The 288358-nt window shown below is 46.1% G+C and overlaps 6 protein-coding genes and 1 non-coding gene across 13 annotated transcripts in view; 5 read left to right on the top strand and 2 right to left on the bottom strand.

Moving 5' to 3' along the window:
• Nucleotides 1-49784: 49784 nt before the first annotated feature.
• LOC148148565 (uncharacterized) lies at nt 49785-56527 on the top strand. The gene is made up of 3 exons (XM_087992414.1): nt 49785-49905; nt 55919-56264; nt 56355-56527. Exons 2-3 carry the CDS (start codon nt 55967-55969, stop codon nt 56459-56461), a joined length of 405 nt encoding a protein of 134 aa, XP_087848540.1. The 5' UTR covers nt 49785-49905; nt 55919-55966; the 3' UTR covers nt 56462-56527.
• A 9386-nt stretch (nt 56528-65913) lies between these two features.
• LOC122554924 (glutamate-rich protein 6-like) lies at nt 65914-120381 on the top strand. Its single transcript, XM_087993054.1, has 11 exons — nt 65914-66049; nt 68358-68449; nt 70163-70231; nt 77144-77257; nt 78106-78257; nt 84364-84428; nt 93634-93776; nt 95290-95372; nt 99110-99265; nt 110244-110472; nt 114034-120381. Exons 1-11 carry the CDS (start codon nt 65986-65988, stop codon nt 114142-114144), a joined length of 1278 nt encoding a protein of 425 aa, XP_087849180.1. The 5' UTR covers nt 65914-65985; the 3' UTR covers nt 114145-120381.
• A 3738-nt stretch (nt 120382-124119) lies between these two features.
• On the bottom strand, nt 124120-198975 carry cog3 (component of oligomeric golgi complex 3). Its single transcript, XM_043700324.2, has 23 exons — nt 198735-198975; nt 174605-174751; nt 173267-173328; nt 171789-171954; nt 171313-171387; nt 168436-168528; nt 167602-167727; nt 166966-167046; nt 166167-166210; nt 162500-162626; nt 159196-159287; nt 151793-151932; nt 151172-151332; nt 149010-149118; nt 145400-145524; nt 142375-142464; nt 141100-141220; nt 135420-135508; nt 134373-134507; nt 131669-131744; nt 130389-130516; nt 128553-128651; nt 124120-126992 (listed from the first exon to the last, which is right to left on the bottom strand). Exons 1-23 carry the CDS (start codon nt 198906-198908, stop codon nt 126963-126965), a joined length of 2490 nt encoding a protein of 829 aa, XP_043556259.2. The 5' UTR covers nt 198909-198975; the 3' UTR covers nt 124120-126962.
• Nucleotides 198976-212716: 13741 nt separating this feature from the next.
• tpt1 (tumor protein, translationally-controlled 1) lies at nt 212717-229699 on the top strand. The gene is made up of 6 exons (XM_043700323.2): nt 212717-212858; nt 213203-213276; nt 214331-214518; nt 222335-222440; nt 222884-223000; nt 229530-229699. The coding sequence occupies exons 1-6, from the start codon at nt 212831-212833 to the stop codon at nt 229530-229532; spliced, it is 516 nt and encodes a 171-aa protein (XP_043556258.1). The 5' UTR covers nt 212717-212830; the 3' UTR covers nt 229533-229699.
• LOC122555607 (small nucleolar RNA SNORA31) lies at nt 229277-229405 on the top strand. The gene has a single exon (XR_006313325.1). It is a non-coding gene; the product is annotated as a small nucleolar RNA SNORA31 (small nucleolar RNA).
• Nucleotides 229700-241550: 11851 nt separating the features above from the next.
• Nucleotides 241551-288358, bottom strand: part of gtf2f2a (general transcription factor IIF, polypeptide 2a) — a 117870-nt gene continuing 71062 nt past the window's right edge. The window contains exons 6-9 of the mRNA XM_087993056.1: nt 274105-274186; nt 267152-267251; nt 250181-250324; nt 241551-241972 (exon numbers count right to left, since the gene is read on the bottom strand). Coding sequence (XP_087849182.1) covers nt 241853-241972; nt 250181-250324; nt 267152-267251; nt 274105-274186 — 446 coding nt within the window. The 3' untranslated portion in view covers nt 241551-241852. The remainder of the gene's footprint in view (nt 241973-250180; nt 250325-267151; nt 267252-274104; nt 274187-288358) is intronic.
• kctd4 (potassium channel tetramerization domain containing 4) lies at nt 268850-286933 on the top strand. 7 transcript variants are annotated; one of them, XM_043700321.2, is made up of 5 exons: nt 269133-269209; nt 269977-270011; nt 275669-275734; nt 277959-278058; nt 284343-286933. In XM_043700321.2, exon 5 carries the CDS (start codon nt 284404-284406, stop codon nt 285172-285174), a length of 771 nt encoding a protein of 256 aa, XP_043556256.1. In that variant the 5' UTR covers nt 269133-269209; nt 269977-270011; nt 275669-275734; nt 277959-278058; nt 284343-284403; the 3' UTR covers nt 285175-286933. The 7 variants fall into 7 exon arrangements, with proteins under 7 accessions (XP_043556250.1, XP_043556254.1, XP_043556251.1 ...); XM_043700319.2 differs by lacking the exon at nt 269977-270011 and having other exon boundaries at nt 269072-269209; XM_043700317.2 differs by lacking the exon at nt 277959-278058 and having other exon boundaries at nt 269134-269209.

Consider the following 288358-nt stretch of genomic DNA (forward strand, 5'->3'; position numbering starts at 1 on the left):
TCTCCCCAAGACACTGCACCTCTCCCCGAGACACTGCACCTCTCCCCGAGACACTGGCCCTCTCCCCGAGACACTGCACCTCTCCCCGAGACACTGCACCTCTCCCCGAGACACTGCACCTCTCCCCGAGACATTGCCCCTCTCCCCGAGGCACTGCACCACACCCCGAGACACTGCCCCTCTCCCGAGGCACTGGCCCACTTCCAGAGACAGTGCACCTCTCCCCGAGACACTGCCCCTCTCCCCGAGACACTGCACCTCTCCCCGAGACACTGGCCCTCTCCCCGAGACACTGCACCTCTCCCCGAGACACTGCACCTCTCCCCGAGACACTGCACCTCTCACCGAGACATTGCCCCTCTCCCCGAGACACTGCACATCTCCCCGAGACACTGCCCCTCTCCCCGACACACTGGCCCTCTCCCCGAGACACTGGCCCTCTCCCCGACACACTGGCCCTCTCCCAGTGACCCTGCAACTCCCCCAGTGACACTGTACCTCTCCCAGTGACCCTGCAACTCCCCCAGTGACACTGTACCTCTCCCAGTGACCCTGCAACTCCCCCAGTGACACTGCACCTCTCCCCAAGGAACTGCCCCTCTCCCTGAGACACTGCCCCTCTCCTTGAGACTCTGCCCGTCTCCCCGAGACACTGCACCTCTCCCCGAGACTCTGCCCCTCTCCCCGAGACACTGCCCGTCTCCCCGAGACACTGCACCTCTCCCCGAGACATTGCCCCTCTCCCCGAGACACCGCACCTCTCCCCGAGACACTGCCCCCCTCCCTGAGACACTGCCCTCTCCCCGAGACACTGGCCCTCTCCCCGAGACACTGCACCTCTCCCCGAGACACTGCACCTCTTCCCGAGACACTGCACCTCTCACCGAGACAATGCACCTCTCCCCGAGACACTGCCCCTCTCCCCGAGACACTGCACCTCTCCCCGAGACACTGCACCTCTCACCGAGACATTGCCCCTCTCCCCGAGACACTGCACATCTCCCCGAGACACTGCCCCTCTCCCCGACACACTGGCCCTCTCCCAAGGACATTGCATCACTCTTCAAGACACTGTACCTCTCCCAGTGACCCTGCAACTCCCCCAGTGACACTGTACCTCTCCCAGTGACCCTGCAACTCCCCCAGTGACACTGTACCTCTCCCAGTGACCCTGCAACTCCCCCAGTGACACTGTACCTCTCCCAGTGACCCTGCAACTCCCCCAGTGACACTGTACCTCTCCCAGTGACCCTGCAACTCCCCCAGTGACACTGCACCTCTCCCCAAGGAACTGCCCCTCTCCCTGAGACACTGCCCCTCTCCTTGAGACTCTGCCCGTCTCCCCGAGACACTGCACCTCTCCCCGAGACTCTGCCCCTCTCCCCGAGACACTGCCCGTCTCCCCGAGACACTGCACCTCTCCCCGAGACATTGCCCCTCTCCCCGAGACACCGCACCTCTCCCCGAGACACTGCCCCCCTCCCTGAGACACTGCCCTCTCCCCGAGACACTGGCCCTCTCCCCGAGACACTGCACCTCTCCCCGAGACACTGCCCCTCTTCCCGAGACACTGCACCTCTCACCGAGACAATGCACCTCTCCCCGAGACACTGCCCCTCTCCCCGAGACACTGCACCTCTCCCCGAGACACTGCACCTCTCACCGAGACATTGCCCCTCTCCCCGAGACACTGCACATCTCCCCGAGACACTGCCCCTCTCCCCGACACACTGGCCCTCTCCCAAGGACATTGCATCACTCTTCAAGACACTGTACCTCTCCCAGTGACCCTGCAACTCCCCCAGTGACACTGTACCTCTCCCAGTGACCCTGCAACTCCCCCAGTGACACTGTACCTCTCCCAGTGACCCTGCAACTCCCCCAGTGACACTGTACCTCTCCCAGTGACCCTGCAACTCCCCCAGTGACACTGCACCTCTCCCCAAGGAACTGCCCCTCTCCCTGAGACACTGCACCTCTCCCCAGGACACTGCACCTCTCCCTGAGACACTGCACCTCTCCCCGAGACACTGCCGCTCTCCCCGAGAGTCTGCCCCTCTCACCGAGACACTGCACCTCTCCCCAAGACACTGCCCCTCTCCCCGAGACACTGCCCCTCTCCCCGAGACTCTGCCCCTCTCCCTGAGACACTGCACCTCTCCCCAAGACACTGCCCCTCTCCCCGAGAGTCTGCCCCTCTCACCGAGACACTGCACCTCTCCCCAAGACACTGCCCCTCTCCCCGAGACACTGCACCTTTCTCTGAGACACTGCCCCTCTCCCCAAGACACTGCACCTCTCCCCGAGACACTGCACCTCTCCCCGAGACACTGGCCCTCTCCCCGAGACACTGCACCTCTCCCCGAGACACTGCAAATCTCCCCGAGACACTGCACCTCTCCCCGAGACACTGCACCTCTCCCCGAGACACTGCACCTCTCCCCGAGACACTGCACCTCTCCCCGAGACACTGCACCTCTCCCCGAGACACTGCACCTCTCACCGAGACACTGCCCCTCTCCCCGAGAGTCTGCCCCTCTCACCGAGACACTGCACCTCTCCCCAAGACACTGCCCCTCTCCCCGAGACACTGCACCTTTCTCTGAGACACTGCCCCTCTCCCCAAGACACTGCACCTCTCCCCGAGACACTGGCCCTCTCCCCGACACACTGGCCCTCTCCCAAGGACATTGCATCTCTCTTCAAGACACTGTACCTCTCCCAGTGACCCTGCAACTCCCCCAGTGACACTGTACCTCTCCCAGTGACCCTGCAACTCCCCCAGTGACACTGTACCTCTCCCAGTGACCCTGCAACTCCCCCAGTGACACTGTACCTCTCCCAGTGACCCTGCAACTCCCCCAGTGACACTGTACCTCTCCCAGTGACCCTCCAACTCCCCCAGTGACACTGCACCTCTCCCCAAGGAACTGCCCCTCTCCCTGAGACACTGCCCCTCTCCCCGAGACTCTGCCCGTCTCCCCGAGACACTGCACCTCTCCCCGAGACTCTGTCCCTCTCCCCAAGACACTGCCCGTCTCCCCGAGACACTGCACCTCTCCCCGAGACATTGCCCCTCTCCCCGAGACACCGCACCTCTCCCCGAGACACTGCCCCCCTCCCTGAGACACTGCCCTCTCCCCGAGACACTGCACCTCTCCCCGAGACACTGCACCTCTCCCCGAGACACTGCCCCTGTCCCCGAGACACTGCACCTCTCACCGAGACAATGCACCTCTCCCCGAGACACTGCCCCTCTCCCCGAGACACTGCACCTCTCCCCGAGACACTGCACCTCTCACCGAGACATTGCCCCTCTCCCCGAGACACTGCACATCTCCCTGAGACACTGCCCCTCTCCCCGACACACTGGCCCTCTCCCAAGGACATTGCATCACTCTTCAAGACACTGTACCTCTCCCAGTGACCCTGCAACTCCCCCAGTGACACTGTACCTCTCCCAGTGACCCTGCAACTCCCCCAGTGACACTGTACCTCTCCCAGTGACCCTGCAACTCCCCCAGTGACACTGTACCTCTCCCAGTGACCCTGCAACTCCCCCAGTGACACTGCACCTCTCCCAGTGACCCTGCAACTCCCCCAGTGACACTGCACCTCTCCCCAAGGAACTGCCCCTCTCCCTGAGACACTGCACCTCTCCCCAGGACACTGCACCTCTCCCTGAGACACTGCACCTCTCCCCGAGACACTGCCCCTCTCCCCGAGAGTCTGCCCCTCTCACCGAGACAGTGCACCTCTCCCCGAGACACTGCCCCTCTCCCCGAGACACTGCCCCTCTCCCCGAGACTCTGCCCCTCTCCCTGAGACACTGCACCTCTCCCCGAGACACTGCCCCTCTCCCCGAGAGTCTGCCCCTCTCACCGAGACACTGCACCTCTCCCCAAGACACTGCCCCTCTCCCCGAGACACTGCACCTTTCTCTGAGACACTGCCCCTCTCCCCAAGACACTGCACCTCTCCCCGAGACACTGCACCTCTCCCCGAGACACTGGCCCTCTCCCCGAGACACTGCACCTCTCCCCGAGACACTGCAAATCTCCCCGAGATACTGCACCTCTCCCCGAGACACTGCCCCTCTCCCCAAGACACTGCACCTCTCCCCGAGACACTGCACCTCTCCCCGAGACACTGCACCTCTCACCGAGACACTGCCCCTCTCCCCGAGAGTCTGCCCCTCTCACCGAGACACTGCACCTCTCCCCAAGACACTGCCCCTCTCCCCGAGACACTGCACCTTTCTCTGAGACACTGCCCCTCTCCCCGAGACACTGTCCCTCTCCCCGAGACACTGCGCCTCTCCCCGAGACACTACCCCTCCCCGAGACACTACACCTCGTCCAGAGACAGTGCCCCTCTCCCCAAGACAGTGCACCTCTCCCTGAGACACTGCCCCTCTCCCCGAGACACTGCACCTCTCCCCGAGACACTGCACCTCTCACCGAGACATTGCCCCTCTCCCCGAGACACTGCACCTCTCCCCGAGACACTGCCCCTCTCCCCGAGACACTGCCCCTCTCCCCGAGACACTGCCCCTCTCCCCGAGACACTGCACCTCTCCCCGAGACACTGCCCCCTCCCCGAGATACTGCACCTCTCCCCGAGACACTGGCCATCTCCCTGAGACACTGGCCATCTCCCTGAGACACTGCACCTCTCCCCGAGACACTGGCCCTCTCCCCGAGACACTGGCCCTCTCCCAAGGACATTGCATCTCTCTTCAAGACACTGTACCTCTCCCAGTGACCCTGCAACTCCCCCAGTGACACTGTACCTCTCCCAGTGACCCTGCAACTCCCCCAGTGACACTGTACCTCTCCCAGTGACCCTGCAACTCCCCCAGTGACACTGTACCTCTCCCAGTGACCCTGCAACTCCCCCAGTGACACTGTACCTCTCCCAGTGACCCTGCAACTCCCCCAGTGACACTGTACCTCTCCCCGTCAACCTGCAACTCCCCCAGTGACACTGTCCCTCTCCCCGTCACCCTGCAACTCCCCCAGTGACACTGTACCTCCCCCAGTGACCCTGCAACTCCCCCAGTGACACTGTACCTCTCCCAGTCACCCTGCAACTCCCCCAGTGACACTGTACCTCTCCCAGTGACCCTGAAACTCCCCCAGTGACACATGACCTCTCCCAGTGACCCTGCAACTGCCCCAGTGACCCTGTACCTCTCCCAGTGACCCTGAAACTCCCCCAGTGACACATGACCTCTCCCAGTGACCCTGCAACTGCCCCAGTGACCCTGTACCTCTCCCAGTGACCCTGCAACTCCCCAGTGACACTGTACCTCTCCCAGTGACCCTGCAACTCCCCAGTGACACTGTACCTCTCCCAGTGACCCTGCAACTCCCCCAGTGACCCTGTACCTCTCCCAGTGACCCTGCACCTCTCCCAGTGACACTGTACCTCTCCCAGTGACCCTGCAACTGCCCCAGTGACACTTTACCTCTCCCAGTGACCCTGCAACTGCCCCAGTGACCCTGTACCTCTCCCAGTGACCCTGCAACTCCCCAGTGACCCTGTACCTCTCCCAGCGACCCTGCAACTCCCCCAGTGACACTGTACCTCTCCCAGTGACCCTGCAACTCCCCCAGTGACCCTGCAACTCCCCCAGTGACACTGTACCTCTCCCAGTGACCCTGCAACTCCCCCAGTGACCCTGCAACTCCCCCAGTGACACTGTACCTCTCCCAGTGACCCTGCAACTCCCCCAGTGATACTGTATCTCTCCCAGTCTCCTTGCAACTCCCCCAGTGACACTGCACCTCTCCCAGTGACACTGCACCTCTCCCAGTGACCCTGCAACTCCCCCAGTGACACTGTACCTCTCCCAGTGACTCTGTCCCTCTCCCCCTGACCCTGACACTCCTGGAGCAAGTCGCTCTCAGTATTTGGTCTCAATGTCAGTCTGCACCAAGTGCTGGAGATTCACTCTGTGTGAAAACACATTCCGAACCTATCTCAGTTACTACCCGAAGGTAGTAAAGCTAATCGGAGGGGGTTAGAATGGGTCCTGTCACACCTTAACATCACATGTTTGCCTCAGTGACACATGAGCCTCTCTGATTGCTTTTGTCCCCGTTGTTATTTCAAGACCTTGTCAGCCTCTGATGATCACCACACATCGCACATTTGTCTTCCTTTGAATAAGTGGCACCTTGGTTGCTGGTCAGAGGACTAAGAGGCAGTGTACAGTGCACACAGCAAAATGGCAAGGAAGGATAATGTGCGAGGGAATTGGAATGCTGTGTAGAATTGACCAATTGTCACGGGCCCTTTACGACGTGACAGGCAGAAGTGAAGCCTACGGTGATTTATTATAACAAGCTGTCAAAGTTCAGCACTGTGAAGCCAGGAACTGAACAGATAAGGTTTCCTGAAGGGATACACAAGGGCAGAATATTACCCGTAGCTGATCTGGGGAATTAACCTAATCAGCAATTAATAGTGCAATAATTGGAGTATCAACCAGGGGCTAATCTGGAATAAGGCACCATCCCTTCAGGGTCCATGACAACGAGGATGGGGAGAAATGACAATGATTGCTGCATAGATTCAGTATGAAGTCATTTTCGTTCTTAAATACTCCGTCGGAGATGTTCGTTTTACTGTTGCCAATTATGTATAGGCTGTTTCATTTATAAACCCGGGAGATTCATTTCAGATTAGCAGTTCATTAGCATCCCAAAAGCAATTTTAGCAAATATGTGACAAAATTTAAAGTACTAGAATTAACTAATAAGATACCTCTCATGGGACACCTTCAAACCAACAATTTTGCTTGTCTAATTAAATGTTAATTTCTTAACTTCAAACATTGGTTTCAGCCCTTCAATTTATGCAAGTTGCAGCAAGCAAAGCATTTTTATTTCTTATCTAAAGAGCAATTAGCCACAGTACTGAAACAACTGCTGAGGCAAAATACTGTTCTGCTCTGCCAATATAAACTTAAGAAGAAGCAATCAGAGTTAACATTGTGAGCCAGAGAAGAACATGGAACAGACTGAAGGCACTGTTTCTATAAGGATTATATCCTGCCCACTAAAACAAACTACCATCACTATTTTCCCATTACGGTTTCCTATCTTTTTCTCCCCATCAAAACACAATTTCAGAAATGTCTTGCTGTTAAATACTGTCACTCTAAACTTTAGCGTTCGTATCTCAATGTGAATTTTCACTCTTCTCACGGTGAGCTCTGTTCATTTCGCCCTTTCATATATCAATCTTAGCTCTTGAGGATTCTCAATAGTGTTCTCTGATGTTGCACTGAAAGCGAGCTTGTTTCAGCTCCAGTAATTTAATCCGGAGACGTTTAGGATCTCAGATGGCATTCCTTTCTGAAGTGTTGTCACTCTGGGCACGTTAAAATAAAACTGCATCCCGTTTGTGAACAGCAAGGTCTCGCAGACAGGGCAACGTGGGATAATGACCATTGGTTTCAAGTGATATGAAGTCAGAAAGGATTACACCTTGTACTTGGTAAGGTTAGGGCTACAGGTATCGATGTCTGAGGCTAGTGACCTAGTACAAACCATATTGCCCTCTAGTGCAGCCATACACATGGCTCCCCCCACCCCCAGAACACTGAGAATTGGTGTGGTGTTATACTGTCATCGAGCTGAATGCGCAGACTTCAAACAGATCTGGCAACTCCAAACTGGCCATACATGTGGCAGTGTGGGACATCAGCAGCAGAATAGTATTTAACCGCAATCTGTAACCTTACTGCTCATTACCATCGAGCCAGGGATCGACCCTGGTTCAATGGAGGGAGCAGGAGGGCATGCCAGGAGCAGCACCGGGCGTACTTAAAAAATGAGGTATCGTTGGTGAAGCTATCAAACAAGACTACTTGCACGCCAAACAGCTTAAGCAGCAAGCGATGGACAGAGCTAAGCGATCTTGCAACTGATCAGATCCAAGCTCTGCAGCTCTACCGTGTCAGGCAGATTGCTCATTGGTCAGCACGGCTGCCTCACAGCGCCAGGGGCCCGGGTTCGATTCCAGCCTCGGGCGACTGACTGTGTGGAGTTTATACGTATTCCCAGTGTGTGGGTGTGTGTAAGTTTCCTCTGGGTGCTCAGGTTTCCTCCCACAGTCCAAACTTGTGAAATTAAGGTGGACTGGCTGTGCTAAATTGCCCCGTAGTATCCAGGGGTATGCAGTCTCGGTGTGTTAGTCATGGGAAATGCAGGGTAAAACAGGTGGGGGGTGGAAGGAGACCATAAGACATAGGAGCGGAAGTAAGGCCATTCAGCCCATCAAGTCCACTCCGCCATTCAATCATGGCTGATGGGCATTTCAACTCCACTTACCAGCATTCTCCCCGTAGGTGGGATGCTCTTCAGTGGGTTGGTGTGGACTCAATGGGCTGGAAAGGCCATTGTAGGGATTCTGCATATCCAGTTGTGAATGTTAGTGCGTAATTAAACAACCCACTGGAGGAGAAGGCCCCAGCGGTTCGAGAAGGCAGCTCACCACCACCTTCATAAGGACAAGGGACAGGCAATAAATAATGGCCAAGCCAGCAACACCCACGTCCCATGAACAAGTGGAAAAAGCAATTAGTTCCTGATGAATCAGTTCCTTTCTCTTTGCAGGCAACATTAAAGTGGTATTCAATCGTGAGGGAAAAGTATTAGAAACAATTCCTTTGTTCATCTCCAAAATATTGCCACCTTGTTTTTTTGACAGTGAGGAGAAACACGGCCTTGGTTTAATTGTAAGGACCATCCCTTCGTTATTCCTTTTTAACTGCCCTGGAGTACCCAGCCTAATTAATGAGCTCAAGTCTCTAGGTGGGATCTAGAAGTTTCTGTCTCCGAGGTGGCGACAGCCACAGCCTGTGAGATCTGTTTAATGATGGGAGTTGGCCAAGGTGAGTGTGCTACCTCAGTGCATCTTGTCACTGTGTGATCTCTGATCATGTTAACCCCAATTCACCCGATTACTGGGAGACAAGGTCGAGCACTCTGACAATCCTGAAGTACACACTTGCTCATATTTTGCCAGTGCACGCACACTGCACACTGATAGATTTGCTCTCGAAATACAACAAACCCCAACACTCCTTCATAGGGTCATAGCATGGAAACAGATCCCTCATTCCAACTTGTCCATGCTGATCAGACATCCTAAATTAAGCTAGTCTCATTTGCCAGCACTTGGCCCATATCCCTCCGAACCCTTCCTATTCATATACACATCCAGACGCCTTTTAAATGTTGCAATTGTACCAGCATGCACCACATCCTCTGGCAGCTCATTCCATGCATTCACCACCCTCTGTGTGAAAAAGTTGCCCCTTAGGTCCCTTTTATATCTTTCCCCTCTCACCCTAAACCTATCCCCTCTAGTTCTGGACTCCCCCACCCCAGGGAAAAGACCTTGACTATTCACCCTATCCATGCCCCTTATGATTTTATAAGCGTCTGTAAGGTCACTCCTCAGCCTCCGACACTCCAAGGAAAACAGCCCCAGCCTATTCCGCGTCTCCCTATAGCTCAAACCCTCCAAACATGGCACTATCCTCGTAAATCTTTTCTGAGCCCTTTCAAGTTTCCAATAGGAAGGAGACAAGAATTGCACACAATATTCCAAAAGTGGCCTAACCAATGTCCTGTATAGCTGCAACATGACCTCCCAACTCCTGTACTCAATACTCTGACCAATAAAGGCAAGCATACCAAACGCCTTCTTCACTATCCTATCTACCTGCGACTCCACTTTCAAGGAGCTATGAACCTGCACTCCAAAGGTCTCTTTGTTCAGCAACACTCCCCAGGGCCCTACTGTTAAGTGTATAAGTCCTGCCCTGATTTGCCTTTTCAAAATGCAACACCTCACATCCACACACTGCAGCACTTGAACTGTCTTTTTGATCTTGCCCTTCGGCCGAAACACATCTTCTTTATTCCTGTTCTGTTTGTCTGAAGAGAATAATATGCCAGGAGCTAGCCCCAGAGGGTCACCAAGCTGTCAGAATGTGACGCTTTAAGAAGTGCTCTCGGGGGATCCAAGATGGCGGCGTCCTGTTAGGATCGCGTTTGCTGGGCTCTGTGGTGCAACACCGACCTGACAGAGCCAGAACCCGTCCCAAACACTTTTCTGTGAGTAAAAACGCAGTAAAGGAGCTAGAAACCTGAAAGAAATCGATTTACCTTTATCCTTGCAGCTGGAGAATGCCAAAGAAATGAGGAAGATTACCCAGGGTCAGGGCCGCAGCCCAACTCTCTGAAGCAGCGGGTTTTGCTTACTCACCAGGCTCTGGTTGGACGAGCTGGCTGAATCTCTCGCGATTCTGGGGAGGCAGATCCAGGAAAAAAAATCAAGGAGAAGCTGGCTCCTGTATCTTCTCTGCTGCATGACCTGGGAAAAAGGACCGATGAACTCGAGCGCCAGGCTGCAGGGGTAGAGGCAGAGACTGACTCCTCCAGGAGCCACATTAAAGCCCTGGAAACACAGGTCGGTGCTCTGTGGATCTGGCAGACAGTCTGGGAAACAGGGACAGAGGAAAGAACCTGCATATTGTTGGCATGACAGAGGGGACGGAAGGTGAGCGGCCGGGGTGGAGTTCTTCAAGGAGTGGTTCCCAGAATTCCTTTGGTTTGGAGGTTGAGAAGGGAAGGATAACAATTGAAATGGCCCACCGGATCGCAGCACGAAAGCCAGATGGGGATCAGCGCCTACCACGCCTTGTCCTGGTGAGGTTCCATCATTACAAAGATAAGCAGAAGGTCATGGAAGCTTCTAGAGCCCAGGGGAGGGACACCGGGGCACTGGTATGTGGTGGCTCCAGGGTCATGTGACTGTGATACATGATCCAAGTATGTCAACAGCGATCGGGACAGGGATTGATGATCTCCTTTGATGCGGAAAAGGCATTTGATAGGGTCGAGTGGCCTTATCTTTTTCACACTTTGAAGAGATTTGGCCTGGGAGAGACCTTCATCAGGTGGCTGAAGGTTTTGTGGAGTGATCCTCTTGCCGTGGTCCTCACCAATGGTGGACGGTCAAGCAATTTTAATATTTGTAGGGGCAGTCCACAGGGCTGCCCCTTGTCACCATTGCTTTTCACATTGGTGATCAAACCGCTGGCGGAGGCAACACAGAGGGATACCAACATAACCACTCCAGAAATGGGGACAAAGCCACTGTATGCAGATGACGTTCTTGTCTTCCATTCAATCCCAACAGTCTCAGTACCACACCAGTTACAATGCGTCAATTCATTTGGTGGCTTCTCAGGTTATAAGATCAATTCTGCCAAGTCTGAGGCCACGCCCATGGGTGGTCTCCCGAGAGTGCCTGACCCTGAGGGCGGATCTCGGTTCCCCTTTGGATGGTTGCAGGAGGGCTTTCTCTACTTAGGTATATATTTTATTCCCATTTTTGATTGGCCATTTAAAACCAATTTTGCCAATTTATTGGACAGAATCAAACAGGACCTTCGTAAATGGGCGGCGCTTCCGATCTCTCCTATATCCTTCTGCCCAACTCATCCATACCCACCAGATATCCGAACCTAATCTAGTCCCATTTGCCAGGGCTTGGCTCATATCCCTCTAAATCCTTCCTATTCATGTGCCCAACCAGATGCTTTTTAAATGTTGTAATTATACCAGCTTCCGCGACTTCCTCTGGCAGCTCATTCCATAAACGCATCACCCTCTGTATGAAAAAGATGCCCCTTAGGTCCCTTTTAAATCTCTCCTCTCTCACCTTAAACCTATGCTCCCTAGTTTTGGACTCCCCTGCTTTGGCTGTTAACCCTATCCATGCCCCTCATGATTATTCCTCAACTATGATCTACCAACAACTCAAACACTGAATGACCAAAATCTGGGCCGTAATCCCTCTGTTTCATTCTTGAGACATGAGGCCAAGTGGTTACTGTCTTCTTTATAGTGCACCCCTTGGGAACTGCACTGGTCGTAAAGTACATTTGGATGACTTGGGGTTGAAAGCAGGTGCTATATAAATGCAGTGCCTTACTTCATTATTCACTTGCTCTTTCATCGTATGCAATGTCACATGAACCCTTGTGTCTGCCTTCCTACGCTCTGAGGTGAGGGTCACCCCTTAATATTTGCCTTAGTCTCTCTGGGCAGCTCTTAAAAAAAGAAATAAAACAAGGAAGTTTCAGGGAACTTCAAATCAGCAGGCTATAGGTCGGTGGGGGCCGGCTGTCATTCAGTGTCACTTAATTGGCTTGGCTGATTAAACTTTCACAGGAGAGGGGAACTGAGGTGCGGACCCCTGCCTCTGATGGCACAGTCCCAGCTCCATTCATAAGAGTCCCCTTCAGTGTTAGGCAGGCAGGATGAACCATACCATCTGCTACACCTTGGTGGGTGGCCAGCCGGATTCTTTGCTGAAACACGTTAAATCCTGACTCTCCTGCCTTCAGTAGTGTAAATGCTACAGTTCCCAACCGCTGACATCAAAACTAAAAGCCTAAGGAAAGCAAAGCTGAGCAAATTGTAGTTCCTAGTCACGCGTCATAGTGAATGCTGTTCAACACTAGACTAGTCACCCACTTATAATGTTCACATTTTTGCTCACTGAATTGCTAATGTTTAATATGCCCTTGTAATAAATTTCTAATGTTTAATATGTCCTTGTAATAAAACGGATGGGTCCTGCAACCCAATGACACTACAGTACAAAGTGACTCCCACTGACACAAAACCAGGGCCTGGATTTCTGCTCCTCGATCAGGAGCACCGGGGGAGGACCAGGCCTTGAGAGTCCTGAACTGACAACAATTTGAAGCTGTTGGAAGTGATCTCCTCTGGTTTTCATGTGTAATTTGGAATGATCTGGAAAGACCATTCCAAATTGTGGGCGGCGCGGTGGCACAGTGGTTAGCACCGCTGCCTCACAGCGCCAGAGTCCCGGGTTCAATTCCCGCCTCAGGCGACTGACTGTGTGGAGTTTGCACATTCTCCCCGTGTCTGCGTGGGCTTCCTCCGGGTGCTCCGGTTTCCTCCCACAGTCCAAAGATGTGCAGGTTAGGTGAATTGGCCATGCTAAATTGCCCATAGTGTTAGGTAAGGGATAAATGTAGGGGTATGGGTGGGTTGCGCTTCGGCGGGGCAGTGTGGACGTGTTGGGCCGAAGGGCCTGTTTCCACACTGTAAGTAATCTAACCATGAGAAAAGATCCATTCTTGCTCAGCCCTTCATCCTTGACTTAACTTACCGACTCAACCCTGTGAGGGGCAATAAAAGACCAAGTCAGACCATTCTCTGTCTGATATTCCACTCTGGTCCCTTGAGAACGCTCAAGTGAATTCCAGCAAGTTCTGAACCCGTGATTTGCTTATCAAATTGATTTTATAGGGTTCAATGGGCTAGTGACCTAATAAATATTGCTCAATCTCTGCTTGGGGGGGGGGGGGGGGGGAAAAGAAAGACTTCTTGCCATCCAAATATTAAAAACATCTCCCCTACATTAGATAGGGCACATGCTCAAATTATTTCATCTCAGAGGGGTTAGCTTGGAATTAGACATACAATGATCTAATCTGATGTGTGTTAATGTGTTAGCCCCTTACTTCAGAATTGGGTGTCTGTCTCTCTGCATCCATTTCGATCGTACAGTTTCCTTACATTGGCTAGATTTGTGCATGCCTGTTTCAGTAAAAAAGGAGACTTCAACTCTTTTAAATCTGTAAAAGTAAAGGGAGCATTGCAAAGGAGTCTGGCTTATAGCCCATGGCTGGTGGTAGGGAGAGAGAAAGAGAGAGACTGGTGCAAAGCCTCCTCCAGATAGGAGGAGGATGTGGAAAGCTGCCAGGTTGTGGTATGAACTTAACTGGTTCCCAAAGGAGCCCTGCTCCCTCCCTATCCCAGCCTTACCGAGTTTGATATACACCGGACGTCAGTTTCACACTGTATGGTCTCGGCTTATTATTCTCTGGGGCGATTCCGAATGGGTCATAAATTCTAAACTTGTCAGTGTCATTCACACACCAAGAACTAATTAATTCTGGAGACTTTAGGTTGGAGGAAAAGTTCAGTCATAAATTAAGATGATATTTCAGATGTATCTGAAAATAATGACAGTAGGGGCAGCTCACTAATCCGTGTGCCCCTGTGATTTACTGAGAACGTATTGAATGCCTTGTAACTGTTCTTATTACCTCCAGGCCTGTATTTCTTGATCTGTCACATCTTATCTAAATTCAAACCAAAATGCATCGAAACTGTCTCTTGTGTATTCTGTCTGAATGAAACTTAAATATATCGTGTGATGTCTCCCAAGTTTCTTTTCTCTAAATCCTTTCTCTGCCTGTCACAGCGAAATACGTTAACCTGCCACTGCGCTGTCTCAAAACAGTCAGTTTTTCTTTCACTAACAGAATCAAGGAGTCACTCGAAGCCTGGATTGTCAGTGAGGTGAAGTCTGAAAGGGAAATCATTCAGTAGCCTGTCTCTGTGCTATTCGTAGGCAGCATCAAATATCTGGGAGCTTCCTGTGGCCTAGTCAGACAGGATCTTATGCTTCATAGCACTGGCTCACCTGTGACTTCTGAAAGGAAAAGTGTATTAATGTGAGTTTCAATCATCAAGGATGTGTTAGGTTGCCCTTTTTTTCCCCAATCTGCTCCTCATTTCCACTTTCAACACAGAGTTCCCGCTCTTGGGCCTACCCAGAATTCTCGGCAACTGACCCCTCTAGTAAGGAAAGACCATAGAGGCTTTTGCCACAGGTATGTGTACCAGCCCCACATTCGCTGTTCCCCCAACCCATCTCCTCCATCGGGCAGTCAAGTTGTACAATCTGAAGGTAGACAAAAGCAAAAGGAAAAGCAAGTGATATTTTGGACAAAGCTATTGTCGTTCCGGCCCAGTGGAGGGCTGATGTACTTGCATTGAATTTGGCCATCAACGCAGAGATGGGACAAAAAAATCCTCAGACGCTGGAATCCAAAGTAGACAAACAGGAGGCTGGAAGAGCGCAGCGATCCAGGCAGTGTCCGAAGGTGGAGAAGTCAACGTTTCGGGTATAACAAAGAGATAGCAGTGCAAGACAGAGGCCAGAAGAGAACATTTTGAAACATATTGTTGCACAGGCCTTAACTAGAGAAAGCTGTGAATGAGATTTTTTTTTCAGCTGCACGTAACCAGGGAGGAATAGCAATGGAATAGTTAGAAATCATGACCATTATTCCAAGCAAGGTGAATTATTCATGTGGGGAAACATGGCACTATTATTGGTTCTCTATCAATCACACTAACATAGGAGGAGTAAACTAAATGTGTCCAATCTGCACGGTGACAATCTTTTACGGGTGATAATTAGCCCAAAATAGGTCCAACGCATAGTGTCACAATCTTCACCAGGAGAATGCTGATGGGATCATTCAACCCCTGCTGGGATGGGGATTGGCCCTAGTGTGGTTCACACCAGCCAACTGGCCAAATACTACACTCCCCACCCCCTCCAAGGGGACTCTGAGTCGCTATGGAAACATCCATTTTTCCCTGCATGTTGTAGCCAATGGTGTCCACCACGGGAAATGACAGACCAGGTATCTCACCTATTCTGACCATTGCTGTATGTTGGAAGGAGTCACAAATCGAAACTCGATCTGTTTGATCTGAATGCACCTTCCACAACCATCAAGTCCTGAAGTGGGAAGGGACATTACCCACTGCTTATCAAGAGCTCCCTGGATACACCTACATCATTAGGAGAAAGTGAGGCCAGCAGATGCTGGAGAACAGAGTCGAACTGTGTGGTGCTGAAAACGTACAGCACGTCACACAGCATCCGAGGAGCAGGAGAGCTGATGTTTCAGGCATAAGCTCATGATTCTCATTCCTGATGAAGGGCTGATGCCTGAAACATCGACTCTCCTGCGCCTTGGACGCTGCCAGACCAGCTGTGGTTTTCCAGCGCCACACTGTTCAACCCCTACATCATTGCAATGCTGAGTGCAGTTTAGCTCAGTTGGCTGGGTTGTTGGTTTACAGATCCAACACTGTGGGTTCAATTCCCATCACCAGTTTGAGGTTACAGTGAAGAACTCTCCTTCTCAACCTCTTCCCTCGCCTGAGGTCTGGTGGCCCTCAGGTTAAATCACCATCAGTTGCTTCTCTCTCAAATGAGAGAGCAGCCCCTATGGTCTGGTAAGACTATAGTGACACAACAGTGTTGTTGACTTGGATGTGGTCCTTCCCTGAACCTATGTAAAGTGTGCAGTTAGGGAAGTGGAACAAGAGCAGGATAGATTGGGTTGGATGGGGGCTGTTATCCGTGTGTCTCTGTTGTTCCCAGTAACCTCTGATTCTGGATTCTCAATCCCACTACTGCTAATGGAAACAAGTTCGAATCAACACTACAGTTCACATGTGATTACAGTCTTCGACAGAAATTTCGTTTCATCTGAAACAAGAGCCACATTATGAAGCCAACATGCTTGGCGTGGTTTAGAGAATCTAAATTCATTCCCCTTACACAGCGCAGGAAAGGTCCTTCAGCCCATCAAGTCTGCACTGACAGAACGACCACTAAAAGTGAGCTAATCCCAATTTCCTGCACTTGGCCCATATCCTTGAGTGTTATAAACAAAAGCAATATGTTCACATACCTCCTATATGCAGCATGTGGTCGCATTAATAAGTTTGTAGATGTCACCAAAATTGGAAGTGTAATGGATAGTGAAGAAGGTTACCTCAGATTACAACGGGATCTTTATCAGATGGACCAATGGGCTGAGGAGTGGCAGATGGAGTTTAATTTAGATAAATGTGAGGTACTGCAAATCAGAGCAGGACTTATGTCCTTAATAGTAAGGTCCTGGGAGTATTGCTGAACAAAGAGACCTTGGATTGCAGGTTTATAGCTCCTTGAAAGTGGAGTCGCAGGTAGATAGGATAATGAAGAAGGTGTTTGGTATGCTTTCCTTTATTGGTCAGAGTATTGAGTACTGTACAGAGAATTTCTCCTGTACAGGACATTGGTTCAGCCCCTTTTGGAATATTGTGTACAATTCTGGTCTCCCTTCTATCAGAAGGACGTTGTGAAACTTGAAAGGATTCAGAAATGATTGACAAGAATGTTGCCAGGTTTGGAGAGTTTGAGCTATAGGGAGAGGTTGAATAGACTGGGGCTGTTTTCCCTGGAGCGTCGGAGGCTGAGCGATGACCTTAAAGGCATTTATAAAATCATGAGGGGCATGGATAGGGTAATTAGACAAGGGCTTTGCCCTGGAGTGGGGGAATCCAGAACTAGAGGGCATAGATTTAGGGTGAGAGGGGAAAGATTTAAAAGAGACCTAAGGGGCAACTTTTTCATGCAGAGGGTAGTGCGTGTATGAAATGAGCTGCCAGAGGAAGTGGTGGAGGCTGGCACAATTACAGCATTTAAAAGGCATCTGGATGTGTATATGAATAGGAAGGGGTTAGAAGGATGTGGGCCAAGTGCTGGCAAATGGGACTAGATTAATTTGGGATATCTGGTCAGCACGGACGTGTTGAATGGAAGGGTCTGTTTCCGTGCTGTACATCTCTATGACTCAATAAGTTGCCGGAAAAGCTCAGCAGGCCCGGCAGCATCGGCGGAGAGAAATCAAAGTTAACGTTTTGGGTCCGGTGACCCTTCTGAGGTCGAACCGTCAACTCGGATTTCTCGTCCCAGCTGCTGCCAGACCTGCTGAGCTTTTCCAGCAACTTCTGTTTTTTGTTTCTGATTTACAGCACTCACAGTTCTTTCGGGTTTTTAATTCCTTGACTATTATGATGTTTGGAGTGCTCATCCAAAACCTTATCTCCTTCTATCTTAGTTCCTGATGAAGAGTCAACTGCAATTTGCTGCGACTGGGGATTTCTTCCTTCAGCACTGCTAACATGTCCCCGACTTCACTCTGTCCACTCCCTGGTCCCCACCTACATCACTGCTCAGCCCCTTCCTCTGATCTTTCCTCTGTCTCTTGCTTCCCTTTACTCCTGCCTCCAATAATCCCCATCCAGCCTTCTTGTTAAAACGGCCTAAAGGCGAAAAGCAGAAGCAGATGGGGCTCTAATGGAGCATTTATTTACAGAAATCTCACTGCGCACAATTTCCATAATCAACTTGGTCCTGAGCCAGTTTCACATCCCAGATGTACACTAGGGGGCAGCGATGAGACCAGCGTGAGCGCCACAGATTAACCCAATCCCCTCTAGCTGTGATCAACCCTAGTGGGGAGCTATCATTTCATGTTACATCCCATTGTTTCAGACAGATATTCAGACTGGATCAAAGCAGCTTGTGAAACAGCTGCTTACACAGCCCAAGATCAAAGAGGGAAGCCCCTGCAATCTGCATTTTAAACAAAGCTCATTGACAAAACAATGTCTCCGACAGCTAATTGGATTGCTTTGTAAAAACTGGGATTTTGCTGCAATTTGTGAGGGAGGGGGGGGGGTGTGTTGACTTCCATGACCTTGGAGTGAATGCAAAGTAAGGCCAAAGACAGCTCACCATTTGATCTCGGACTATTTTTGACATCGCCACAACAGCCATATTATTCAACGTGTGTCTGTGCAGACATTTGTTAAAATTCTACCCCTATTTTCTGTGCTTTGCTGTGGGAACTGATAGTTTAGGATTGTTTGGGCTCACATGGAACTACATTGGAGATAATTTATCCAGAATCTATTAGTGGGGGTATCTATATCAACATTCCACATCACATCATTAGGGGCACAGCTTTGTGGATTCCAATGTCACCTCTCCCTATTTCTCTCCATCTCTGTCCCTCTCCCTCCCACCATCTAGATCTCTGCTTTTCTCTATCTCTCTCAGAAACCCTGTCTATTCCTTACTATTCTTATCTCCCAGTCTCTCTCTCAAACTTTCGGTTTCTCTCACAACTTCTCTCTGCACCCGTCTCACCATCCCTCTCTCGTTCTCTCTCCATCTCTCAGTTTTCCTCTCACTATCTCTCTCTGTCTCCCTCACTGGAATTTGCCATCACACATTCTCTGTTTCCATTTGTTTCGCCCCCCCGCCCCACTCTCAGCATGTGTTTCTCTGCCTGACCATCTCTTTCTCTGGATCTTTTTGTCTCTCTTTCTATCTCTCTTACTGTCTCAACTTTTCTCTCTTCCATCCCGTCTGTCTCTCGTTCTCCTACTTTAACCGTCTCTTACTATCTCTTTTATTCTGTGCCTTATTGCCTCAAGTTCCTTCACCCTCTCCCTCACTCTCTATCTCTCGCCCAAGTTTCTACTTTTCTCTCTTGCTTGTCATCTCTCTCAATGACTAATTGTATCTTTTTCCCTCTCTATTGTTTTATCTTTTCCCCACTGTCTTTTTCTCATTTTCCTCTCCATCCATTTGTCTCTCTCTCCCTCTGTAGTTGTCCTTCTCTCTAACCCTTCCATTTGCTGTTTCTCTCTTTCTGCCTGTCTCTCACTCCGTCTCCCCATTTCTGTCTCTTTATCTCCTTCTTTCTCTCACAATCTGTCGCTCCCTGCTTTTCGCTCACTCCCTTTCAGACTCACTGGTTGCGCTTCTCTTCTGTAATCCCAGTAAGCTTATTCTTGCGCCATCACTCTCATGTTTCCGCTTTCTGTCTCTTGCTGTCACCATCTCTCTTTGCATCTCAATCTCTTACACTGCATTTTTCTCTCTCTATCGCAGTCTATGGTTCCTTCCCTTCTCACTAGCTCCCTTTTCTGACCCTCTAAACCACAAATTCTGTATGTGTGTCTCCCTCTGTGTACCTGGGGTTGCCGAGGGATGTTATTCCTGGAGGTTTGAGAGTATGGTCTTTGATCATCTACCACTTCCTCATGTCTATATAAATCTGTATAAAACATTGGTTAGGCCACAGGTCTGGAATCCATGCTATAGGAAGGATGTGATAGCCTTGGCGAGGGTGCAGAGGAGATTTACCAGGATGTGGTCTGGGCTGAAGAGTTTTAGTTATGAGGAGAGATTGGTCAGACTCGGCAAAGGAGACTGAGAGGGGACACGGTTGAGACTATGAGGGACATGGGATGGACAGGAAGAAACTTTAATGGAGGGGGGGTCACTGATCGTGGGCATAGATTTAAAGTAAGGGGCAGGAGGTTTAGAGGACATGTGAGGAAAATAAATTTTACCCAGAGGATGGAAATCTGGAGCTCACTGCCTATAAGGCTGGGAGAGGCAGAAAGTGTAGTGCTGGAAAAGCTCAGCAGGTCAGGCAGCATCTGAAGAGCAGGTGAATCGATGGAATCCTGATGAAGGGCTTATGACTGAAACATCGATTCTCCTGCTGCACGGATGCTGCCTGATCTGCTGTGCTTTTCCAGCACTCCACTCTTGACATTGATCTCCAGCATCTGCAGTGTTCACTTTCTCCTGGGAGAGGGAGAAACCCTCATAACATTAAAGAAGGATTTAGATGTGCCCTTGTGGTGCCAAGGCTATGGGCCAAGTGCTGGGAAATGGGACTAGAATAGTTAGGGGGGTTTTTTCTTACCTGCACAGACACGATGGGCCAAAGGGCCTACTTCCGTTCTGGAAATCTCTATGACTCTATGCCACATTTGCCCTCAGTTTGTAACTGGTTGTGTTTTCGCCCTGGGTAAGGTTGTCTCTCCACTAGACAGTCCTGTTGCTTGCGCGAGTCAACATTATCAAGGAGGAGAAAGTGAGGGCTGCAGATGCTGGAGATCAGAGCTGAAAATGTGTTGCTGGAAAAGCGCAGCAGGTCAGGCAGCATCCAAGGAGCAAGAGAAGGGCTCATGCCCGAAACGTCGATTCTCCTGTTCCTTGGATGCTGCCTGACCTGCTGCGCTTTTCCAGCAACACATTTTCAACATTATCAAGGAACTGATTGGTGAGGTTCAGCTTTAATTTTGGGGAAAATAAGTTATCAGCCTGTGACGCTGTCCCTACATATAGAAGACATGGATATTAGACTGCATCTTAGAACCAGTTTATTTACAAGGAATCTCTGCACTTTGATTTATTTTAGTACAAGTTGGTATTTGAAACACGAAGGGGTCCAGCAGGTCAACTGAATTTAATCGCAAACAAAGCTTGTTTCAACAAAGTGAAAACATCTGGATGGCTCCCCAAACCATTTTTATGCTAAAACAAACCTGAATTGCGAAGTCTTCTCTCTCTCTCTCTCCTTCCATCGATGGAAATGTTTTCATTCACGGTTACAGAAAGTTAAAGCGAGATTTGTAGAAGCTGTTCAAAATTATGAGTCATAGAGTCATGCAGCACAGAAACAGATCTTTCGGCCTGGTCAGTCCACGCCAACTAGTCCCATTTACCAGCACTTGGCCCATATCCCTCTGAATCCTTTCTATCCATGCCTTTTAAATGTTGTAATTGTACCAGCTACCACTCTGGCAAGTCAGTCCACATGTGCACCACCCTCTGCGTGAAAGATTTGCCCCCTCAGGTCCCTTCTAATTCTTTCCCCTTTCACCCTAAACCTACGCTGTCTAGTTTTGGGCTTTCCCACCCTGGGGAAAAGACCTTGTTGATTCACTTTATCTATGCCCCTCGTGATTTTATAAACCTCTTTCAGGTCACCCCTCAGCCTCCGACACTCCAGAGACCCAGGTAATGTTCTGAGGACCCAGGTTCAAATCCCAACATGGCCGATGGTAGAATCTTAATTCAATAAAAATGCAGCATTAAGAGTCTAATGATGACCATGAATCCATTGTCAATTGTGAGAAAAACCAATTTGGTTCATTAATGTGCTTTAGGTAAGGAAACTGCCATCCTTACCTGGTCTGGCCTACACGTGACTCCAGACCCACAGCAATATAGTTGACTCTTAATTGCCCGCTGGGGTGGGCAATAAATGCTGGCTTGGCCAGTGGTGCCCTCAACCCTTGAGTGAATGAGGGTGAGCTGTTTGCATTGGTGGCTGGGAAGGGTGATTGATCACCAGAAGAGACAGATTTCTCGGGGATTGCCAAAGGAACCACAGACTGCATGAGAGAGATTTAGGGTGATATTTATGTCTGAAAGGGAGTTTGAATCAGATTCAACTGTACATTTCACAAGAGAATTGAAGGGGAAAATGTTGCAATGTCGTGGGGAAAAAACAAGAGAGTGTGGTTTTTTGGATAGCCCTTAGATAGAACTAGCAAATGAGCTTTGGGATGAATGGCCTTCATTTGTGTTGTATCATTCCATATTTAATGATTCCAGTGAGAAATGCATGTATTTTTGTCTTCTAATTATATAGCACATATTTTGATTAAAAATATACTTTACAATCATTTCTATTTTGAAAGGTTTAAGCCAGTCCTTTATTTATGACCCAAAATCTGTGGTGAATTCCTCTTGCTCCCTCTCTCGTTTGATCTGATCGGAAATTGGCAACCTCACTGGTGTAGCTGATGTTGACCAGTCCTCTCCCGCTGACTACAGCCTGTGCTGCAGCATTCACTGGCAGCAGGGAGCTGTTGGCATCACAAAGCCTCTGCTCCGACCCGATATATCCAACACTCGCACGCAAGCTGCCAACTCCACTTTCACCTGAGTTGCCAATGGCAGCACCTCAGACGTCAATCCTCAACTCCAGGAAAGTCCCAGACAATTCTACAGCACAATTCTACAGCTCAATCCACCTGCCATTTGCCCTCTTACACTCTCTGTCTGTCCGGCATTCTTTCTCTCTGAATGTCTTTCTTTCTGCCTCTCTCATCCACATTCCCCTGTCCAACTTTCTCAGTATATCTGTCACATCCTCTATCTTTTTTTCTTGCTGCCCCTGACGTTTTCACCTTTCCCTGTCAGATTTCCATCTATTGTTCTCTTTCCCTCCCTCTATGTCTCCCATCGCTCCCTGTCTAGACTCCCTCTGTTTCCCTACTCTCTATGATCTATCTCTCTCTATCTTCTACCATCTGCCCTTTCGCTGTCTTTCTCGCTCTCTCTTTTGGCTGCGGAATGTATAAACGCTACCCTGAGGTGGCGGAGAGTGTGTGTATGTACAAAGATCAAGAGAAACATCAGCCAGATACTTAACAAATCTTAGATTCAGATGAAAGTCAGTATCTACAGTATTTGGCTGTTGTACCAATTTGAAATGATCTATGTTGAGAATGAGCCCAGCCACATGACAAGAATCATTTTATTTTGGTTTCAGCTCTGTTCAGAGAAAGCATTGAGATGGGCCTTTGGTTTCAGATTTTAACACTGTTAACTTTTGATTTTTTGGCTGCGTGTTCCTTCACGATGTTATTTCCCGATCTGTTGGTTTCTTTGCCTCTTTCCCCCTTTCCCTAGGTTCCCTTCTTTGTGGCTTTGAAGCTCCAGGGGCACCTTTTCCTTTGGGTCCATCTTTTGCTTCACATGGACAACACGGTGGCCCAGTGGTTAGCACTGCTGCCTCACGGCACCAGAGACCCGGGTTCGATTCCAGCCTCGGGTGACTGTCTGTGTGGAGTTTGCACATTCTCCCCGTGTCTGTGTGGGTTTCCTCCGGGTGCATGGTTTCCACCCACAGTCCAAAGATGTACAGGTCATGCTAAATTGCCTATAGTGTTCAGGGATGTGTAGGTTAGGTGCATTAGTCAGGTGCAACTATAGGGTAAGGGGAATGGGTCTGGGTGGGTTATTCTCGGGGATCGGTGTGGACTTGTTGGGCTGAAGAGCTTGTTTCCACACTGTAGGGATTCTATGATTCCTCCTGAACCTGATTCAGATCCTGCTCAGGAGACCAGAGCTTCTCTTCATTAACCTTACTGCCAGCTAAAGCCTTCTTTGTCACAGCCAGGGGCATGCCCTTGTGATCACTGTAAGCCGCCACAGACTTCCTGCTGAGAGGCAACACCTTATCAATCTTAAAACTGCATTTTCCCTCTCACACCATGGCCTGGTTAACAACAATCTCCTTGCTAAATATACATTGTCTGTTCCTGAGCCAGTTTGTCTGTGAAGGTGGGGTGGGGGGGGGGGTGATGCAATTGTTCAGTCAATGTTTTGTTTCAGTCTTTCTGTCCAGTTGTGTTCTTGCCCCGCTGATACAGTAAATCTATATATATCCGTTGCTCCCGATGCAGTCTCCTCTACATTGGAGGGGCTGGAAGCCTACTCACAGAGCGCTTCAGAGAACATCTCCAGGACACCCGCACCAATCAACCCCACCGCCCCATGGCTCCGCCTCCCTCTCTGCTGAGGACATGCAGGTCCTGGGCCTCCTCCATCGCTGCTCCCTCACCACCCGACGCCTGGAGGAAGAACGCCTCATCTCCCGCATTGGGACCCTTCAACCCCAGGGCATCAATATGGACTTCACCAGTTTCCTCCTTGCCCCTCCCCCCACCTTACCCCAGTTCCAACCTTCCAGCTTAGCACTGTCCTCATGATCTCTCCTATCTGTCCATCTTTCTTCCCACCTATCCACTCCACCCTCCCCTCTGACCTATCATCTTTACCCCCACCTCCATCCACCTATTGTACTCTCAGCTACCTTACCCCCAGCCCCACAACCCTCCCATTTATCTCTCCACCCCAAGGCTCCCGGCCTCATTCCTGATAAAGGGCTTTTGCCCAAAATGTCGATTTTCCTGCTCCTCGGATGCTGCCTGACCTGCTGTGCTTTTCCAGCACCACACTCTCGACTCTGATCTCCAGCATCTGCGCTCCTCACTTTCACCTCTTACTGTCGATAGCCTACTGTCCCTTTCCATCAACATCCTAAACATTATGGTACAATGATAAATGTTTCCCCACTGACATCTGATCCCACCTCATTCCCAAGAACCATTTGAAATGGATATTTACCGCTAATGCATGCTTTTCTGAACACAACCTACAAATGTTTGTCCCTCTTCCCCACTGTCCAGTCCATATTTGACGAGTTAAATTGCCCAATTATAACTCTTCAATAATGTTGGTGTCTGTCTCTAATTCCCCGGAAATTGGTTCTCCTACAACCTTTCCAATAGTTAGTGATCTATATAATACACAGAGGAGTATAATCGCATCTTTTTGCTCCCTAGCTTGAATCAGATTGATTCTGTCCTTGAGCCGTCAGGGACATCTGCTTTTATCAAATACGTTCACCCCTCATCCCTTCTTTCCTATTCATTCATTTTGGAACACCCAGGAATATTTAAGGCCAGTTCTGCCTTGCCTTGAGGCAGTCCTGTGTCATCACCAACATTGTCATATTTCCACAAGGCAATCTGTGGCTGCAACTGCACTCTTCAGTGTTCGGACACACGCACAGTAATCCGGATTGCGCCTTTATTATATTCTCCCTGACTCCGACTTCATGTATTGACTTTCCCCACACACGTCCTATCCCTCTCTCAAAGTATTTTGTGCGCCCACTCAGTGGTTAGCACTGCTGCCTCACAGCGCCAGGGTCCCAGGTTCGATTCCAGCCTCGGGCGACTGTCAGTGCGGAGTTTGCACATTCTCCCCGTGTCTGCGTGGGTTTCCTCCGGGTGCTCAGTTTTCTTCCCACAGTCCAAAGACGCGCAGGTCAGGTGAATTGGCCATGCTAAATTGCCCGTAGTGTTAGGTGCATTAGTCAGAGGGAATGGGTCTGGGTGGATTTCTCTTCGGAGGGTCGGTGTGGACTTGTTGGGCCAAAGGGCCTGTTTCCACACTGTAGGGAATCTAATCTAATCAACTGGTATTTCTTTCTGATATTCCCTCTTAGCAAAATAAATCGGTACTTACAAATGTTTTTCCACACTCGTGCACAGTATTCGATTTTGAAAGTTAGTTGTGTTTGTAAGGCTGAGTATTTATCTCAGGCATTTAACACTGTCCCTGGGAAATAGATACATGGGAATACACACCCCCCTATAAGTTCCCATCCAAGCCACTCACTATCCCAATTTGGAAATAGTTTTTCTTATTCACTCACGGGATGTGGGTGTCTCTGGCTAGGCCAGTAATTATTGCCCACCCCTAATTGGGCAGTTAAAATTCAACCACATTCCTGTGGGGTCTGGATATCTGCGTTCCTTCAGTGTTGCTGGGTCAAAATCCTGGAATTCTCTCCCTGATGGCACCTACAACAAACACTTTGCAATGATTCAAGAGGGCAGCTCACCAACACTCCTCTGGGGCAGGTAGGGATGGGTTTCCCAATGAAGCTCTCACCTTGAAAATAAATGGGATAAAACCAAACAAGTTAAGTGATAGATCACTGAAATACAAAGTTCTGTTCCTGAGTCACTTTAAAATGAAGGAACACATTACCCGTGGTCTTTGAAGGTAACCCTGTCTGAGCACCCTTTTTGCCCTCGTATTCAGGCTTGTTGACCTTCCCATATGCTGCTCAGCACCATCAGCTTTCTCCTTGAACACTGACCAAGGACATCATCCTTCGGGTATAACTCGGAAACAGCGAGTGTTGGCAGGCCAGCTGACCATCACTCTCAAATGATGATGGGCCCCCCACGTCCAGAGGCAGTCTCTGCACAGCCAGCAACAGCACAGGCCATCTGGGCACCCATCAGGAGGGGGCGCTATTGGCATTGGAGGGGGATGCGATGTGGCATGCCACTTAGAGTGAAAGGATTAAAGGATGATGACGGGTTACACCGACTAGGCTTCAACCAAAGGTAAACAGGGCTAAGCTAATTGAGCTGTTGAAGATGATTTTTTAAAAGAAAGTTGACTTGGTAAATAGCGTGTTACTTACTCCTCTGGTGCAGTAATGCAGGACAAGGGGGCATACCCTTGGGGGTGACATCAGGAAGATTGGAGTCAAATTTTCCCTGCAGTGCAGAAGGAGGCTATTCAGCCCATTGACTCTACACTAATCCACCCAGACCCAGCCCTATCCCCGTAAACGTACATTTCCCGTGGCTAATTCACCCAGCCTGCACATTGCTGGATACTATGGGGGAGCTTTGCACAGCCAATCCACCTAACTTGCACATCTTTGGACTGTGGGAGGAAACTGGAGTACCTGGAGGAAACCCACGCAGACGCGAGAAGAACATGCAAACCGTACACAGACAGTCACCCGATGGGGGGATTGAACCTGGATCTCTGGTGCTTTGAGGCAATAGTGTTAACCACTGAGCCATCAGAACACCTCTGCAGCATAGACAGGGGGAGGAAATCTGGAATTAGTGCTTTTAAAAAAAAGCAGCTGGAACAGGGGTCATCTCAGAATTTCATGTCCGAGACCGATACATTTTTATGAGGCAAGGGAATAGAACCAAAGAGGGCAAATAGTGTGAAGATACAGGATAGACACATTGTAACTGAACAAAGTTAAAAATCACACAACACCAGGTTATAGTCCAACAGGTTTAATTGGAAGCACACTAGCTTCCACACTAGTACTGGTGTGCTTCCAATTAAACCTGTTGGACTATAACCTGGTGTTGTGTGATTTTTAACTTTGTACACCCCAGTCCAACACCGGCATCTCCAAATCATGTAACTGAACAGTGGAACAGATTTGTAGGGCTGCATGCTTCCTCGTGTATTCATTAATGCCAGTCATGTGCCACTCCGGGCAAATTGTATGGAATAGGAATGGTGGGAGGAGTGTGTGCGTGTGTGTCTGTGAGTGTGTGTGTGTGTGTTTGTGTGTATGTCTGTGTGTGTGTGTCTGTGTGTGTTTGTGTGTGTGTTTTTGTGTGTATGTCTGTGTGTGTGTGTCTGTGTGTGTGTGTCTGTGTGTGTTTGTGTGTGTGTTTTTGTGTGTATGTCTGTGTGTGTGTGTGTCTGTGAGTGTGTGTGTGTTTGTGTGTATGTCTGTGTGTGTGTGCATATGTGTGTTTGTGTGTGTGTGTCTGTGTGTGTAACTGTGAGTGTGTGTGTGTATGTGTGTTTGTGTGTGTCTGTGTGTGTGTGTCTGTGAGTGTGTGAGTATGTGAGTGTTTGTGTGTGTGTCTGTGTGTGTCTGTGAGTGTGTGTGTGTGTCTGTGTGTGTGTCTGTGTGTGTGTCTATGTGTGTGTGTGTGTGTGTCTGTGTGAGTGTGTGTGTGTGTGTGTCTGTGTGTTTGAGAGACAGAGCAAGTGTGGAGTCATGACATATTGCACCTGGGCACTGATGTGTTCACTTGTGCCTGGCTATGGTGTGAAGGTGGGTACTTTTCAGATGCCACCCAACTATACATTTTAGTTCCCGTGAGCTTCATCGTGGGACTAGATTGGGTTGGGATGTCTGGTCAGCATGGACAAATCGGACCGAAGGGTCTGTTTCCGTGCTGTACATCTCTATGACTCTTAAGACTTTGCAGAGCCACTCAAAATATGGACAAGAACAGCAAACGTGTTGTCTGACAATCCGCATCTGTAGCAAATTCTTTAAGAAATTCACCTTCCTTTAGCAAGCTTTGCTAACTGACATGTTTTACGGCGAATGAAGTACTTTTGCCTGTTGTCAAGTAGGGAAAGGCAGCTGCCTAAATGTGATCAGAAAGGTCTCACAAGGAATTCAATTATCAGATCATCGATTTCAGAAATAGTGGTTAACCCTCTGCCGTCCTCTGAAATAGTGTCCTGGATTATTTTACATTCCTGAGAGGATGGCTTTGGTTTAATGTTTCATCCAGCAGGGTAGTGCACCCTCAGTACTACACTGAAGTGTTGGTTGAGGTACTTAACGGCACAGACATTTTGTCCAACGCACCCATGTTTCCAGTTAGTCCATGCCCTTTCCCAGGGGCCAACAATGACCTTGAGTGAGGAAGTGTTGGTTCTGTAGGGCTAGTTGTTAGAACAATTAGATTCATGTCTGGTGGTGGAACTAATACTAAAGGAGAAGAGAATTAACCTGTGGCCTGGTTTGTGTGGAAACAGTTAAGGCTGACTAGCGTTCAGTTTTGCCTCAACTTCACTCGCATTCATTGGGCATGAGAGTGTCTAGCTGCCTGGATACAAAAGACTCAATTTTAGATGTTGGTGCCACCATCATAACGGCTTACTCCAGGGAGGAAATACTCAATGGGCACTGGCATCTGACACATCCCCTCAATTCTGGATTAGTGGTGCTGGAAGAGCACAGCAATTCAGGCAGCATCCGAGGAGCTTCGAAATCGACGTTTCGGGCAAAAGCCCTTCATCAGGAATAAAGGCAGAGAGCCTGAAGCATGGAGAGATAAGCTAGAGGAGGGTGGGGGTGGGGATAGAGTAGCATAGAGTACAATAGGTCAGTGGGGAAGGAGATGAAGGTGATAGGTCAGGGAGGAGAGGGTGGAGTGGATAGGTGGAAAAGGAGCTGGGCAGGTCAGACAAGTCCGGACAGGTCAGGGGGACAGTTTTGCTGGAGGTTAGAAACTAGGATGAGGTGGGGGAAGGGGAAATGAGGAAACTGTTGAAGTCCACATTGATGCCCTGGGGTTGAAGTGTTCCGAGGCGGAAGATGAGGCGTTCTTCTTCCATGCGTCTGGTGGTGAGGGAGCGGCGGTGGAGGAGGCCCAGGACCTCCATGTCCTCGGCAGAGTGGGAGGGGGAGTTGAAATGTTGAGCCACGGGGCGGTTTGGTTGATTGGTGCGGGTGTCTCAGAGATGTTCCCTAAAGTGCTCTGCTAGGAGGCGCCCAGTCTTCCCAATGTAGAGGAGACCGCATCGGGAGCAACGGATACAATAAATGATATTAGTGGATGTGCAGGTAAAACTTTGATGGATGTGGAAGGCTCCTTTAGGGCCTTGGATAGAGGTGAGGGAGGAGGTGTGGGTACAGGTTTTACAGTTCCTGCGGTGGCAGGGGAAAGTGCCAGGATGTGAGGGTGGGTCGTAGGGGGGCATGGACCTGACCAGGTAGTCACAGAGGGAACGGTCTTTGCGGAAGGCGGAGAGGGGTGGGGAGGGAAATATATCCCTGGTGGTGGGGTCTGTTTGGAGGTGGCGGAAATGTCGGCGGATGATTTGGGTATGCGAAGGTTGGTAGGGTGGAAGGTGAGCACCAGGGGCGTTCTGCCCTTGTTGCGGTTGGAGGGGTTGGGTCTGAGGGCGGAGGTGCAGGATGCCGGAAAGGTAAGGGCTTAATTTATATTTGGGCAGAGGTTAAACCCACGATACTACACTGGTAGTATCTCCCTCCGCCCCCCCCCCCCCCCCCCCCCCCCCAAACTGGAAGAAAAAGACTTTGTAAGGCAAGGCTTTTATTTATTTGTTTATCCTTCTTTTTCATATTTTTAAGTGCATTGTTTGATTTTAGTTAGTTCATATAAAGCTAAGCTTACAATAGCAGGGACCTCAGACCCATGGCATATGCCTCTTGCTTCATGTGGGAGTTTAAGAACATGTCTAACGTTCCTGACTCTTACATTTGCAAGAAGTGTGTCCAGCTGCAGCTCTTGTTTGACCGTATGATGGCTCTGGAGCTGCAGATGGACTCACTGTGGAGCATCCGCGATGCTGAGGAGGTCGTGGATAGCATGTTTAGTGAACTGGTCACACCGCAGGTTAGAGTTGCTGTGGGAGACAGTGAATGGGTGACCAAAAGACAGAAAAAAGAGTAGGAAGGCAGTGCAGGTGTCCCCTGTGGTCATCTCCCTTCAAAACAGGTATACCGTTTTGGATACTGTTGGGGGGAGATGGCTCACCAGGGGAGGGCAGCAGTTGCCATGATCATGGCACTATGGTGGGCACTGCTGTTCAGAAGGGAGGGAAAACGACTCGTAGGGCCATAGTCAGAGGGGATTCTATTGTGAGGGGAGTAGATAGGCGGTTCGGTGGCCGAAAACGGGACTCCTGGATGGTATGTTGCCTCCCAGGTGTTCGGCTCAGGGATGTCACCGATCGGCTGCAGAGCATTCTAAAAGGGGAGGGTGAACAGCCAGTTGTCTTGGTGCATGTAGGCACCAACGATAGAAGTAGAAAACGAGATGAGGTCCTGAAAGAAGAATTCAGGGAGCTGGGAGAGAGGTTAAAGAGGGGGACCTCAAAGGTAGTGATCTCTGGATTACTACCAGTGCCATGTGCTAGCCAGCGTAGAAATGAAATAATAGGCAGCATGAACACGTGGCTTGAGGGATGGTGTAGGAGGGAAGGGTTCAGATTTGTTGGAAATTGGGGTCGGTTCTGGGGAAGGTGGGACTATTACAAAAGGGATGGTCTACACCTGAACCAGACTGGAACCAATGTCCTTGGGGGAGATTTTGCTACGGCTGTTGGGGAGGGTTTAAACTAATGTGGCAGGGGCTGGGAACCAGAAGAGAAAACAAGTAGACAGCGAGGTGGAGACTGTAAGGATCATGAAGTTAGCATTAATAAAGGGAAGAGTAGGCAGGGAGCAGATGAGCGCAAAAAAACTGGTGACCTGAAATGCATCTACTTTAATGCAAGGAGTATAGTGTGTAAAACAGATGAATTTAGGGCTTGGATTGGTGCCTGGGAGTATGACATTATTGCAATCACAGAGACTTGGTTGAAGGAAGGGCATGATGATTGGTAACTAAATATTTCAGGATATAGACGCTTCAGACAGGACAGGGAGGGAAGTAAAAGTGGTGGGTGGAATTGCATTGCTGGTCAGGGACGATATCACAGCTATGCTAAAGGAGGACACTATGGAGGTCTTCAGTAGTGAGGCATTATGGGTGGAGCTGAGAACTAAGAAGGGTGCAGTCACACTGTTGGGGCTGTATTACAGACCTCCCAACAGTGAGCATGCGGTAGAAGAACAAATAGGTAAACACATTATGGAAAGATGTAGAGGCAATAGGGTAGTGGTGATGGGAGATTTTAATTTTCCCAACATTGACTGGGATACACTTAGCGTAAGAGGTCTGGATGGGGTAGAATTTGTAAGAAGCGTCCAGGAGAGTCTTCTACAGCAGTATGTCAATAGTCTGACGAGGGAAGGGGCCATATTGGACCTTGTACTAGGGAATGAGCCAGGCCAGGTGGTAGAAGTTGTGGTGGGGGATTTCTTTGGGAACAGTGACCATAATTCTGTAAGTTTTAGAATACTCATAAATAAAGATGAGAGTGGTCCTAAGGGAAGAGTACTAAACAGGGCCAAGGCCAATTATATCAAAATTAGGCAGGAGCTCGGAAACGTGGATTGGACACAGCTATTTGAAGGGAAGTCCATATTTGATATGTGGGAGGCTTTCAAAGAGAGGTTAAAGATAGCACAGGATAGGCATGTCCCATTGAAGGCAAAGGATAGGAAGGGCAAGATTCATGAACCATGAATGACAGGAGAAATTGTACGACTAGCCAAGAGGAAAAGGGAAGCGTACATAAGGTCTAGGCAGCTAAGAACAGAACAGGCCCTGGAGGAATATCGGAAGAGTAGGACAAGTCTTAAATGAGGAATCAGGCGGGCTAAAAGGGGTCATGAAATAGCTTTAGCCAGCAGAATTAAGGAAAATCCCAAAGCATTTTATTCTTATATAAGAAGCAAGTGGGTAACTAGAGAAAGGATTGGTCTACTAAAGGATATTGAAGGAAGACTGTGTGTCGAACCTGAGAGATTGGGTGAGATTCTAAATGATTATTTTGCATCAGTGATCACTGACGAGAGGAACATGATGAACGTTGAGATTACAGATAGAAGCTTGATTAGCCTGGATCATGTTGACACAAGTAGGGAAGATGTGTTGGGTAGGCTAGAGGTTATTAAGGAGGACAAGTCCCCAGGACCGGATGGGATCTATCCCAGGTTGCTGAGGGAGGTGAGAGAGGAAATAGCTGGGGCCCTGACAGATATCTTTGTGGCATCCTTAAACACAGGTGAGGTGCCGCAGGACTGGAAGGTTGCTCATGTTGTCCCCCTGTACAAGAAGGGCAGTAGGGATATTCTGGGTAACTACAGACCAGTGAGCCTGATGTCAGTGGTGGGAAAGTTGCTGGAGAGGGTACTGGGGGATAGGATCTATTTATATTTAGAAAAGAATGGGCTTATCAGTGATAGGCAGCGTGGTTTTGTGCAGGGGAAATTGTGCCTTACCAACTTAATCGAGTTCTTCGAGGAAGTGATCAAGTTGATAGATGAAGGAAGGGCTGTTGATGTCATATACATGGACTTTAGTCAGGCATTTGATAAGGTTCCCCATGGTAAACTAGTGGAGAAAGTGAAGTCACATGGTGTGCAGGGTGTTCTAGCTAGGTGGATAAAGAACTCGCTGAGCAACAGGAGACAGAGAGTAGTAGTTGAAGGGAATTTCTCGAAATGGAGAAAGGTGACCAGTGGTGTTCCACAGGGGTCAGTGTTGGGGCCACTGTTGTTTGTAATATACATAAATGATCTGCAAGAGGGCACTGTTGGTGTGATCAGCAAGTTTGCAGATGACACAAAGATTGGTGGAGTAGCAGAAAGCATAAGGGACTGTCAGAGCATGCAGGAGGATATAGATAGACTGGAGAATTGGGTGGAAAAGTGGCAGATGGATTTCAATCCAGACAAATGTGAGTTGATGCATTTAGGCAAGACTAATTCTAGAGTGAATTATACAATGAACGGAAGAGCCTTGGGAAAAGTTGATGAGCAGAGAGATCTGGGAGTGCAGATCCATTGTATCCTGAAGGTTGGTGCATAAGTGGATAGAGTGGTCAAGAAGGCACATGGTATGCTTGCCTTCATTGGATGGGGTATTGAGTATAAGAGCTGGCAGGTCATGTTAAAATTGTACAAGACATTGGTTCGGCCGCATTTAGAATATTGTGTACAGTTCTGGTCGCCACATTACCAAAAGGATGTGGACACTTTGGAGAGGGTGCACAGAAGGTTTGCGAGGATGTTGCCTGGTATGGAAGGTGCTAGCTATGAAGAGAGGTTGAGTAGATTAGGTTTGTTTTCATTAGAAAAAAGGAGATTGAAGGGGGACCTGATTGACGTCTACAAAATCATCAAGGGTATAGACAGGGTGGATAGAGACAAGCTTTTTCCCAGAGTGAAGGATTCAATTATGAGAGGTCACGCTTTCAAGGTGAGAGGTGGAAAGTTTAAGGGGGATACATGTGGCAAGTACTTCACACAGAGGATGGTGGGCACCTGGAATGCATTGTCAGCAGAGGTGGTAGAGGCAGGCACGGTAGATTCATTTAAGATGCGTTTGGACAGATGCATGAGTAGGTGGGGAGCACAGGGATATTGATGCTTAGGAATTCGGCAACAGGTTTATACAGTAGATTTGGATCAGCCCATGCTTGGAGGGCCGAAGGGCCTGTTCCTGGGCTGTAAATTTTCTTTGTTCTTTGTTCTTTCTTTAAAAATCTGGCTTAAGTGCGACTGTTTGGCCAGTATTGGTTGTTAAAAAAGAACATCTGGTTTGGTAATGTCGTTTAGGGAAGGATATTTGTCATGCTTATCTGCTTTCAGCCTACATGTGATTCCAGACCCATAGCAATGTGATTAACTCTTTAAATGCCCATATCCCATGAACAATTTTTTAAAAAATCTCTGAAGAGAAAGTGAAATATAGAAACAGCCTGAGAGAAAGGAATAATAAAGTTAATAAAATACTGGTGTGGAACAGTAATGAAAATGGAAACTCTGTTTAAGAGCTTACGACTCGTTACGTTCAACTCATGCAACTCATGTCAAAGTGTAATTATTGATAGATTCCCTCACCCACCTCTCATCAGGGAGATCAGGACACCCTTAGCACCAAACATAATTGTATCAGCTAGATTTAGTCAAATGGCTAAAGCTTCCAGACGGAAGCTTCCAGAATGAAGAAATAACTACCTGAGGTTTGTCAGATGGACTCAGGGCTTTGCTCACGGGCTCCACAAAGACTTGGTCCAATTGGCTGATGTTTTACTTAGGATTTTGTTCCTGTTCCATCGCTTAGAAAAATCAACTGAATCTATGGGTTGCTAATAGCATCCTGACGCTAAGACAATGTTGAAGTTGGTCCTCGGGTCGCACAGAAAATATTTGGCATGTTCAACAAAATAAGTTGCTAACTCTTCATTTTAAGAATTATCTAATTACTTTTACACTTGTTCTAATTTGGGAAAATGTGTGATGTGTATATTCTCAGTATATGCTCTCTCAGGATATATTCTCTCGGTATATATTATCTCAATATATAATCTCAGTGTATGTTCACTCAGGATTTGTCCTCTCAGTATGTATTCGTTCAGTATATATTCTTTCAGTATCTATTTGTTCAGTGTATATTCTTTCAGTATAAATTAGTTCAGTATATATTCTCTCAGTATATATTCATTCAATATGTATTCGCTCAGTATTTGTTCTCTCAGTATATATTTGTTCAGTGTATATTCTTTAAGTATATATTAGTTCAGTATATATTCTCTTGCTATATATTCACTCAGTTTTTATTCTCTCAGTATATATTTGTTCAGTATATATTATCTTGGTATGTATTCCCTCAGTATATATTCTCTCTGTGTATATTCTTGTTCTAACATGTTGCAATAGGCACTGGATGTTTCATGAATTTCTGCTGTCACTTATACTGTAGTTTTTTTTGACTGATGATGGCTGTTTAGGGAGCTGCTATACAGAACAGCGGTTATTTCCTGACAGATATGAAAGCTGTCATCATCCTGATGTACTGTGCTCTTCCATGTGAGATTTTGTCCAAAGCGGTCACAACACTTTAATTTCAGCAGCCTGGAGATGTCACTCGCAATCACACATCTTCCAGCTGCCAATGCTGAATGACTCTGATATGCACATAAACTATTTTCTGCTTCTTGGCACGGCCGTGGGAGACCCTGAGCCCCTTTCCCCGCCATCTCCTTCTGACAGGCCCTGAAGAGAGGTCAGTGCCTGACACTTTAACATTTCCTCTGCGCTGCAGCTTTTTGGTATTATTTTGCCTCTGTTATTCTTTTCTGTCTGGGAATGGCAGGTGAAAAGGGAGCTATTTTTCCGGGGCTGGCGGTTTACATATAACGTATTCATAGCGAAGGTGAGTGCTCATTAACCTGAAACATCCGGAGGGGGTTTCACCGGAGAGTCGGTGTGCGGTTGTTTGAGTGCACAAATTTACCTCTCACTTCATCCAGGGGACTGATACCCAGCAGCAAGGGGGTGCTGTTTAGGTTTTGTTAAATGCCCACTCTATGTCTGTCTTCGAAAGGGAGTGTAACGTTACCTGAAGGATCCCAAAATGTGGCAACAACCTGGAAACTCTGAGTCTAATAGTATTGCAATCATGAACTGTCCAGGATATCTTGGATAGATTTGCTGCCTCTGGTCCTTCTTGTTGCTATTCATCTAAGTTACTGCTACCAAATAAGGGAGGACAACTGCATGTGTATTTGACAGAGGACAGGCCCTTGGTAAACAGGCTCTTGGTAAGTATTGCTTAACAGCTAGTTACGTTCGATCTGAGAGACCCGTGGGTCCATGGTGTGATCACAGGCATGTCTGAAATATGTCAATACATGACTTGGGGACAACTGGTTAGCTCCTCCCAGGAACCATGTTGAAATATCTCTTAAGAGTTCGGCATCCCATCACCAATCATCCTTTATTTACAAGTGCACTGCCTTTGACAATAGCACTGCCTCTCACTGAGTCAGGCATTCCAGGGACTCAATATACCTGACATTAATCCTTGTGTGTCAGCCAGGGCTCACTGATTGGGCCACATTAACAGCCCCAAAGTAAGCTGAAAAGAGAATATATGGAGTTAGGTTGGAAGCTACAAGGCAGGACGAGCAGAGTAGTGATCTCAGAATTGCTGCCAGTACCACATGCTAGTGAGGCTAGGAATAGAGAGCGAGTGCAGATGAATACGTGGCTACAGGGCTGGTGTAGGAGGGAGGGCTTCAGATATGTGCATCATTGGGATACCTTCTGGGGAAGGTGGGACCTGTACAAGAAGGACAGGTTGCACCTGAACTGGAGGAACACCAGTATCCTGGGCGGGAGTTTTGCTACAACTGTTCGGGAGGGTTTAAACTGGATTGGCAGCGGGGTGGGAACGAGAGCTCCGGATCAGATGATGGAGTAGGTAGTGAACAGCCAGGTACTGCATGCAGAGAGTCTGTGAGGAGAGATAGACACTTAATAGGGCAAAGGTACAGTTAGTGTGATGGGTTGAAGTGTGTCTATTTTAATGCAAGAAATATCAGGAATAAGGATGATGAACTTAGAGCATGGATCAGTACTTGGAGATATGATGTTGTGGCCATTATGGAGATTTGGATATCCCAGCGGCAGGAATGATTGTTGGATGTTTCAGAGTTTAGACGTTTTTAAAAGGACTGAGGGGGGAGGTAAAAGAGGCGAGGGAGTAGCATTGCTTATTAGAGGTAGTATCACAGCTGCAGAAAGAGAAGTCCTCGAGGATGGTTTATCTACAGGGTCTGTATGGGTGAAAGTCAGAAACAGGAAAGGAGCTGTCACTTTATTGGAGGCTTTCTACGGGCACCCAATAGCAACAGGACACGGAGGAGCAGATTGGGAGGCAGATTTTGAAAAGGTACTGACTAACAGGGTTGTTGTCCTGGGTGACTTCAACTTCCCTAATATTGATTGGAACCTCCTTAGTTCAAATAGTTTGGATGGAGCTGTTCTTGTCAGGTGTGTCCAGGAAGGATTCCTGGTGCAATATGCAGATAGACCAACTAGAGGGGAGGCCATATTGGATTTGGTGCTTAACAATGAACAATGCCAGGTCTCTGAGTAGGAGAGCATTTCAGTGATAGTGATCACAACTCCCTGACCTTTACTATAGTCATGAAGAGGAACAGGAGAAGATGGTATGGGAAAGTATTTAATTGGGGGTGGGAGAATTACAATGCTATTAGTCAGGAACTGGGGCACCTAAGTTGGGAACAGATGTTCTCAGGGAAATGCATGACAGAAATGTGGAGGTTGTTTAGGAAGCACTTGCTGATTGTGGTGGACAGGTTTGTCCCACTGAGGGAAGGAAAGGATGGTAGAGTGAAGGAACCTTGGGTGACAAGGGATGTGGAACATCTAATCAAGAGGAAGAAGGAAGCTTACGGAAGGTTGAGGAGGCAAGGATCAGAGAGGGCTCCAGAGGATTACAAGGTAGCCAGGAAGGAACTGAAGAATGGACTTGGATGAGTTAGAAGGAGATATGAAAAAGCTTTAGTGGGTAGAATTAAGGAAAACACTAAGGCGGTCTATACTTATGTGAGGGTAGGGCCGATCAGGGATAGTGGAGGGAACTTGTAACCGGAGTCCGAGCAAGTAAGGGAAGTCCTTAATGAATAAGTTGCTTCAGTATTCACCACTAAGAGGGACCTTGACGTTTCTGAGCACAGAGTGAAACAGACTGATTTGCTACAGCAGGTTGATATTAGGAAGGAGGATGTGCTGAAAATTTTGAAACCCTAAGGATAGATAAATCCCCTGGTCCAGACTGATGTACCCTAGATTACTACAGGAAGTGAGGGAAGGGATTTCTGTGCCTTTGGTGATGATCTATGCATCCTCACTGTCCGCTAGAGTAGTGTCAGATGATTAGAGGGTGGCAAATGATATTCCATTGTTCAAGAAAGGAAATAAGGATAATCCTGGGAATTATAGACCGTTAGTGGTGGGCAAAGTATTGGAAACGATTCTGAGAGAAAGGATTTATAATAATTTGGAAAACCATAATTTGATTAGAGATAGTCAGCATGGCTTTGTGAGGGGCAGGTCATGCCTTACAAACCTTATTGAATTCTTTGAGGATGTGTCAAAGCAGGTTGATGAAGGTAGAGCAGTGGATGTGGTGTATGTGTATTTTATCAAGGCATTTGATAAGGTTCCCCATGGTAGGCTCATTCAGAAACTAAAGAGGCATGGAATACAGGGAAACCTATCTGGATACAGGATTGGCTGGCTCATAGAAGACAGAGGATGGTGGTAGATGGAAAATATTCAGCCTGGAGCTTGGTGATCAGTGGTGTTACGCAGGGATATGTTCTGGGACCTCTGCTCTTTGTGATTTTTATAAATGACTTGGATGAGAACTGGAAAGGTGGGGGAGTAAGTTTGCTGATGAAACAAAGGTTGGTGGAGTTATGGATAGTGCGGAGGGCTGTTGTAGGTTGCAACGGGACAAATCTTAGCAGGACCTATACACTTAATGGTAAGGTCCTAGGGACTGTTGCTGAACAAAGAGACCTTGGAGTGCAGGTTCATAGCTCCTTGAAAGTAGAGTCGCAGGTAGATAGGATAGTGAAGAAGGCATTTGCTATGCTTTCCTTTATTGGTCAGAGTATTGTGTACAGGAGTTGGGAGTTCATGTTGCGGCTGTATAGGACATTGGTTAGGCCACTGTTGGAATATTGCGTGCAATTCTGGTCCCCTTCCTATCAGAAAGATGTTGTGAAACTTGAAAGGGTTGAGAAAAGATTTACAAGGATGTTGCCAGGGTTGGAGGATTTGAGCTACAGGGAGAGGCTGAACAGGCTGGGACTGTTTTCCCTGGAGCGTCGGAGGCTGAGGGGTGACCTTATAGAGGTTTACAAAATTATGAGGGGCATGGATAGAATAAATAGACAAAGTCTTTTCCCTGGGGTCGGGAAGTCCAGAACTAGAGGGCATAAGTTTAGGGTGAGAGGGGAAAGATATAAAAGAGACCTAAGGGGCAACATTTTCACACATAGGGTGGTATGTATATGGAATGAGCTGCCAGAAGATGTGGTGGAGGCTGGTACAGTTGCAACATTTAAGAGGCATTTGGATGGGTATATGAATAGGAAGGGTTTGGAGGGATATGGGCCGGATGCTGGCAGGTGGGACTAGATTGGGTTGGGATATCTGGTCAGCATGGACAGGTTGGACCGAAGGGTCTGTTTCCATGCTGTACATCTCTCTGACTCTATGACAGGATGCAGAGCTGGGCTGGTAAGGGGCAGATGGAGTTCACCCTGGGAAAGAGTGAAGTCATTCACTTTGGAAAGTCATATTTAAATGCAGAATACAGAGTTAAAGGCAAGATTCTTGACAGTGTAGAGGAACAGAGGGATATTGGGGGCCATGACCATAAATCCCTCAAAGTAGCCACCCAAGTTGAAAGGGTTGTTAAGAAGGAATATGGTGTGTTGGTTTTCATTAGCAGGGGGTTTGAGTTTAAGAGCCGTGAGGTTATGCTGCAGCTCTATAAAGCCCTGGTTAGACCACACTTTGGAATATTGTGTTCAGTTCTGGTCACCTCATTACAGGAAAGATGTGGAAGCTTTAGAGTGGGTGCAGAGGAGATTTACCAGGATGCTGCCTGGACTGGAGGGCATGTCTTATGGAGAAAGGTTGAGGGAGCTAGAGCTTTTCTCACTGGAGCGAAGAAGGATGAGAGATGAGTTGATAGACCTGTACAAGATGATGAGAGGCATAGATAGTGTGGATAGCTAGAGACTTTTTCTCATGAGGGGACATAATTTTAAGGTGATTGGAGGAAGGTTTGGGGAGATGTCAGAGGTAGATTCTTTACACAGAGAGTGGTGGGTATATGGAATGCACTGCCAGCAGTGGTAGTAGAGTCAGATACATTAGGGATGTTTAAGTGATTCTTGGATAGGCACATGAAAGATAATACAACGAATTAGTCTGATCTTAGAGTAGGATAAAAGGCCAGCACAACATTGAGGACCAAAGGGCCTGTACTGTGCTGTACTGTTCTATATTCTATGTTCAGTCAGGGAACTCATATTTTATGAGGTCCATCTGGCTGACCTCGTTGCAATCACTACAGGCTCTTACAGTCTTATGGGTGGAACATTTAGCTTGATGTTATTAACCGTTTCAGGTCTGACCTGCCTTATATTAAACAGAGAGGAGGGATATAATACATTAATGAGCATTAAAGACATAATAGCAAGCCCGAGGATATTGGTGGGGCAGGCCTCTTAGAGACCATTCTTGTGCAGCAGAGATAGCCGCTCAGTCTTTCCTTGGACCTATTTCTCCAGCATCTGTCACCTCGGGCCCTAGTGAGGATTATACGTCTGCAGACCACTGGCATTCCGCTTACCAGGTAGATTAACAATTGGTTACGGGGTGACATGGTAACTCAGGGGCAGCATGGTGGCTCAGCTGTTAACACTGTTGCCTCACAGCGTCACGGACCCAGGTTTGATTCCACCCTGTATCGACTGTGTGGTGTTTGCACATTCTCCCCGTGTCTGTGTGAGTTTCCTCCGGGTGCTCCGGTTTCTTCCCACAGTCCAAAGATGTACAGGTCAAGTGGAATGGCCATGGGAAAGTGCCCCATAGTGTCCAGGGATGTGCAGGCTAGGTGAGTTAGTCACGGGAAATGCAGAGCTACAGAGATAGGGCGGGAGGGAATGGGTCAGAGTGGGATGGTCCTCAGAGGGTCGGTGTGGACCTGATGGGCCAAATGACCTGTTTCCACACTGTAGGCATTCTGTGGTTCTCCCTCCTCCTCAACGTCCAACCCAACCCTTCCCCAACATCCCTAAATGGACAGTGAATGCAGTAGTGGCCTGTCAATGAGTTACCCTTTGGAAAATTGAGCCCCTCTGCCGGAAGCACACAGCTCTGATGGCCAAGAGATAGTTGTGGAAAAATCCAAAACAATCTGTAATGAGAGGAAGGATCTGCCCATTAGCTCTGCCTCCCTCTCAATGTACACTGCCTTCATCGGCAGACAGTTTTCAGGCATTTTCTGGTTTCCCTATATCAGTTTGTAAGTCCTTGAGAGAGGTCAAGGATCACAAACAGGCCACCTTTGACCTCAGTCACAGAAGGTACCTCTGAAGACAGATGGGATGTTGACAAAGACTGCCCAGATAATTGGGTACTGAAAAAGTATTTAGCAAGAGGCAGCAACTTCAATTTGATGAGCTGCCACAGAATCAATTTCTGGGGTCAAAAGGACTTGACAGATTTTGGAATTGAAATTCACATCTCTTGGAAATGTTAACAGATATTTTATTAAAAATTGCTTCTTTCTCACTTTTTCTGGCAGTTGCGTATCTCCTTATCCTATACAGTATAGGCTTTCAATCAAGACTTGTAGAAACTGGGCACAACCAGGCCAATTAAAATGGCTGCTTCAAATCACATGACCTTTGACAATTGAACTACAGACCATTCCAGGTCTCAAGCGAATTGCATAATTTTACAAGGACATTCACAGCAACCTGGGGAGGTCACACATCTCTTTGTTTGAAGATGGACCAATACAAAGGACCATAGAATTTTCAACCGTCTGCCTCTTGCTTTCATTCTGAAGAGAATGGAACGTTGAAACTTGAGATGTACACAACTGTTTTCTGACGGAATAAATGGACTCTATCAATCCTCATTGTTTTATGGTAGTTTCCCCTTCCAAACTAGACTGGGTGCGCATCAAATGGGTTAAACAACAATACAGGATGGTGGAATCTATGTGCATTCAACGCCTTATTTGAAAATAGACGTTAAACTTGCTAAAGTCACATTTGTAATACGTTCAGGTCTACGCTCTGAAAGAAGAATATCTCCTGGTTGACTGTTGCCTTGACCTCTTGGTCAGTCGCAGAGTCGGGTGGTCTGTTTTTAAGCTTCCTTTCTGTGGGTTAAAAAAAAACCCCACCTAGTGCTGTATTGGCAAACCATCTGAAAATGGTCATTGTGTGGCATTCAGTTTTGCTAGCACAGCACAGTTGGCATTGATTAAACCTTGCTCAGTCTTTCAGGGGATCTTGCCTTCAACTGAAACAGGAGTTGTAGGGTTTAATTACATAATTGCACATTGCATATTCTTCAGCTATTACCTTGACTGGCACGTATGGTGTTAGCATCACTGATAAGTACACTCAACTATACACAGTCCTGGTCTTTGTCTAGTTTTATAATGAAACCTGAAACAGTACAGTATCGGTAAAAGATGCCTAATACACAGCCTGGGTGGAGCTTTCTGGGTTCTCTAGTCTGGTAAAATCAAGTCTTTTTCATCCTCGATGTATCTGCCACTGACTATGAATTACTTCTTTACTTTGCACACAACACCAGGTTATAGTCCAACAGGTTTATTTGGAAACACTAGCTTTCGGAGCGCTGCTCCTTCATCAGGTGGTTATGGAGGAAGGAGCAGCGCTCTGAAAGCTAGTGCTTCCAAATAAACCTGTTGGACTATGACCTGGTGTTGTGTGATTTTTTTTTTCCACCCCAGTCCAACACCGGCACCTCCAAATCGCTTTTACAGCTTTTGTGCAGACCTTCCCGTTTCACTGTCCATTGCATGAGGCTGACCCCTTCTGTTTCTGATCTACCAAGAATTTATCACTCACTGCTAGTTTCTTCTCACTGTGATCTGTTGTGGGCTCTCTCCTATGTCTTTGCAGCTCTCGGACAGACCTCCCCTGCCTGCATTCGTTTCCCAGTCAGGGAAGATTGATGAGCTTCTCATCCCCTGTCCTCTCTCACCCCTCACCTTCTAGGATAGGCTACTGAGCTGGCTTGATCCCAGATACTCATCATCCCTGGCTCTACGGGGTCTGCTGCCAGCTAATAAGATCAGATCGAGACTCTTGGAAATGAACTTCAACCAGCTTTATTGAACAGAACTAGAAATACAAGGTGGCTAAGAAGGCATTTAGCAGGCTTGCCTTCATTGCTCAGACCTTTGAGTACAGGCGTTGGGACTTCATGTTGAGGTTGTGCAGGATGTTGGCGAGGCCACTTTTGGGGTGCTGTGTACGGTTTTGGTCACTTGCTTTAGGATGGATATTATTAAACTGGAGAGGGTTCACAAAAGGTTTATCAGGATATTGTCAGGAGTAGAGGGTTGGTGTTGTAAGGAGAGGCTGGATAGGCTGGGGCCTTTATTCACTGGAGTATAGAACTCAAAGAGTCACCTTATAGAGGGTAATAAAGAGGTTATAGTTAAGGTGAATAGCAAAGGTCTTTTCCCTGCGATGGGGGAGCTCAAAACCAGGGGGAATATTTTTAAGTTGAGAGGTGAAGTTTTAAAAGGGACCTGAGGGCAACTTTTTCACACAGTGGGTGGTTCATATGTGAAATGAACTGCCAGAGGAATCTCATGTTTAACCGGTTTTGTTTCTTTAGTGCTTATATTTTCCCTCCATCATGCTGTTTGTGAATGAATCGTGATTCAGTAAAAAGACGTTGTGCAACAGCTTTATGTTATATTTTCTACCACCAGGTAAACATCCATGTGACTGCTGAAATATGACACTCCTGTTTATATCTGTCAGCCAAGGCTCCCTGATTGGACCAGGTTAACAGCCCCAATCAGGGAGCTCATATTCTATGAGGTCCACCTGGCTGACCTTGTTACAATCACTCTAATTCTATACTAGCTTTACCCATACCCAGTCTTTGTGTGAGTGAGTACACATGTGGAAATAAGTATGTGAGATGTTACATATCAAATTCAGGGCGTGGGAGAATAAATAACCTTCTTTATTTTAAACTCAAAGTGAGAAAAGACACAACTCTTATGTGCAAAACCTACTGATCATGAGCATCACACATGCATTCTGGCTGTAACACTTAACATTTTTAATCAACATAATGTTCAATGTTTGAAAGAAAAGTCAGCTGGAAACTTGAAACTAACTATAAATGCTATAAATGCATTTAAAGTGTTAATTAGCATCTGAGAGGGAAAATGCTTGGATTTTAACCTCCAGTTGGAATAAGTGCCAGTGCAATGAAGTAAACACTAATCATCCACCAATAGGAGTTAGGGTATAGACCATGTGACCAATGAGTTGTGTTCCCTCTGTCTGGCTGGTTGAAACAATCTTTAGCAATAACAGTCTTTCCCCTCAAACTCCTGGTCTTCTCCAAAGAAGATGATGGCTCTCCCTATCTGAACCTCCCTAACTCTAATTCACTTCCCACCTAATCCTGTTGGTATACTTTACTGTGGGAGCTCATCTATGCTGTCTATCTATAACATTGATAAAGCTACTCATGAAGCCAGGATGACCTTGTCCCCATGCAGATCTCCATCTGAGGGTTAGTTCACCATTCTTTCTGAGAACAAAAATCTCTTGGATTCCCAAGAAATACATTGATACTCAGGCACGTACGACACCGACTATGGGTCACCATGGTGGCTCAATGGTTAGCACTGTTGCCTCACAGGGTCAGGGACCCAGGTTCGATTCTACTCTCAGGTGACTGTGGAGTTTGCATGCTCTCAGTGTATCTGCGAGGGTTTCCTCCAACAGTCCAAAGATGTGTAGGTTAGGTGGATTGGTCATGCTAAATTGCCCATAGGGTCCAGGGATGTGTAGGTTAGGTGGATTAGCCATGGGAAATGTAGGATTTCAAGGATAGAGTAGGGGTGGTGGGTCTGGGTGGGATAATCTTTAAACGGTCAGTGTGGACGCAATTGACTGTTTCCATGCTGTAGAGATTCTATGATCTTAAATTATTAATGTCAGTATAAAGGAATATCATAACCTCGGTGGTCCTCATTTTTCTTGTGGTCGTCCGTCTTAGAGTGATAGAGTCATAGAGATGTACAGCATGGAAACAGACCCTTCGGTCCAACTCGTCCATGCTGACCAGATATCCCAACCCAATCTAGTCTCACCTGCCAGCACCCGGCCCATATCCCTCCAAACCCTTCCTGTTCATATCCCCATCCAGATGCCTCTTAAACGTTGTATTGTACCAGCCTCCACCACATCCTCTGGCAGCTCATTCCATACACGTACCACCCTCTGCGTGAAAAAGTTGCCCCATAGGTTTCTTTTATATCTTTCCCCTCTCACCCTAAACCTATGCCCTCTAGTTCTGGACTCCCCAACCTCAGGGAAAAGACTTTGTCTATTTATCCTATCCATGCCCCTCATAATTTTGTAAACCTCTATAAGGTCACCCCTCAGCCTCCGATGCTCCAGGGAAAACAGCCCCAGCCTGTTCAGCCTCTCCCTATAGCTCAAATCCTCCAACCCTGGCAACATCCTTGTAAATCTTTTCTGAACCCTTTCAAGTTTCACAACATCTTTTTGATAGGAAGGAGACCAGAATTGCATGTAATATTCCAACAGTGGCCTAACCAATGTCCTGTACAGCCACAACATGACTTCCCAACTCCTGTACTCAATACTCTGACCAATAAAGGAAAGTATGCCTTCTTCACTGTCCTATCTACCTGCGACTGTACTTTCAAGGAGCTATGAACCTGCACTCCAAGGTCTCTGTTCAGCAACACTCCCTAGGACCCTACCAATAAGTTTTCATATATATATATTAGAAATTTGGAAAGTGAGGGCAATTAAATTAAATCTCACACTACACAGCAGTTCAGTTTTAAATTCAGTTTTAAAGATTTGAGAGGACAAGAGATCCCTACGCTAATAGTTATCGAGCAACACTATCTGGACTTAGACTTCAGTTCTACAAACCTGAGAGCCAGAGTAAAGAAGGCACCTCAGATGTTGTACATTCTCTCTTGAAATCCTGTTCTTATTGGCCGTCTCTTGGAACCTGGGAGACTGTCCAATGTGTCCATCTAATAAAACCCAAAAAGCTGGAATGTCACCATGCTCTAAAGATGCAAATTCAAGTGGATTGGAACAGAACTAGATATCATCAATCTATGGCTGTTAGCAATTTGATTACATCAATGGGAACAAGTGGACATGAGAAGTCATCACATTCTATCACTTTTTTCAGGCCTTTTGCCTTTTGGATGTGCATTCCATTTTTAGAGCACCATAATCACTGCAGCGACTTGTCTATTTGTGTTATATGAGTGCGTCTAAGTTTGGGATTAAGGGGATATAATTTTAATTCCAGATCATAGCTTACATGTTAATCAGTATTTCCCACTTTGGAGACTCCGCACAGTGTGGAAGCAGGCCATTCAGTCCATCAGGTCCACACTGACCCTCTGAAGAGCATCCCACTCGGACCTACCTCCCACAACCCCTGTAACCCTGCATTTCCCATGGCTAGTCCACCTGGCTTGCACATCCCTGGACACTATGGGACAATTTAACATGGCCAATCCAACTAACCAGCACACCTTTAGACTATGGGAAGAAACCAGAGCACCCAGAGGAAAGCCATGCAGATACTGGGAGAATATGCAAACTCCACATAGATAGTCGCTCGAGGGTGAAATCAAACCGAGATCCTTGGCACTGAGAGGCAGCAGTGCCAACAACGGAGCTATTTTGTCACCCTTTAAGAGGACTGTTTTTTTCATTATAAGCAGATTATTTTTAAGTTTTTTTTTGAAAGAAGCCTGGAGTATTTTACTTTTGTTCTGGATAATGGTACAAAAGAGAAATATTTGACCATTCTGGTGATTGAATGCTAGGGGTGTGACTGGATGGGGTCGTAGGGCTTAACATTCAACCCATCATTGTCAAGCATTGGTACCTCTAACAAAATACAGGAAGATTCACCGAAATGCAGTACTGCAATGCAGCACTGGAATTTGCTAATATGTACGGTCGTTTTTTTTTGAGAAAAATGTGTAAGAATAACCAAGAGTAATATATGTCATATTTCATTTTAGCCTTTCTTTTTATGGTGGACTTTTAGAGTTACCCTCACAGGCTTGAATCTTTGGGATACGTGGTGCCTGTTTCAGCACTACATTGGGCTGGAAATCAACTCCACTCAATCGCTGTCAACTCCCTCATTCAAAGGGAGGCACCCACTGCGGACAGGCAACAATTTAAATACTATAGTAAGATCAGAAAAAAACTTGTATGTCATTCCTAGTGTCCCAAAACTAAGTGGAGAGAGTGAGGTCTGCAGATGCTGGAGATCAGAGCTGAAAATGTGTTGCTGGAACAGCGCAGCAGGTCAGGCAGCATCCAGGGAACAGGAGAATCGACGTTTCGGGCATAAGCCTGAAGAAGGGCTTATGCCCGAAACGTCGATTCTCCTGTTCCCTGGATGCTGCCTGACCTGCTGCGCTGTTCCAGCAACACATTTTCAGCGCCCAAAACTAAGTGGCATGTTGAGAATGGGTATGGGAATATGATGCTGATGTGTGTCGTGTTGTAATAGAGATAGCAACAGTCATATGGTGTGTACAATGTAAAAAAAGGATGGATTAATCTGTATGGGTAATGAGTGCATTGACAGAAAAGAGGATTATGTGCAATAATGCAAAATAGAAGAGTGTGTCAAAACCTCCGAGAGTCAGACAGCAGTCTCTTGTTGTTAATGTGAGACCATTACAGGACCCACCATCCCAGCAGAGACAAATCGGCTAATGGATCCCCTCATAGCAACCTATCCCAGAATGCACGTGACATAATCATTGTGGTTATTTATGAAAGGAGTTGTAAGCAGTAGTTGATTTATTATGTTTGACTGGATTCTGCAGAACAGAAGGGGGGGGGTCAAGTGAGCCACAGTGTTCACCCCCACTCCCCTGCTCTTCCCTAAAACAATGCAAATCTATTCTTTTTTTCAATATGTGCCTTAATTCCCTTTCAATTATGCTTTCACTAATCCTTCGGGTCAAATCATAATAACTTGTTGTGTGAGGACAAATTCTCCTCACTATCGCCCTGGATCCGTAGGGAATTGGCTTAAATCTGTGTCCTCTGGTTATCCAACTGCCTGACAATGCAGGAACTAAAATCTCCTTTAAAATGCCATTAAAACTCATTATAATTTTAAGTACCTCCATTGCATGACTCATTGGGATCAAATGCCCAGACCACATGAAATTAGGTGGTCTTTGATGTCCAAGGCACCTGTAGCCTTTTTTTACCTGAGAATCCCTCCTGGGTACAGATCTCAATCCTGGCCAATCTTTCCAGTGTGCATCTGGAATTTTTCTAAAACCAGGACTTCCAATCTGACTGGTAAAATAAAAAGATCACAAGACAATTCAAAGCTAATGGAATACTTTTGCAGGTAGTCACTGTTGTAATTTAGGAAATGCAAACACTGACGTGTGCACAGCAAGATCCCACAAACAGCATTGTTAGTGAGTTTGCTTGAGGGATGAATATTTGTCACGAATAACACAATTTGAAATCAGGATCTGTCCAGACAGGTAGATGGGCTTCAGTTTAACATCTCACCTGAAAAGCAGCACCTCTGACAGCGCAGTCATTCCTCAGTAGTGCACTGGGATATCAGCCTTGAGTTTGGGGCTGGAAAACTGAATGGGAATCTAAACCCAGAGACTCAGAGGCGGGAGTGTGATTACTTGACCGATGCCTGACACTGTGGTTCCAAAACTAGGGCTTCTGGGCTAATTCATGTGGAATTTGTAAAGAAAAATAATCCAGGAATTCCAGACTGGTTTAAGAAATCCAGGAATTTCAGGATGATTTTTATTAAATCAGGGTATTTTGGTCTGACTAATAGGGATTTCTGTGAAATCCAGGAATTCTAGTCTGATTATTAGGATATTTTGACAAATCCAGAAATCCTGGTCTGATTAATGTGGATTTCTGTGAAACCCAGGAATTCTGGACTGATTAGTGAGGAGCTTGTCAAATCCAGGAAATCCTGGATTAGGGTGTATTTGAGAAATTCTAGACTGATCAGTGCAGAAATCCAGGAATTCCAGACTGATCAGTGGGGATTTTTAAAAATCAAAACCAAGAATTCTCGACGGATTAGTGTGGATTTGTGTCAAATCCAGAAATTCTGGATTAATGACTGGAATCCTGGAATTCTGGACGGATTAGTGTGTGGATTCATGTCAAATCCAGGAATTCTAGATTAATTACTGAGTAGAGGACTGATTAGAGGATTTGTGTCAAATGTAGGAATTCTGGATTAATTACTGGAATCCAGGAATTCTGGACGGATTAGTGTGTGGATTCATGTCAAATCCAGGAATTCTAGATTAATTACTGCAATCCAGGAATTCTAGACTGATTAGAAGATTTGTGTCAAATGCAGGAATTGTGGACTGACAGGAGAGATTATGATTTGGGTCGGGGGGAAGGTTTAAGCCTGGTTTGGGGGTGACGGTGGGGGTACATGGGGGAGTGAGGAGCCCAGTGCTCTGTCTGTGCGTCACTCAGTTACTGTGGTTGCCATAGACACCGTGTAACAATTGCAGTTGCAGAGGGAGCGCCGCTCCGCTCATTTCCCGCGGCATCATGAGGCACCGACACCCGGTAAGAGGCAGCTCCCCGACCCGCAGCACCCAGCCCCCAGCCCCCGGCCCCCCGACCCGCAGCCCCGGGCACCGGGACCACCCGCACACACACACACACAGCCCGAGCCTGAACGGTCCCTCGCTGCCCGGCATCTCCGGGATCGCGATAGGGAGCAAACCTCCGGCAACAGGCGAGACCCTCACTCCCCTCAAACCCCTCACCCCATCACACCTCTCACCCTCACTCACCTCACCCACACACCCTTCACTCCCCTCGCCCTCACTCCCCTCGCTTCCCTCACCCTCGCTCCCCCCACCCTCGCTCCCCCCACCCTCGCTCCCCCCACCCTCGCTTCCCCCACCCTCGCTTCCCCCACCCTCGCTCCCCCACTCTCGCTCCCCTCAACCCCCTCACACCCCTCACCCCCTCACAACTCTCACACACACTCACCTCACCCTCACTCACCTCACCCTCACACCCCCACACCCCTCACCTTCAAAACCCTCAAACCCCTCACCCCCTCACACCTCTCACCCTCACTCTCCCCACCCTCACTCCCCTCATCCCCCTCACACCCCTCACCCCCAACCCCCTCACTCCCTTCACCCTCACTCCCCTCACCCCACCGTCACTCGCCTCACCCTCACCCCTCACCTTCACACCCCTCCCCCTCCCCCTCCCCCTCACATCCCTCACCCTCACTCCCCTCACCCCATCACCTCCTCACAGCCCTCACCCTCACTCCCCTCACACCCCTCACCCTCCTCACCCTCACTCCCCTCACCCTCACCCCCCCCACACTCACCCCCCCACACTCACTCCCCTCACCCTCACCCCTCTCACTCCCCTCACCCTCACCCCTCTCACTCCCCTCACCCTCACCCCCCTCACTCCCCTCACCCTCACTCCCCTCACCCTCACTCCCCTCACCCTCACTCCCCTCACCCTCACTCCCCTCACCCTCACACCCTCACACTCACTCCCCTCACCCTCACTCCCCTCACCCTCTCACCTTCACAATCCTCACCCTCACTCCCCTCATCCTCACTCCCCTCATCCTCACTCCCTCATCCTCACTCCCCTCACCCTCACCCCCTCACCCCCACACTCCCCTCACCCCTCGACCTCCCTTCCCTCACCCACCTCGCCCTCCCACACCCTCACTATGTTCACACCCATCACACCCATCTCACCCCTCACTCCCCTCACCCCCTCACTCCCCTCACCCCCTCACTCCCCTCACCCCCTCACTCCCCACACCCCCTCACTCCCCACACCCCCTCACTCCCCACACCCCCTCACTCCCCACACCCCCTCACTCCCCACACCCCCTCACTCCCCTCATTCCCTTCTCCCTCACTCCCCTCACGCCCCTCACACTCACTTCCCTCACTCCCCTCACTCGCCTCACCCTCACTCCTCTCACACTTCTCTCCCTCACTCCCCTCACCCTCACTCTCCTCACCCCCCTCACTCCCCTCACTCCCCTCACACCCCTCACCCTCATTCCCCTCACATTCATTCCCCTCACATTCATTCCCCTCACATTCACTCCCCTCACCTTCACTCCCCTCACCTTCACTCCCCTCACCTTCACTCCCCTCACCTTCACTCCCCTCACCCTCACTCCCCTCACGCCTTCACTCCCCTCACGCCTTCACTCCCCTCACGCCTTCACTCCCCTCACGCCTTCACTCCCCTCGCCTTCACTCCCCTTGCCTTCACTCCCCTCACCCTCACACTCCTCACTCCCCTCACCCTCACTCCCCTCACCCTCTCACCTTCACTCCCCTCATCCTCACTCCCCTCATCCTCACTCCCCTCATCCTCACTCCCCTCATCCTCACTCCCCTCACCCTCACCCCCTCACCCCCTCACCCTCACCCCCTCACCCCCTCACCCTCACCCCCTCACATCCCTCACCCCTCAACCCCCTTACCCTCACCCACCTCGCCCTCCCACACCCTCACTATGTTCACACCCATCACACCTGTCACACCCATCACTCCCCTCACCCCCCCACTCCCCTCACCCCCTCACTCCCCTCATTCCCCTCTCCCTCACTCCCCTCACGCCCCTCACACTCACTTCCCTCACTCCCCTCACTCGCCTCACCCTCACTCCTCTCACACCCTCACTCCCCTCACCCTCACTCCCCTCACCCTCACTCCCCTCACCCTCACTCTCCTCACCCCCCTCACTCCCCTCACCCTCATTCCCCCCACCCTCATTCCCCCCACCCTCATTCCCCTCACCCTCATTCCCCTCACATTCACTCCCCTCACCCTCACTCCCCTCACCCCCTCACTCCCTCACCCCCCTCACCCCCCTCACCCCCCTCACCCCCTCACCCCCCTCACCCCTTCACCCCCTTCACCCCCCTCACCCCCCTCACCCCTTCACCCCCCTCACCCCCCTCACTCCTTCACTCCCCTCACTCCCCTCACTCCCCTCACTCCCCTCACTCCCTCACCCCCCCTCACCCCCCCTCACCCCCCTCACCCCCCTCACCCCCCCCACTCCCCTCACTCCCCTCACCCCCTCACCCTCCTCACCCCCCTCACCCCCCTCACCCCCCTCACCCCTTCACTCCCCTCACTCCCCTCACTCCCCTCACTCCCCTCACCCCCCTCACCCCCCTCACCCCCCTCACCCCTTCACTCCCCTCACTCCCCTCACTCCCCTCACTCCCTCACCCCCCTCACCCCCCTCACCCCCCTCACCCCCTTCACTCCCCTCACTCCCCTCACTCCCCTCACTCCCCTCACTCCCCTCACTCCCCTCACCCCCTCACCCCCTCACCCCCTCACTCCCCTCACCCCCTCTCCCCTCGCCTTTACTCCCCTCGCCTTTACTCCCCTCGCCTTTACTCCCCTCGCCTTCACTCCCCTCGCCTTCACTCCCCTCGCCTTCACTCCCCTCGCCTTCACTCCCCTCGCCTTCACTCCCCTCGCCTTCACTCCCCTCGCCTTCACTCCCCTCGCCTTCACTCCCCTCGCCTTCACTCACCTCGCCTTCACTCCCCTCGCCTTCACTCCCCTCGCCTTCACTCCCCTCGCCTTCACTCACCTCACTCACCTCACCCTCACTCCCCTCACTCACCTCACCCTCACTCCCCTCACCCCCTCAACCTCCCTTCCCTCACCCACCTCAACCTTCCTCACCCTCACTACCTTCACACCCCTCATACCCCTCACACCTCTCACCCTCCCTCCCCTTACCCTCCCTCCTCTCACCCTCCCTCCTCTCACCCTCACTCTCCTCACCTTCCCTCACCCTCACTTCCCTCACCCTCACTTCCCTCACCCTCACTTCCCTCACCCTCACTCCCCTCACTCTCACTCACCTCACCCTCACCCTCACCGTCCCTCACCCCCACTCACCCTCACTCACCTTCACACCCCTCATTCACCCTCACCCCCTCACCTTCACACCCCTCACCTTCACACCCCTCACCTTCACGCCCCTCACCTTCACGCCCCTCACCTTCACGCCCCTCACCTTCACGCCCCTCACCTTCACGCCCCTCACCTTCACGCCCCTCACCTTCACGCCCCTCACCTTCACACCCTGTCACTTTCACACCCCTCACCCTCACTTCCCTTACCCGCCAACACCCTCACACCCCTCTCCTTCACACCCCTCGCCGTCACCCTCCCTCACCCTCACTCCCACACACCCCCACCCCTCACCCCCTCACTCCCCTCACCCTCACTCCCCTCACCCTCACTCCCCTCACCCTCACTCCCCTCACCCTCACCCCCTCACTCCCCTCACCCCCTCAACCTCCCTTCCCACACCCACCTCACCCTCCCACACCCTCACTACGTTCATACCCATCACTCCCCCCACCCCCTCACTCCCCCCACAGTCACTCCCCCCACTCCAAACACTCCCCCCACTCCCCCCACCCCTCACTCCCCTCACCCCTTCCCTCCCCTCACTCCCCTCACTCCACTCATCTTCACTCCACTCATCTTCACTCCACTCATCTTCACTCCACTCATCTTCACTCCACTCATCTTCACTCCACTCATCTTCACTCCACTCACTCACCTCACCCTCACCCCCTCACCCTCACCCTCACCCCCCACTCCCCTCACCCCCTTAACCTCCCTTCCCTCACCCACCTCAACCTCCCTCACCCTCACTACCTTCACACCCATCACTCCCCTCACACCCTCACTCCCCACACTCCCCTCACCCTCACCCCTCACCCTCTCTCCCCTCACTTCCCTCACACCCCTCACCCTCACCCCCCTCACTCTCCTCCCCCTCACTCTCCTCACACCCATCACACCACTCCCCTCACCCCCTCACTCCTCTCACACCCCTTACCCTCACTGCCCTTACCCTCACTCCCCTCCCCACACCCCCTCACTCCCCTCACCCTCACCCCCCTCATACCCTCACTCCCCCCTTATCCCCTCACTCCCATCACACCCCTCACCCTCACTCCTCTCACCCCCTCACTTCCCTCATACCCCTCACCCTTCCTCCCCTCACCCTTCCTCCCCTCACCCTTCCTCCCCTCACCCTTCCTCCCCTTACCCTCCCTCACCCTCACTCCCCTCACCCCCTCCCTCTTCATCCCCTCACCCCCTTACCCTCCCTTCCCTCATCCACCTCACCCTCACTCACCCTCACTCCCTTCACTCCCCTCACTCTCACTCCCCCCCACCCCCTCACCCTCAGCCCCCTCACCCTCCCTCCCCTCACCTTCACACCCCCACCTTCACTCCCCACCCTCACCCACTCACCTTCACACCCCTCACCCTCACTCCCCTCAATACCCTCACACCCATCACCCTCACCCCCCTCACCCTCCTCACCCCCCTCAACCCCCTCACCCTCACTCCCCACCCCTCACTCCCCACCCCTCACTCCCCACCCCTCACTCCCCACCCCTCACTCCCCACCCCTCACTCCCCACCCCTCACTCCCCACCCCTCACTCCCCTCACCCTCCCTCACCCTCACCCTCCCTCACCCTCACCCTCCCTCACCCTCACCCCCTCACCATCACCCCCCTCACCCTCACTTCCCTTACCCTCCCTCACCCTCAGCCCCTCACCTTCACCCTCCCTCACCCTCACTTCTCTTACCCTCCCTCACCCTTACCCCCTCACCATTACCCCCCTCACCTCACCCCCTCACCCTCACTCCCCTCACCCCCTCACTCCCCTCACCCTCGCTTCCCTCACCCACCTCACCCTCCTTCACCCTCACTACCTTCACACCCATCACCCTCACTCCCCTCACCCTCACCCCCTCACCCTCCCTCACCCTCACTTCTCTCTCCCTCACCCTCACTCCTCTCTCCCTCACCCTCACCCCCTCACCCTCACCCCCACCCCCCTCACCCTCACCCCCCCTCACCCTCACCCCCCCTCACCCTCACCCCCCCTCACCCTCACCCCCACCACCCTCACCCTCACCCCCCCCTCACCCTCACCCCCCTCACCCTCACCCCCCTCACCCTCACCCTTACTATCCTCACCCTCTCCTTCACTCCCCTCACCCGGACTTCACTTACCCTCAATCCCCTCATCCACCCTCCCTGCACTCCCTTCACCCTCACCTTCGCCCTCACTTCCTTCATTCGCCCCCTCATATCACTCCCCCCACATTCTCCCTCAGCCTCACACCCCTCATCCTCATCCTCACCCTCATCCATCCTGTCCACTCCAGCCTCTGCCTCGCCCCTCCCCTATAGTGCCCTCCTCTCCCATCCTCTCACTCCTCTCCCCCCTTGCCTCTCTTCCCCACTCTACACCCTTCTCCCCCAATACCCCCTTCTCCCCCTACTGCCCCGTCCACCTCTCTCTTACCCGTACTCCCTCCTCCTCCTCCCCTCTCCCCTGCTCCACCCTCCTCCCCCTGCTCCACCCTCATCCTGGGAGGAGAGCAATGAGTAGGGGTAACCTGACAGTTCAAGGAGCTCACACCTTATTCTCAGCTGTGACCAAAAGTTACATTCACTTGTGTCGCGGAAGTTATTTTTCGCTTGTTTTGTTTGTTTTAACTTGAAGGAAATATCCAAGTCTCTTTCTTGAGCGTGGAGCGCTTCACGTGGGACGATGAGCAAGGAACACAGCGGTAGCGACGGCGCTGAGGAGGATCACCTCTTCCCTGAGCGCGCAACCTCACAGGGCTCCCTCGGACAAGAACACTCCAGCACCACCGAGCGACCCGTCCCGGAGAATTCCGACCTGGGTACCGTGACGCAGACCTACCCTGCTTCCGTGAGTATCTCGCAGACCAGCAACCTCGGAGACTGGGATGCGGAGAAAGAGTTTGCTTCGTACGAAGCTGTAACTGTAGTCAATTCGGCTCAACAGATCTCTTCGGAAGAAAGCAGGAGCACCATAGAAGAAGGTAACTTTTAAAAAAATGATGCTTGCTGCGGCAAATTCTTGTGCCGGGCCAACGGGAAAAGGTTCATGATGATTGTTTTTTGACTTGCAGTTATTGGTGTGTTGAAAAACCTGACCGGCTCCGATGCAGATTCAGAGACAAGTCTTGAAAGGCAGCTGTCCTCCGCTGTGCTGCAGGCCTCTGAGACTGAAAGGTGAAACAGCAATGTTTTATAACTAACTTAGGAGCCCTGTATATAGGATAATAAACTTATATGTGAACATGAGAAAGTTAGTCAGTCTGTTCATTGCACAGATCTCACCTACCAGGGACTTTGCCAGTGGTTACATCTCCTGAGGAGGAAAGTTCTGCCGAAGGCTTCTTAAATTCACAGAATCACTAGAGAGTGGCAACAGGCCCATTGAGTTCACACCAACCCTCTGAAGAGCATCCCACCCCAACCCTATAACATTGCATTTCTCCTGGATAATCCACCTCGTCTGCACATCCCTGGACACTATGGGCAATTTAGCATCTAACCTGCACGTTTTGGACTGCAGGAGCAAACCAGAGCAAACCCACACAGTGAATGTGCAAACTCCACACAGACAGTCACCCGAGGCTGGAATCGAACCCAGGTCCCTGGCGCTGTGAGGCAGCAGTGCTAACCACTGAGCCATTGGGCTGCCACAATGCCACTATTTCAACTAAACTTCGTTCTCTATCCTACATTCCTCCTCATTCTATCATAGTAGAGTGTGAACTGTATTTACTTGCAGGAAATATGATCTTTCAAGCTCTGCTTTGCAAGATTTGTTCTCAACATTTGTTATCATTGTTAAGAATTTGCATTAATGTTTTGTAGCTTCTTAGTTCAGTCCCTGGATTACTAGCGTGGTGATTTAACACAATGCACCAGACCACCAATCATGCTGTTAAGCAACAATTCACCAATTGTTTAGCAATATTCTTTCTCGGGTATCTCTGACAAGGCCAGCATTTGTTGTAATCCCTAATCGCCCTGGGGGTGGCGCTGGTGAGCCACATCTTTGAACTGCTAAAGTCCTTGGGGTCCAGATGCCCTCCCAGTACTGTCAGGATGAGACCTCCAGGATTTGGATCCTGTGACCGTGAAGGATGGTGTCATGATGTATTTATGTGGGAAAGTGGAGTAATCAGATCGGTCACCACCTTATTGAATGGCGGAGACGGCTTGAAAAGGGCTAGCTGGCCTTCTCCTGTTCTCATATGGCCACGTTTCCACGTCAGTGTCACTTGGACTGAAACCTGCCAATGTCACGGTGGTATTTCCAACAACTGGATGTCCTTGCCCCCTGAGTGGTGGAGGTGGCAGGTTTGGAAGATGTTGCCAGAGAAGCCTTGGTGAGTTGCTGCAGTGCACCGCAATTGAACTTTAAAGATGGCCGATGGACTGCTGATATGGGCATTCTTTGACCGTCATTAGTATTGGAGCTGCACCCATCTAGAGCAGTGAAATCTATTCTGCCCTGCTCCTCTTGTGCCTTATCAATGGTTGAGAAACTTTTAGACGATAGAGAGGTTAGCCGCACATCACAGAATAGTCAGTCTCTTCCTCAGCCTCTTCCATTGCCACAGTGAATAGACTGCTTATTGGTGGAATAACACGTCATCTTCCACCTAGGAAGCACACAGTCCGGAGGGCTCAACATTGAGTTCTCCAATTTCAAATAACCTCCCTTCCCTTTCCCCAACTCCCTTCCCAGCACACCCCCCCCTTCTGTTCCACTCATCCATCCTTCCTTTCAGCCACCAACTGGATTCATTCCTCTCATCAACCAAACAGGCCGTACCCTCTACCTGTATTCATCTATCACTACCTCATTACTCCGTCCCTCCCCCACCCAAAACCCTCCCCTCACCCCCACCCCCATTCTTGAAGAAGGGTTCTACCCAAAACGTTGACTTCTGCACCTCCTGATGCTGCCTAACTTGCTGTGTTCTTCCAGCCTCCTGCTTGTCTACTCTGACTTGGTCCAGCAGCAATTGGGTAAATGGGGCTGGTCTATCAATCTTCCAGTTGGTTGCCTCAGGATCTTGATGGGGGATTCAGTGACAGTAATGGTGGCTGATGTCTTGTGTTGGAAGATGACCTTCCACTTGATGGCACTTACCAACCCAAGTCTGAATTTTGTCAGCTAGGGGCTATTTAATCACTCTCTGCCTTAAATATGCAGCTTCTGTATTAATTACAGTATACAAACTGGATATTTGACCCAGGTTTCCAGGGAGTGTGCTCCACCACTATCTCACCTAATCGACATACCCTTCTATTCCTTTCTTCCTTATGTGTTTATCTAGAGTCTCCTTTAATGCATCAATGCTTCCACTGTATTTGCTCCATTTAGTTGTTGAGTTCCACATTCTTACTCAATATCTTCCAAATTCGTAATCAGGTTTATTGATGACTTGGGGGTGGTACTGTGGCCCAGTGGTTAGCACTGCTGCCTCACAGCGCCAGGGACCCGGGTACAATTCCAGCCTCGGGTGACTGACTGTGTGGAGTTTGCACATTCTCCCCGTGTCTGCGTGGGTTTCCTCCGGGTGCTCCGGTTTCCTCCCACAGCCCAAAGATGTGCAGGTCAGGTGGAATGGCCATGCTAAATTGTCTGTAGTGTGCAGCCTAGGTGGGTTAACCAAAGAAAATGCAGGGTTACAATGGTGGGTCTGGGTGGGATGCTGTTCGGAGAGTCAGTGTGGACTTGATGGGCCGAATGGCCTGCTTCCACATTGTAGGGATTCTATTGCTCATTTTTATGCCTGTAAGTTTTGGACTCTCCCATAAGTGGAAATATCTTCGCTGCGTCTACCCTGCATCATTGTAAAGACCGTGGCCAGCTCAGACATCATTCTTCTCAAACATAGTCTGAGTGTTTAATTCTTCCTGAGAGTTTTACCTCTTCAAGACTGGTGTCGCCTTTGTCAATTTTTGGTGCATGTTCTACAGCATCTGCATCAGTTAAGGTGTCTCCAAACATTCACAGAAGGTGCTAAAAGCATCCTTACCGAATGCTCACCGTAAATCATGGCTACAAGGTGGAGGTGATGGTTATTGGACTGGGGTGTACAAAGTCAGAAGTCACACGACACCAGGTTATAGTCCAACAGGTTTATTTGAAATCACAAGCTTTGGGAGCGTTGCATCTTCACCTGAAGAAGGGGCAGTGCTCCCAAAGCTTGTGATTTCAAATAAACCGGTTGGTCTACAACCTGGTGTTATGTGACTTCCGATTAGGTAATTAATTCCAGATTTATACTATTTCTATTAAAGTTTCACTAAATACTGTGTTGAGATTCAAACCCATATTCCCAGAGCATAAATCTAGATAACTAGACATCACCTAGGTTACTGGACATAGCCTAGATTACTAGACATCGTCTAGGTTACTAGGCATAGCCTAGGTTACTAAACATCGCCTAGATTAATAGACATTGCCCATGATACTAGACATAGCCTAGATTACTAGACACACTCAATTATTAGACATTACCACTGATCCACCACTTTCTTTTGGCTGCCCTCTATCTTCACCCTATTTCGCTGCTTTCTATCTCCATAGTCCTTAACACCCTTCTCTCTGTAGTATATACTAAAACCACCGTCAAATCTTGGATTTTAAATTTTCAATTAACCCTCTAGCCTTGAGCGTTTATTTTAGATAACTTACAGTGTGGAAACAAGCCCTTCGGCCCAACAAGTCCACACCGACCCTCCAAAGAGCAACCCACCCAGACCCATTCCCCTACATTTACCCCTTCACCTAACACTGCAGGCAATTTAGCATGGCCAATTCACCTGACCTGCACAATTTTGGACTGTGGGAGGAAACCGGAGCACCCGGAGGAAACCCACACAGACACTGGGAGAGCATTAGGTCAGTGTTCCAAAATTCCATTATCTTTGTCTGAAGGAATGTGACCCGACATCATTCTGAATGATCAAATTCTGGTTTTAAGTTTATGACCCTTTCCACCATTATTCCCGTCTCATATTGTTACACTTGACAGGAGTTAGGGGACTGGCGACCAAGTGCCATTTCTCCACAAGCCATTCCAATGTTGAAGTCACTGCAAAGGTAGTCTGTGTTCCTGTGGTCTAGCTCGGTTCTTTACACAGAGTGTGGTGGGTGTGTGGAATGCACTGCGGGCAGTGGGAGTTGAGTCAGATACATTAGGGACATTTAAGCGACTCTTGGATAGGCACATGGATGATAGTAAAATGAAGGGTATGTAGGTTAGTTTGATATTCGAGTGGGATAAAAGGTCAGCACAACATCGAGGGCTGAAGGGCCTGTACTGTGCTGTACTGTTCTTTATTCTAAAAGAGACCCTCACCAGGTTTCTCTGCAAACTTAAAAATAACGCATTCCTTTACAACATAGGTGTGTTTTAAGCATGTGTCCAAACTGGTTATCAAATAAGCTGCTATGCAAGATATACCATATCCCCTCAAGGTCAAACACACATTGCATTCAGACACAGACTGGATGAGATAATACAGCTCTACAACACCATTGCGAGTGGGAGAGTAAGAATAAGGTGGCTTGCTTACAGTTCCTTCCATTTCATGTTGACCACATCATGTTGCTGCCAGTGATGGAAGATACTCGGGTAGCAAGTCAGTTAGTATTAGTCTTATGATTATAGAGTCATACAGCATGGAAACAGAGCTTTCCTTCCAAGTAGTCCATATCGACCAAGTTTCCCAGCTAACCTAGTCTCACTTGCCTGCGTTTGGCCCATATCCTTCTGAACCTTTCCTATTCATCTACTTATTCAAAAGTCTTTTAAATGTTGCAACTATACCTGCATCTACCACCTTGTCTGGCACACACACACACACACGAACCATCCTGTGGGTGAAGAAATTGTCCCTCCGGGTCCCTTTTAAATCTTTCCCCTCTCACCTTGAAAATATGCCCCCTAGTTTTGAACTCCCGCACCCTGGGGAAAAGACCTTATCTATGCCTCTCATGATTTTATAAACCTCACTGAGGTCACCCCTCAACCTCCTACGCTCCAGGGAAAAAAGTCACAGCCTCGCCTTATAACTTAAATTCTTCAGTCCTGGCAACATCCTTGTCAATCTTTTCTGAACCATTCCAACTTAATAATATCCTTCCTATAGCGGAGGAGCCAGAAACTGGTTCCAAAAGTGGTCTCACCAACTTCCTATACAGCCTCAACATTACGTCGCAAGATTTAGTTAACAGTTCAGCTTTCAGAGTTTATGAGGTGGTCAGAGCTGTCACTTCCTGGGGTCTTCTCTGATTCTTCAACTGAGGTATTTCTTTTGACTTGTTTTCTTTTAAGGGTTGAATTGTTTTTCACTGAGAGAGATGTTTCCCCTCTCATCAGCAGATTCCAAATCTGTGGCCAAACTGAAAACCAGCAGGGGAAAGTGAGGATTGCAGACACAGGAGATCAGAGTTGAAGGGCTTATGCCCGAAACGTCGATTCTCCTGCTCCTCGGATGCTGCCTGACCTGCTGTGCATTTCCAGCACCACACACTCAACTCTGAAAACTAGAAGGCCAGAAGCTGATTCCAGGCAACTTACTGCACTGGGACTATTCCAAGCCTCAATCTCTTTATCGATCAATTATAGACCATTATCCATTCTCTTAATCTCTCTTTTTCTCCCAAAGTCACTTGGCGTTTGCAAGCATCAGACAACTGTTTTGACAGTGTAGATTTTTTGCATTCCAAAAAGTCACACAGAAAATCCTTTGTGAGCCAGAGCTTGTCCAAATTTGACCAATCCTTATAACCCATGTGGTTGTAACATAGCTGCACCCTTGGGGAAATGAAAGGCCATTTCCACATGTGTTCTGTTTCGGTGGTTGTGATGGACGTAAACTTCAAAATGTTGAAGAGCACAGGTTTTTCTCTTCTGCTGCAAAAGAGTATCTCATTTAATGCCGATTTAATTTCTTAGGAAAGTGCTCGATTGGCTTGCCCTATGTCTGATTCATCAGCTTGCAATCAGACCCCTCCAGATCACGAGCATTAGTTGCCATTTTGAAAAATCGAGGCACAGCCAAAGCTGGTTCATTTGTTAGGATTGTATTCAGCTCCTCAAAAGCAGTGTGGCGCTCTTTTGACCAGACCACCTTTGCCCGTTTTCGCAAACCCGTTGGTTCTGCCATAACGCGCATTTCTTCAACACGAATTGGCTATAACGCGATTGAAGAATTTAGACTGTTATTTGTAGAATGCGAACTTTCCTTACCTGTATTGGCTGTAACGTGATTCCAGCCCCATTCATTTTAACGGCGCGGCTAATGCATGATTTCCTTAGAAACCGAGATCGCACGAGAACGGAACTATCTCATTGTATCAGAACCGACTGTAAGTCCATTCAGAGGTGTTGTCATTGTGCTAAAGGTTTGCACAGATTTCCACTAGGGGTCACACATCCCTCAAAACCTCATGATTTCCTACTCAGTTTTAGGAATGGGGAATTATATCAAAATGTTTATTTTAACTCTTCTTGGCCCATGTTTGTGTTGCAATGCATCCGAGGTAAGTTATCCTCACTTTCACAAACTCACTTCTGACATGATTTATGGTTAAGTCAGCTGACTGCTTATAAATAAGGCTTTTGATTGTTTTATATGTTAGTGCATTTAATATGTCACTTAGTCGAATTACACAATTGGATGCACGCGTGTCAACTTTGTTCATAAATCTTTGGAAAGTGGCTGAAGTGTTTTTAAACTCAAATGGCATTGACTTGACATTGATACAACCTGTTTGCAGTAACAGAAGCTAATGTCTTTTCAAGATGATTCGCACTTGCCAATACCCCTTCAGGTAATTATCCTGGCAAGGAATGACTCACTGCTTATCCTATTGATACAATCATCTGACCAGGAAATGGCACAAATTTGTTTTCATTGCTGCATTTATTTTTCTGTAATCTATACAGAATCTAGTTGACCCATCGAGTTTAGGAACTAATGGCCATTGGAGAAGTTAGATTCAATCGAATTATTTTTTAAAAAGCATGTGTTGAATCCCTGTACCACTTAAGCTTGTTTTCTGTGCTTAAACAATAAAGTTTTAGTGGTACTGATGCCCCTACATCCACATCATAAGGTTGTACACCCTGGTGTATCTTAACAGATTTCCTTGTACTCCATAAGTAACATTATTAGACCTTTCCCTTGTGCTTGCTCTAAGTACAAGATTGCGGAATTTTACTGCCTGGTATTTCAGCCATGACACAGAGGTTAGACTGGCATGGACAAAGTCAGAGGTCACATGACACCAGCTTATTGTCCATCAGATTTATTTGAAATCACAATCACCTGATGAAGGAGCAGCGCACTGATTTCAAATAAACCTGATGAGCTATAACCTGATGTCATGTGATGTCTGCCCCAGTATTTCAGCATTGGCTAATCTGATTGTTGGGTTCACTTTGTGAATTGTTCACATTTCCTTCTCTCCTACTCTTACTGGCCTTGTTGCCCTCCACTATTTTTATGACCCGCTATACTTGCTGTTTATTTTCCTTTCTGCAGTAATCTCTTCTTTTCTCTGTTGTGTTCTTGTATGCTTTTTCTTTCAGTTTTACCTTGTCTCTTCCCTCTTCAAATAACAGCATTTTTCCTTTAGTCTGCTAAAGTCCCATTACAGTTTTTTGCTTCTACCTCTGTTATCTATTGTACCAAATTTTGCAAACGTACATATATGAATCTCCACTTCTTAATCTGAGTCATTTATACCCATACTGACCAGCCCAAATGCAAGTTCTTGGGGAGCACACTAAGTCAGTTTTACTCTGTCAATAAGATTATCCATGCCCTCTATCTCTTGCCTTATCAATTCCCTATCTGTATCAATATGCTTGCTTTGAGCTTTCAACTTAGCTAAGTCTTTTCTGTTAAAAATCACACAACTCCAGGTTATAGTCCAACAGGTTTAATTGGAAGCACACTAGCTTTCGGAGCGACGCTCCTTCCTCAGGTGCTATCACTTGATGAAGGAGCGTCACTCCGAAAGCTAGTGTGCTTCCAATTAAACCTGTTGGACTATAACCTGGTGTTGTGTGATTTTTAACTTTGTACACCCCAGTCCAACACCGGCATCTCCAAATCTTTTCTGTTTGACCTTGTTGAATACCTTCTCAAAATGCGCAAAGAGGATTTCCCCTAGGGATGGGCGATAAAAATATTGGCCTCGCCGTGGTGCCCACAGCCTGTGAGCCGCTAACTTTAAAGAACGCTCTACTTATTTACGATGTTCATTGCTTTCTTTCAGAATTGAAAGAGGTTTATTAATCATAACTTACCCGTTACAAATCCACGCTAGCTCTGTCTGGTTCCAGTAATGTCCCAACAATTAACATTCAGCTAGCAGGTATATCATTTCCTGCTTTAACTCTCTTCATAAATACTGCATGACATTGGCAGTTTTCCAACCCCAGGGACAATTCCTGAATCAGGACAGCTTTGGAAAAAAAAAATCACGATTAGAATTTCTCCAATTTTCAATTTCATCCCCTATTGATTTCTGGGATGATCTGATTCCGATCGATCTCCAGCCTCAATATTCGCTTTTAATAGTTTCTCTGTTCTAAGCCTTGATTGTCAAGACAGACACAAAGTAATCATTTATCAAGACTTCATCAGTTTCTTCATCAGCAATTAAATAATAATTTGTCATTAAGGGGCCCACATTATTCTGAGTATTCATCTTTCTCTCCATATCCTTTTATAATCCTCTTATCATTTTATCTTTCAGTTCTGAGTATTGTACTCTTAAACCTTTGTTGCTCTTTCTGACCAGGCTTTGGTGTCTTGGTTCAGGATCCCGACACGAGTCAAATGCAGGTTCCGAACCTGCTTTATGTTGGCAATTTTCATCCCATGTGACTTTGCCTAAACTGGCTAACCTGAGGACAAACTCACCAACTGGTTAAGGAGAGAAGGTAGACACTTTGGGCTGGAGGGGGCCAATAGGGATCTCTACATCACAGCAGCAACTGAAGCCTAGCATTGCAGGTAAAGGGAGAGAGAGGCTCCCTTCATTGTGGGCTATAAAAACATCCAAATTTAGAAATGACCACAGCAACGGGGTGTAGAAGGGAAGCCCCTCAACAGAATAGGGTGGGGGGGGGGGGGGCGGGTGCTGGAGGGAAAGTGAGGGGGCCAAGATTCTCTTCTATGTCTCCTTGGCGTCTCTGATTTCTTGCACATTTGTGTAGGCCTATTTCCTTCAGTTTTATACCACCCCTCACCTCTTTTATAACCAAAGTTGTTCATTATTTAATCGAAAGGGCAGAAATAATCTGTCCACCAAAAGGATCTCTCCAATTTTCAATTTCCTCCCCTATTGATTTCTGGGATGATCTCATTCTGATCGATCTCCAGCCTCGATATTCGCTTTTAATAGTTTCTCTGTTCTCATACTCAATTGCCAAGACTGACACAAAGTAATCATTTATCAAGACTTCATCAGTTTCTTCATCAGCAATTAAAATAATTATTTGTCATTAAGGGGCCCACATTATCCTGAGCGTTCATCTTTCTCTCCAAATCCTTGGAGGTCGCAGTTTTTGTGGTTGTTGTTCTATTTTAATGATATGATGATCATTATAAAACAGGAGTACTGAATTACCCAGTGAGGCAGGATTCTCCAGCAATGACTCACTCTCTCTTCAGAGCCTGGAAAATGCGGAATCACAGCAAAGAGAAATGTCAGCAGTTAACACTCAGACATTCTGGATTTCATGGAATACACCTGGTCATTCGGAGGTAGGTGAGTCTGCGTATGCTGCATTTTGATGTTGCCTATTTCATAAGGGTCACCCTTCAATGGATTTTGCTGAGCTGAGGAGCTTGGTTGCCTTTAGTTATTGGGATGTTTACCTCCTTGGAGGCAGAAAAATGTATCACATTTTTGGTGGAATGTTGCAAGGGGGTGTTTATGAAGTTCTCTGCCTTCGTCCCAAACTTGGACCTCTCTCCTAATTTATCATGAGTTTGGCCTGTCTAATGTATATGAAACCGAACTCTTTCTCCCTCGATCTTATTGGCATTAAAGTGCTGATCATCCAACTTCCCCTCTTAGCCTCCCATGTTGTAAATAGTCCTCTCTCTCTCTCTCTCTTTTTAAGTGTTGCCCCTCTCCCCTTTCAATCTGCTTGAGCCCACATTCTCCACAGGTCCCCATACCACCTCCAACCTTCCTCCAATGTTCTGGAACATGCTGTTGCCCACCATTCCCATTTTCTCCAGAGCTCCGTGTTTGACCCCCTCCTTCTGGCTAGCTTTCCAACCCAGCCATTTTATCAAAAGAAGTCTAATTAAAGTCACAAACGGTGCCTTGTATGGACGGTGAGAAAGACGAAATGTCCCTCCTCATTCTTCTCAACTTGTCCTCAGCCCCTGACCACAATACTCTTTTCCGACATCAGCTGGCTGCAACTGGTCTCCACTAGTTCCATTCCCAGTTGTAGCCAGACTACCACTTACTGTGGCTTTTGTTCCTGCATCTCCCCTCTCACCTCTCATTCCCTTCCCTCACTGAAATGTTGCACTTCAGCCTCATCGTTTGGAAGGTACAAGGTTAGCCTTTATATGAACACTGATGACAATCTACCATCCCACCACACCTCCCATCGACTCCTCCTCTTTCTCTCTGCTTATCCAACGTCCAGTACTGGAACAAACACAAATTTCCTCCAATTAGATATTGGGAAGACCTTTATCTTCAGTCCCCGGTCCAAACTCTGTTCGGTCACTATCAAATCCTCTCTAGCACCGCTCTGAGATAGTCTGTTTTCAAGGCTGAGTCATGTTTAACCCTAAGATGGGTTTCTGATGGGCCAGCACTAAGTCTGCCTGTTGACTCCTTCATCCAAACTTGCTGCTGTCTCAGTTCATCTGTTGCGGAAATTCTCATTTGTGCCTCTAGATCTGAGTTTCCCAATGCACTCCTGGCTGATCTCCCCCGCTCCCCCCTTCATAGATTTCAGGTCATCGGAAACTGCCCTGCCTGTGGTTTAATTCACAGCAAGTCCCATTCTGCAATCACTCCTGTGCTGATTGTTCCATGTTCCCGTTCCTGTGCTATGAATTTGAATCACTCATCCTTGTTTACAAATCTCTCCATATCTTAACCCTCCACCCCCTACCTCAGTCATCATCTCCATTCTCGCAAAGCTCGCACTCTCGCTCCAACTCTGACCCCTTTTGCTTGTCCACTTTTATTTGCTATGCCTTTGAGGGCTGTGCCTTTAGGCTTCCAGCTCTGGGTATCAACTCTGCAACTCTCCACCTCACTTCCTTCCCTTAAGACAAGAAATCCTCCCTCCTTGACCAAGCTTTGGCTTATTTGACCTTGTATCTCCCCTCTGCATCGTGCTTTACAATGCTCCTGTGGTTCGCCTTGGAATGTTGAAGGTGCTACCTAAATATAACTTGTTGTTGTAAAATTGGATAGCAAGGATAAGAGAGTAACAGGTGATATTCCATGTGAGGTTTCTGTCCCTCCCCAGCTTTCTTCATTTAATCCCTTCGTCATATCCTTCTAGGCCTTCCAGCCACCGTAACTCTTGTGACCACTCGGCACGGTAGCTCAGTGGTTTGCACTGCTGCCTCACAGCACCAAGGTCCTGGGTTCGATTCCAGCCTCGGGCCACTGTCTGTATGGAGTTTGCACATTCGCCCCGTGTCTGCCTGGGTTTCCTCTGGGTGCTCTGGTTTGTTCCCACAATCCAAAGATGTGCAGGTCAGGCGAATTGGCCATGCTAAATTAGCCCATAGTGTTCAGGGATGTGTAGGTAATGTGGATTAGTCAGGTGTAAATGTCAGGGAATGGGTTGCTCTTTGGAGGGTCAGTGAGGACTTGTTGGGCTAAATGGCCTGATTCCACACTATAGGAGTTCTATGAATCTATGATACTCATCTCGACTTCTCCATGTTGGAGTGGATTGCACAGATCAGGTGAAAGGTCCTGACCTGAACCGCTGGCTCTGTTGTCTCCGTGGAAACCCGGTGGGCCTTGACTTCATGTTTCCGACAGCCACGGGGCATCCACTAACACTCCGTTTCTCCTCTTGTAGAACTTGTGAAGCAAAGTCCTGAAAAAGTGCAGGTGGAGGAGAAGTCACCAGAGATCCTTAGCGAACCTGAGGCCGTAGATGTTACCGCTGAGGTACAGAGGCAAGCCAAGATACTTACACATCAATAACCCAATGCTTCCGTCGGGTTAGATTGAGGGTCGGTGTCTGGAATCGTGGGTACTTATTTGATATTTGCCGAGGACCACAGGAAATACACTTTTATGATTGCTTTCCTGTCAGGCAATGTGACGACTCTCCCTCTCCCTTTAGTTGTTAGGTTTCTGAGTTTATTGATTAGGGATTAATTGGGATTGACTTTCCTTTTCCATTTGAGTTTAGATCAGACGGAATGCAGTTCTCCTCAAAGGAACCAGAACCTAGTTGTTTACGTCACCTTGAATTTGGGTTACAGTCATATCTCCAGCATTTCCCCATGGTGGTACTGTCCCATTGGAAAGGCGTGTTCCTGTAGTCTCCAGGTGCTGGCACCAGTGCCAATGGCCACTGGCATCAGACCTTATCCTTGGAAAGCCTGCAGGGCCGAGAGTTCTCCTCCCAGCCTTGCCGAAAAGTCCAGTCTGATGTGAGGTGTGAGGCGATCACTAACAGACCATACGAACATAAGAACCAGGAGCAGGAGTAGGCCATCTGGCCCATCGAGCCTGCTCCGCCATTCAGTAAGATCAGGGCTGATCTGCTCGTGGTCTCTGCTCCACTTACCCACCCCGTCACCATTGCTGTTAATTCCTTTACTGTCCAAAAATTTATCTTTCTTTGCCTTAAAAACAGGCAATGAGGTAGCCTCAACTACTTCACTGGGTGGGGAATTCTACAGATTCACAAACCTTTGGGTGAACAAGTTCCTCCTCAACCCAGTCCTAAATCTGCTCCCCCTTATTTTGCTTCCCCTCCCTTCCCCTCCTCCCAGCTACCTATCGGCTTCATTCCTCCCATTGACCAACCAGGTCATACCCTCTGCCTATCCCCACTTCACCAACCTGCCCCCGCCACCCCCTTTACCTGCAGCTCCCCCTACACCCACCCCCCCAGTCCTGAAGAAGGGTTATACCCAAAACGTTGACTTCTCCACCTCCTGATGCTGCCTGGCTTGCTGTGTTCTTCCAACCTCGTCCCTGTCTACCTTATTTTGAGGCGATGCTCCCTAGTTCAAATTCCACCCGCCAGTGGAAACAACCTCCTTGCTTCTATCTTATCCATTCCCTTAATAATTTTATGTGTTTCTACAATATTCCCCTTCATGTTTCCTAAATTCCAATGAGCGTAGTCCCAGTCTACTCAATACCTCCACAAAAGCCAACCCTGTCAACTTCAGAATCAACCTAGTGATTCTGGGATCCTTCTCAGATCTTGTTTTCTGAAGGAGCTGAAGGTCCACAGTCGAATGAGGAAACCTCAAGTGGGTGGTGTTTGGCATCACAACAGGCCCAGTTCCAGAGAGAAGGCCCCTAAGCCCTCATAGATACAAGTGGACACGCAGAACATCTCTCATGGCCATTCCTCCAAGCTAGGGAGTTTACAATGTAAAAAAATGCAGAGCGTTCAAAACTGCGGGCAAATTTCTGATTGCTTTGGATTGAGAGTGTCGATGGCAGAGAGTAGAGGTCCTGGTTATTGAGTGTCTGACCCTTGAGGCTTCTGGTGAACAAAGAAATGGAAAAGATAAACAACTTGCATGCCGGGATTTTAAACGAAGCATCGAGAGATGATAAGAATGATGTAAACGTACGTAAGTAATACACTTGGTTCTCACTTTCTGTGTCCCTTTGTTGAATGGTACAATCTAGGAAACACAGACACCAAGTGGGGAGCCTGAGACAGAAGATCACATGACTGAAACCTTGGAATCTGAAGATGTAAGCAGATTTTATTATTGATTTATAGTTGACTTCTCTTTTATGTTCACTGGCGTTTTCATTCCTTCTGATCTGATTTAACTTTGTTCTTTCTTTCTGGACTCCTGCCTTATTTTTCTGACTGGGTTCCAGATAGTTTAATTTCTTTTTTGAGACTGGACAGATCCCCCCCATGTACTCGTCATGTTTTCACCCCCTGGTGGACAGCGGGGAAGATGAGGAGACAGGTCTGCTCCTCCTTCGGTAGGCCCAAGGTCCCGTCAGAGATGAACGGGCTGTCAAACCTGCCTCAGTTCTCTGGGACATTGACATCACTGTTACCCTGCGTAACCCTCCCCCCCTCATCTCCTCACTCAACCTCATTTCACACCGCCCCCATACCTCCCATGTCCCTTCTACGCTCCCCCACTTCCAATGTTCCCTCATAACCAACCCAGTGCCCCTCTGATTGCCCTGTGCCCACCCGAGTTCCCTCCACAGCCTTTCAGCCAGTATTGTCTATGAACAGACCTCAGGAACTGTGAAGGAAACCATTTTAAAAAAATGAAGCTGAAATCATCAGAAACCTGTCAGTTAAACGCAAAACCATTCACACTGCATGGAAAACAATCACCAGTCCCATTGGAAAATTACCAGAATCCCTGTAAGTGGGCATTAATTGTGAAAGCAATGAAACATCAAACCAGGAAGCACATCGAAGATAGATAACCCTGCTATAATCTCTTAAAATGTTCAAACATACCGTGCTGTCTTACCCTGAACATGTGTGTAAACAACCATCTTCTCAAAGTTCCATACTCGTGTTTGAAATTCATTATTCTATCTTTCACACTTCATTGAATTCCTACAGTGTGGAAGCAGGCCGTTCGGCCCATCAAGACCCTCCGAAGAGCATCCCACTCAAACCCACCCCCTCTACCCTGTCCCTGCGTTTCCCATGTCTAACCCACCTAACCTACACATCCCGGGACAGTATGTGCAATTTAGCCTGGCCAATCCACCCGACCTGCGCATCTTCGGACTGTGGGAGGAAACCGGAGCACCCGGAGGAAACCCACGCAGGCACGGGGAGAATGTGCAAACTCCACACAGTCGCCCGAAAGTGGATCCTAACCTGGGATCCCTGACGCTGTGAGGCAGCCATGCTAACCATTGAGCTACTTGTGGACAAGATCTTATTGCTACTTATCTATCAATAATCATGCAGTTACATGGGAGTCACAGCATAGAAACAGTCCATTTTGCCCATTTGTCTGATCTGTTCCTTTTTATAACCTATCCAAACATTTTCCCTCCATCCTTCAACAACCCCTTTGAAGCATCACCTATTCTTCCCCTCTCTTTAGACTTTCCTCAAATGCATCTTTATTTTGGTCAACTTAATTTCTATTAGGTGTGGATTAGAGTGGTGCTGGAAAAGCACAGCAGGCCAGGCAGCATCCGAGGAGCAGGAAAATTGACATTTCGGGCAAAAGCCCTTCATTCCTGACGAAGGGCTTTTGCCCAAAACGTTGATTTTCCTGCTCCTCGAATGCTGCCTGGCCTGCTGTGCTTTTCCAGCACCACCCTGATCTCCAGCATCTGCAGTCATCACTTTTGCCTAGTTGATTTTAACCTCACTGCGAATCCTCTTGACAGGATGCCTACCTTGAAGCAGTTCTCCTCCTCCTTCTATTAGGTGTGGCCTATCCAGCGTCTGATATAATTCTTGTGTGGCATTGCTGCCTTTATTTGATCACCCCAACTACTCTGGTGAGCTCTGTGTTCTAATTACTCTTTGGCTTAAGATGTTTCTCCTGAATTCCCTCCTGGATTTATTACTGGCTGCCTTAACTTTGCAGCCTCTGCATCCCCTTGCCTCCCAGAGTGGGAATCATCTTCCCCATCTACCCCACCAAGCCCTTCATACTTTTAAAGACTCCTTTAGGTCTCCCTTAATCTCTTCTTTGTTGAAGAGAAATGTCCCAGCCTGTTCAAACGAGGGAGTACTTAATGAATGGTATGACACTGGGTAGCTTCGAGGAACAGAGGGAACTTGGGGTAATTCTGCACAGAGGAGAAAGTGAGGACTGCAGATGCTGTAGATCAGAGCCGATAATGTGTTGCTGGAAAAGCGCAGCAGGTCAGGCAGCATCCAAGGAGCAGGAGAATCAACGTTTCGGGCATGAGCCCTTCTTCGGTAATTATGCACAGATCCCTGAAGTCAGCAGAGCACGTGAATAGAATAGTTAAGAAGGCATAAGGGATACTTGCTTTCACTGATCATGGCATAGAGTATAAGAGTAAGGGGGTAATGTTAGAGTTGTACAGAGTATTGGTCAGGCCACAACTGGGGTACTGTGTGCAGTTCTGGTCACCTCACTACAGGAAGGATGTGATAGCACTAGAGGGGGTACAGAGGAGGTTCACCAAGGTGTTGCTTGTGATGGAGAAATCGGTCTATAAGGAGAGACTGGATACGCTTGGCTTGTTTTCTTTAGAGCAGAGAAGATGCAGAGGGACATGAGTGAGGTGTATAAGATAATGAGGGGTACGGACAGGGTGGATAGAGAGCAGCTGTTACCCTCAGTTGAGGGTCAATCAGGACAGGGCATCGTTTCAGGGTGAGGGGGGGCAGTAGATTCAGACAGGATTTGAGAAAAAAACGTGATCACTCAGCGGGTGGTGGGAATCTGGAATGCACTTCCTGGGAAGGCAGTGGAGGCTGGAAACCTTACAACCTTCAAAAAATATTTGGATAGGCACTTCAAAAATCACAACATTCAAGGATATGGGACAAGTGCAGGGAATGGGATTAGCGTAACGTTAGTGGTAGTAATGTTAGTGCAGACTCAACAGGCTGAAGGCCTTTTGTGCGCTGCATGAAACTGTCAATTTAAATCGATGAATCTGTGTTCAAACCTTTCTGCTGGTTATACCCTCTCAGTTCTGGTATCACCCTTTATAAATCTTTTCTCCCCACTTCTACATCCTTTCAGAATATGACGCTCAGAAGTACTTCCCCAATCTGTCATGATTTGGAGATGCAGGTGTTGGACTGGGGTGTACAAAGTTGAAAATCACACAACACCAGGTTATAGTCCAACAGGTTTAATTGGAAGCACACTAGCTTTCGGAGCAACGCTCCTTCATCAGGTGATAGTGGAGGGCTGATTGTCTGTTAAGCCTTTCATCTGTTCGAATACAGTGATAGTTTCACTTCTTTCATGTGTAAATCACAAAAACTTTTTTTTAAAAAGTTGCATTCTCGGGTTAGCTGTTAACAATGGTGATGGCTAGACAATATGTTGAAGGTCCCCAGTGTTAGATGCGATTGTTACATAGCATTGCTGCTTTTCAACTCTGTGCCTCTAGAAATGAATTTTGTTCGCCCTTACATTGGCCCTTATGAGCTTGCAGAGACGGTATATCATGATTCATTTCGTAAAAGGAATGAGAGAAGGTGATAGAAAATAAGGGGTGCAATTCTAAAGGGTTTCAGGGGAACCGAAGACACCGAGAGATTTTCTGTACACAAATCATAAGCATGGAAGCTGAGTTGAGAAACAGTTAAAGAGGCATATGAAAAGCCTGACCTAGGACAGAGAGTAGAAAAGGTCTGATAAACCCCAGGAACCCCATCCAGGAGAAAGATATAAGTGGAAAGCAGGAGACAACAGCTTCGCTTCACTTAGAGGTCGCCACTGATGATGTTATCTCGCCAGGTAATGAAACGTCTGGATATCAAACCTACAGCTCAGCGAGCAAACCTACACTCGAAACCTCAACCTCAGCTACAAACCTTCACAAACCTTGCAATCCTGTAGAAAACTGAAGCTCGGCCAGTATAGTTCCTGGGCATCATATTTTGGGGAAGTATAAGAGAAAATGCAAAAAATACTCCTGAGATTGGTTCCAGGGATGAGGAATGGCGCGATGAGATTGGAGGAACTGGTCCTTGGGCAAGGCAAGGTTGAGGGGAGATTTGATCGAGGTGCCTGGACAGAGCAGATGGTTAACCTTGGTGTCAGGATCACGATTTAGAGGATATCCGTTTAAGGTGATTGTCAAAGGAAACAGCAGTGAGGTGTGGGAAGGCCTTTATACACAGTGAGCGATTAGGACCCAGAGTGCACTGCCTGAAAATGCAAGACTAAATCAATCATGGCCTTCAGAAAAGAGTTGGGTCACTACCTGAACCGAAGGAAAAAGAGAAGACTGGGCCGCGGGGCAAGGACAAGGGAATAACCTAAGTGAGTTGCTCTTGCAGAGGGCTAGCATAGGTACAATGGGCTGGAAGGCCTCCTATAACCATTCCATGATAATATGGTTCAATTCCACGCCCATCCAACCTATCTCTGACGACTGTATTATCTTTGTGCACAACAATCTTTGTGCCTCCTCCTCAGTGTCCAGTTCTGGTTGTGAGTTATTGGAAGAATATCATCAAGCTGGAGAGAGTTCAGCAGAGATTTTTACCGGGATGGTGTTGAATATGGAAGGTTTGAGTTATAAGGAGGGGCTGGGACATTTTTCACTGGAGCATAGGTGGTTGAGGGGTGACCTTATAGGGGTTCATAAAATAATGAGGGGTATAGATAAAGTGAATGGCAGGTGTCTTTTCTTTAGGGTGGGGGTTTCAAGACTAGGGGACATATTTTTAAAGGTGAGAGGAGAAAGATTAAAAAAAAGACGCAAGGGCCTTTTTTTTTACATAGACAGTGGTTCGTGTGGGGAATGGACCTCCAGACGAAGTGGAGGATGTGGGTACAGTTATAACGTTTAAGAGACGTTTCGATAAGTTCATGCATTGGAGAAGTTTGGAGGGAGGTTTGGCTTAGCGCAGGCAGGTGGGACTAATTTAGTTTGGGAACATGGTCAGACTGGACTGAAGGGATGGTTTCCATGCTGTATGACTTCATGATTCTTTCCCCTCCACCCTAAAGAAAAAGCACACTTGGAATAACAAAAAAGACTGGAAAATTGGGAGAGAAAACTGGAAAATGTCTCTTGACCCTCCCAGGCCAAGCCACTAGTCCACTCTGGCCTTGACTAATGCTTCACAGCATCTACAACTTATATGAGGTGATGTTAAAATGACCCAGAATGAGAAATTCTCAAGGCGATCTGCTGGTGCTACCATACTCTGGTTACTTTCTTTGAGTTTGAATGTTTGCCCACTGGTTGAATTGCAAAAAGACAGCTGGATTTGAATTTGACAAGAGTTCAGAATATTATTTTCAATGTCTCTTCCCCTCTCCCGTCCGCCTAGCCCTGGGTTTCTCTCACCACCCACTTCGAAAGTGATGCTTTCCGGTTCATCTGTTAAGAAATGAAGATGTGTCGGGCACCTCCCTGAAATGAATGGCGACATTTTACCTCCACCGTACCAACATCACTCCAGGAGCAGGGCGATTTGAGAGACAATGTTGTGCCTTTGATACCTGTGTTTCTGGGATCTTCAGACCAACACTGGGGATGTGCTCCGCGAATCCGTCCATTTTGAATTCATGTCATAGCTCTGTGTTTACAGAACGCATTGAGTTCCAATTTTATTATCTTGATTTTGTGTCTCTAATTTCAGACTCGTGTTGCATAATTCCACTAATTCTTTTTCCCTGACAGTCTATCACATGAGTACTTCTGAATAATTAGAATAGTCTTTGTCTTTATCCCTGAAGGTTTTTTTTAATTCATTAATGGGATGTCAGTGTCGCTGGCTAGGCCAACATTTATTGCCTGTCCCTAATTGCCCAGAGGGCAGTTGTAAGTCAACCATATTGTTGTGGGTCTGGAGTCATGTGTAGGCCAGATCAGGTACGGATGGCAGTTTCCTTCCCTCATGGACATTAGTGAACCAGATGGGATTTTCCTGACAATCGACAATGGATTCATCGTCATCATTAGACTTTTCATTCCAGATTTTTATTAAATTCAAATTCCACCATCTGCAATGGGAGGACTTGAACCTGTGTCTCAGAGCACTACCTGGGTCTCTGAATCGTAGAATCCCTACAGTGTAGAAGCAGGCCATTCAGCCCCTCGAGTCCACACCAACCCTCCGAAGAGCATCCCACCCAGACCCCCCTGTAACCCTGCATTTTCCATGGCTAATCAACTAACCTGCACATCCCTGGATGTTATGGGCAATTTAGAATGGCCAATCCATCTAGCCTGCACAAGGCTGGACTGTGGGAGGAAACTGGAGCACTCCTGCGCAGACACGGGGAGTATGTGCAAATTCCACAATGACTGACCCCAGAGGCTGGAATCGAACCCCGGTCTTTGATGCTGTGAGGCAGCAGTACTAACCACTGAGTGATCATGCTGCCTCTGGATTAATAGTTCAGCGATAGTGCCACTAGCCATCATTATAAACTGAAAAGTTTCATTGAAATGCCTGATGTTTAAAGGTGGATATTAAAGAGATTAGCTAGTTTGTATCTATGCATGCTTACCTTCATTGACATCTGATTGTCAAACCAGTATAAATTCCTTATTCAAGTTTACCAGTCCATGTGTGTCCCTTGTAACTGTTATCTGTCTCAGCTCCATGTCCCTATAAATCCTTTGTACTGGATCCATTCTGGCCTCCAGCTTCTCAACTCCCCGCCAATACCCCCAATTCCACCTTCAAAATCACAGTTTTCAGTGTTCACAACCCCACACTCACTTCAGAACCATCTTCCCTCTCACCAATTGCTTTAGGTTTGCTTTGGGACCTGCAGCCAAACTCTTCTTGCTCTGAAGAAGGGCCGCTGGACCCCGAAACCTTAACTCTGCTTTCTCTCCGCAGATGCTGCCAGGTCAGCTGAGTTTCTCCAGCGATTTCCGTTTTCACTCGAGAGTCCAACTCTTTGCATCCCCTTACGACGCAACTTGAAATCGTCCCTTCTGTTCAAAGGCACTCTGTTTTTGTTTATCTTTCCTCAGGAACCTAAACAGCTTACGATGAACATCTCAGATCTCAAATTTTGTGAATTTTGCAATCAGATCAGTCTTCCGTATCCTTCCCAAAACATTTTGGACTCCAAGCTTCCAGAGGAGGTAAATGTTAGATTTAGGTTTTGATTTTATTGTCATGTGTACAGGAATATGGGAGTACTGTGAAAAGTGTGCAAAGTTGCTATTCTCCAGCACAGTCATAGTACATAAAAGACAGGATTCAAAACAGACGGTTTATAGGAGTTAAGAAGTCATGTTGAGGTTGTACAGAACATTGGCGAGGCCTCTTCTGTGTCCACTTCTCGTCACCCTGTTATAGGAAGGAGCTGGAGAGGGCTCAGAAGAGATTTACCAGGATGTTGCTGAGTCTTGGAGAGTTTGACGTATGAGGAGAGGCTGGCACTTTTTTCACTGGAGTGTAGGAGGTTGAGGTTTATAAAATCAGGAGGGGCATAGAAAAGGTGAATAGCAAGGGTGTTTTCCCAAGGGTTTCAAGAGTTGTGGGGGGGGGGGGCATATTTTTAAGGTGAGAGGGGTAAGACATGGGGAGGCAACTTTTTTACACAGGGGCGGTCATTGTGTGTGGAATGAACTTCCAGAGGAAGTGGTGGATGCGGGAACAGTGACAATATTGAAAAGACATTTGGATAAGTTCATGAATAGAAAAGTTTGGGAGGGATATGGGCCAAATGCAGCAGGTGGGATTAGTTTAGTTGGGATTATGGTTGGTAAATCAGACGGGTCTCTTTCTGTGTTGTGTGTCTCTATGAGTCCAGAAGCAAAAATAAAAGAAACAGCCAAATGATTTAAAAAACAAACATGAAAACGTAACAACTGAGGGGATTTTGCTTCCTGTTTCATTCTTTACTTTCTCTGCAGTTTGTATTCTTCCAGCCTGGCAGTGCTCCGAGATTTTAAAAGAAAATTTCCTCATAATTTTGTGCTCACAGCTTTTTTGTTGCAACATTTCCTGGATGCTGTATCAGCAGATTCTGAAGGGCAGGGCAGAAAATGCAAATTACGTTGATGTCGATTCAGGGAAGACTAGGTTTCTCGTTACGGAAGAGGAGCTCAGCAAAGCCCAAGAAAAGCTATCAGAGAGGTGAGGAAGCAGTGTACATGTCCTAGTTGCTAATTGTTACTGGGAGGGAAATCAGGAATACCGCAAATAGACAATAGACAATAGGTGCAGGAGTAGGCCCTTCGAGCCTGCACCGCCATTCAATATAATCATGGCTGATCATTCCTAATCAGTATCCTGTTCTTGCCTTATCTCCATAACCCTTGATTCCACTATCTTTGAGAGCTCTATCCAACTCTTTCTTAAATGAATCCAGAGAGTGGGCCTCCACTGCCCTCTGGGGCAGAGCATTCCACACAGCCACCACTCTCTGGGTGAAGAAGTTTCTCCTCATCTCTGTCCTAAATGGTCTACCCCGTATTTTTAAGCTGTGTCCTCTGGTTCAGGACTCACCCATCAGTGGAAATATGTTTCCTGCTGCCAGAGTGTCCAATCCTTTAATAATCTTATATGTCTCAATCAGATCCCCTCTCAATCTTCGAAACTCAAGGGTATACAAGCCCAGTCGCTTCAGTCTTTCAGTGTAAGGTAATCCTGCCATTCCAGGAATTGACCTCGTGAACCTACGCTGCACTCCCTCAATAGCCAGAATGTCTTTTCTCAAATTTGGAGACCAGAACTGCACACAGTACTCCAGGTGTGGTCTCACCAGGGCCCTGTACAGCTGCAGAAGCACCTCTTTGCTTCTATACTCAATCCCTCTTGTTATGAAGGCCAGCATGCTATTAGCCTTCTTCACTACCTGCTGTACCTGCATGCTTACCTTCATGGGAGGGGGTGAGTGTGCGGAGGGAGAGAATGTGTGTTGCTCCTTTTCTGCCCCTAATTATCCAACCCCAAAGAACGCCTCGTTTTCCAATTTTCAAGAAATGGTCCACACACAAAAAAAACATTGTTCATAAATTTTGGAAGTTTGAGCAGTTTTCTCTTCTGTTAAAAAGAACTGTTGGTCTAGTCCCCTCATAAATAGGTTAGACAACTCCAACCAGGATGTTATGCATGAATTTGTCCAGGTGTCCCACAATACCGAAGTGGTCAGCTCACTACAGTCACCCAAACAGAAGTTGCTGGAAAAGCTCAGCAGGTCTGGCAGCATCTGTGCAGAGAAATCAGAGTTAATGTTTTGGGTCCGGTGACCCTTCCTCAGAATCAAAACATCACCGGACCCAAAACGTTAACTCTGATTTCTCTGCACAGATGCTGCCAGACCTGCTGAGCTTTTCCAGCAACTTCTGTTTTTGTTTCTGATTTACAGCATCGTTCGCAGTTCTGTTGGTTTTTACGCTACAAACACAAGCCGGTACCAATGTAAACTTTATCAGGAAACAAGTCACAATGACCTTTAGAACTAAACAATACTATCTCTCGTCCTAAGCCGGCCCTTAATCTTACAATACTTTATGGGTTCTCTTGTAGATTTACGCAGTTGCTCTCTCTCTTTCTCTCGCTCTCTTTCTGTGAGACTGCAAAGCTGCTTTCTCTCTCCCTCGCTCTCGCTCTATCTCTCTCTCCTGACATTCAGCAGGTATGTGCCTTTTGCGATGCTGGTCTCCTTGGAAGGTCTTCTCCTGATCTAAAGCTAATCCCTATTTTTATATCTTTCCCCCACTTTCTGGATTTTTCCATAGCTTTAGCCAATGAAGAGATCCTTTGATTGCCTCTGATCATTTGGGTGGCTTTTTAATCACTAAACATCCTGTTAATATATGGTCCATTGTTTTAGGCTTGAGTGTCCAGTCCTTTGGTTGCTATAAGCCTCCCTTCTCTGTTTAGTTAATGAGACATGTCCATCCAGGATGACTGTTGACAGGATGTATCCTTTATACTGTGCTAATGTAGTTAGCACCTATTTGCTGTTTGTGTCTGATGTCTGGGTTTTATGACTTCAGAGTTTTACTTGGCTAATATACCCAGCATCCTTTGCTGTTTGGCCAAGTTGGCAATCCATCTGTCTTTAAGCAGCCAGGAGGGCCAGCATCATTATTTAACAACGAAAGAAAGAACTTGCATTTATTTGGCGTCTTTCGTGCAAAGCGCACCTCATAGCCAATGGACTGCTTGTGAAGTGACTTCAGTGACGCAGTGTTAAGGAGATATGAAAGCTGATTTACCCAGATGTAAGAGCTGAAAAAGGAATGATCTGTTTCTGTTTTAAAACCTTTGTCGAAAGGACAAAGAGAGATTTTCAGTGCTGTCTCTCAAGTGATGCTCTGGGATTTTGTACACCCTGCTGAAGAGAGCTGAGGGGGCTTTGGCCTAAATGTCGCAAATGTTTCAAAAATTTCACGTCCATCAGCCTGACATAAGTACCACCCCATACCATGTGCTCAAGTCCCTGCTTCTTAATTAGTCAACCTTAGTGGCTCATAGACAAGAGGCAAGACTGACTGTTCCCCTCACTGTTCTTGGGAAGGCAGACAGTCATACAGCACGAAAACAGTCCAACCAATCCAGGCCGTCCATGCTCCCAAACTGTACTAATCCTCCCTGCCTGTGCTTGGCCCATATCCCACCAAACATTTCTAATTCATGTAGTTATCCAAACATCTTTTAAACATTGTAACTGTGCCACCACTTACTCTGGAAGTTCATTCCACACACAAACCACTCTCTGTGTAAAAATAAATTGCCCACCTGTGATTTTTTTAAAAAACTTTCTCCTCCCACCTTAAAAATGTGCCCAGTGGTCTTGAAGTCCCCCACCAAGCGTCAAGAGCTTGGCAACACTTTGCATGGAACACGTGATAAAACACTGTATTTTTATATATGTGTGACAATAAATCTACATCTAACCAACAGCCATCCCTGTGCGTCTTCAATAAATTAATGAAACAGCTGTTAAGAAGGATAAAGGCTTTGGTATGTGACTGAATGGCCGTCTGGGAGCCATACAGAATCAGGCAGTGATTGTTGTTACAAAATGTCACCACAGTTTCGCCAGCCAGGGCTGCTATCCCATTAGAGAGATGGACAACTAGTGGTGACTTAATCTGAGGCACGGGGAAGAGGTTGAGATGGAGAGTCCTTCTCAGTAACCTCAGCTGGTGCAGACATTGAACCTACGGTGATTGGTATCTGAGCCATCTGAGTTAAACAGTCCTGATTGTTACTCTGTGGTTACAGTGAATGTGGCAGGTCAGGGTTGGGTAAGTAGATTTTAGATTACTTACAGTGTGGAAACAGGCCCTTCGGCCCAACAAGTCCATACCGACACGCCGAAGCGCAACCCACCCATACCCCTACATTTATCCCTAGAGAGGGAGGGATGTTGTTGTAGAGGTTAGGCCCCGGGAGACTTACTTAGTAGCGAGAAGACCAGAGTGAGAGGGCATTGAGCTGGATTGAGTGACTAACGATGTGAATGCTGCAATGTGCCCTTTTGAGAATGACGAAGGAAATATAGCCAGTAACCATGGGATTTACCCAGGTTTGGTGCAGGAGTGGGGGAAGGTGTCAGATCTGGAACAATGGCAGAGGAGTCAGTGTTGGAAGGTCAGTCTCTAAAGGTGGCGTTACTCTCTGATGGGGAGTGTCAAGGCAGAGCATGAGACGGGCAAAAAGTGCGAAATGAGAGGAAGTTGTAAAAAATGGGCCCAAGTGTCATCCAAACTGTAAAAACAGACCCAGGGGGATTCAATACATGAGTTGTACAATGAGGTAGAGAAGTGGAGGGGAAAACCCCAAGAATCCATTGAGTAACAGTGCAATGTTGCAACTGGAAAATTGTTATGTTATCCTTGAGGCATGGAATCATAGAAGATCATAGAATCCCTACAGTGTAGAAACAGGCCCTTCAGCCCAACAAGTCCACACTGACCCTCTGAAGTGTAACCTACCCAGACCCATTATTTTACATTTAACCATAACTAATGCACCTAACTTACACATCCCTAAACACTACGGGCAATTTAGCATGGCCAATTCACCTAACCTGCACATTTTTGGACTGTGGGAAGAAACCGGAGCACCTGGAGGAAACCCACGCAGACACAGGAAGGATGTGCAAACTTCACACCAACAGTCACCCCAGGCTGGAATTAAACCTGGGTCCCTGGCGCTGTGAGGCAGCAGTGCTAACCACCGAGCCACCATGACTGAATAGAATATTCCTCGTCTTTATTATCTTGTGCAGAATTGTTCAAACAGAGCCACAAAGTGCCTTTAACCTCTGTTGGCACCATTGTATCGTGTTGTAAATATTAAAAATGCAAGATATAGGCCATTCGGCCCCTCCAATTAATTCTACCATTGGATTAGATTGTGTTTAACATCAGATTTTGGATTAGTGGTGCTGGAAGAGCACAGCAGTTCAGGCAGCATCTGAGGAGCAGCAAAATCGACGTTTCGGGCAAAAGCCCTTCAATCTGTTAATCTCAATTTTGAAATATTCAACTGACCTCTTTGCGTTGATAGCTTTCTGGGGAAGAGATTTTGTGTTTCCTGATATCACTCCCTCACTGTCCTCTCCCTAATTATACCACTACTCCCCCTATTCCACTATAGGAATGTTTCTGCCTGCCAAACTTATTAACACCTGGAATAGCCTAATCAGTTGACACCCCTGATCTCCTATATTCAGGATATTACATGTCTAGTTTATGCAACCTTTTTCGGGTTTGAGCCTTTTCAGCAGTATCTATGCAACATCCTCTCCAAGGTCAGTGTACTCTTCCCGAGGTCTTCCTGAGCTTTGGAGGCACAATGCAGATTCTATACAAATCTTTCTCTGAATTTTCACCACTGAGCTCATGTTCATTGACTGATGCAGATCTGTGCAAAAAGCAACCCTTTGTACTGGAGTTGGGACATGTTGCAGCGGTGTACAGAACATTGGTTAGGCCACTTTTGGAATACTGCGTTCAGTTCTGGTCTCCCTGTTATAGGAAAAGTGTTGTGCAACCTGAAAGGGTTCAGAAAGGATTGACAAAGGTATGGTTGGGGTTGGAGGGTTTGAGCTTTCGGGAGATGCAGAATGGGCACGGTGGCACAGTGGTTAGCACTGCTGCCTCACAGCGCCAGAGACCCGGGTTCAATTCCCGCCTCAGGTGACTGTCTGTGTGGAGTTTGCACGTTCTCCCCGTGATTGCGTGGGTTTCCTCCGGGTGCTCCGGTTTCCTCCCACAGTCCATAGATGTGCAGGGTCAGGTGAATTGGCCATACTAAATTGCCCGTAGTATTAGGTAAGGGGTAAATGTAGGGGTATGGGTGGGTTTCGCTTCGGCGGGTCGGTGTGGACTTGTTGGGCCGAAGCACCTGTTTCCACACTGTAATCTAATCTAAAATCTGTAATCTAATCTAAAAAAATATATTAAATGGGCTGGAGGATCGGAGGCTGAGGGGGGAACCTTTTGGAGGTTCACAAAATCGCGAGGGGCATGGATAGGGTAAATAGACAAGGTCTTTTCCCTGGGGTGGGGCAGCCCAAACTAGACAGCATAGATTTAGGGTGAGAGGGAAAAGATTTAAAAGGGACCTAAGGGGCAACTTTTTCACACAGAGGGTGGTAAGTGTAAGGAATGTGTTGCCAGAGGAAGAGGTGGAGGTTGGTACAATTACAAGATTTAAAAGGCATCTGGATGGGTATATTAATAGGAAGGGTTTAGAGGGATATGTGCCAACTGCTGACAAGTGGCACTAAAGAAGAACCTCGATTATCCGGCATTCGATCATCCGAATATCGGATTATCCGGCAAGATCGCAAGGTCCCGATGCTTGGCTAAACTATGTTACCCAGCATTCGATTATCCGGAATTCGATTAACCGAACAAAATACTCCCTGCCCGTGTCCTTCAGATAACCGAGGTTCCTCCGTAGATTAGTTTAGGGTATCTGAGCAGCATGGACAGGTTGGGCCGAAGGGTCTGACTCCATGCTGTACATCTCTATGACTGAACTTCCTCTGGATGCATGAGGGTTTTTCTTTGGAGAATGGTCAGTACCTCGTTGCAATAAAAGCGAAATCCTGCAGATGCTGGAAATCTGAAATTAAAAACAGAGAATGTGTGGGAAACTCAGCAGGTCTTGTCAGCATCCTTAGAGAGGGAAACAGAGCTGGTGTTTCGAATCTAATATGACTCCGCTTCAGAAGACAATATAATGTCTTGTGTCTTCTGTCATATCTTTGCAGGATGAAGAATACAGAAGTGGTGATGTACATGAGCTCTGTGATACATGGAGAAAAAATCATTTTCTGTAGGTAACATTTAATACATTTATTGAAGGGACGTGTAGCTGGAATAGATAATTGGTGGCTATTTTGTGGGTGTGGGGGATTGTGGGGGTCAGAAACACTTACAGGGTTGACAGGAAAAGTGTCTGAGACTGTGACAGGTAAAATCAACTTAATTTAAATTCGCTTATGGGACATAGGCACCCCTACTGAGCCAGCATTTATTGCTGTCCCTAGTTGCTGCGGAAGAAGGCGGAAGTGAGCTGCCTTCTTGGGTGCTGCTGTCCATTTGCTGTAGATGGACCCATTAGGGAGGATTTCCAGGATTTTGACCCCGTGACAGTGAAGGAATGGTGATATATTTCCAAGTCAGGATGCTGGGTGGCTTGGAAGGAACCTGCAGGCAGTGATGATTCTATGTATCTGCTGCCCTTACCCTTCTAGATGGATGTGGTTGTGGGTTTGGAAGGTGCTGTCTGAGGATCTTTGGTGAATCTCTGCTGTGCATCTTGTAGATAGTACACACTGCTGCTACTGAGTGTTGGTGGTGGAGGGAGTGGCTGCTTGTGGATGCGGTACCAATCAAGTGGGTACTCCTTAGTCCTGGATGGTGTCAAGCTTCTTGAGGATTGTTGGGTCTGCACCCATCCAGATAAGTGGGGAGCATTCCATCACACTCCTGACTTGTGCCTTGCTTTGGGAAGGCAGGAGTAAGTTACTCACTGCAGTATTCATAGCCGCTGACCTGCTCTTGTAACCACTGTGTTTATGTTGAGAGTACAGTTGAGTTTCTGATCAATGGTGACTCCTAGGATTTTAGTAGTGAGGCATTCAGAGATAGTAACACCATTGAATGCCAAGGGGCTGTGGTTAGATTGTCTCTTATTAGTGATGGTCACAGCCTGGCATTTGTGTGGCACGTATCTTACTTGCCACTTGTCAGCCCAAGCCTGGATGTTGTCCAGATCTTGTTGCATTTGAACATGGATTGTTTCAGTATGTGAGGAGTTGCGAACAGTGCTGGACACTGTGCAATCTTCAGCGAACATCCCATTTCTGACCTTATGCTGAAGGACAGGTCATTGCTGAAACTATCTGTTCCTTGGACACTGCCCTGTGGAACTCATGTTAGGTTGTTCACTGCCTCTTCAAACAAAGTGAGGTGTCGCCCCACTCTGGCTAACTGCTTAACTCCAGCAGCACCCACTCAGAGAACAGTTTTCACAGTTTCATAGTAATAGAAGCAGGTGTAGGCCATTTGGCCCATCGAGCCTGCGCTGTCATTCATTAAGATCGTGGCTGATCTATCCATCGTCTCTGCTCCTTCTATTACTATCCCCCTAACCCTTCATTCCCCTACCATGTAAATACCCATCCACCTGTGTCTTGAATATGTTTAATGAAGCTGCCTCCACTGCTTCCTTGAGCAGAGAATTCCACAGATTCACTTCTCTCTGGGAAAAGCAGTTCCTCCTCATCTCTAACCTAAATCTACACCTGCTAATCTTGAGGCCATGTCCCCTCGTCCTAGTCTCAACCACCAGCAGAAACAACTTGCCTGCCTCTATTCTATCTAGCCTTTACATAATTTTATATGTTTCTGTAAAATCCCCTTTCATTCTTCTAAATTCTAGCGAGTACAGTCCCAGGCGGCTCAACCTCTCCTCAATAGGTACCCCCTTCATCTCCGGAACCAACATGGTGAACCTCCCCTGCACTGCCTCCAAACCCAGCATATCCTTCCTCAGGTAAGGAGACCAGAACTGAGCACAATACTCCAGGTGTGGCCTCACCAACACCTTGTACAATTGCAGTAGATCGTCCCTGTTCTTCAATTCAATCCCTCCAGCAAGGAAAGCCAGTGTTCTGTTATATACCTGCTATATCTGCAAATCGACATTTAGCGATTCATGTACGAGCACTCCTTAGTCCCTCTGCACAACAACATGCTGCAATCTTTCACCATTTAAATCATACTGTGACCTACTATTTTTACTTCCAAAGTGGATGACCTCATATTTACCAACATTGTACTCCATCTGCCAGATGTTTGCCCACTCACTTCGCCGATCTAAATCTCTTTGCAGACCCTCCATATCTTCTGCACAGTTTGCCTTTCCACTCACTTTAGTCTCATCAGCAAACTTGGATATGGTATATTCAGTCTCCTCTTCCAAATCATTTATATCTATATATATATATATATATATATATATATCATGAACAGTTATGGGCCCAACACTGACCCCTGCGGTACCCCGCTCACCACTGATCTTCCAACCAGAGAAACACCCATTTATCTCAACTCTCTGTTTTCTGTTGGTGAACCAGTCTTCTATCCATGCTAGTACATTCCCCACAATTCCATGCTTTCTTATCTTATGCATGAGTCTTTTATATGGCACCTTATCAGACACCTTCTGGAAATCCAAGTATACAGCTTCCACCTGATCCCCTCCATCCACCTCGCTTGTTACATCCTCAAAGTACTCCAGTAAGTTTGTCGAACACGACCTTCCCTTCTTGAATCCCTTGTTCAATAGCTCAGAAGGAAGGAAACTCAGCCGAACCTTTTTCAAACTTTGGCGTTGGGCCCCTATCGGAGTACAGTGTGCTGTACTTTCAGAGAGATGCCAGGGTTCTGGAGAGGGTGGGGGAGATTTACCGAAACGGGATCATGGGTGAGGGAACCTCATTTGCCTGGAGAGACTGGAGGAGCGTGAATAAACTAGCCTTGGAGCCAGGGAAAGATTTAGAAGCAATGGTCCAGGTCCTGAAAAGTTTTGCTCGTGAGAACCAGTTCCCACAGGCAGATGGGATTATTAGCAAGAGTGCGTGGATTTCACGTAATTGGCAGAAGAACTGATCATTGAGGGTTGTGTTTTCCAGTCACAGAAATGTCTACCTGGTCAAGCCCCTCAAGAATTCGCATGTGCACCTGCTTTCTTTTGAATTCCACTTCTTAGCTCAAAGTTCCGATTGAAGTTGCTTCTATTAGTCTTTCAGGGAGCTCCAGATCATCATAACATGGCAAAAAAAAAACCCAGCTCTTTTTGAGTCCTTTGAAACTGAGATGAGGAGAAATTTCTTCACTCAAAGAAACTTCCATCTCAAGGGACCTAGTCATTGAGTACATTGAAAACAGAGAGTGATCCTGGGATCCTCGGATCCTGGGAGGATTAAGGTTATGTGGTGACTGTTTGAAAAAGTGGAACTGACGCTGAGCATCGGACACAATCTTGTTGCGTGACAGAGTGAGATCAAACATCATAACAACTAAAACCACAATTTGACAGAGTCAGTGACTAGTTTCCAATCATCTCCTTTGCTGCCCCTGTAGTTAGATTTTTAGATTAGATTCCCTACAGTGCGGAAACAGGCCCTTCAGCCCGACAAGTCCACACCGACCCTCCGAAGAGCAACCCATCCCCCCTACATTTGCCCCTGACTAATGTACCTAACACTACGGGCAGGAAACTAGAGCACCCGGAGGAAACCCACGCAGACACGGGGAAAACGTGCACACTCCACACAGACAGTTGCCCGAGACAGGAATTGAACCTGGGTCCTTGGTGCTGTGAGGCAGCAGTGCTAACCACTGAGCCACCGTGCCACCTACAGGGTTTAGATTTTATTGCCACATGTACTGAAGTACAGGGATACAGGAGTACATAAAGTCACTATTCTCATCGCCCTCTTAGGTACAAGGTACGAAGGTACAGTCGTAGTTAAGAAAATAGGAAAGTAAAGAAATAAGTTGGAAGTTCACATTACAGTTCTTCTCAGTAATAAATAAGAAATAAAATTAAAGTTCCAAATGATAGTCCTTCTTTAGCCTTCCGAAGTTACAAACACTAATCACAGGAGAATAGAAACCAGGAGCAGAAGTCCTATTTGGCGTGTTGAGACTGTTCCACCATTCCTTATGATAGTAGGTGACTGTTTAATTCAATACCATGCCCCTGCTTCCTGCCGTACCCCTCGGAAGCATTTCAAATCTAAAAATGTATCTGTCTCTTTTTATGATGTGGAGCTGCCCGTGTTGGACTGGGGTGGACAAAGTTAAAAATCACACAACACCTGGTTATAGTCCAACAGGTTTATTTGGAAGCAATATATATTTTAGAATATATTCAGTGACTTGCGTTCCATAGCTTTCTGTGGTAGAGAATTCCACAGGTTCACTCCTGTTTAAGTGAAGATATTTTCCCTCATGTCAATCCTAAATGGTCTATCCTGGCTCTAGAGTCCTTAACCAGGGAAAACATCCTCCTGCATCTAGTCTGTCGAGTCCTGTTTGAATTTTATACGTTTCATTCGGATCTCCTCTCTTCAACCTGGTGCAGCACCTCCCTCTACAGCAAGTATGTCCTCTCTTAGATAGGGAGACCAAAACTACTCACAGTACTCCAGGCAGTCTCACCAAGATCCTGTATAACTGTAGTAAAACACCCTTACCTCTGAACTCAAATCCTTTTGCAATATAGGGGACCATTGGCCTCCCTAGAAATTAATGTAGATAATCATGTGATTGGAGGGTATAGGAACATAGGAATACTGATAGGCCATTCAGCCCCACGAGCCGTTCTGCCATTAGGCTGATCTGTGGCTTAATTCCGTATACCTGCCTTTGGCCTAACTCCCTTAATACCTTTGCTTAACAAAAAAAAATCTAACTCAGATCTAACATTAACAACTGACCCAGAATCCACTGATGGTTGTGGGACAGAGTTCCAAACGTCTCCCACTCTTTGTACATACTGTATACACAAACATCTCTCCTGTATTATCAGACCTTAATTCTCCATGGATGTCCATTGTGTTTAACCTAGTACCATCTAGAAAGTATCCTGTCTATCCCTTTATAGGGATAATCTCACATTGTTAATTAAGCTGTTGTGGCACAAGGGTAGTGTTCCCACCTCTGAGCCTGGATTCAAGTCCCACCTGCTACAGAGGTGCATCGTCACTGAACAGATTGATTCAAAATATTGACAAGGTGGATGCAGAGGCTGCACTGGTGTGTGGAAGGAGCTGTAAGTTTGAGTAGGTTCTTCACAAAGAATACTGCCGTAAGGGTCTTGTGGAAAAGGGGTGGTGTCCCTCCCTCTGGGTCAGAAGGTCCAGGTTCGAGTCCCACCTCAGGATGTAATGACCATAGAAGCATTTCGTAACACATCCAACCAGGTTGATAAAGGATCAAGCGTTTGATTTCTGTCTCACTGGCTGCTTGGATCTGATTTGACATTCAGCTGAGATCTCATTAGAAGTTCCTTGAGCATCTCAGGCCTCCACTCATAGGATCCTACAGAGTCCCTACAGTGTGGAAGCAGGCCATTCGGCCCACTGCATCCATACCGACCCTCCAAAGCGCATTCTATCCAGACCCAGCCCCCATCCAGTCCCTGTAATCCTGCATTTCCCATGGCTAACCACCTAGCCTGTACATCCCTGTGTACCATGGACAATTTCCCATGGCCAATCTGCACATCTTTGGACTGTGGGTGGAAACCAGAGCACACTGTGGGAACCCACACAGAAACAGCCGAATGTACAACACAAACAGTTGCCCTAGGTTGGAATTGAACCCGAATACCTGGTGCTGTGGCCAGTCTTCCTCAATGATCCAGAAATCTGCTTCTCTGAATGGAAAGGGAGAATCATGGTACAGGCACCTGAGCTGGTGAATAGAGCACTGTGAATCACTAGGACAGAGGTACCATTCTGTTATCCCAATGTGATCCCAGTTTCACCAATCTTCATGGACTTGTGAAGGTGAAGAAGGTGTTTAAGGCCACTCCACCAACCCCTCTTAGGGAGTGACAATCCCCATTACAGTAGAGTGAAGGATCTTTGAGCTGTTGGAATCAGATCAGTCGAGTGATGGTGGGTTTGTATGAAGGTTAATGGGCAACCATTCAAACTTTAAGTAAATTATACAAAACGTCTTCAGTTGAATTTTCTGACATAGGCGTTGACACTCAGGAGTTGTAACCAGTGATGTAGGAACACCAGCTCCTGGCACAGAACGGGGACCTGGTTCCCACTCTGACTACCAGAGATTCTCTCACTGTTAATGTTGCCAATGTGTGCCTGCTCCTTGTTGTTCCCTCCTTGCTCCCTAATCCCTGCTATCCTCTGCTCCCTTCCACTTCCCCATTTCCTGTCTTCCTGCGATGCTCCAGTCACCTCTCTCACCCACTCATTGCCCCCCTCAGCCCATGTGGCCTGAGACTGCAAAGATAGGGAGCTTCCGAGAGGAAAGTCTAAGAAGGCTTTGAAAACATGTTATCAGTTCCAAAAATGAGGCGAAGCTGGATTGAGAGCCAATGTAGGTCACCATGGGGCGATGACTAAATAGGAATTTGAATGGAGTTAGTATACAAAAGGTGGGAGACTTGCCGGATTGTGCATTGAAACAGTCGTAAGTAGAAAAGGAAAATTACAGTGTGTTCGTACACTGAAGACATCCTTTCACTACTGGGGGCAACGCGGTCTCACAGATTCATGTAAATATTGTAATGGCACTGAGCCTTTAAGAGAGATTTGTTCGGTGCTGTTTCTCATGCGGAGAGGTGTTGTCGCAGTGGTGTCTGAATGTCTGCTTCAGACGCAACTTTGAGCTTCCTGAGTATTGTGTTTTTTTAGATTAGACAAATGAAGCATGAGTTGGTGGTCAGGTTCCCACAGACCCGGGTTTTAGTTTTGGTTTTGGTTGGGGATTTTGGAGTGGAAGCTGTTCGATGCGGCTTTCTCTCTCCTGCAGAGAAAAAGCTTGAGTTCTGTCTATACTGCTAGATTGTTCCCTTTGGTGTTTCTGTCTCCTGCATGCGAGAAAATCCATTTCGCTGAATTTGCCTTTGCTAAGGGAATTCTGCCTTTGTGGGATGCTACTATATTGGAACAACTGATGACTAGTGATTAACTAACATTTTATTTTAAGTATTTCAACAGAATTAAAGTTCTTTTCCTGTTTGTATCTGAACCATGGCATAAGAATAAAGTGTGTTTTGCTTAAAGTCTAGTAGTTTGACCAATCGATTCGCATCTGGAACACAGCACCTTAAACTTGCCTTCAAATAAGATAAAAAAATTGGGTCCAGGCTATCCCCTTGGTTTGAGGGGGGTTTGGTCTGGTCCAGAACGATATGAACACACAAAGTAAACACAGGGAAACTAGGATCCTTCCTGTAAAACATGGTCATTGGCTGGAGTTCAATCAGTGGAAATTACATCCAATAGAAACCTTTTGAGCTCCTCCCTTCTCTCCAGTTCCTGTAGGGCAGTAGTGAAAGAGTGGATGATGACAGAGTGTGCAATCAGGCATGCAGTGCTACATAATGATAACCTTCAGGCTTATGTCAACACGCACAGTGAAATAACAAGCACAGAGTTTATTTCACCAGTGCTGACAGTTTGTTTTCCAATTTGTTTCTGGGCAGGAAGCCTCATTACTTTCATAGCTTGACCGCTCCTTTGACAGATCCGATGAATTTATCCATGTTTTTAATGCACATTCATATCTATGTTTAATAATCCCTAGGACCACTGTTATGAAGGTGCAAAGGGTACTATAAGAGAGCTAAAAGCCAGCAGAACTACCTAATACAGCACCAAGTGTTCTGAACAAGATTTAATGTAACCTTTTAATCCAGCAGCTAGTGTAGTTGGTTGCCTGGAGATGACAGAACAAATTCAAATTCGGCCAATCAGTTTAAACTATACCCCAAAATACCAACCTCCAATCAAGTTTGAATTTAGTATATTGACAATATTTTTTTAAAAAATGAAACAATTCGATGCATTGGGGTATAAGACCGGGGAAAATTGAACAGTTGGAGGAGAACTGCCAAGCCACCAACACATGCAGACTGCCCGGAAGATAGCTCTCTTAAAGGTACCTTTATCGATCAGTGACCTGTGAAACAGAAATCCCTAAGAAGACGAAAAGAAGACAGAGGAAGATATAAAGAGAAGATTCGACAGCTGGCTGGTTCTAAAACATATATTTTTGGTAAATCTTAATTGGGGGTTTTATCGGACTAGTATTGTAGAAGGGGAAGGTAAAAGATAGGTTAGAGGAAGGGGTTGTAAATAGTTGTTAACTGTTATGACACGGGGTAAACCCCCCTGTTTAATTTAAACCAGCAACACAGAAAAGATTTATCCCGTGTGGTAATCTGTGAAAATTCGAGAGGCCAAGAACTATCCCAAAGGTCACTATTTAAAGTAAAAATTAACACTCTACTTCTTAAAGTATACCAGAGAATAATTAACTAACAACTATTTACAACTTATTTCTTTAACCTATCTTTTACCTTCCCCTTCTACAATACTAGTCCAGTATAACCCCCAAATAAGATCTACCAAAAATTCACATTTTCAAAACCAGCCAGCTGTTGAATCTTCTCTTTATATCTTCCTCTGTCTTCTTTTCTTCTTCTTAGGGTTTCTGTTTCACAGGTCACTGATCGATAAAGGTACCTTTAAGAGAGCTATTCTCCGGGCACTCTGCACATACTGGTGGCTTGGCAGTTTTCCTCCCAACTGTTCAATTTTCCTCTGTCTTAACCGCAAAGCATCGAATTGTTTCATTGTTTTTTTAAAAATATTGTCAATATACTAAATTCAAACTTGATTGGAGATTGGTATTTTAGGGTATAGTTTAAACTGATCGGCGAATTCAAATTTGTTTTGTCATCTCCAGGCAACCAACTACATTAGCTGCTGGATCAAAAGGTTACATTAAATCTTGTTCAGAACCTTGGTGCTGTATCAGGTAGTTCTGCTGGCTTTTAGCTCTCTTAAAGGTACTGTATCCCTTATACCTTCATAACACCATTTCCTTAACCTTTACAAAAGGATACCCTAAGTCTCCAAGGTAGTAAGTGTAGCTGCTGTCCTCCTAGCTTGACAGTGCAGATATTTGTGTCTCCCACTCTGTCCTTGGGAAAATCAGATCAGACTGAAGGTGCTGCAGTTTTATACATTCAACTGCCTCCAGAACCACAGAAGGTTACAGTACAAACCGTCCCCTCACCTCCCCTGTGAAAATGCTTAGGGCTGGGTCAGGTATAGAGTTTCCAAAATGGGACCTCCGGCTGTGGCTGTTACTTCCGTTTCCTCAAAATAAACTTCAGCATATTGTGCTTTTTTTTAAAGAAAGTTCAATTTTCCTCCCAGGCAACTGTCTATAGCCCCATTCCTTTCTTCTCCTGATTATTTCAGGTCGCCTGAAGACCATCTCATACAGGCTCTCATCGGAATACTGCAAGAGACAGGGTTGGACGTTAAGACGTAGCACCATAACTATTCAGCCAGAAGATCTCTCGCTGTACGTTCCCAGTGCACAGTTGTACAAGGAACCAAAGGTGTAGTGGGCTCCTCTGTCCATTTTGTTCAGCCTTTAAACCGTGGGCGTTCCCAACTCCTAGCTCCCGGTCGTCTGGTTTAGTAAGAGCTCAGTTACCTGGAAAAGTGATGTAGGTTCAGACTCTTAAGCTCCCTCACCCACCCTTCCTGCCCCAGCCCAGGACTCGATCACAAAAAGGGCTAACGATTCTCGGTGCCTGAATTCAGACACATGGGCGATGCAGGGAACATGCCCTTGTGCCTTAATGAGTGGGGTTGAGACACAGCGAATACTGAGCCTCATTATAACTGAGCTGCCACGCCCCCCCACACCCCGTCATGGGCAACTCCAGGCTGCTGGCTGGACAAGGTGCCTCAAACAGGGACTGCAGATAAAGGCAACTGATGGAAATGTGGAAGACCTCGGGAGGCTTGACAGCACAGGTGCTGAGATGATGCTTCCTCTTGTGAGATAGACTAAAACAGGGGACTCAGTTCAAAAGTAAAAGGCCTTCCCTTGGAGACAGAGGTGAGGAGAATTCTTTCTCTCTCTCTCTCTCTCTCTCGTCTGTGGGAGAGGGCAGTGGAGGCCAAATCATTGGCTTAGGTAGTTTCTTGATTGTCAAAGAGGGAAGACAGGAAACTACAGTTCAAAGGATTTTATAGAATGCTGTCTATATGTCCTGTCTTTACTCCACTCTCCCTTTGAAATCTCTTCCAGTCTCGTGTGAAATGGCTAAACGCAGCCTTATAAGGTGTGTCAGTATATACAGGAGAACCTCGATTATCCAAAGGACACCGGCGGGGAGTATTTTGTTCGGTTAATTGAATTCCAGATAATCGAATGCCGGATAATATAGTTTAGCCGAGCATCAGAACCATGTGATCTTGCCGGCTAATCCAATATTCGGATAATCGAATGCCAGATAATTGAGGTTAGATTAGAGTGGTGCTGGAAAAGCACAGCAGGTCAGGCAGCATCCGAGGAGCAGGAAAATCGACGTTTCGGACAAAAGTCCTTCATCAGGAATCTGATAAAGCTCTGATGAAGGGCTTTTGCCCGAAACGTCGATTTTCCTGCTCCTCGGATGCTGCCTGACCTGCTGTGCTTTTCCAGCACCACTCTAATCTAGACTCTGATCTCCAGCATCTGCAGTCCTCACTTTCACCTAGATAATTGAGGTTGCTAAGCGAGATTGTTGATTCCTGGCAGATTATTAATCTGCTTGTCTTTCTGCCCACTTAGATAGTAGTGGTTTAATGGATCTGGATTAAACAGGGAAGGAGGGAAGGGAAGATCCTGTTTTCTTTTGTAGACAGGACCCAGTTATTATAGGATTATATAACACCATTAGGGAATTGTGGGTCCTGCATAATTTCTACTTATTGTACAGGAGGGGACCCTGAAGCTGATTTCTGTTTTTTATCGTCGGGTTTTCGGTTCTTCACTTTCTCCTCACTCGTCTTTTTGTATAATTCCAAGGTGACAAACAAATCGTAACAGGATGCCTTTTGTATTTCTTCTTCCTGCAGGAATTGCTTGGATTTGTGGAGAAATATTACCTGGATGGTAAAAAGTTTATCACTAGGTTCCCGGATGGAACCGGCAATGTTTTGTATCTGACAATTATTGTCTCTGTTGTTAATAAGTTAAAAGAAGGGCTGCAGAATGTCGCTGCACACTGTGCAGGCCAACATCTCAGCAGTACCAGTTCTGTATAGTTCAGTGGGTTAGCATGCTTGCTTCTCAATCAGAAGGTCAAAGGTTCAATCCTAGCTCCAGGAAACCTGGGCTAATCCATGAGTGCAGCATTAAGGATCACTGCTGTGGTGATGGTGGCGTGGGGGGCTGGGTGCAATTCTAATTGAGATACCAGCCCTCCTCTGAGAAGCATGTCAGAGATCCTATGTGCTGCCCTGAAAATAAACCAGGGAGGTTCCTGCCAGTGCCCTGGTCAATATTTAACCGTCAACCAACATCATGATTCCAGATGATCTGTTTATTATCATATAACTGTTTACGTGACCTTTCTATGGACAGCCTGGTGGTGTTGCTGGGCTAGTTAATCCGAAGAACATGGGATCAAATCCCACCACAGCTGATGGTGACATTTGAATTGAGCCAATAAATTAAAATAGAGTCATACGGCTGTTCAGCACGGAATCAGACCATTCAGTCCAATTCGCCCATGCCCGACCTAGGTATCCTAAATTAATCTCGTCCCATTTGCCAGCATTTGATCCATATCCCTCTAAACCCCTTCCTATTCATATACCTATTCAGATGCCTTTTAAATGCTGTAATTGTACCAGCCTCTACTCATTCCATACGTGCACCACCCTCTGTGTGAAAGCGTTATCCCTCAGGTCCCTTTTAAATCTTTTCACTCTCACCCTAAACCCTCTAGTTATGGACTCCCCCACCCCAGAGAAAAGACCTTGTTTACTTATCCTATCCATGTCCCTCATGATTTTATAGACCTCTATAAGGTCACCCCTCAGCCTCTGTCACTCCAGTTAAAACCGTGGGCGGCACGGTGGCACAGTGGTTAGCACTGCTGCCTCACAGCGCCAGAGACCCGGGTTCAATTCCCGCCTCAGGCGACTGACTGTGTGGAGTTTGCACATTCTCCCTGTGTCTGCGTGGGTATCCTCCGGGTGCTCCAGTTTCCTCCCACAGTCCAAAAATGTGTAGGTCAGGTGAATTGGCCATGCTAAATTGCCCGTAGTGTTAGGTGTAGGGGAATGGATCTGGGTGGGTTGCGCTTCGGCGGGTCAGTGTGGACTTGTTGGGCCGAAGGGCCTGTTTCCACACTGTAAGTAATCTAATCTAAAAAACAGCCCCAGCCTATTCAGCCTCTCCCTGTAGCTTAAATTCTCCAACCCTGGCAACATCCTTGTAAATCTTTCCTGAACCTTTTCAAGTCTTTCCTTTCGGAGGGAAAGCAGAATTGAATGCAGTATTCCAAAGATGTAATGGTTTAACAGTGACTTTGAGACCATTTTCAATTCTCATTTAAAACAAAATCCCACCTGGTTCACTGTAGGAGGAAATCAGCCATCCTTACATGGTCTGGCCTACATGTGACTCTAGACCCATAGCAACATATATAACTCATAAATGTCCTCTGAAGTGGCCACCGTAAAACACTCAGGCCACATCGCATAACTGAAATTGGTTGCCATGTGTTTCCCACTTGGGAAGACGGCTATATAAGTGTAAGACTTCCCTTTCTTGGACTGTTTCATTGAAGCAGGAGTTGGATATCAGAAATTATACATATATGAAACGAGAAGTCACTCAGGAAGAGGCATGTTTCTGTGCGTGATCTATGAGCTCTCGTTTACACGTCCCAGTGGCCAGTTTTCCTGTCGCTGACATCTTTCTCTCTAATAGTCCCTTGTTTGGTGCTCAAACAAAACCCCAGCAACCACAACTTTTTAGAAAATAAAAGCAGTTTTTGTTTTCCCAAAGCCTTGTGGAGCTGGCTCCAGGGCAATGGTGGAGGATCAGGAACTCTACTCCTGGGATAATAATTTTTATAAAGTGCTGAAAGGCAAGGTGTCTTTGAATGCCCTTTAATTTTGTGAACTTGCGAGTACCCATTGGGGGATGCCACCTGGAAATTTCCAGAGAAAGTTCTTTCTCACATCTGAAACAAAAGCTTGCATTTGCATAGCACCTTCAACACAGTGAAATGACCGAAGGCACTTCACAGAAGGGACATCAAACAAAGATTTCACATCGAGCCAGAAAATATATCACAACAGATGACTTAAGAGCTTGAATAAAGAGGGGGGTTTTAAGGAGTGTCTTAAATCAGGAAAGAGAGGTAGCAAGCAGAGAGCCAGAGAGTGGTAATTCCAGAGTTCAGGAGTCGGGAACTAAAGGACTGGAAGCCTGTGGTTAAACCGGGAATGATTAAGAGGCTGAAAGGAGAGAGATGTGCAGATAATCATGGAAGGTTGGAGGACTAGAGGGGATTGCAACGACAGAGGGAACCGAGTCAAGGGAGAAATTTAAAAAGATGATGAAAGAGTTGCCAGTGTCGGTCAGCAAGCATGGGATGATGGGTAAACCCTTGATGTCAATAAGGACACAGACTGCAGAGTTTCGGATGACATCGGGTTTATGGTGAGTGATTCAGAAGGGTACGTAGGAATAATCCAGAGCGTTGTAAATGGAACAGAGTGGAGAGTGAGGGTTTCAGCAGCAGGTGAACTGAGGCCGGGAAAGATTTGGGAGATATTCCAGAGGGCAGAGCAGATGCGAATAGCCTAATTCTGCTCCTATATCTTCTGGGCATGTTTGATGCAGTTTAAGTGCTGGATGCTTAGTTGTATGCCCACCTTCGGGTCAGAGGTAACAGTTCAGTTGCGAACACTGCCTCTTTTGGAATACTTTGTCCAGTTCTAGTCACCCTTGACAAGAAGGATAATATTAAGCTGGAGAAGATTCAGGAAATATTTACCAGGATGTTGCTGGGAACGGAGGGTTTGAGTTATAAGGAGAGGCTGGATAGGCTCTGGGACTTTTTCTCCCTGGAGTCTAGGAGGTTGAGAGGTGACCTGATAGAGGTTTATAAAATCATGCGGGGCATGGATAAGGTGAATAGCAAAGGTCTTTTCCCTAAGGTGGGGAGGTCAAAACTAGGGGTCATACTTTTAAGGTGAAAGGAAAAAGATTTAAAAAGGACATGAGGGGCAACTTTTTTACATGGAGAGTGGCTCATGCGTGGAATGAACTGCCAGAGGAAGTGGTGGATGTGGGTACAGTTACAATGTTTAAAAGACATTTGGATGAGTTCACAAATAGGAAAGGTTTGGAGGGATATGGGCCAAGCGCAGGCAGGTGGGATTGGTTTGGGGTTTGGCAGCATGGTCTTTGTGGATTGCTTGGTCTGACGGGTCTGTTTCCATGCTGAATAACTGTGACTCGATAACAGTCTGGTTTATCATCAGAAATTGCTTGGAGGAGAGTGGGAATGGGGAGTCAGGGAATGGACTTGGTGCTGGGCCCTACAAATAGTGAGGTTGGTCTTCCCAATATTTTGCTGGATGCTATTTCAACCACTGTAGTATTGGATGGTATTGTAGACAGTTAGCACTTTGGAGGCAACAGAAGAATCAAGAAGAGGGGACTAAGAGTATCTTCTCTCTGAGTTGAGAGTGTAGTGCTGGAGAAGCACAGCAGGTTAGGCAGCATCTGAGGAGCAAGAGAATTGATGTTTTGGCATAAACCCTTCCTGGGGAGATTGAAGATTCATTGGAAATTTATGGCACTTTCACAGTTCAGGATAGCTTTAAATCGTTTTCTCTCTGTGTCCTGTGATTTTCCTTAACTTCCACCCAGCTATCCCTCGGGTAACATCGCCATAGTAATCTTGACTTTCCACCCTGGTCAATTAGAATATCTCATTTTCCAAGACTTGGACTGGAACGCCAAAATCCTGGGAGTCTTCCGATCAAATGGTTACGGAACGTGTTATCTTCCAAACGGACTGATTTGGTGAGTGAACCAACACCCGGATTGGTGGGGCGTGAAAACCGGACAGTGGGATTTCATAATGGCCCAGATGTATTACACCCCTGCTACTCACTGGCCTGGAGGATTTCTTTCCTTCCCTGTGGCTGTACATAGAGTGTGTGAAAATTCTGGTTGACAGATTTCTGCATGTCTCAACTCAGTATGGATTTGGTTCAGCTACTGCCTCAAAGTCAAAGTTGTAACTACCAAAAAATTCATGAACGTACAAAGTTAATGTCCCTTCCTTACTCTGAGACTGAAAGTCTATGGTCTAGATTCCCCAGCCAGTGCTGAATTTTCCTCAGGACTTCGTTCTGCTAAATCCCTCAAGAACTTTATATGTTACAATTACGTCACCTCTCATTATTCTAAAGGCAGGCAAGAGAGGTATAGTCGACCCAGTCTGACAGCCCCTTCATCTCATGAGGCAGACCAGTGAATCGTTGCTGCACTATTTCAGAGACAAGTATGTCCCTACTTTAGTAGGCCGAATGGCCTACTTTAGCACCTATTCTCTATGTGCAGTTAAAGGCAGCAATCGTTCAGGTATGTTTTATTAGATTACTTACAGTGTGGAAACAGGCCCTTTGGCCCAACACGTCCACACCGACCCTCCGAAGCGCAACCCACCCAGACCCATTCCCCTATGTTTACCCCTGCATCTAACATTATGGTCAATTTATCATGGCCAATTCACCTGCCCTGCACATCTTTGGACTGTGGGAGGAAACCGGAGCACCCGGAGGAAACCCACGCAGACACAGGGAGAATGTGCAAACTCCACACAGTCACCTGAGGTGGGAATTGAACCCGGGTCTCTGGCGCTGTGAGGCAGCAGTGCTAACCACTGTGCCACCGTGCCGCCCCAATCAATGTTCGAATCGATTGTCCTGTATAATTAGTATGACTTCCTTTGTCTTACAGTCTGATCCCCTTTTAACAAGTGCCGAGTGTATCAAGTGTCTTCCAGATTGCTTGCTTTTCCTGTATGCTTTTGTGATTCATGTGAAAACCCCCAGATGCTTTCAAAAACATGGCCCTGTCTCTTCAAGAATGTTCTGTTCCTTTATAAAAAAGTGCCCCTACCGCTGTCGATAGCTTCATGTTTTGTTGTGTAGTTTTACATCTGCCAGTTCTTGCCCATGCATCCAACTAGCCTGTATCCCTGATTTTAATCACTACACCATGGGGACTGTCCCTTCAATAGCTGAGACTCAAAGTTTTGGGAGCACTCTTCCTAAATTCCTTCCCTTCTCTGTCTTTTGTTGTGTCCTGTTTCCACGCTGCCTGAGAACCTATCAGTTCGACCAAACTTTGATCAGCTGCTCTAATATCTCCTCATTTTGTTTCGTATCATTCCTGTGACGTTATCTTGGAATGTTTTATTACGTTAAAGCTGCTGTGTAATTAATTCCTGTTGTTGAACGCCAGAGTCATAGACTGAGGAAAAGCTGATTTTGAGGTCAAAAGGTTCTTCCGATATGGCTCATATGGGATTTGAAACATTGTCTATGTTTCTCTCTCTGCAGCTACTGCCAGACTTGCTGAGTTTCTCCATCACTTAATTGCGGTTTTCCAGCATCTGCAGTATTTCGCTTTAATTCTGGGCTTGGGGTTGGGAGCGAGCAATTCTACAACTTGGGGTTGGGAGCGAGCAATGACAGACCATCGTGTACAACAGCAAGTTGAAACATTTAAACTAGTTTTCAGAAGGAGAGATATTCCACCAGAAAATAGGAACACACTAATAAGACATTTTGAAAGACTAAAGTCATAAGGAGAACAGTGGTTAAAAGGAATCGGTATACGCTAAATACATGGCCATCATGACAAAAGTAGGAGAGACGTTAAAAAAAAAAGACAAGGCAGGCAAAGTGGAATTAAGGAATTCAAAACAAAATATGATCCAGAATAGTGCAGAAGGAAGCCATTTAACCAATCAGATCCTTGCTTGTTCTCTGTTGACGAGTCAAATCAATATCATTCCCTGTTCTATCCTGGCAGCTCTGAACGGCAAGCAGCCAATGTACCACTCTTAATCCAAAGGGAGGGAGGCGAACATCAGGTAATTAAAGGCCAGGTAGCTTAACACCTGGCATTGGGAATGGCATGGTGGCTCAGTGGTTAGCACTGCTGCCTCCCAGGACCAGGGTTCAACTCCCACCCCTGGGCGAATGTCTGTGTGGAGTTTGCACATTCTCCCCCTGCTTGGGTCCACTGCTTTTCACCATTTATATAAATGATTTGGATATGAACATAGGAGGTACAGCTAGTAAGTTTGCAGATGACTCCAAAATTGGAGGTGTAGTGGACAGCGAAGAAGGTTATAATGTAACATTTAGAAATACAAAAATAATGCAGAATTGTGAAGGGGAAATCATACCTGATAAATTTATTACAGTTCGTTCAGGAGATAACATACAAGATAGACAAAAGTGAACTTGTAGATGTTATATAATTGAATTACCAAAAGACATTTGATAAGTTCCAGACATAAGGCTACTTATTAAGTTAAGAGCTGAAAGCATTGGACAGAGACTTGGCTAAAAGAGGCATTTTCAGGATAACAACTAATAGGGTGCCACAGGGATGAGTGCTGGGACCTCAGTTATTTACAGTATGTATTAACGAATTGGATGAGGAAAGTGAATGTTCCATAGTCATGTTTGTGAATGTCACAACATAGATGGGAACGCAAGTAATGAGGGTGACTCAAATAGTCTGCAGAGGGATGTCGATGGTTAGTGAGTGGGCCAAATCTTGGCAGACAATTTTGTTAATGTAAATATTTTTATTGAGAACAAGATTTTGAACATTTTACAAAAATATACAATTACTACAAAATAATAGAACAATCTTGTAATATAACAACAAATCCATAAGCAAACTATTACCCTACCCCACCAACAATCTAGGGAAAAAAAAACAACACGAACTACAATTTAATAAATAACTAAATCGAAACGAAAAGAAACTAAATTAAACCGAGTTGAACCAAGGCATTAAATTACTTTAAGTTACCACACTCAGCGCAATGCTACCAAAGCTCCCCATCACTGGGAGCATCAGTTGACATACCCGTATTTGTTCAGAAGGTTTCCTCCCAGGGGCCTCCAGACGTTTTCCTCCCAAGTCTCTGTCCAATGCTTTCAGCTCTTAACTTAATAAGTAGCCTTATGTCTGAAACAGCCCTCACGGCTACACAAAGGCCCTGACCAATATAGACGACAAGTCCGTGTCTACGTAGTTCAAAAAGGGCCACCATGCCCTATAAAAGACTTGCGTGTTCTGGTGCATCATATTCATAAGGAAGTCCAGGGGGATGTGCTCCATAACTAACCTATGCCACCCCGAGAGTCCCGGGGGATTCTCCGGCACCCAGTTCATCAGGATGTTCTTCCCTGCACAAAATGAAAGAATACGAAACAATTCCTTCCCAGGTGCGTCCACAGAGGGGAGATTCAGCAAACCCAAGAGCAGGGACACCAGATCTACTTTGACCTTTGTTCCCAAGACCCCTTCCAAAACACTCGCGATAGCGCCCCAATACCTACGAAGTTTGTGGCATGGCCACAAGCAATGCGTAAGAGTGCCAACATCTTTTTTACATTTGGGGCACATTGGGGACGCTCCTGTCTTAAATTTCGCAAGCTGCTCTGGTGCCAAATAATCCCTGTGGAGTACCTTCAACTGCGTCCTATTGCAAATTAAAATCTTCCTTACGTTCTCCCAAATATCCTCTGGCTCCTCTGGTGAGATCTCCACCCCCAATTGCTGAGCCCAGATTCCACAAAACCACTCGATGTCCCGTGAGACACTACCTCATAATAAATGATAGAGGGTGTTGACCAAGAGGGTACCCGTGGATCAAAGAACTCCCGACTTATAGGGACTAACCATTAATGTAGTCTTTTTCTGTATAAAGTCCCTAATTAGGAAGTAAGGAAAGCAGTCTCTCTGAGATAGCTCATATTTCTGTCTCAGCTGCTCGAAAGACACCATGACCTCCCCATCAAATAAGTCTCCCGTTCCTCTACATACCCAGAGCTTAAAGCCGGAATCCATCAATCCTGGCCAGAATCCTGCCATTCCCACTATCGGAATGAAAGGGGAAGTTTTTTTGTAAATTGCCCTCACCTTGTTACATCACTCTCTGTGTTAAGGACAATGGGATTTCTGCAATGGTCCAGAACAGTCCTCATCTTGTCCATGAACAACAGTTAAATGAGGGGACATTTTGCCTGGGAAGCCTCGATGAGCAGCCAAATTAACCACAGGTCCTGGCAAGCCCAATCAGCCATGTAGGATAGTAGGGAACTTAGTTGGTATTCCTTAAAGTCTGGAAAATCCACAACCCCCATCCCCTGCGGAAGCTGCAATCTGGCGAGCTTAATAAGAGGCCGCCTGTGACGCCAGATAAAAGAGCTGAGCCTCCGTAGCTCTTGTCTGGACAACATCAAAGGAAGCGTTCTCATGGGATACAATAAACGAGGAAGAACATTCATTTTAACCAGAGCTATTCTACCCAACCAAGATATCGGGAGATCCTCTCAGCACCTAAGGTCCTGTCTTATCTTCTCGAGCAACTGCACAAAGTTAGCTTTATATAATTGATCGAAGGCCGGGGTGATAAAAATTCCTTAAAACAAGAAACCTCCCTGTGACCACCTGAAAGGGAATCGGATTCCACCCCCCCAGATCGGGTACTCTAATATGACCCCCCGAGAGGCATGGCCTCCGATTTCATAAAACTGATTTTATAACCCCGAGAAAGATCCAAATAAATTAATCACTTGTGGGTGGCACAGTGGTTAGCACTGCTGCCTCAGCGCCAGGGACCCAGGTTCAATTCCAGCCTCGGGCAATTGTCTGTGTGGAGTTTGCACATTCTCCCCGTGTCTGCGTGGGTTTCCTCCGGGTGCTCCGGTTTCCTCCCACAGTCCAAAGATGTGCAGGTCAGGTGAATTGGCCATGCTAAATTGCCCGTAGTGTTAGGTGAAAGGGTAAATGTAGGGTAATGGGTCTGAGTGGGTTGCGCTTCAGCGGGTCAGTGTGGACTTGTTGGGCAGAAGGGCCTGTTTCCACATTGTAAGTAATCTAATTAAACAGGGCACAGATATCGTCAGGTTGGTTTGAAAGAGAAGAACGTCATCTGTGTAATGGGTGATCTTCTGCCTTCCTGACCCGGGACAGTTATACTGGGGTCCCTCCAGATGGCCTCGCCAACAGCTCAATCCCCATCGTAAATAGCAGCGGTGAGAGGGGGCACCCTTGTCGGCTGCCTCTGCCAGTACTAGGATTGTCAGACTTTATACCATTAGTGAGAACCGCTGCTTGAGGATCACTATATAACACTACCACTCACCTAGCAAAAAGACCAAAGCGTCCCAGGACATAATAGAGATACGGCCACTCCACCCAGTCAAACGTTTTCTCTGCATCCAGGGAGACTACCAAGCCCAGAATCGGCTCTTGCTGGCATACCTGGACCATATGGAGCACTCTCCTAATATTATTAGAGGATCTGTGACCCCTAATAAAACCTGTTGATTCCTCCATTACAATAAGGGCAAGACCTTCTCCAAACTCAACACCAGCATCTATGACAAAATTTTAAAGTCCACATTTAATAATGATATGGGCCTATACGAAATGCAATCCTCTGGGGCTCGCCTTCTCTTGAGAATAAGAGAAATATTTGTTTCTCTAAGAGGGGATGGGAAGCATATCCAACATTGGCCCAGCCAGCATGTCTATGAATCTCACTCCGAAATCCATCTGGGCCGGGTGCCTTACCACTCTGGAGCTGCCTCACTGCCTCCCGTATCTCTTGGATTGTCATTCAAAAGAGATGCCTGCTCTGAAGTTACACCTGGGAGGCCCAAGGCCTTAAAAAAAGGACTCCATCTTCGCCAATCTGTCCTCACAGCCCTCCGACCGGTACAACCCAGAGTAGGACTTCCTGAACGCTGCATTAATCTTTTTGGGATCGCAGGTGATAAGACCAGCTCAGTGTCTATTGGATGTGACAGATTGCGGGGCACTCTTCTTTCTGGCCAAGTACACCAAATATCTACCTGGTTTATCACCATACTTGAATAACCTCTGTTTCACAGAGGAAATTTCCCTCTTTGCTGTCTGGATGAGCGTAGCATTCAGAGCAGCCAGGAGGACTGTAATTTGCTGCAACTTAGCTACAGACGGTCTGTCAAAGTATGTTACTAAAAGATAACGGGAGGGGACAAAGAAGGGAGAGGAGAGAGAGAGAGAAAAAGGAAGACACCTACATATTAAAAAACCCCCAGGTAAACTAGGCGAACTACAGAAAAGACAAAGTGAACACGATTGTCCATATTATTCGAGCCAGCCAGTCTATTTTAAGCTATCCAGGAAGTCCTTTGCCTTTTCCGATGAGTCAAAATTAAACACGGACCCTCCATGGCTGAAACATAATATTGCTGGATATCTTGTAGAGTAGTGAATATTCAAGTCCCTCAGCCTCTGTTTTACCTCATCAAAGGCCTTCCTCTTACGGATCACAGTCGTGATCCGTTGTATATCAGAGCCTGTGGATCCTTCCCCAGTGCTCTAGAGGCTTCCAGCATCATTTGTTTACCCCTGTAATGCTGGAGTTGCACAAGGACCGGGTGGAGGTGCTGGTCCGATGAGCCCGCTCGACCCGCATCCGGCCTGCTTCAACTTCCAACTTCAAAAACTGCGGGAGCCATTGCTCTAAGAAGCTGAGAGCCGGCCTTCTTCCTCCCGCTCTGGCAGCCCAACCAGACAGACTTTGATTTTTGAGGTCGCTGACCTGCTCTTCCAAGGCCTGTACCTGATGTTCCAGGGCCTGGACCCGGCCCTCCGAAGATTCCGCCGCGGTTTTGGAAGCCGTGGCCTGCTGCTCCACTTCCACGACGCGCTGCCCGAGACGCTTGATCTCCTGGTCATGCTTCTGCAGCATGGCCGAGATCGACTCCAGCCTGGTCCGGGTCACCTCCATCACTGAATCGATCTTCTCTCGGAGTTTCACGAACTCCAAGTCCAGGCTCTGCTCCATGGGTAAGCCCAACAGGGCCAGGTAGCGTGAGTGTCTGGTACTGCAGGGGAGTGCCCTGCTTGCTGCGAACCTCGCTGTCCTTTTCCCTTAGTCATTTTTGTGTCTTTGAAAAGAGCACTAAACTAATAAATAACAGCTCTAGGGCCCCAAAACCAGCGATTTACACCATAATGGGTAAAAAGGGAGGGTGAATGCACCACTTCGTCTGGGTTTCTGGAGGAAGCCTAGCAGGGTAGACCTACTGGATTACCGCCATCTTGGATCTCTCACAGGCAAAATTGAATGTGGTAAAATGTAAGATTATGCACTTTGGAGAGTAGAAGAGCAGAATATTATTTAAGTGGAGAAAGACTACAGAAAGATGCAGTGAATCAGAAAAAAGCTAGCATTCATGGTCAGTGGGTCACAGGGCAGGCAAATGGAATGTTGGCCATTATATCGAAGCGAATGGAGTATAAAATATGGTGGTCTTGGTAAAACTGTACAAGGAACTAGTTAGACCACAGCTGGAATACTGTATACAATTCTTGTTCTCTTACCTTAGGAATGTTATCCTGTCATTGGAGGCAGTTCTGAGAAGGTTCACTATTTTGATTCCAGTTATGGAGAGATTTTCTTATGAGGAGAGAGATTGAGTAGGTTGGGCCTGTACTCTTTGGGGTTTAGGAGAATGAGAAACATATCAGATTGCGAGGGGCTTGACAAGGTAGATGCTTATTTTTACAGGAGATGCTAGGACCAGAGAAAGGATTGCCCATTTAAGACAGAGATGAGGAAGAATCTTTTCTCTCAGTCTGTGGGACTCTTTACTGCGAGGTTAATGCTGGGCCATTCAGTGCATTGAAAACTAAGATGGATTGTTAATCATTAAGAGAATGAAGGGATATGGAGAAAAGGCATGAAAGTGAAACTGAGGATTTTTACATCTGCCATAATCTCATTGTATGGTGGAGCAATGATGGGCCAAATGGCCTACTTCTACCCTCACATTTTGTGGTCTGACACAAATTTATTTCCCACAAGAGCCCCTCAAATTTCCTTTCTGAATCTTTGACCATCTCCTCTTCAACCACAGTCCCTTCTGTTTATTCTTTTTTCCAAAGATCATCTGTTTGTGATTGCGAATTAGCTTCTTCCTGTCCAGAAGCTGTGGATCTTGATGTGACTGAATGAACGCTCCAATACTGAGTCTGCAAGCCATACTCGGTAATGGCCTGGTGGTGTTTGCAGAGGTGGGTGGGTGGGATGCTCAGGATTCCACTGGGTTTCCTCCACTGTTTCCTTTGGCCTCTACCTGGCCCTGTTGGACGTGCTCAAGATGGTTGGCACCTTCACAGATGTTCCTTCTCCACTTTGGGTCATCCTGGGCCAGTCATTCCCACATGTCAATGGGAATTATCTCCAGGATGCTTTGAGGTCGCCCTTGAAGCGATTTCTGTGCCCTCCTGGACACCACTTACCTTGGCAGAGCGCAGAGGAGAGAGCTCGTTTTGGAAGGATGAGGATGACCCATCGATTTTAACCAGCGAGTCACCCGTTGGGGGGCGGGGGGTGTCTCGACCCCAGAGAGGACCCTGCTATCAGAGCCTGGAACCTGGATTGGGCTATTGGATGTTTTGTGGAGTCATTTCTGGTGACATTTCTCAAAGGATTTGAGGTGCCAGCTGTACAATGGCCAACTCTCCAACATATAGACAAAGGCAGCTAACAAAGATGGCCAATACACCAGGAGCCTGCGTAACATTGAGGGCCTGTCAGTCCAGTGCCTATATATCATAAGAACATAAGACATAGGAACAGGAGTAGGCCATCTGGCTCATCAAGCCTGCTCCACCGTTCAACAAGATCATGGCTGATATTTTCGTGGACTCAGCTCCACTTACCCTTTCTGATGAAGGGCTTTTGCCCGAAATGTCGATTTTCCTGCTCCTTGGATGCTGCTTGATCTGATGTGCTTTTCCAGCACCACTCTAATCTTGACTCTAATTTGCAGCATCTGCAGTACCCACGTTTGCCTTTGTCCACTTACCCTCTTTCTCGCCGTAATCCCTAAATCCTTTACTGTTCAAAATCTATCTTTACCTTAAAAATATTCAGCAAGGTAGCCTCAACTGCTTAATTGGACAGGGAATTCTACACATTCACAACTCTTTGGGTGAAGAGGTTCTTGCCTAACTCAGTCCTAAATCTCAGTCCCAAAGTCCCCTTATTTTGAAGGCAAAAGTCAGGACTGCAGATGCTGGAGATTAGAGTTGAGATTGTGGTGCTGGTAAAGCACAGCAGGACAGGCAGCATCCGAGGAGCAGCAGAGTTGATGTTTCAGGCAAAAGCCCCCCCTTACTTTGAGGCTATACCCCTAGTTCTAGTTTCACCCGCCAGTGGAAACAACCTGCCTGTGTTTATCTTCTCTATTCCCTTCACGATCCTATTTTTTTCACTAAGACTACCCCACCTCCCATTCTTCTGAATTCCAATGAATATAATCCCAGTCTCTCCTCATAAGCCAACTCCCTCAACCCTGGAAACAACCTGATGAACCTCCTCTGCACCCCCTCCAGTGCTGGTACACCCTTTCTCAAGTAAGGAGACCAAAACTGCACACAGTACACCAGGTATGGGCTCACCAGCCTGTACAGCTGTAGCATGACCTCCCTGTTTTTAAACTCCATCCGTCTCGCAATGAAGGACGTTATTCCATTTGCCTTCTCAATTACCTGCTGCACCTGCACAACAAGGGTTCAGGGCCTGTTAGTCCAGTGCCTGGTAATCTAGTCACTACCATCATTTTTGCTTGTACTGGGCACAAATTAACTGTGCTATTCCTACATTTGAACTCTGAGTGTTTTTCAAGAATACCTGATTGCCTTTGAAATGCTTCATGGTTTTCTGAAGTCATGAATGGAGCTATAAGAATGCACGTCACTCCTTCGTTACTGTGTATGGGACTCCAGGCACGAGTCAGTAATGTATACCATTGAGTAAATGTCAAAAGCAGTTCAATATAAAGGGATTTCAGACATCCTGAGCAGGTGTATACACATACACAGAGACAGACAGACAGACACACACACACACACAGAGACAGGCACACACATATACATAATCACGCACATACAGACAGGCGCACACACATATACATAAACACACATACAGACACACATAGACAGGCACACAGACACACATATATACATAAACACAAACACAGACAGACACACACACACACACACATAGACAGACACATACACATACAAAGATTCCTGATGAAGGGCTTTTGCCCGACACATCGATTTTCCTGCTCCTCGGATGCTGCCTAACCTGCTGTGCTTTTCCAGCACCACTCTAATCTAAATCCTGGTTTCCAGCATCTGCAGTCCTCACTTTTGCCTACACACACGTACAGACACATACAGATGCACACACAGACAGGCGTGCACACACACAGATAGGCACACACAGGCAAACAGTCAGACAGATGCATAGACATACAATTACACTTCGAGACACACACACACACACATACAGATAGACACACATACACATACAGACACAAAGATACACACATACCAATACATACACATACACATTCACAATTCAATTTCATTTAATTACAATAACCACTACGTTTCAGATGCACTTACCTCCGATTCCCGATTCCCCAATTCACATGTCCATCGATTGAAGTTCTTCCTGGAAGAGCAGATCCCTTTCCCAGGGTTACTTTCGGCTGTGCAAGTGTTGGCTATGCCTAAGTGGAATGGGGTGCCCGCAACAGGGTCTCCCGCACAGCTGAGTACGCAAAACCAGCAGCGACCATTACAAAGCAGGAGGGGAAATACAAAAGCTTCTGGTTTGAGTCAATGGCAGAGATATAGCTCTGAGGAATGTTGTGATCTTTTCCCATAGGATCAACCTGAGCCCATTAAATGGATTGTACTTCAATAAAGAAGGACAGACTGAGAAACAGTGGCTGTGGCGGGATTACAGTTATCATGTGCATGCACCACCGTATCAGTCAATAAGCCTGGAATTAAACTCTAATATCACCATCCAGTTCATCTCCCGGGAACAGATTTATACCACATTCAAGGCAAAGAACAATGGCATAACATTTAACATGGGAGCAAAACTGGTGGTAGGTGCCTAATAGTGTTTAAGATGTAAAATGTTCCTTATGTCTGGTCTCCCCCAGTGACCGTCTGTTATTCCTCAGTAACTTGCTGCATGCCTGCTGTTTCTCTGCATATTGTTGCAGGTCTACTATTCCCCGGCAACTGAGCGCATGTCTGTCTTCCCCCGGTAATGATATGGAGGAGCCGGTGTTGGACTGGCGTGGACTAAGTTAAAAATCACACCACACCAGGTTGTAGGCCAACAGGTTTATTTGGAAGCATAGCTTTTGGAGCACTGCTCCTTCATCAGGTAAAAAGCTAGTGCTTCCACATAAACCTGTTGGACTGTAACCTGGTGTGGTGTGATTTTTAACTGTTCCCCCAGTGAATCAGAAATCTGATCTTAGACCTTTGACCTGAAATGTTAATTCCATTTGTGTCTCCACAGGTACTGACAGACCTGCTGAGTATTTCCAGTGTTTCCTGTAGCTTTCTTTTCAGACTTAACTGCATTTTACCTTAGAAATATAATTGGATTTGTGTTGGGAATGTTTGCCTTGCAAATGTAGACACTGTTGATGCTGTGACATATAGGCTTTAAGTGAGAAAAATGCTGTTTTCAGCAAAAGACTATAACTGGTGAGCTATGGGTGCAGATAACTTCTGCTGAGACAAGTCAGAGTTTGTCACAAACAGAGCCCGGCTTAGCAAGAGATGCTTAAAAGAGTAAACAGAATCATAGAATCCCTATTGTGGAAAAAGAGGCCATTTGACCCATCGGGTCTCCAACGACTGTCCAAAGAGCATCTCACCCTGACCCACCCCATCCCTGTAACCCTGCATTTCCCATGTCTAATCCACGTAGACTGGACACTCTGGGCAATTTAGCATGGCCAATCCACCTGACCTGCACATCTTTGGATTGTGGGAGGAAACCGGAGCACCCGGAGGAAACCCACACAGACACGAGGAGAACGTGCAAACTCCACCCAGACAGTCGCCCGAGGGTGGAATCAAACCCGGGTCCCTGGCGATCTGAGGCAGCGGTGCTAACCATTGAGCCACCGTGCCGTCCCTATCAACATCAACATAGAAACACGACCAGCTTGCCTTCCCCAGCACCTTTCCCATTTGGGTATCCCAAGGAGGTCGGATTGAAGGAATTTCTTAAATGCAGGAAGTGAAGTTTGGAGGAGAGAATTCCAGAGTTTAAGGCAAGGCAGCTGCCTTAAGGAGGAGTGATTAAAGTCGGGGATGAGTGAGAAAGCAGATGTGGAGCAACGCAGTTACCTCAGGGATGTAGGCAGAGGGGAGGTTACAGAAAACAGGGGGCCGTTTTCCAGAATGGGAGCCGGTGTACACAGCTGATGGATAAATGGGATTTGATGTGAGTCAGGAGAGCAACAGCAAGATATTGGATGGTTGGAAGTCTCTGGAATGACAGGAATCCTCATTTATTCAGATCCAGAGGTGATCAATGTTCCCTCTAAGTTTCCTTCTGAACACACGACCTCTGAGGCCTGTGCAAGTTAATGGCTGCGATCCGTGTTCCAACACTGATCACGGGGCAGAGAAACAACTTGGAGGGAATGTTGGAGGTAACCAAGGGATAGCTGAAGGTTTCAGCAACAGAAGAGCTAAGACAGGGGCACTGATGGGTGGCGTTTCAGAGCTGTAACTAGGCAGTCTTTGTGCTGGAGCCCTCTCTTGTTGTAAGAACTGGCGGACCCTGGAGCAACCTTGCGATGATGTCGCAGAGCTGCTCCTCTCGGGGGCACAAATAGTGCAGAGGCACACAGGAGAGGACACATGAGGAGGAAGATAGAAACTCTTACATAGAAACGTGTGTAGTGGCCAGACTAGCATGAGCCAGTCGAGATCACGGAATAGTCTTTCAACAATGTAACAATCAGATTGGCGCCTGAATACAGGCAGTCCCCAGGTTGTGAACAAGTTCCCACTTGTGTCCATTTGCAAGGCAATTTGTATACAAATCACAATGCAGGACAATGTGGCTCGTTCTGAGTACAGGAAATGCATGTTGCATCTTTAAAATTACATCCCGATATGGGATCGCATTCATTAAGTCCAAGTGTGCAAGTCAGACATTCATAAATCTGCCTGTACCAGGTATTGCAATGTTTAATCTTAATATAAAGATACTTAAATGATATGGTGAAGAAGGTCAAGTCTGACAACCTTGACTTTTCCCGAACCAGTGGCCTTGAACCCAGACTCACGGCTACGGGTTTAAAAAAGATGTCTGAAATGTTGTGATTCGAAATATTTTTAGTCCCGTCAGCTATGGGGGATTAGTACATATTTTAAAAGCATGGAGATCAGGTTGGAATATAAAAGCAGTGATGTACTTCTGAGACTTTTTAAAGCTCTAGTTAGATTAGACTTAGATAGATTATTTACAGTGTGGAAACAGGCCCTTCGGCCCAACAAGTCCACACCGACCCTCTGAAGAGCAACCCACCCAGACCCATTCCCCTACATTTACCCCTTCACCTAACACTACGGGCAATTTAGCATGGCCAATTCACCTAACCTGCACCTCTTTGGACTGTGGGAGGAAACCCACGCAGACATGAGGAGATTGTGCAAACTCCACATAGACAGTTGCCTGAGGCGGGAATTGAACCCGGGTCTCTGGCGCTGTGAGGCAGCAGTGCTAACCACTGTGTCACCCATCATATGTTAGGCCCCATTTAGAATACTGTGTCCAATTTTGGGCCCTACACCTCAGGAAGGACATACTGGCACTGGAGCGTGTCCAGTGGAGATTCACATGGATGATCCCTGGAATGGTAGGCCTAACATATGATGATTGACTGAGGATCCTGGGATTGTATTCATTACAGTTTAGAAAGTTGAGGGGAGATCTAATAGAAACTTACAAGATAATGCATGGCTTAGAAGGGGTGGACCCTGGGAATTTGTTTCCATTAGGCGGGGAGACTAGGACCTGTGGGCACAGCCTTAGAATTAGAGGGGGTCAATTTAGAACGGAAATGAGACATTTCTTCAGCCAGAGAGTGGTGGGCCTGTGGAATTCATTGCCACAGAGCACAGTGGAGGCTGGGTCATTGGGTGTCTTCAAGGCAGAGATTGATAAATTCTTGATCTCGCAAGGAATTGAGGGCTACGAGGAGAGTGGGATTGAAATGCCCATCAGTCATGATTAAATGGCAGAGTGGACTCAATGGGCCGAATGGCCTTGCTTCCATTCCTATGTCTTATGGTTTTATCAGTTTTAGTGGTATTTGAGTTGTGAACAATAACGGCGTCACTGCTGCTTCTTAAACCTGTGACCGTACAAGTTACAGTCTTGGCTGTCAGTCTGAAGAATGAATCCAGCAATCCCGTGTGGGATCTTTCCTCAGCTGGGCTCCGGATCAGCTTTGTGGATTTTGTGAACTGTGTTCCCCTTGATTAATGCTCCCCTCGGTGGTGTAGTTTCATTCCCCCACCATGTTGGTGCACCCAATGCTATAATCGAAACAACAGTGAGGTTTAAACATTCCTTACCATGTTTCTCTCTCTCTCTCTCTCTCTCTCTCTTTCTGTCTTCAACACAGCTGAGGGACCTCGAATACTTCCACAAATTAGAATCAAACAACGTCATGGAAGGGAAATATCTCAAGGCCATGAGGCAGAAAATTCGCAACATCCTTCGGCAAAAGCGTTAATTTGAACAGCTTTCCCTTCTGAAAGAAAAACTGATACCATTCACCAAGTTCCTGTTACAAGGTTCATGCAGAGAATATGAATTTGTCCATATTGATTCTGGTGGTCTCAGTACGTAGTGCTGCATCAGAACTAATGACCTCAGATAGATGCTCGCTAAGTCATCTACTTGAATGCCATCAATGAGAATCACGCCATTGTCTATTTACACTTGAGTAGAACCAGTGAGATTTCTGAGTTTGTTGGTTGGTCTCTGACTGAGTGTCAATAGGTTTCTGAACGTGACCGAAATAGTAGCCTACAGTTGCAATTGAATGAGATGCAACTTAGCATTTATTCTGGTCAGCAAATTTGCAGGTAATACTAAAATCGTGAATAGAAGAACATCGAATTGTACAGCACAGGAACAGGCCCTTAGTTTTACAATGTTGCTCCGAACATGATGTTAAATTAAACTAACCCCTTCTGCCTGCTCTGGGCACATACCCCTCCATTTCTTGCATATTCCTGTGCTCTCTAAAACCCCTTAAAAAACCCCTATCGTATCTGTCTCCATCACCACCCCAGGCAGTGCGTTCCAGACACCTACCACACTCTGTGTAAAACACTTGCCCCCTTTGAAGTTCCCTCCATCTCACCTTGAACACATGCCTCCGAGTATTAGACGTTTCAACTCTGGGAAAGAAAGACTCTGTCAATCCTACTGACGCAGCTCATCATTTTATAGCCTTCTACCGAGTCTCCCCCCAGCCTCTCCCAGGGAGAAAACAACCCAAGTGTTTCTAGCTTATTAGGGGTGGGACTATAGATGTATGTTTTTCTACAAGATAATGTACATGCATTTAGCCCATATAACTACAACATCATGTATATCGGTGAATCCAGTACAGTCTATCCTCACCATGGACAGGCAAGTGAACTGAGCGATTGAGAAAAGAGCCCAATTTTATTTTGTACAGATTGCCAGCTCATGAGCAATGCAGGAGAGTTGTAGTCAAAGCAAACGGATTGCGTTTGAGTTATACCTATGCAACCATTCAATAGACACCATTCAGTCCTTATACCGATGATTTGTTAGACCACTTTGGGAATGCAATGTCCAGCTCTGCTTCCCCAGGAATAAGAAAGGAAGGCTTGTATTTACATAGCACCTTTCACAATCTAGGGCTATCCCAGTTCACAAGTTTTTCCGAGGGCAGTCGCTGTTGCAAGAGATGTGGCAGCCTATATACACAGCAAGCTCACACAGACAGCAATGCGATAATGACATCTTTATGATGTAGATTGATTGGTCAGTACTCTGAGGAAAACTTCTCTCTGAAACAGTGCCATCATGACTGTTCACTAAAAGGGCGGTCAGAGCGTCAGTTTAATATCTCATTCAAATGATGACACCTCTGCAAGTGTAGCATTCCCTCAGTCCTGCACTGGAGGGTCAGCCTAGTCAGATAGTTGGACTTGGACTCACAACCTTCACATTCACAGCGGAGGGTGCTCAAGCTATAAGAATGATATTGAACTTCAAGAACTTCAGCTACTTAAATACGATTAAAGATATGGAGCCACTTTATTTATTGATAAAGTTATTCCAAATCGAGAGACTGGGGAAGACCAGGGGACACACAATTACATTTTGCGGGAGTAAGAATAGACTGTGAACAGCTCTTTTTCCCCCGAGTGTGCTGTATCTCTGCGTGCCTTCAACATAAAGTGAGGTTGGATTTTAGCTCTGGCAGAAGTCGCAATATGTGAAGGGGTAAGTGATTTACCCAACATTTGAAGAATGAAAACAGCCACCTTCAAACCTGTCAGGAAACTGGTGCTTACATTTCATTGATATTGTTGAAATTGTGAATAGATGAATTATTGTAGGTCGGTTTCTGATAGACTCTGGTGATATTCTGGGAAGAAGACGTCATGACACAATCAATACTGATTTCATTTGAGAAGGTGGTGGTGAACTACCATTATGAACAAGTCCATATGATGTAGCTAGATCTGCAGTTTGTAAGGGAAGAGTTTCCCACATTTTGACCCTGTGACAGTGATGATGAAGTGATATAGTTGAGGGGACCTTGCAGACAGCGGTGTTTCCCTAAAACATCATCAGTTTGGGAGGTGTTGTTGAAGGGATCTCTGCCAGATTCTGCAGTGAGTTTTGTAAATGATGCACACTAGTGGTGGAGGGAGTGATTGTTTAAGATTGTAGTGGGGTCGGCTTTGTCCTGGATGGTGTCAAGCTTCTTGAATGTTGTTGGAGTTACACCCATCCAGGTAAGTGGGGTATATCCCATCACACACCTAACTTGCGTCATATAGATGGGGAACAGGCTTTGGAGAGTCAGGAGGTGAGTTACCCACTGCAGATTTTCTCTAATCTGCTGTCATAACCACAATATTTATATTGCAAACCTACATCCAGAACCTCAAACCTCCAGAGCTACAAATCTTCTCAAAACTCACTAATACTTATATATCTGGTTCCTCCCCTCACCCTGTGATGTCGATAATGGGAATTCAACAGTGACAATGCCATTGCTGTCTAGGGGAAATGGTTAGATTCTCCCTTGTGAGAGATTATCAAGACCCTGTACTTTAGTAACATGCACATTACTTGCCACTTATTAACTCAAACTGGGATGTTGCTGCTCGAGGAATCCTGGGAAATAGCAAAACTGTATTTGGGCACAGATTTTTTCATAATCTGGGGGTAATCATCAGCAGACCTGACATCATGATGGAGGGAAGGTTATTCATGAAGCATTTCAGAGTGATTGGACTTAGAATGAACTCTTACAGCAATAGACTGCAGCTGAGAACAACTAACGTCCAATAAACAGATCCACCTTTCTTTGTTCCAGGTATGACTCCAACCAGCAGAGGGCTCCCCTTCAATTAATGGTGACCTTGATTTTACTAGGAATTCTGGTTGCCACATGCTGTTAAATGTTGGCCCATGTTTGGACCAGGGCTGTAATCAGATCAGGGGCCAGGTGCTGAGTAAGTGCCACTGTCAATGTCTGCTTCCATCACTTTGCTGATAATCAGAGGGTTGTGAACCTGTGGAATCCTCTACTGCCGAGAAGCCGAGTCTTTAAGTTTGCTTAAGGTGAGGATTGATAGATCTCTGATTACCAATAGCGTACAAGGTTCTGGCAATGGTGTGAACAAAAGGCATTGAAGCGTTCAAATCAGCCACGACCCTTTTAAATGGCCGGGCAGGCTCAACAGGCAGAATGGCCTCTTCCTGTTCCTGTGGAACAAAAATGGGGCAGGATTGGATTTGTTTCCACATTGTCAGGTCAATTCCAGGGTGATTCTATTGGGAGAAAGTGAGGACTGCAGATGCTGGGGATCAGAGCTTAAAAATGTGTTGCTGGAAAAGCGCAGCAGGTCAGGCAGCATCCAAGGAGCAGGAGAATCGATGTTTCGGGAGTAAACCCTTCTTCAGGAATCTATTGTGATTCTATTGGAACTGCTAGGCTAATTAGTTCAGGAGCACAACTTTGCGGTGCTATTGCTGGGATATTCTCAAGGCCAAAACCCAGTGTCTGAACTGTTTGTCGATATTATGTAGACGACACTGAATTGGCTAAAGCCTGGCCCCTCTACTTTTAGGGACTACAGGATATCAAAACTGAGCACCGATGAGGTGATTGTACATCACCACAAGTTCAAGATGGATCTTGAACATGGCTGAAGATTATTGGAAGCTCTTCACCCGTATGGTTTTTTAAAACTCACTGGGCGCTGTCACTGCTCAGGGTTTGGGGGGGGGGGGCGGCATGAAGTATTTTTTTCCAATTTTGTTGTTTAACTGTCTACAACCATCCATGAGGGTAGATGAGGCGGGGTAGTAGAGGTTTGGTGGTTATGAAATGGCTTAAATCCAGCATTTGTTGCACTGCCATCTAACCAACTGCTCGATATTGGTGTGCTCCCTTTTGTAGCAACATGCAATGCTGTTGCCAGTTGGCACCGCTTCACGGATGCCTAGTTTTGAGTTACGTCTGTTCTGAATCCACCCCATTTAGTAGTGCCACACAACACAATGTAATGTTCACCCTCTGCACAAGATCTGGCATTTCACAGATAGATTCAAACGGTGTGATGCTGGAAAAGCACAGCCAGTCAGGCAGCATCCGAGGAGCAGGAGAGTCGATGTTTCGGGCATTAGCCCTTCATCAGGAATGTGGAGGGGAAAGAGGGCTGAGAGATAAATAGTGGTTGGGGATGGAGTGGGGAGGGGAGGTAGAAGGTGGATGGTGTGGGTGCTTTTCCAATACCGTACTTTTTGTCTGACTCTCCAACATCTGCAATTCTCACTTTCTCCTGTATCATAGATAGATGCTTTTGAGAATGGGAGGTAGGGGATAACAAGCTTGAATAGAATTTTACTTCATGATATTTCACTCTCCAGCTGTGTAGTCTGGCAGCTGTGTCCTTCATGGGACTATATTCACTGGAGTTTAGAAAATTGAGGGGAGGGATCTCATCAACATCTCTAAAATTGTAACATGACTAGACAGAACAAAAGCAGGAAGGGTGTGCCTGATGACAGGGAGTCTCGAATCAGAAATCACACTTTGAAGTGTGAGGGCATATAGGATTGAGGTAAGGAGAAATTTCTTCACCCAGTGAGCCTGTGAAATTCTCTGCCCCAGAAAAAACTGTTGAGGCTGAAATGTCGTCACAAAGGAGTTAAAATATAGTTCTTAGGGCTAAAAGGACAAAGGATGTTGGGAGAAAATGGAAACGGGGTAATGAGTTGGATGCTCAGCCAGGATTCATATTGAATGGGCAGCATGGTGGCTCAGTGGTTAGCACTATTGCCTCAGCGCCAGGGACCCGGGTTCGATTCCAGCCTCAGGCAGCTGTCTGGGTAATGTTTGCACATTTTCCCCGTGTCTGCGTGGGTTTCCTCCCACAGTCCAAAGATGTGCAGGTCAGGTGAATTGGCTATGCTAAATTGCCCATAGTGTTAGGTCCATTAGTCAGAGGGAAAATGGGTCGGTGTGGATGTGTTGGGCCGAAGGGCCTGTTTCCATACTGCATGGAATATAATGGTGGAGCAGGTATGGAAAATAAAGAGCATGAAAGCATGGGAAGGGTTAAAGCATGAAGCCCACTGGCAATCTGTGGTCTGTGGAAGGCAGGATGGGATAACCATAGTGGAACGCTCTTACACCAATTAGCAAAGGTTAAGACTGAAAGGTCACTATGGTGAGATGAGATAAGTTAGTAGAGCTAGTTTTCCTGATTAATGTCATTATGACAAGATTGGGATCATAAATATTTGGGACATGACAAGTAGAGTCACCTTGAGTCAGGAGACTATTGTAATAGATGGAATAGCTAAATATCATGACAGGTTAGTCTGGAATGGAAGATCACTGTAACAGAGGTGATAATAAATACCTAATCATGCCTTTAGGAAATATTAAGTAGGGTCTGGAATGAAAGACCATTGTTGCAAGAGTTAGCACTAAATATATAACTGTGACATTAGAATAACATTAAGTAGAATGTACAACTAAAGAGATAATGGGAACTAACATCACTGGTTTATTGTATAGCTAGAGTGAGGTACTTTGATTAATACAGTTGGACATGCCGATAAACTAACAGAAACATGATATAAAAAAACCTCAGACCCTGAGGCTGGGGAGCATTCGAGAATCTGCTTTCTCAGTGTCATGGTTTTTCATTTGCAAATAAAAGACTTTACTTCTTGAAGAACTCTCTGCGTCTCCTGGTGATTCTCTACATTTTCTCCACAACATAGGCTTGAAGGGCTGAATGGCCTACTCCTATTTTCTACATTTCTTCAGTTAAATGCATCACTACCAAACCATTCTTGTTGGTAAACACTGAAGTCCTCCAGAGGGAACCACATTCCGTACCCTTGCTGCTACAAAGCATTCCTCAAGATTAAGCAGTCGGTTTGCAATCTTTAGTACAAGCCCAAAAACATCAGTGACAAGGATATCGTAGGGTTAAATGGGCAGGAGGTGCCTCAGTTATGTGGTGCACTGGTGAAGGTCTGATGATCCATCTAGTTTTTTTTCCATTCTTCACAAGTGTTTTGCAACTCAATTGCTTAATCTATTTCAGAAGGTAGTATAGAATCAACCAAGTGGCAGTGAGTCTTGAAAGACATGCAGGGCCACACTAGGTAAGGACGCCAGATTTGCTGCTCCAAAGGACAACAGTAAACTAGGTTCAATTCTGCAACAATCTAACAGTCTCATGGTTATCATTATGGCCAGGTTTATTTACGTTATTTAATCACCTGAATTTAACTCCGTGATGGGGTGTGAACTCGTGTTGCTAAATCATTAGTTTATGGTTTTTACATTATTAGTTTGGTAACATTCCTACAATCATACGCTACCTACTGCTCAACTTACATGCTCTGCAAATGGCTTTAACTATGATGTACATTTGACATGACCTGAAATAAACCATTAGATGCATATACAGAGGAATACACGTCATCTATTATACTTACATATCTGGAGAAGAAAACACCTGTTCATAAGCTAACTGGCTGCTAACACAAGTACTGATAACAAGTAGGAAATGGATTTTATCAAACACAATGATGTTAGCTCATATTTATAAGATATAGCCCATCTCCACTCAGTTTTCTGTATATCTTTCACGAAATCAATGTTTTGAAGTATGCAATCATTTTCATTTAATTCTACTATGATTAAGGACAACCAAGATCCCTCACAAAGACATCAATGGGTTTAACTCACCATAAAACTTTGAATATGGACAATAATGGAATGGAGTCCCTTTTCGCAGTTTTGCCATCGTGTATGATCTGGCAATTCCATCTGCTATTTCAGTGCTTCTGATAAGGTCCTCCATTTCCTCAAACAAGGATTCCCCTCCACCATGGAGTGCTTAACTGTCAGTCCAAGTTTCACCACATCTACTTTCATCCCCTCTCCTACAGTACTACATGCCCTCACTTTCCACCCACCACAAACCACAACTTCATGTCCTGCAGCATTTCCACCAGTGCCACATAATGCCACCACAGAACACAGTCCCTTCACAATCATAGAATCCCTAAGTCCACACTGACCCTCTGAAGAGTATCCCAATCAGGCCCATTCCCCTACCCTATTATTGTACATTTCCCCCAACGAATGCACCTAACCTACACATCCCTGAACACTATGGGCAATTTAGCATGGCCAATTCACCTAACCTGCACATCTTTAGATGGTGGGAGGAAACCCACGCACACACGGGGAGAATGTCTGTGTCCTGGGTGGCAGGGTGAAATGTGATGAGGATATTAGGAGATTACAGGGTGACCTGGACAAGTTAAGTGAGTGGGCAGATGCATGGCAGATGCAGTTTAATGTGGATAAATGTATGGTTAGCCACTTTGGTGGCAAGAACAAGAAGGCAGACTACTACCTCAATGGAATCAATTTATGTAAAGGGGCAGTACAGAGAGATCTGGGTGTTCTTGTACACCAGTCAATGAAGGTAAGCATGCAGGTAGTGAAGGCGGCTAATAGCATGCTGGCCTTCATAACAAGAGGAATTGATTTTAGAAGCAAAGAGGTGCTTCTGCAGCTGTACAGGGCCCTGGTGAGACCACACCTGGAGTAGTGTGTGCAGTTCTGGTCTCCAAATTTGAGAAAAGACATTCTGGCTATTGAGGGAGTGCAGCGTAGATTCACGAGGTCAATTCCTGGAATGGCAGGATTACCTTACACTGAAAGACTGAAGCGACTGGGCTTGTATACCCTGGAGTTTCGAAGACTGAGAGGGGATCTGATTGAGACATATAAGATTATGAAAGGATTGGACACTCTGGCTGTAGGAAACATATTTCCACTGATGGGTGAGTGCCAAACCAGAGGACACAGCTTAAAATTACAGGGTAAACCATTTAGGACAGAGCTCAGGAGAAACTTCTTCACCCAGAGAGTGGTGGCTGTGTGGAATGCTCTGCCCCAGAGGGCAGTGGAGGCCCACTCTCTGGATTCATTTAAGAAAGAGTTGGATAGAGCTCTCAAAGATAGTGGAATCAAGGGTTATGGAGATAAGGCAGGAACAGGATACTGATTAGGAATGATCAGCCATGATTATATTGAATGGTGGTGCAGGCTCGAAGGGCTGAATGGCCTACTCCTGCACCTATTGTCTATTGTCTAATGTGCAACACAGTCGCCCGAGGCTGGAATCAAACTTTGGTCTCTAGCATGGAGAGGCAGCCGTGCTAACCACTGAGCTGAGGGGCAATCTCACTACAGCAGTCTGATCTACTCTTCTATTGTATTCAAAAGCTCGACCCTTCCTACACACCTTCCCATGCGAGTTCCGAGTGTGTAACTGTTCACCTTTTACCTTCTCCCTTTATACTATGATTCTAAAAGTGTAGGTCCACTGTACTCTAATCCAATCCAGGGCCTTAAACACTCCTTCCATGTGATTTACTTGGGAGTATTTCAACTGAGAACACTGCATTAGCTGCTGACAGTGCAGCCTGCCCAACACCAGGGAGACCAACCTGACATTGGCTGATCACTTTGGTGAACACTCCTGTTCAGTCCACAAGCGGGAACCTGAGCTAGCAGTTGTTTGCCATTTTAATTCTCCATTCCATGTTGACCTCTACCTTCAACGTTAGTCCAACAAAGCTCAATAGAGGCTCGAGGACCAGGACCCTATGTGGAGTTCAAATATTTCAGATCGTGGCCATTGCTCCCTCTTTTAAACAAAAAAACAGCAGCTGTGGGTAGTGATTCCGCTGTCGCTATTTACACTTCCTCCAGTTTTGTTTTTATTTTCACTTGTCCCATAACCTAATCACTCCTGTCTTTCACCCTATCACAGACCTTGCCTTTTAGCCCTGCCCCTTTCCTTGCTTAAAACTGGACGTTTGCTAGATAACAGTGTGCGAAGAATTCCACTGACAACCAATTCAGTTGGCTTGCAGTATGGCGTACTTGCATGTAGTGGAAGCTACATATGTTAAAACACACAGGGCCCTGTTCTTTGCAGATGGAAACAACACGTATCGCCCCTGTTTCAACTCAACAAAATAGATAACAGTGAACCATTAGCTCATTTCCCAGGGCAATGCCTGACCAAGTAAAGTTAACCTGCTCGGTTTAAATGAAAACAAAGCTGGGTAATTACCTATCGTTATTAATTAATGCATTCTTCATAACACCTCTACCAATTATAGTCCACTTGCCAACCAATCAGCACTCTCACACAACACAAATGTTGGTTTTCCCCTTGAATAGGTATTCTTGTGAGTGGTCCTGATGAGAGCAGGACAAAAAGCTTTGATAAAATGTAATGTTATCCAGCAATGCTTAAAATCTGTTAAATCTCTAACTCCTGTCAGACTGAGACTTGAAATGTGTCAAGTGGTCTTCCTGAATTAAATATTTCCAGCATTGTTTATATATTTGATTCCCGACTTTTCTACTATAGTTGCTCTTTGCATTAGCCTACGTTAATAAAGATGGCAATGAGCAGTAATGTTTCATTCAGTAATTTGAGTAAAAATTATATTGCATGCTTTCAAATCTTACCATGGCTTCAACTTTGTAATTTACTCCAGCCTCACAACCCAACCTATGCTTATCTTTTTCTGCCCTCTTTTAATCAATTTTTGTCCAATTTATTTTAATCATTTCAGCAGTTGGAACCCTGGCCTTCAGTTGCTTAGGCCCTAATGTCTGGAATTCTGTCTCTATATTCAAACACTCCACAAAACCTCTCAGTCCACACTTTAATCATGTGGTCTAACATCTCACATGGCTCCTTATTTTATTTTCTTTTATGCCTTTTTAGATGTTGTTAAAATGCTTTCTTACTTTACTGGCAATTTATAAGTTGTTGTCAATTGAAACATAAGGAGTACTTATATCAGTTAAAACCATTCTGCACACAGCTTAAGGCAAGGGGATGAGTTCAAAAGCAGCACACACTTATTTGAAAATGTTTTATTAAAACTATCAGATTGCACCAAGAAAATGGGGAGGGGGTGGTGGCAGCAAGCATGTTTATATTATTATTCTTGTTATATACATACAATTTACATATGTAAACCCTTTAAAACACTTCAGCAAACCAAAATAATGTAATCAGAATCAATAAGTTGGATTGCTTTATTAACTGTCGCTAACTGTCTCTGGAATTGACTACTGAAGGAATCAACTAGGAGTCAATTTTTTTTAGAAAAACTTCTAAAATATAAAATGCAGGTATACCTTTCATAGCAAATATATTGTTGCCTCCCTGGCCCCCATTATATACACTGTAGTAAAATGTCATTTAATTACATACAAGGAAACCAATTATGTACATCGTGCATTTCCCCCAATTATTTTGTAGATAAAATCATTGTTATTTCACAACATATACATTCATGTTACACAACGTCAGGCTGCTTTAACACAAATCTGTTTGTTGGAACAGGCATCAACGGAACTTGAAAACTCATGGACACTACTGCTAAAGTAAATCAGGTTCAGACTTTTAACCCCACAGAATATCTAACTCTCACTCCCAAACTGAACGACATCTGAAAAAGATCACTGCTGAATTTAAATGGGTTAGGGATGTTTTATGCTCCCCACTGTATGTTACATAGGGTTTTGCTCCTCCAGTATCATTCCCTAATATACTCACCCGAGAGAGGGAGGAGAAGCTCATCATTTTACTCACTGACCACACTCCCTTAGGTTAGCTAACTCAGCGAAGACCAACCCCTGAAAGTTCTTGCTCCCTGCAGACCATGCAGAGTTACTCACTAAGGATATGAGAAGTTGTATAAGTGAAGGCCTTTATCATGAAACAAATATTTCAATTCCAAATCATTTGAATTTCACTACTGCTGGCTCTCAGCTATGATCTCAACTCCCCCACACACAACTCCAATATGATGGTTTCATCATTCCCATTCAAGAATCTTGGATAAAAAGCATTTGTCTAGGCAGGAGATACAATAATTAAGGACTGACTGACTGGCTCCTTCTATATTCGTATCAGACGCTGACCCAATTAACAGTGGAGCTCAAGGTTTAAAACACAGAAATGGATAAATGAAACTTCTGTTGTTTTCAATGATGAACTGCAAATTAATTTGATGCATTTACTTCAGGATCAGTAGTTTGGGTTTCATCTTTGTTGTGTGTTTATTAACTTAAACTTTATCGCAGTGCATTCAAATCCTCAGACAAATCACATTGCAACTTACAGCAGTGATCAGGGTCACACAATTGTTTCATCAATAAAGGACCTTATTCCAGATTTACCCACGTTCACTTAACAGTTTGTTCTTGAGCGGTTAACATTAAATCAGATAATGTTGAATCATCCATCAAGGAATCTTGAACACACAAATGTGATGAAGCTTGAGACTTGAGATGCAAGACTGGCTTCAGTTGTACATTTACAATGCAAATCTCTGCATCTGGAAGTGTGATTTATAAACAAAATTCATTGCTAAGGAAAACTGCCACACAAAGCCATCCAGGAGTCAATCTGCAGCCCAGCTACAACTTGTGTTTGTAACTGTGACTTGCATGCATACACTTCAGCATTCAGATGGCTAGGTGCTGCACAGAGAGTGAAGCAGACTGTAGATCCTACAAAAGTGGTTCCAAAGCAATTAGTTTACAATGAATCAGTGCAAAATAGTTAAAGCAGAATGTCTGAGGACAGAAAAACCCTGTTACTGACCAATATATGGGCTGGGCTGGGGCCATGATGCATAAACAACACTCCCATTTCACCTTGATGGTAATATTTCTGTAAAACGATGGAGAAAACTTACATCATGTTGAGATGCCAATCCTTTACTCCTGGGAACATGACTAAACCACAGCTCAGACTGATACGGGTGTCCTCTTTATTTTAATGCTTAAGTGACATGAATTTGTGTCATCCCAATCCAGTTGTTAATTTGACATTAGCTGGCCAATGACCTTAATCCTTGACTCAAAAAGCTAGGCAATGGAAAAGGTCACAGTAATGCACCACTTCTGTGGTAAAGTAGCTGAAGGATAGTACGGTGACAGAACGAACTTAACAGTACATCTGTGTTATAATTGTGAGGTACACTGCATATCTGAAATGAGAGGTGCTCCATTTCCTAAGATTAACAACCCTTAGATTGCACAGAAAGGGGGATTTAAAAAAAAAAGACCTTGCAGAATGCACAATGCTAATACACAAAGGGGAGTCACTCTAAACTGTGCTCCAGTACAGACCTCTTCAAAGCTCCCTTTAATATCACATCAACATTAACATAACCTTTGCAACCGACACCATTTCCATACTAATTTCAATCACATTCCCTCTGTTTAATGTGCAGTGCCATACCAAGTATAGAAAATATGCAAACACGTATAGACAAGCAAAAAAAAAAAATGCCTTAGGCTTCATGAAATGAGCAACTACTTCAGGTAACCCAGCCTCCTCAGTGATGAAGCACAGTCTTTGGCAGGCAGGTTTCTTTCTGACAATAGCTCAGGTTACGTTCTACCTGAAATTGCAAACAGGTGTCTCAGTTTAAGACTGGACTGTAGCTTTGAGGTGGTAACTAGAGTTACGGTCAAATTCTTCAGCAAACAGCCATGGGCCTTTAGACAGTGACGTTCTGCAGGAGCTAAAATTGGAGTCAGTAATCCCCGAACCTCTCGTCTGGCAAAGAATTTCATTCCAAATACCTTCCAACTTGCTCAGTGCTTCTCCCTTGTCTGGTTGATGTCCAGGTTTAAGTGCTGGACATTAACCCATTTTCTCTTTCCAGTGTCTGACAGTGATTCTAGTTGGAAGCAGATAATAACAGACTTATCTGAATGGAAAGAAGAAATGAAGTTAGGATCATTCTGACAGGATATGCACATTTCTGACCTGTTACTTGGTCAAACTTAATGGAGTTGAGGATGAAATAGGTCCAACAATTTGTCCAGCCTTGAATTGTAAGAGAACTTCATTTTCTACACCAAGTAACCTCTTGCAATTTGACCCTCTCCTCTCCAGATCACTCCTGTGAGTCAGTGACTAGGAAAAGAGTCAGCAACGCCCAGAGGAGATCACAGCTCTTTTAAATGAGGCAATCTCCTACTTTCAAATTGGAACACAGATTTCTTGAATGCACAAAGAAATCAAGCCTTCAGGATGGTTTGAGAAGTCAGGAGCTGGCTTAAATAAAAACCGAAGGAACTGCGGATTCTGGAAAATCAGAAACAAAAACAGAAATTGCTGGAAACGCTCAGCAGGTCTGGCAGCCTCTGTGGAGACAAACCAGAGTGAACATCTCAAGTCCAGTGACCCTTACTCAGAATGCAGCCTCAGAAGAGCTGGCCTCTTTGCTTTGACTGAGGTTAAAACGCAATGGAGGAATGAAGCTTTAAATCAAATACAAGGCCCTGCAATCTATTTAGCTTCCTGAAGAGCTGTGCCTGATTCAATGTGGCCCTTTCCATTAATTGAAAAAGTATCAGACGGAGCATAAACACTAACATCTATCTGTCAGGCCAAATGCTCTTTGTATCTGCTATTCATTCTGTGGGTGGGATACTACTCGGAGGGTCGGCGTGGACTGGGTGGGTCAAATCCTTCTTCCACACTTTCAGGATTCTATGCTTTATCCCTATTTTACTCGCAATTGAATACTTTCTAACTCAACATGAATGTACATTTGCCAACATAGAAATTTAAAGCTACAGGTAATTATTATTTAGCAACCACAAAATACACTGCAAATACTAAAGATGTATATATGATGAAGACTAGCCCTGAGCAATGCCACTGGAGACTAATTTAAAACTTTTCACTCAACTGGGCCATGGAAATAAACTTCCTCAGTAACAAATGAGAATGTTGTTTGGTAGCAGAGAACTCGACTATTGTTCAAAAGACATTTTGTTGAAGCTTTTCATCTCACACTCATCAGGACAATTTGCAAGAATACCAATGTCAAGGGGAGCAATGTCTTTCTACAGTATGGGAAGGGTGTGCTGATTGGTAAAAGTCTTGCTGAAGTTCACATACCAACCAATCAGCACACATTTCTCATTCTATTTAAAGATGGTTCTTCCCTTGACATTGCTACTCTTGTAAATGTCCTGATGAGAAGCTTTGACAAAACATGTCGTTTTTCAGCAATATTCAAAATAGATTGTACTTATAAAGCATTGGTCTAGGGAATTCTGGATTTATTTGACAACAAATTGGCACTCCTCTCCAATCAAACAAGTGATGCCACAACTAAATTACATATCCATTCTGTTTGCCCAAGTAAATAATAACACACATCCTTGGTTACTAAAGGGTTAATGAGTCAAAAACCTGGCCCAGAATGACCACACAAAGCTGCGCATCAATCAAGTAGTTCCTGTCTAGATCTTACCTGGTCCATGGAGGGACACGCTATAATCTGCAGATCCTCGCCACTGAAATCCTCCTGCAATACTCCATGCAATTTTTGGAATGTCTGTTGAACGTTAGTCTAAAAGAAACAGGAAAAAAAAGTCTGAAAACTGGGGACCGGACAAGGACATGCCAGTATCGTGGCTAACTGAAACTGGTTATATTTTTAAAATCCAGCAGTAACACAATAGTCAGGGCACCATAATAAAGTATGGGTCCTGTGAGCTGCCTGAGGGGCTAACGTCTTATTTCAAACTATGTCAGTACTAACCAGTACTTATCGTTGGACTGTTAATCCAGACACCCAGAGAACGTTCCGGGGACCTGGGTTCGAATCCCAGTACAGCAGATGGTGGAATTTGAATTCAATTAAAAAATGAAAATCTGGAATTAAAAGTCTAATGATGACCATGTCGATTGTCGGAAAAACCCATCTGGTTCACTCTGAGGAAGGGAACTCCCATCCTTATCTGGTCTGGCCTACATGTGACTCCAGACCCACAGCAATGTGGTTGACTCTTAAATGCCCTCTGGGAAATTAGGGATGGGCACAGCCCCCTCATCCCAGGAATGAATAAAGAAAAAAATCATACCACAATGGAACTAGAACTACATGCAACACAATATTCCCACATCTTAAAAACGATTGTCAAACATGGTCAAAATGCAGTAAACACTTCAGAATAACCGTCTGCTGTTTTCTTAAAGTGGAATATTTGGTTAAACAACAGATCATGGATAACTTGAAATTAGAGCTGGGGCACTTCTAAGCCTGGGCATTAAGATTTGGTTAGCGATTGTCCAACTTCAGCTCCTGAGGTCATGGGAATCTGTAACAAGTTGAATTGTATTTGAGTTTACTGTAGTGGCTTTGCAAAGCTGAATTCAACTTGCTTCTCTCAACAATAAGGAAGCAGCCTGGAAGTGGACTGATTACAACAGTGATCACTGAACAAAGATGGCTGGCAAGCCACAACCTGCAGCAAATTTTGACATTGCCAGGGAGCTGGACATTCATAACACCTGAAAGTTGAAGACGTTTAACTTCATTCACATGCTTTGGTTAAAGGAAAGGAACCTTGTGAGACCACTTTGTTGAACAGCTTACTGGGTTGAAGCTGCCATTGCCAACAGTCTACATTTATATAGTGCCTTTAACATCGTGAAATGCCCCAAGGCACTCTTCAGCGCCAGACAAAACATCAGACAAAATCACAAAATGACCAAAACAAGGAGAACTGTCCCCTTTCAGACTCAGTGATGCAAACTTTTAAACTGAAATTATCTAAAATTCCCAAAATTAAGTTAAATGATCTTTCATCAGGTGAGAAGTGAGCTAGAAGAGACGATGTAGAATTAGCCTCAATATAGAAGGTTTTAAAGAGATCCTGTCATTCATTGGAAGTCATTAAACTCACTATCTTCATTGCATTTATCACTATACTGATCAGGTCACTGGTAACTTCTACTTAGCACACTTTGGTTCAGTGTTCGTAATTTTGCTCTTTTGGGTCCACAGACACCAAGGGCTGTCAGCAGATTCCAAACGGGTTGCTTACTCCACCCTGTAATCCTAGTGAGATCAGATGACTGAGCGGAGAGTGAGATATGGATCAATTAATTTGGTTTGCATTTGAACTACCTAACAGATATTGAGTGTAGCAATTTTTCAATTAGTTATATCATGATGCAAATCAGGTACAATCCGATCATCAAAGATAAATCTGCCTTAAAGCATTGGCACACTGGCTGAACTCAACCAAAGTCTTGGATTTAGTGTACATCATCGCACTTTACACGATCGATGGCGACTTACCCGCACAGGTTTAAACAGAATGAATTCTGTATCCTTGTTGGACAAATACAAGGAAAGACTTCTCAACGTTGTGGGCAGTTGAACTTTGATTGTTTTGTACGTAGAAGCCACAACATCATTGATTTTTGCTGAAAATTTACAGAACAAAGTCAGTGTTTTAATATCACCATTGTGGACACAAATCTTGCACAATTGTTTGCAGTGAGGCAGCTGACCAAAAAGATTCTTTAAGTTTGTTCTCGCACAACTGCCTGAGACAGAAATACAGTATGTCCACCTCTGCTGCACCAAACGCCTATCTGGCTCCCATTTATTCAGCACTGGCCAGCTTGGCTCAATGATTAAGAGGCGTATCAGTTCAAGCCTTATCTCCTGGACTCCCACATATAACCTACGGTGAGACAGCCCTGAAGTACTGAGGAAAAGTGTACTGTCAGCAGTGTTATCTTTCAGATTTTTGTTCAAAGTGGAATCTCCCGGGGATTCTGCCTAACAATGCTCCCTCAGGCAGAACAATTAACTGATAATTTCTTATACTTGCTAATCAGGAGATATTGTTTCGTTTACTTACATGAAGATATTGATTTCACAACATGCAGCAAACACTGGGAGGCACTTTGGGATGCCCTCAAGATTTTAAACAACTCTTTCAGAATGCAAGTTCTTGACTTCTGTCAGAGTCAATGGTGCGCTTGGGTCGAACTAGCTGGTTGGCATTAGATTCCCTACAGTGTGGAAACAGGCCCTTCAGCCCAAGTCCACACCAACCCTCCGAGGAGTAACCCACCCAGGTCCATTTCCCTCTGCCTAATGCACCTAACAGTATGGACAATTTAGCACGGCCAATTCATCTAACCTGCACATCTTTGTACTGTGGGAGGAAACCGGAGCAACTGGAGGAAACCCACGCAAATATGGGGAGAATGTGCAAACTCCACACAGACAGTCACAAAGGCTGGAATTGAACCCGGGTCCCTGTCGCTGTGAGGCAGCAGTGCTAACCACTGAGCCACCGTGCCGCCCCAAATATGGGTCCGGACGATGAAGACAAATGGAAAACGCTTGCCTTTCTCAGGATTGGAAATAGCATCCGAGCTCTTCACAACATGCAGCTCACAGTCACGCCAAGTTCACTTTTGATAAAGGAAGTCACCTCCCAGGACACCATATGGAAACAGCTTGTCTTATCAAATTGTAATATTGTTTAAAACAAAAGAGATCCTGAACTAGAAGCAGAACTGAAGTAAAACATAATTCCAACAGAATAGAACCACACGCACCTGGGTGTGCCCATGGCTGCTGTGCTAGATTATACTTCGGCCCGCCCTGATGACCCATTGTTTTTAAAGCTGTTACCTGTACAACAGGAATTTTTCATCATTATTGAAGATCACAGGAGAGTACAAACATATAGACACATCTGCAAATAAATGTGATGTCCAGTTTGTTTTAAATACACCACAGAAGATAATTGGTGCTGAATTATGTTTGCATACAAGTTAAACTACTTGCAAGAATTAGGCACCATTATGTAATTGCAATTAGTAACCAAGAGGCCTGGATTAACAATCTAGAAAATAAACTCAAATCCTTCCATGAAAATCTGGGACTCAGTTACTCAGAAAATGCTTGGAAATAAAAGGCAGCTGTCAGTAAAAATGAATGTGAAGTTAGCAGATTATTGTAAAAATCCAACTGATTGTAAGGAACAAAACTTGCTGCCCCTACCTGGTTTGAGAGTCAGAGAGATGTACAGCATGGAAACAGACCCTTTGGTTCAACCCGTCCATGCCGACCAGATATCCCAACCCAAGCTAGTCCCACCTGCCAGCACCTGGCCCATATCCTTCCAAACTCTTCCTATTCATATACCCATCCAAATGCCTCTTAAATATTGCAATTGTACCAGCCTCCACCACATCCTCTGGCAGCTCATTCCATACACATACCACCCTCTGAGTGAAAAAGTTGCTCCTTAGGTCTCTTTTATATCTTTCCCCTCTCACCCTAAACCTATGCCCTCTAGTTCTGGACTCCCCCACCCCCTTATCCATGCACCTCATGATTTTATAAACCTCTATAAAGTCTCCCCCCAGCCTCCGACACTCCAGGGAAAACAGCCCCAGCCTATTCAACCTCTCCCAATAGCTCATTTCCTCCAACCACAGCAACATCCTTGTAAATCTTTTCTGAACCCTTTCAAGTTTCACAACATCTTTCCGATAGGAAGGAGACCAGAATCGCATGCAATGTTCCAATAGTGGCCTAACTAATGTCCTATACAGCTGCAACATGACCTCCCAACTCCTGTACTCAATACTCTGACCAATAAAGGAAAGCATACCAAACGCCTTATTCACTATCCTACCTACCTGCGCCTCCACTTTCAAGGGGCTATGAACCTGCACTCCGAGGTCTCTTGGTTCAGCAACACACCCTAGGACCTTACCATGAAGTGTAAAAGTCCTCCTAAGATTTGCTTTCCCAAAATGCAGCACCTCACATTTATCTAAATAAAATTCCATCTGCCACTTCACAGCCCATTGGCCCATCTGGTCCAGATTCTGTTGTAATCTGAGGTAACCTTCTTCGCTGTCCATTACACCTCCAATTTTGGTATCGTCAGCAAACTTACTAACTGTACCCAGTTGACTCTTTATTATATGAGCCATCAAGTTGCACTGAACTGCTGAATTAGAGCAACGAAGGATGGACAATGAATGCCCATACTCTCAAATTGAACAATGACAATTACATACCAGGCTCCAAATTCTAATGTATAAACTTAAGGGTCAATCTCCCAGCATTGACTTCATCCAACAGTTGGGAAGAGTCCAAAGAAACTCTAATCAACTTCATCACCAATCCCATTCAGGGAGTGGGTTAAAATCTTGTTCCCTCCATTTGTATCCATAACCAAGAACTCTGTATAAGTTTAACCTGGCACATGGAAAATAAATATCAGTGCAGTTACTCTCATGTAGTTAACTGTAATCCAATACAGGAACAAATCATTCACGTTGTTTGGTATGACAGCAGCAATTATCCAGTTCAATGACTGTTGCCTTGACAGAGTACTCGGTATCCATCCCAGTATTCCAAATGGTCAGCTCAACCCTGGACCTTCTACTTAATCCCATTGTGAAAGAACATTGGTCCCAGTTGGCGACACCATGTTATAACCAAAGTTACAAACACCAACTTACAATACTAAACTAATTCCTGGAATGGAGGGGTGTCTTAGGAGGACAGATTAAGCTGACTGGGCCATTATTCTCTGTAGTTTAAAAGAATGAGAGGGTGATCTCATTCAAAAACACACAAAATTCTTATAATGGTTAATAGATGAAAAAAAAGGGTGATTTGGTGATGGGGGAAGAAATGTTTAGTTGTGTTTAGCACTTCCAGGTATTAAAGAGAGAAAAAAATACAGAACTTTGACAGGGAAGGCTTTTGCCTTGGCTGAAAATGTGTTGCTGGAAAAGCGCAGCAGGTCAGGCAGCATCCAAGGAGCAGGAGAAGAAGGGTTTATGCCCAAAACGTCGATTCTCCTGCTCCTTGGATGCTGCCTGACCTGCTGCGCTCTTCCAGCAACACATTTTCAGCTCTGATCTCTAGCATCTGCAGTCCTCACTTTTGCCTTGGCTGGTTAGGGGAGAGGGTCGAGAACCAAGGGACAGAGTTTCAAAACAAGGAATGCATCATTTAGGACTGGGATGAAGAGGGATTCTTTCACTTGGAGAGCAATGAATCTTTGGACTTTATCCCAAAAGACTGTGGTATCTCAGTAATCGAGTTTGTTCAAGACTGATGAACAGACTTCTACATATTAAAAACATCAAGGAACATAGGGATAGCATAGGAAATTGGTGTTGAAGTAGAAGATCAGCTCTGACTTAAGTGAATGGTGGTCTGGGTTCAAAGGGCTGAATGGCCTACTCCTGCTCCTCTTATGTTGTTAGCACAAAGCTGTAGCTTCCTTACTTTGGTCACAAACTCTTCCAGGTGTCCCACAAAGAGTTTGGTTTGGTGCTGAATGAACTTTTCACAAGCAGACTTCAAATTACGATCCACTTCCTTCTTCGAGTCTATATAATGTTCCTTGATCTCTGGAGACCCCTGGAGGGAGATGAGGAAAATTAACCATTTTGCAAAGCAGCAATTATTCAAATACTTATCCTTTTTTTTTAAAACTTAGCAACACTTGTAAAGAATCTGTGTTATATGGTTTGAATTGAGCATTACAACAACCAAACGTGTATTTGCCTCATTTATTTATTACTGTCCACAGTATTGTATACAGGTACCCAGCTAGGAGCTGTGACACACACTTCCCTTGGGGAGGGGGAAATGAGGCTGAATTGGATACATTTTTGAGCTACGAGGCAGTCCACCATCTACAAGGCACAAGTCAGGGGTCGGATGGAATACTCCCCACTTGCCTGGATGGGTGCAGCTCCAACACAAGACACCATGCAAGTACCCTTAGACAGCACCTTCCAAACCCACAACCACTTCATCCAGAAGGTGAAAGGAGCAGATTCGTGGGAACACCACCACCTGCAAATTGCCCTCCAAGCCACCCACCATCCTGGCATGCAAATATACTATCGTTCCTTCAGTGGCACTGGGTTAAAATCTTGCAAGTCCTTCCCCCTTACTGCACTGTACGCCTACTTACAATACGTGGACTGCATTGGTTCAAGATGGCAACTCACCATCACTATCTCAAGGGCAACCCCAGGCCTGGGCAATAAATGCTGCCCAACCAGCGATGCCCACATCCCATGAATGAATTGAAAAGGACAAATGGTCATGGGGCAGGCAGGAAAGTGCAGTCAGAATCACAATCAGTTGATCTTTGTTGAATGGCAGATCAGCTCACAAGGTCTGGGAGGGATTCAGGTATCCAGGTCAATGAAAAGTCAAATCTTATTCCTTATTCATTGTCTCACAAGCTGAAGTCTATTCCAGAAACTATCCACTTTCACCAAAAGCCCCCCAAAACACAGAACATACTATGAGCCATACCTCAAGCAGGAATTCAAGGATGGAATTGTTGCTGCTCAGTCGAAATAACCTGGGGACAGATCTGGGGTTCAGCATTTTAAAAGCTGCCTCTGTAAGAGAAAATATTAAAGCATCACTTCAACTCAGGCACTCATGTGTCAAACAGAACAGTTTAAATGCAATGAATTTGGCCAAGAGGGAAATATGCCTTCTATTTGAACGCCAGAAGCAAATGTAAATTCACACTCTGGCTTGAACATCACGTCCATTAATATATTTATAATGGATGGCTTCCATACTGCCAAAAGGGACCCCTGCCAAAACAAATATATTTTAATCAATCTGTTTGGACATCTTTTGACATACTTCCATGGCAGGGAGGATTTGAACATCTAGAGTGTATCCTTGGTGCAGTGCTCACCTTTTCCCATCCAGTCAGTTTAACACACAGTAAAGACCGCTGATGCACACCCACCAGTTGTCAAGAGGAGGGTTCTGCGGGGTGTATTTAATCCGGCACTGAAGGGGTTCATCAGCATTGTGACTACCTCCACAGTGGGACATAACAATCAAACAGCAGCAATACTACGCGGTCTGAGTAACCCCTGCATCCCCACAGACTCAGGGCAGGCTGGGGAATGAAAAGAAAATGCATCTGAAAACTTTGATGACAGAAAAAAAAAAGTCCAGAAGGATAGAGCGTTCAACGTAGAGAAAATAAAAAGACGCCAGAACTGAAAAATGAAAAACAAGACAGCACCCCATGTGATGAGGAAAGAGGGGTAACGAGGGTATCTGTTTTCATGTCAAACAATTTGTGTCATTCAATCAGTTGACTTTTTTATTGCAAGATGTGCGATCTTACCTCTCTCATTACACAAAAGAGCCGGATTATCTTCCGACTTTTGGCAAAGACCCATGTGTCTTTCTCCCTTCCCTTTACACAGAGGTCTGCTGTGTATTTCCAGCATTTCCTCCTGCTCTTACAGTCAGTTGGGATTGCAGTTTAAACCACATGTTGCTGTGCAACAGCTAAAACGAGTCTGGTTTGGCTTCTGCAGGTTTATGAAGCTCAAGAATTTAGCAACACCACAGAACTGGAAATAAAACAAGCACCAACGTTTAAACAAAAGATTTATTAAATATGGTGATCTGCAAAGCCACCGCAACCTATGCATGTAGAATTTTCAGCACAGGGTGCTCAGCCTAACTAGGAGACAGTGAGGTCTGCAGATCAGAGTTGAGTGTGTGTTGCTGGAAAAGTACAGCAGGTCAGGCAGCAATTGAGGAGCAGGAAAATCGACGTTTCTGGCCAGATTCCTGATGAAGGGCTCCAGCCCTAAAGGTTGATTTTCCTACTCCTCGGATGCTGCCTGACCTGCTGTGCTTTTCCAGGAACACACACTCAACTCGGCCTAACTAATCTGTGCCAGTACACAGCTCACGTGACCCTTATTACATTATCATAATCTTCTGTGTTTTCAGTCCTTTTACACAGCTACCACTCTCAATGCACCAAGTTCTGGACCTCAACTACTCCTCCTAATTGAAGGCTTGGTATTTTCATCATCTCAATAGAGCTTTCTGCTAAATTCTTCATTGGATTTAGCAGTGACTAGCTTATATTAAAAGGCCTTTAGTTTGAATCCCCCCTCTATAATTGAAAAAATACTTCAAAATTCCATCTTATCGAGTTACTTAATAAATTAAAATCATGAGGGGCATGGATACAACAAATAGACAAAGTCTTTTCCCTGGGTTGGGGAAGTCCAGAACTAGAGGGCATAGGTTTAGGGTGAGAGGGGAAAGATATAAAAGAGACCTAAGGGGCAACTTTTTCACGCAGAGGGTGGTATGTGTATGGAATGAGCTGCCAGAGGATGTGGTGGAGGCTGGTACAATTGCAACATTTAAGAGGCATTTGGATGGGTATATGAATAGGAAGGGTTTGGAGGGTATGGGTGGGGTGCTGGCAGGTGGGACTAGAATGGATTGGGATATTGGGTTGGGATTAGGTCGGCATAGACAAGTTGGACGGAAGTGTCCGTTTCCATGCTGTACAACTCTATGACTCTATGATAAAGGGTTTCAACCGATCAGTTCTCAGTCTTATAGTTGAAAGGAGCCCCATCCTGTTCATTCTTTTCTGATGGCCATAGCCTCTCAGCTCTGGTGCCACCCTTGAACTTTGCTCTGTACCAACCCCACAGTCTCTACATCTCTTTTATAATATGGAAGCTACCATTAAGGGCAGTACTCCAAGGAGGTAAAGTTGTATATGGGGGTGTCGACAAAACAGGAAGTCAGCAATTCCTGAGATCAAACAGCCCTGCTGCAGCTTGCATTAGGATAATATGTTGTCCAGGATCACTGTTGCAGAAATTGCTTTCAATTTTAAAAGGGATATTTTTGCCATTTTGTTCCTGTTTGAAAAACGTGGAACTTTTTTTGGAGGGAGAAAAAGAGACGCTTGAATAAACCATGGAAGACAAAGTATGGTATCAGTTTCAAGGTCTATCCAGTATGAGCAAAAACATGCCTTGAGTGTTGAATCAATTGCTAAACTTCACAAAGAAGCACTAAACAGCATGACTTCACTTGTTTGAGTCAGTTCTTTCAGTGTATGTACACAGACTATTAGAATGTAGGTCCAATCCAGTTCTGGAGTCAGAGGCCTATCTGAGACGAGGCAGAGATATCCTGCAGCAGGGACCACCTCATTCTGGAATCAGCCCAGGTTTCAGCATCCACCCCAGGTTTAGATTCAGTGCAAAGCTGAAAGAGTTTTAACCCAACTCTAAACTTTTAGCGAAATGTAACTTCAAAAAATACGTTACCAACTGAAGAACAAAGGAAATAAATCACAAACACGACACATTAAAATGCCTGTGATGCTCCAATGAAGAAACGGAAGGATGACGTAGGTCACTTGGCCCTTTGAGTCATTCAATGTGACTATGGCTGATCATCTGTCTCAGTACCCTGTTCCCGCTTTCTCCCCATACCCTTTGAACTCTTTAGCCGTAAGAACTACAGCTAACTCCCTCAACAGCTTTCAGTGGAATGGAATTCCATAGGCTCACCACACTGAAGAAATTTCTCCTCATCTCAGTCCTAAGTGGCTGTCCTATATCCTTAAACTGTGACCCCTGGTTTTGGACTCCCCACCCATTTGATGCACCCTTTCTTTATTTACCCAGATTCGAATTAGTTTATCCAAACCAGTTGGAACAAAGGTTTTTATAAGAGCTCCCTCCCACATTTTTCCACTCTTTCTTCGTATCTCAGTCCTGCCATCTCAGGAGTCCGATTTGGCCAAGCTCCATAGCCTGAAGTGCAAAACTCAGTAAGAGCAATTCAGCCTGACTGACGTCGGGTACCGGATAGACTTAAGCGACCTACAATTATGACAGCCGCTGTGGATAAACCAGTGTTAGTGAAAGGGAAGCAATAAAGGTCATATCGATACCGAGAACATGAATACATAAAGTCCAGGGTTCACCATTGGCAAGATATGGAGAAACCGTCTAGGACTAAAATGAGCAAGAATTTCACTGCCTCATTGAAAGAGATGAAAGAGAAGATCAAGACGCAAGGAGTCAGCATCAGGTGGGGAATGGAAGCTGTGCATAATAAATATCTATAGTTCTAAAGAAGCTGCTTGAAGTGAGAGGTAAATCACCCGACGTGTGGGCAAGGTTTCAGCTGGAGCTCATGGTATTGGGCAAAGCAGGGAGTGGTTTCAGGCCCTGGCACAGACTTTTGAGGCACCCACAGCAATGACAGATGGTTCCAGGGTTCCAGAGGTGCACAATACAGACAGCATCAGCTGTCACCAAACCACGTCCTTAGGCCTCAGCAACAACACTGCAGTAGACCAGACATTATAGTTCGAGATCAGCAGAAGTTTCCGTAACTCTGGTGAATACCCTGTACGTGGTTCCTTGGTGCAGGGGGGAGGACTCCGAAGTTGAGCTTGGCATTCTGTGGACAGTTGGTGGGTAGGAGAAAGTGAGGATTGCAGATGCTGGAGATCAGGGTCAAGAGTGTGGGGCTGGAAAAGTACAGATCAGGCAGCATCCGGGGAGCAGGAGAATCGTCGCTTCGGGCAAAAGTCCTTCATCAGAGTTTGTGGATAGTTTGATATGGTGGAAAGTGACTTGCATGGTCCAAATGATTTGATGATTCCTTTGGGGAAAGTTTTGACAATTTAGTCCACGTTACGGAAAAGACCAGAATATTTTCAAAGGATTGCAACTTTGTACTGAGATGGTGTAACCATGGACATTCAACAACACATTCACTGTGTTGAAGAAACTTTGGTTGAGAACAAAAATGATATTTATCGAGGTTTCTCGCTTATTTACTTGTTTTGCGTTTCAAATGTCGTGGGTTATAGAGCTTTGACTACTCACCAGCAGCAGCTCCCTGCTTAACATGAGCTGGCTGGCTCATCAGTTTTGTCCAGGTGGTGGCAGCACACACAATACGGGGACAAAACCAGGAACCAGCCAGCTAACAATACCACAAGGATGTATTCCCCCTTCACTTATGTCTCAACTAGAAACTACGCAAGTTAAAACAAGGAGCTTATTAATGTTCAAGTGCAATGTAGAAATTAGTTACTTGTTCTGAGAAGGGCAGCACAGGATCAGTGTTATCCGCTACAAAGACCAACATACTGTTAATACAGAGCTGAGAGAAAACACATCATAGACAAACAAGGGTTAATATCCTTGCACGGTCACAGTTAACAGTACAAAGCACTTTTGCAAGACATGTGATTGCAAATTAGACAATTGAGCGACTGCTTTCAAATGTAGCTCCAGCGACCTGGAGTAGGTATATAATTGCTGCTAAACAGTCATCGACGTTGAGGTCAGACAGAGACCCTTCCCCATTCCAAACAACAGTCAGGGATGGGAATGCATTATTGCAAAATCCCCATCCTTCCATCTGCTAACCCGCCTTTGCCCAGACTGACTGAGATCCTCCCCCTGACAGCAATACCGTGGCTTAGGTCAGTTCTTCTCACACTGGGACGCTGCACTGCCATTAGCCATTCTTGTACATCCTCACTATAGCTCTGACTCAAGGAGGTAAAATAAGCTCCTGCTTTGAATTTATTTGATGCTTTGCGAGATGTTGTTGACAATAAATGGAGTGTGCCACCAGAGGACAAGGGCAGCAATAAATGAGTGAACCAAGCAAGCAGACTCGCAGCGTGCAAGAAATACAAGCATTGTACTGTAGCATTAATATTCAGCTTGGAAACAAATGGCTTTGTCACCCCCTAATGGCACATCCCCATCACAGCAATCTTCGAAATGATGGGCATTCTCTCTCTAAATAACTCCGGCAGCAGGCAGTCACCATGTCTGTCGATAAATATTTTGAAGTTGGGGGGCAATACTGACATTAACTTCTCTTCACCTCAAAGCTAATCTTTAAATTCAACATAAGACGACGCTATCTGTCCATTTAACTTAAAGAGTTATCACATTCAGAAGGAAGTCAGTCGACTCAATCAGGGCTGCTTTAAATATAGAGTGGCAGAAGTAGTTAGTAAAAGGTATACGGCAGGACCTAAGGCATGCAGGTCATTGCAAGTGAACATAGAATAAACCTGAAGATGTGCTGAACAGCTAAAGATGGGTAGGATTGAACCACCCAACTCTACCCAGCTAGCACAAAGCAATACCTCTAGTCTTTTTAAGGTCCAGGGAAATCTCCTTAATGGCAAAGTCAGTGTGGAAAGGAGCAATCTGTTCCCGAAGGATCAAGAGATGCTTGATAAGGAAGAGCTGTCCATCTGTCGGAGTCTGAAACAGAAACGCAGAGAAGGGATTAAGGCTTTTCGACACAATACACGAGAGAAACAGGTTAACCCATGCGCGCATTTTCTGCGGCTTGTGTAACACAAAAGCAAATCCTACAGCTGGGAGGAAAATTCCACTGGATCTTATTGAAATCATTTTCCTATTACCTGACACCAGACCTTAACGTTGGGAGGAATCATAAAAATAATTTAAAAACACAAAATAACATCAGTTAAAAATTGACACTTTCCAAGCTGAATAATGAACTAATTTGTTTATTTTTCCCCGTCTTTAACAATGGTGAGTATCAAACAGAGTGGAAACAAATATGGTCCAAAGGAACATTCAATCTGCTTCAGTATGGACTGCTCTCAGTGCATTCACAAATTCAAATACAAAGTTCCTTCTCTCTGTTTGGTTCTGTGCTGCTTCTGTGAACATAAGATTTTATTTTTAATTAATATATTTCACCCTGGCTTTGTAAAATGGTTTAAAGCCAAACTACACTCCCAGGGTCAGACTGAGGGAATGCTACACTATCAGAAGGTGTCATCTTCCCTAGTCAATATCAATCCTTTAACTAAACATCATCAATATGGCTGTTTGTAGATTACTGTGTCTAAATAGACTGCATGTTTCCTATTTTACAACAGTGACTACACTGAAAAGCACTTATGGAATACATTTAGACATCCTGAGATCAAAGGTACTATATAAACACACAAGTTTTTAAAAATAACTTTACACAATTTATTAATACAAGCAATTTTAATACAAAAATTTTATTAATACGAGAAAACTGACAATCTTGACCCCATGGCTAAAACAAACATCAAATTATGCCTTCACTTTCCAACTCACTGTCCCAATGTATTATTTCAGAGTTTGCTAATGTCAGCTGGGATGGCAAAGGTCAGGCATTTATTGGCTTCAATGTCCCTGAGTGAGGGAGGGATAAATCTGCTAACTCCTGATCATTATGTACCCAGACAGTAAGCAGCATATACTCAGGCACCTCGTAACACATGAACGGAGTGGGCTCTTCAGGAGAGAGCAGGTGAGCGAGAAATTTAATGGGGAGGGAATGGAGGGAGGGGGGAAAAGAGGAATAGAAAAAAAACGAACCTCATGCAAATAATTTGGAAAATTTCACTGACCTTGTTTTTAATGATCGAATCAGCAGCTCCAAGTAAGGAGTGGATGCAAGCAGACAAAGCTTCCTGTGATAGACCCTGAAACACTGCCCGCTGGGGGCAAGCACAGCCCAGTTACAACACACACACAATATTCATCATCAATATCAACATATATTGTAAAGATCCATTAAGGAAAGTAGCTTCTCAGAAATCACAATGAGCTGGATTCCGCACCTTTTTAAAAAGTTGTCTTCCAGAAATAGGTCTGACAACCACCTCATCTTTAATTATTCATTCAATGCAGCACCAGGAGAGTTTCTTTTGGGGTGATCAACTTTACAAGTAAAAGGTCAAGGTACAATGTTACTTTGGAATTTGAACCTCAATGCCTCTTAAAACTGGGTGCTGTGTTGTAATGCTTCAGTGCTCAGGTTTAGCTTTCTAAATACATCTCCGACCCAAGCCAGACATGATGTGTAGCTGAGCCCATCTCAGTGATGGTTACAACCCCACAACCCAATAGCAGTACAATGTGCTGCAGAGGCACAGGAAATGCCTCACTCCTCTCTCGCTTTTTAGTTTTGATCCTCAGGTACAGATTGCATGCATCAAATAGAATTTCGAGTTGGAGGATGAATCTTTCATTCCCTCCCCAAACAAACGACCTGCTGTTCTGCAACACAAGAGGTGCTCAGGTTACTGGGATTTTCATGTCCTGTGGAAAAACACAAAACAGCAACTTTTCAATTATAGGCAAGTGCTGTGGGGCTCTGCAGAGCAATATTCCGAGGATTGGGAATATTCCTGCTTAAAGCTGGGGGCCATACACCTAAAGCAAAAAGCAGCAGCTTGTTGTTTGTACAAGTTGCAATACAGAGACTGTATAATGGGAGATTAACTTCTCTGCTTCAGCTGTCTTGGCCCTATGTTCTGGAATTTCCTCCATGAATTCCTGTGTCCCTCCACCATTTCGTTCATCCTTTAAGATCCAGACCTGATCTGGTCCACATGTGACTCCAGATCTACAGCAAAGTTGTCAACTTTGAAATAGCCTCGTCGCACATAACCACTATCAAGTCTGATAAAAGAAATGAAACTAGATGCACCATCCTGCATTGACCGAGGCATCAAAATTACAGCATTCACAGCCCTCTGGATCCTGCACAATCCTCTTGTTAACATGGATGCTGGTGCCAAAACTGAGACAGCGGTCTCAAAACAGTCAAGCCAGTCTGATATAGTCATGCTCGTGGAATCATGCCTGATAGAAAAAGTTCCAGGCACCACTATCATCGCTGGGTACGTCCTGACTATCAGCAGGACAGACCCAGCAGAGTTCACGGTACAGCAGTGAATGGGAGGGAGTTGAGGGATTCCACAATGTTGACTCTGCTGCTGATTACCATGTACTGAGCTGCTCCCCCTGCTGATGAATCAATGCTACCCCATGTTAAACACCACTTGAGAGATGTATGGAGTGGACTGGAACACCACTATTGACTGAGCTGGCCGGGTCTTCAAAAGACATTGCTGATCGACTAGCCCGTTCGCAGGTGAAGGAACCAACAAGGGAAATGCACTTGGCAACCTCTTCAATTTATCTGCACTAGATGCATCTATCCATGACAATATCAGTAAGAGTGACCACTGCACACATGTTGCATTGGGAGCTGGTAAGCAGAACACAGGTGCTCCACATTAAATGTTTCAAGGACTCCCTAAATAAGTCACCCTCTCTGTGTGCCACTGTCAGTGGAAAGTGCAGGCTATTGATCATGCTGTATGAAGATGCTAAGTCAGGATTGCTGCAAAGACCTTTAACACTGTGTGGAAGAGCCAGCAGAGCAAAGAAAAAAGTAGAAGGATGACCCCAGTTGTTCCCAGCACTGATTACACCTTCACTTGTACCTGCTGTGGGACAATCGCCAGTCATGGTAGGCCTGACTAGCCATCAGTGAGCTTGCGACCAATCAGTACAACCTTTCTAAATTCTTTGTCAATGAAAAGCTGCCAAGAGTCACTAAAGCAGGTCAGAGGCTGGGAATTCTCTGGCGAGTAAGTCACTTCCTGACTCCCCAAAGCCAGCCCACCAACTGTCAGGAACATTTGGAAATATATTACAGTTCTTTCAGTATTAGGGTAAAATCCGGCAACATACACTAACAACACAGTGGGTGATCTACAGCCTAAGGACTGCAGCAGTTCAAGGATTTGAGGATGAGTACCAAATTGTGATGTAGCCAGCATATACCCAGATCTATGTATGACTAAAATTAGATGCTCCTTCAAACCAATCTTATGTTTATGTGACTTGGTCACAAGCTTAGTTTGCTAATGTTCCTTGGATTATTTAATTGCGTTAAAGGTTCTATAGGCAATTTGCTGTGAAGATGGTGATAAGACTCGAATGAATGCAAGAGGCAATGTGCTGCTTTTAAGTGGAGATTCCAGACACACTTTAAAAAAAGCGACACTTTACTCCAGGATTAATTCAGGTTGGCAAGTAGAAATGGTGAATTTGCAGGTCCTAAATGTTGGACTTTTGGCAGGTATCTTTAAGGAATTGTAGGGAATAAATTCTAGTTACACATTATATAGAATTGGCAGAAACAGGCCGTTCAGCCCAACTGGTTGATACTGGTGCATCTGCATGAGCTTCCCCTCTCGATCTTTCACCTCACCTCCGTAGAACAACTGCCTGCATTATATATCCACATGGTACAGAAGAGTGTTTTAGCTCATCAAGGAAGAAACAGGAGTCCCCATTATATACACCTTCATATAGCCAAAAAAAACAAAGGGATCTCCACTCCCAGTATATTTTCTTATTCAAAGTATCAAGGTGACTGAAACCAGCAAACGAGAGAGGTGGAAAGGACTACAGGGAAAGGTGGTGGAAACAACATGACGTGAACAGCTTAATCAGATGTCCAGCATTGATACGATGGGCCAAATGGCCTTCTCCTTTGCTGTAATCATGTCACGAGGGAGAAGACTTTGTTTGGGCAACAGCAGCAATAAACTCAGCCTTCATTCTGAAACTTACATCGATACATCTGTAAAGCTTTGAGAGACAGACCAGTGTTCTGCGCACTGTCGGGTACCACATGCCATGCAAATCTGCAGGGGAAATCGTTGATTGTGGCCGAGGATTCAGAACTTCTGAGTTACCTGTGCAAAATTAAACAATTTTAATAAACTTTACCGCACATCATGATACAACATTGTATGGAATGAGCCACTAGAGGAAGTGATGAAGGCTGGTACAGTTACAACATTTAAAAGGCATCTGGATGGGTTCCTGATGAAGGGCTTATGTCTGAAACGTTGATTCTCCTGCCCCTCGGATGCTGCCTGACCTGCTGTGCTTTTCCAGCACCACACTCTTAACTCTAAACTCCAGCATCTGCAGTCCTCACTTTCTCCCATCTGGATGGGTGTGTGAATAGGAAGGGTTGAAGGGGATATGGGCCAATTGGTGGCCATTGGGACTAGATTAGGTTAGGTTATGATAGCTGGTCGGCATGGATGAGCCGTACCGAAGGGTCTATTTCCGTTCTGTACATCTCTATGACTCTATAACTGACCAGAATTTAACACTAAGGAGGCAATCGTGACCCTACGCAACCAGCAGACACTAGGGATGGTCAGTTAAAACGCTACCAGTTACTGACATTCCACCTGTCACTTCTCGAACCAAAAGGAACCTGTCTGAGATCAACAGGGACTTCCCTGAATTATGCACACGTGACTCAGCAGGGTGAGACTGCAGACTGGAGTTAGGGGGTTGGAGGGTTGGGATGGGGGTCGCCAATGCTGCTGCTGTGACTTTCTTGTCAAAGCAAATCTGGAAGAACAACAGCCTCAGAACAGGTGAAGAATACAAAGTGTATTTTCTCCCGCCTTTGTGCAGACAGTTCATCGGGGATTCAGTAAGCTGAATGCTGCAATGAGGGACGTGACTTATGAAGAGTGGCTAAATAAGTTTGCGTAGTTTGTTTGAGTTAGGAAGAATGGATGATCTTTGTTAGAATGCACAAAATTCTGAGAGGATTTGACGTGGCAAACGTTGAGAAGATATTTCAACTAGTAAGGGAATATTGAACTAGGGGACATTGTTACTGAATAAGACATTTACTTAAGACCAAGATACAATGGGATTTCTACTCCCAAATTTCTGGAATTCTCTACCACAAAGCGTATAGAAATTCGATCACGAAGTATTTAATAACATTTTGAAGTATCAAGGAGTTGGAAAGCTACGAGGAGCTGTCATGAAAGGCTTAAGGCAGATTGGCCTTGATCTTTTAGAGTGGTGGGTCAGGTTTGAGGGGCTGAATGGCCTGCTCCGGCTCCTATTGCTTACATTCTTAAAGAAGTCAACATACTTCCAGGCACTGTAGTGAACTCTTTAGTCTTCCCTGGTCCAGACTCCTCTGCCACCCCAAACGCAAACGTACACAAGATACTGCAGGAAGCCATTCCCACTATTCAGCTTGTGATGGTAATTGGCTTAACGGCTTGATTTACCACTGTTGCGCACTGATATCTTTTCCACACCATTTGGGAGGTGAACCAATCACTTCTTCATGAGACTTTAAATAGCTCAGACCTGGTTTCTGTGGCAGGGGAAGAGTACCAAGCTCACTTTGCCATCCACTCTCCCAAAATCCACCCTCAGTTAAAATCATCCCTGATAATACATGAATAAATAGATCTGAGCACTAGAACACACCAGTAAGCAGAAATTAAAGAGCTTCGATTTATACTCTTTAATGGCCTTAGGACTTCTCAAAATGTTTTGAAGCCAATTAAGTACTTTTGAAGTGTAAGCCGTCTAATAATTGGGAAATGTAGCCAGTTTTCACACAGCCAATATTCACAAATAGTACGAAAGTGACTAAACCATCACTTTAGCACATCTTTGATAAAGAATCAACATGGTGGCTCAGCCATTAGCACTGCTCCCTCACAGCGAGGGGGATCTGGGTTCCACCCTCGGGTAACTGCCTGTGTGGAGTTTGCTTGTTGTCTCTGTGTCTGCGTAGGTTTCCTCCCACAGTCCAAAGATGGCCAACTCTCCTAGCCTGCACATATTAAATTGCGCATCGTGTCCAGGGTTGTGCAGGCTAGGTGGGTTGGCCATATTCAATTCTGGATTAGTGGTGCTGGAAGAGCACAGCAGTTCAGGCAGCATCCAAGGTTGCCCATCGTGTCCAGGGTTGTGCAGGCTAGGTGGGTTAGCCAGTGTATTGACCAGAGGAGTTGGCAGGTCATGTTGTGGTTAAACAGGTCATTGGTCAGGCCACGTTTAGAATGCTGTGTATAATTCTGGTTATCGCCCTTTTGTAGGAAGAATTTGTTAAACTGAAAACGGTATAGAAAAGATCCACAAGCATGTTGCGGGGGCTGGGTTTGAGCTATAGGGATAGGCTATTTTCTCTGGAGCATCAGGGGCTGAGGGGTGACCTTACAGAAGTTTATAAAACCGTGACAGCACGGACAAAGTGAATAGCCAAGGTCTCTTTCCCAGGGTAGGGGAGTCCAAAACTAGAGGGTGTAGGCTTACGGTGAGAGGGGAAAGATTTAAAAAGGGGGCCTAACGGGCAACTTTTTCACACATAAGTTGGTGCGTGTATGGAATGAGCTGCCAGAGGAAGCAGTGGAGGCTGGTACAATTACAACATTTAAAAAGTATCTGGATGGGTATATGAATAGGAAGGCTTTCGAGGGATATGAGCCAGATGCTGGTAAATGGGACTAGATTAATTTAAGATATCTGGTCGACATGGACAAGTTGGACTGAAGGGTCTGTTTCCGTGCTGTACATCTCTGTGACAAACATGCTGGACAGGAGAGAGTCTGTATAGACTTCCAAAAGGCTCTTTATCAAGTTCTGCAAAAGACGGTGTCACCCAGATTAAGAATAGATGGTACCTCTGTGGGACAGGTTGATAATTTGTTGTAAAATAGAAGATGGAAAGTACAGCAACAGGAAACGTTTACTGAATTGTGAGATACAAGATGGGTAGTTGGGAGCAGAAGTTATATACGGAACACAGACAGACCAAAAGAGAAGGCTGGATAGTGTTCAGAAGTCAAAGGTCATCCACTTCCAATTGAGTGCATCTCAAAATCTAACACAAAACTTCCCGATCCATCGAAGTTTACAGCTTCCTTCACCTCACAATATATTGCTTCTTTAATATGAACGCTGTACATTTCCAAAGGGAGATGGACCCTCAGGAAGTACTGCTACCATCTTCAGGACTGCTGTAGAAGGAGCAACAATGAGGATTAGATTCCCTACAGTGTGGAAACAGGCCCTTCAGCCCAACAAGTCCACACTGACCCCCGAAGAGCAACCCACCCAGACCCATTCCTCTACATTTACCCCTGACTAATGCACCTAACACTATAGGCAATTTAGTATGGTCAATTCACCTAAACTGCACATCTTTGGACAGTGGGAGGAAACCGGAGCACCCGGAGGAAACCCACGCAGACATGGGGAGAATGTGCAAACTCCACACAGACAGTCGCCCGAGGCGGGAATCAAACCTGGGACCCTGGCACTGTGAGGCAGCAGTGCTAACTGGTGAGCCACCATGTCACCCGGCACTAAGTATGAGTTCTGATGCTCTGTTGAGTTGTACCTGATTTGATGACATTTTTAGAATCAGGATCTTCGAGTTGAACGTCTGCAAAAGATGAATCAGTCACAGACGACTTGGCTTGTTCATCCTTCAAACTCTGTGCAATTTGCTGCAGAACAAACAACAATTATGAGAAAAGAATCAACAGCATTTTCAAACAACAGGAGCACCTAAAGCATATTGAACTTATGAAAAATATATTAACAACAATTCAGTCACACTCCTGTAATTCAACTTCTTAGAGTTAATTATTGCTACAATCTCCCCAGCCCAACTTGCTTCCAAGATCTGTGCAGTTTTCCAAATCACGCCTCATGTATATTCCCCCGCTCCCCATTCTAATGAATCCACAATTTCTGGCCATGGCTTCAGTTACTGAGATGCCAGGTTGTGAAACTGCCTTGCTAAAACTTTCCATTTTTGCCCCTGTGAAATGCACCTTAAATCTCGGTCTGTGCCTACTTTGTGATCAGTTACCCTAATTTCTCAAGGAACCTGACATTAAATGTTTTTTGATAATGCTCCTGTAAAGCACCCATTAAAGATGCTATGTAAAACAGTGGACAAACAATGAAGATTCAGGACAATCTTTCTTGATGTTCACATGAGCAGAACAGATTGTATAGACTAGTCTGGTAGGGGCTTAGTTGGTTGGTCGGTCGGCTCGTTTGACATGTAAACTTACACCAACAGCATGGGTTCAATTCCCACACTGATTGAGGTTACCATGAAGGACACTCCTTCTCAACCTCTCCCCTCACCTGAGGAATGGTGACCCTCAGGTTAAATTCACCACCAGTCATCTCCCTCTAATGACAGAGTAGCCCAATTGTACTATGGTGAACTATGTAATTCCTTGAGTACAGAATCTAATTGAGGGCTTTAAGGTGATTGAAGGATTTAAGTGGGTAGATAAAGAAAATGGAAAGTTTCAAAACTAAAGACTGAGAGGTTTACCCAACAAAAACCTATTAAGGCCTACAAAGCTAAGGCAAGTGTACAGAGTTAGGATACAAATCAGTCATGATTTCACTGAGTGACAGTGCAGGATTCAAAGGAGGGAATAATCTCCTGCTGTTCCTATCTTCTCATAAGGTATTACAATTTTTTAATCTTACCTCAGCCACTACTTCATTTAATCCAATGTCCGTATTAAATCTCTAACCTTTGTTTTTTTTTCTGTAAATCTATAACGATCAGTGAAACTGAAAATGATTTAAGGGCTTCTTGCAAGGACTGATGGGATCTTACAAGAAAAAAGAACTGAAGAAGCCAGTTTATCCAAATATTATGTAAAAGTACTGGAACTGATTGGAAGGAAGTCTTAGCCAAGGGAGCATGCATAGCATCAAGTGTTTGTACTCTTGAGAACAAACTAGAAGCTGCTAGATCAGTGAGGGACTGACCATTGTCGGTGGGGCTATATTTCCTCAGAAACTCAACATAAAACCTGTGTTTTTTTTTGTCCCCCTTGATATTCAATGGCATTATCATGACCAAATAATGCGTTATCAACATCCTGAGGATTATCATTATCCAGAAACTGAACTGAACCAGCCATATAAATGGTGTTGCTACGACAGCATGTCAGAGGCTAGGAATTCTGCATCAAGTGGCCCACTTCTTGCCTCTCTAGTGCCTGTCCACCATCTACAAGGTACAAGTCAGGGGCTCTGACAGCATTGAGCCTTCCCACCCTACCTGACACTCAACAGCCACTGCCTCACTGAATGCTGGAAGACAGGCTAAATAGGTTTGCACGAAATGTCAATTTTCCTGCTCCTTGGATGCTGCCTGACTTGCTGTGCTTTTCCAGCACCACTCTCATCTGGACTCTAATCTGCAGAACCCACTTTCGCCTAAGTAGGGTTGACCTTCAGTCATTTGGCACTGATGTAGCATGACCAGGTAGAGTTCCTGCGTACTCCTTATGACCTCTGAAAGTGGCATTCTGACAACATTTTTTTCTGTGCCCTGCATAAAGCAAAGTGCCCAAAAAGTGGGCGGGGGGATATCGGGGCAACATTTGGCGAGGTCTTTCAGGAGCCCAGTTACTCGTTTGCAAACAGGTCAATGATCACAGCTTGGGATATAATCCAATCCATGTAGACCCAGGTTAAATGTACAATAAATGGTTTTGTAATTAGGTAAGACTTATTTACCTCCATCATTTCCAGTTTGTCAGGGTAGGCCAGGTCCCCAGGTGCAGGCTTATAGCCCACAATGTCAGACTGAATATAGATGTGCGTCCTGTAGACGAGACGTTCTTGTACATCTTCCAGCATTTGCTTTGCCACTGCAGAAAAGGCACCCAACTGCTCCGCTGAAGGATGACAGAAACTAGAGGTTAGCATTCTGGAATGGCCAACTGGATTTTAAAAAATACAAGCTGGAAATGTGTTGCTGGAAAAGCGCAGCAGGTCAGGCAGCATCCAGGGAACAGGAGAATCAACGTTTCGGGCATAAGCCCTTCTTCAGGAATGAAGAAGGGCTTATGCCCGAAACGTCGATTCTCCTGTTCCCTGGATGCTGCCTGACCTGCTGCGCTTTTCCAGCAACACATTTCCAGCTCTGATCTCCAGCATCTGCAGACCTCACTTTCTCCTTTAAAAAATACAACCATTTTAAACCAAATCTTAGATTTGGTGCCTTAACACCAACTAGTCAGAGGTATATTGCATATGTAAAAGATATATCAAATCATCTGCAATTTGCTTACATGACATGGTCTGGCCTCAGGAACACAGCTCAGTTTCTAGAGATCTCCCGTACACCCCACCTACCATTGTTCTGCACATGATCCTCCAACATCTCATTTTTCAGAATTCCACACAGCTCCGACAGCGTCTCCAGGTGGTTGACATGAATGATGAGTGGTCGAAACACATCATACCATGACAGGCACAGCTTCTCCAGCAGCTCACTGTAGAAGCAGAAAGGACCGGGATCAGCGTCACAAAAATGATTCTCCAATTTCTTTCCAAAATAACACAACGCAAAAATTGAAATCACCCTTAATTGTTGGGCCAACCCGGTGATCACAGACTGAGTTTACAATTCTCAATTGACATCTCAGCATCGTTACAGTGCAGAAGGAAGCCACTCTTCCCATCATATCGACAATAGCTCTCTGAGCATTATAATTTAGTGCCAATTGCCTGCTTTTCTCCCATAAAACTTACATTTTATCAGTGTGTGGCAGGCTGTACACCAACGAAGTCTATCTGGGTGTTCTCGGACAGGAAACCCTAGATGAATCAGGACATGTAGAACTTGCTGAAAACCAGGCATGCGGCCTTCAGATCAGGAGACCCACTCAAATAAGGAATCCAAGTATGACCTTCACAGAGCCATTAGGACAGCCAAGGACCAATATCGATCCACACTCGAGACCCAAACAGACACCCGGCGACTATGGCAAGGACTGAATGACGTCACAGGTTCTAAAAAGAGACAGTGCAAGATAGCAGACGATGACACATCCCTCCCAGATCGTCTCAACGCCTTCTACGCTTGCTTTGAGCAGAATTTCGGCGGAGAGGTAACACCTATTCCAACAAGTCCTGATGAACCTATCCCAACTGTCACTGCGTCAGAGTCAGATCAGTTTTCCTTTGTGTGAATCCAAGGAAAGCGATGGGACCAGACGGAGTACCAGGCCGTGCACTCAGAGCAGGCGCAAATCAACTGGCAGAGGGGTCTTCTTGTACATCTTCAACCTCTCTCTGCAGCAGGCCACTGTCCCTGCCTGTTTCAAGAGGGTCAACATCATCCCTGTGCCTAAGGCGGCTCATGCAGCATGTCTCAATGACCACCATCCAGTGGCCCTAACCTCAGTGGTCATGAAGTGCTTTGAAAGGCTGGTCATGCCATTAATCAACTCCAGCCTCCCCACTACTCTTGACCCACTCCAATTTGGCTATCGGACCAACAGATCCACGACAGATGCCATATCACTTGCCCTTCACTCCTCCCTAGAACATCTTGACACCAAGAACAGCTACGTAAGAATCCTACTCATTGACTACAGTTCAGCCTTTAACACTTTTGACTGATTGCTAAACTTCGTGATCTCGGACTAAGCCCCACCCTCTGTAACTGGATCCTCAGTTTCCTGACCCACGGGCCACAATCAGTGAAGACTGGGGACAATATTTCATCGTCACTAACATTCAACACTGGAGCCCTTCAGGGGTGTGTACTCAGCCCCCTACTGTACTCACTGTATACCCATGACAGCGTTGACAAATACCAGACTAATGCCATTTATAAGTTCGCTGATGACACCACCATAGTCAGCTGAATCAGACTACAGATGGGAGGTGGAAGACCTGGAAAAATGGTGCACTGAGAACAACATAGTTCTCAATGCCAGCAAAACCAAGGAACTCATTACTGACTTTCGGCGGGATGTTACTCATGCCCCCCTACACAGAGGTGGAACGAGTGGACAGTGTGAAGCTCCTGGAAGTGGTCACCCGCAACAAGCTTTCTTGGACTCTTCATGTGGTTACAAAGGCCCAACGTCTCTTCTTCCTCAGGCAGCTGAGGAAATTTGGCATGATGGCGAATACCCTTGCCAACTTTTATAGGTGCACCATGGAGAGCATTCTGGATGTGTCACTACCTGGTATGGCAACTGTACCATTCAAGATCGGAGACGGTTACAGAGAGTGGTGAACTCGGCCCGGACAATCACAAAGGCCAACCTCCCATCTGTAGAATCCATCTACCAGGCCCGCTGTCAAGGAAAGGCCGCCAACATTCTCAAAGATACATTCCATCCTGACAATTTTTTTTTTACAACCTCTACCATCGGGGAGAAGGTACAGAAGCCTGAACACATGCACCAACCAGTTTCATAACAATTTCTCCCCTCCTGTTGTTAGAATACTGAAAGAACTCTCAAACTCTTAACATTGGCCTGTACCTGTGTTTTTATTTTTGCTGCTGTTTACCTATTATTTACTATCTATGCTACTTAACTCTGTGATTTGCCTGTAACGCTCACAATGCAAAGCTTTTCACTGTGCCTCGGTACACGTGACAATAAATCCAATTCAACTCACATTATTTAAATAGAAGCAATCATCCAATGCCCTCCAGCATCTTAACTGAACCTGTCTCTACCACACTTCCACTCTGCGCTCTAACTTTCACCTCGTCTTTAATGCTTTAGCAAAACACTTTATGGCTGGTGCACTCCAGTTCTTAATCTGGTTATAATTCTGAACAGCTTGCCTGTTTACATCCTGACAATCTTGAAAATTTGTATCAATTCCCTCTCCAAGGAAAACAGTCCCATTCACTCCAATATTTCCCTTTGTCTGAAATGTTTTATCTCTGGAACAATTACTGTAAACACCTTCAGGACTCTCTCCAATGTGTTCACCTCCTTCCTATAGTGCAGTTCCCAGAACTGTACACAATACTCGAGCTGAGGTTTAATCAGTGCCTTGTTCATCCTAACTTCTTGTACTCTATGCACCTATATACTAAGCCGAGAATATTGTATGCTTTTATTAATTGCTCTACCTGTCCTGCAGCTTGTAATAACTTACATACATAGATACACTGATCTCTCCGCTCCTGCACCATGTTTTTGCGTTCTTTACACCAAACTACATCTTTTATACTTCTTTGAACTTCATTTGCTAACATTCTCCCCCGTTCCACGAATATGTCAATGTCCTTCTCAGAGTTTAAAATTCTCCTAAGTTTTGAGTTGCCCACAAACTTTGAACTTGTCACCTGTACGCCATGATCTAGATCATACATTTATCTGGGCCTGTGATGTTGTGGCAAAAGCAGTTTCAAAAGAGATCATTAACCTGATCCCTGTGAAACAAGTCGGTACTTGGTACGAAAACAGGATTGAAGGGTTCAGCTCAATGAAGAATACTTTCAGTCTTTAATTCACTTTATTGAGTTATCCGTGATTGCACACAACAAGCCCCAATTAGAGCCATCCTTTGATCATGTGAATTACTTTTATAAATTTAAAGAATAGATTTGGTGCAGTAATTGCCATTTAGCAAATACCTCTAATATGTGTTAGCAGTTAACAACTCACTGCAATAGTACAGCTTTAATGAAGGGTAATCAGCTGATGGGAGCTGCTTCAAGACCTGACATTGCATGAAATCAGCAAAACGTTTTAAAATCAATTATAATACAGGGGATTAACGAGGTGCAAGTAACTTTTTGAACTCCCTAAATTAGTCAGCATGTTTTTAAATACATGTTGAGCAATGCTTTTTGTATTTTTTTTTGATTCATTCACTGGATGGGTTGCCATTTGTTGCCAATCCTAATTACCCAGTGGCTAGTTAAGAGTCAGCCACATTGCTGTGGGTCTGAAGTCATATGTAGGCTAGACCACATAGGATGGCAGTTTCATTCCCTAAAAGGACATTAAAACTAACTGTTATATAATGTCAAAAATAGTTAACACCATTTGTCCGCAGAAGAAAAATAAGCTGCTGTCCTAAAAAGTGTAGTGGCATAAATTGCAATTAACTATGAAAGAATTACAATGTTGAACATGCATTCTACAGAATACAGTACATTACCTTATTAATCATCCCTAGATCGACATTAACAAACCAGTACATTACCTTAGATTTCAATTTGCTTTCAATCAGTTTCATTGCAATAATGCAAAGCTTTTTATCCTGCACATTTTAAGCAAAATGTAAATGCAAGCTCCACATTATACAAACCTATTTTGCTTGCAACTTAAAGCACGTTATGTCTATACCTTCTTTCATTGATTAGACCTACCGGAGGATTACATGTCCAACCGCAAGAAAAAGGAGATCATGCAGTTCATTGATCTTTCTCCATCACACACCTTCTAGATTTCATTTTGCATCTTTCCAGTGAACCTTTAATCACAGGTTGTTCTAAGAACAAAGAAACTTTACATTCCAGGAACAGTCTGTTCAGCCCTCCAAGCCTGAGCCGATCCAAATTCACTGTCTAAACCTATCACCCAATTCCGAGGGATCTGTAGCCCTCTGCTCCCCACCTACTCATGCACCTTAAATGAATCTACCGTACCTGCCTCTACTACCTCTGCTGGCAACGCATTCCAGACACCTACCACCCTCTGTGAAAAGTACTTTCCAGGTGTATCCCCCTTAAACTTTTCTCCTCTCACCTTGAACATATGACCTCTCATTAATGAATCCCTCACCCTGGGAAAAAGCTTATCTCTATCCACCGCGTCCATACCCATCATGACTTTGTAGACCTCAATCAGGTTCCCCCTCAATCTCCTTTTTTCTAATGAAAACAATCCTAACCTACTCTACTTCTCTTCATAGCTAGCACCTTCCATACCAGGCAAATTCCTTGTAAACCTTCTCTGCACCCTCTCCAAAGCATCCACATCCTTTTGGTATTTGTGGTGACCAGAACTGCACACAGTATTCTAAACGCAGCCGAACCAAAGTCTTGTACAATTTTAACATGACCATACTCAATAGTCCATCCAAGCAAGCATACCATATGCCTTCTTGACCACTCTATCCACCTGTGCAGCCACCTTCAGGGTACAATGGACCTGAACTCCCAGATCTCTCTGCTCATCAACTTTTCCCAAGTCTCTTCAGTTTAGAGTATAGTTTGGTCTAGAATTAGACCTTCCAAAATGGATCACCTCACACTTGCCTGGATTGAACTCCACCTGCCACTTCTCCTCCTAACTCTCCAAGTCTATCTATATTTTCCTGTATTCTTTGACAGTTCCTTATGCTTTCTGCTACTCCACCAATCTTCGTGCAAACTTACTGATCAGATCACCAATGACTTCTTCCAGATCACTTATGGATATCACAAACAACAATGGCCCCAATACTGACCCCTGTGAAACATCACTGGTCATCTTTATCCATTCGAGAAACTCCCTTCAACTATGAATCTGTCTCCTGTTGCTCAACCAGTTCTTTATCCACCTAGCTAGAACACCCTGCAAACCATGTGACTTCACTTTCTCCATTAGTTTACCATGGGGAACCTTATCAAACGCCTTACTAAAGTCCATGTATGTGACATCTACAGCCCTTCCTTCATCTATCAACTTGGTCACTTCCTCAAAGAACTCTAAGTTGGTAAGGCACGATCTCCCCCTCAAAAAACCATGTTGCCTATCACTGATCAGGCCATTCTCTTCCAAATATAAATAGATTCTATCCCTCAGTACCTTCTCCAGCAACTTTCCCACCACTGACGTCAGGCTCACTGGTCTGTAGTTACCTGGAGTATCCCTACTACCCTTCTCGAACAGGGGGACATTAGCAACTCTCCTGTCCTCTGGCGCTTCACCTGTGTTTTAAGGATGCTACAAAGATATCTGTCAGGGCACCAGCTATTTCCTCTTTCGCCTCCCTCAGCAACCTGGGATAAATACCATCTATCCACCTTAATATCCTTTAGCCTACCCAACACATCCTCCCTCCTTATGTCAATGTGATCCACAGTAAACAAACTTCTATCTCTAAGTTCGACTCTCCCTCTCCTCAGTGAACACTGATGCAAAGTAATCATTGAGAATCTCCCCATTTTCTCAGGTTTGGCACACAGCCTTCCTTCATTATCCTTTAGTGGACCAATCCTTTCTCTAGTTACCTTCTTGGGATTCTCCTTAATTCTGCTCACTAAAGTTATTTTGTGACCCCTTTTAGTCCAATTGATTCCTCGTTTAAGATTGGTCCTACTCTCCCGATATTCCTCCAGGGCTCGTTCTGCTCTTAGCTGCCTGGACCTTATGTACGCTTCCCTTTTCCTCTTGGCTAGTCATACAATTTCTCCTGTCATCCACGGTTCATGAATCTTGCCTCTCCTATCCCTTGGTTTCAAAGAGACATGCCTATCCTGCACTATCTTCAAGGTAAAAGCAATGACCGCAGATGCTGGAAACCAGAGTCTAGATTAGAGTGGTGCTGGAAAAGCACAGCAGTTCAGGCAGCATCCGAGGAGCAGTAAAATCGACGTTTTGGGCAAAAGCCCTTCATTAGGAATACAGGAATAATGTATTCCTGATGAAGGCTTTTGACCGGAACGTCGATTTTACTGCTCCTCGGATGCTGCCTGAACTGCTGTGCTTTTCCAGCACCAGTCTAATCTAATCTAGAATCTGCACTATCTTCATCCTATCTTTGAAAGCCTCCCACATATCAAATGTGGACTTCCCTTCAAATAACTGCTCTCAATCCACATTTCCCAGCTCCTGCCTAATTTTGATATAATTGGCCTTGGCCCAGTTTAGTACTCTTCCCTTAGGACCACTCTTATTTTTGCCTACAAGTATTCTAAAACTTGTGGTCACTAGTCCCAAAGGAATCCCCCACTGCAACGTCTGTCACCTAGTCTGGCTCATTCCCCAACACCAGGTCCAATATGGCCCCTTCCCTAGTTGGACTATTGACATACTGCTCCAGAAAACCTTCCTGGATGCTCCTTACAAATTCTGCCCCATCCAGGCCTCTAACACTAAGTGTATCCCAGTCAATGTTGGGAAAACTAAAATCTCCTATCACTACCACCCTGTTGCCTCTACATCTTTCTCTCTGAACATTCACTGGATCTTATAAGAACACTTCTGGAAAGGGCTTAACTTCAGCTTTTTGAATTTTGGTGTAAATCCAATCATGTGAAAGCCATGCCTATAAATATTTCCATCACAAATAAGGACCCACCATCTACTTCCTAGGGTTTTCTCCATTTAAACACTATCCTTTTAGTAACACAGACTACGGTGCCAGTCAGACTGGAGAGAGGAACCACGGCAGCTGCAAAAGATGCCTCGGGTGGTGCTGAGCAGCTCAATGGTAACATGAAGTAATTGCCAACACAGTCACTTGCACACGGTCTGTCACTTCGGTTGATGGGCTTTAAGGAATGAACTAACCAGAGTAGGAGGTCAGTGTACCTGGGCCTACAATGATAGTTCTGCTGATTTACAATTCCTCTGAATTTATTTTAGCACAAACACTATTCCTGCAGATGTGTTTTTTTTAAGTTACTGTGCCTGGCTCTTCCCTACTTGCTATGCACAATGCACAGAAACTAGAAAGGAATGCAGCACACCTTTTTCAACTGATTCAATAAAGTCACTCAACATGAATGCAACAAATTGAAAAACTGTGATGATCAAGCGGATAACAAGACATGAATAACTTACTCCAGTTTGGGAGCTGGCTTTGTAAAAAATTCATTGTACAGCCGATGTTCATCCTGACACACTCGAACCAGAAAAGCACAGCCACTTCGAACCTGGAAAAGAATGATAAATCACTGCTTGATTGAAACACTAAAGTGGAGAAAGTGAGGTCTGCAGATGCTGGAGATCAAAGTTGAAACTTTATTGCTGGAACAGCACAGCAGGTCAGGCAGCATCCAGGGAACAGGAGATTCGACGTTTCGGGCACAGGCCCTTCTTCAGGAGAAGGGCCTGTGCCCGAAACGTCGAATCTCCTGTTCCCTGGATGCTGCCTGACCTGCTGTGCTGTTCCAGCAATAAAGTTTCAACAACTGAAACACTAAAGTGGCATGTCATATCACACTACTGAAGTTAACGTTAAAACCAACTTAGATACTGTAAATCTAGAGAATCTTTCCTTTTCATTATTACTTCCTGAAGCATCTCGGTAACTTTCTCTATGTTTAACATGCTATGCAAAAGAGCAGCATATAAAGATACAAGTAAAATATCGTGAAATCTGAAATAAAAGCAAAGTGCTGGTCTAGTGGCACCTGAGTAGAATGACACTTTCTGCAGAATTGGATTCTCTCTCCACAGACACTGCCAGACCAGAGTTTCTCCAGCACTTTGTGTTTTTACTTATTTTGGCAAATACAGCTATAATGCTATGGAGAAAGTGAGGAGTGCAGATGCTGGAAATCAGAGTCGAGAGTACAGTGCGAGAAAAGCACAGCAGGTCAGGCAGCATCTGAGGAGCAGGAGAATCGAGCATAATGCTTTCATCAGGAATGAGACTTGTGGGCTGGGTGAGCTGAGAGATGATTGGGGGGGGGGGGTAACCTGAGAATGCAATAGAAAGATGAAGGTGTGGACAAAGGTGATAGTCGGAGAGGAGGATGAACTGGATTGATGGTAAAGGTGATGGACAGATCAGGAGGGCAGTGCTGAGTTGGAGGCCTGGGACTGGAATAATGTGGAGGGAGGATAAATGAGGAAACTGTTGAAATCCACATTGATCCCGTGTGGTTGAGGGAGTGATTTTCGCGATCAGGCCGTAGCAGTTGAAGGCACAGTCAAGAAATTGTGAGATGATACAGTGGGGGCAATACGTAAGAGACCACAAATGGAGGGACACAGTTCTTGGAGGGTTAGTTATGAGGCTGGTGGAGGTAAAAGAATGGGGAAGGAGAAGTCACAATGAGACAAACGCAATAGTTTTAAATCGGAAAGGTGTAAGGAGGCAGAGGAGACAGGGTGCAGGAAATGAGGTTGGAAGCTTATTCTTCAACAGGATGCCAAGGTTGCAAGTCTGTGGGCAAGTCACAGACAATTTGGGCAGTGAAATTGACCACTTTGAACTTTCCAAAATTTACAACCATGGGAAAATGCAGCTCATCATTTCTGGATATCAGAGAATCATTCGAGCAACGTTGAAGAGCTGAGAATGACAGTAGAAGAGTGCCTTCAGCTTACACTTGGACCTTGCCCTTGAAAGTACTGCTAAATGCCAGGAAGTAATTTCAAAAAGATAATTATCTCGGGAGAAACAAATTGCAGAGGATGAAGCTATTGCACACATGATGGGGTGTATGGCATCCTCTGCGTTTAAACCACTTCAGAATAGAAAGGGAAGGTGGCCAAAAATATGGTGCGTAGATGGGAAAGGAAGTCACTGATGGAAAATGTTCTGACAATTGACTTTTAAAAAAATGTATTCTTAGTTTTATGGCATCGCTGGCTAGGCCAGTATTTATTGCCCAAGCCTAATTACTCAGAAAGCAGTTCACAGTCAACCACATTGCTGTGGTCTGGAGTTACATGTAGGCCAGACCAGGTAAGGATGGTGGTTTCCTTCCCTAATGGACAATAGTGAACCAGATGGCGTTTCTCCCAAAGATAGATTCATGGTCATCAGCAGACTTCATTCTACTGATTTTGATGAAATTTAAACTCCAGCAGCTCCTGTGGTGGGATTTGAATCCGAGTCCCCAGAATATGACCTGGGTCTCTGGATAAACAGTCCAGCCGTAATACAACGAGGCCATCGCCTCGCCAAACTGATAGAAAGAGTGACACCAAGTAAACAAGAGGGAGGAGAGGAGCTACCTAAATGTGGGGTGGTCGTCTATATCATGGGCTGCAGAGCTGAAAAGGACAAGGAGGGACAATGTCCCACAGTTGGTGAAGATGTAATTTATGACACTGCTGGCAATACACTGTAGAATCATTGCTGTAATTTCAATTATAATGTGCTGGGTTTTGCAGTTCAGTTAAATGTACTCAAACTGGTCTGAATTATTGAAGTAATCTTTTGAACTGCAGCACAAAATGTTAAGCTATATCAATTACAGCAACATGCAACTCTGTTAGTACTGTAAAACAATAACTGCATTACACACCAACTTCCTTTGATTTACAACTTTACATAAATATAACTTTGTTCCTTTAGTTGCAACTTGCATTTATCAAAACAGGGCAGCATTAAAAGTACAGGTTTGTAACATAATTCCCAAAGTTGTTGAGTTCTGCACAATAGATGAGTTAATTCTTCTCAGGAGGTGCATGGAATGAGCTGCCAGAGGAAGTGGTGGAGGTGGGTACAATTAAACATTTAAAATACATTTGGACAAGTACAATAGCAAATAGCAACGGTTTAGAGTGTCTAGTCACGTATGGGTCAGCATGGACAAGTTGGGTTGAAGGGACGGTTTCTGTGCTGGATGTGTGTGAAATATGAGGACAAATGTTACCCAAGCTTGGCTTCATGCACCTCCGAGATAACATCAGGAATTCAATAACAGGTTAGCCAGTCCAGCTCAGTGGTTCAATGTTGAAAGATTGGAAGTTTGGGAAGCAGCAGCACAATCCAGTCTTGGCATTGCCGGTGATGCCATTTCAGTACATTGGACCACACAGCATGAGCACATGAGTTTACACAACATCGTCCACCCAGTGAGTTCCCATTCTCAGACAGACACTGGCACCAGGGAGGTGTGACAGGAGGAGGGGCACTCTGGTTACACTATCCTCCGGCCTGATCAGATCAAGTCCAGACCAGAATGCCTTTAAGGCTCACCTTTTCTAAAACGGTGTACTTTATGAAGAGGATCAAGGAATGGTTAATGAATACACTTCAAATATTTCTTAGATGTCCTGGTAACTGACTCAAAACTAAATGAATAACAGTGGCATTAATTACAATGTATTAACTTTTCTGAACATGTGTACACATTTCCAACAACTGTTGTCTTTTTAGCTTACTAATGTTATTGGAGACCCATACCAGAGCACAGTGATCCCTGTTATTTTGGCTGGTCAGGTCAGCAATAGTGGAGGAGATGCTCGGACCTAGAAGCAGCTCCCTCTGATCTAAGTAGCACTGATGGATCTCGCTCAGTAGCTGTTGATACCTAGAGGAAGATTAGGTCTGCATTAAATTTACTGAAATTAATACAATAAAATCATAACCCGCCAGAACAAATCCATGCTATAAACGCTATTCAATTTCAAAAGTACATTTAGACTTTAAAACAGAGTCCATTTAAAGACAATATTGCACATTGAGAGAGTCTCCCTATGTAATTTGCACCATTTCTTGTGAGTATATTTGTATTGTAAGAGGCTGCTTCACACAAACAGCTAGTCAAGGAGTGACGGCTCTTTTACAGCAACTTCCCTGATCCTTTAATAGATTGGAAATTTCATAAACATTACATCTATAGAAATAGACTCAGAATCAAAGTTCAAGCATCAGGCTGTGATCGTGGGAGGTGAAGAGAGATAGAGAAGCACAGAAACAGGGATGCTGACAAGGACGCTTAGAGTCAGAGAGATGTACAGCATGGAAACAGACCCTTCGGTCCAACCTGTCCATGCCGACCAGATATCCCACCCCAATCTAGTCCCACCTGCCAGCACCCAGACCATATCCCTCCAAACCCTTCCTATTCATATACCCATCCAAATGCCTCTTAAATGTTGCAATTGTACCAGCCTCCATCACTTCCTCTGGCAGCTCATTCCATACATGTACCACCCTCTGTGTGAAAAAGTTGCCCCATAGGTCTCTTTTATATCTTTCTCCTCTCACCCTAAACTTATGGCCTCTAGTTCTGGACTCCCTAACCCCAGGGAAAAGACTTTGCCTATTTACCCTATCCATGCCCCTCAATTTTGTAAACCTCTAGACACTCAGGGGCAAGATTTACTGCCGGAATTCCTCAGGGTAATGTCCTAGTTGTCAACATCTTCTGCTTAATCAATGGCCTCCCCTCCATCAAGAGGGCAGAATGGGGATGCTCACTGACAATAGCATAATATTCCATTCCATTCACACCTACTCAAATAACAAAATGGTTCATATTCTGCCTTGGGCATCAATCGGCTGACCCTGAACTACACTGAATGAAATCTCACATTCAACTACACTTGTAATCAATATTAATAATCAATTAATACTAGTTAATAAACTTGGTCAGTTCCATTTGCAACTCCTCAAATTATGAAAGCAATCCATGCCTCTGCAGCAAGATCTAGACAATTCAGAATTGGCACCATGACCCTTCTTTCTGATGAAAGAAGGGAGCTCCACATTTGAAAGGAGATTCCGTTCAGAGCTTCCTGAGAAATGTGGAGTCTTTCATAACATAGACCTGTTGGGGGAGGATAAACGGCCAAGTGGACACCTGTCGAAGGATAAGTAAATAAAAAGTAACATACTTATCACACAAGTGTCAGCTCCAAAAAAAAGAGAATTTCTAACTCCCTCCCCTTGTAATATCACAGCACACGACTTGCCTGGCTCCCTACAGGAGTACTGGGCTAATGGTAAGATTCTTGGTAGAGCAGAGAGATCTTGGTGTCCATGTACATAGATCCCTAAAAGTTGCCACCCAGGTTGATAGGGTTGTTAAGAAGGCATACAGTGTGTTAGCTTTTATTAGTACAGAGATTGAGTTTCAGAGTCACAAGGTCATGTTGCAGTTGTACAAAGCTCTGGTGCGTTGCACTTGGAATATTGCGTAGAGTTCTGGTCACTGCATCATAGGAAGGATGTGGAAGCTTTGGAAAGGGTGCAGAGATCTACTAGGATGTTGCCTGTTATGGAGGGAAGGTCTTTTGAGGAAAGGCGGAGGGACCGGAGGCTGCTTTCGTTAGAGAGAAGGTTGAGAGGTGACCTAATAGACACATATAAGATAATCAGACGGTTAGATAGTGTGGACAGTGACAGCCTTTGTCCTCGGATGGTAATGGCTAGCATGAGGTGACATAGCTTTAAATTGAAGGGTGCTAGATATAGGACTAATGTCAGAAATAGTTTCTTTACTCAGAGTAGTAGGGGTGTGGAATGCCCTGCCTGCAACAGTAGTGGACTTGCCAACTTTAAGAGCATTTAAATGGGCATTGGATAAATATATGGATGAAAATGGAACAGTGTAGGTTAGATGGGCTTCAGGTTGGTTTTACAGGTTGGCACAACATCAAGGGCAAAGGGCCTGTCCTGCTCTGTAATGTTCTATGTATACCCAGCTGGAACACTATCTACTTGGCACCTTACCACCCTCCCATTTAGCTTAAGTACTTACCCTTCGACAGGTGTCCACTTGGCTGTTTATCCTCCCCCAACAGGTCTATGTTATGAAAGACTCCATTTCTCAGGAAGCTCTGAACGGAATCTCCTTTCAAATGTGGAGCTCCCTTCTTTCATCAGAAAGTGGCAATTTGAGAGAGATTACCAATCAGCACAAACATGGCTATTTCAATTTAACCTTCGGAACTGTAAGAAGCACGTTACATTTACAAAAACCTGCTGTAAAGAAAATATTGCCAGTGAAATGACAAAAGATTCCCTAGTGTGATGAAATCAGAGAAGTCGTAAACAACAGACTCCAAAAAGTCTGTTTATTTATTTATTTAAAGCTAACGGATACTGCCTCAGGCAGAAGGCTTTCATGTTTTTAAAATATCACTTGTACAATGAAAAGGGTGGGACCAGATCTCCCAGTTCAGCTTCTCCCTGGTTTGGTTTTAGCATGTGTGAGAAGAAAGGCTGCTGGACCCAACGAAGCAGGTCCCGGCTGGTACTCTCTCTGTGACCTCTACCCTGTAAGAACCTATGTTTGATTTTACCTTTTGTGTCAAGGGATGTTTATGAGGAATGTTGCAAGTATTTGGAACAGCATCATTAAGTTGGGATGATCCAATGGGTTTTTGGATCAGATAAGTTATTCGGTATTCTGTTTCCTGTTTTGTTTCATTAAGTAACCTTGTAAATAAATTCTGTTTTGTTTAAAACTAAGTGGTTTGACCAGCTAATTCTCTCCTGGAATACCCACTGTATACCTGCTTAAAACAAGTAGCAAAGTCAAGGTCTGGGCTACAGTCTTGAAATGTTTTGAGGGGTCTGGCCTGATCGATAACAATAGGTAAATGCAATTATTTTACCCAATATCCAATTTAGTAATGAGGTGTTATGACAGGATACAACAACACAATGGACCTTGATTTAAACCATGGATATTAAAATGGATAGAAATCAATCTCGAAAAACAACAGCATTTCTTAGCAATTTCAAACATCCTACATTAAAATGAATAATCCAAGACGTGGGTGCTTTTAGAATCTGCAGTAATTTTACATTAACGTACCCATCCAAACCTCTACTCCAAAAATGATCAACTGAACCTAAAATGCTTGGGGCAGTCCAAGAATCTGAAAAGATGTTGTATAATGCAAATTCTCTCTTATGGAGAAACTGCTACTTGTTATTTCAACAATGGTCAATACTTTTTCTGGACAAACATTTAATCAATAATTAACTCCCAAAGGAGTCCCTTTCTGTAACTATCTACTAACGTTTCGCATGACAGTTTTGAGGTCCAAGAAGAACACCAGAATTACATTCTCTAGCTCACCATTCAGCCAACACAGTGCATGGAGAATGTACTTACTCAGAGCTTTTTTCAGTCCTTTGCTCTATCTGCTCAATTAGAGACTGCAAAGGAAAAACAGAACACAATGGATGCTTTCAAATAGCAAGTTTGAGTGTAATGATTGGAGGTAACATTGGTTACATAAAAATATTAGCCAAAACAAGAAACAGCTCCTGCACCATTTCTAACATTCTCTGCAAATCAATCTACTACAAATAGAGTCACTGTCCACAACTATACGACTGGATGCTCTGGCTCAGCTGTGAATACCAAGATACCTGGCTGCACACAGACGATACAGAGTGTCCTGGCTGCTCAGCACATACTGTCACAGGCTGTTGAGCCGGTCAGGTCACAGGCCACTATTCACCATGCACAAAGAACAACCTAGTCCTGTCTTCCCATTACTATCACATGGCTTCTGTTGTTCTGTAATTGTTCTTTTTCCTCATTTTATGGTTTTCTCTCTAATTATTGTTACTTTCTCCATGCATGGCTGTTTCACCACCTTCTGGCTGTTTTCCCACTACGCCTGCAAGCTTCTATACTACTGCCTTTTCTCTGCTCTCTTTATGATGTCGCCCAATTTTAATCTGCAGTTCCCACATTATTGAGATTTGACAGGTAACAGGACTGAAAGGCCTGAGAAACAAGATCCAGTACAGGTGTCTTTCTCTATCCATCTGAATTAGCTAGCAGATAGTGGCTTTTCTAGCCAGTTAGGTGAAATTGTGATGCCAACTACAGCAACAAATGTGCCTAATTTCTTCCACTCACTATGGAGGCATATAAATGTCTTAGATTCCACAATGCTTACCCGCACTTTTGGAGCTGCTGCTCTGAACTTCACATAGAACAATGTAAAGGCATTTTCGGTGTTAGATGTAACCGAGGGGTCCTGTCAGAAAAGATAATGCAAAATAACAAATAGTAAATAGTTTCCTTCCATGTTCAGGAAATACATTTTGTTGCAACTGAATTAAAACTCTAATGAGGAAAGTCAAAATTTTCTTCAATGTCTGCACTGGTTGTATTATTTACAGACAATTTAAGAACAAAGTATATTTTTGCAAATAAAAAGGTCAAGATGCCATAATCCCAGAGGACCCCAGGGCTGCTTTCTAATTAGAGATGATTGGTGGTGAGTTTAACACAGACACCACACTTCAGGCAAGGGGTGAGGTTTAGAAGATGAATTCTTCAAGGTTACCTCAGCCAGTGCTGGAACTGAACCTATGTTGTGGGTGCTACTCTGCATCACAAACCAGTCATCTAACCAATTGAGCTAACTGACCGATACACAAAAAAAAAGTTCCTTGTAAACCAGATGAACGCATATTAACACAAGTTGTTGAATAAAAAACTCCAACAAATAAAACATCACTCCAATATTAGTATTTTGAAGAATCACACTTAGTCAGGTTATTGAAACTGTATTGCAGTAACAACTTACCCTTTTGGTTAACTGAGTGGAGAGGTTCTGAAGTGTATTCACAGTGTAAATCTTCATTAGGTGCATAGCTTTGGATAGGCATTGTTTAAACTTTGCTAAATAAACAGGATAATCTCTAAAGCCAGGCTGTAAACAAAATAATAATTAATGCTATAAAGAACAGTTTAAATAAAGGTGGCATTTGATAAGACTAACACCTGCATTAAGGACCACTTTAATTCACATATGCATGCTTAAACAGTTTCAGAAGAGGGATGGACCTGATTTTTGATGGGTGGGTGATGATGGGGAAAGGGTAGTTTTCGGAAGAGGAGGCGAAGAAGGGGGTTTAGGAGCTCCTCTATCCATTTCCCATCTCCACCATCTTGCCGTTTGTGTTCTTAACCCCTGCTACTGAAAGTCTTTACAAAATTATGCAATTTGTTTCTGTCCATGTGCAATATGGCCTGGCGTACAACGTCATGGGGGAGGGGGAACTTTTGTGGTAGCGTCCCCACCCTTGGTCTGGGAGGCCTGTGTTCAAGTCCCACTTGTGTTACAGCCTGCAAAACATCATCTGAACTTATCAGGAGCAGGCAATTTCTCCTTTAGATGGACACAGATCCAGTGACAGTCCCCAGACAACACAAATATCCAACGAGATGGACTCCCTCAGTTTGTCATTAATTTATGAATTAACAGGCTTAATGGAATGTTATAAAAATGCAGGGTTTCACTGTGTGCCACATTCTTTACAGAAAGTACATGATCTATAGTGTACAATGATAGGACTAAGCATTTTAATGACATTTGGACCAATAACAGACCAAACTGAACCTCAACAAAATTACTTACATTTGATGACACGTAGGTTATGCAGTCATCTAACTTGGCCAACGTGGGTATAAATCCTTCACTATTCACAGATAATGTGGGTGAATTCAATTTCTAGGATGAGAGCAAAATACTATCAGAATGTCACTTCCACTTCAGTTGGAACAACATTAAGAGTTGAGTGGAAGGATAATTTAATACACATTTCCAACATGAATGCTTTCTTGTTGAAAGGATGTAAATGGTTGATTTCCATTTAGATAGCTTGCTGACTCATACATTTGTCATTGAACAAATCTTATTTTGAATAATCTTTTTGCACAGCTGCCGACTGATCCTCTAAAATGTTTCGGGAAATACTTGAGACTTGCAACAACGATCCTAAAAAGGTGCAAACGTTGCATTAACCTGAATTTTCAAAACTGAGATTAATAGATCGCAAAGGTGCAAACATGAGAGATGAGAGCAGCCAAGATTTAAGACAATGATGCAAAAGGGTAATAGAACTGAATGGCTTATGGCTGTTCCTATCCCAAGTATATGCTCCGTGTGGAATTCCTAATATTACGAGCAGATCTCCAATTACATTCCTGGCAATGACTTAGAGAACATGTTGTCATAGTCATGGGGTTGACAATGCAAAGTCCTGGTTCTATCAGGTATCACCCTTTTCAAAGCAAAGTGTACATGAAAAAAAATAGAGATGAAAGTCTTTTGGTTGTAAAGGCTCTTAGAGGTTATAACCAGAAGTCGAGGAGAGCGTTGAATTTGTTTTACCGATGTAGACTTATCATGGTAAAGCAGGATTTACTGTGTTACCCAAGTGGCTCAGAGGATATTAAAAAAAAAACATAGTGTACAACTGGAGTCACATGTAGACCAGTGTAGGTTGGTGGGTTTATGGCAGGGGACAGCAAAGACTGTTTCCCCTCAGGACATGAATGTATCCGTTATGTATTCACGACAATCTGTTTAGAAGACAGGAGAAAAAAAAGCCGGCCAGAGGGTATACTTCCGGCGATGAGATCCCAGACTCAAAAAGTTAACTGTGCCTTTTCCCCCCCACAGATGCTGCCAGACCTGCTGTGTTTCTCCAGAAATTTGTTATTGTATACTTCAAAATCAGAATGATGTTAAAAAGACAAAGTGAAAGACACTCTCTTTGAATACATGAAGCATTCACAGTAGGTTAGATGGCTTAGAGGCACAAAGAGAGACCACAGGGTATCGGTATCAGTTAGTTACTTTCAAAGAAACATGGCTGCAGACTGGAAATTGAATATTCAGCATTTAGGAAGGACAGCTCAGAAAAGAAAGTGGACCTGTCCTAATAATGAAGAATGGAACCAGTACTTTTGTGAGGGAAGATCTCAGATTGAAAGAGCAATGTGCGTAATTAAGTTATAGCAAGGGGCAGCAGACACTGGTTGGAGTTATTTAAAGGCCATTAAATTGTAGTGGTAGCATGGGACATGGTATTTATTGGGTGTAGCATGGTCAGCACTAACCATTGGGTGACTTCAATCTGCATATAAATTACATATTATATATAACTGCACTAAAGCTGTAGAGCATGAGACTCTGGTGTGTGTTAGGGATTTTATTTGAGTAGAATATTGAGGAGCCAACTAGATGACAAGCTATTTTAGATATAGTATTATGAAATGAAAAAGATGAAACATAACGTTCAAAGTTCTCAGGCTATCTACTTTGGTAGGAGAAAGAGATATGCAGAGTATTTCTGAGGAAAGAGGTAAAGAAGTGTAGATATACAAAGGGAGCGAAGTCTCCTTACAGAAGGCTAACATGCATATGCAGCATGCTATTCCGAAGGCGAATGGGATGTTAGCCTTTATCATAGGAAGGTATTGCAGAAGTCTTGTTTCAATTATACACAAGCTTGATTAGACTCCAGCTGGAACAGTGTGCACAGTTTTGGTCTCCCCTTACCTCAGGAAAGATATTATTGCTATAGAGGGAGCGCAACAAAGTTTCATCAGACATGTACCTGGGATAGCGGGATCTTCCTAGGAAGAGAGACTGGCCAACCTGGACCTATATTCTCTACAGTTCAAAAGAATGAGAGATGATCTAATTGAAACTTAAGGAAGACTGACAGAGATGAACAGGGTAAATGCGGGTAAGCTGATTCCCTGTTTGGGGAGTCTAAAACTGGGGGGGGGGCACGACTTAAAAATAAGTTGTGAGGAAGGTGGCACTTAGGTCTAAGATGAGAAGAATTCTTTTTACTCAGAGGGTTGTGAACCTTTGGAATCCTCTGCCATAGTGGGTGTGGAAGCTCAATCTTTGAGAATGTTTTCAGTCGAGATTGATAGACTTTGATTACTAACAACGTACTGGGTTATGGAGTTAGGGTGAATAAAAGACATTGAAGTGTTCGATCATCCATGAACATATTAGCAGATCAAAAGGCTAAATGACCCTCTACCGTTCCTATATTCTAATCCAGAAATACTCACTCATCATATTTCTTCTACTTGCAGTGCACAAAGAGGACGAATGCAATCCTAACACTTGATATGGTGAGATTTGAAACTGCAACTTTGACGTCTCGTCCAGTGCAGTATTGCAGAAGCTATGCCACTGGGCCCTTATAGCATGAAATCAGTCAAAGCATTCAGTATGCTTGAAGAGTCAACACCTGAGATTACAGATTCAAGGAGAGACATGGGTTGGCAATTAAAGCACTCATGAAAGTTTCAGGATTATGTGGAAATACTAGGCGGCTATGTTTTAACTTGTAAACTGCTCCTCCAACTGGAAACCCAAAGACCACAAGGTTTTGTGCATCAGGTGGTGCTTTCATAAGTGCAGCATCAAGGGGGCTGTGATGATACAGAACAGGCTTCACGATAGAACAGACCGCAAAATACTTACTGCGTTTATATTTTCTAATTCATTGAAATATGAAAGCTTCTGCTGAATGCTCTCAGCAAGATCAACCAGCTCTGACTGTTGAGAAAAATACAATAAAAAGGTATTACAGCAGAAATCAAACCATCCATATAAAGATTATGTTCAGCAACAGAACTCCTTTTACATTTAGAAGTACACAAAAAGCCAATTGACACCTACAAAGCCCTCAATCCCGCAACAATCGAACTTCACAGACCACATCAAGTGCACAGTCCACATTATGGACCTTCAGGGAGGGCTTAATTTAAACCAGCATTCCTATTAACAGGCAGATATCACAAGTCGCCGATACTAACAAGGTCCTGAGTGTTGGAAATCAAAAATGACCTTGGGGAAGGCTCAAGGCAGACTGGAAAGAGGATTGTCATGCGCACTGTGGGGGAAGGGGGCAGCATTTCAGGTAGCAGAGCCTTTACTGTGCCCTAAAGCTTTCTTACCTGTTCCCGCAGGAGCTGCTCACAAGCCTCATGTAGTGTACCTGTCTTGGTGGACACAAAAAGGTACTGCTTCTGCAAAGACTCCAAGTGTAGCAAGGCTGTGTTGACGTCATTCAGTATTGCATCACATTGCTCCTGAAAGCCATATAGATAATCCCTCATTTCTCTAGGAGCAAAAGAAAGTTACACTCGCTGACATATAGAATCTTCAGCGTGATTAAGGTGTACTCGAGTCAGCAATAACCGACAGGTAATACAGGAAAGTGAATGCATGAAATATGAAGTCACCGTCTGACAGCCTATTCGCAGTCAAATATTCTGTACTTTAGTTCATCTTGTCACACAGCTTGTACTTCTCTTTGACAATATGGACACATTTTGAGATCAGGATGAAGGGATGTCAGCACTGAATCAAAAACAGCCATTTCCCCTGAAAGTACTTCCACATCAGGCGTGATGCATCCCCTCAACTCAAAATCACAGACCTTACCATAAGCATTGCAAACTCTAACTCATCAGTCTGACGTTTCCATTTCCCACGCCTTACGCCCATTCCGAGGTTTTTGGGAGCAGATTACAAGCAGTTTTGTCTTTATGCACTCATGAGAAACAGGAACTAGACTTATTGCCCAGTTACATTTAGAGGTCTAACCAGAGAGAGAGACTAGAATCTTAATTTAAGATCCAAGAGTGCAAGAATACAGTTTCAATCCAACTTCCAGGGCAGCCTGTTCGTATTATTTGTTACAACAGCATTTATTTAAGCCAGTACGTTTTTAAAGGCATGCTCACTTCAGTTCCTCACACAAGGCAGTTAAAACATTGCATTGTTTGAACTTAATCATGAAGCAAATAGGTCTTATGTTTTTCTAACTTCTGCAATATGTACACAGAATGGTCTATTTCCTTTAATTCAGTCATTCAAATCAAGTTAGCTGTGCAATGATATTTTTGGATAAATTTCAATTTTTCCATGATGCTTGTATTATTTAATTCAAATTATTGAATATATCTTAATGCTTTAAACCCAAAACCCCATCCATATTGTCAAGTAGACATGCAGTCTGTGATGTAAGAATGGCGAGGATACAGTGTAGGATCCACAACACAGCACTGGTAAATTCTCAAACTCAGAGTGGCCACAATGACCAGCACTAAGCAGCGACCACTAGTTTCCCTTGTGGTGGTAGCAGGTGAAGGGGGAGAAGGATACAAGTATAAAGTGAGTGACCCATTCACCTCTTACCTCTACTGGCAGCTGGTACTGATCATAAATGTATACCCAAAAAAGAGAGTCCATGTTCCACCTCTTGGTGATAAAAGGCAATGGAAGACCAGGAGGAAATATAGAGGGAAATTCCACTTCAGGAAAATGCAGTGGAATCGCTTCATTATCCTGTGAACAATGCTAAGTCAGAGCCGGAATCCACTGCAGGAACAGGGGCCCTAGCCACTGGCGAACAAGAGGGAATACGTACCTGTATTTTGTTCCTTCGTCTTGATCCATCTGTGCCTGTATCCTGGAAAACCAGGTGTAGAACTAAAAAGAGGATAAACAACCTTTTAATAATGCATTAATGATTTGTAATATCTTCCACAAAGCATTTGGTTGACCACCCTCCCTTTAAGAGGGCATGCATCAAGGACCTAGTGAACTATGCCATCAGACAGCACGCACCTGGTAGGACAAACGGATCTCTTCTGTTCCACAAAGTTTTATGAGACTAGCAACTGGGATTAACAGGAAGGAAGGGGCAGCTTGGACTAGTGCACCTCATGTAGCACAAATGGCTTGCTGTACCTGATCTATCCAGACATGGTAAAGAAAAACAAAATACTTTGTAATGGCTTCATTTCCCATTTCTGCATCATTACCTCTAGAGTTCCCATCCTCAGTCCTTTGCACATGTATGCTGTCGACATGCAATCTCCCTAACTACCACTTCTGTCTCTGATATGTCATAATGCCTGGACAAGCAAAATGTTCTTCCATTAAATACTGGAAGGATTGGAGCCCTTGCCTTGGATCATTATAATAATCTCTGGATTCCGTCTCTCTCCTTAACCTCAGCCATTTTAAATTTAAAGTTCCTCATTAAGGAAATTGTTTGCATGATCAGAACATATCAACAACAGCCAACAGTGTGAAAATGGTGGCATAGTGGCAACGTCATTGGAATACTGAACCACAGATTAAGGTTTTGGGGACATTATGGGATGGTCGAATTTAAATTCGATCAATTTATGTATGAAGCTTAAAGCTAGGTTCAGTAATGGTGAACATTAAACTACCAACAATTGTAAAAGCCCATCTGGTTCAACATTTGGGGAAGGCAATCTGCCACTGCTACCTGGTCTGATCTATGCATGACTCCAGACCCACAGCAATGTGGTTGGCTAACTGTTACCTGACCTCTCAAAAGGCCTAACAAGCCACTCAGTTCATGGACCACTTTATATAAACAAGAATATACCCGTATAAGCTCATATTTTCTGTTATCTTAAAGCTGGTGTTAACCTGTTAATATGAAGGAGAAAATCTAGGCAACAGAAACAAAATGATATTTAGATTTGTGCACATGTAAATGAGAAACAGGAGGTATCTATGAATCTGAGTGCATAGCTATTTGACAGCACTGAACACCTTTTGTTACACAATATCCTATTGTTTAAAATGATCCTGTTAATGTGCATACTTTAGTCTCTTTCTTTATCATTTTGTTGAGACAACAACAGAAGGCCATTACCCAAAGTTTAACTCTTTCATGTCCTAATAACAAGTGCATCAATTCTGTACATGGCAATTGGGTAGGTACCTGCTGAGCAGTTTCAATTTTCTCATTTTCCATGTCTAAGGCAATAAAGCCTTTGAGAAGAACATCCTCAGTAGATTCAGGAACTGCAGCTGTAAGAGGAACAGTGATGGATCTCGATGCCAGGCTGCAAAGGTCCTCAATTGGCAACTATTGGAAAGATAACAGAGGTACATCTAGGTTAACTATATACACAGCAAGCTAACTGTCAGGGAGGACTAGCAACCAAGAGGTTGAGATGACAAATCCCAACATAGCAACTTGCTCATGAGTTATGTTGGAAATCTACTGGATAGCACCCATGAAAAGTCATCAAACCCTCATGATTATTGTACAAATCCAACTAACATCCTTGGGTAAGGGTTCAGTCCACACCACCCAATTGCCTCTTCATGGTTTCAGATGACGTTACAGTTGCTAATACAGTAAATGCTGTCCTTTCAACAATTCTCCAATCCAAAAACAAATCAGTGATGCAATAATCCACAAATATATTGGCAACTGTTCATTCACCATTAATTTATCAATTATCTAGTGATGGCTATTTCAAGCTGACTTGAAGTGAAACATCGAAGGCTTGCTGTCAGCCAGTACGCAGCATTTACACCACAGAACTGCATCTCGTGAGCTGAAAATTGTGGCATAGTTTTACACCAATTAAATAACCTCTTTGCTTTGGGGAAAGAAACACAAAGTCCTTGCAAGAACTTGGCCTAATGGTAATATATAACTGGAAAGAGACTTGCTTTCTCCTTGTGTGTTGTCTGTATCCAATTTTCTTTGGGAAAATTCAACTATGCCAACATTTGCCTGGTTAGCTCATTCCGCCAGTATCCAAACACATCACCCCCTACACCGGTCTCTGGTCTGACTCCTCAAATTTAAGGTTTGCACCCTTGCATTCATGTCTATCTAAATATTAGCCCAAAACTCTCTGTAATGAAATCCAACACCACAACCTTTAAGATTAATGCAGTCATCTAAATTATGGTCTTCTATACATTCTGGATTTTTGCTGCACCCTCAGTTGGAGACTGCACGCACAGCTGAAGCTCTATAGTTCCCTCATATAATCTGCCTATCTTGTTCTCTCCTCCTTCAAAATGGTTTTTAAAAGTAATCACATTAAGCATGCTTTTGTTCACTATCACGACATTACTGCATGCGATTCAATCACAGAATCCCTACAGTGTGAAAGAAAGCCATCCTGTCCATCGTGTCCAGATCTACTCCTCCAAAGAGCATCCCACCCAGACCCTTCCCCCTATCCTATCCCTGTAACCCTGCATTCCCCGTGGTTAACCCATCTAGCCCACACATCCCCAGACACAATGGGCAATTTAGCACAGCCAACCCAATTTCTAAATTCTTGGAAGTGCAGGGTTGGATTAGAACAATTCAGCATGGATTCAGTAAGGGGAGGTCATGCCTGACAAACCTGTTAGAATTATTTGAAGTAACAAAAAGGTTAGACCAGGGAAACCCAATGGATGTTATCTATCTAGATTTCCAAAAGGCCTTTGACAAGGTGCCTCACGGGAAGCTGCTGAGTAAGGTGAGTGCCCATGGTGTTCGAGGTGAGCTACTGGTATGGATTGAGGATTGGCTGTCTGACAGAAGGCAGAGAGTTGGGATAAAAGGTTCTTTAACGGAATGGCAGCCGGTGACAAGTGGTGTCCCGCAGGATTCAGTGTTGGGCCGCAGCTATTCACTTTATATATTAATGATCTGGATGAAGGGACTGGGGGCATTCTGGTGAAGTTCACCGATGATACGAAGTTAGGCGGACAGGCAGGTATTTCTGAGGAGGTGGGGAGGCTGCAGAAAGATTTCGACAGGTTAGGAGAGTGGTCCAGGAAATGGCTGATGAAATTCAACATGAGCAAGTGCGAGGTCCTGCACTTTGGAAAAAAGAATACAGGCATGGACTATTTTCTAAAGGGTAAGAAAATTCATAAAGCCAAAGTACAAAGGGATCCTAGACCAGGATTCTCTCAAAGTTGAGCCCATGGTTAAGAAAGCAAATATAACGTTGTCATTTATCTCAAGAGGGTTGGAATATAAAAGCAGCAATGTGCTTCTGAGACTTTATAAAGCTCTAGTTAGGTTTCATTTAGAATACTGTGTCCAATTCTGGGCCTCACATCTCAGGAAGGGCAAACTGGCACTGCAGCGTGTCCAGCAGAGATTCACACAAATGATCCCTGGAATAGTAGGCTTAACATACGATGAAAGGCTGAGGATCCTGGAATTGTATTCATTAGAGTTTAGAAGGTTGAAGGGGGGATCTAATAGAAACATACAAGATAATGCATGGCTTAGAAAGGGTGGACGCTGGAATTATTTCCGTTAGGTGGGGATACTAGGAACTGTGGGCACAGCTTTAGAATTAGAGGGGGTCAATTTAGAATGGAAATGAGAAAACGTTTCTTCAGCCAGAGAATGGTGGGTCTGTGGAATTCATTGCCATGGAGTGCAGTGGAGGCCGGGATGTTAAATGTCTTCAAGGCCGAGATTGATAAGTTCTTGATCTCGCAAGAAATTAAGGGCTCCAGGGAGAGTGTGGGTAAGTGGAGTTGAAATGCCCATCAGCCAAGATTAAGTGGCGGAGTGGAGTCAATGGGCTGAATAGTCTTACTTCCGCTCCTACGTCTTATGGTCTTGTTAACCCACCTAACCTGCACATTTTTGGACTATGGGAGGAAACCAGAGGAAACGCACACAGACGCGAGAAGAATGTACAAACTTCACATAGTTGCTGAGGGTGGAATCAAACCCAGGTCCCTGGCACTGTAAGGCAGCACTACTAACCACTGAGCCACCCTACAATTTATTTTTAAACTTTACCTGGTTAAACACCTGCAAACGCTTTTACTAAGAGATATATGTCGTCCGTGCGACTTTATTCATGTTTGTGCATATGCATGCAAGAGAGAGAGTGGGCTTGGCAGGGTGTGGTGGTTACGTGGCACCCATCATCAGATTGCAATCTGGGCACTGGTATCACTGGAGCACAGCAGAATAACAACCTCAGTGGTGGATCTCACACACACATTCGCTGCTGCAAATTCCTAACACTTTGCAATCCCAGCCAGAAATAGCACACTAGACTCAGGAGGCCCGAGGAGGAGTGTTAAATGGCAAACTCTTCTCTTCTCGTGGGTTTCAGGTTATACTGTGCTTTCTGTAATTGCATTCATTGAAGAGCAAAAATGATTGTTTAAGATAAAGTTTCTTTTGATTTCCACTTTCCAAGTACACCTAGTCTCAAGTACTCCAGCAAGAGGAGAGTAAGCTCTGAGATGTAAGCATAGGAAAAAGACTGGACCAAGGAGTAGGCCATTCAGCCCTTCAAGCCTGCTCCACTATTTCATATGATGATATATCATCCAACTTCACTCTCCTGTTCCCGCTTCTTCCTAATACCCCTTGATTCCTTTAGCCCCACGAAACATATTCAACTTCTTCTTGAAAACATTCAATGCTTTGACCTTAAATCACTTCCTGCAGAGAATTCCACAGGTTCACCATACTTGGTGATGAAATTTCTCATCTCAGTCAGAAATGGCCTACCTTGTCGTCTTAGAGTAGGACCATTCATCTAGTCTAGTCCTGTTTGAAACTCGAGAGTTTTTGGGGGATGCCCCATCTTCTTCTAAACTCCAGTGAATATATTCCTAACTGATCCAGTCTCTCTTCAAATGCCATCCCAGAAAACACTGGTAACCTCTTTGCCACATTCCATCCGTAGCCAGAACACCCATCTTCCGATAAGGAGACCAGAATTACACACAATATTCCTGCACAATTTCAGCAGGGCAACCCTGTTCCTGTACTCAAATTCTCTCATAATAAAAGACCAACAAACTCAAGCATGCTTACTTTCAGCAATATATATGAATATAGGAGAAACAATGGACAGGGAAGACCTTTTCTACTGTGCCCCATACAACTGAGGTACATTGTGCTTTACAGTATTTTCATTCTCCACATTGACTATTGGGACAACGATTTCAACGTTACCGAAGATGAACTGAAGAAAATTACATCTGCTGTAGGAAAGATGTTATTAAACTGGAAAAAGTGCAAAACAGATTTACGTGGATGTTACTGAAACTGGAAGATTTGATATATAAGGAAAAGCTCAGACATTTTTCCCCGGAGTTTAAGCGGAGGGGTAACTTTATAGACGTTTATAAAACCTTGAGGGGCATGAATAGAGTAAATAGATTAGGTCTTTTCTCAGGGTAGGGGCATCCAAAACTAGACGGCAGCCAGAAATAGCACAGAGGGCGGTGCATTTATGGAATAAGCTGCCAGAGGAAGTGGTAGAGGTGGGTACAATTACAACATTTAAAAGACATTTCGACAAGTAGGCAAGGTTTAGAGGGATAAGGAGCAAATGCTGGCAAATGGGAGTGTTTTGGAAACCTGGCCGGCATGGATGAGTTGGGCCAAAGGGCCTATTTCCATGCTGTATACCTCTGTGACTCTAAATGAATGTCATACCAACAGGATGATAACAGAAAGATAGCCGCATGGTCAAGAGAGACAGTGGTCAGGTCCAGCTGTGTAAGAAAGTAAGTTTATGAGGAGGACTCTTGGAGGACAGTGATACTGAATCTACTCCTGGGTGAGGAAAATCTGTGTTCAAGTCCCATCTGCCCTGCAGAAGTATCTGAACAGGTTGTGGCACCATGGTAGCAACCCGACCTCTGAACAAGGAGGCCCAGAATCAAGTATAATCTGCTTCATTGGCGTGTAACACCACTCTGAGCAGGTTGATTAGAAAATACCTATAAGTTTATGAGACTATTTAGAGGGATTAGACAATTAAACATCCCTATGCTAGATCTATTCTGTAGAATCCACTTCCTAGGAAGATCTATGATTAAATATTCTTTCTAACTGCAAAACTTATTTGTCATTGCTGGAGAGAAAATAGAACAGAGTGAGACCAGAAATTATCTACAAAGATAATCTTGTCTTTTGAGATATATGGGGAAAAACAATAGACAATAGGTGCAGGAGTAGGCCATTCTGCCCTTCAAGCCTGCACCACCATTCATTATGATCATGGCTGATCATCCTCAATCAGTATCCTGTTCCTGCCTTATCGCCATAACCCTGGATTCCAGGGGCCTCCACTGCATTCTGGGGCAAAGCATTCCACACCCCCACCACTCTCTGGGTGAAGAAGTTTCTCCTCATCTCTGTCCTAAATGGTCTACCCCATATTTTTAAGCTGTGTCCTCTGGTTCGGGACTCACCCATCAGTGGAAACATGTTTCCTGCCTCCAGAGTGTCCAACCCTTTAATAATCTTATACGTCTCAATCAGATCCCCTCTCAGTCTTCTAACCTCAAGGGTATACAAGCCCAGTCGCTCCAATCTTTCAACATAAGATAGTCCCGCCATTCCAGGAATTGAACTCGTGAACCTACGCTGCACTCCCTCAATAGCCAGAATGTCTTTTCTCAAATTTGGAGACCAGAACTGCACACAATATTTCAGGTGCGGTCTCACCAGGGCCCTGTATAGCTGCAGAAGAACCTCTTTGCTCCTATACTCAATCCCTTTGTTATGAAGGCCAGCATGCTATTAGCTTTCTTTACTACCTGCTGTACCTGCATGCTTACCTTCATTGACTGGTGTACAAGAACACCCAGATCTCTTTGTACTGCCCCTTTACCTAACTTGACTCCATTTAGGTAGTAATCTGCCTTCCTGTTCTTGCCACCAAAGTGGATAACCATACATTTATCCACATTAAACTGCATCTGCCATGCATCTGTCCACTCACCTAACCTATCCAGGTCACCCTGTAATCTCCTAACATCCTCCTCACATTTCACCCTGCCACCCAGCTTTGTATCATCAGCATATGTGCTAATGTTACTATTAATACCATCTTTTATATCATTAATATATATTGTTAAAAAGCTGCGGTCCCAGCACTGATCCCTGCGGTACCCCGCTGGTCACTGCCTGCCATTCTGAAAGGACAAAGTGCTCAGTGTTATTCATTGGAACGTAATAAAAAAAATGTCTTTTTGTTATTCAGTATAAAGCTCTGCAAGATTGCTCTTTCAAATTAAGATTGCTGGTCTACAAATTGGAAAAGAGTGGCGTTTAGATAAACTTGTTCCTGTTTTCAAGATGCATGTATTGAGTCATTAACTGTGAAAACAGAACAAGCTTGCGTTAAAGTTAAAAGCAGATAAGACATGTCACCACTCTATGGTCAATAACCTGAAATGTTTCTCTCTCTCTCTCTTTCTATCCCCACAAAAGCTGCTAGACCTGCTCAGTGTTTCCAACATTTTCTGTTTTATTTAAAAGCTTGCCGTACTGATGAATAGAATTTTCTCCCTCAGAGTTTTAGCTTTTGGGCTATGTTCTACAATCATTCTTAGTGTAAGAAAAGAAAAGGGCTACATCAACAGGGCGACCAGCAGATACGAGCAGATTGTGCGAAGGATTCGCCAATGCCACTAGATGAATGCAACTCTCAAATGATCTTTGTAAATGACAACTTAAATATTGTGTAATATTAATTCTCATTGTGCTTAAAATCAAATCATTGACTGCGACCAAATATGGAGCTTCAAACAAATGGCCTAGAGGTATCTGTCATAACAATAAAAAACTAGTAAAAGCAATAACTCAAATTCTAGCTCCTTTTGTTTTGCTGTACCTCACATCCCTCAATTCCCTTACTTCCCATTCATTTCAATCTTGAATATATGGGGTTCTTGTGGTAGTGCCCTACCTCTGGGCCAGAAGGTTCAAGTCCACCTCCTCCTGAACAAGTCTATTGAACACATCCATATTCAATCACAGAGTCAGAGAAATGTACAGCACAGAAACAGACCCTTCAGTCCAACTTGTCCACGCCGACCAGATATCCCAACCCAATCTAGTCCCACCTGCCAGCACCCGACCCATATCCCTCCAAACCCTTCCTATGCATATACCCATCCAAATGCATCTTAAATGTTGCAATTGTACCAGCCTCTACCACATCCTCTGGCAGCTCATTCCATACACGTACCACCCTCTGCGTGAAAACGTTGCCCCTTAGGTCTCTTTTATATCTTTCCCCTCTCACCCTAAACCTATGCCCTCTAGTTCTGGACTCCCTGACCCCAGGGAAAAGACTTTGCCTATTTATCCTATCCGTGCCCCTCATAATTTTGTAAACCTCTATAAGGTCACCCCTCAGCCTCCAACGCTACAGGGAAAACAGCCCCAGCCTGTTCAGCCTCTCCCTATAGCTCAAATCCTCCAACCCTGGCAACATCCTTGTAAATCTTTTCTGAACCCTTTCAAGTTTCACAACATCTTTTTGATAGGAAGGAGACCAGAATTGCATGTAATATTCCAACAGTGGCCTAACCAATGTCCTGTACAACTGCAACATGACCTCCCAACTCCTATACTCAATACTCTGACCAATAAAGGAAAGCATACCAAACGCCTTCTTCACTATCCTATCTACCTGCAACTCCACTTTCAAGGAGCTATGAACCTGCACTCCAAGGTCTCTTTGTTCAGCAACACTCCCTAGGACCTTACCATTAAGTGTATAAGTCCTGCTAAGATTTGTTTTCCCAAAATGCAGCACCTCGCATTTATCTGAATTAAACTCCATCTGCCACTTCTCAGCCCATTGGCCCATCGCCCTTCTTAAACAGTGGCACCACGTTTGCCAACCTCCAGTCTTCCGGCACTTCACCTGTGACTATCAATGATACAAATATCTCAGCAAGAGGCCCAGCAATCACTTCTCTAGCTTCCCACAGAGTTTCAGGGTACACCTGATCAGGTCCTGGGGATTTATCCACCTTTAACCGTTTCAAGACATCCAGCACTTCCTCCTCTGTAATCTGGACATTTTGCAAGATGTCACCATCTATTTCCCATCATTGCAACTTCTGCAAGTTCAAAGCCATTACAGGAGAGTCACTGGCTGCAACTAGATGGCTAAGAACAGAACCACACAGGATCAGTCCCACTCCTCCTGATGCTCCAACAAAGTGCCTAAAGAAGTTTTGCCAGAGTAAGAACACTATACAAATGCTAGATAATTGCATGAGGACAGCAAGAGGTATTAGCTTCAGCAACATTAAAGTAGAGCTGTAAAGGGGATAAGGATTGAAATATGAAACATGGGATCTGAGGCCCCATCATTCATGCCTGTATGGCTGATGGGTAAAAGGCTGAGTTGCTCCAGCCTTTGAAGCCTGTAGAATCCTTGAAACTTTATTCTACCAATTAGTAATTCACATGGCATAGCTCCTTTATCATGCAAATTAGATTTTGATGAAGAATGCGCAAAGGCTTTCAGTAAAGTGAATTTTAAGCAGTTTGAAAGAATGTAAGGGCAGTAGGGGAGGTACAGAATTTTCAGAAGGAGATTACAAAACCTGGACCAAGGGGCTGATGGAACAGATGCAGCTAGCAGATAGATTCATGTCCTCCTGCTGGTGATAAAATATTCAAAATCAGAAAGCCCAAGTGATGTTGAGGTACAGTTATGCTCCAATGATATAACTGGGTCAATGGTCAGGATCTTGCACTCAGAAAGCTTCCCACAAAGATCTAACTATCTCTGTGAAGTAGACTTTCATATTCCAGGTCAATTTGTTTCTGGTGCCAGGTCGAGGAAATCTCCAGCCATACAGCAGCAGTGATGTCAGCAAGGGGGGTAAATAACCAATCACAATGAAGCACTCTCTCAGACAAAAGACCAGGAAGTAAAAATATCTGTATCCCTTGACTTTCAATTTCCTAACTTTACAGATGGCAAAACATGGATTGGGAGATATGAGCTGAAGGCGAATGATAGAATTTTAAACTAAGAGAAAATGGAAAATGTGAAACTTCTCATTATGGAGAAATTTACATGCAAATAAAATTACTCCTTCAAAGCCAATGACGGTGTGTGGTGGTTCACAAACATGATTAACTAATGAGAAGAAGATTAAGTACTAATAAAGTAAGTGAGTGCAACTCTTTCAAGGATTTTTATACTACACTAACAATTAAAAAGTGTCAGCACTTGTCAGTTCAGTGATTTCTGTTAGACTACACTGGAGGAGCTCATGTTCTCGAGAGACGCAGCTTGATTGACAATAACCTCTGGATTTCCATATTTAACTATAAAATGTGCACGTATGGACTCCAGACGTTAGTCAGTTTCAGCAGAGTAGGAAAGGCAATATCTGCCAGTATCACATTACTGCTACCGACAGCATGAGACATTCACTTAAATGAAAACAGAATGCTACACACAGTTATCTCCAACTGTAGTCAACTGCAATCAATTGATAAGACAATAAAATGCTATATTATACATTTGGCAGCAAAAGTCTCCAAAAAGCGCATCAAGATTTCATGCAATTATTCAGCTTGAAATATCAAAAGTGACAAATGACAGTTGATAATGGGCAAATTGCTCAACGAAAAATAACTTAATTGTTGCTCTTCCCTCATTCAATCTCCCTATTTTAATTCACTGCCACTACGTCACAAAAGAAACCAAACTGTGCTTTTCAAAAGTATAGCAAAAGTTGGAACCATAGACTGCACAAAGTACAGGCTGATCCAAGGAGAAACATTGAACGAAAAGCATCAGGCAGGATTCCTGCTCCCAATTCCTGCATCGAGCTTGAATGAGGAGTAAACTTACATAAGCCATGTTAATTGCAATCATTCTTTTTGGCGGGGGGGGGGGGGGAGAAAAGAGGGAGATAAGAGAGAAGAATGGTTGTTGTAGTGTCCATTAGTATCATCGGGCGGCACGGTGGCTCAGTGGTTACCACGGCTGCCTCACAGCACCAGGGTCCCATCGCCATATTAGATTAGATTAGATTAGATTACAGTGTGGAAACAGGCCCTTCGGCCCAACAAGTCCACACCGACCCGCCGAAGCGAAACCCACCCATACCCCTACATTTACCCCTTACCTAACACTACGGGCAATTTAGCATGGCCAATTCACCTGACCCTGCACATCTTTGGACTGTGGGAGGAAACCGGAGCACCCGGAGGAAACCCACGCAGACACGGGGAGAACGTGCAAACTCCACACAGTCAGTCGCCTGAGGCGGGAATTGAACCCGGGTCTCAGGCGCTGTGAGGCAGCAGTGCTAACCACTGTGCCACCGTGCCGCCCACAATTAGATTAGATTACAGTGTGGAAACAGGCCCTTCGGCCCAACAAGTCCACACCGACCCGCCGAAGCGAAACCCACCCATACCCCAACATTTACCCCTTACCTAGCACTACGGGCAATTTAGTATGGCCAATTCACCTGACCTGCACATCTTTGTGATGTGGGAGGAAACCGGAGCACCCAGAGGCAACATATGTCTGCATGTGTTTCCTCCGGGTGCTCCGATGTCCTCCCACAGTACAAAGATGTGCAGGTCAGGTGAATCGGCCATGCTAAATTGCCCCGAGTGTTAGATACATTAGTCAGAGGGAAATGAGTCTGGGTGGGTTACTCTTCGGAGGGCCTGGTTGGGCAGAAGGGCCTGTTTCCACACTGAAGGGAAATGTAATCTAATCAGCTTCAAATGCTCTCTGCTGGTACAAACCAAATTGTTGGTGTTGGTGGGGAGGGTGTTGGTGGGGGGGGGGGGGTGTTGGTGCAGGGGGGGTGTTGGGGCGAGGGGGGGTGCTGGGGCGAGGGGGGGTGCTGGGGCGAGGGGGGGTGCTGGGGCGAGGGGGGGCGCTGGGGCGAGGGGGGCGCTGGGGGGAAGGGGGGAGGGGGGGGAAGGGGGGAGGGGGGGGAAGGGGCGAGGGGGGGGAAGGGGCGAGGGGGGGGGAAGGGGCGAGGGGGGGGGAAGGGGCGAGGGGGGGGAAGGGGCGAGGGGGGGGGAAGGGGCGAGGGGGGGGAAGGGGCGAGGGGGGGGGAAGGGGCGAGGGGGGGGGAAGGGGCGAGGGGGGGGGAAGGGGCGAGGGGGGGGGAAGGGGCGAGGGGGGGGGAAGGGGCGAGGGGGGGGAAGGGGCGAGGGGGGGGGAAGGGGCGAGGGGGGGGGAAGGGGCGAGGGGGGGGGAAGGGGCGAGGGGGGGGGAAGGGGCGAGGGGGGGGGAAGGGGCGAGGGGGGGGGAAGGGGCGAGGGGGGGGGAAGGGGCGAGGGGGGGGAAGGGGCGAGGGGGGGGGAAGGGGCGAGGGGGGGGGAAGGGGCGAGGGGGGGGGAAGGGGCGAGGGGGGGGGAAGGGGCGAGGGGGGGGAAGGGGCGAGGGGGGGGGAAGGGCGAGGGGGGGGAAGGGGCGAGGGGGGGGAAGGGGCGAGGGGGGGGAAGGGGCGAGGGGGGGGGAAGGGGCGAGGGGGGGGAAGGGGCGAGGGGGGGGAAGGGGCGAGGGGGGGGGAAGGGGCGAGGGGGGGGAAGGGGCGAGGGGGGGGAAGGGGCGAGGGGGGGGAAGGGGCGAGGGGGGGGAAGGGGCGAGGGGGGGGAAGGGGCGAGGGGGGGGAAGGGGCGAGGGGGGGGAAGGGGCGAGGGGGGGGAAGGGGCGAGGGGGGGTGTTGGGGAGAAGGGGCGAGGGGGGAAGGGGCGAGGGGGGGAAGGGGCGAGGGGGGGAAGGGGCGAGGGGGGGAAGGGGCGAGGGGGGGGAAGGGGCGAGGGGGGGGAAGGGGCGAGGGGGGGGAAGGGGCGAGGGGGGGGAAGGGGGCGAGGGGGGGGAAGGGGCGAGGGGGGGGAAGGGGCGAGGGGGGGAAGGGGCGAGGGGGGGAAGGGGCGAGGGGGGGGAAGGGGCGAGGGGGGGGAAGGGGCGAGGGGGGGGAAGGGGCGAGGGGGGGGAAGGGGCGAGGGGGGGGAAGGGGCGAGGGGGGGGGAAGGGGCGAGGGGGGGGAAGGGGCGAGGGGGGGGAAGGGGCGAGGGGGGGGAAGGGGCGAGGGGGGGGAAGGGGCGAGGGGGGGTGTTGGGGGGAAGGGGCGAGGGGGGAAGGGGCGAGGGGGGGAAGGGGCGAGGGGGGAAGGGGCGAGGGGGGGAAGGGGCGAGGGGGGGAAGGGGCGAGGGGGGGAAGGGGCGAGGGGGGGAAGGGGCGAGGGGGGGAAGGGGCGAGGGGGGGGAAGGGGCGAGGGGGGGGAAGGGGCGAGGGGGGGAAGGGGCGAGGGGGGGGAAGGGGCGAGGGGGGGGAAGGGGCGAGGGGGGGGAAGGGGCGAGGGGGGGGAAGGGGCGAGGGGGGGGAAGGGGCGAGGGGGGGTGAGTGTCGGGGTGGGGGGGGTGAGTGTCGGGGTGGGGGGGGTGAGTGTCGGGGTGGGGGGGGTGAGTGTCGGGGTGGGGGGGGTGAGTGTCGGGGTGGGGGGGGTGAGTGTCGGGGTGGGGGGGGTGAGTGTCGGGGTGGGGAGGGTGAGTGTCGGGGTGGGGAGGGTGAGTGTCGGGGTGGGGGGGGGTGAGTGTCGGGGTGGGGGGGGTGAGTGTCGGGGTGGGGGGGGTGAGTGTCGGGGTGGGGGGGGTGAGTGTCGGGGCGGGGGGGGTGAGTGTCGGGGCGGGGGGGGTGAGTGTCGGGGCGGGGGGGGTGAGTGTCGGGGCGGGGGGGGTGAGTGTCGGGGCGGGGGGGGTGAGTGTCGGGGCGGGGGGGGGTGAGTGTCGGGGCGGGGGGGGTGAGTGTCGGGGCGGGGGGGGTGAGTGTCGGGGCGGGGGGGGTGAGTGTCGGGGCGGGGGGGGTGAGTGTCGGGGCGGGGGGGGTGAGTGTCGGGGCGGGGGGGTGAGTGTCGGGGCGGGGGGGGTGAGTGTCGGGGCGGGGGGGGTGAGTGTCGGGGCGGGGGGGGTGAGTGTCGGGGCGGGGGGGGTGAGTGTCGGGGCGGGGGGGGTGAGTGTCGGGGCGGGGGGGTGAGTGTCGGGGCGGGGGGGGTGAGTGTCGGGGCGGGGGGGGTGAGTGTCGGGGCGGGGGGGGTGAGTGTCGGGGCGGGGGGGGTGAGTGTCGGGGCGGGGGGGGTGAGTGTCGGGGCGGGGGGGGTGAGTGTCGGGGCGGGGGGGGTGAGTGTCGGGGCGGGGGGGGTGAGTGTCGGGGCGGGGGGGGTGAGTGTCGGGGCGGGGGGGGTGAGTGTCGGGGCGGGGGGGGTGAGTGTCGGGGCGGGGGGGGTGAGTGTCGGGGCGGGGGGGGTGAGTGTCGGGGCGGGGGGGGTGAGTGTCGGGGCGGGGGGGGTGAGTGTCGGGGCGGGGGGGGTGAGTGTCGGGGCGGGGGGGGTGAGTGTCGGGGCGGGGGGGGTGAGTGTCGGGGCGGGGGGGGTGAGTGTCGGGGCGGGGGGGGTGAGTGTCGGGGCGGGGGGGGTGAGTGTCGGGGCGGGGGGGGTGAGTGTCGGGGCGGGGGGGGTGAGTGTCGGGGCGGGGGGGGTGAGTGTCGGGGCGGGGGGGGGTGAGTGTCGGGGCGGGGGGGGTGAGTGTCGGGGCGGGGGGGGTGAGTGTCGGGGCGGGGGGGGTGAGTGTCGGGGCGGGGGGGGTGAGTGTCGGGGCGGGGGGGGTGAGTGTCGGGGCGGGGGGGGTGAGTGTCGGGGCGGGGGGGGTGAGTGTCGGGGCGGGGGGGGTGAGTGTCGGGGCGGGGGGGGTGAGTGTCGGGGCGGGGGGGGTGAGTGTCGGGGCGGGGGGGGTGAGTGTCGGGGCGGGGGGGGTGAGTGTCGGGGCGGGGGGGGTGAGTGTCGGGGCGGGGGGGGTGAGTGTCGGGGCGGGGGGGGTGAGTGTCGGGGCGGGGGGGGTGAGTGTCGGGGCGGGGGGGGTGAGTGTCGGGGCGGGGGGGGTGAGTGTCGGGGCGGGGGGGGGTGAGTGTCGGGGCGGGGGGGGTGAGTGTCGGGGCGGGGGGGGTGAGTGTCGGGGCGGGGGGGGTGAGTGTCGGGGCGGGGGGGGTGAGTGTCGGGGCGGGGGGGGTGAGTGTCGGGGCGGGGGGGGTGAGTGTCGGGGCGGGGGGGGTGAGTGTCGGGGCGGGGGGGGTGAGTGTCGGGGCGGGGGGGGTGAGTGTCGGGGCGGGGGGGGTGAGTGTCGGGGCGGGGGGGGTGAGTGTCGGGGCGGGGGGGGTGAGTGTCGGGGCGGGGGGGGTGAGTGTCGGGGCGGGGGGGGTGAGTGTCGGGGCGGGGGGGGTGAGTGTCGGGGCGGGGGGGGTGAGTGTCGGGGCGGGGGGGGTGAGTGTCGGGGCGGGGGGGGTGAGTGTCGGGGCGGGGGGGGTGAGTGTCGGGGCGGGGGGGGTGAGTGTCGGGGCGGGGGGGGTGAGTGTCGGGGCGGGGGGGGTGAGTGTCGGGGCGGGGGGGGTGAGTGTCGGGGCGGGGGGGGTGAGTGTCGGGGCGGGGGGGGTGAGTGTCGGGGCGGGGGGGGTGAGTGTCGGGGCGGGGGGGGGGTGAGTGTCGGGGCGGGGGGGGGTGAGTGTCGGGGCGGGGGGGGTGAGTGTCGGGGTGGGGGGGGTGAGTGTCGGGGTGGGGTGGGGTGAGTGTCGGGGTGAGGGTGGGGGGGGGTGTGTGTCGGGGAGGGGGTGGTGTGTGTCGGGGGGGTGAGAGTTTCGGGGTTAGGGTGGGGGTGGGGGTGAGTGTCAGGGTGGGGGTGGGGGGGGTGTGTGTCGGGGAGGGGGTGGTGTTTGTGTCGGGGGGGTGAGAGTTTCGGGGTTAGGGTGGGGGTGGGGGTGAGTGTCAGGGAGGGGGTGGGGGTGCGAGTGTGCGCGCCGCGGTGTGAGGGTGAGAATGTCAGGGTGGGGGTAGGGGGGTGTGTGAGCGTCAGGGAGCGGGGGTGTGTGAGGGTGTTAGTGGGGATGGGGATGAGTATCGGGGGGTGTGAGGTTGGGGGTTTGAGGGTGGGGGTGTGGGGTGAGAGTGTCGGGGGGGTGTTGTGGGGGGGTAGTGAGAGTGGGGAGGAGTGTCAGGGGGGTGTGAGGGTGGGTGTCCGGGAGCGGGGGGGGGGAGAGGGGTGGGGGTGAGAGGGTGGGGGTGTCTGTGGGGAGGGGGGGGGAGAGTGAGGGTGGGGGAGGAGTGAGGGTGGGGATGAGTGTCAGGGGGTTGTCGGGGTGGGGGGAGTGAGTGTCGGGGGTGTTTGTGGGGGGGGGGGAGTGAGGGTGTGGATGAGTGTCAGGGGTGTGAGGGTGGGGGTGTGGGGTGAGAGTGTCGGGGGGGGTGAGAGTGTCGGGGGGGGTGAGAGTGTCGGGGGGGGTGAGAGTGTCGGGGGGGGGTGAGAGTGTCGGGGGGGGGGTGAGAGTGTCGGGGGGGGGGTGAGAGTGTCGGGGGGGGGTTGAGAGTGTCGGGGGGGGGTGAGAGTGTCGGGGGGGGGTGAGAGTGTCGGGGGGGGGTGAGAGTGTCGGGGGGGGGTGAGAGTGTCGGGGGGGGGTGAGAGTGTCGGGGGGGGGTGAGAGTGTCGGGGGGGGGTGAGAGTGTCGGGGGGGGGGTGAGAGTGTCGGGGGGGGGGTGAGAGTGTCGGGGGGGGGTGAGAGTGTCGGGGGGGGGGTGAGAGTGTCGGGGGGGGGGTGAGAGTGTCGGGGGGGGGGTGAGAGTGTCGGGGGGGGGGGTGAGAGTGTCGGGGGGGGGGGGTGAGAGTGTCGGGGGGGGGGGTGAGAGTGTCGGGGGGGGGGTGAGAGTGTCGGGGGGGGGTGAGAGTGTCGGGGGGGGGGTGAGAGTGTCGGGGGGGGGGTGAGAGTGTCGGGGGGGGGGTGAGAGTGTCGGGGGGGGGGTGAGAGTGTCGGGGGGGGGGTGAGAGTGTCGGGGGGGGTGAGAGTGTCGGGGGGGGTGAGAGTGTCGGGGGGGGTGAGAGTGTCAGGGGGGGGTGAGAGTGTCGGGGGGGGGTGAGAGTGTCAGGGGAGGGTGAGAGTGTCGGGGGGGGTGAGTGTCGGGGGGGGTGAGTGTCGGGGGGGTGAGTGTCGGGGGGGTGAGTGTCGGGGGGGTGAGTGTCGGGGGGGGGTGAGTGTCGGGGGGGGGTGAGTGTCGGGGGGGGTGAGTGTCGGGGGGGGTGAGTGTCGGGGGGGGGGTGAGTGTCGGGGGGGGGTGAGTGTCGGGGGGGGTGAGTGTCGGGGGGGGGTGAGTGTCGGGGGGGGTGAGTGTCGGGGGGGGTGAGTGTCGGGGGGGTGAGTGTCGGGGGGGGGGGTGAGTGTCGGGGGGGGGTGAGTGTCGGGGGGGGGTGAGTGTCGGGGGGGGGTGAGTGTCGGGGGGGGGTGAGTGTCGGGGGGGGGTGAGTGTCGGGGGGGGGGTGAGTGTCGGGGGGGGGTGAGTGTCGGGGGGGGGTGAGTGTCGGGGGGGGTGAGTGTCGGGGGGGGTGAGTGTCGGGGGGGGTGAGTGTCGGGGGGGGTGAGTGTCGGGGGGGGTGAGTGTCGGGGGGGGTGAGTGTCGGGGGGGGTGAGTGTCGGGGGGGGTGAGTGTCGGGTGGGGGTGAGTGTCGGGTGGGGGTGTGAGGGGTGGGGGTGTGAGGGGTGGGGGTGTGAGGGGTGGGGGGGGTGAGGGGTGGGGGGGGTGAGGGGTGGGGGGGTGAGGGGTGGGGGGGTGAGGGGTGGGGGGGTGAGGGGTGGGGGGGTGAGGGGTGGGGGGGTGAGGGGTGGGGGGGTGAGGGGTGGGGGTGTGAGGGTGGGGGTGTGAGGGTGGGGGTGTGAGGGTGGGGGTGTGAGGGTGGGGGTGTGAGGGTGGGGGTGTGAGGGTGGGGGTGTGAGGGTGGGGGTGTGAGGGTGGGGGTGTGAGGGTGGGGGTGTGAGGGTGGGGGTGTGAGGGTGGGGGTGTGAGGGTGGGGGTGTGAGGGTGGGGGTGTGAGGGTGGGGGTGTGAGGGTGTGAGGGGTGGGGGTGTGAGGGGTGGGGGTGTGAGGGGTGGGGGGGTGAGGGGTGGGGGGGTGAGGGTGGGGGTGTGAGGGTGTGAGGGGTGGGGGGGTGAGGGGTGGGGGGGTGAGGGGTGGGGGGGTGAGGGTGGGGGGGTGAGGGTGGGGGGGTGAGGGTGGGGGTGTGAGGGTGGGGGGGTGAGGGTGGGGGTGTGAGGGTGGGGGTGTGAGGGTGGGGGTGTGAGGGTGGGGGTGTGAGGGTGGGGGTGTGAGGGTGGGGGTGTGAGGGTGGGGGTGTGAGGGTGGGGGTGTGAGGGTGGGGGTGTGAGGGTGGGGGTGTGAGGGTGGGGGTGTGAGGGTGTGAGGGGTGGGGGTGTGAGGGTGGGGGTGTGAGGGTGGGGGTGTGAGGGTGGGGGTGTGAGGGTGTCTGTGGGGGGGGTGTGTCAGGGGGGTGTGAGGGTGGGTGTCAGGGAGCGGGGGGTGTCAGGGAGCGGGGGGTGTGAGGGGTGGGGGTGTGAGGGGTGGGGGTGTGAGGGGTGGGGGTGTGAGGGGTGGGGGTGTGAGGGGTGGGGGTGTGAGGGGTGGGGGTGTGAGGGGTGGGGGTGTGAGGGGTGGGGGTGTGAGGGGTGGGGGTGTGAGGGGTGGGGGTGTGAGGGGTGGGGGTGTGAGGGGGAGAGTGAGGGTGGGGGGGGAGAGTGAGGGTGGGGGGGGAGAGTGAGGGTTAGGGGGGAGAGTGAGGGTGGGAGGGGAGAGTGAGGGTGGGAGGGGAGAGTGAGGGTGGGAGGGGAGAGTGAGGGTGGGGGGGGAGAGTGAGGGGGGGGGGAGAGTGAGGGGGGGGAGAGTGAGGGTGGGGGGGGAGAGTGAGGGTGGGGGGGGAGAGTGAGGGTGGGGGGGGGAGAGTGAGGGTGGGGGGGGGAGAGTGAGGGTGGGGGGTGGAGAGTGAGGGTGGGGGGGGGAGAGTGAGGGGGGGGGGAGAGTGAGGGGGGGGGGAGAGTGAGGGGGGGTGAGTGTCGGGGGGGTGAGTGTCGGGGGGGGGTGAGTGTCGGGGGGGGTGAGTGTCGGGGGGGGTGAGTGTCGGGGGGGGTGAGTGTCGGGGGGGGTGAGTGTCGGGGGGGGTGAGTGTCGGGGGGGGTGAGTGTCGGGGGGGGGTGAGTGTCGGGGGGGGGTGAGTGTCGGGGGGGGGTGAGTGTCGGGGGGGGGTGAGTGTCGGGGGGGGGTGAGTGTCGGGGGGGGGTGAGTGTCGGGGGGGGTGAGTGTCGGGGGGGGTGAGTGTCGGGGGGGTGAGTGTCGGGGGGGGGGGTGAGTGTCGGGGGGGGGTGAGTGTCGGGGGGGGGTGAGTGTCGGGGGGGGGTGAGTGTCGGGGGGGGGTGAGTGTCGGGGGGGGGGTGAGTGTCGGGGGGGGGTGAGTGTCGGGGGGGGGTGAGTGTCGGGGGGGGTGAGTGTCGGGGGGGGTGAGTGTCGGGGGGGGTGAGTGTCGGGGGGGGTGAGTGTCGGGGGGGGTGAGTGTCGGGTGGGGTGAGTGTCGGGTGAGTGTCGGGTGGGGGTGTGAGGGGTGGGGGTGTGAGGGGTGGGGGTGTGAGGGGTGGGGGGGGTGAGGGGTGGGGGGGGTGAGGGGTGGGGGGGGTGAGGGGTGGGGGGGTGAGGGGTGGGGGGGTGAGGGGTGGGGGGGTGAGGGGTGGGGGGGTGAGGGGTGGGGGGGTGAGGGGTGGGGGGGTGAGGGGTGGGGGTGTGAGGGTGGGGGTGTGAGGGTGGGGGTGTGAGGGTGGGGGTGTGAGGGTGGGGGTGTGAGGGTGGGGGTGTGAGGGTGGGGGTGTGAGGGTGGGGGTGTGAGGGTGGGGGTGTGAGGGTGGGGGTGTGAGGGTGGGGGTGTGAGGGTGGGGGTGTGAGGGTGGGGGTGTGAGGGTGGGGGTGTGAGGGTGGGGGTGTGAGGGTGGGGGTGTGAGGGTGTGAGGGGTGGGGGTGTGAGGGGTGGGGGGGTGAGGGGTGGGGGGGTGAGGGGTGGGGGTGTGAGGGTGGGGGTGTGAGGGTGTGAGGGGTGGGGGGGTGAGGGGTGGGGGGGTGAGGGGTGGGGGTGTGAGGGTGGGGGTGTGAGGGTGGGGGGGTGAGGGTGGGGGTGTGAGGGTGGGGGTGTGAGGGTGGGGGTGTGAGGGTGGGGGTGTGAGGGTGGGGGTGTGAGGGTGGGGGTGTGAGGGTGGGGGTGTGAGGGTGGGGGTGTGAGGGTGTGAGGGGTGGGGGTGTGAGGGGTGGGGGTGTGAGGGTGGGGGTGTGAGGGTGGGGGTGTGAGGGTGGGGGTGTGAGGGTGGGGGTGTGAGGGTGGGGGTGTGAGGGTGTCTGTGGGGGGGGTGTGTCAGGGGGGTGTGAGGGTGGGTGTCAGGGAGCGGGGGGTGTCAGGGAGCGGGGGGTGTGAGGGGTGGGGGTGTGAGGGGTGGGGGTGTGAGGGGTGGGGGTGTGAGGGGTGGGGGTGTGAGGGGTGGGGGTGTGAGGGGTGGGGGTGTGAGGGGTGGGGGTGTGAGGGGTGGGGGTGTGAGGGGTGGGGGTGTGAGGGGTGGGGGTGTGAGGGGTGGGGGTGTGAGGGGTGGGGGTGTGAGGGGTGGGGGTGTGAGGGGTGGGGGTGTGAGGGGTGGGGGTGTGAGGGGGAGAGTGAGGGTGGGGGGGGAGAGTGAGGGTGGGGGGGGAGAGTGAGGGTTAGGGGGGAGAGTGAGGGTGGGAGGGGAGAGTGAGGGTGGGAGGGGAGAGTGAGGGTGGGAGGGGAGAGTGAGGGTGGGAGGGGAGAGTGAGGGTGGGAGGGGAGAGTGAGGGTGGGAGGGGAGAGTGAGGGTGGGGGGGGAGAGTGAGGGGGGGGGGGAGAGTGAGGGGGGGGAGAGTGAGGGTGGGGGGGGAGAGTGAGGGTGGGGGGGGAGAGTGAGGGTGGGGGGGGGAGAGTGAGGGTGGGGGGGGGAGAGTGAGGGTGGGGGGGGGAGAGTGAGGGTGGGGGGAGAGTGAGGGTGGGGGGGGAGAGTGAGGGTGGGGGGGGAGAGTGAGGGTGTGGGGGGGAGAGTGAGGGTGGGGGGGAGAGTGGGGGTGGGGGGGGGGGAGAGTGAGGGTGGGGGGAGTGTCAGGGTGGATGTCAGGGAGTCAGGGGTGTGAGGTGTGAGCGTGGGGGTGTGGGGTGAGTGTGTCGGGGGTGTCTGTGGGGTGGGGAGTGAGGGTGGGGATGAGTGTCAGGGGGGTGTGAGGGTGGGGGTGTGAGGGTGGGGGTGTGAGGGTGGGGGTGTCGGGGGGAGTGAGTGTGTCGGGGGGAGTGAGAGTGGAGATGTGTCAAGGGGGTGTGAGGGTGGGTGTCAGGGAGCGGGGGTGTGAGGTGTGAGGGTGGGGGTGTGAGGGTGGGTGTGCGGGGTGAGAGTGTCGGGGTGGGGGTGTGTGTGTTGGGGTGTGAGGGTGGGGGTGTGAGGGTGGGGGTGTGAGGGTGGGGGTGTGAGGGTGGGGGTGTGAGGGTGGGGGTGTGAGGGTGGGGGTGTGAGGGTGTGAGGGGTGGGGGGGTGAGGGGTGGGGGGGTGAGGGGTGGGGGGGTGAGGGGTGGGGGGGTGAGGGGTGGGGGGGTGAGGGGTGGGGGGGTGAGGGGTGGGGGGGTGAGGGGTGGGGGGGTGAGGGTGGGGGTGTGAGGGTGTGAGGGGTGGGGGGGTGAGGGGTGGGGGGGTGAGGGGTGGGGGGGTGAGGGGTGGGGGTGTGAGGGTGGGGGTGTGAGGGTGGGGGTGTGAGGGTGGGGGTGTGAGGGTGGGGGTGTGAGGGTGGGGGTGTGAGGGTGGGGGTGTGAGGGTGGGGGTGTGAGGGTGTGAGGGGTGGGGGTGTGAGGGGTGGGGGTGTGAGGGTGGGGGTGTGAGGGTGGGGGTGTGAGGGTGGGGGTGTGAGGGTGGGGGTGTGAGGGTGGGGGTGTGAGGGTGGGGGTGTGAGGGTGTCTGTGGGGGGGGTGTGTCAGGGGGGTGTGAGGGTGGGTGTCAGGGAGCGGGGGGTGTCAGGGAGCGGGGGGTGTGAGGGGTGGGGGTGTGAGGGGTGGGGGTGTGAGGGGTGGGGGTGTGAGGAGTGGGGGTGTGAGGGGTGGGGGTGTGAGGGGTGGGGGTGTGAGGGGGAGAGTGAGGGTGGGGGGGGAGAGTGAGGGTGGGGGGGGAGAGTGAGGGTGGGGGGGGAGAGTGAGGGTTAGGGGGGAGAGTGAGGGTGGGAGGGGAGAGTGAGGGTGGGAGGGGAGAGTGAGGGTGGGAGGGGAGAGTGAGGGTGGGAGGGGAGAGTGAGGGGGGGGGGGGAGAGTGAGGGGGGGGGGGAGAGTGAGGGGGGGGGAGAGTGAGGGTGGGGGGGGAGAGTGAGGGTGGGGGGGGAGAGTGAGGGTGGGGGGGGGAGAGTGAGGGTGGGGGGGGGAGAGTGAGGGTGGGGGGAGAGTGAGGGTGGGGGGGGAGAGTGAGGGTGGGGGGGGAGAGTGAGGGTGTGGGGGGGAGAGTGAGGGTGGGGGGGGGAGAGTGAGGGTGGGGGGGAGAGTGGGGGTGGGGGGGGGAGAGTGAGGGTGGGGGGAGTGTCAGGGTGGATGTCAGGGAGTCAGGGGTGTGAGGTGTGAGCGTGGGGGTGTGGGGTGAGTGTGTCGGGGGTGTCTGTGGGGTGGGGAGTGAGGGTGGGGATGAGTGTCAGGGGGGTGTGAGGGTGGGGGTGTGAGGGTGGGGGTGTGAGGGTGGGGGTGTCGGGGGGAGTGAGTGTGTCGGGGGGAGTGAGAGTGGAGATGTGTCAAGGGGGTGTGAGGGTGGGTGTCAGGGAGCGGGGGTGTGAGGTGTGAGGGTGGGGGTGTGAGGGTGGGTGTGCGGGGTGAGAGTGTCGGGGTGGGGGTGTGTGTGTTGGGGTGGGGATCGGGGGGTGTGTGTCGGGGATCGGGGGGTGTGTGTCGGGGGGAGTGTGTGTGTGTCGGGGTGAGGGTGGGGGATGTGTGTGTCAGGCTGGGTGGGGTGTGTGTCAGGGTGGGGGTGGGGTTGTGTGTGCGCGCGCCGCGGTGGGGGGGTGAGAGTGTCAGGGTGGGGGGTAGGGTGGTGTGTGAGCGTCAGGGAGCGGGGGGTGCGAGTGGGGGTGGAGATGAATATCATGGGGGTGTGAGGGTGGGGGTGAGTGTGTCGGGGGTGTTTGTGGGGGGGGTGAGTGAGGGTGAGGATGAGTGTCAGGGGCTTGAGAGGGTGGGTGTCAGGGAGCGGGGGGTGAGAGTGTGGGGTGAGAGTGTGGGGGTGTGAGTGTGGGGGTGTGGGGTGAGTGTGTCAGGGTGTCTGTGGGGGGGGGTGGTGTGAGGGTGGGGGTGTGAGGTGGTTGTGGGGTGTGAGGGTGGGTGTCAGGGAGCAGGGGGTGAGAGTGTGGGGTGAGTGTGTCAGGGTGTCTGTGGGGGGGGTGTGAGGGTGGGGGTGTGAGGTGGTTGTGGGGTGTGAGGGTGGGTGTCAGGGAGCGGGGGGTGAGAGTGTGGGGTGAGTGTGTCAGGGTGTCTGTGGGGGGGGGGTGTGAGGGTGGGTGTCAGGGAGCGAGGGGGTGAGAGTGTGGGGTGAGTGTGTCAGGGTGTCTGTGGGGGGGGGTGTGTGAGGGTGGGTGTCAGGGAGCAGGGGGTGAGAGTGTGGGGTGAGTGTGTCAGGGTGTCTGTGGGGGGGGGGGTGTGAGGGTGGGTGTCAGGGAGCGGGGGGTGAGAGTGTGGGGTGAGTGTGTCAGGGTGTCTGTGGGGGGGGGTGTGAGGGTGGGTGTCAGGGAGCGGGGGGTGAGAGTGTGGGGTGAGTGTGTCAGGGTGTCTGTGGGGGGGGGTGTGAGGGTGGGTGTCAGGGAGCGGGGGGTGAGAGTGTGGGGTGAGTGTGTCAGGGTGTCTGTGGGGGGGGGGTGTGAGGGTGGGTGTCAGGGAGCGGGGGGTGAGAGTGTGGGGTGAGTGTGTCAGGGTGTCTGTGGGGGGGGGTGTGAGGGTGGGTGTCAGGGAGTGGGGGGTGAGAGTGTGGGGTGAGTGTGTCAGGGTGTCTGTGGGGGGGGGTGTGAGGGTGGGTGTCAGGGAGCGGGGGGTGAGAGTGTGGGGTGAGTGTGTCAGGGTGTCTGTGGGGGGGGGGTGTGAGGGTGGGTGTCAGGGAGCGGGGGGTGAGAGTGTGGGGTGAGTGTGTCAGGGTGTCTGTGGGGGGGGGTGTGAGGGTGGGTGTCAGGGAGCGGGGGGTGAGAGTGTGGGGTGAGTGTGTCAGGGTGTCTGTGGGGGGGGTGTGAGGGTGGGGGTGTGAGGTGGTTGTGGGGTGTGAGGGTGGGTGTCAGGGAGCGGGGGGTGAGAGTGTGGGGTGAGTGTGTCAGGGTGTCTGTGGAGGGGGGGGGTGTGAGGGTGGGTGTCAGGGAGCGGGGGGGTGAGAGTGTGGGGTGAGTGTGTCAGGGTGTCTGTGGGGGGGGGGGTGTGAGGGTGGGTGTCAGGGAGCGGGGGGTGAGAGTGTGGGGTGAGTGTGTCAGGGTGTCTGTGGGGGGGGGGGTGTGAGGGTGGGTGTCAGGGAGCGGGGGGTGAGAGTGTGGGGTGAGTGTGTCAGGGTGTCTGTGGGGGGGGGGGTGTGAGGGTGGGTGTCAGGGAGCGGGGGGTGAGAGTGTGGGGTGAGTGTGTCAGGGTGTCTGTGGGGGGGGGGTGTGAGGGTGGGTGTCAGGGAGCGGGGGGTGAGAGTGTGGGGTGAGTGTGTCAGGGTGTCTGTGGGGGGGGGGGTGTGAGGGTGGGTGTCAGGGAGCGGGGGGTGAGAGTGTGGGGTGAGTGTGTCAGGGTGTCTGTGGGGGGGGGGGGTGTGAGGGTGGGTGTCAGGGAGCGGGGGGTGAGAGTGTGGGGTGAGTGTGTCAGGGTGTCTGTGGGGGGGGTGTGAGGGTGGGTGTCAGGGAGTGGGGGGTGAGAGTGTGGGGTGAGTGTGTCAGGGTGTCTGTGGGGGGGGGGGTGTGAGGGTGGGTGTCAGGGAGCGGGGGGTGAGAGTGTGGGGTGAGTGTGTCAGGGTGTCTGTGGGGGGGGGGGGGTGTGAGGGTGGGTGTGTCGGGGGTGTCTGTGGGGGTGTGTGAGTGAGGGTGGGGATGAGTGTCAGGGGGGTGTGGAGGGGGGTGTGGAGGGGGGTGTGGAGGGGGGTGTGAGGGGGTTGTCTGAGGGGGGTGGGTGTCGGGGAGCGGGGGGTGTGGGGTGTCGGGGTGATCCGTTGCCCCGGGCCTGCTCGCTGCCTCCCCCCACTTCAGGCGACGTGGCACCGACCTCCCGGGCGCCGCTGAACCGGAGCCTGAGGCCGCGACACTGACCCCTCCCCCGGCTCCAGGGAGATAGAGAGAGAACCCGGACCCGGGCCCACTCCCCGGCCTGTCCCGCGGGCTCAGGGCCGGGCCGGGCCGGGCCTCCGTCCCCGCGCCCGGGCTTCTCTCTGTCCCCGGCCCCGCGCTCGGGCACTGACCTGGGCCGGGAGCGGCGTGCTGTCTGCGGCCTCCCTCAGCTCGGACACGCTCCGGCTCTGGGTGTGGGTGAGCGGGGCGGTGGGCTCCGGGCCGCGTTCCCACACCGACAGCCTCTGCAGGCTCGGCTGCTCCCGGCTCCGCGCCTCAGGCCCGTCCGCACCCAGCTCCGCCATCGCGTCCTGTCCTGTCCCGTCCCGGAGCGGCCCCTGCACCGAGACAGCCCAGTGAACAGTACGGCCCGGCTCGGCCTCAGCTCCAGCCCCGGCTAACCCCGGAAACAGAGCGGGAACCCTCCCACTGGGGGAGGAGGGAGGCCGGGATCAGGATCAACACCGGGATCGGAGAGACTGGAAACAGGATCAACACCGGGATCACAGAGACTGGGATCAGGATCAACACCGGGATCGGAGAGGCTGGGATCAGGATCAACACCGGGATCAGGATCAACACCGGGATCGGAGAGGCTGGGATCAGGATCAACACCGGGATCACAGAGACTGGGATCAGAGAGACTGGGATCAGGATCAACACCGGGATCAGGATCAACACCGGGATCAGGATCAACACCGGGATCGGAGAGGCTGGGATCAGGATCAACACCGGGATCAGGATCAACACCGGGATCAGGATCAACACCGGGATCGGAGAGGCTGGGATCAGGATCAACACCGGGATCAGGATCAACACCGGGATCGGAGAGGCTGGGATCAGGATCAACACCGGGATCAGAGAGGCTGGGATCAGAGAGACTGGGATCAGGATCAACACCGGGATCAGAGAGGCTGGGATCAGAGAGACTGGGATCAGGATCAACATCGGGATCAGAGAGGCTGGGAACAGGATCAACACCGGGATCACAGAGACTGGGTACAGGATCAACACCGGGATCAGGATCAACACCGGGATCACAGAGACTGGGATCAGGATCAACACCGGGATCGGAGAGGCTGGGATCAGGATCAACACCGGGATCAGGATCAACACCGGGATCACAGAGGCTGGGATCAGGATCAACACCGGGATCACAGAGACTGGGATCAGGATCAACACCGGGATCGGAGAGGCTGGGATCAGGATCAACACCGGGATCACAGAGACTGGGAACAGAGAGACTGGGATCAGGATCAACACCAGGATCGGAGAGACTGGGATCAGGATCAACACTGGGATCACAGAGACTGGGATCAGGATCAACACCGGGATCACAGAGGCTGGGATCAGGATCAACACCGGGATCGGAGAGACTGGGAACAGGATCAACACCGGGATCAGGATCAACACCGGGATCGGAGAGGCTGGGATCAGGATCAACACCGGGATCACAGAGACTGGGATCAGGATCAACACCGGGATCGGTGAGGCTGGGATCAGGATCAACACCGGGATCACAGAGACTGGGATCAGGATCAACACCGGGATCGGTGAGGCTGGGATCAGGATCAACACCGGGATCACAGAGACTGGGAACAGAGAGACTGGGATCAGGATCAACACCAGGATCGGAGAGGCTGGGATCAGGATCAACACCGGGATCACAGAGACTGGGATCAGGATCAACACCGGGATCGGTGAGGCTGGGATCAGGATCAACACCGGGATCGGAGAGACTGGGAACAGGATCAACACCGGGATCACAGGGACTGGGATCAGGATCAACACCGGGATCGGAGAGACTGGGATCAGGATCAACACCGGGATCACAGAGACTGGGATCAGGATCAACACCGGGATCGGAGAGGCTGGGATCAGGATGAACACCGGGATCACAGAGACTGGGATCAGGATCAACACCGGGATCGGAGAGGCTGGGAACAGAGAGACTGGGATCAGGATCAACACCAGGATCGGTGAGGCTGGGATCAGGATCAACACCGGGATCACAGAGACTGGGATCAGGATCAACACCGGGATCGGTGAGGCTGGGATCAGGATCAAAACCGGGATCAGGATCAACACCGGGATCAGTGAGACTGGGATCAGGATCAACACCGGGATCAGAGAGGCTGGGATCAGGATCAACACCGGGATCAGAGAGACTGGGAACAGAATCAACACCGGGATCAGAGAGACTGGGATCAGAGAGACTGGGATCAGGATCAACACTGGGATCACAGAGACTGGGAACAGAGAGACTGGGATCAGGATCAACACCGGGATCAGGATCAACACCGGGATCAGAGAGACTGGGAACAGGATCAACACCGGGATCACAGAGACTGGGATCAGGATGAACAACGGGATCAGAGAGACTGGGAACAGGATCAACACCAGGATCGGAGAGACTCGGAACAGAAAGACCGGGATCAGGATCAACACCGGGATCAGGATCAACACCGGGATCAGAGAGACTGGGATCAGAGAGACTGGGATCAGGATCAACACCGGGATCAGGATCAACACTGGGATCAGAGAGATTGGGAACAGGATCAACACCGGGATCACAGAGACTGGGATCAGGATCAACACTGGGATCACAGAGACTGGGAACAGGATCAACACCGTGATCGGAGAGACTGGGAACAGAGAGACTGGGATCAGGATCAACACCGGGATCAGAGAGACTGGGAACAGAGAGACTGGGATCAGGATCAACACCGGGATCACAGAGACTGGGATCAGAGAGACTGGGATCAGGATCAACACCGGGATCGGAGAGGCTGAGATCAGGATCAACACCGGGATCGGAGAGGCTGAGAACAGAGAGATGGGATCAGGATCAACACCGGGATCAGAGAGACTGGGAACAGAGAGACTGGGATCAGGATCAACACCGGGATCAGAGAGACTGGGAACAGGATCAATACAGGGATCAGAGAGACTGGGATCAGAGAGACTGGGATCAGGATCAACACCGGGATCACTGAGGAGAAAGTGAGGTCTGCAGATGCTGGAGATCAAAGTTGAAACTTTATTGCTGGAACAGCACAGCAGGTCAGGCAGCGTCCAGGGAACAGGAGATTCGACGTTTCAGGCACAGGCCATTCCTGAAGAAGGGCCTGTGCCCGAAACGTCGAATCTCCTGTTCCCTGGATGCTGCCTGACCTGCTGTGCTGTTCCAGCAATAAAGTTTCAACCGGGATCACAGAAACAGAGAGACTGGGTTCAGGATCAAAACCGGGATCAGGATCAACACCGGGATCAGAGAGACTGGGAACAGGATCAACACCGGGAACAGAGAGACTGGGAACAGGATCAACACCGGGATCAGAGAGACTGGGATCAGAGAGACTGGGATCAGGATCAACACCGGGATCACAGAGACTGGGAACAGAGAGACTGGGATCAGGATCAATACCGGGATCAGAGTGACTGGGAACAGGATCAACACCGGGAACAGAGACTGGGATCAGAGAGACTGGGAACCGGATCAACACCAGGATCAGAGAGACTGGGATCAGGATCAACACCGGGATCGCAGAGACTGGGAACAGAGAGACTGGGATCAGGATCAACACCGGGATCAGGATCAACAACGGGATCAGAGAGACTGGGATCAGGATCAACCCCGGGATCACAGAGACTGGGAACAGGATCAACCCCGGGATCACAGAGACTGGGAACAGGATCAACACCGGGATCGGAGAGACTGGAAACAGGATCAACACCGGGATCACAGAAACTGGGATCAGAGAGACTGGGATCAGGATTAACCCCGGGATCACAGAGACTGGGAACAGGATCAACACCGGGATCGGAGAGACTGGGATCAGGATCAACCTCGGGATCACACAGACTGGGACCAGGATCAACACCGGGATCATAGGGAGTGGGATCAGAGAAACTTGAATCGGGATCAGAGAGACTGGGATCGGGATCAACAGCGGGATCACAGGGACCGGGATCAGAGAGACTGGGATCAAGATCAACATCGGGATTACAGGGACTGGGATCAGAGAAACTTGAATCGGGATCAGAGAGACTGGGATCGGGATCAACAGCGGGATCACAGGGACCGGGATCAGAGAGACTGGGATCAAGATCAACATCGGGATTACAGGGACTGGGATCAGAGAGACCGGGATCAGGATCAACACCGGGATTACAGGGACCGGAATCAGAGAGACTGGGATCAGGATCAACACCGGGATCACAGGGACTGGGATCAGAGAGACCGGGATCAGGATCAACTCCGGGATCGGAGAGACTGGGATCAGGATCAACACAGGGATCAGAGGGACTGGGATCACAGGGACCGGGATCTGGATCAACACTGGGATTACAGGGACTGGGATCACAGGGACCAGGATCACAGAGACTGGGATTAGAAGGACTGGGATCAGAGAGACCGGGATCACACCAGGATGAACACCGGGATTACAGGGACCAGGATCAGGATCAACATCGGGATTAGAGAGACCAGGATCAGGATCAACACCGGGATCAGAGGGACCAGGATCAGGATCAATACCGGGATTAGAGAGACTGGCATCAGAGAGATTGGGATTTGAGAGACCGGTATCAGGATCAACACTGGGATCAGAGGAACCAGGATCAGGATCAATACCGGGATTAGAGAGCCTGGGATTAGAGATACCAGGATCAGAATCAACACCTGGATCACAGGGACTGGGATTAGGATCAACACCCAGATCAGGATTAACACGGGAATCATGGACCACGATCAATATCAGGATCACAGTCACTGGGACCAGAGACACTTGGATTAGGATCAATACCGAAATCACAGGGACCAGGATCAGGATCACACGAACTGGGAATAGGATCAATGCTGAATCACAAGGACCAGACAGTCTAGGATGGATGAACGTGGGATCAGACTGACGGGGTCAGGATCAGCACTGGCATCATGATCAATACCAGGATCACAGGAACTGGAACAGGGTCACACCAAGAGTAAAAGGCTGGGATCAAAGAGACCTGCATCAACACTAACACCCGGATCAAAACTGGGAGGAGGGGGCCCTGGAGTGGACAGACCACAATTAGAGAGACGGGATTAACATCAACACTGGGATTAACATCGGGAGTAGAGAAACCAGGATCAATACCGATACTGGGATCACCACCAGGATTAGAGACACCAAAATCACATTAGGAACAGAGATAGAGTCACAGAGATATACAGCATGGAAACAGACCATTTGGTCCAACCCGTCCATGCCGACTAAATAGCTCACCCCAATCTAGTCCTACCTTCCAGCACCTGGCCCATATCCCTCCAAACCCTTCCTATTCATATACCCATCAAGATGCCTCTTAAATGTTGCAATTGTACCAGCATGCACCACTTCCTCTGGCAGCTCATTCCATACATGTTCCACCCTCTGTGTGTAAAAGTTGCCCCTTGGGTCCCTTTTATATCTTTCCCCTCTCACCCTAAACTTATGCGCTCTAGTACTGGACTCCCCGACCTCAGGGAAAATACTTTGTCTATTTATCCTACCCATGCCCCTCATAATTTTGTAAACCTCTATAAGGTCACCCCTCAGCCTCTGATGCTCCAGGGAAAACAGCCCCAGCCTGTTCAAACTCACCTCAAATCCTCCAACCCTGGCAACATCCTTGTAAATCTTTTCTGAACCCTTTCAAGTTTCACAACATCTTTCCGATAGGAAGGAGACAAGAATCGCACGCAATATTCCAACAGTGGCCTAACCAATGTCCTGTACAGCCACAACATGACCTCCCAACTCCTGTATTCAATACTCTGACCAATAAAAGAAAGCATACTAAACACCTTCTTCACTATCCTATCTACCTAAGACTCCACTTTCAAGGAGCTATGAACCTGTACTCCAAGGTCTCTTTGTTCAACAACACTCCCTAAGACCTTACCATTAAGTGTATAAGTCCTGCTAAGATTTGCTTTCCCAAAATGCAGCACCTTGCATTTATCTGAATTAAACTCCATCTGTCACTTCTCGGCCCATTGGCCCATCTGATCAAGATCTTGTGATCTGAGGTAACCCTCTTCGCTGTCCACTACACCTCCAATTTTGGTGTCAGCTGCGAACTTACTAACTGTACCTCTTATGCTCGCATCCAAAACATTTAGATAAATGACAAAAAGTAAAGGACCCAGCACCGATCCTTGTGGCACTCCACTGGTCACAGGCCTCCAATCTGAAAAACAACCCTCCACGACCAACCTCTGTTTTCTGCCTTTGAGCCAGTTCTGTATCCAAATGGCTAGTTCTCCCTGTATTCCATGAGATCTAACCTTGCTAACCAGTCTCCCATGGGGAATCTTGTCGAACGCCTTACTGAAGTCCATATAGATCACATCTACTGCTCTGTCCTCATCAATCCTGTTACTTCTTCAAAAAACTCAATCATGTTTGTGAGACATGATTTCCCACACACAAAGCCATGTTGACTATCCCTAATCAGTCCTTGCCTTTCCAAATACATGTACATCCTGTCCCTCAGGATTCCCTCCAACAACTTGCCCACCATCGACGTCAGGCTCACTGGTCTATAGTTCCCTGGCTTGTCCTTACTACCCTTCTTCAAGTGTGGCACCACGTTAGCCAACCTCCAATCTTCTGGCACCTCACCTGTGACTATTGATGATACAAATATCTCAGCAAGAGGCCCAGCAATCACTTCTCTAGCTTCCCACAGAGCTCTAGGGTACACCTGATCAGGTCCTGGGGATCTATCCACCTTTATGCGTTTCAAGACATCCAGCACTTCCTCCTCTGTAATATGGACATTTTGCAAGGTGTCACCATCTATTTCCCTACTTTCTATATCTTCCATAACCTTTTCCACAGTAAATACAGTTGCAAAATACTCGTTTAGTATTTCCCTCATTTTCTGCAGCTCCACACAAAGGCCACCTTGCTGATCTTTGAGGGGCCCTATTCTCTCCCTAGTTACTCTTTTGTCGTTAATGTATTTGTAAAAACCCTCCTTAATTCTATTTGCCAAAGCTATTTCATGTCCCCTTTTTGCCCTCCCGATTTCCTTCTTAAGTATACTCCTACTGCCTTGATACTCTCTTAAGGATTCACTCGATCTATCATGTTTATACCTGACATATGCTTCCTTTTTTTTAACCAAACCCTCAATTTCTTTAGACTTCCAGCATTCCCTATACCCAGCAGCCTTTCCTTTCACCCCAACAGGAATATACTTTCTCTGAATTCTCTTTATCTCATTTCTGACGGCTTTCCATTTTCCAGATGTCCCTTTACCTGCAAACATCTGCCCCCAATCAGCTTTTGAAAGTTCTTGCCTAATACCATCAAAATTGGCCTTTCTCCAATTTAGAATTTCAACTTTTAGATCTGGTCTATCCTTTTCCATCACTTTTTAAAATCTAATAGAATTATGATTGCTGCAAGAATCAGAGACACTGGGATTAACTGAGGAGGAGGGAGCCTGGAACACAGTCTAAGATCAGTGTCTGGGATCAGAGACACCAAGATCAACACAGGAAGTTTGGGCCCAGGGGCAGAGACAGTGAGGTCAGAAAGGCTAGAATCAGCGCCATAACTGGGAACAGAGGTACTGGGATAAACAGGGAGGAGAGGTCCCAAAACCAGGAGCAGAGAGATCAGAATCAACACTGGGAGCAGCATCAGATCCCAACACTGGGACCACACACATGAGGAGCAGCAATAGATCAATACAGAGAGTAGAGACACTGGGAGCAGCTTCAAGATCAACACCAGGTACAATGCCAGGAGCATGGACAGAGAGCAGAGTGGCTGGGAGCAAGCAATGGAATTAACATCTAGAATATAGGCATCGAGATCAACAGTGGTGGAAGTGTTGGGATTAACATAATCAAACATCATCAATGTGGTTTTTGTGAAAAGAGAAATCACAAGTGACAAATTTGCTCGAGTCCTATAGGACTGTAACAGGCAGACTTGACAAAAGGGAACTGGTAAATGTAGTGTATTTGGATTTGTTATTATGCCACCTGAAAGGTCATTTGCACACGGTAGTAACCCCTCGGAACAGGTTGATGAGAAAAACAGGGTTAATAAAATAAAACTCATGGTATTGGGGGAATTATTATGAATGGGCTGAGAATTGGTTACCTCTCAGAAGACAGAGAGCCAGATTAATAGGTCATTTTCAGGTGGAAAGATGAGACTAAAGGAGTGCCACAAGGATCAGTCCTCGGGTCTCAGATATTTACTATATACATTAATGACTTCAATGAGGGGACAGTAATATATGCAAATTGGCTGATGATACAAAAGTAAGTGGGAGGACATGCTGTGGTAGAGTCATAAAGAAATTGGAAGAAGATATAAATTGTGAGTGAATAAACAATTGGCAGTATAAGTATAATGTAGGAAAGTGATTTTTACAGGAAGAATCAAAAGACAAACTATTATTTAAATAGAGAATCCAAAAACGTGAAACACAATTGAATCCGAGTGTCCTTCTGCATGAAACAAAAAATAGTTAGCATGCAAGTGCCTTAGATAATTAAGAAGGCAAATTGAATTTTGGTCTTTATCGTTTGGGGATTGGAGTTAAAAAACAGCAAAGTCTTATTATAATTGTACAGGGGGTTAGTGAGGCCACACATGGCGTACTGTGTACAGTTTTGGTCCCAGTATTTAAAAACAGGATATACTGGCATTGGAGGCAGTTCAAAAGAGACTGACTAGGCTGATCTCTGGGATGAAGGTATTGATTTAGCATGGATGCTCAACAGGTTAGAACTGGTCAGATTCTTTGTTTTATGTCAGATTAGACTTTTACTTATTAGAGTTTAGAAGAATGAGGGGTGATCTTATTGAAACATACAAGATTCTGAGGAGTTTTGACAGGGTTGAGAAGCTGTTTCCAAACTAAGAGGATATAGTTATATAATAAGGAGGCACTCATTTGAAACTGAGGTGCAAAGTAATTTCTTCTCCCAGAGGTCTGTGAATGTCTGGAATTCTTTAGCCCAGAAAGTTATGGAGGTTAGATCACTGAAAGGTGATGTAAGAAAAGGTCAGCATTATGCTGGAAGATGAAAACGTAAGGGGATGATATTGAAGCCTTTGATGAAGATTGATCAGTGCCAGAAAGGAAAAGGTCAGTTCCTAAGAGTATGTGGAGGTGCCAATGTTGGACTGGGGTGGGCAAAGTTAAACATCACTCAATACCAGGTTATAGTCCTGGTTTATTTGGAAGTACAAGCTTTTGGAGCGCCGCTCCTTCGTCAGGTAGATGGGTGAGATTAGCAGAAAGAATTGGGACAGAGGAAAGTAATGGGGAAAAGGGGTCTGGAATGACATTGGTTTCAATGAGCTGTTGATGCTCGTGATTATTGATGCCTGAAAAAAAGCAAAAGAGTTCTCGGCTAAAACCCTGGATGTGTCCAGTTCTGATATAGAACTACTTTAAGTTGGAGTGAGTTGGTGCCTCAGGAGAGGACAACAGCATGGACATAGTGCTGCATGTCATTGAATATTCAGCATCCTGCACTCTTCTGTCTCCCAACACTCCATGGTATTGTATTTCCAATATAGTGATTGAAACGAGGTCAGTCAGCTGGATCTCAGTGAGCCCCCTGTAAGGGTCTGTTAATCTGGCCAAACCTTTGAGCTCTGGCTGACAGATATAAATAGGAGTGTCAAGGAGACCTCACTCTAAGAGCCAGCTCTGAGTTAGCTGGTTCATTTACTATGCACATGTAAATAATAGATGGCTTGGTGATGGGATACTGGTCTTTGTGGAGTTATTTCATCCCACTTTTAAGAAAACATTAACAGTAACAAAGGATTGAAGAATAAATGCAGAAGGAAGGTAAACTCATCCCAACTCTTGTATTGAGCTCAGTTGGAATACTGTTGCAGGCCAAAAATGAATTGCTTGGATTTGGACTGTGAGGAGGGATCTTTCAATGTAACAAACAAGTACCTCCCTTTTTTTTTAAACTTAACTAATTTTCCAAATCTGATGATTGTACCACACCCAAAACGTTCAGCTGTTTGTTCTCTTCACACATGATGTGAGGCCTACTTTTACTTCAGACTAGGTGCATGCGCCGTCCATACCCAGTCTGGGCCTTGAGTTCCCACTGCTCTAGATTTGGCAGAGTACCTCACAAATACTTGAACTTGAGCATCAAACCTCATGATTTGAAAACAGCTTTAACTTTCTGACTTGCCCGTCTCATTAATTACGGTAAATGAGTTTGGGAGAATTTTTGACACAAGATTTCCTGATTTTTATCAAATAGAACAATATACTCAAAAAATCCAATCTGATTTCTAAAACAGAAAGTTTATTCTCCACAGGGCAGGAAGACTAAGCTCAGATCTGTTTCTTTAGCCTGTTGGCTACATCACGCATTCATTAAAACACCACAAAATGTGAGTGTTCTTCAGGAAATTATGTCTGAAACCTCAGACAGTAGTGTGGAAGCTCAAGTTCCAGTTAGCTTTATTTTCCAAAGAGCAGCCTGAGAGAACAATTGACTAAATTCAAATGTTCGAAATGCAATAATTCTTAATTCCTCTAAGACAGTCAATTCCAAGAATAATTATTTTTCTGTCTAATTAGGGAATAGAGGCACTAATAATAAAGAATGTGCCAGTAGTGTTGAGGATAGAGTAGCAGGTTTCACCTGTCATTTTTTATCCTTGCAAGTAGCAGTTGAGTGGGAGATGTGGATAGCAGATGGATTCAGATTTGGCGAGATACCTGAAGGACATTGCAATTTTAATTTTACCTTAGTAATTGGTTTCTATGGTGGCACTCTGGGGTATATGGGAAAGTGGTGGGGTTGGAGTCATAGAGATGTACAGCGTGGAAACAGATCCTACGGTCCAACTCATCCATGCCGACCAGATATCTCAACATAATCTGGTTCCATTTGACAGCATTTGTCCCATATCCCTCTAAGGTGAAAGTGAGCACTGCAAATGCTGGAGATTAGAGTCGAGAGTGTGGTGCTGGAAAAGCACAGCAGATCAGGTAGCATCCAAGGAGCAGGGAAAAAAAAAAAATCGACATTTGGGCAAAACCCCTTCATCAGGAATGATGCTGCCTGAATTGCTGTGCTCTTCCAGCACCACTGATCCAGAATCTGGTTTCCAGCATCTGCAGTCATTGTTTTTACCATAGGAGTACTGATGATAGGTCAGAGGGGAAGGTGGAGTGGATAGGTGGGAAGGAAGATGGACAGGTAGCACAGGTCATGAGGGCGGTGCTGAGCTGGAAGGTTGGAACTGAGATAAGGTGGAGGGAGGGAAAATGAAACTGGTGAAATCCACATTGATGCTATAGGGTTGGAGGGTCCTGAGGCGCAAAATGAGGTGTTCTTCCTCCAGGTGGTAAGGGAGTGGTGATGGAGGAGGCCCAGGACCTGCATGTCCTTGGCAGAGTGGGAGGGGGAATTGAAGAGTTTGACCACGGGGTGGTGGGGTTTCCCTGGCCCCCAACACCTGATCGTCACCATGGATATCCAATTCCTTTACACCTCCATCCGCCATGACGAGGGCCTCTAAGCCCTCTGTTTCTTCCTCTTCCGACGTCCCCACCAGTACCCTTCCACTGACACTCTCATTCGTTTGGCTGAACTGATCCACACCATTAATAATTTCTCCTTTGAATCCTCCCACTTCCTCCACAACGAAAGGGGTAGTGATGGACACCCACATGGGCCCCAGCTATGCCTGTCTCTTTGTCGGTTACGTGGAACAGTCTATCTTCCACAGTTACACCAGCACCACTCTCCACCTTAACCTCCTCTACATCGATGACTGCATCAGTGCCACCTCGTGCTCCCACAAGGAGGTTGAACAGTGCATCAGCTTCACCAACACATTCCATCTCGACCTTAAATTCACCTGGATCATTTCAGACACCTCCTTCCCCTTCCTGGACCTCTCTATCTCCATCAATGGTGACCGAGTCAACACTGACATTTTCTACAAACCCAGTGACTCCCACAGCTACCTGGATTACACCTCCTCCCACCCTGCCTCCTTTAAAAATGCTATTCATTCTTCCCAATTCCTCCACCTACACTGCATCTGCTCCCAGGAGCACCATTTCCACCACAGAGCACACCAGATGGCCTCCTTCTTTAAAGACCACAGTTTCCCTTCCCATGTGGTTGATGATGTCCTCCAGCACATCTCATCCACTTCCCGCATCTCCGCCCTCAAACCCCATCCCTTCAACTGCAACAAAGCCAGCACCCTCCAGTTCTCACCTTCCACCTTACCAGCCTCCGTATACATTGCATCATCTGCTATTTCCGCCACCTATAAACCCAACCCACCACCAGATATATTTCTATCCCCACCCCTATCTGTCTTCCATAAAGACCATTCCCTCTGCGACTACCTCGTCAAGTCCACATTCCCCCCCAACAACCCACCCTCCCCTCCCAAAGGAGCCTAAATTTCATCTGCACTTCCACAAATATAATTTACTGCATCCGTTACCACTCCCTTACCACCTGATGCCTGGAGGAGGAAAGCCTCATCTTCTGCCTTCTAACCCCATGGCATCAATGTGGATTTTACCAGTTTCCTTATTTCCCCTCCCTCCACCTTATCCCAGTACCAGCCTTCCAGCTCAGCACTGCCCTCATGACCTGTGACACCTGTTCATCATCTTTCCCACCTATCCGCACCTGATGAAAACTTTTTGCCTGAAATGTAGATTTTCCTGCTCCTCGAATGCTGTCTGACTTGCTGTGCTTTTCTAGCACTACACTCTTGACCCATACCCTGCTAAGCCCTCCCTATTCATATACCTATCCAGATGCCTTTTGTTGTAATTGTACCAACCTCCACCACTTCCTCAGACAGCTCATTCTACCGGTTTCCTCCCACAGTCCAAAGATGTGCAGGGTCAGGTGAATTGGCCATACTAAATTGCCCGTAGTGTTAGATAAGGGGTAAATGTAGGGGTATGGGTGGGTTTCGCTTCGGCAGGTCGGTGTGGACTTGTTGGGTCGAAGGGCCTGTTTCCACACTGTAATCTAATCTAATCTAAATACATGTACCACCCTCTTTGTGAAGAAGTTTTTCTTTAAGTGCCTTTTATATCTTTCCCCTCTCACCCTAAACCTGTGCCCTCTAGTTCTGGACTCCCCCACCCCAGAGAAAAGACTTTGTCAATTTACCTGATGTATGCCCCTCATGGTTTTATAAACCTCTATAACGTCAACCTCAGCCTCTGACGCTCAGGGAATACAGCCCCAGCCTTTCAACCTCTCCCTACAGCTGAAATCCTCTAACCCTGGCAACATCCTTGTAAATCTTTTCTGAACCCTTATAAAAGTTTCACAACATCCTTCTGATAGGAAAGAGACTAGAATTGCATGCAATTGCATCCAAATGTTGCCTAACCAATGTGCTATACAGCCACAATATGACCTCCCAACTCCTATACTCCAACCAGTAAAGGAAAGCATACCAAACACTTTCTTCACTATCCTATCCAACTGCGACTCTACTTCAAGGAGCTACGAACCTCCAAGGTCTCTTTGTTCAGCAACACTCACTCGGACCTTACCGTTAAGTGTATAGGTCCTGCTCCAATTTCCTTTTGCAAAATGCAGTACCTCACATTTATCTAACTTAAACTCCATTTGCCACATAGCCCATCTGATCAAGATCCTGTTGTAATTTAAGGTAACCTTTTTTTTTGCTGTTCACATGTAATGGATGAAGCCATACTACTCAAACCATTCATAAGCAGGTAGCCCAGACTATAACTTTGCAATTTGTTTCAGTAAGCGTACAGTGAAAATTACCCAGATGAAGTAAGTTAGATTGACTACTAGATTTTAAAACAGACAAATTTTTTTTCACAAAACAACACAAAGAACCCCTACAGAATGCAGTCTATCTAAACTAGACTTAAAGATGCTGTTCTGAATATACACAATGGTCCTAATGAGCAAACTCCCTTATATAATTACTAACTATCAGCAAGTCTTAGTGAGGACATTCTATACTATAGCAGTCACCATGGTACACGTCACGTGGATAGGAGCGTGGGTGCGTGCGTGATTGTTACGTAAGGTGACGTTGACGTCACATGCGACGCAGCATATATAAAGCCGGCCAGTGAGCAGGCTCGCCCTTTCTCCCCTTCTAACGGGTTGCAGTTTATTTGGTGCTGGGCTGTCGCCGGCCGACGCCATATCGACATGAAGCTTTACAAGTGTGCCGTCTCCGGTAAGGTTGTCGCTCCCTTCCCGCTGCTATAGTATCCCTCGCCTACGATGCGAGGGATTGGCGTGTGTACGTTTGCTGAGGGGCGAGCGAGAGGGGATGAGATCGCGGCCGGCGAAGCCTCCGATTGTTCTGGAAAGCCTGGACGGATTAGGCCTTGGCATCCTGCCCCGGCCTGCGTCAGAAGGCGACGTAAATGGCATTGCACGGGTGAGGGCTTCGGGTTGGGAGTGCCCTCCCTCCCTTCCTCTAGAGGGAGGGGGAGGGAGGGAGAGAGAGGAAAGAAGGATCTGCAATTTAAAATGCTCTTCGTTTTCTCTCTTGCCCACCCCCCAACCTCTTTACAGGCGACGAGATGTTCTCCGATATCTACAAGATCAAGGAAGGCGCCAGAGGCATCGTATACGAGGTGGAGGGGAAGGTGAGGCTCGAGCTCTCCGGGGCGCGCGCATTGCGGGGAGAGGGAGGTGGGAGCGTGCGGTGTGTCGTGACGTAACTGAGTGTCTCCATGGCAACGGGCGAAGGGTGTGGACCCCGGGTCCAGGGCAGCCCCCCCCTTCTCTTCTCTTCTCTTCTCCCCCCCCCCCCTCCCTCAAATTCCGGTTATTCATCCACAGAGACCCAGGTAAAATACGTTTTACCGCGTCTGCGTTCGCCTCCAGCTTTCGCCAGCTAGTGGTACTCTGAATTCAACAAAAATAATCAGGAAATGAGATTAACTATTGTCATGAAGCTCTCCCCAGTTATTGGGAGAAAGAATCCATCTGATTCAATTAGTGCCCTTTAGGTATGGAAATCTGCCATCCTTACCTGGTTTGGTCTGTGTGACTCCAGACCTTTAGTGATATCATTGACTCGTAACTGTCCTGTGGGTAATTAGGGATGGATAATAAATGCAAGCCAGTAGTGTTGGTGTTCCATGAATGAATTTTTTTCCAAGTATTTAACGACTTGGGTGTAGGCCATTTGGCTCCTCTTCCATTCTGTTGACTCTGTACTTAGCTGGTGCTGGTGTCCACCTCTTCTACCTGTTCTGAATTACTCTTGACTCCCTTGCTGATCAAGAATTCTGCCATTGATACATTAATGGGTGCCACTCTCCACTCTACTCTGGAAGCATTCTCCAGATTTCCTTTGTCCCCTCTCAAACCTGTCTGTTCTGGCAAAGTTGATCTCCTGTACTGCTCTCTAGGACTAAGGGCTTTGCCTAGCCTGTTCAGACAAGCCCCACCTCTTTCCAGCAGCACAAAGTGGCTGTGTTCTGTAACTGGGTATTTATTTCTTCTTTCTAGAGCATGTTGCTAAACTAGTGATAGTTCGTTAAAACCTACTACTACACTCAACCTGTTAAATTGGGCCAGCAACAGACCATGTCAACCATTGAGTGGGTTGGTTGTCGTTGTGACCTTGGGGTTATGCAGCACTAAACTAGTAGAATCCTGGAGCCATATGTTAATTGTTGTTTCCTTTGTAAGGTCATTTCCAGAACTGAAGGATCAATTGATGACACTTTAATTGGTGGCAATGCTTCCCAAGAATGTCCTACTGAACAGGCTGAAACTAGTACTGTCAGTGGTGTTGACATTGTTTTAAATCACAATCTTAAAGAAATCAGCCTTGCAAAAGCTGACTATCGAACACACATAAAGGGATACATGAAACAGTGAGTAATAAGCTTGGCTTTTCTGATCAAATATGTTTATCCTGTTGCTTTTCTCTTGTTAATTTGTGATTATCCCCTTTGGTATTAAAATGAACTATCTATCAAGTATAACTAGAGCTTATGCTGTCTACCTCCCTTAATGCATAAGTGTGACTGATTCTGCTTGCATCTCACCTAAGGTGGTTCTCACCTGTCCTTTGAGCATCATGTCTTTATACCTGTACTGTGATTGCACTGGATTCAGATTTCCTTATGACATAACTTCATATACCCATTTTTTCCCTTCTAATGTAGAACAGAAAATCTGTCATTCTGAATTGCTGCTAATGTTCAATTAACATCAAGTTAATCTTTCACCAACCTTTCATACATTCAATTTTCCTGGGAGGACCAGTTCCACCACAGAACACACCAGATGGCTCCTTCAAAGGCTGCAATTTCCCCCCTCGTGGTTGGTGTTCTCCACATCCACCCTCAAACCTCACCCTGTCAACCCCAACAAGACAGAACTCCCCTAGTCCTCACCTTACACCCCACCAACCTCTGTATACATTGCGTCATCCTCTGATTTCTGCCACCTACTAATAGACCCCACTACCAGAGATATTTACCCCCTGTAAATATTCATAAAAACCACTCCCTCTGACTCCCTTAGGCCCATGCACCCCCACCATGCCCTGCCACCGCAGGAATTGCAAAATCTGTGCCCACACCTTCCCTCAACTCTGTCCAAGGCACCAAAGGAGCCTTCCACGTCCATCAGTTTTACCTGCACTTCCACACGTGTCACTTAATATATCCATTGTTCCCAATGCTGTCCCCTCTACACAGGGAGACAGAACGCCTACTTGCAGACTGCCTCAGAACATCTCTGGGCCATGGTGTCAGGATCAAGGATGTGTCAGAGCGGGTGCAGAATGTTCTCACAGGAGCAAGGGGTCAGCAAGAGATTATTGTCCACATTGGAGCCAATGACGTTGGAAGGGAAAAGGTTGAGATTCTGATGGGAGATTAGAGTTGGGCAGAAATTTAAAAAGGAGATCCTCTAGTAGTAATATCTGGATTACTCTTGGTGCTACGAGCTAGCGAGGGCAGGAATACGAGGATAGAGCAGACAAATGCATGGCTGCGGAGCTAGTGTATGTGAGAAGGATTCACACTTTTGAATCGTTGGAATTTCTTTTGGGGTAGAAGTTACCTGTACAGGAAGGACTGCTTGCACCTAAATTGGAAGGGGACAAATGTACTGGCAAGGAGATTTGCTAGAGCTGCTCAGGAGGACTTAAACTAGTGGGTGGGGGAGGAAATGGGAATCAGGAAAATAGTGAGGAAAGAGATCAGTCTGAGACTGGTACAGTTGAGAACAGAAGCAAGTCAAACAGGGACAAGATAGGACTAATAAATTTAAACTGCATTTGAGTGTGAGGGGCCTAACAGGGAAGGCAGATTAACTCTGGGCATGGTTAGGAACATGGGACTGGGATATCATAGCAATTTCAGAAACTTGGCTTAGGGGTGGGCAGGACTGGCAGCTTAGTATTCCAGGATACAAATGCTACAGGAAGGATAGAAAGGGAGGTGAGAGAGGAGGGGGAGTGGCCTTTTAATAAGGGATAGCATTGCAGCTGTGCTAAGGGAGGATATTCCTGGAAATACATCCAGGGAAGTTATTTGGGTGGAACTGAGAAATAAGAAAGGGATGGTCACCTTATTGGGATTGTATTATAGACCCCCTAATAGTCAGAAATTGAGAAACAAACTTGTAAGGAGATCTCTGCTATCTGTAAGAATAGAGTAGTTATGGTAGGAGATTTTAACTTTCCAAACATAGACTGGGACTGCCATAGAGGGGTTTAGATGGAGAGGAATTTCTTAAGTGTGTACAAGCCAATTTTCTGATTCAGTATGTGGATGTACCTTCTAGAGAAGGTGCAAAACTTGACCTACTTTTGGGAAATAAGGCAGGGCAGGTGACTGAGGTGTCAGTGGGGGAGCACTTTGGAGCCAGCGATCATAATTCTTAGATTTAAAATAATGATGGAAAAGGATAGACCAGATCTAAAAGCTGAAGTTTTAAATTGGAGAAGGGCCAGTTTTGACTGTATTAGGCAAGAACGTTTGAAAGCTGATTGGGGACAGATGTTTGCAGGTAAAGGGACGGCTGGAAAATGGAAGCCTTCAGAAATGAGATAATGAGAATCCAGAGAAAGTATATTCCTGTCAGGGTAAAAGGGAAGGTTGGTAGGTAAGGGAATGCTGGATGACTAAAGAAATTGAGGGTTTGGTTAAGAAAAAGAAAGAAGCAAATGTAAGGTATAGACAGGATAGATAGTGAATCTTTAGAGTATAAAGGAAGTAGGAGTATACTTGAGAGGGAAATCAGGAGGGCGAAAAGGGGACATGAAATAGCTTTGGCAAATAGAATTAAGGAGAATCCAAAGGGTTTTTACAAATACATTAAGGACAAAAGGGTAACTAGGGAGAGAATAGGGCGCCTTCAAAGATCAGCAAGGTGGCCATTGTGTGAAGCTGCAGAAAATTGGGGAGATACTGAATGAGTATTTTGCATCAGTAATTACTGTGGAAAAGGATATGGAAGATATAGAATGTAGGGAAATAGTGACATTTTGCAAAATGACCACATTACAAAGGAGGAAGTGCTGAATGTCTTGAAATGGGTAAAAGTGGATAAAATCCCAGGACCTTATCAGGTGTACCCTGAACTCTGGGAAGCTAGAGAAGTGATATTTGTATCATCAATACTCAGGTGAGGTTTTGGATAACTGGAGGTTGGCTAATATGGTGCCACTGTTTAAGTAGGGTGGTAAAGACAAGCCAGGGAACTATAGACCAGTGAGTCTGTCTGTGATGGGCAGGTTGTTGGAGGGAATCCTGAGGGACAGGATGTACATGTATTTGGAAAGGCAAGGACTGATTAGGATAGTCAACATGGCTTTGTGCGTGGGAGATCATGTCTTTCAAAGTTGATTGAGTTTTTTGAAGAAGTAACAAAGGATTGAGGGCGGAGCAGTAGATGTGATCTATATGGACTTCAGTAAGGTGTTTGACAAGGTTCCCCATGGGAGACTGGTTAGCAAGGTTAGATCTCATGGAATACAGGGAGAACTCTCCATTTGGATACAGAACTGGCTCAAGGTAGAAGACAGAGGGTGATGGTGGAGGGTTGTTTTTCAGACTGAAGGCCTGTGACCAGTGGAGTGCCACAAAGATCAGTGCTGGGTCCCCTACTTTTTGTCACTTAAATGATTTGGATGCGAGCATAAGAGGTACAGTTAGTAAGTTTGGTGCAAATGACACCAAAATTGGAGGTGTAGTGGACAGTGAAGAAGGTTACCTCCCATTACAGCAAGATCTTGACCAGATGGGCCAATGGGCTGAGAAGTGCAGATGGAGCTTAATTCAGATACATGCGAGGTGCTGCATTTTGGGAAAGCAAATCTTAGCAGGACCTGTACACTTAGAGGTAAGGTCCTAGGGAGTGTTGCTGAACAAAGGGACCTTGGATTGCAGGTTCATAGCTCCCTGAAAGTGGAGTCGCAGGTAGATAGGATAGTGAAGAAGGCATTTGATATGCTTTCCTTTATTGGTCAGTATTGAGTACAGGAGTTGGGAGGTCAAGTTGCGGCTGTACAGGACATTGGTTAGGCCACTGTTGGAATATTGCGTGCAATTCTGGTCTCCTTATCGGAAAGATGTTGTGAAACGTGAAAGGGTTCAAAAAAGATTTACAAGGATGTTGTCTGGGTTGGAGGATCTGAGCTATAGGGAGAGGTTGAACAGGCTGGGACTGTTTTCCCTGGAGTGTTGGAGGCTGAGGGGTGACCTTAGTTGTCGGGGCGTCCAGTACTAGAGGGCACAGGTTTAGGGCTAAATTCTGTTTAATATAAAGTGTTTGCTCCGTTGGATCTGTGCTTGCTCTCTAGTGTGCAGACCAATCAATTTCCTTATTCCTGTAAATTTCTCCAAGTGCTGTCCCAGTTTGTTTGAAATTTTGTTTCCACTTCCCTTGTGGGCAGTGAGTTTCAGGTGATTATCAGGTGCTGCAATGTGTTTTTTCTCCTTCCTCAGCTCATTGTGTTTTGCCCATTGTGTTCAAAGATGTAATACTGATCTTAAGTGAATGTCACCACTAGGGGAGCTGGCAACTACACTGTAATGTCATATAAATCCAGACCAGGCAACTTACATCGTGCAAAGCACACTTGATCTTTGATACAAAGATGAAAAGCTGGAAAAACTTGAAGCATATGTGGGGAGTTAACTTTCCTAGCAGTGGCCTTTGATTCTAACTCTTCAAGAAATAATTAAGCTGACAGGGCAGGAAGAACATGAGAAGGCTTTGATTGATGGAAGCTAACTTTTCTTTTTTCTGTTGTAATATTTTCTCAGCATCTTCCTTTGTAAAGATGAATTCTAAATACCGAGTTACTCTCTAGTCTTGTCCTTCTAAGTATGCACCAGTTTGTCCCCAACGGAACCCATGCTGCCTCTTTCTGTTTGCATGCCAATACAATATGCTTGGGTTGTTTCAATCTCCTACATTGTAGGGTTCAATATGGTCACATGTTCCAAGCCTGAATGTTCAATTTTCTCAGACCCTCAACCCAGGAATCAATTGAGCATATCTAATCCTGGGAGCTGGGTAACGTTCTGCAAAGATATGCTGCATTCTCTGGGGCTAAGATCTGGTGCATGCAACTGGTCTTGGGTCAACAATATGTTCTAACCAAAACTTTGTGTAGCTGAAACATCACCTTCATCACCTTGTGCCTCAGTCTCTTAATATGAGGGATCATATTCCCTTAATCCTTTCTGATCATTTTTGAGTATGCTGGTCCTAATTTTTTCTGTTGAACTAAGTTGAAGTAACAGAACGTTCAGTTACAGTAAATTTGTTTCCTGATTGGGTGACTGGGTGACATGGTGGCTCAGTGGATAGCACTGCTGCTTCACCGTGCCAAGGACCTGGGTTTGATTTCAGCCTCTGTCACCTGTGTGCAGTTCTCAATGTCTGTGGGTTTCCTCTGGGTGTTTTGGTTTCCTCTCATAGTCAAAAAATGTGCACATTAGGTGAGTTGGCATGTTAAATTGCCTGAGCTGTTCAGGGATGTGTGGTTGAGTGCATTAGTCAGGGGTAAATACAGGGTAGGGGCAATGAGTTTGGGTGGGTTACTCTTTGAAGGGACTATGTGGACCAAATGGGCTGTTTCCACACTGTAGGCATTCTATACTTCTATAGTCCTGCTGTGTGTGGAGGAAAAGCAGAATCTTGGGTCCATGTACGTAGATTCCTCAAAATTGCCACCCAAGTTAATAGATTTAAGATGTGGCTTTCATTAACAGGGGTATTGAGTTTGAGCTGTAAAGTTTTTAACTGTAACTATAAAATCCTGGTTAGACCACAATTGAAATATTGTCCAGTTCTGGTTACCTCATTATAGGAAGGATTTAGATGCTTTAGAGTGTGCAGAGGAAATTTACTAGGATGCAGCTTGGATTGGAGGGTTTCTCCTATCAAGAGAAGTTGAGTGAGATAGGGCTTTTCACACTGAGAAGAGGTGACTTGATAGAGTTGTACATGGTAATAAGAGGCATAGTTTAGATAGCCAGAGACTTTCCCAAGGGCAGAAATAGCTTTTCGAGGTCACCATTTTAAGGTGATTGGAGGAAGGTATAGGAGATGTTAAAGGTTGGTTTTTTTGCAGAGTGATGGGTGCATGGAATGCTCTGCCAGTGGTGATAGTTGGAGACATTGTGATTGCTGGACAAGCACATGGATGGCTAGGCACAATATCATGGGCTGAAGAACCTGTACTATGCTGTATTGTTCCATGTTCTAAAGTGGGAAGGAATTTGTCACTTTCTAATCTAAAGGAATAGTTGACAAATTGAGGGGATTTAGGAACCTTTCTGTTGGCATTGATAGTTTCAACTCAGCACTGAGGTGAAAACCTTCTCATCTCGGAAGTTTATCATCCCTCATTGCCTTCTTTAACATTAATTTCAGTGAGTGCATGTGTCTGATTCAATTTGCTTGGGATTGTGCATATGCTGGTCTGTTCCTCTACTATAAGTATTGATGCAAAGACTTTGGTCAGTGTGAATTTTCTAAATTTCATTGGCAAGCTGCTCATGTCACCTTTTAAGTTATTGATTCTTGCTGTAACAGGAAGCTTTGTTGGTTTTGATCATTTGCAAGCTTCTTTCACTCTGCGTTTTGTTTTCTGTACTGTCTGCTACTTATCAATTTTACCTTGTCATTCTTTTTAGACATTAAAACATAGGTGCAGAAATTAGGTCATGCAGCCCATCAAGTCTTCATTATTTAATGGTGGCTGATAGGTTCTTCAACCCTATTTTTCCTGTTTTCTTCCAGTAAACTTGAGTCACCTCACAATCAAGAGCTTATCTATGTCTGCTTTAAATAAACTTGACCTGGCCTTAGCCTTCTGTGGCAATGAATTCCCCTTTTCTTCATTATGAAAGGTCTTCCCTTACTTTAAGACTGTGCCCTTGGGTCCTCTTCACCTGCCAATGAAAACCTCTTCCCAGCATCCACTCTGTCCAGGCCATGTTCCAATCAGATTTCCCCGACTCTCAATCCTTCTAAACTCCATTAAGTATGGTCATAGTCCTTAAACTTTGCTCATGTTAGGCCTTTCATTGTTGGGATCATTCTTCTCCTGGGCCATGTATCTTTATGGAGGCATGGATGCAAAATTGCTCATATATTCTAAATTTGGTATGACCAGGCCCTTATAAACCCTCTGAAATTCATCACTGCTTTTATATTCTTGTCTACTCCAAATAAATTGAGAAAATGAGGACTGCAGATGCTGGAGTCCAGAGTTGAAAAGTGTGCTGCCTGGCCTGCTGTGCTTTTCCAGCACTCCACTTTTCAACACTCAAAATAAATGCCAACATTGTACTTGCTGCCTTAACTACTGACGCAACCTGCACGTTTACCTTCAGAAACCTGAATTAGATCTCCCAAGATCCTTTGCACTTCAGATTTTTCATTTTCTTTCCATTTAGAAAATAGTCCATGCCTTAACTCTTCAATCAAATTGAATGACTTCAGTTTCTCACATTGTATTTCATCTGTCACTTTACCAACACTCCTAACCAGTCTAATCATTTGGCAGCCTCTTCAATACTACTTGTCCGTCCACCTATATTTGTATCATCTGTAAACTTGGCCTGAATGCCCTTTTTTTTTTTCCTGGCACTTTGTTGCTCTAGTGTGGTAATCATACTTGTTTCATGTTGAATTCTCTTAAACGCCTCCCATGATCTGTGTAGTATTAAGCCTGACATTTCAACGGACTTGATACTGGCTCATGTCTGCATTGTTCTAAGATTAGAATTGTGCCAAAATTTTAGTGATTTAAACTTGGGAATATCTAGATCTGTGATCAAATCCTTTAGTTGTGGGTGAAGGTTTTAAGCACTGAGATTGGATCGTTGTTTAGGAGATGATAGTTGATTTGCTTCTCAGCTGCTTTTGACCCAGGTGAAGTGGATTCCTTTTTGAAGCATGCCTAACCTCTAATTCACTTTCTTGAGGCTTTAGGTTACTTAACTTCCTGGAAATCAGTGGTTTTTGAATAGTAGGAAATGTTGGATAGCAATAAAGGTCACTCCAGGAACATGATGAATTAATTATCCCATTGTCATAGTGAAATGCTAGTATTTCAGGAATTGTGACTTTCATTAAAGCCAAGAACGTGATCTGGATATGACACATTTCCATGTTAACACAAGGCAAGTCTAACATGTATTTGTTAATTTTCAGACTGAGAAACAGAGTACAGGAGCGAAATCCAGATGAAGTGAAGACTTTTACAGAAAATGCCCAGAAAGTTATTTCAGAGATTCTAAACAATTTTGTAGACTATCAGGTAACTTCTAATTGTATTATAAAAGTAGAAATTAATGCCTGAACTTGTGCTAACTACCTGATAAATGTTATCTGTGGGAATGTGTAATTTTAATCAATCTGTCCAGATATGTTATGATTAACTACTGGAGCAGCTGGGACTTTGAACATGGGTCTTCTGATCCAGGCATGAAAATATTATGACTAAGCTATAAAGAGCTCCTTTTCAATCCCTTAGAACTAGGGATTAATTATGGTCTGTTCAATGACCAAGTAAGCCAATGTTTGCAAATGTTAAAATTTGCACGTAATATGATGAATAAGGAGCTACGTTTCTGCTGTCATAGACACATGTGGTTGGGAGATCATGTATGAGAATTGAAGCTAAAGTATTGTCTGGCCATTTATAATAGGCAACATTTTGTTGTTGGAGAATCTTAGTACTGAATTTGGGAATGTTCTCAGCTTTTTCTAGGTGAAAGCCTGAACAGTGATGGCATGATTGGATTGTTAAACTATCGTGAAGATGGTATTACTCCGTACATGCTTTTCTTCAAGGATGGTTTGGAAATTGAAAAATGTGTAAGTTTCTTGATGCTGCGCAGCTTTTAATTGAATAAATGTTTTGATTTGGTTGAGTTCTGCAGCTAAGAATCAACAGATTTACACCAGGTATAAACAAAAAGGGCCTGCAATGAAGGATCTTTTAAAATATTAAATTTGGTTGAGAATGTGGAGTGATCTGTTTTGTTGGTGTTGATCTCGCCAGGTTGATCTAACATGGCCAGCACAATTACCATGCTGTGAAACCTATCGAAATGGGAGGGCACATTTGAGCCCTAAAGATGAATTTCATGTTCTGTTGGGAGTAAATTACCCTTAATTGATACTTTACCTCACAGTTGAAGATTTATTGAAACTAATCAGTGGAAACAGTATATTCAGTCGTCAGATCATTTCAATACATAGCTCGAGCGATCGTGAGGTACAGGGTTTCAGGGACATTGTTACTGGGTATCTTGGCGGTGGAACTGTTACACATGGGCAGGTCAGGGACAGTCCTCTGGCAAGTATTTATTAGTGTGCCTTACTAGGTTTAAAATAGTGGCAGGTTGTGGGAACCTAAGCAGGGTGATGAAGTAACTAAAGCTGGTATCCTTTCAACAAGTCACCCTTTATTTACACATGGAAACGCCTTGACATTGATCAAGCCTCTTCAGAGCCTGCTCTGAATGAAGAGCTTTTGATATTATTTTGACTGGGGGCTGTCTGGATCACATTAACAGCCCTAATCAGGGAATTCGTTGATGTCCACCTGGCTGACATTATTACAATCACTACATCCCTCCCAGAGTCAGAGGACTTAAGCTTTTATTATGTGGCTCCTCCTGGCATGCTTGTGCACTAGGTTTGGTTCTTCCAGCTCTGCCTCTGATATGGGCAATGTGTAATGCGCAGTAGCTTGCCTTTTTGTTCTGGAGCATCCCAAATCTTTTGGTTAGAATCCCTACAGTTTGTAAACAGGCCCTTCAGTCCAACAAGTCCACACCGACCCTCTGAAACGTAACCCTCCCACACCGTTTCCCTCTGACTAATGCGCCTAACACTGGGCAATTTAGCATGGCCCATCCATCTGACCTGCACATCTTTGGACTGTGGGAGAAACCTGAGCACCCAGAGGAAACCCACACAGACACAGGGAGAATGTGCAAACTCCACACTGACATATGCTCAAGGCTGGAATCAAACCAGGTCCCTGAGCCTGAGGCTACGGTGCTAGCCACTGTTGCCTGAATTCCATTTTTTGTTTGGCAAAGATGTTGAGGCTGTGATACTACCATGTCCATCTGAGCTCTCTTCAATGCTTGACTGAGGGAAAGCGCACTGGTTCCAGAACAGTTGGGAAGATAGCTGAGGAGCTTGGTATGTTTTGCTCCTGCACTGAGCTTGCAGCTTTCATATGGTGCACATGTTTGTTCAAGACTGTCATGTTCACCAGGATTTTGTACATCACTGGACCTAACCTCCCTTTAACCATGCAGGACTATCTAGTGGTTTCTTTACCAAACATTCTCTTTAAGTAAGCTGTCTCTTAGCAAAGTCTTGTCTGGCATTGGTGTTCCTGATTCCAGTTGACTCTGCCACCCACCATGTCCCCAGGAAAAGAAGATTTAACTTCCTAATAGAACACTTTGCTCCAACTCTGGAGCAATCCCTGAAGTTGCATGAGGTGTGGTCCCATAGTCAAATAGAAACTGGAACTATTTGTTACCTGCTGAAGCTGTAGGCTGTCTCTTGCCGCCTTCATAGTTTGAACTGCTTTCTGCCAGATCATTGGATGATGGATAGTATGGAGCTGTCTTTGTATGACAAATACAATTTGACTTTTTCTATTGTTCCTGTGTTTGATGATTGAACTCTATACATGTTCAAATGCTGTGTCCACAATGACTAAGAACATTGAAGCCTTGAAAGACCAACATAGTTGATGTGTAATAAAGTCCAGGGCTTACCTTTCCATTCCCACAAATGTGTGGATGCTGCTGGCAGTTTTGTTGGCACTTTGGGCACTGCCCCATTAATGCAGTGATTTCTGCATCCAGTCTTGCCACGCACTGCCTCACCAACATCAACCCCTGCTTGAGTTCAGTCAGGATCTGGTGGTGATCTTTGTTCATTGTTGCTTTCAATATGCTGTGATTTCATCTCTCCAGGTCCAAAAAGATTTTGGTTCTGTGACAGTTGTTTGGTTTCTCCTCCAGCTGTTTAAGTTTTGCTAGGACCATATATTTGTGTCCACAGTTTGATATTGTCAATTGTGAATGGAAATGTCTCAAATGTTAAAACTGATACAGACTCTTGCCACCAGTGGTGTATCTGCCAGCAGAAGGTGGCTCAAAGCTACATGACCACCACCTCCTGGATCGTGTTTCAACTTGCAATTATATGTACCTAGTATTAGAGCCCATTGCTGAATTTGGCCTGAAGCCATGGGAGGCACTGCCTTGTTCTCTTTAAGTGCACCTACAGGGGTTTGTGGTTTATAAATTTGTTTAAAGGTATTAGAATTTCCTGGCTCCAAATATAACTGCAAAAGCTTTCTTCCTATCCTGGTGTCTCTATGTTCTGCATTAGCCTAATCCTGGATGAAGCTGCTATTGGGCATTCTTCTTTGGGCTACCTATGAGCCATGCAGGGAGGTCTCTCATATCAATACTAGATCGATTGTGATCATAGTGTGCTAACACCTTTAGAGGCTGATAACTTTTTCTTCACTTTGCCTAAGTCAAAGACTTGGCCTTGGAGTTGATGCAAAGGTGCTTGGATGGAGGCCAGGTTATGATGATTTTTCTGTAATAGTTCACCAGCCCAAGGAAAGGCCTAACTCCAGTACAGACACTGAAGCGAGGGCCCCTCTGACTGTCTCTCTTTATTTTCTAATGAATATAGTGGGAAAAGGAGATCAGGTTAAGCAGTGTCAGGGGCAGTGGTGTTGAACATGTTGGAACCTTTCATCGGGTTGCAACCTTAAACCTAGACTTCCCTGCTCCTCTGCTGTTTGGCTGGCTGTGCTTTTTCCAGCTCCACACTTTATTGACTGACTTTGCAGCATCTGCTCTCCTTACTATCTCCAACTTAACGAATGTAACCGGTCTGTCTTCTAGCCCAAGTAAGTCACTTTGGGGGTGCATGGAACACTTTTTTTGCCCCTTGAGATGTATACTTTCTTGGGAGAAATATGTTAAGGATTATCTTATCTCCAAGTTCTCAAAGTGCTTTTTACTGGTTTTCCCTGTTAGCATGTCATTTAGGTAAATGGTGACCTCGTGCAATCTTGTAAAATGTTCTCAACTGAGAAATTGCACAGGCTGACAATATCTGAAATGGCAGTCTCCTATGCTGTAGCATACTTCTGAGAATCCTTATCTGCAGTTGCAAATACGCATGGCTCATGTCCAGCTTCGTGAAGGGCAGCCCCTGTCAGCTTTGTGTTTAAATCCTCTGCAAGGGATTGGGTATTTACCCAGCTGTGAAAGGCAGCTTAGCATTTGCTTAAAGTCCCCAGTCGAACTGACTATTTAGGCTTCACAAATCAGTATGACAGGTGCTGTGTATTCTGCAAATTGGACTGTTTGATTCCTTTGCTTTCCTCTCTGGAAAATGGCCCTGGGCAGGTTTTGCAGAATCACTATTGCTTCCTGTTCAACATGCTAAGGTAGCCTTTGATAGTCCCTGTACCTTCCTAAAAATGTTCTAGGTATTTGATTAGTACTTCATTCAAGCAGCCATTTTTTAGTGGAGAAAATGTTGAGCAAATAAAATTTAATTTCTTTCTACCAACTTCTCATCAGCTTTGGCCTGAGCATTTTGCTATAATCAGTGATAACTGAACCAGTTGCTTCTAAGAGGCTGCAATTGGATAACAGAGCGGCAGGTCTGCAAGCTGTCAACTTGCTTCATCTGCCCAATGTCATTAAGCTTGGAAGAATAATTTATTCTGTCCTCATACTGGGCCAGTCTTCAGGATTGAATAAGTTGAGCTTTGCAAATCACAGCATGATGTCAGAAGTGCTTATCCCAATTCAAAAATGACAGTTGCAAATTATTTTGTCCAGGAGCATGCTTTTCTCATTGCCACTGAAATAACTCCTCAGATCCTCTCACCCTTTATCTTCATGTGAAAAATGTTTGGCACTGATTTAGCTTCCTCAGAGCCAGTTGAGTGAATAGAAGCCTCCCTGATTGAGGCTGAAAATCTGGTTGTTTTGGAATTCTTATTGAGGTCCATCTGGCTGACCTTGTTACAATCACTACAGCTGGCAAGGGAAAGAAGTTGGCAAGGCACAAATGGTAGACATTGTCGTCCTGGGTAAGTGGCAGTCCTTCATTGAAAGAAGACATGATTAAAATAGGATACAAATCCTTCAGGCTTGCCGAATGCACAAAGCATTTGAAGAAAGATGAGCTGGCAGTGCAAATAAAGGTAAATGGATCTGACAAAGCCTTTGGAGAGCCCTGGTTCGGGGAATCACAACTGGAATTTGACATTCAGATATAGTCTATCTTTTGGAAAGACAGGAGAGAAGAGAAATGAGGCCAGTTGAGATTATCAAGCTGATGTCCTGTCTTTGAATGGAGGAAAATAACAGCAAGAGTATAGACTCTCAAACAGTAGGTACACTGTAGGAAATGGTATAAATTATGAATAAGCAGATGTAAAGAGAGCAGTAATTATGGGTGATTGGGTCAGTCAAGTTTAGAACAATTAGCTTTGACACCTCTATAAATGACACTAAAGGATAGTTTCCTGGAGCAATATTGAGGCCCACCAGGGAACAGACTGTTGTGGATCCAGTAATGGGAGAGGTTTAATAAATGTGAACTTTAGGTGTGTAGATTAGGAGGAAAGATGAGCAGTGGCAGGTATTGAAGTAATTCATGACTTTGGGCAAAAAGCGAGGGGGGATTTTTTGACCATAGCTAACCAAGTGAAGGAAAATGTAAAGCATACAAGGAGGCCAAAGTCAATGATAGACCTGAGGACTTGGATAAATTCCGAATCCAGCAAAGGAGAAGAAATATAATGAACTGTGCAAAGTAGTGAGGAGTAAAGGGAGAACTTGCCAATTGGACAAGTTACTGGCTTGAGGTTGAAGGTGGTGAAAGTTGCTTTTTGGACTGGGGGCCTGTGATCAGTGGAGTGCTGCAAGGATTGGTGTTAGTCTGCTGCTTTTTGTGACCCAAACAAATGATTTGGGTGTGAATATAGGAAGTAGATAGTTCAGATGATCCCCACATTGGTGTAATGTACAGCAAAGAGAGTGCTTCAGTACAATTGGACCTGGGGTGGGGGGGGAGAGGAGAGAAAGTTATAGGGAACCTAGAAATTGGGGCAAAGGCAGATACGTCCCTGATGGCTTGTATCCTAGGATCCTGAAATGTAGTTGCAGGGATGTTGGCTATATTTAGTTGTAGTTAACCTAACATCTTCGTTGCTAAAAGGTGATGTTGATATTAGGACAGGAATTGAGTAATGAGAATCCGTGGAACTTCTTGTTACTGGGTCCTGTGGGGACAGAGTTCTTGTGTATATTGAGATTCTTGATCATTAGGACAATCAAGGGTTATGGGAGGAGTGGGCATCTGGAATGTCAGATCAGGTATTCCTATGTAATGGCAATGCAGACTTGAACTGAAGTTTTGATTTGTTCATCTATAATTAAATGTGAAGTGTAGCTTAGTGATTTAAATTTGAATAGATTGAGTTAATTCTGTAAATTGGGCATCATTGGGTGACTACCTTGCCATGAGTCAATTAGCATTGGAGTCTTTGAATTTTAGTTGTGTGTAAGAGGCTGGGAAGAGTTTATCTCACTTCATGGTAGATATTTTACTGTGATCAGATTAACCTCTGACTTGATCCTTGTAACAGAATAAGTCGCCCACTTGATAACTAGAATCAGTGTGGCACTGGAAAAGCACAGCAGGTGCTTCTAGTCCCACAGTTTTCAACTGATCTCCAGTCACTTTCTCCCATTTGATAACTATTATCAATGTGTGCCATTCAAGCATTCTTAATATAATAACTTGTAGCCAAGACTGAGAAATAAACATTTGAATTGTTATCTGGAGATTGTATGTTTCATTAATTGGCTATCCTGATTTGTTATACTCAAACTGGAATCCAGTTTAAAATCACTTTTTGATAGCTACAATAGTGCTGACTTACATTGCATTTTTATCTTTATCTCCTATCTCAAGCCTTGAATAATATATCTGTTCATGAATCTGTGTGAAGTTATCCTATCTAGTTTGGACTTGCAGCCTTTACCCCAGTGTCAGCTCCATTTCAGTAACATGCATCTACTGATAGACCAGAAAGAAAACAGACTTTTTGGTTTGCAAATAGATGCAAAATAAAATGTCTCCCATTCACTATCTGTTTGCTTTCCCGTGACAATTCAGATTGAATAAGGGTGAACATATTTGTTGAATGTTTTACATGTTTCCAGGAAATTGAAGCTATTAGTAGCACATATTATGAATCCTCACTCAGTTGTAGACTCCTGTAATATCATGCATACTTACATGGATTTCTGGTTTCTTGCAGTAACACTGCTGCCTGCAGTTCATCATGTTGAATTCATCGATCATAATGGCCTGCTGCTCATCATTTTCCCTGCAATAAAGTTGGACTTGTATCACCGAGCTGATTAATGATCAGAAGTGGAAGCATTGTTTTAAAATTTAAGTTGTAATAAAGTGCATTAATCACCTAAATTTCTGATTTGCGTTGATCTGAGCAAATATTGGAGATACTAGCTCATTTGTGGTACAATGGCAGAGGGAAGGGTAAGTATGTACCATCTGGAGGCATGTTAAGTATACAAAATCATTTCATCTTTGGGGGAATAGCTACCACATGATCAGAGCAGATGCATCCAGAGCCAGCCTTGTACATTGATCTGCAGGTAATGAGGTGTGTACATCCTGACATGACTACCTACATTTTAATGAGTTTTGAGTCTGTTTTAAAAGCTGCTTATTTAAAGAGCTGAAAGCCAATTATAACAGAATTGGTATAGAATGTGATTTGATTTCTTTTGTGACATAATTTTGTGGCTGGCTGCTTTCCCTTTGGCAGGAGTTTGTTCAGAAAATGTGTACAGGGCAGCATAGTGGTTCAGTGGTTAGCACTGCTGCCTCAGTGCCAGGAACCGGTTTGATTCCAACCTAGGCAACTGTGTGGAGTTTGCACCTTCTTCCCATATCAGTGGGTTTTATCCAGGTGCTGTGGTTTCTTCCTGCAGTTCAGATGTCAGTTAGGTGAATTGGCTCTGTTAAATTGTCCATAGTGTTCAGGGATGTGTCGGTTAGGTGTTAGTCAGGGATAATGTAGAGTATTAGGGTTGGGGAATGCATCTGGGATGGTTACTCTTCAGAGGGTCACTGTGGACCTGTTGGGTTGAAGGGTTTGTTTTCACACTGCTGAAGAAATTGATCCTTTGCTTGCTGGTTCGTACTTTAGAAGCCCAAGGGCTCTGAATTTGAGATGAGATAAAATGGCTTTTAATACCATTTCTAGCAAGCCATAGGTTTTGCTTTAACAATACAATCTTTTACTTGATTTGAGGCCAATAGAGGTAGAAGATCCTTTATCCAAATGCTCGAGGCCAGCTGTTTTTTCAGAATTTGGAATTTTTATTTTTAGAATAAGTGATTGTTAAAAAATTTCACCATTAAACTATCTCTCTGGCACAGGCTTGTAAGAATGTGCTTAGCCATGCCCCCATGTAACATGAGTGACACTCATTGGGTGATGACTTGGTGGCATTCAGAAACCCCAGTCCTGTCGGTGCTTAGCCATGCCCCCTTGTCACTTCTGAGTGAGACACATTGGGGTGTCAACTTGGATTAACTGTTTCTCGCCAAACAACCTTGTTAACGAGAAAAAACTTCACACAAAACCTCCGGATTTCTGACCTGCTTGGTTTTTGGATGTTCCGATAAAGGATTTTCTACTTGTAATATCTCCACAATCCTGTTGCTGCAGGTGTACAATATTAGCCACTGAAGTACTGTGCATGGTTCTTATGTATCATATATTTGTCCATTGGAATGGGTTAGGGCACATGATGTTGCCAGTGCTAATGTTAGCTGTGGAGAGATTTTGTTGGTTTCTAACAGGTTAAAGGGGAGATTAATTTTAATGTGAATAGCCCACGTTTCCCTCAATACAGGTCTGTAACCAGGAAGCTTCTGCTTAATGGAACGGACTCAAGAATTGAAGTTTGGTTTATTCTGCTCAGGAGAACCATAAGGAAATCAAGCTGATAAAATAGCTTTTTAACATACATTGTCCTTGTGGTACAGAGCTGATGTAGGATTGGGTGGGATGGCTGCTCTTTGAGCATCATAGATATAATGAATTAAATGGACTCCATCTGCCATAAATATGAAGTTCAGTCTTCAGCCTGTTTAAGATAAAATTCCAAAATTCTGCTAATTTCTCAAGATGTACACTTTATTAAACCTACTTTGCATCTCTTAACCTGCAGTTTGCTTAAGGGCATTCCAGCATGTGGGTTGCAGTTTATAATTTCAGTGGAGAACAGAAACCTGGCATTCCAAACTAGGGGCTTCCGTGCAACCTGTTTTTAAAAGTTCAAATCATGCATAATTACCATAAAAATGGTAAATGTTTTCCTACTACAGGTGGTACTTGTCTAATTTGGCAGACCATGAAGTTAAGTACAAATTTTACTTTAGTGCTCTGATCACTGAAGTCCTTCAAAACATCAATACATTGAGACAAAGACACTCAATTCCACATTGAGTAAAGGATTCACTGACATGTCAAAATCACATGCCTAATGGATTAATGATTTTCTGGTTGCACACCAAAGCCAGAATTCAATCTAATGTGTTTGAAGTGCAAACATCCTAAATCTACACTTATGCAAAGTAGATGAAGTGACTTAGGAGGGAACTGGGTGATCTGTAATGGCATGGATAACTGGCAGTTCAACTTGATTAGATTTTACCAAGTTGTAGACTAGTTCAATATTAGATTAGTGCTGATAAGAGGGCAAGAATTGATTTTTGACAATCCCTTCAGTCTTTGATAATCAAAAGTTAATTTACCAAATTTGCTGCATGACCAACTTTTCATTTGAAAATTCATTTCAAACAGTTAAATGAAATTGAGACTCCAAAATAGTTGGACCGTCTGGTAAGGCATCAGTTGTTTGACAGACTAGCTATAAGTTTTGCCATTTTGTTCACTGTTGTCAGGGAGGGCATGGGAGAGAAATGAGAGGTTGAGTTTGGGCATTGAGAAGCATTACAGGAATTTGGTATGTAGACTAATTGAATATAGGGATAATACAGAGGCAGCTGGTTCTTAAGTCCGTGTGGTGATCAGTTTTGGTAGATGGGCAGGTTCTGATGTCTTGTACAGCCTAGGTACTGAGAACAGTGGGTGCTTAAACTAGTTGATCAGCCTTTTCAGGACTGCATGCCTTAAACCTGAGAAATAGGTTGGGTGATTAAAAAGTGATTGTATCAATGGTGCAGAAGCATCAAAGGTGGCAATTATGATAATGTGGTAGTGAACAAGGTCCAAAGGCAACAGACAAGTAGCAGTTTGAAGTTTAGAAATTTGCCTTATCTGGGACTTGCAAAACCATGATGGCATGCTGCAGAGGAAAGCTGTGAATAAAGGTAAGTTTACATGGAAGCTTTAACATGGTGAATAGAAGCAGAGAACCTAGTGTTGAGAATGTGAATTGAGATGGAAGTTGAAATCAAGTTACCTTGGAGCAGTGTGTAGAGTAGGAATGCAGTGAAGGTGTGATGAGAATTTTAAGAATGGTGAGAATTGTGGCAATTGGGTGAAACAATTCATTCAGCATATGGGTTGAAAATTCATAAAACTACCTGTCACAACTGGCTCAGGTGTTTGCATGGTAGGAATTTCTGCCATTGTGACTGAGCCTTGTCATTCAGGTACAAGAATACATGTAAATCAAATACTAGACCAAATTATACCAATATATGTACATGTAAAAACAATATGTACTTGCCATGTGGAGGATATCTCAGTCAGTTTTACAGCTGAGATCTAAACCTTGAAGGACGTGCTGCTTGTAATCTTTAGTGCCTATTAATATCATTTGCTAAATTGAAGGCTAAATATTGATACCATCTGTACTGTCCCCAGAGCCAGCAAATTACTTTAATCTTATTGTGCTATATAAATTTCTTGGCTGATAACTATTACAGCCAAATAAAATTCCATTATTGGATACTTGTGCCTGTTGTTTCATTGTTAAAGTGACAGCACACTTTCCAGTATTATATGGTTGTTGCACCATATAATATGGTGCAACAACCTTTGCCATTGAGTCTGTTGAAATCAACTTCTCTTGCCAATGATTTACTCAGTTCATGGCTTTTTACATGGTATGGTTGTTAAAGCATCCCAGTCAAATAAGTGTTGAATTATCTTCAAAAGCAGTTTTGTTGCTTAAAATAGCTTATACTGTTGGTTGGCACTGGGTATGTATTAAATCACAAAATTCGATCCAAGGGGTCATACTCTGGCAATATTAAGGTACCAGAAATTGGCTGGGGGAAGGCAACTTGTTGGTACTAAAGTGGAAACTTTATTGCTGGAACAGCACAGCAGGTCAGGCAGCATCCAGGGAACAGGAGATTCGACGTTTCGGGCACAGACCCTTCTTCAGGAAAATACTAAAGTGGGAACATTAAGAATTTTAAATATTCATGGTGGCATGTGGTGCAGAAGACTGATGTTTTATAATTATCCTGCAGATATTTCTTTTTTAAAAGAAAATTAATCAAGATCACTTAAGTTACTGCATTTGCTTCTACCAGCTTTTAGGCAGTTCAGTTTATAGTAAACCTTACTCAAGACTGACAGTGATGTACCATTGAACTTGTAGTATACAGTACAGGAACAGTATAGTGCTCATGAGTATCTAAGGTATATAGAATTTTGGGTTTCAGAAATGAGCATCGTGCAAAAAGTAAAGTTGTGCTGTACCTTTCATATCCTGACCAGACTTGAGTATTGTCCAACACATGAATTCACAGCAGGAGTAGGCCTCTTGGCCTCTCCATCCTGCGTCACTATATAATAACCTGACTGATCTATGTTGTTGCCAGCACTGATGACCTTTCTATCTCTGTCTAAAATATTCTAGAGCTCAACCTTCAGACAGTGGAAGTAGAGTTCCAAAGACCAATGAACCTTATTGGAAAATTCTTCATATCTTAACAACTTAAGTGTACAGCCAGTGGAGGACAAAGTATGAGCAAGTCTATGAAAGTTAAATTTCTGTCTTGTGTAGGTTGCTTTTTTTCCTTGACAAGCATAATCTCTACAATACCATTCTTCATTTCCTTTCTTTAAATATATGAGCCTTGATCTCCCATTCAGCAGGCAGGCAGAGTACATTACTGTGCACTAGTGACTTCTGATCCTAGTTGAAGCTGATGTAAGCAGGGTATGGTCCAGGCTTCTGACAAGATACACTCCTCCTCTCTTCTTTTCTTTCTCTCTCTTTCCCTCCCCCCAACATGGCAGTAGCTACTGTCTGTCTTAACCTCCAGTGGCTACAGGCCTCACTTTCCAACATTAATTAAAATCTACTGCAGATGCTTGAAATGTGAAACAAACAAATTGCTTTAGAAAATCAGCAAGTCCAACAACAACTGTGGAGAGAATCTGAATCCAGTGACCCTTCAGAATATTTTCTAAAGCTTTTTATTTTAATGAAGATACTAAAACTAAGTGATTTATCAAGATCTGTACACCTGCAGTAGAAGTCCCACCCACTTGGATTCAACAGGTCCTCTAATTTCATGTTTGTATTTGTAAATAGTTATGCAACGTTTTGGATCCAAGGATTTTTACATCCTGTCCTCAGTGGAAACATCTCCATCTTTCATGATATTTACTTGTAATTTCACACCAAAGCATGTAGTTAGATTCTCTAGTCTGTACTGTAGTGCGCCACCATCATTTTGAAAATGTTAAATTGCAGTTTTGTTTGTACAAAGGAGTGACTGGGTGCCTCACCAACATTTATCAACCATTTAAAAATAAGCTTACTTATCTTTAATGTTATTTGAACAACCTGGTGTGCAATAATTGCTGTTTTCTTAATTTTTTTGAAAGGCTGTTTTAATCTATCAATTGACTTAGGAGAAGAAATAAATTATGAACAACCCACCTCCAGAATGTTTGATCAATTAGGAATAAAACTGGACAGCCTCACAACATATGTGTGGATTGTGATATAACTTGATTCACCCTCCCCTATTCCTTCTTCACTGTGTGCAGCCAGCATTAAACCTGCTGCTGAGTGGTGCTCGGTTCCACAAGAGGGGCCCTATGCTCTGTAAGGCTAATGCCAATCTGTACTTGTAGAACGCAAGTATACTGTGCTATGGTAGTATTCCCCACCTCAAGGATTCCTAGATTCAAGTCCCTTCTGTTCCAAAGGTGTTCCAACAGCCTGAGTCCCCTGCTGATCAGAGGGCACTGCAGTGTAGCCCAGAGAAGCTGGATTGAGAGATTTAATATGTTCAACAAGCTGCTAAGTGGTCAAAGTGAGGGTGAATTTATCTTCAAGATATCATCATTTCAATTGAAATTCACAACCACCTTCCAGAGTTTTGATCCCCTGAGTGTTGGAGGCTGAGGGTTGACCTTACAAAGATTAATAAAATCATGAGGGGCATGGATAGGGTGAATAGTATTTTTCCTAGGACAGTCCAAATCTATCCAGCATAAGTTCAAAGTGAGGAAGGAAAGATTTAAAAGGGACCTGAGGGTAACCTTTTCATTCTGAGAGAGGCGTGTATATGGAATGAACTGCCAGAGGAAGTGGTGCAACATTTCAAAGGCATCTGGATGGATACATGAATAGGCAGGGTTTGGAGTGATATGGGTCAAATGCTGGCAAATGGGACTAGGTCAGATCTGGAGGTCAGGTTGTCACAGACGATTTGGACCAAAGGGTCTGTTTCCATGCTCTATGACTTTGTTATTACCTGTCATATCTGTGTGTCATTAACCAATAAGATGACTGAGGCCTATGGAATTCAATATCCCTGGATGTACACAGCCATTTTTGTTACGAATGAATCTGTTGTCATTTTGATGCCTTTGTACATACCTCAGTAATTTTGTGATGGAGGACATTGAGTATTCTGGCAGACGTCTAACCAGTAATCATTGGCACACTGCCTAGCAGTCTGTTGGACTTCATTTAAGCAGCTCTTAATGCATTCAGTTTTCTTGTTCAGAACTCTCTTGTAAGTAATGAGAGCAGATTTTCGGTTTCAAAGACATGGTCCATCACAGCGATGCTAACCTCATGCTAGGTAAAAACAATGACTGCAGATGCTGGAAACCAGATTCTGGATTAGTGGTGCTGGAAGAGCACAGCAGTTCAGGCAGCATCCAACGAGCAGCAAAATCGACGTTTCGGGCTAAAGCCCTTCATCAGGAATAAAGGCAGTGAGCCTGAAGTGTGGAGAGATAAGCTAGGGGAGGGTGGGGTGGGGGAGGAGATGAAGGTGATAGGTCAGGGAGGAGAGGGTGGAGTGGATAGGTGGAAAAGGAGCTAGGCAGGTCAGACAAGTCCGGACAAGTCATGGGGACAGTGCTGAGCTAGGATGAGGTGGGGGAAGGGGAAATGAGGAAGCTGTTGAAGTCCACATTGATACCCTGGGTTTGAAGTGTTCCGAGGAGGAAGATGAGGCGTTCTTCCTCCAGGCTTGAGGGAGTGGCGGTGAAGGAGGCCCAGGACCTCCATGTCCTCGGCAGAGTGGGAGGGGGAGTTGAAATGTTGGGCCACAGGGCGGTGTGGTTGATTGGTGCGGGTGTCTCGGAGATGTTCCCAAAAGCGCTCTGCTAGGAGGCGCCCAGTCTCCCCAATGTAGAGGAGACCGCATCGGGAGCAACAGATACAATAAATGATATTAGTGGATGTGCAGGTAAAACTTCGATGGATGTGGAAGGCTCCTTTAGGGCCTTGGATAGAGGTGAGGGAGGAGGTGTGGGCACAGGTTTTACAGTTCCTGCGGTGGCAGGGGAAAGTGCCAGGATGGGAGGGTGGGTCGTAGGGGGGCGGCGTGGACCTGACCGGGTAGTCACAGAGGGAACGGTCTTTGCAGAAGGCAGAAAGGGGTGGGGAGGGAAATATATCCCTGGTGGTGGGGTCTTTTTGGAGGTGGCGGAAATATCAGCGGATGATTTGGTTTATGCGAAGGTTTGTAGGGTGGAAGGTGAGCACCAGGGCCGTTCTATCCTTGTTACGGTTGGAGGGGTGGGGTCTGAGGGCGGAGGTGCGGGATGTGGACGAGATGCGTTGGAGGGCATCTTTAACCACGTGGAAAGGGAAATTGCTGTCTCTAAAGAAGGAGGCCATCTGGTGTGTTCTATGGTGGAACTGGTCCTCCTGGGAGCAGATACAGTGGAGGAATTGGGAATACGGGATGGCATTTTTGCAAGAGATGGGATGGGAAGAGGTGTAATCCAGGTCGCTGTGGGAGTCGGTGGGTTTGTAAAAAATGTCAGTGTCAAGTCGGTCGTCACTAATGGAGATGGAGGGGTCCAGGAAGGGGAGGGAGGTGTCAGAGATGGTCCAGGTAAATTTAAGGTCAGGGTGGAATGTGTTGGTGAAGTTTATGAATTGCTCAACCTCCTCACGGGAGCACGAGGTGGCACCAATGCAGTCATCAATGTAGCGGAGGAAGAGGTGGGGAGTGGTACCGGTGTAATTATGGAAGATCGACTGTTCTATGTAGCCAACAAAGAGACAGGCATAACTGGAGGAAGTGGAAGGATTCGAAGGAGAAATTGTTAAGGGTGAGGACCAATTCGGCCAAACGAATGAGAGTGTCGGTGGAAAGGTACTGTTGGGGACATCTGGAGAGGAAAAATCGGAGGGCTTGGAGGCCCTGGTCATGGCGGATGGAGGTGTAGAGGGATTGGATATCCATGGTGAAGATGAGGCGTTGGGGGCCGGGGAAACGGAAGTCTTGGAGGAGGTGGAGGGCGTGGGTGGTGTCTCGAACGTATGTGGGGAGTTTCTGGACTAGGGGGGATCGGACAGTGTCGAGGTAGGTAGAGATGAGTTCAGTGGGGCAGGAGCATGCTGAGACAATGGCTCGGCCAGGGTGGTCAGGCTTGTGGATCTTGGGAAGGAGGTAGAACCGGGCAGTGCGGGGTTCCCCGGGCAGTGCGGGGTACTATGAGGTTGGAAGCTGTGGGTGGGAGATCTCCTGAGGTGATGAGGTTCTGTATGGTCTGGGAGATGATGGAGGGTGGGGTCATGTTCGAGGGGACAGTAGGAAGAGGTGTCCTCGAGTTGGCGTTTGGCTTCAGCGGTATAGAGGTCAGTGCGCCAGACTACCACTGCGCCCCCTTTATCCGCTGGCTTAATGGTGAGGTTTGGATTGGAGCAGAGGGATTGGAGGGCTGCGCGTTGTGAGGGTGAGAGGTTAGAATGGGGGAGGGGGATAGACAGGTTGAGGCGGTTAATGTCCCGGCGGCAGTTGGAAATGAAGAGGTCGAGGGCAGGTAATAGGCCAGCGTGGGGTGTCCAGGTGGATGCAGTGTGTTGGAGGTGGGCGAAGGGGTCCTCGGAAGGTGGGCGGGAATCCTGATTGTGAAAGTAAGCTCGGAGGCGGAGGAAGAATTGTTCGACGTCACGGTGTGTATTAAATTCATTGATGCGTGGACAGAGGGGGATGAAGGCAAGTCCTTTGCTGAGGACTGATCGTTCGTCCTCAGTGAGGGGGAGGTCTGGAGGGATGGTGAAAACTCGGCAGGGCTGGGAGTTGGGATCTGGTGTGGGTGTAGAGCTGGGAGTGGGGTCGGAAGCAGTACCTGGAGTGGGTGTGATGGTGGGGGGGGGAATGGGGGTGGAGTCATGAGCAGGGGTAGTGTTCCCCTCGGGGTTCTGGGGGGTGGGGATAGTGACAGTGGGGTCTGTGGGAGGCGTGTCAGCAAAATGCAGGTGAGTGGCGCTGGTGGGGGCGGAAGTGGTGGCAGATACAGCAGTAGGGGTGGCAGAAGTCACTGAGCGTGTAGCATCAGCGATGATGTGAGGGCCGGAAGTGGCTGTGGGAGTGGCCATGATGGAGGCGGAAGTGACATCATCAATCAGTGTGGGGGTGGTAGCTGCATCAGCCGCATGGCTAATGGTGTTTCCGAGGCCAGGGGATTCTTCTGGAATGTTTGAGGAGCGCTGGTTATGGAGGTGGGTGCATAAAAGTTTGTTGTACTTAGAGGTTTTGATGTTTGAGATGGAGTTGAAATACTGTTTGTTGAGAGTATGAATTCTCCTGAGGATGTAGTACAGAGTGGGTCCTTTGCAATTCTGAGAGAGTGTGGCCCTCAGCTGAGGCAGGGCTGACTGTAGAGAGGTTAGGTGCCGGCGCATTGCTGCAAGCATGGAGCGGAGGATCTTGAAGGAGAACCGTTGCTGGCGTTTTTGAATCTGTAGTCTGTACTGTTTGTCCTGTTCGGGTCCGAACTCTGCTGGTTTAAAGGTGGTCCGGAGTCCGTGTGGGATGAGTTGGTTACGGAGGCAGGTACTGAGGAAGCAAATGTGGCTGTGGTACCGAGTTTGTTTCACAACATGGTTGAAGAGCTTCAGGGCAGAGGAAATGACCTGGGAGTTGCAGTGGGAGAGGGACTCCCTGAGATTCTTATAGAGAGAGGAGGAAAACTTCTTCAAGGCAGGCTAGTTAATCTTATGTTCTTTCTTCTCACACAGTTAGATATTGCTGTTGTAGATGGTGTTCCACGTATGTTCTATTTTGTTTCTGCACTTGTGGGGAATGCTAGAGATGACCTGAGTCAACTAAGTTGTTGGTTTTTATCAGTTTATGAGGTGACAAGGCCTCATGGTCTACACCCACTCATGCTGAAACTCCCAGTAGATGATGTTGTGACATACCTATTCCTAGAACACAATGTATCCTTTAACTGTACTCAAGATCCTATATGCATTTACAGAATTTCTGCAAATCAAAACATGTTGGGTTTTATCTGGGTTCACTGTATGGCTGATCTTGATACAAGGATGGTTGTTGTGGTTCTGTTCGCCGAGCTGGAAATTTTTGTTGCAAACGTTTCGTCCCCTGTCTAGGTGACATCCTCAGTGCTTGGGAGCCTCCTGTGAAGCGCTTCTGTGGTGTTTCCTCCGGCATTTATAGTGGCCTGTCCCTGCCGCTTCCGGTTGTCAGTTTCAGCTGTCCGCTGTAGTGGCCGGTATATTGGGTCCAGGTCGATGTGTTTGTTGATGGAGTTTGTGGATGAGTGTCATGCTTCTAGGAATTCCCTGGCTGTTCTTTGTTTGGCTTGCCCTATAATGGTAGTGTTGTCCCAGTCGAATTCATGTTGCTTGTCGTCTGCGTGTGTGGCTACTAAGGATAGCTGGTCGTGGCGAGTTGATGTTCATGGATGCGGATTGTTAGCTGTCTTCATGTTTGTCCTATGTAGTGTTTTGTGCAGTCCTTGCATGGGATTGCACAAAACACTATATAGGACAAACAGGAAGACAGCTAACAATCTGCATCCATGAACATCAACTAGCCACGAAACGCCACGACCAGCTATCCTTAGTAGCCACACACGCAGACAACAAGCAACATGAATTCGACTGGGACGACACTACCATTATAGGGCAAGCCAAACAAAGAACAGTCAGGGAATTCCTAGAAGCATGGCACTCATCCACAAACTCCATCAACAAACACATCGACCTGGACCCAATATACCAGCCACTACAGCGGACAGCTGAAAGCGGCAGGGACAGGCCACTATAAATGCCGGAGGAAACACCACAGAAGCGCTTCACAGGAGGCTCCCAAGCACTGAGGATGTCACCTAGACAGGGGACGAAACGTTTGCAACAAAATTTTCCAGCTCGGCAAACAGAACCACAACAACGAGCATCCGAGCTACAAATCTTCTCACAAACTTTGAACAAGGATGGTATTTCTGCTTTGAATGAGAAATCTAATACTGCATTTAAGCCTGATACACACCAGGCCATGATCTGTATCACAGTCTGTGCTGAGGTAGCTGTGTGCATTAAGAATTTTGTTCAGAGAGTCCTGTCTGGTGGGCATCAGATCAAGCTGGTACCAATATCCTCATCTTAAAAGACCTCTTTTAAATTGGTTTATTCTGAAAGAAGGTGTTAGCTGCACAAAGCTCAAACTAGCAACAAAGTTCAAGTAGTCTCGTCTGTTCCCAGTCTATGATGCCCCAGGCAGGAGGTCAAGGCTTCATGGTCTGCACCCACTTGTGTTAGAATGCCCAGTAAGAAGATATTCTGATTTAGGGATTCTTAGAACATAATGTATTCTCTAACTCTATCAAAGACCATATATTCATTCTTTTGCAGAATATCTGCAACTCAAAAACATGTATTGGTTCAATCCCTGACTAAGCACATGCAAATAGCTTGAACAAAAGTCCTTGCAAAAGTAGCTTTTTGTTATTTTTACCATTTGTAAAATCAGTGCACAATGACTGATTCACAGAGTGAACAGCAACACCCACAAAAACACATCTCAATTGTTTCAATACAATACTTTATTAACAGTACAAATATGCTCCTCCTGAATTCATCTTTCCATGTCAAAATACTTGAAAGATACAAAGCATTTCCTTGTTCCAAATAAAAACAAATTACTTACGGACATTTTCACTTTCAAAATAGGATGCCACAAAAAACATTCTGGCTTTTGAGAAAGGATAAACAAAGCTCTACTGTCTTGCTCAGTTCTTAGTGACTGATAGCCAAGTCTATACCTTAGAACGTTTGACTTGTTTGGAATCTCTGCAGCAGCCAACTTGCTCAGCAAGGCTCTGATGTACTATTCGCTTTTGTCTTCATTTTGATAGTGTCGATACTCTGGCTTTAACTCCCAGGTATTCTTGTGAGTGCCTTTCACATTGTAGATACCAATTTCTCTCAAAATTTCCTTTAGATAGGTCTGTGGGTACGGGAGGAAATCAGAAAACAATTATATTGGGTAGCCAAGGTTGTGTATCGTGTACACGGTCATAACATACCGAGGCGCCTTTGTCGAAAACTGCAACCTTTACCATCAAAAAGGACAAGGGCAGCAGATACATGGGAACGCCACTACCTTTGAATTTCCCTCCAAACCCAATCATGATCCTGATTTGGAAATATCTCACTTTCAAATCTGAGTCAAACCTCAGAACTCGCTTCTCTGAAAGCACTGTGGAGGTACCTATGCCTCAAAGGACAGCAGCAGTTCAAGAAGGCAGCTCTCCACCATCTTTCTAAAGGTAAGCTCAGCTATGTGATTACTTTGTCTTTCTTCACTGAGAAAGGTACGAGAAATCTCCCAGAAAGAGAGGCTGAAAGGGAGTAGAGAATGAGGAATTGAAGCAAGTTAGCATTAGTAAAAAGGCTTCCTTGGAGAAATGAATGTCCCCTGGGACCTGATATTCGATGTTGCAGAATGTTGAAAGAGACCACAAAAGCAGAAGGTTACAAATATTAAGCCAATATTTAAGATGTGAGGGTGAAAGAAATGGGGAAGTGCAGACCCATCAGCCTTTTATCAGTAGTAGCGCAAATGCTAGAATCTATTGTAAAGGATGGGATAAATGGATACTTGGGAGAATAAGCGATCCAAATAGACACAGTCAGCTTGGATTGCTGAATGGGAAATTGTATTTGATGAACCTGTTGGGATTATTTTAAGGATATTACTAATGGGATTGACAAAGGAGTTGGTGAATTAGTGTTCTTCAATGTTCAGAAGGTTGGCAAAATGAATGGACATGGAATAGGAGGTCACATGCTGGCATTGGGATTAAGGATTGGCTAACAGGCAGAAAACATTAGGGAAGAACAGGTTTTTCTCACGTGGACGGTTGTTGGCTATTGGACCCTCAACGGTTTGGACACAAGGAGCGAATCGAATCTTTTATAGTTGCAGATGACACAAAGCTAGGCCCCGAAAGTACTTGCAGCAGATTTGGTAGGTGGGAAATATAATTCAGAAAACGTGGTGATCCACTTTGGCAGAAAGAATGATGTGCAAAGTTTTTCTTAACTTAGCAAGTTATATGTACAGAGACCCCCTAACTGTCCTGGTCAAGGAATCAGTGAAGCGGGGATATCAGTGCACGGGCAGAACGGCGTGGAGATTTTAGCGTGGATATCAGTACGTGGGCAGAACAGCGTGGAGATTTCAGCGGGGATATCAGCACATGGGCAGAACAGCGTGGAGATTTCAGCGGGGATATCAGCACATGGGCAGAAGGCGTGGAGATTTCAGCGGGGATATCAGTATGTGGGCAGAACAGCGTGGAGATTTCAGCGGGGATATCAGCACATGGGCAGAACAGCGTGGAGATTTCAGCGGGGATATCAGCACGTGGGCAGAAGGCGTGGAGATTTCAGCGGGGATATCAGTACGTGGGCAGAACGGCGTGGAGATTTCAGCGGGGATATCAGCACATGGGCAGAACAGCGTGGAGATTTCAGCGGGGATATCAGCACATGGGCAGAACGGCGTGGAGATTTCAGCGGGGATATCAGTACGTGGGCAGAACGGCGTGGAGATTTCAGCGGGGATATCAGTACGTGGGCAGAACGGCGTGGAGATTTCAGCGCGGATATCAGCATGTGGGCAGAACAGCGTGGAGATTTCAGCGTGGATATCAGCACATGGGCAGAACGGCGTAGAGATTTCAACGGGGATATCAGTATGTGGGCAGAACGGCGTGGAGATTTCAGCGGGGATATCAGCACATGGGCAGAACGGCGTGGAGATTTCAGCGGGGATATCAGTACGTGGGCAGAACGGCGTGGAGATTTCAGCGCGGATATCAGCACGTGGGCAGAACAGCGTGGAGATTTCAGCGTGGATATCAGCACATGGGCAGAACGGCGTAGAGATTTCAACGGGGATATCAGTATGTGGGCAGAACGGCGTGGAGATTTCAGCGGGGATATCAGCACATGGGCAGAACAGCGTGGAGATTTCAGCGCAGATATCAGTACGTGGGCAGAACCGCGTGGAGATTTCAGCGGGGATATCAGTGCGTGGGCAGAACGGCGTGGAGATTTCAGCGCGGATATCAGTACGTGGGCAGAACGGCGTGGAGATTTCAGCGGGGATATCAGCATATGGGCATAACAGCGTGGAGATTTCAGCGGGGATATCAGTATGCGGGCAGAACGGCGTGGAGATTTCAGCGGGGATATCAGCATATGGGCAGAACAGCGTGGAGATTTCAGCGCAGATATCAGCACATGGGCAGAACGATGTGGAGATTTCAGCGCGGATATCAGTGCATGGGCAGAACGGCATAGAGATTTCAGCGGGGATATCAGTACGTGGGCAGAACGGCGTAGAGATTTCAGCGCGGATATCAGTACGTGGGCAGAACGGCGTGGAGATTTCAGCGCGGATATCAGTACGTGGGCAGAACGGCGTGGAGATTTCAGCGGGGATATCAGCATATGGGCATAACAGCGTGGAGATTTCAGCGGGGATATCAGTATGCGGGCAGAACGGCGTGGAGATTTCAGCGGGGATATCAGCATATGGGCAGAACAGCGTGGAGATTTCAGCGCAGATATCAGCACATGGGCAGAACGATGTGGAGATTTCAGCGCGGATATCAGTGCATGGGCAGAACGGCATAGAGATTTCAGCGGGGATATCAGTACGTGGGCAGAACAGCGTGGAGATTTCAGTGGGGATATCAGTAAGTGGGCAGAACGGCGTGGAAATTTCAGCGCGGATATCAGCACGTGGGTAGAAGGCGTGGAGATTTCAGCGGGGATATCAGTACGTGGGCAGAACGGCGTGGAGATTTCAGCGGGGATATCAGCACGTGGGCAGAAGGCGTGGAGATTTCAGCGGGGATATCAGTACGTGGGCAGAACGGCGTGGAGATTTCAGCGGGGATATCAGCACATGGGCAGAACCGCGAGGAGATTTCAGCGGGGATATCAGTACGTGGGCAGAACGGCGTGGAGATTTCAGCGGGGATATCAGCGCGTGGGCAGAACGGCGTAGAGATTTCAGCGGGGATATCAGTACGTGGGCAGAACCGCATGGAGATTTCAGCGGGGATATCAGTGTGTGGGCAGAACGGCGTGGAGATTTCAGCGCGGATATGAGTATGGGGGCAGAACGGCGTGGAAATTTCAGCGCGGATATCAGCACGTGGGCAGAAGGCGTGGAGATTTCAGCGGGGATATCAGTACGTGGGCAGAACGGCGTGGAGATTTCAGCGGGGATATCAGTACGTGGGCAGAACGGCGTAGAGATTTCAGTGGGGATATCAGTAAGTGGGCAGAACGGCGTGGAGATTTCTGCGCGGATATCAGTACGTGGGCAGAACCGCGAGGAGATTTCTGCGTGGATATCAGTACGTGGGCAGAACCGCGAGGAGATTTCAGCGGGGATATCAGCGCGTGGGCAGAACGGCGTAGAGATTTCAGCGGGGATATCAGTACGTGGGCAGAACCGCATGGAGATTTCAGCGGGGATATCAGTGTGTGGGCAGAACGGCGTGGAGATTTCAGCGCGGATATGAGTATGGGGGCAGAACGGCGTGGAAATTTCAGCGCGGATATCAGAGCATGGGCAGAACGATGTGGAGATTTCAGCGCGGATATCAGTGCATGGGCAGAACGGCGTAGAGATTTCAGCGGGGATATCAGTGCGTGGGCAGAACAGCGTGGAGATTTCAGCGCGGATATCAGTATGGGGGCAGAACGGCGTGGAGATTTCAGCGCGGATATCAGTGCATGGGCAGAACGGCGTAGAGATTTCAGCGGGGATATCAGTACGTGGGCAGAACGGCGTAGAGATTTCAGCGGGGATATCAGTACGTGGGCAGAACGGCGTGGAGATTTCAGCGGGGATATCAGTGCGTGGGCAGAACAGCGTGGAGATTTCAGCGCGGATATCAGTATGGGGGCAGAACGGCGTGGAGATTTCAGCGCGGATATCAGTATGGGGGCAGAACGGCGTGGAGATTTCAGCGGGGATATCAGTGCGTGGGCAGAATGGCGTGGAGATTTCAGCGCGGATATCAGTGCACGGGCAGAACAGCGTGGAGATTTCAGCGGGGATATCAGTGCGTGGGCAGAACGGCGTGTAGATTTCAGCGCGGATATCAGTGCGTGGGCAGAACGGCGTGGAGATTTCAGCGCGGATATCAGTGCGTGGGCAGAACGGCGTGGAGATTTCAGCGCGGATATCAGCACATGGGCAGAACGATGTGGAGATTTCAGCGTGGATATCAGTGCATGGGCAGAACAGCGTGGAGATTTCAGCGTGGATATCAGTACATGGGCAGAACGGCGTGGAGATTTCAGCGCGGATATCAGTACATGGGCAGAACGGCGTGGAGATTTCAGCGCGGATATCAGTACATGGGCAGATCGGCGTGGAGATTTCAGCGGGGATATCAGTGCACGGGTAGAACAGCGTGGGAAGGCTATGGGTATGTTGGCTTTTATTGAAAGAGGATTTGAATACAAAAGAAGCTACATCTTGCTTCAATTGGGTAGAATCTTGGTTAGACCATATCTGTAGAGTACTGTGTGCAGTTTCGATCCCAAAGTCACAGGGAGTGCGATAAAGGTTTGCCCCCAAGATAGTGGGACTGTCCTACAGGGAGATTGGCCAATCTAGGCCTGCACTCTCCAAAGTTTCAAAGATTCCGAGATGAACACATTGAGACTTAAAAAATACTTACAGGGATAGATGCTCCCCCCAGGGTTGGGGAATCTAAAACCAGTGGACACAATTCCAAAATAACGAGAAAGACACTTCAGACTGAGATGAGGAGAATTTTATTTTAGTCAAAGGGTTGAGAAACTTTGGAATTCTATTCCTTCGTTGGCTGTGGAAGCTCAGTTATTGAGTATATTTAAAATAGAGGTTAACTGATTATAAATACCAATGGTGTATAGGGATAAGGGATAGTGTGGCGAAAAAAGGCATTCAAATGTACAATCAGCCATGATCCCGAGCTGGAGGAGGCCTGACAGTGTGAATGGCACATTCCTGCTCTTAGGTGCCTTCCTTTGGGAGGGGTTGCCAAATGCTTGCTGCAAGGATTAGGTTTGAGAAGAATAAGTATGTAGGTGAGCTCGCGGAGTTTGAAGGTTTGTTTTCAGACATTTTAACACCATATTAGGTAACATCATCGGTGAGAGTCTCTGGTGAAGCGCTGGTGATATGTCCCACCTCTCTGTTTATAGGTCTTGGTTTCTTAAGGTGGGTGATGTCATTTCCGGTTCTTTTTCAAGGGAAGGTAGATGGGATCTAAATCGATGTGTTTATTGATGGAGTTCTGGTTAGAAAGCCATGCCCCAAAGACTTGTCTTTGTTTCACCTGTCCCAGGATGTGTGTTGTCCCAGTCAAAGTGGTATCCTTCTTCTCAAACATTGTTTTGGGATTTTGGGATAAGTGGGGGGGAGGTTCTAGGGAGGGCATTATAGAGAATTGGGATGAAGGTAGAACTTCCACATGATTTTGGAATGAGGTTTCACAAAAGACCAAAGATAATGGAACATAGTTTCCTCCTAAAATGTCCCCCCTCCCCCAACCTCCAAACTCGCTAAGCTCTATTGAAAGAAACATGGAGGATAAGGCCATCTATGTCATTATAAGAGGCGAATCAGAGCTGAGGAAAAGTACAACCAACTGGGATTATTTTCATCACAGGTTAAACAGGGACTTGAAGGAGGCTCTGAAAATAGAAAATAGAAAAGTAGCTATTTAGTCAGACTAGGAAAGAAGAATTGAATGAGTGGTTGACAAGAAACTCAAGAGTCAAATTGGACTCGAAATGCTAACTGGAACCGGCCACCTGAAACAAGGGGAGCAAAACCAAATACATTCCAACCAACACTGTATAGCAACGCTTCACAGGAGGCTCCACAGCCCTGAGGATGTCACTTAGAAGGGGTATGAAACATCTGCAAATCCACATTCCCAGCTTGGCAAACATACCCACAACAACTGCAACCCAAGCCACAAATCTTTACACAAACCTTGAATGTTTCTCTCACTACAGATGCTGCCAGACCTGCTGAGTTTCCCCAGCATTGTTTTCCTCAGATATTCAGCCTCCGCAGTATTTTGCTTTTAATATTAATAAAGCAAAAAGGGAAACAGCAGTGATGCGTTTGAACAAATAGCTCCAATGTAAGGGCTACCAAAACATGATGGGGTGAAGAACTACCTTCTGAGCTGTGATTCATGTTCCACTGGACAGCCATGAAGAACAACTCCGTCTGACACAATATATCGTTAAGGGCAGACCCTTACAAACACTACACACACACACAGCCAAACAAACATTACATTTTCAAGTGTAAATGAGATGTTGTAACAGACGAATTCAGGAACACTTTCAAAGTTAGGCCATGACTCACAGCTACAAACACCGGCATTCATTAGAAAATAAATGCATACAACAATTATACAGAATTACAGTCTACTTCTGATCATTCTGAATCAAAACATTTAGTGCAAGCAACACTGAATTAATGGGAATTACACAGCAACATGGGAATTGAATGAAGTGCTTTTGGATTAAGAGGCTTTGGTTGCAGTGCACGCAGTACAGCCAAAATCTTTTCTATATTGTTGCTCAATATTCATCTCTGAGGCAACATAGCTGAAAGAATAACTAAGTACAGTCCTTATGTGCTTACCAGACAGGAATTCATAAAATCAAACATTCCATTAGATTTCCCCCACTCGGATCAAGTTATGTGCTATCCCACACCATGGGTAATATCCATCCTGTACAGACATTAGCTCCCATCCTCCAACTTGCTCAAACGTAGAATTATCCTGCCTATGTTTAAACCTTCCACAAACTCATCTCTTTCTTCTCCTATTGCTCTGCACTGACTCGGAATGTTCTGCCCCACTGACTCCACTTTCTAATGCATCTGACCACTTTATGCCAACTATACTTCAAACAGCCTAGGTCTGAATTTCTGGAATTCCCTCCCTAAACTGCCCTACATTCAAGACCCTCCTCTATGACCAATCTTGTCATCCCTCTCACCTTTTCTTTCCTTGAATGAACTGCTGGTTTTTATACACACTTCTGAGTGGTAATTTAGGATGGTATGGGGAAATACTAGAAACTTGGGGAAAAACTGCGGCATGAACTGGATCACTCTTCAAAAGAGCCGGCAATGATTCAATAAGCTAAATGACCTCTTTTAGTGTTCTATGTATAAACACAAGCTGTCACCATTTTCTTTGCTAGATTCCTGCTGTACTGACCATAGCCACCAGTGGCACAAGAATTTTCTACAGTACAGTCACTGAGTCCCAATTCAGTTAGCAGCTCCCGAACTTTAATCCTGAATTGGAAACATGTGGCACACATAGTTAATGGAAAATCTTTACTTCCAAATGGGTGGTGCAATAGTAATGATTCTACCTCTGAACCAGGAGGGCCAGATTAAAGTTCCTCCTGCCCTGGATGCACAACACAGCATTTCCAAACAGGTCGATTCAACTAATCTTTGGTCCCTATTGGTGAAGTTGCTGCACACTGTTTCAAATGTACAACCTCGATAGTGCGGAGATGAATTGGAAAGGTTTAGAAAGCAAGATCAAAAGGTTTTTAAAAAAAAAATTAACCTATTCTGACAGGTTATGAAACACCTCACTGGCAGGTGCGACTTGGACCCAGACTTTCTGATCCTGAGGTAGGGACACTACCACAGTGCCACAACAGTAAATGATCTTGAGTGAGAATTTCAGTTCAATTTATCTTCGCTGTACTTGCTTACTGCTTCCAAATTAAACTATTATTTCTTGTCACAAACTGTTGGGGAAATTTATACAAGTTAAGGATAAGTTTATTGTGCTGTCATATGAGTTTTATGTGCTGTTAACTCAGGCAGGAGAGGTGATAAGTGAATTGTGGAGGTGCAAAAGCAAATTCACTATTTCATCTGATAGCTACAACTCATTGTGAAGCTTCATGCTGCTTAAGGATATATTAATGCAAGACCATTCAGCAACAAGCATCCCAAACAAAAATGTCCATGTGCCTCAAATTGAGGCTGCTATTGAAGAAGCTTCAAATTGTCAAACACTTCAAATCCACCAGATGGCACTGGTGGACTTTGAGCTGCACATCATTCCCTTTTACTTACAACTGGCTGCTTAGTAATGTCCACCAGGTCCTTGATGTTGTAGTACTGGTGCTTCTCAAAGGCTGAAAACAACATATCCAGTACTTGCTGCCTATCAGCACGGGCACGTTTCCCATCTTCCTTCTTCTTCCTCTCGTATTCAATCTAACGGAAAGCACAATATTAGAAAATGAGTGCTCAAACTGTTTTTGCTTATTCTTTCATGGGATGAGGATGTCACTGGCTGAGCCAGATTTAATGTCCATCGGGCAGTTAAGAGTCAGCAACATGGCTGTAGGTCTGGAGTTACACAGGCCAAACCAGGGAAGGTTCCTTCCCTAAAAGGATATTAGTGAACCGGATGGGTTTTTCCAACAACTAACAATAGATTAACATTCATCATTAGACTCAATTCCAGATTTTTATTGAATTCAAATTCCACCATCTGGTGGGATTTGAACCCAGGTCCCCAGAATATGACCCGGATCTCTGGATTAACCATCTAGTGTTGAAACCACTAAACCATCACATCTCCGAACACAGCAGAAACCTTTTCAGGGAAACTAGCAAAGGTCACTTCATTTCACTCTTACAACACAACAATGAATGAGACAAGGACAGGGAGCTGCCCAGTGTTACTAACACAAGGATATATTCTTATTCTTTCTTGTGTCCCCCCACCCCCACCCCTTCAAGATTTGCTCATTCTCCAATGTTCCCACAAGTGATGACCATGACACGGTCTCTACCAAGGTCACTCTGCAATGGCTCCACAGAGAACCCTCCAATGTGCAGCTCCTGAGCTGTCTCTGGAAGAAGGCAGCCTGCTGTCTGCACTGCAGCAAATGAACAGACCAAGGAGGCAGTTGCTGGGAAGGTAACTGTTAGCAGAATCCGAGCTTGTCCGATTTCAACAGATTTATTTCTTTAAACCTCCTTTCCCTGTTTTTTTTTATTTCAACTGATTAAAGAACTACTGTCTATTGCTGCTGTTCAGGTGTGACCCCTGCCTGTAAGATGGATGTGCAGCAGCTCAGCCAAAGCTTGTCCTCACTCAATATCCACAGAGATAGGTTCATCAGCAGCCCTGCTGACAGGCTAGCGATCAGTAGTGAGGGGGAGGGTACCTCCCCTTAACTAGGCCAAGTGAGGCTACATGCCGCAGCGGGATCTTACTGTCTGCTGGACAGCTGACTCGCTGACTTATCTGGCTGAAGCCAAGCACAGAGACTGTCTAAGATCAAGACGGCTGTGTCAGGAAGCACCGTGGGAAGAGGCCAGACATTAGCCTTCTTTTTCCCCGAATTTGACAGGATTATTTGGGGTATTCAATTTTGTTAGGATATGAAAGGCGAAACAAAGTGAAGAACCGACTGAATCCAATGTGCTTGACTGTCACGTGATTTCTATGGAAAGTCGGCATTCTTGATTTAGTGTCTATTACCAACGCTTGTGGTCCAGATGACCTCTGTCAGCGTCCACAACTATCATTCCTGCTGCACCACGCCAGTTTCTCAATCCTATTTGCTCCCAGAGTCCTGTAGTCAAATAACCAGTGGAACAAGAACTAAATGTGTGACATGATACTAAGACTAAGGTAGATCAGTACGGAAATGTGGATATGGGGAATGTCAAATCAGGTAAAATCCTTTTGAATGGCAGAGCAGAGCCAAGCAGCTGAACAACCCACACCTGTTCTCATTTCTTACGGAGTCATCCAGCACAGAAACAGAACCTTCGGCCCAACCAGTCCACGCTGACCCAAACTGAACTAGTCCCACCTGCCTGCGCTTGGCCGATATCTCTCCGAACATTTCCAATTCATGAACTTATCCAAATGTCTTTGAAAGACTAAGTCAGCACTTCCTCTGGCAGTTCATTCCACACACAAACCACACTCTGTGTAAAAAGAATTGCTCCTCATATCCTTGTTAAAACTTTCTCCTTTCACCATAAAAACACTTCCCCTTGTTTTGAACTCCCCCTTGTTTTGAACTCCCCCACCCGAGGGAAAAGACCTCTGCTAATCACCTTATCCGTGCCCCTTATGATTTCATAAAGATCTCCAAGGTCACCCCTCGACCTCCTACACTCCAGTGAAAGAAAAATCCCAGTCTTTCCAGGCTCTTTTTATATCTCTAACCCTCCATTCCCACTTATGCTCTTATTAAATAAACGTAAATAAATCAGAAATGAGAGATAAAACATTAGAGTGGATGACAGCTTTAGGACTCAAATAAACTTTTTTAAAATTCAAAAACGCAGAATAATTTGAACGAATAGCACACACACATTCAACTTGGAGGGTAATAACTGTGCTCAATCATGTCCAAGAGATGGTCAGGTCTGGGAAGATAATGTGCTAAGGCCTTAAGGTTATAAAGGTCCACAGGAGAGGGTAGGTCAAAAAGAACTGCCTCAGTGACAAAGGATGAAATTACTTTTGTAACAAGAGTAAATCTCGGCGGTTAGCACGCAGTGGCAATTTTGTGGGTCGAACTAAATCACACAAAAATGACAAACTGTAGCAGGAGATCTGTACAAGTTTCCTGGTATCAGTGAAACAGTGGACTGTATAAAGGCGAAGTTTAATCAAGCATGTAGCAGAGGCAGAACCACATACCTGGGGAGTTTTATTTGTAGGTTGGGATAGGCAAAGCCACACATGTCAGAAGGATAATGAAATTCCTTGGTGCGTCTCTAGGTTTCTGCAGCAAAATGTTCCAGTGCTGACAAAGGGGCTGGCCGCCTTAGAATCATTTCAGAATCCCTACAACATGGAAGATGGCCATTCGGCCCAAGGAGTCTACACCAACCCTCCAAAGAATACTCACCCTACCCGAAATCTGTGACCCTGCATTTCCCATGTAATCCACCTAACCTGCACATCCATGGACAATTGACAATTTTAGCATTGCCAATCTACCTAACCAGATTTGGGAATGCATGGCAAGATTGATTTATTTAACAGCCAAATATCACATGAACATTTATTCGAGCGCGATTGTGAAAAGATCGCATTCAACAGTATAAGGAAGAAATGCAAAGCAGTTGCTATGATTCCAGATTTAAGAAAGACAGCCTTCAGCAGAGTATGCTAGAGGAGGTCCATAGTAAACCTAGAAAATCTTTCAAAAAGTACAATGACAGTTAATATGTGAGTTGTAGTCCAAAAAAGAACCAGTTATACACAACAGGTTTATGCACCTAAACAGCCAATAAAAAGAAAACATAACCCAAGGACAACTGAGGAGTTAAGAGACAACAAAATTAAAATAAAAGGAATACAATGATAACAGATTTTGGAAAATGTAAAAGGTGCCAAGAACAACAAAGGATTTCAAGACAGTAAGAGCTACAAAAAGGGAATATGAATATTGTAAATCAACATTAAAAGATTTACAATAACATTAGGACAAAAAAAAAGTACAGGCATGAGTAGTGTGGGTCTACAAAAGGCTTATAATGATGTTTTTGCAAATGGGAATAAAAGTATTGGGCATGCTAAATAATGACTTTGCATCAGTATTTAATGCAGAGGAAGAGATCAATATCAAAAACAAAGACATTTACATAGCACCTTTTCTAAGAGGTAGCAAAATGTTTCACAGCCAATGAAGTAATTTTGAAAAGAAGTCACCGTTGTATGTGGGAAACATAGCAGCAAAGCAAGCTTCCACAGGCAATGTGATGAGCAGATAATCTGTTGGTATTGACAGCACACACTGGTGTTCTTCAAAATAGTGCACAGGGACCTTTCACATCCAACTGAGGGGCACACATGATTAATGTATCAACTGAAAGCACGGCACCGCCAACAGTGCTCACTCACTAACACTCTGAAATGTTAACCTTGATGTTTGTGTTCATAACTTTATGGCTCAGAGACATGGGGACCGTGCCTTACACATGCAGATGTCTCCTGGAGACTCATCAAAATTATCATAAGCAAAATAAGCTGTTGAAGAGAATAATGGCTCCTTGGAATGTCTAGGACTTAGGGCATGTAGGAACACAGCAACTAGAGTAGGCCCAGGAAGCATCCTACCCCACTCTCAGGGTTTACACACTAATTGACCTGCACGTAGACAAAGGCAAAAAGATACAGCATGAACATTCACACACACACACCATATCACTGTCACTTGTAAATAAGTACAGTACCTGTTTCTTTATGAGCGCTAACCTGGGCACTCTTTTCACAACAACACATCACATCAGGAGTGTTAAAATATTGTCATTTAGTTTGGGACAGTTCGTGATAACTAGTCCATTTGAAAAAGGGATCCTTCACCCAAAAATATTGGAGAGATGGTGATCATCATCAAAAAACATTGAATCGCCGAGCCTCCAAAAGAACTTGTATTTATGTAGCACTTACATAACAAAGTCCCACCCGTCATGTCAGATATTACAGTAGATGATCAAAATATTGTTAAGAGGTAAACTTAAAGGAGTCCACTAAAGGAAGTGAGGGCAAGGAATGTGTTGAACAGAAGCGGTGATGAGATCACTCCAGACATCCTCATGGGGCACTGACGGCCTCGCCCTGCAAATCAAAGACTTTGCCATATCCCTACACAGCATTACTCAGTCAACTTCCTAAGCAGGTCAATAATTTGCTTACAATTTAGCTTAAAAGCTTTTAGAAACACAAGACTTAATCTGTCAGTCAATAAGCTCGTAGCTGATACGAGAGTGATCTGAACTCCTTTTTCCTGTCTGCCTCTAATAGCCCAGAACTCCCTTGCCTGGCCAAAACATCCAACTCTGGCTTGAATCAATTCGACAGGAAAGCCTTAACTGTTTTCCTGGGAAGAGAATTACAGACGAATGATCTTCAGAGAAAACAAAAAGGTTACAGGAAGACATGACACACTTTATCAAATGCTTTCCAGAAGTTCATATAAATACTCTCCTGTCACTACTTTAGTCAGCTCTTCAGCAGGAATATAATTTCTATATTACAAATCCATGCTGGCTTTCTCGGGTTAGCAGGATATTGTCAAAGTGTTCAGTTTATCCACCCCTAACCTGGGCGTTTTACTGACATTGTTTTATTTATAACTGGTCTCTGCTTTTCCTGTCGAGAGTGTGGTGCTGGAAAAGCACAGCAGGTCAGGCAGCATCCAAGGAGCAGGAGAATCGATGTTTCAGGCATAAGTCCTTCATCAGGAATGAGGCTGGGAGCCTCAGAGGTGGAGATAAGTAGGAGGGGAGTAAGGCTGGGGTAAAGTAGCTGAGTGTGCGATAGGTCAGAGGGGAGGGTGGAGCAGATAGGTGGGAAGGAGGATGGACAGATGGGACAGGTCATGAAAGCAGTGCTGAGCTGGAAGGTTGGATCTGGGATAAGATGGGGGAAGAGAAAATGGGGAAACTGATGAAATCCACATTGATGCCATGGGCTGGAGGGTCCTGAGGCGGAAGATGAGGTACTCTTCCTCCAGGTGTCAGGTGGTAAGGGAGTGGTGATGGAGGAGGCCCAGGACCTGCATGTCCTGGGCAGAATGGGAGAGGGAGGTCAAGTGTTCAGCCATGGGGCAGTGGGGTTGATTTGTACGGGTGTCCCGGAGATGTTCTCTCAAGCGCTCTGCGAGTAGGTGTCCTGTCTCCCCAATATAGAGGAGACCGCATCGGGAGCAATGAATACAGTAACAGACATGGGTGAAAGTGCAGCTGTAACTTTGAGGGATGTGGAAGGCTCTTTTGGGGCCTTGGACAGAGGTGTGTGTGTGTGTGTGTGTGCAGGTTTTGCAATTCTTGTGGTGGCAGGGGAAGGTGCTGGGAGGGGAGGGTGCTGGGAGGGGAGGGTGGGCTGGTGAGTACGTGGCCCTGACGAGCCCCTCGAGAGGTGGTCTCCATCCACTTCCTTTTAAAGCCAGATCCTTCAGGAGTAAAATCAGGAAACATTTCAATACATGAAGGGTAGGAGGGGGGCTTGGAGCTTTCTTTGACAATTGGCAATATTTGCTGGCTTAATTGTTAATTCTGACGTTAGCAGATTTTTATTAATCAAAAAGTATTTGAGGGATACAAGGCGAAAAAAGCGTACCATAAGAACCACCAAGCAGCACTTGCTTAGCAACAATCTGCTCACTGATGCTGAGGTTTGGTTCCGCCAGAGTCATTTTGCTCTTCACCTCATTACAGCACTCACTAGTCGAAACGTGGACAGAAGAGCAGAACTCCCAAGGTGGTGAGGGTGAGAGTGACTGCCCTTGAACTCAAGGCCACATCAAACAGAGTGTGGCATCAAGAAGCCCAAGCAAAACCAGAGTCAGTGGTACAGGCACAGAATGCTGGAGAAACTCACTAAGTCTGGCAGCATCTGTGAAGAGAGAGAAATGGAGTTCACATTTCAACTCACTTTCAGAATGAAGATCAATGCGAATGAGGGGAAAAACTCTCCTTGGGCTAAAATGTTTGTAGTTGTTGGAGCTCAGTCATTTTAATTTATGGGCTTCACTCCAGGTACCTCAAGGTTCTTGGCCTAACCACCTTCGTAAGAACATAATAGATAAGAGCAGATGTCTGCCATTCAGCGTACTGAGTCTGCTCCATGATTCAGTGAGGTCATGAAACCCACAACTCAACTTCCTGCCCGATCCACAGAACTCTAGATTCCTTTACTGATTAAAAATAGACTCAGTCTCGACAGCTCTTCATGGTAAATAATTCCACAGAATCATTACCTCCTGAGAGAAGAAATTTCTTTGTCGCTATCCTAACTGGTTTTAGATTCTCCCACAAGGGGAAACGTTTCTCAACGTCTACTCTCTTGAGTCCCCTAAACATTTTGGTCACTTTGGTTTCAATATGGTCACTTCTCAATCTTTTAAACTCAAATAGGAATTGAAGGCCAATCTATTCAATATCCCCTCATAAGAAAATCCTTCCATACCACAGATCAACCTAAAAAACGTTCTCTGGACTATTTCTAATGCCAATATATCTTTCTGTTGTTGAGGGGACCAAAACTAGGTGTGGTCTGATTAGTGCCTTGTATAGTTTCAGCAAGCCTTCCCTATTGTTATATTGCATTCCCTTTGAAATAAAGGTCAATATTCCATTTCCTTCCCTATCATCTGCTGAACTTGGATGGTAGCTTTTTTGATTCATGGATAAGGATTCCCAAATCCCTCTGTGCTGCATCTTTCTGCAGTCTTTCTCTATTTAAATAATATTTGATTTCTCTATTCTTCCTGCCAATGTGCATAACCTCACATTTTCCTACATTATATTCCATCTTCCATGTTTTGCCGACTCAATTAATGCGTCTGTATCTCTCTGTAGACTTTGTGCCGTCCTCACTATTCAACGTCCCAACTATTTCTGTGTCACCCAAAACTTTGGAGAGTGTATATTTATTTTTATAATCCACTAATAGTAATTAATCTTTATTGTAAATAATTGTGGCCCCAGCGTTGACACCTGAGGCACTCCACTAGTTACAAGTTGCCACCCTGAAAATATCTCCCTTCTCCCAACTCTGTCTTCTACTAGTTAGTCAATTCTCTCTTTGTGCTAATGCACCCCCTACAACACCATGGACTCTTATCTTATTATGTAGCCTTACATGCAGTACCTCATTGAATGGCATTTGGAAATCCAAATGCATTACATCTACTGATTTCCCTCTATCTATCCTGCTTGTTACATCCTCAAAGAGCAGTAATAAATTTGTCAGGCATAAGTTCTCCTTCATGAAGCTATGTCAGTTCTGCTTGTTCATATTATGTATTATTAAATTTTCTAGGATTATATCCTTTATAACAGACTGGAACATTTTGCCTATGATTGTTGTTAAACTAATTGGCCTGTCTGTAATTATGTTTTTCATCTTCCCTTTTGAGTTAAGGTGCTGCAGTGGCAGTTTTTCAATCCACTGGGACTTCTTCCAGAGTCTCAGGATTCTTGGAAAATTATTACCAGTGGGTCCACTATCTCTGTATCTTTAGACCTATTATTTCCCCGGTAGTTTTTCCTCTGCGAATACTTCCAGTATTTAGGTCTTTTCTGTTTTTGCTCCTTGATTTTTGCTCTTGGTGTTGTGGTGTTCCACAGTCAAGACTGAAGCAAAGGATTTGTTCAGCATCTCTGCTATTTCCTGGCTTCCCAGCCGCATTCTCTAGTGGACCAGTATTCACTTTGGCTTCTCTTTTTTTTAATTTAAAAGTGTTTGAAGAAGATCTTATTGTCTGTTTTGATATTATTTGCTAAGTTATGCTTAAATTTATTTCTTCCTCTTGTCTTTTTGTCAGTTTTTAAAACTTTCCTGATTTGTGGTTCCCCACTAATCTTTGCCACATTGTATGCTATTTCTTTCGACTTGATGTGGTCCTTAGCTTTTTGTTTAACCATGGATGGTTTATTTCTTTGCTGAAATCCTCCTTAGTCACTGAGATATCTTTCTTGAGTCACGAACAATTATCTTCAATGTGTGTTCAACTATCTTTTCTGCTGAACTCCCTTATCAGTTCGATCTGCCCTAATCTCTTTGTAAATATCCTTACATAGGTTTAGCACAGTTGTTTCCGATCTAAGTTTCTCACTCTCAAACTGAGTGTTAAATTCTACCATGTTGTGGTCACTGTTCTCTGAAGGATACAAAGAACAGTACAGCACAGGAATCAGGCATTTCAGCCCAAGACTGCGCCGTCACATGATGCCTTCCTAAACTAAAAACCTTTTGCCTCTATGCAGCCTGTATGCCTGTATTCCCTGTCAATTTATGAATCTGTCCAGATGCCTTTTAAGCATTGCTTTTGTATCCACCTCCATTACCTCCTCTGGCAGTGCAATCCAAGCACTTACCACTCTATGTAAAACTTAGCTTGCTTCTCACATCTTGTCTAAACTTACCCTCTTTTATCTTAAACCTCTGTCCCCAGTGACTGACACTTCCATCTTGGGAAGACAACTCCTACTATCCATGTCTCCCATAATTTTGTAAACTTCTATCAGATTGTCCCTCATCCTTCAAGTGAAAACAAACCAAGTTTGTCCAATATCTTCTTAAAGCTAGTACCCTCCAAACCAGGCAACATCCTGGTAAGCTGCTCTGTAGCTTTCCTAAAGCGTCCATATCCTTCTTGCGAGTATGGCAACCACAACACAATATTCTGAACGTGGCTGAAGTAAAGTTCTATTCAGCTGCAACATGCCTTGCCAGTTTTTATACTCTATGCCCCAACCAATGAAGGCAGGCATACTATGTGCCTTCTTGACCACCTTATCCACTTTTGTTGGCACTTTCAGGGAACTGTTGACCTTTCATCGTAGATTCCCTCTGTATGTTGATACTACTAAGAGTTCTGCCTTTTACTGCATACTTGCCTCCTGCTTTAGATCTCCAAAATACATTTGCCTGGATTAAACTCCATCTGTCACTTCTTCACACAAGTTTCTATAACTATCTACATAATGCTGTAGCCTCTGGCAATCCCCCTCACTATCCGCAGCTCCCTCCAATCTTAGCGTCATCCGTAAACCCACTAATCAGGCTAACTACATTCTCCTCCAAATCATTTATATCTGTTACAAACAACATGGATCCCAGCACTGATCCCCGAGGAACACCACTGGTCCCAGATCTGCAATCTGAAAAACCCCTTCCATACTGCTACTCCCCTATTACAAAGCTAGGTCTGTACCTCACCACAGATCCCACGTAACCTGACCTTTTGCATCAGCCTGACAGGAGGTACCTTGTTAAAAAATACCTACCGCCCTGCTCTCAGCAATTATCTCTGTCAATTCCTCAAAAATCTCCATCAAGGTTTTGAGACACGACCTTCCCTGCTCAAAGCTATGGTGCTTGTCCCTAGTAAATGCAAAATTTTCCAAATGTGATTAAATTCTTTCCCTAAGGAATTTCCCCTAAGGTTTTCCTCGCACTGACTTAAGGCTTACCAACTTGTAATTTCCCAGGTTATCCCTGTTGTCTTTTTATAAACCAGGGAACAATGTTGGCTATTCTCCAGTCTTCTGGGACCTTTCCTGTGGCTAAAGTGGATACAAAGATTTTCTACGAGGGCCCAGCAATTTCCACATCTGCCTCCTTCAGCATTCTGGGATAGATCCCACCAGGTCCAGGAGACTTGTCTATTTTCTGGTTTTTTAAGACTGGCAATGCCACCTCCTTTTTAATGTTGACATGCCCTAGAAAATCAACATACCTTTCCCAAGACTCATCACCCAGCACGTCCTTCTCCTTTGTGAATACTGATGCAAAACTCCTCGGTAAATCACCGACTTCCTCTGGCTCCATGGATAAATTCCCTCCTTTGTCTTTGAATGGACATACCCTTTCCCAAGCCATCCTCTTCCTCCTTGTATATGTATAAATGCCTTGGGATTTTCCTTAATCCCGTCTGCCAAACAAGAGTTCACGGTCCCTTTTAGCCCTCCTAATTCCTTGTTTGAGTTCTTTCCTGCTATCTTTGTATTCGTTGAGGGCTCTGTCTGTCTTCAGTTTCCCAAATCTTACATATGCCCCTTTTCGACAGAGTTCCCAATTTCTCTTATCATCCAAGGTTCCCGCAACTTACCATCCTCACCCTTCATTTTCAGAGGAAAATTCTGGTCCTGAACTCTAATCAACTGGCCTTTAAAAGATTCCCACATGCCAGATGTGAATTTACCCTCAAAGAGCGAGTTTACATTCCATAATTCCAGGCTAATATTATGGTAGTTAGCCTTCCCCAAATTTCCTAAGTCTTATCCTTATCCAAACATAATTTAAAGCATACAGAATTATGGTCACTGTTCCCAAAATACTCCCCCACAAACTTCAATTCCGTGGCTAGACTCATTCCCCAAAATAAGGTCTAGTATGGTCCCTTCCCAGTTGTTTCAAATAACCATCCTGGATGTACCTAACAAATTCTCTCCCATCCAAGCCCTGGCACTCAGCAAGTCCCAGTCAATATAGGGGAGGTTAAAATCACCCAACATAACAACCCTGCTGTTTTCACATTTTGCCATAATCAGTCCTCATATCTGTTCCTCTGTCACTCATTGGCTTTTGGAAAGCCTGTTGTACAATCCCACCAAAGTGACTGCAGCCTTCCTATTCCTGAGCTCTACCTATATGGTCTCGCTGGATAGCCCTCCTAGGTGTCCTCCCTCAGTACAGCTGTGATGCTGTCCCGAATCAGTCATGCAATTCCACAAGCTCTTTTACATCACTTGCCATCTTACTGGAAACAACAAAATTCCAGAACATTAAGCTGCCAGTCTTGTCCCTCTCTCAACCAAATCTCTGTAATAGCTACAACATCATAGTTACATGAATTATACCAAGCTCAAAGTACATCTGGCTGACCCATCATACTCCTTGCATTAAAACAAACACACCTCAGACCGCCAGTCTGCTGTGTAGGTAACTTCTCCTGGTCTGTTCTTCCTCTTGGTCTTACTGGCCTTCATCTCAGACTCCTCCTCCTCCTCAGTCATTTTACTAGCTGACCGACAGCCCTGGTTCCCTTCCACCTGCCACACAACTTTAAATCCGCCCGAGTGGCACTAGCAGACCTACTTGCCAGGATGTTAGTGCCCTTTCAGTTTAGATGCAACATCTCTTTCCTTTACAGGTCCTATCTGCCCTGGAAGACATCTGATGATCCACCTACCTGAAGCCCACCCTCCCTCAACAGCTCCTTAGCCTTTTAACTGTACTATCTTCCTATTCCTAGCCTTACTGACACATGGTACCAGAAGTAATCCTAAGATTACAACCCTACAAGTCCTGCTTTTCAATTCCCTAACTTCCTTTGCACAACCTCATCTCTCTTTCTGCCTATGTCATTGGTATCAATATGCACCACAAATATGGTTCTTTTACTCTGAATAATGTATTAAAACTGCCTTATTGTACATTACCGGGGGCAACATGGTGGCTCAGTGGTTAGCACCGCTGCCTCACAGCGTCAGGGACCCGAGTTCGATTCCAGCCTCAGGCGACTGTCTGCGTGGATTTTGCACACTCTCCCGGTGCCTGTATGGGTTTCCTCTGGGTGCTCCGGTTTCCTCCCACAATCCAAAGATGTGCAGGTTAGGTAGATTGGCCATGCTAAATCACCTATAGTGATCAGGGACGTGTAGGCTAGGGGCATTAATCAGGGGTAAATCCAGGATGATAAGTTAGGGGAATGGGTTTGGGTGAGTTACTCTTCAGAGGGTTGGTGTGGACTTGTTGGGCCGAAGGGCCTGTTTCTACACTGTAAGAAATCTAATTCTAATTCAAAATTCAGAACTGCCTCACCTTTGGTTAGACCCACAACATATTGTTTTAGGAAACTGACCCAAATACACTATGAATTTTTCCTCATGACGAACTCTGAAATTTGATTTTCTGAATCTACAAGATGATTAAGATCACCCATGTCTTATGTTTCACATGACCTCCCTATTTATTCTCTGTCCTACAGCATAACTACTGTTGGGGGCTTGTAGACTATTTCCATCAGGGTCTTCTTCATGTTGCTACTTCTGACCTCCACCCATATGGATTCTACACCCTCCAATCCACTTGATTGGCACCATTCTGCAAAAATCCACACCAACGCGTAGTACACACTGCCGTCACTATCTATAAGATGCACCCCAAATATTCACCACATCTTCTCAGACAGTACCGCCCAATCCCACAACCATCAGCATCGAGAAGGGCAAAGGCAGCAAACAGAGGGGAACACCACCACCTGCAAGTTCCCCTTCAAGTCACATGCCATCCTGACTAGGAAGTGTATCACTGTTCCTTCAATGCTGTTGGATCAAAATCCCAGAATGCCCTCCCTCACAGCTGTGGGTATATCTGTACCAAATGAACTGCAGTAGTTCAAGGCAGCAGCTTACCACCATCTTTTCAAAGACAGTTCGGGATAAGCAATAAATGCTGGCTCAACTAGCAAAGCTAGCTTCTGACAGCATAAGAAAAAAAGGGAGCAAGTTAGACAGTAAACAGAGTAATTTTGTTCCAGAAAAAGTTTTAAAATTCCTTATTCTACAACTCCATAGCAAGAGCTCTCCTCATTGCGATGGAACACAAAGAACAATTCGAAGGAGGTTTGATGAGCTACTGTCGTGCAACTTGTGTTTGTAAACCCTGCTGCAACTGCACATCACTACTGAATTGAGTGAGTACTGAAGCCATCCATTGGGGTTTCAATCAAGGCAGCTATTTGTTATGGATGGTGTCAAGCTTGGAGTGTTACTGGAGCCATGCCCATCCAGGCAGGTGGAGAGTATTCCCCGGACTTGTGCCTTATAGAGAGTGGGCAGGATCAGGGAAGAAAGGGGGTTCCTCAGAATCAAAGGTCTAAAACACAGAAACAGATTACTTCACCCAGTGTATTCACGCCTGCTTACAATGTGAACATCTTACCTCAAAATATTACCCTGCTTAGCCCTCATAACACTGCACATGGTTGATTTTCAAATAACCATTTAATAACCTTCTGAATGCCTTGATTGCACCTGCCTCCGCCACATTCTTCGGCTAGCATTCCATAGAATCTCGTCAGTGTGGAAGTGGGCCATTCAGCCCATCGAGCCCACACCGACCCTCCGAAGGACATCTTACTCAGACCCATCACATCCCTGTGACCCTGTATTTCCCATGGTAATCCACCTAGCCTGCACATCCCTGGACTCAATGGGCAATTTAGCACGGCCAATCCATCTAACCTGTACATCTTTGGATTATGGAAGGAAACTAGCGCACACGGAGGAAACCCACCCTGACACCGGGAGAATGTGCAAACTCTACACAGACAGCTGCCAGAGAATGGAATTGAACGCTGTGAGGCATCAGTACTAACCACTTAGCCACTGTGCTGCCCTAAACCCTAACCATTTACCGTGTTGAGATTATACTCAGACCACTTATTAACATTTTTTTTAGAAATTACTTGAAATCTGTGCCTCTCATTCTTGATTCCTTTCACAAGAGGAAACATTTCTCCCTACTTAATCTCACCCACATCTTTTTGATTTTGAATACTTCAATCAGACCCCACACAGCTTCCTTCTCTCCAAGAAGAGCAGAACCAGACTAATGGGATGTGTTAACACATCGGGTATCTCTGTCCTGCTCTTCCACATTATTGGGTAGTTGCCAATGTTGTATCTGTATTCAAATAGCTTGGCTATGGGGCATGGCATGTTTTGCAGAAGTCTTTGGTACTGTTGCTGGAATGCCATCAAGCCCATAGCGTTTGCAGTATCCGCTGCCTCATTGTGACATTGGTAAACTGAGCAGATTGGCATCCGTGCTGCTGGGGTCCCAATGAGGAAATTCAGATCAACCATCCACTTGGCAGTTCTGGCTGAAGGTGGCTACAAATTCCTCAGCAAAGTCTTTTGCATTAATGTGCAGGTCTCCCTCCTCATTGGAGATGGGGATATTTGTGGAGCCTCTTCCTTCAAGTTAGTTAGTTTAGTTAATTTTCCACCACCATTCACAACTGGATGTGCCAATACTGCAGAGCTCTGACCCAGTATTTGGTTGTGGAATTACTTGGCTCTCCGATTGCACGCTGTTTTACATGCATGTTATGGTGTTGTAACCTCACCAGGTTGACACCTTATTTTTAGAGATGTCTGTGCTGCTTCTGGCACACCCTCCTGCGTTTTTCACTGAATCTAAGTTGATGTCTTGGCTTGATGATAATGATATTGTGAAAGATATGCAAAGACTGTAAGCTTAGCTCGCATTAGAATATGATTCTGCTGCTGATCATAGAAATCCTACAGTGCAGGTAGAGACCATTTGGCCCATCGAGTCAACATCGACCCTCCAAAGAGCATTCCTCTCAGATCCATATCTCATCCTATCCCTGTAACCCTATATCTCCCATGGCTAATCCAGCCAGCCTGCTCATCCACGGACACTATGAAGCAATTTAGTACGGCCAATCCACCTAACTTGCCCATCGAGTCAGACAGCACAGAAACAGACCCTTCAGTTTTCACTGAACATAATCCCAAACTAGACTAGCCCCACTTGCCTGTGCTTGGACCTTTGCCCTCCAAACCGTTCCTATTCAGTGTCTTTTAAATGTTGGAACTGTGGCCGCCTCCACCACTTCTTCAGAAAGTTCATTCCACATGCAAACCACCCTGTGTAAAAAATCTGGACTGTGGGAGGAAACCCATACAGACAGGGGGAGAACGTGTAAACTCCACACAGATGGTCACTCAAGGCTGGAATTGAATCTCGACCCACAGTGCTGTGTGGCAGCGGTGCTACTCCAGACGGTACTCATGGATGCCCAGTTTTGAGTTTCTAAAATTTTAAAAAATTCTACTCCATTTATATAATTGGTTACAGCCCACAATGATGATGATGGTATCCTCAATGTGATAATGCAACTGCATTTCCATCAGAACTGTAAGGTAATCTCTCCTGCTGACACTGCCATGGACAGATGCTTCTGGAAAGGGTGGACTGGTACAGATGAGGTCAAGTAGTTGTTTCCCTTTTATTGGTTTCCTCACACTGCTGCAGTCTAATAGCTTTGTCCTTTAGCACTGGGCCAGCACTGGGTGCTACTTACCCATGGCTGGTGATAGACAGTGAAACCCTCCACCCAGAGTGTTCTGAATGGCTATATCATCCTCATTCCTTCTTCCAAGTGGTGGTTGATATGGAGAAATACCAAATGATCAGTCGATAGGTTGCCATGAGATTTCATGGGGTCTGGGATCAACGTTGATGATTTTCATGGCACTCCTCGCTGACTGTATACACTGTGCTGCCACCTTTGGTGGGTCTGTCCTGCTAATGGGACATTTCCAGAGATGATGCTGGAGGAGTCTGGGATGGCCAAAACCTGACTCAAACATAAGGACGCAGGAAAGATGGGTGTGGATTCTGGGAAGACAACACAGAGAAAGGGAAGACTGAAGGTGGAGAGGAAGCTGGCAAAAACAAGGCCGTTCGCAGCTGTATAGCTTTCCAGAGGTGGCTAGTAATGGTCACTTTGAAAAGATGGAGGTCAGTATCTGGGAAGAAAGAACCAGCTCCATGTACTTGTAATGAGAGCCTGAAGAGGGAGACTGTGTGTGGGGGGTGGGAATGGGGTCGAGGGAGCAGGTCTTGGCAATCTTGTGCAAGATGAGGTTGGATACAGTATGAACAGGCAGGACAGAAATTAGAACGTCCACGAGTTCAGGCATAGGGTAGGGGACAGGTTGTGGCTGGGGAGGGGCAAGGTTCAGCTTGGCTTGTTGGGCAAGGGAAAATGTCGTGGACACCCTCTCTCTCCATCAAGAAGCTCCAACAGAGCAATATATCACAGACTGGCATAACATTCTACTTTGGGACCATCTAACAAATCTATGTTGCCTGGTTTTGATTTTCCCATTCCTGCTTGTTAAGCTTTTCCTAACACCGACCACAAGGCAATCCAATTCTGACCACATCCACTCCACATTCCACATGGTAAAATAATTCATGTTTAGCTACCACATCCTCTTTCTTTCGATTTAGCTAAAATGGTGATGTAATAAAACGTAATGAAAAGGGATTAACATTAATACATGGGTAAGCTAAATAACAGTGTTGTTATGTTTTGGTAAGGCCCCATTCACATGAACTGTGCGTACACACACACACACGTAAACACAGACTGAAAGTGAGGACTGCAGATTAGAGTCAAGTGTAAGATGCTGGAAAAGCACAGCAGGTCAGGCAGCATCCAAGGAGCAGGAAAATAGATGTTTCGGGCAAAAGCCCTTCCTCAGGAATTCCTGATGAAGGGCTTTTGCCAGAAATGTCGATTCTCCTGCTCCTCGGATGCTGCCTGACCTGCTGTGCTTTTCCAGCACCACACTCTTGACCACATACACACACAGATTGCTTATAAGCCTACATCATTTATTTATAATCCCTTTCCTAATAACATTCAGCTTGTGAATTTTGGTAAATGTATTTTTCTTGGTGATGATCGCATGTTTTAATGTGGTTAGTAAACAAACCAGACTTACATTGTACTGATGGTTTGCAACAGGCTTATAATTTGTTGTGACAGCCTTATCCAGTTGTAGGGAGAGACGGATCGGTTTGGATGATTCCTCAATTTGCTGCCTGGTGGGAGTGCAATGGTGGGGGGGAGGAACAGGAAGCAAAATAAGTGCATTAGTATAATTGTTCAGCAACAAAAGCAACACACAGTTATACACAAAAGTGAAATACTGCAGATGCTAGAAATCTGAAATAACAGAAATGCTCAACAGTTGAGGCAGCACCTGTGGAGAGAAAACATGAGTTAACATTTAATGCAGACCCTGCATCCTATGCTGCCCAACCTGGATTTCCACAGCTCCTTTAAAGGTATTGAAAAAGCCTTGGAGTCATATATGATGTTACTGGCCTGATAATCTAGAAGCTCAAATAAATAAACATTGAATCAAAAATTGTATCCAAAATGGTAACAACAAACCCATAGAATTGTTATGAAAACTCATTCAGGCCAAGGAAGAAAATCTGACACCCTTAGCCAGTCTGGCCTACGTGCGACTTCAGATTTGTAACCATCCTCTGAAATGTCCAGGAAGCCAATCAGTGGTATTAAACTGCTATGAAAAGGTCGAATAAGAATAAAAACGGACACATGGCCCTCCTGCTGTCAACCAACATCGGTAACAAGAAACATACACCTAGCCCAGTCAATTCTGTGGAGTCCATTCACCGTCAACGAGTCAAGTTCCTGGAACTCCCACACCTAACAGCAAAAGGACCACAGCAGTGCACAGGGACAGCTTATCACTACCTAATTAAGGACAATTAAGAATGGCACTAAGTCTTGTCAGTGGTGTGCACATCAGATTAATGAATTTTTACAAATGGTAAGGGGGAGAATTTTACAATCTAAATATACCAGTCAGTATCAGTGGAAGGGAGGAAAGTAACTGAGGTAAGAAATAACAAAGAGCCAATGATTTAGATTAAAAACATGGGGAGGAGGAGAGCGATGTAGAAAGAGACTGAGTAAGCACCCAATTTAACATTTAAAATGCTCAGTCTCATGCTTTTAAATTATGTTGATAAAAAAAATCAGTCATACCAAATTACAATTGAGATAATATATTAACAACATGACTGACATAACACACCAGTCTGTTAAATTTTGAATCATTCTTATTTATATCATTTTCCTTTGTGTTGCTTTTGTTGCTCACAGCAGTCAGATATACATGGTGGTGTTTGAGGTTTCTGTCAATATCACTGTCGGCTTCAAATGTCCCTGAAACAGGCTTAATATATTAGGCTTCAACATTTCTCTCCCTCGACATCACTTCCTTCTAGAATAGTCAAGGCAAGGAAGTCAGAACAGCTAGCAGGGAAGCTACAAGGTTCATCACACCTCCTCCTATCCTACCCAGTATGACAGCAAATTAGAAACAACTAAATTCAAGTCAAGAGGTATTGACAGAAATAATGATGAAGACAACCTTTGGGTAAAAATCAACAGTGGCTTTGATGCCCTTCGTACACTCTCTGTTCAGACCTATTCAAGGGAGCAACATATCGAAAGCTTTCCGTACCTGAGGAATCATAAGTAATGCATGAGTCACCACCTTTGGGAAAGTAGTTGGGCTAGGACTAAACGTGAGGGAAAAAAAAACAATGAATTACAGATATGAAGAGGAGGGAAGGAGCTGAGCAAGAACTCACTTCACGTGATCATCTTAATCTTGTGGTTACAGCCTTACCATGTAAGAGTTAAATCAAATAAGCTGATAAACAGGACAGATCTCCAGTCTACCACATTTTTGTTTTGAATGAGTAATGTATAATGAGTTTAATTTCCCCCCGAGATGATCCAACGTAGGTGCTTAGTAGCTTGGGTTCATGGTTATAATTTATAGTTACCCAACTCCTGGACACTCTGACTCACACTGCCACCACACTTCTGCAACAATCAGCAGCTCCTCAGCCTTCATTTCCTTTTCTTCACTGTACAGCCCTGCCTTGGCAAGGCACGACCACTTCAACTACAAACCACCATCGGTTCTAACTGAAGGAGTCTCTCCTTCCAGAAGGTAAGAGCCTTTTTAATGTAATGTACTTCTTTTACCATGCATTAGCATATTTAGTATTTTACCGTAGACTAGCAACTAAATTTCACAGTGTCTCAGTATAATTCTGCTTCTTTTGTAAAATGCTAACATGGAGGTATTTTGAAGACTGAGCTCTGAAGCTACTGCACAGTGACACAAGTGAGTTATAGTTAACAGTTGAGCTGATTTTATAGCTTTTTTAATTTCTCTCTGGGTTACACGGGCCAGTAACGGAAACTATTTCAAAATGCTGGGCAACTTGTAGATTGAAGTTGGCACAGTAACATTTTTCACGACTCAAGAATTCTGATGACAGATTTTTTTTAACCCAAACTGGGGAGTTATATTTCACAAAAATAAAATTAGCCTACTGAATGTAAAAGACTGGTGGAAGAGTCTTGTTGTCTTGTGTGAATGCAAGTTAAAAGATACTGAGGTAGGTAGGTTCTGAAAAGACTGCATCGTTTAGCTCCACAACTGAATTTCACAACTAATCGCTTATGACTAGATTCTGAAGTAGTACTTACAATTCAGTAAGCTATCCTGGTCCGCTTTCAGCTATTAACTGCTGAGCAGAACTGGGATTCAATCTTCTGCCTTCAGTTTAACACTGAAATTTTTACTAAATCTCCAAAATGATCAATCTCTGTATAGTCTGTTTGCAGTGGTTTCTGAACTGATAGATTTTGTTCTATAAATGTGGCTCCACGGTGTATGATCACATCTTTATTTTTATTACATGCTTCAAGAGACACTGCCGCTACCAGTATCACTTCTTTAAAAAGTGAGTTATTAATGTCAGCATCCTTTATTTCTTGCCTTGTGCTATTTTGTTTTGATGGTGCAGTGTGTACTCACTTGGAGGAGTTACTGAGCTAAACCATGGCAGGGAACTCAATGCTTTGCAGCACAGATGGAATCACTAACCAGTAGTTAATGCAGCTCAATAGCAACCAGTTCATTCACTAACTTCTCCACGCCAGCAAAGTAATTTAAACAAATCAATATGCACAGATACTTATAAATCAACCAAACATCAGCATCAAACATAGGATTTTTAAAGCCAAATAATAACTCCTTGTATCTATCAGGAGGGAATTGTATGTTGACAGCAGCTCTTTCAACTGCAGCCATCTTAAGCATTCGGCATCTCTGCCACATTTCTACTGCAAACGTCAGGGTCACATTACCAAATGATTATCTGTCAGATTCTTGTTGGACACATGTGGTTCTGCTTACTTTAGAATGGCAGAGAAAGGGAAAGTTACTCAACAGTCTGGAGCATTAAAGAAACACTCACAGACTTCAGAACAATTCCAGTCAAGGCAATGGAGATCAGAAATAGAAAATAAAAACAAGCTTATTAATCAGGTCTGTCCGTTACTACACCCTATGCAAGGATGTAAAAGCCTTAGCATAAAAATCAATTGCTCCAACCAGTATACGATTTTGAATTTACAATTACGAGTCACTTGTATTAATTCCATACATTATATCTAGTACCGCAGGGTTCAGCTGAGTTTTAATGAGATTGGAAACACAACATGGTGCTTTTAAATAGGAGAACCCAACTAAGCTACTTTTATCAGTCTAACAGTAACGTTGAAATTTGCTTTTATTTCAGCATTTGGCAACTCTAGGGTGCATTAAAAACATGGAATAATTAGCATTAATAACATTGAATAATTAACATTCAAGAACCTTGGTCTGCAAAGGTCAGCACTCTGGGGAGTTTGATGGTTGTGGATAAGGTTATCTTTTGTGAAGCGACTATGCTTTTAAATGCTTTATCTGGGTAAATTCATCTTTCAAGCCTGTGCGTGCCATCTCATTTCACAACCTTCATATTAAAAAAAAACAAGCAACAGTACAACACAGTCATGCACATACACTGAAAGCAGTTAATTCCTGTCTTCAAACGTGCAGGAGCCTTAAATGCAATATTATCTATGTTTTGACAACATGTTTGTTTTCCTCAGCTTTCTCCCTGCCTCTATTAGATCACTTTTTTTTTTCAGTGATGCACACTGCCTCACTAACATGACCGTTCTTCCTATGCAGCGTTGCTCCGATACCAGTAGAGTGTCTGAGGGCCTGATAGCTGAATCCATCAAAGCGCCTAGACATACGTGCGTTCCAACCACAGTCAGTGAATAGCAATTAGATCGAGGCAACATGGCAGAGTTTTTTTCTATCCCTTCCTCAATTCTGCACATGGTTACTCTGATTGACACCTTGGTTGAAGTTAGCCAGCTTAAAAATCAAGGAGTTAAAGTCGAACACCAGAGCTACAATGCTGAGGGAGAATGCAATCCTGACTTCAATAAGTAATAGCAATGTTGCACGATACTTCACTGTTCTACGTGACTTGCCGTTTTGTATTGGATGAAAAGAGCTGAGTTTAGACTGCTTCTTAGCTATTTTAACAGATAGCATGAGGGGCACGGATAGGATAAAGAGACAAAGTCTTTTCCCTGGGGTGGGGGAGTCCAGAACTAGAGGGCATAGGTTTAGGACGAGAGGGGAAAGATATAAAAGTGACCTAAGAGGCAACTTTTTCACTCAGAGGGTGGTACATGTATGGAATGTGCTGCCAGATGAAGTGGTGGAGGCTGGTACAATTGCTTCATTTAAAAGGCATCAGGATGGGTATGTGAATAGGAAGGGTTTGGAGGGGTATGGGCTAAGTGCTGGCAGGTGGGACTCGACTGGGTTGGGATATCTGGTCTGCATGGACGAGTTGGACCGAAGGGTCTGCTGTACATCTCTATGACTCTATATCGTACAAATAGGTGCAAAAATAGGCCATATGGTCCCTTAAAGTGGCTCTGTTATTCAATAAGATCATGGCTTTTTTCCAGCCTCACCTCCTCTTTCTTGCACAATCTCATTTTTCTCCTAAAAAATCTATTGACCGGTGTTGAATATACAGAATGGCTGAATATCTACATCCCACTGGTAGAGAATGCCAAGGACTCGTAACCCCCTGACATAAGAAATGTACCTAGTTTTGGGCTTCAGTCTCTGAGCATCAGACCTATTGAATTCTGAAAGTCTTACACATTTCAACAACAATGACTTCTCATTCGTCTAAACTCCAGAGAACACACAGGCCCTTTCCAATCAATCTCTCACTTTTGGAAAATGCATTTATCCCCAGAATCAATGTTGTAGTACACAAATGAAAGTGTACTTTTCCTTAGGTATAGAAATCAAAACAGTGCACAATACTCCAGATGCCGTATCACTAAGGCCCTTTCTAATACATAAGGCTGTCTATTTTTCCATGCTACTTTTCACTTACTGGCCTGATAATTTGGTAAGTTAATAATGGGAAGAAGCTATTTGACCAACCGTACTAACAGTGGCTTGAGAGATATATTGAGGAGTGATCTAATAGCGACCCTAGGAGGAATAATTCACAGGTTGTAAAGAATCATACAATGCTATAATAAAAGGATGAACATTAACATAAACAGAAGCTGAGGCAGCATATTTTAATTAGCAATCACCAGAAAGCAAAGAAAATTTGCAAGTCGCCTGTTTATATTTATATTTACAAAAAATTTCACAAATGCTGGAGCACCCTGCAGATGTATTCCAGTCCAGTTCAAACATTGTGATAACAACCTTATAGTTCAGGACCTTTGGTGGCAAAATGCTGACGGAAGCACTTTGCTCAGCAGACTTTTACATGTTCTCACTGAAGGACAGAACCTATCTGATAATGCCTGGCCACAACTCTGGAAAATGCATTTCCATAACTTACCCATCCGCTTCACACTTTTAGATCTCAGTGGCATCAAGATGACAAGGTAGCTCCCAGAATCCCAGCTGTGGCAGCTAAAAATTACACAAATCCACACTTCTACGGCAATATCCCTATACTCCGTTCAACACTCCCCATTACTCTGTGTGATTGCCAGCAAATATTGTTACAGGGATGTACTTGCATCTTAACGCTATGCAGTAAAACATCACTGACCCTTATTTTCCAGTTTTAATAACTGCCAACCTCCCAAAATATTATGATTTAAATTCACTCTGAAGGCAGAAATATCTAAAAAGACACATAGAACCCTACAATGTTTCTACTTTTTGTACAATACTAAAACTAATGTTCCTTTGAGCAATGGCAGTAAAACTGAGAGGCAGTAAATGTACCCCTCAGTACAGATATTGGAGTCCCAACATGACCGAGTGGTAGGTTTGACACCATAACGAAGTAAAATCTTGAGCTTTCTATCTTACCATACACCCTCGTGCTTGCTTGATTCTCATTCAGCTTTTTCAATTTTGGTAACATTATTCTCAGTAATTTTGAACTTCTCTGCACTTAATTTCCTTGTAAGTTAAAACACTTAACGTACCAGTCTCAAACGCGCCATTCTGGAGCTGGCACACATAATCAATAACTCACGTAGTTTTTCAGCTCAATCAATGCTAAGGATGTTGCCATGTTACTCAGGTGGGTCACAGAAGTGACTGAGCCAACTCCATGATGAATTTTTAAAAAAATCATACATGACATGAACCCTTTTGCCTTTTGGCAAATTATCTTGTGAACAGTCCAGAAAAAAGGCGGCTTCTAGATGGATCATCTAACATTGATGAATGGACACTCGATATCTCCTGGAAAAAGTGAGTGGTTTTCTTTCCCCTATAAAAATAGGGAGCCTCGAGTAGCACATCACAGTATTTTGGTGAAAAGCTCCATTCATTTACACAGAAGGTAAATTAATTTAGAATTTCACGACCTAAGCAATACTCTGACTGGGTATGCATCAAGTCAGAACCACTTAATGCACGTCAGATCACAGCGTGTCAAACAGTGAATTTAAATAAAATGTTGCTTTGCTCTCAAAGTTACTACTGACCTTTTTAATCTCATGTAAGATTCATTGACAGCTGGTCTGCATTCTGCACGCTGAACCACAACTCCTTCAAATGTTAGTTTTTCTGAACATGGAAAGAAAAGAAAACCAAAATGAGTTTTGAGAATCACACACAGCATTGAAGAGCACTTAAAATCCATAACAGCAAAATCTGTCGATTTTCCATCAGGATGCATCAGAAGCCATGGTTTCGGTTCCCTAAACCCGCCTGGCTAAAAAGGAAAACAGTAAGCCAACAGAAATGAATTCTCCACTACTCCTTTAATTGCACAGAATGATTATAGGATGGATGGACAATTTACACCTAACTTGTTACTGTATTCAAAGGGAGAAGCCACTGCTGTTTGCCTTCCTGGTTCAAAGCAAATTGGAGAATTGCTGAATGTGTCTCAATCATCCAGACACAATGCAGATAGAGATTTTAAATGGAACAGCAACCTTTTCTTATTTCCTTTAGAGCAGAGCGCTTACCAAATGTCAAGTTCAGCCAGATTATAACAGTGACCCGAGTAACAATTAAAAGAATGGAGATTGGGCAAGGTAGTGTAAGAAAGAAGGGGTTCAAACAAGATTTTCTTACACAAAAGCAAATGGAGTTATTCTAACAGTAAGACCACAGTGCAGAAATCCTTTTTCCTTTTTCTACTGACAAATGAAACGTCACAATAATAAAAAAAATACCCTGTAACCAAGCATGGAGTATCACAAAATTAATTCAGAATAACTATTAAATAAACATGAGCAGCTGTGAGCCAATTGTCTCCAATGTGACTTTGAATACTGATTTTATTTCACATTTTACAGAATGTAGCTCACAAATTTATAAAACCCTGAGCAAGAGAAATGTCTAGCTTTTGATCCATAATACAAATTTAACCAAATGCTTGTAGGTTTCTTCAGAAACATTCTCAACAAACCTCAGAATGAACACTGACTACAGTGCTTCATCAAAGGCAGCAAGCAAAAATACTGAAATGGCAAGATGAAAAAAGCCAGAGAGAAAGTTCCTCTGTCTCCTGATAATGATTAACAACTGGGGAATCTTTTGGCAGCATTTTAAAAATTAGTACCATTGCAGCTGCTTTATTAATCTTTTCTATTCTGGCCAGCTACCTTCTTCATCCCATCTCCAAATGATCTCCCCCTGCCACTCCTTTCTTGTGCTCATCTCTTGTTCTCCTATACAGGTATTCCCCAAAACCACATATTATTGACTATTATTTATGTAAACACTGACAGCAAGTGTGGACAGTCTGTTCAACCGCTACCACATCTATTTTGTCCTAGCCAGATATTCACCACAGACTCCCTGCATTACTACTAGATAATGAACAGGAGCAGAAAGGCTTTCTCCAGGTACATCTGCCCCACCGGTATCAGCATTCATTTGGTATAAATGGTCCAGTTCCACATTATCTTTACTGGCTTGTCCAAAGAGGTAAACGTACCACAGCCTTACCAGAAAATAAATTCCAAATCCCTTGCACAACTCACTCTATTTAATAAAGTGAAAAACAGACATTTTTTTTTTATTATTCATTTGCAGGATATGAACATTGCTGGTGAGGCCAACATTTATTGCCTAAACCCGGGTGTCCTGGAGAAAATACTGGTGAGCTGCCTTCTCTGAACTGTCCATGTGGAATAGGTACACCGACAGTGCTGCTAGATAAGACGTTTTTAAAGGATTTTGATACCATACAGTGAAGGAACAGTGATATAGTTTCAAAGCAGGATGATGCATGACTTGGAGGGAATTTGCAGATGGCAGTGCACGTCATTGTCCTTCTAGTAATAAAGTTTGCCAATTTGAGGATGCTGTTAAAGATGCCTTGGCAAGGATCTTGTAAACATGCTGCAGCCACAGTGCACCAGTAATGACAGGAGAGAAGGTTGATGATGATGGATGGAGTGCTGATTAAATTAACTGCTTTGACCTGGATGACGTTGACCTTCTTGAATGTCAGTATACTAATAGGAGAACTGTACACAGTGATTTTCTAGGGCTGAGATAATTGGCCTCAGATCATCATCTTTTAAGCCAGATATGACTCCAGCTCTTGGAGAGTTTTCCTTGATTAGCATTGATGTCAACGTTATGAGGAACCCTGGATACCACATTGGTCATTTGCTGCTTGATGAGAGATGTTCTCATCAATGTTTAGACCAAGGCTATAATGAGGACTGCAGCCAAGTGGAGAAATTTAAACCTCACAACGGTAAGCAGGTCATTGCTATCACTCAGCACTTGCCCACCAATCTTGTGGTTCTCTTCTGTTACTTTCCTGTTGAGAGAAAGTATAATAATAGGCAGTAATTATCTATTATAGGCATGTTCTGTTTTTTTGTGGACAGGGTATATCTAGGAACTCTGAACATTGTCAAGTAGCTGTACTGGAACAACTTGATTAGGGGTACAGCTAGCTCTGGAGCACAAGTATTCAGTACCATCATTGGAATGTTGTCAAGTACCATCTCGCTGTATGCAGTGTATTTCACTGTTTCTTGATCCACATACAGCGTGTTAAATGAGCTAAATACATGGGGGTGGGGAACTCAAAGTGGCAAAAGTGGATAATCGGAAGATGGTTGCCAACACTTCAGACTGCATTCAAATGTTGACTGTGCCATTAGTGAGGTTGGGATGGTCATCAAGTCCCTCCATCCTGTTAATTGTTTAAATGCTCACCAACATTCATGACTTGTTGTGGCAGGATCATAGTGCTTTGATAGATGCATTGGTTGTGAGAAACCTTCAGTCTGTTGATAGCATGTTGTTGCTGCAGGCCAGAATGCACGGAGTCTTGTGCTGTACCTTCAGCTGGTTGGAACCTCAGGTTTAGATGCTCTCGGGTGTTGATTCTGACACTTTCTTCCCCTATTCTTCATTAAACCAAAGTTGATTCCCTTAGGCTTGATGGAAATGGGAGGCTGAAAGATATACTTGGTCATGAGTACATGGCTTGCAGCAACAATTCTGGTGTTGCTGACAACCCATGCTGCCTCGTCATTGCTCAGTTGAGCTGCTCTTTCTGTTCTAAATCATTCCTACTTAGCACAATGGCTGTGCCATGCAACAAATGGAGGGTGTCCTTAGTATGAAGTCTCCACTGGGACTAGAGATGGTCACTTTTACCAATACTGTCATGAACAGAATTATCTGCAATGGCTAAACTGGCACGGCCAAGGTCAAGTTGCTTGGTTTTTTCACTACCCGCAGCAACCAATTGTCAGTGGTGATATTATCAAACCAGCCAAGGTGATGGATAATGAAATCTCCCAGAGTAAATTCTGTGCTTTTGTTATTACTTTCTTCTAAGTGGTGTTCAATATGGAAGATCACTGACTTATCAGCTGGTAGGGAGTGGTAGGTAGCATTAAACAGGTTTCCTTACCCACACTTGATCTGACGGTCATGTTACTTCACGAGGTCCAGAGTCAAAGTTCAGGACTCTCAGAGTTACCCTTTCCAAACGAACACAAGTGTGCTCTCCTGTCCTGCCATGAGGAAGGACATACTTAAGGATGGTGACAGAGAGGTCTGGACATTGGCTGGAAGGTACGATAATGTTAACATTTGTTAGACTCCTCACTTCACTAGTTTCTGTACAGCTGTCTCAATTTATGTTTAAGTTCCCACTTGTTCATAAAGGAGGACTGGTGTATGTGCATATACTATGAAGAGGTTTTAAATGTTAACTCTACTTTCTTCCCACAGATATTGCCAGAGTTTCTCCAGCAATTTCAGTTTTTGTTTCAGGGTACACATCTATGTTTAATCAAATCTGATCTCTCAATGAAAGCTAAGTCACTTTTAATCATATGCTTTATTACAGCAGTAGGATGCAACTGAGTGGCTTGCTACGTCATTTCAGAGGCCAGTTAAAGCCAACCCCATTTCTGCGCATCTGGAATCATCTGTGTCAGATAAAGAAGGTGGATGACCTTCTGAAAGGACAGTAGTAAATCAGATAGGTTTTTATAATAATTCGTTAGTTTCAGAGTCATGATTACTAACACCAGCTTCTATTTCAGATTTATCCTGCTGTAGCAAGATTTGAACTCTTGAATCTGGATCATAATTCCAGGTCTCTGAATTATCAGTCCACAAACATAATCACTATGCTACTTCACTATTTGATCAGAATTGTCCTGATCAAGAATAGTAAACTCATATTACACTCTAATGTGACTTTTCTGAGGATTTGTAAACAACAATGTCACATTATTTCCCTAAGCTTTCAGAATTAACGCACGTTTTGTTTAAATCATGTTAGTCTTGTGACTGACTTTGAATTCATCATCATCCTCAAAGAGACCATTGTGGAGCACTGGTATTAGAACAATGTAGGTATGCCAGTACAAGGACAGATGCATTACAAAGAGACCAGAGAACTGACTGCACTAACAACACTTTCAAAAGCTCACGTTTAAAGATATGCACAAAGTTAACTCTTTGCAATTTATTAAAATGCCCTTTTATGGCTCTAACTATCTTCACACTTTCCTAACTAGATGATGTTAAATATTATCGTTCATGATGGGCTAACAGATGTGGTCAGAGGAGGGTTGAAAAACGTTGCCTATTCAGTCTTCTGGAACAATGTAAATGATAGGCTACAACAGGTCAAGAGTTAAACCTGCTTTTACAATGATTTCAATGCTTGACAAGATCAAGTTATGCGATTGCAAATTCTGCATGTTCATTTATCTACTTTTAGTTAATTTGTTGGATTTTTGGAGGTTAGGAAAAAAAATTATGAAATTGGTTCACTTAAACCTTTTATTTCATTTGTGGTACCTAATTTAGTACAGAGCATTTCACATAAATCAAACCTATCAGAGAAGACCCAGCCTAGCTATTAGCAGGAATAAAGATGACCAAATAAAAATGACTCAATTTTCATTACAACCCAGAGAAATGTACCTATATATTAACTTTCATGTCTGCAAGACCTACAGTCAAAGGAATGATTTTGATGTTTAGTCACCAGTGAATCGTCGGCATATACAGCATTGAGCTTGTAAACAGGAAGAAACCTTTGTGGCATATAAACGTCAGAGGTTCACCATCTCCAACGACATCTCCTTCACATTCAATGGCACTTCTGTCACCAAATCCCTGACCAATAAACAGCTGGAGATGGTCATTGATCAGAAATTTAAACTGTGAAAGCTACAAAAAGTTCAAAGGCTGGGTCATGTTATCACCTCAGCTGAACAAGTCAGATCCCACAGTGAAATCTGGCCTGAAAGATCATATATTTAGCTTTTGCAGTTGGTGATAAGTTGCACCATGGTGATTAGTCACTGAAATATTGTCACACAAGGCTGTGGGTGTTCTTTAACAATAGAGCTTCTTCCACAAATAAAAACAAACAAAACCTGAAAAGGCTGTTAGGAGGATCTCAACACAAACATAAAAAAATGTTTCAGCCTGTTTCCCAACACCATCCATTCGAGCTAATGCCAGGTAACTATCACTCCTATGTCTACCTTTTAAATCTTCACTGAACTGAACTTCCCCAGTTGTGGAGACAATTTCACAATTCCTTTCCAACTCTGCTGCCTCAAACCTTTCACGATTCTGATGGCCTAAACCTTCATGTTTTAACACCTTGAAGTTTTCTGTCCAAACTCTCCTGGTTTTGAAGCTCCACAAACTGCAATATTTCAGCTAGGGTGACTGGCTTCCCTGAACTGACTTGATCCTCCTGTGAGGAGAAACTGTTATAATCTTCTGAACTGAACTCTGGATTTTTCTGAAATTTGCCTTTCATAAACCCAACTGTTCTAAACATTTTATCTATTGACTCTCAGGGACTCTTCCAGGCACTTTAACTGTAATTACATGTTTTCTCATACTAATGTATTTAGGTCATTGTTCAAAGAATATCTAGACTTTTAAGAAATCCTTCACAGAATTTATCCATATCCATCTGCCACTGTCTTGAAATCCAAAACTATAACATTAATATATATGATACTGTGGTGAGTGGTCACCTCCTGACTTCCCAAAAATGATTCACCACCTACAAGGAGGAAGTCAGGCCTGTGATGGAGTGAACACGCCTAGATAGAAACAGTTGAAACTACACTCTGGAAGCTCACAGACAGTTCACAACAATCCAGCTGATTACTCTCCCATCCACCACCTTAAGTATCCATTCATTTTACCAATAGGTACCATGAAGTGTATAGTATCCACAGGATGCACTGTAGAGACTTGCTAAAGACTTATTTTACAAACTGACAACCTTCACCACAATGTAAGAACGGAACAGGTGGTGCTTAGAAACACCACCACCCCCGGATTCCCATCAAAGCTATAGACCATTCTGACTTGGACATATTGAGTAAACACCAAAAGGGATGTTCCACCCAAATAGTTTGTTGTGTTTATATACAACTCTCCTACCATTTAATCAACTAATCTCAGCTTTCAGGACATTTACCTTTTTCCACACACCTAATTTACTTTGAAACCATACAGTTGTTTACCTCAACCATCTCCTGCAGTACTTTCCACTTTCTATCCCTTATGAGGGAAAACTGTATTGAGGTGGAAGATCAGCTACAACCTCATCAAATAGCAAAACAGACTTGAAAGGCTGAAGAGTCTGTTCTTGCCCCTACCTCTATGCTCAAGTAAGGTTAAGTATCCTTATTTCCTAACTGAATCTATTAGCAACTGCCCAACCCTTAGGACCTTTGGTATTGGATTCACCCACGACAGGAGACATTCCCTTTAAAATTACCTTATCCAAACCAATCATAATTTAAAAGACCTCTGTCAAATCATCTCTAATTCTTGTGTTTCTGAAACAAAAAAAAAAATCAATAAACTCTGTTAAGGAAATCCTCTCAATCCTACTAACATAATACCAAACAATTTCTTAAATGCATAAAGTCAATTCGTTTTACATTCCTTTGTCCAGATCAAAACATTTGAAAGAAACATTTCTATGCATTTTTTTGGTATCTTTCAAGAACTGTCAAGATCAATCAAGAGATCTCATATTCTCTAAACCTGCAGTGTTGATATCAATATTGCCACTCGTCGATGGTTGCTGGGTCAAAAATCCTGGAATTTTCCATCTAACCATCACTGTGGGAGGACTTTCACTTTGTGGTTACAGTGGTTCAAATAAGCAGTTCATCACCAGCTTCTCAAGGGAAACATGGAATCGGGGATAATTTCTAGCATTGCTAGCAACACCCATATTCTTAGAATGGAGGTTAAACAAAAAACACAACACTTTATCGGCTACATCAAACTCTATAATGTAACACTCTGGCTTGCAGGGCACATTGTTGTTTGATCATCTTCCCTCTTCCAAAAACTGTTTTTCTACGTTCCAGCTAACATCCTGCATGATACAATACACCATCCTTCCCTAAACTGCATTATTGAGCAATTGCTGGATTACCCTATTTTGCAGATTACTCTAACCTATTGAGGCTACTAATGACTATACAAACTGCACTTGAACACAATATCAAGTAGTACTTTAAACCTACGGCTAGCTTTCCAAGCAATTTTCCTGAATTCTAATATAGATACTTGACCAATTCAAGATTGTAACATTCTTCCTGGAATTCTGATTAAACATTAACTTCCACAAAAACTACAAGAACATCAACACCAATAACTGAAGTTCTTCTTGTCTACATTGAAGTACACTGCACATTTGTGGTTAACACTACGTCTCAAATTCATATCAACCTCAACACGTGGTAAATGTCTCATTAGTTTGCTGTTCAAAACAAATAGCTAATTTAAACTTAGCCATCTTCTTCACCTGACTTCAGAGTTGGGATTTCTGTGTTTCCAGCCCATGATATATTGTCAATTGAGAACCTTTACATTGTGCTTAATTCATACACAGAGATACAAACCTTTTATCATTTCCTATGTGAGCTTATTTCTACACATTCGTGCAAAATTCAGGCACTTCAGCAATATGTTGGTCTAGGTTTCCCTCACATGCTTTCTAACTTGTCCAGAGAAAGATCCAGGCCTGAGTGTGGCACACTCACCTTGGAAGCAAGAGGCCCAAATGACCAGATTTTCATATGAGTTGGGGGCTACTGGAGTTGGTCCATTCCCCCCCAAAAACAGCACAGATGCAATCACAGCAGCTGATGAGTACCCAAAGTGAAATATCTAAAAAGCGCAGTCAGTGCTTGGAGACTCAAATCCAGTTCTAATGAAGGTGGTCAGGTCCGTTGGCCCTTACCTCCCTCCACCCACATCCCACTCATAATTTATTCTCCACCCACTCTCAATGCCCTCTGCTTGGTAATGCTTGACCCACCCACCTTATAGCCCTTCTACGCCAACCTTTACTCCTCCACCAGCCCCAGAGACCCTCCTATCCTCCAGGCCAAATAATCTTTTCCTACCAACCTTTCTTTCTCCAAGTTAAAACTACTGCTCTTTAAATAACTTGACAGTTCCACAGACCTTATGCACCTTTTATGTGTATTCATGATCAAGAATCACAAAGCTTATTCAATAGAAAGCAGCCCATGCTCCAGCACTGGAGGCTGTTTTAGCTCTGTGCTGAGTACAAATGACCCTGCCAGGTTTGGGATTCGCCATGTGTGCGAATCACATCCCACACCTTTACGCTATGGCAAAAATAGGTTCTGTTGGAAATGGGGGCTGTATTCTGGGTCATGGAGCCATTTTAACTGATGCATGGAATCACCACACTTCTGCAAATCTGAGCCTAAAAATCAAGTCAGTTAACGTCTTGAACACTATTAGCTCATTCCCTGTGAACAGTGTTGGTACCCTCTCATTTATTGAACCACACAAACAAGAGAGAAGGTCCATAAGTTCTCAAGTTGCTGCATATTTGAAGTCATGTTTCCATCAGCCAGTGGAATAGATAACAAGATACAAGTGAAAGAATTATAGTCCAATTGGCAGGGAGAAACCAGCTTAGAATGAATTTAATGACATCAAAAGAAATTCATTGAAATGTCTTAAATAAATTATTGAATGTCAATAATCAGACAAAAAAAATCTGCAAGTAAAGCTTTTAAATAATTGTGCTTCCAAAAATAGGAAAATATAACTTTAACAATATTTGGACCAAAATGTTTAATTCTGTTGAGAACTTATGGATGTGGTTTGCTCGCTGAGCTGAAAGGTTCATTTCCAGACGTTTCATTACCTTACTAGGTAACATCTTCAGTGGACTTCATGTGAAGGAATGCTGAAAATTCCTGTTTGCTATTTATATGTTTGGGTTTCTTTGGGATGGTGATGTCATTTCCTGTGGTGAAGTCATTTCCTGTTCCTTTTCTTAGGCAGTGGTAGATGGGATCTAACTTGATGCATTTGTTGATAGAACTTATGCAACTTATGACAACTTATGCACTGAGAATGTAATTGGCCATTTCTGAACAATATCACTCTGTCACCTGAAATGGACAGCCTAATATATCATCAGTGCTAAATTCCTGCATGCAGGAGTTACAGTAAATCCCATAAAAGAAACATGCCAAGTCCTTCAAATTCAATGAAATATTTACGTTTCAATTAGTAAAGACTGGATAACCAGAATGACTGTGGAGAAATATACAGTATATTTTCTTATTTGAAAATAAGACAAACGATCAAAGTTTTTAACAAATGCATTTGAATTCCAACTAGATTCTGTCTGTTGTGGAAAGTGACGTGGAAGTGTAGTAGTCTCTAACAATTTAATTTTCTAGTTCCAAATAGGAAATTTGGAAGCCTTCCACAAAAACACTTCCTTCTGAAGTGAACAGTTTTAAAATCATTTGTCTGCATTAGAGAGAATGAGATTAGCTCTGTTGTTTCACCAAAGCTATTGAGAAATCACAGACAGCAACCAATGCATATGAACAAAATAGGTCAGTGCTTGTGCACACAAATAACATCTATATCAATATTAGTTCCCTTCCAGTGGAGAGCAAATCTCACGACAGACTGCCTGTGGAACATCTTCCACACAGATGCAATTTTTGATGTCTGAAAAAAAAAAGTCAGACAGGTTTAATTTACCAAGAGGTTACAAATGCACTTCTGCATTTCGAGACATAAGGGCAAATTTTGGTATCAAACTATGTTGTTGCAAATTTACTGTAATGCTAAGTTGAAATATCATTTATAGTGAAAAAGTGCTGAGATCTTATGAAACCCTGCCAACTTCCATTTCATTATTTCTCTTATATGTGCACAGGTCTTCCTTACAACCAGCAAATGCAACCCACCAACGCCTAATTAATATCAAGACGTGTGGAATGGAAGGGAAGATCAACAAGAAGGAAACTGCCTGTGAAGGAAAATGCAACATTACAGAAGGTTTGCATAAAGGCAAGAACTGCAAGTCGTCCGTGATCACTATTAATGTAGGTGGGCACCTTTACACAACACAGAGATCTACTTTAACCAAATATGCCGATTCCTTACCAGAAGCTTTAGTGAATGGCAAAATTCAGAATACTGTTGATGCTGATGGGAATTACTTCATAGATCGTGATGGCACACTGTTCAGGCATGTCCTCAACTTCTTGCGAAATGGCGAGCTTCTCTTACCAGAAGGATTTCAAGAGTTTCAACTTTTGGCAAGGGAGGCAGAATTCTATCAAATAAAGCCTCTGACAGATGCTCTGACAGCCAAGTCTGTGAGCATGCGGGAAGGGTCAGCAACAACATTCCTGGAAATAATCGACAGCCATGACCGCACTCATGGTCTCAGAATCTACTGCAATGCTTCAGATTTCATAACAAGAGTAAAAACACGCATTATTCAAGTGTCAAAAAGCCGCCTAGATGGGTTTCCTGAGGAATTTGTAGTGTCATCACATGCCATCCAGTTTAAGTACTTCATTAAATCAGAAAGTGGTGCACGGCTTGTCCTAAAAGAAGATAACACCTTTATATGCACGCTGGAGACCCTAAAGTTTGAGACTGTTATGATGGCTTTAAAGAGTGACTTCAAGTTACTGACCAGCTTGGATAGTTCCAAGGGATCAATCGTTCAGAGTGATGCACTTCATTTTCTGAAGTAAATCTGGCTTTACAAATAATACAGAAGCGTGCTGCATATCACAGTAATAAACACTGAGGTAACAAGGATTCTTTTGCCATTATAAGATGATGGTAAAAAAGGCTGCTTGGTAGATTAACATAATGATGTAATATACTATGCACCACTAAATTGCAAAACAGAATTCAAAGCACCCGATTACATTATAAAAGTTCCAATTTGTCCACAAGCATCTTATTCCATCATAACACTTCCACTTGTCATTAGCTTGCTTTGCTGATTAAGAGTATAAAATAAATAAATTTAGATCATGTATTACTGGAACATTCTGTACAGTAAAAAAACAAAACTTCATCTCAAAAACTTTCATAGCCTCAATCTTCAAAACATCTATAGTAATATTTCCAACATCAATTTCTCCATTTCTTCAGCATGAAACATTTCAGCAAAATATTCTAGGCTCACAAGGTAATATGCAAGTTACTATCACAGTACTTCTTGGAAACTATTCAGCTTTATCCATTTGGCTCTGAGTAACAATGCTCGGTAAAGTAGATATAATGCATCACAGTTTCATTAATTGCAGATTGGGACAGGGAAATTAATTCTAGATTACTCCAGCAGAGCTGCAATGTGCTGGCACTGCCCCAATAGGCTGATCTGCCTCAGTGTGTGTTGTACAGCTCTACAAATAAAGAACCCACTCTGAATTAAATACAAATAGAAAGTAAACAAATTTATATTATGTGCATCAGAATGATATTGATTAATTGCAATGATCCACTCATCATTCATACATCCAAATTCTTGCTAACAGCATGAAACTGAATTTGCTCCAAGTTGCTAATTTCTTGTCTATTAACACTATAGATATTCAAGAACTATTAAATAATAATGAGACCATTTCAATGTGTGCAAGCTTGTCTCAAAATGGATTGTTGCAGCTTAACTGATAATAAGCTTATATGGTGCACTCCTGAAGTCAAATGCTTACCAAACTGCTTTTTTGATACCTTGGAATGTTTTATAAATTCATCTCCACCCCTAAGAAAGCTGTACCTTTGGAACAGTCTTCCTTGAAACCATGTTCGGAACAATATTCTGGCGAAATACACAACTAGGGCGAAGAGACAGCTTAACTAAATCTTGGAGGCAAGGGCTTAGGTTTGGAAAGATGTAATAAACTGAACACAGCATACAAGGTAAGAAGGCAAGGTAGCAATATGGGAGATGAACAAACATTGGCAAGAATGGGCAAAGCATGCAAACCAAAACAAAAGGAATGCATATCGAAGATAATTCACATACAGTGCCACCAAATGACGAGGAGCAATCATCGTCAATCATCAACAATAAGTGCCAAATCTTAGTCATGTCACTGTGGGGAAGCACCTGGTACAGGTCACATCATTCATCATGGGCAAGAAATACATATAGGATGACTCAGTAACAATCCTCCAGCATGTATCTGCCAACAGTTTCTTTACAGAGTAGCAGTGGTGACAAGTCCTCTTGCTGGAGATAAGGCAGAGGGAACAGAATTGCTTAGATATTAAAAATACTAAAATATTAAAAATCAACAGTATCTTTTGTCTTTGGCTTTGGTAATGAGACTTTCCATAAAGAAATATAATAAATTATATCTAGTTTTGAATTATGTATTAATAATCACAAATGTCATACTATATTGTTAAATGCAATTAAAATGAATATTTAAACAGTTCTGTTAAGCATGGCATGTATTTAACTTATAGATGGCAATAAAGATTTTCAAAACAATATTTTCCTGTTCTTGAATTTATCTCAATGTCAATGTGAAGAATCAGGAATAAAGGGGAAAGGTAAAACAATAAATCAATTAGAAAAGTGGCTTGTTCAAATATTCCCCAGTTTTCAGGGATATGCAGGGTTACGGGATAACGTAGGGGGTGTGTCTGGGCTTTTCAGAGGGGCAGTGTGGACTCAATGGGGCAAATGGCCTGCTTCCACACTGTAAGGATTCTTTGAAAGAATAATGCCCTACTGTATTGGTATACGTAGTTTGCAGTGCACACAGAGCCCAAATTAGTCATCAGCATAATCCTTCGCACATTCGGATCATCCAGCGTGGTGCTGTCCAGTTGCGAATCACATTTAATGTCGTATACTGTGTTCTGAGTTTTGAAAACAGTGGTTGATTGGGTGCAGTCAGTGGATAGGGCTTTGCTGTCTATAACTATTTGGTACAATCCACCAGTGTTTGGGAAGTCTTTTTGGTTGATGACTGTATCTTGTTACTGTATTATGAAGAGTGTTCAGTATACCTCCAAATAGCCCGGACGTGGAAGGTATCTCAAACAGTTGAGCAATAGGTGAAACTAGCTGTTTCATGCCACATCTACGCAGCATCAATAAGTTTTCGATGGTTCGCAAAACTGTACTCAACTCCCATGCCTCCAAAGCTCACAACAGTGTCTAAAGTTAGATGAAATTCCAATTGGTTAATATTTACTGGATAATTTTGAATGTGTGAAGAATTCCACAGACAACCAAGTGTCATTTTGGCTTGCAATGTGGTGCATTTGCATGGACTGGAAGAGACATACATATCATTGATTAGAAAATGAGGAGAAAGTGAGGTCTGCAGATGCTGGAGATCAGAGCTGAAAATGTATTGCTAGAAAAGCGCAGCAGGTCAGGCAACATCCAGGGAACAGGAGAATCGACGTTTCGGGGATAAGCCCTTCTTCAGGAATTGATTAGAAAATACCTTATCTGCAATGTGCTCAGACATGTTATTACATGCCTCCTGCCTCAGAAGTAGGGACACTCGTTTAAAAAAATTAATTCATGGGATGTGGGCATCACTAGTTCAGCCAGTATTCATTGCCCATCCCTAATTGCCCAGAGGGCAGTTAAGAGTCATCCACATTGTTGTGTGTCTGGAGTCACACGTAGGCCCAGAACAGATAAGAATGGCCGATTTCCTTCCCGAAAGGATATTCATGAACCAGATGGGTTTTCCTTGACAATTGACAATAATTTCACAGTTATCATCAGACTCTTATTTCCAGATTATTACTGAATTCAAATTTCACAATGTACTACCTACCATGGTGGGATTCAAAATCCAGGTCTCAAATTATTACCTGGGTCTTTGAATTAATAGTCTAGCGATAATACCACTAGGTCATCGCCTATCCTTGAGGGTTGGCATACCTTCCACT

Source organism: Chiloscyllium plagiosum, unplaced genomic scaffold (genome assembly GCF_037043375.1).
Source record: "Chiloscyllium plagiosum isolate Xiang-an unplaced genomic scaffold, Cpla_swu_hap1 HiC_scaffold_12, whole genome shotgun sequence".
Classification (NCBI taxonomy): Eukaryota; Metazoa; Chordata; class Chondrichthyes; order Orectolobiformes; family Hemiscylliidae; genus Chiloscyllium; species Chiloscyllium plagiosum.

Bases quoted from the DNA above. Each gene is read 5' to 3' on its own strand.
- tpt1 (XM_043700323.2), top strand. From the start codon at position 212,831: ATGAAGCTTTACAAGTGTGCCGTCTCCG. The intron at 213,277-214,330 runs GTGAGGCTCGAG...TTCCTTTGTAAG, and splicing joins TATACGAGGTGGAGGGGAAG to GTCATTTCCAGAACTGAAGG. The intron at 214,519-222,334 runs GTGAGTAATAAG...GTTAATTTTCAG, and splicing joins ATAAAGGGATACATGAAACA to ACTGAGAAACAGAGTACAGG.
- cog3 (XM_043700324.2), bottom strand. From the start codon at position 198,908: ATGGCGGAGCTGGGTGCGGACGGGCCTGAGGCGCGGAGCCGGGAGCAG. The intron at 159,288-162,499 runs GTATGGGTCTCC...ATTCTTTTCCAG, and splicing joins ACAGGGATCACTGTGCTCTG to GTTCGAAGTGGCTGTGCTTT. The intron at 128,652-130,388 runs GTAAGTCGCCAT...TGTTTCTTTTAG, and splicing joins TTCTGTTTAAACCTGTGCGG to ACTAACGTTCAACAGACATT.
- kctd4 (XM_043700315.2), top strand. From the start codon at position 269,019: ATGGTTATAATTTATAGTTACCCAACTCCTGGACACTCTGACTCACAC. The intron at 269,210-284,342 runs GTAAGAGCCTTT...ATATGTGCACAG, and splicing joins GGAGTCTCTCCTTCCAGAAG to GTCTTCCTTACAACCAGCAA.
- LOC148148565 (XM_087992414.1), top strand. From the start codon at position 55,967: ATGAGCAAGGAACACAGCGGTAGCGACGGCGCTGAGGAGGATCACCTC. The intron at 56,265-56,354 runs GTAACTTTTAAA...TTTGACTTGCAG, and splicing joins CAGGAGCACCATAGAAGAAG to TTATTGGTGTGTTGAAAAAC.
- LOC122554924 (XM_087993054.1), top strand. From the start codon at position 65,986: ATGTCAGCAGTTAACACTCAGACATTCTGGATTTCATGGAATACACCT. The intron at 68,450-70,162 runs GTACAGAGGCAA...GGTACAATCTAG, and splicing joins CCGTAGATGTTACCGCTGAG to GAAACACAGACACCAAGTGG. The intron at 70,232-77,143 runs GTAAGCAGATTT...ATCTTTCCTCAG, and splicing joins AAACCTTGGAATCTGAAGAT to GAACCTAAACAGCTTACGAT.